This window comes from Bos javanicus, chromosome 8 (genome assembly GCF_032452875.1).
Source record: "Bos javanicus breed banteng chromosome 8, ARS-OSU_banteng_1.0, whole genome shotgun sequence".
Lineage (NCBI taxonomy): Eukaryota > Metazoa > Chordata > Mammalia > Artiodactyla > Bovidae > Bos > Bos javanicus.
In genome coordinates this window covers 81343899-81632256 of record NC_083875.1, presented here as the reverse complement: position 1 = coordinate 81632256, position 288358 = coordinate 81343899, and the positions used below count along the sequence as shown (strand labels likewise).

The 288358-nt window shown below is 43.9% G+C and overlaps 2 protein-coding genes across 6 annotated transcripts; one reads left to right on the top strand and one right to left on the bottom strand.

Annotated features, from left to right (window-relative positions):
- Window positions 1-50604: 50604 nt before the first annotated feature.
- On the bottom strand, window positions 50605-264067 carry DAPK1 (death associated protein kinase 1). 5 transcript variants are annotated; one of them, XM_061426094.1, is made up of 26 exons: window positions 264012-264067; window positions 262725-262894; window positions 150454-150675; window positions 111879-112017; window positions 109550-109679; window positions 109325-109373; window positions 109212-109238; window positions 108580-108732; window positions 108172-108217; window positions 106614-106703; window positions 105190-105282; window positions 102782-102901; window positions 102220-102318; window positions 101287-101385; window positions 99770-99868; window positions 98681-98878; window positions 96896-97093; window positions 92339-92437; window positions 85621-85698; window positions 70943-71165; window positions 64455-64643; window positions 61611-61808; window positions 60387-60525; window positions 59071-59191; window positions 55950-56138; window positions 50605-53118 (listed from the first exon to the last, which is right to left on the bottom strand). In XM_061426094.1, the coding sequence occupies exons 2-26, from the start codon at window positions 262784-262786 to the stop codon at window positions 51886-51888; spliced, it is 4293 nt and encodes a 1430-aa protein (XP_061282078.1). In that variant the 5' UTR covers window positions 262787-262894; window positions 264012-264067; the 3' UTR covers window positions 50605-51885. The 5 variants fall into 5 exon arrangements, with proteins under 5 accessions (XP_061282078.1, XP_061282076.1, XP_061282079.1 ...); XM_061426092.1 differs by lacking the exon at window positions 264012-264067 and adding an exon at window positions 263738-263828; XM_061426095.1 differs by lacking the exon at window positions 264012-264067 and adding an exon at window positions 263359-263446.
- LOC133253350 (heterogeneous nuclear ribonucleoprotein D-like) lies at window positions 156399-157723 on the top strand. Its single transcript, XM_061427012.1, has one exon. The coding sequence runs from the start codon at window positions 156399-156401 to the stop codon at window positions 157446-157448; it is 1050 nt and encodes a 349-aa protein (XP_061282996.1). The 3' UTR covers window positions 157449-157723.
- Window positions 264068-288358: the final 24291 nt, after the last annotated feature.

The following is a 288358-nucleotide window of genomic DNA, read 5'->3' as shown; positions in this document are numbered from 1 at the left end:
TTTATTTAAGTGTACAGTTCTGTGGCATTAAGTACATTCACATTGCTGTGCAACCATAACCATCACCCATCTTTGGAATATTTTCATGTTCTGAAACAGAAACTCTGTACCATGAAACAATAACACTGCATTTCTCCCTGCCCACTGCCCGCCCCCCACCACAGAAGCCTTTGGCAACCACTATGGAATCATGTAATATTTGTCATCTTAGGCTTATTTTACTTAACATAATGTCTTAAAGGTTTATTCATGTTGTTCAGTTCAGTTCAGTCGCTCAGTCGTGTCCGACTCTTTGCAACCCCATGAATCGCAGCATGCCAGGCCTCCCTGACCATCACCAACTCCCGGAACCTACCCAAACTCATGTCCATTGGGTCGGTGATGCCATCCAGCCATCTCATCCTCCGTCGTCCCCTTCTCCTCCTGCCCCCAATCCCTCCCAGTATCAAGGTCTTTCCTAATGAGTCAACTCTTCACATGAGGTGGCCAAAGTACTGGAGTTTCAGCTTCAGCATCAGTCCTTCCAATGAACACCCAGGACTGATCTCCTTTAGGATGGACTGGTTGGAGCTCCTTTCAGTCCAAGGGACTCTCAAGTGTCTTTTCCAATACCACAGTTCAAAAGCATCAATTCTTCGGTGCTCAGCTTTCTTCACAGTCCAACTTTCACATCCATACATGACCACTGGAAAAACCATAGCCTTGACTAGATGGACCTTTGTTGGCAAAGTAATGTCTCTGCTTTTTAATATGCAATCTAGGTTGGTCATAACTTTCCTTCCAAGGAGTAAGCGTCTTTTAATTTCATGGCTGCAGTCACCATCTGCAGTGATTTTGGAACCCGAAAAATAAAGTCTGACACTGTTTCCACTGTTTCCCCATCTATTTCCCATGAAGTGATGGGACCAGATGTCATGATCTTCCTTTTCTGAATGTTGAGCTTTAAGCCAATTTTTTCGCTCTCCTCTTTCACTTTTATCAAGAGGCTTTTGAGTTCCTCTTCATTTTCTGCCATAAGGGTGGTGTCATCTGCTTATCTGAGGTTCTTGATATTTCTCCCCACAATCTTGATTCCAGCTTGTGCTTCCTCCAGCCCAGCATTTCTCATGAGGTACTAAATTCATGTTGCAGGGTGTGTCAGAGTTTATCTTTTTTCTGCAGGTGACTAAAATACCCCTGGACAAATGTTTTGTTTCTCCAGACATCCCCAGATGACTATATGGGTTATTTCCAGATTTGATTATGTTGAATGACACTACTGTCAGTGTTGTTGTACAAATGTTCATGTTTCTGTTTTCAGTTTTTTAGGAGATCTACCCAGAAGTGGACTTGCTGGATATGGTATTCTATGTTCAATTTTTTTCTCTGTTTTCACTGTGTCTGCATCATTTTACCAGCATCGCACAGGTTCTAATCTGATTGTGATTTGCAAATATTTTCTTAAATTCTGTGAGTTGCCTTTTCATAAAATCAGTACTGTCCTTTGGTGCACCAGTTTTAAATTTTGATGAAATACAGTTTACCTATTTTTTCTTTGGTTGCCTATTCTTTTGGTATCATATCAAAAAAATTACTACTAAGCCCAGTATCATGAGGCTCTTTGCTTGTGTTTTCATCTAAAGTTTTGTAGTTTTAGTTCTTATGTTTGGGTCTTTAACCATTTGTGTTAACTTTTGCATATGGTATAGTTAAGTGTCCAATATCATTCTTTTGCATGTGGATATCTGACTTTCTTAGCATTATTTGTTGAAGACTATCCTTTCCCTATTGAATGGTCCTGGCAACCCCATACAATTTAGAAAAATCAATTCTTTTAAAGTTTTAAGATCTTTGAGGAAATAGAAGCTTTCTTCTCTCAGACACAGCTAGAGGCCAAAGGTCTTAGGTGGTTATCAAGTATTGGAAATGACTGGAGGTTAATTTTTTTAAAAAATATACCATGGAGTTCAACAGTCATTCGTTTAAGAAATCTGAATACATCGTCTAATATATGGGTTTTACATTTGCCCTTGGGGCACAGAGTGGAAAAACCCTACCACTGCATAACCGTCTATACCTGGGGCTGCCTTCCAAGGAGTGGCCGCTCCTTTGTTTCTTGGAATGTGATATAAATGCCCTGGAGAAAGCTGGACTTTTTAAAATTCCAAATGTGCCCCAACTCTAAAATTAGGCTAAGAAATATCCAAATGCCAGAGAAATATGGGAGAAGGCCATTTAAGCAAGAAACTGTAACATCTATTTATACAAAATCTGTTAAGTAATGTATTACCAAAAGGCATTAACCATTTTGTTCTTATTCCTACTCTTCTATGCCATTTCTTTGCCAAATAACTTCAGTTCAGTTCAGTCATTCAGTCGTGTCCAATTCTTTGTGACTTCATGAGCTGCAGCACGCCAGGCCTCCCTGTCCATCACCAACTCCTGGAGCCTACCCAAACTCATGTCCATCGAGTCGGTGATGCCATCCAACCATCTCATCCTCTGTCTCCCCTTCTCCCACCTTCAATCTTTCCCAGCATCAGGGTCTTTTCAAATGAGTCAGCTCTTCGCATCAGGTGGCCAAAGTACTGGAGTTTCAGCTCAACATCAGACCTTCCAATGAACACTCAGGACTGATCTCCTTTAGGATGGACTGGTTGGATCTCCTTGCAGTCCAAGGGACTCTCAAGAGTCTTCTCCAACACCACAGTTCAAAAGCACCAATTCTTCTGCACTCAGCCCTCTTTATAGTTCAACTCTCACATCCATACATAACTACATGACGCTTTGACGAGATGGACTTAGATAAGTGCTAATTATTAAAATTGGAGAAGGAACTGGCAGTCCACTCCAGTATTCTTGCCTGGAGAATCCGAAGGACAGAGAAGCCTGGTGGGCCACCATCTATGGGGTAGCACAGAGTCGGACACGACTGAAGTGACTTAGCAGCAATTATTAAAATAGTCATATTTTAGCTAAGTGATCAATCCTTTGCTTTGCCCTTGATAAAATGCAATTGGTAGATTCTTACTTAAAATGCAGTATCTCTGAGAACATATTTTTGAGTGCATCTGTCTAGATTTCTTTTGCTTACTGGGGAAACAGGATATGATTCTTTACCCTATCTCTGAAAGTTTTAAATCCTAGGGGGATGAACAAATCTTGTATGGTAGTATTCAAAACCCTGAGGCCACTTCACAGCTATCCCCAATATAACAACCAACTCCAAGTTGATTAAATTTAATGAGCTGAGAATTACTCTTAAGAAACATTATTTAGGCAACTGTCCATTTGTAAAGTGGTTTATTATCACTTGGGCTTCCCTGGTGGCTCAGTGGTAAAGAATTCACCTGCCGATACAGGAGACGCAGTTTCAGTGCCTGAGCTGGAAAGATCCCCTGGAGAAGGAAATGGCAACCCACTCCAGTATTGTTGTCTGGGAAATCCCATGGACAGAAGAGCCTGGTGAGCTACAGTCCATGGGGTTGCAAAAGAGTCGGACGTGACTTAGCGACTAAACAACAATTATTATCACTTATAATTTTATGGACGAGAACCTGTTTATAATCACAGACTGTAGATATTCATATGAAGCCATTTATGAAACAAGTTACTTTTCTGAGCTACTCTAATATTGCTTTTCCTGTAGGATTAAACAGTGAGCCAATTCATTAAATCAATCAACAAGAATTAGTTAAGCTCTGACCTTGTGCTCACTGTCCTTTGCTTGGTGTAGCTTGAGCATAAAATTATAACAGTTTTCTCAGGTTTAGCCTGTTCAAGGCAAAACACCCTCCTGGAAGCTGATGGGGGTGGGAAGAGATCCAACCCATTTCAGGCAGCATGCCTTCTGTGTGGCTCACCTGTCTTTTCCTCCTTTCACATGACACCGGGTAAATTCCAGAGCCTGGCCCTGGGGAGCTGTGGTTCCTTATCTCACGTTTCCTCAGTGCTCATGCTTCATTTTCCTCATGCCCTCTGGCAACCAGAGTCCAGTTTGCTGAGTGACTGATGGGGGCAAAGTCTCCAAAGCTTAGCTGCCTTTTCTAAGCTCTGCCGTCCTGAAGCACATTTATTTCTTCACTTTAGAGAGGAATCTGGCACCACCCTTGATTTTGTATACCAACTGCGAACTTCCTGATGTTCAAGCTGGTTTTAGAAAAGGCAGAGGAACCAGAGATCAAATTGTCAACATCCACTGGATCATCAAAAAGCAAGAGAGTTCCAGAAAAGCATCTATTTCTGCTTTATTGATTACGCCAAAGCCTTTGACTGTGTGGGTCACAATAAACTGTGGAAAATTCTGAAAGAGATCGGAATACCAGACCACCTGACTGGCCTCTTGAGAAACCTGTATGCAGGTCAGGAAGCAACAGTTAGAACTGGACATGGAACAACAGACTGGTTCCAAATAGGAAAAGGAGTACGTCAAGGCTGTATATTGTCACCCTGCTTGTTTAACTTATATGCAGAGTACATCATGAGAAACGCTGGGCTGGGAGAAGCACAAGCTGGAATCAAGATTGCCAGGAGAAATATCAAGAACCTCAGATATGCAGATGACACCACCCTTATGGCAGAAAGTGAAGAGGAAATCAAAAGCCTCTTGATGAAAGTGAAGGAAGAGAGTGAAAAAGTTGGCTTAAAGCTCAACATTCAGAAAACGAAGATCACAGCATCTGGTCCCATCACTTCATGGGAAATAGATGGGGAAACAGTGGAAACAGTGTCAGACTTTAATTTTTTGGGCTCCAAAATCACTGCAGATGGTGATTGCTGCTGCTGCTGCTGCTGCTAAGTTGCTTCAGTCTTGTCCGACTCTGTGCGACCCCAAGACGGCAGCCCACCAGGCTCCCCCGTCCCTGGGATTCTCCAGGCAAGAACATTAGAGTGAGTTGCCATTTCCTTCTCCAATGCATGAAAATGAAAAGTGAAGTTGCTCAATCGTGACTGACTCTGTGCGACCCCAAGACGGCAGCCCACCAGGCTCCCCTGTCCCTGGGATTCTCCAGGCAAGAATACTGGAGTGGGTTGCCATGCCCTCCTCCAAGGGATCTTCCCAACCCAGGGCTTGAACCTGTGTCTCTTACATCTAACCTGCATTGGCAGGTGGGTTCTTTATCACCAGCACCACCTGGGAAGCGCAGAACATTCATAGTTCTCCATAAAGAAGCCATGTACTTGTTAGTCCCAGTTCAAGTATGGCATGCCTTGGCTTCCCTGTCCATCACCAACTTCTGAAGCTTGCTCAAACTCATGTCCATCTAGTTGGTGATACCAGCCAACCATCTCACCCTCTGTCATCCCCTTCTCCTCCTGCGTTCAATCTTTCCCACCATCAGGGTCTTTTCCAATGAGTCAGTTCTTCACATCAGGTGGCCAAAGTATTGGAGCTTCAGCTTCAGCATCAGTCCTTCTCAGTTAGTTCCAATTCCCTCCAACCCCAGTTCCCATCATCTGCACACGGACTCTATGGATTTTTCTGTTCCAGACACGTCACAGAAATGGAATCATGAAATGTGCGACCTTTTGTACCTGACTTCTTTCATTTAGCATAAGATCTTCAAGGTTTTTTGCATAGTATAGCACATATCAGTATTTCACTCCTCTTTGTGTCTGAGTAATAGTTCAATGTATGAACATACCATATTTTAAAAATTTATTCATCAATTGATGGCATTTGTGTTTTTTTCACTTTTTTAGCTATTATGAGTAACACCGCTAAAAACATTTGTGTACAAGTTTTTGCATGAAGATGTATTTCTATTTCTCTTGGGTGTATACATAGGAATTGGTATGTATTACTTTCTGAGGAAATTCCAGACTATTTTTTAAAGTGTCTACATCATCTTATTTTCGCACCTGCATCATATGGAGGTTCTGATTTCTCCACATTCTAAGACATCTCATTTGTCCATTTTGAGATGATATCCAGGCTGGTAGGTAGACATGCTAGCTTGTGGTTTGATTTGCATTTCCCTAATGAATGATGGTGTTGAATATCTTTTCATGCACTTGTTAGCTGTGTTTATATATTTTTTTTTGAGAAAGGTCTATTCAAATCATTTGCCCATTTTTAATTGGATTATTTATCCTTTTATTATTGAGTTGTAAGAGTTCTTTATATACTTTGGATATTATACATTTATGAGCTATGTGATTTGCAAATATTTTCCCCATTCTGTCATTTGGATTTTCACTCTCTTGATAGTGTCATTTTTAAAAATGGTGGTTAAAATACACATACCATAAAATTTACCACTTTAACCATTTGAAGTATACAGTTCAGTGATAATAAGTACATTCACATTTTGTATACACATGACCACCATCTATCTCTGGAATTCTTTTCCACTTATAAAATTGGATCTTTGTCCCAATAAATAATAACTCCCCATTCCTCCCTTCCCCCAACCACCAGCAGCCATCATTGTACTTTCTGTGAAAATATTAGAAGCTACCGAATTGTCCACTTTCATATCATAAGTTTTCTGATATGTGAATTATATCTCAATTTTTAAAAAAGCAAGAGAGGAATTGATTGAAATCATTGGACATTTTATGGTGTCTCTTAATGTTGCTGTCATCTGCTGGGATTGACTTCAATTGTCTGCCCATCTCCCAATAGGAGACGGTACCGAGGAGAGGGAAACAGTTCATGGAAAAATGGTAAAAATGAGCATGGAGGTAAGACTCATTTTAACCAAATGGCTCGTCTAGTGACTTACAAGTGTACCAGCACAGTAAAATCATCGGGCATTGGCCCTTACTGAGCACTCTGCAGATCTAGGCACTGAATCCCCCAGTCAGTGAAACTTGCTATAAACACAATGGGGAGTTGTCACCTCGGATTGGACAGTTTGATCATTTGCCCAGTAGATGAAAAGGCCGATGATTGGGACTTGCTTGAACTGTTATTTCTGTTCTATTTTTTGGTTTCCCTTTTGGATTGAAGAAGCAGTGAAAATCACTTATACTTTCTCTTCTTGTTGTATCATTTTGATTGAGGTGAAAGAAAGCACTGATAAATTACAGAACATCCCAAGGTTTCTGTTGAAAAACTTTTCATTTCTGCCATGTCTGCATTAAAACAGTCATGGAAAAAAGACAAACCAACAGAAAAGACAATTTTTATATTCCTTGACTTCATGGTTTTACCACCTAATTGCATTGGCTTTGAAACATAGATAATTCCTGTCTCATCTTTGGTAATCATAAACTTTGTACAAATAACTTATCCTCTTCAAGCTTTGGTTTCATCCACCCTAAGATGTGGACAATACTAATGACCTCATAAGACTGTATAAAAAATTAAATGAGATAACATGAATACTGATACAAGCAACCACATTAAAAATTCCTCTCTCTAAAATGGACATATCCTTGGATGACTTCATTCCAAAGGCACACTAACATTGCCGTGACCTCTGTTACTACTGAGATATGATCTGTTGATCATGTTACTGCTTTTACCATTCATCTAGAATCCTACTGTAAGGCAGTAGAGAAGGTTGGAACTTAATTCAGGGAAACAACCCTCAATATCCACAAAACCATGGGAGCTGGCATCCTTCCCATTCAGGATGATCGTCTGCCAAATTTCTTCCCTTTTTTCACATTATTGTCCTAGGAAGGTCTCCCCTCCAGGAACTCACGTGAACCTGTGAGAGAATTTGAAATCCTCTAAGAGGGTGATAGAATTCTAAAATATGGTTCCAATTTCATTTAAGGAATTTGAGTGGTAGGCGTGAGACAAGGGATCTTGAGGCATTTTGGCCTCAGGTGCCAGGCCTGCATCCAGAGTGACATGAATGACTGTCACTGCCTTTACTGCCAGCCCTTTAGGCAGATCTGTAGGCCTGGGTGTTACAGCCATCTCTTCACTCTTTACCTCCTGGGGATACTGTATGAAGAGGTTGGGATGGAAGGGTGGAGCCTTGGGATAAGTGACTATTTACTTATAAGTAAGTGTAAGTCACCATCACCTTCTGCACAGTGAATGGATTCAGGAAGTGATGCTTTGCAATTCATTCTAGTGTTTTGTTTAAAACCTCAAAATTGCACCATCTTGCCACTACCTGTCCTCTCTGATTGGAATATTGGCCCTTAATTCCTCTGTTAACACAGAGGGGCCTGCAGAAGGTAAGTCCCTTGTATGTTAAGCCCTGTGCTGAGGAATCAGTGATGAACAAACACTACTTGCCTGTGCTGGGCTCTTCCCCAAGCCCAGCCCCTGGCAATCACTCATCTGCTTTCTGTCACTGTAACTTTGCCTTTGTGTGCATGCTAAGTCACTTCAGTTGCGTCTGACTCTGCGATGTTATGGACTGTAGCCCACCAGGGTCCTCTGTCCTTAAGATTGCCCAGGCAAGAAGGCTGGAGTGGGTTGCCATTTCCTCCTCCAGGGGATCTTCCCGATGCAGAGCTTGAACCCATGTCTCTTATGTCTCCTGCATTGGCAGGCAGGTTCTTTACCACTAGTGCCACCTGGATGCTTTTATTAGAAGCTTATATAGGGCTTCCCTGGTGGCTCAGTGGAAAAGAATCTACTTGTCAATGCAGGAAACATGGGTTCAACCCCTGGTCTGGAATTGAGCCCCTGTGCCACAACTATTGAGCCTGTGCTCTAGAGCCGGGGAGTTGCACCTACTGAGGCCCTCATGCCCTAGAGTCCCTGCTCTGCAACAAGAGAAGCCACTGCAGTGAGAAGCCCTCGAACTGCAACTAGAAAGTAGGCCCTACTTGCCACAACTAGAGAAAAGTCCAAATAGCAGAAAAGACCCAGCACAGCCATAAATAAATAAAATTGTATTTTTAAAAAGTGCACATAAATGGACTCATACAATATGCTTTCTCTTGTGTCTCTCTTCTTTCACGTAGCACTATGTTTTTGAGATTCATATCTTTGATTATTAGTGCATTTTATTATCATTTCATACTGCTAAGTCGCGTCAGTCGTGTCCGACTCTGTGTCATCCCATAGACGGCAGCCTACCAGGCTCCTCCGTCCCTGGGATTCTCCAGGCAAGAGCACTGGAGTGGGGTGCCATTGCCTTCTCCAATGCAGGAAAGTGAAAGTGAAGTCGCTCAGTCGTGTCCGACTCGTAGCGACCCCATGGACTGCAGCCTACTAGGCTCCTCCGCCCATGGGATTTTCTAGGCAAGAGTACTGCAGTGGGGTGCCATTGCCTTCTCCTCATTTCATACTGGTTCTTTGTATTTGTTCTAAAGTAGACTGTTGACGTAGTTTTCCCATTTTCTATTGTGTTATTGCTCCTTTCATTGTAAATTTATTGAAGCACATTTTTTAAAAGTCAATGAATAACATGGAAGTTGATTTTATTTTTCTAAAGCTTCCTGAGTGCCTTTTTCCACCCAAGGGCCTCCTTGGAGCAGCGATAGCCATAGATGTCACCTTCATTCTCTCTTCTGCCACCTCTGGAGGTGTTTCTTCCCTTCCACTCCCCAGCTCACCGCAGAGGAGCACATGCTGGCCTGCTGCTCACACTGCCCGGGTGGGGCTGAGGGGCCCTGGAAGGGGACAGAAGAGGACAGAGCCCCTGCTTCCACCCCTGCTCCTTGGCGCCCATCTAGGGTGATGTCCCTGCTGCACACTTCTGTCTCCAGACCCAGCTCACTGTTCATGAACCTGTGCACCTGGTCCTGGGACCAGAGATGCTGCTTGGTCAAAGCCTGGATTTGCTCTGACCTGCAGCAAGCCTCCTTTTAGTCCTGTGTGATGGGATGAACCAAGGGGTGGAGGAGGGACTGTCTGCTTCCTCATGTTCTGCCTTGTTTCTCCCCGGAAAGACTCAGAAAACCTCCACAGGGACGGGTAGTCTCTGCAGCGGCCACTTCCAAATCCTTAGCAAAAAGGGAAATCTGGGCAGGTGTATGGGACTGGGGAACAAAGGATGGTGAGAAACCTCCTGGGACAGATAGGGTCCCATCAGCCCCCTACAGCCAAGGCCGCCTGGGTGCCACCCCCATGCCTCCTTTCTCCCAGGCTGCACTGTTGTGTCATGATGCTGGAAGAGCCTGCCATCTCTTGGGCCCTGCAGGCCTGGATCTCCTGTGCTGGGACAGGTGTGTGCCTGGCTTCCCGAGAGAGCTTACTGTCCACAGAGGTGAGAGTCTATTGGGTGCCATCAACAGGGTCCCACCTCTGGTGCACCCCGAGTTAGTGGGCTATCCTGTACCAGCCTCAGTGCCTAACCACCAAGCACTTGGCACTTGCGAGAAAATACATCTTGTTTTCCAATCAGCCCACCAGGCACACATTAAGGGCACACATGCTGCTTATAAACTGGGGTTACCCTGTTTAAAATTCAAAGAAAGCTTAGGAGTGCTTTGAGTCAGGTACAGGTGGACTTTGCTCAGTTTTCCTTTTTATTCTGTCTCTGCCTAGTTCAAGATGGCATTGAAGAGGACACATGGCAGCATGGAGTAATTCAAAATGAGAATGGTGATGATGGTGAAAATATAATCTTTTCAATGCACACGTGAAAGATCTTTTATTAAAAACTATTAACTGGAAAATATGTGCATAACTGTCCTCCTATGATGATTTTTGTTCCAGAATTTCTTTATGTTACTCTCTGAAATTCCCAGCTCTTAACCAACTGAATCTTCCCTAGTATCTTCAAATTCCCCATCTTTAGATTTGAAGGGCCTTGTAAAAGGTTTATGGAGATTTCTTTTTTTTTTTTTTTTAATTTTTCTTTTGGTTTTGGCTGTGAAGCTTGTGGGATCTTAGTTCTCTGACCTGGAGTCCTAACCACTGGACCACCAGGGAATTCCTAGGATTCTGAAGATTTTGACTCAGTAGTCAACAAAGTCTCTCCCAAACATTTTGTCTGACTCTGCAGGCCACAAAGAGACTGGAAGCCCTTCTCAGCATCTTTCTGTGGTAAGACCATCTGCTCCATCCTCTGCTGCAATACAAATTACCACCATGAAGCTCAATGGTTAGCTTCAATAAGTTTATCTTACCGTGTAGGCTTGGACTTCCAGGTACGTTTGTGCTGTATTTCATATTCAAGTGCGCAGTTCCAACAGTTTAGAAGTTGTACTCTTTGTCTACCTTGTATTCTGTCAAGCACCAGGTACAGAGCCATCTCTGTGTGGGTGCTCTGCAAACATTAATTAGTGATGGTCAGGATAATGATATTGACCAATGACTCCATGAAATTGATGAATCATCTGGTGGAAGAAGCCAGGTACAGCAATTATGTAACATTGCTTCACCCAACAAGTGATGTTTCATACCTCAGAGCAACGCAGAGCATTTTGCTGTCAGTGCCTGCTCACTATTTCCAGTCAAAGCCAAAAGAGCTTCTTTGTAGAGTAAAACTTTTCAAACACATTGACTCTGGAGGGAGACTCCTAATATAAGAGCTATAGCTGTTTCCTTTGGTTCAGGCTACTATCAAAACCTGGCTCCCTCATGAGTTGACAATTGAATAAACAAAAACATGAAGCAAGAAGTTTGATTCAACTAATAAAAACAAATAAACTAATTCATGTGAGTATTAACACTTCAGTGGTATTGTTCCTAATCCCCTGTCGAAAGATCTGGACCTTTTAAAACAAATTGGCTGTAGTATAGACCAATATACAGAAAGGCTTTTAATTTATCTATATGAGATTGCTGATGTTTGATGATTTTTGACCTTCAAAATAGCAATTTCAAATGGTTCAACTTAATAAAAGATTTAAGAAGTCTTGATTTAAAACTCTAAGACTTTTAAAATGTTTTTTCATTCTATTTGACGTCCCTCTTTCCCCCTTTTCTCTAGCTAATACACTTGTATTTATTTTTTCATACCCAGTTGATATGTTACCACTCTTAAAGGGCAGTTTATCTTTTTTCTTTCCTATAGGTCATAATACAAGCTTCCACTACAAGCACTTATTACACATATTATTGATATTTTCTTTGTGTCTATTACTTAATTATGTTATGAAGTTATAAAGTGAATGGATTAATTTTTGTAACTGTATGAATAATCTAATATAGGTAAAAACAATTTGCAAAATAATATTCAAATTATATTTTTAAAAAGTGAACTCTTTTACTTAGAATGTATCTATATAAACATCAGTCCAGTTCAGTTGCTCAGTTGTGTTGACTCTTTACGACTCCATGGACTGTAGCACACCAGGCTTCTCTGTCCATCACCAACTCCCGAAGCTTGCTCAAAATGTCCATTGAGTCGGTGATGCCATCCAACCATCTCATCCTCTGTCTTCCCCTTCTCCTCCTGCCTTCAATCTTCCCAGCATCAGCGTCTTTTCCAATGAGTCAGTTCTTTGTTTCACGTGGCCAAAGAACTGAAGCTCCAGCTTCAGCATCAGTTCTTCCAATGAATATTCAGGACTGATTTCCTTTAGGATTGACTGGTTTGATCTCCTTGCTGTCCAAGGGACACTCAAGAGTCTTCTGCAGCACCACAGTTCAAAAGCATCAATTCTCTGGCACTAAGCCTTCTTTATGGTTGAACTCTCACATTAGTACACGACTACTGGAAAAACCATAGCTTTGACTATACGACTTTTATTGGCAAACTGTTGTCTCTGCTTTTTAATATGCTGTCTAGGTTTGTCATGGCTTTTCTTCCAGGGAGCAAGTGTCTTTTAATTCCATAGCTGCACTCACCATCAGCAGCAATTTTGGAACCCAAGAAAATAAGATCTGTCACTGTTTCCATTTTCCCCCATCTATTTGCCATGAAATGATGGGACCAGTTGCCGTGATCTTAGTTTTTTGAATGCTGAATTTTACCTCAGCTTTTTCACTCCCCTCTTTTACCATCATCAAAAGGCTGTTTAGTTCCTCTTCACTTTCTGCCATTAGAGTGTTATCCTCTGTGTATCTGAGGTTGTTTATATTTCTCCCAGCAATTTTGATTCTGGCTTGTGATTCATCCATGAGTGTAATTGTTTGGTAGTTTGAACTTGTTTCACATTGCTCTTCTTTGGGATTGGAATGAAAACTGACATTTTCCAGTCTTGAGACCACTGCTGAGTTTTCCAAATTTGCTGACATATTGACTGAAGCACTTTGACAGCATCATCTTTTAGGATTTTAAATAGCTAAGCTGGAAATCCATCACCTCCACTAGCTTTGTTTATAGTAATGCTTCCTAAGGCTCACTTGACTTCACACTCCAGGATGTCTGGCTCTAGGTGAGTGACCACAGCCTCTTCGTTCTTTCTGGAGCTAATTCTCTGCTCTTTCTCAGTAGCATATTAGACACCTTCCAACCTGAGGGGCTCATTCTCCAGTGCCTTATCTTTTTGCCTTTCCATACTGTTCATGGGGTTCTCAAGGCAAGAATACTGGTGAAAGTGAAAGTCGCTCAGTTGTGTCTGACTCTTTGTGATCCCATGGACTATACAGTCCTTGGAATTTTCCAGGCCAGAATACTGGAGTGGGTAGCCGTTTCCTTCTCCAGGGGATCTTCCCAACCTAGGGATCAAATCCGGGTGTCCTGCATTGCAGGCAGTCTTCACTAGCTGAGCCACAAGGGAAGACACAGAATATTGGAGTGAGTAGTCTATCCCTTCTCCAGCAGATCTTCCCAACCCAGGAATCAAACTAGGGTTTCCTGCATTGCAGGCGGGTTCTTTACCAACTAAGCTATCAGTGGTTTGCCATTTTCTTCTCCAATGGACCATGTTTTGTCAGAACTCTCCATCATGACCCATCTACCTTGGGTGGCCTTACACGTCATGGCTCATAGCTTCATTGCGCCCCTTTGCCACTACAAAGCTGTGATCCATGAAGGGGAAAAGAACTAAACTGTGACTTCCAATTGCCTTAGATTTTAATGTTTTGCTGATTTGAAAAGTACATCCATTCATAAATTGCTGTCATTCTGGTCATTTTAAAAATGAGAAAATGAAGTTGAAATATTCACTTTTTTCTGTTTTTGTTTTTTTCTTTTCCCCTTCAACTAATAATCTGTGATAATTCAACCAGGGCAGGTGAATTTTTTTCTATACTATATATGACAAAAGAACTTCACAAATAAATTAATAGTCAAACAGTTGCAAGAAATATCTTTGAATTCTTGAGAAGAAATAACACTTATGTTAGCATTATTATTATCTGCATTCAAATGACTAGAAAATTACAAGTATATCATCTAGTAATTAATCCCCCTATTTGATTTCTCTTTATCAGCAATGAGAACAGCAAGAACAAGTTACTTAAAACTGTCAATGGAAAAAAATGCAGTGTAAGAGCAGTGAGTTTCAGTTTTATTCAGGGACCTTTCTGAAAATTAGTGGTAAAGAATCCTTTTGCCAATGCAGGAGATGCCAAGATTCCCAATACCTGGGTTGGGAAGATCCCCTGGAGGAGGGCATGGCAACCCGCTCCAGAATCTTGCCTGGAAAATTCCATGGATAGAGGAGCCTGGCAAACTACAGTCCATGGGGTTACAGAGAGTCAGATACGACTGAGCACGCATACACAAATCCACTGAAAACTATAGCCCAGAAGACAGTCTATTAGATAATTTTTTTGGCTGGGAAAGTCAGGCTGACAAGCATCCATCTTGATAAAATGTTACTGTTTTTACCAAAATAGATACCTCAAGTTAATGATTTTCGTGCTTGTTCCGTGTATGGAAAGAATCTGAGATCTATGAAATTCTTCCCTAGATATGCGTCTTAACTATTTAGGGGCCAGATATGCAATACGCAGACTGCTTCATCCTGTCTTTCCATCCTGATTTTCCCTCCGAGTGCACTCTCACTGGATAACTGCAGCGATTTAAGACTTAACCCTTGGGGACTTCTCTTGTGTCTCAGTGATAAAAAGTCCCCCTGCTAATGCAGGAGACACAGGTTTGATCCCTGACCTGGGAAGATCCCACATGCTCTGGAGCAACTAAGCCCATTACAGCCTGGGAGCCGCAACTTCTGAAACCTGCTCACCTTCTGAAACGTGCTCTGTGCAAGAGAAGCCACTGCAATGAGGAGCCCTCGCACCACAACTAGAGTAGCGCTTGCTTGCTGCAACTAGAGAAAAGCCCTCACAGCAGCAAAAACCCAGCACAGCCAAAAACAAATAAATAAATAAACAAAACAAAACAAAAAGCTGCGTATAGCTGAGTGATGAGTAAGAGTCTTTGTTCTTTTTGTTTACAAAACTGTCAGTTCAGATAGTATACAATTCAGAAAACCATCATCACCATCATTACCTTGGTACCAACAACTTATGTACTTGTTAGATATTGGTAATAATTTAAATATACCATTGCATTTACTTTTTTCCTCTCTTAATTTTTTAAAAATAATATAGTTCATTTATAATGTTCTCTTAGTTTCAAGTGTACAGCAAAGTGATTCAGTTATATGTATGTCTGTATACATATTTTTTCTGATTCTTTTCCATTATAGGTTATTACAAGATTCACTACACTTAACTTTTCATAGTAACCACTACTTGAGAGAGTCTCTGAATACTTGCTGCCCTTCCCAATGAGCTAAAATCAGAGTTGAGGAATTCTAATTTAGTCTATATAAAGAATAAGAAACAGACTAGAAACCTGAGTAATGGTAGCTCAGGTGGTTGTAAGATCTGAGTAGCAAATGACGGATTACCCAAATTGTTGCAGTAAAAACAGAAATGAGTGAATGGCCTTTGGCGTAAACCAGCCAAACAGGCCTGCAAGAGTTAAACAATCTTGGTTATTCTTTAGCTGTTATGGCTGACAAACACTTGTAGCTGGACTTGTCCTTCACAAAGCTTCACAAGGCTAATTACTCTTTGATTCCATATAGATTATACTCTGCACCTGGCTTTCTTCTCCCCCGACTCTCTCATGTAGCATTCTACATTTCAGAAAGGTCACAGGCCAGTAACTTCAGGGACACCAGACCTGGTTGCTGAGTTGCCTGTGCCAGCTGTGGTCATTTTGAAACTTTGCACAAGAAAAAAAAGAAAAGCAAGATCATCATGAGGATATAAAAGCTCTCTCTGTTCCCAAGAGAGGGGGACACAGTGCTTGAGGCACTAGCCAGCTGTTTCCCTTTTGCCTGGCAAAATTAATAAAGCTACTCTTTTCTATTTCCTCTAAACTCTGTCTCCATATTTCTATTTGGCATCAGTGGATAGGGAGCCAAGATTTTGGCAACAAAATCTATTGAATTAGCTTTTTAAAAGTGAATTTGGGGCAAGAAATTGGGATGTTCACAGAGTCGATGGCAAGGCTGGAGAAACCAATATCAGGATTGAAACATCCAGAATTCAGGGCAGTTCTGGCATCAAAGTAGCAGGAACTACTCAGCAGTATTTTCAGGGCTCAGCTGCTGGAATGAACAGATTCACATTGTTTCTTGAATCCCTCTGTTGAAGATTCAAAATTCTGGAAGACAGTATCTCATCCCTTGTCTAGAGGAGGACAAGGGACCATGATTATAGCCCCACCATGACTGCACACAGTGGGGAAGGAGAAATCAGATTGCTCCTACCAAGATAAGAAATGGATGCTGGTGGATAAGAAATAAATGACTGTAAACCATGGCAGCTGCTCTTTAGCTTCCCAACACACAGGTGAGCTTTTTTATTTTTTTCAAATTAATTTATTTATTTGGCTGTGCCAAATCTTAGTTGTAGCATGTGGGATCTAGTTCCTTGATCAGGAATCGAACCTGGGCCCCCTGCATTGAGAGCACAGAGTTTTAGCCAGTGAACCACCAGAGAAGTCCTCAGATGAGCTTTTTTCTTAATTGAAAATTTTCATTTTGAGATGATTATAGGTTCACATGAGGTTATAAGAAATAGTACAGAGAAATTCCACATACCATTTACTCAAGTTTCCTTGGTGGTGACATCATGTATAACCATAGTACAATATCACTACCAGGACATTGACAAACCACTGACCTTATTCATATTTGCTACATGAGTTCATTTGTACGTGTGTGTGTATTTAATTCTTCAGTTTTATCACATGGGTATGTTCATCTAATAATGCCCACAGTCAAGATACAGAACAATTTTGTCACCACAAAGAGCCCTCACACTTCCTTTTAGTAACCACACCACGTACCTCCCCTGTCTCTTCCCCTCCCCCATTGCCCCTTTTAGCCTCCAGACACCACTAATTTTGTCCTGCACTTCTATAGCTTTATCTCTTCAAGAATGTTATAGAAATGAAACCATACAGTATGTATCCTTTTGGGATTTGCATTTTTCCCATTCATCAAAATTCTCTTGCATTCTATCCAAATTGATAAGTGTATTAACAGCTTTTATTTATTACCGAGTAGTATTCTTCCGGAGAAGGCGATGGCACCCCACTCCAGTACTCTTGCCTGGAGAATCCCATGGATGGAGGAGCCTGGAAGGCTGCAGTCCATGGGGTCGCTGAGGGTCGGACATGACTGAGTGACTTCACTTTCACTTTTCACTTTCATGCATTGGAGAAGGAAATGGCAACCCACTCCAGTGTTCTTGCCTGGAGAATCCCAGGGACGGCGGAGCCTGGTGGGCTGCCATCTATGGGGTCACACAGAGTCGGACTCGACTGAAGTGACTTAGCCGCAGTAGCAGCAGCAGTATTCATCGGTATGGATATACCATAGTTTGCTTAACCATTCACCTATTAAAAAACAGTTGGATTGCTTTCAGTTTTTGACTGTTTGAATAAAGATGCTATGAACATCTGTGCACATGTGTGAACATAAGTTTTTTTTACTGTACTCTATATTTAAAATTTGCTAAGAGAGTAAACCTTAAGTTCTCATCATAAGGAAAGAAAACTGTATCTGTAAGAGGTGATGGATGTTAACTGAACTTACTGTGGCAATCATTTTGCAATAAACACACATATCAAGTCAATATGTTGTACACCGTAAACAATACAATGTCATATGTCAATTATATCTCAGTAAAACTGGGGAAAAAGAAGCTGCTAAACTATCTTCCAGAACAACTGTACCATTTTACACTCCTGCCAGCAATGGACTAACAATTCGCTTCCTCCATGTTCTTACTGGCGTTTGGCGTTGCCACTACTTTTAATTTTAACCAATCTAATAAGTGTGTACTGGTGTATTATTGTGGCTTTAGTTTGCATGTCCCTAATGGCTAATGGTGTTGAGCATCTTTTCATGTGCTAATTTGCCGTCTGCATATCTTCCTTGGTGAAGATAAGAAGTGCTCCTCCTTCAAACATAGTGCACAGACATCAGGAGCTAACTCAGTGTCAAACAAGATGTCTGCTGTGGTTGCACATGTTCCGTGGAGGGCTTATCCATAGGAACTCATGTGGAAAATGGCTCATCTGTAGTATATGCCAATGGATGCTTGATGTTCAGCAATGCCATCCAACAGAGAAATGTAGCAGAGCATCTTCTTCTTTCTCTCTTAGCATCAAAGTTGTGGCTACTTGGAAGAACTTCTCAGGATATAGCTGTTTCTGCTATATCTGCTATATCTCCTGCTTCTCAGGAAGCTGTCTCTGTCACTCTGCAGTTTTAGGCTCTTCGTGTTTAGTGACAGGGCTAGAGTTGCATGGCAATGCATTAGGAGTTATTTTAAAATGTACAGCCAGCAGCTTTACCACTGTGAATAATAAAAAGCATAAAGAGTGTCACTCATGACTGAAAAAAAGAAGCTGCTAATCTATGTTCCTAGGCAGCTGTACCATTTTCCATTCCCACCAGCAATGGATGGCATGATCCAGTTCCTCCATCTCCCACCCACTGTGCATCCTGAAGGGAATTCAGGAGGAAAAATACAGGATGAGGCATTCTGTGCTTTGGACAGATGGGTCCCTAGATGGTTAAGATGCATATCTCAGAAAAAATTGCAATGACCCCCTATTCTTACTTCTCATACATAGAAAAGCACTAAAATCATTAACTTAAGGTATCTGTTCTTTGTGATTAGTAGTAATCTTCTGCTGAGATGTCCGGTGACTACATGTATTTCTTAGCCAAACAATGTATCACTGGCTTCTCTCTTATCTCATGGAGCTGTCCTTTTAGAGCTACTGTGAGACTATTTCTAGGGCTATAGTCCTCAGTAATGTTTCTTGAATAAAACTTAACTCACAGCTCTTATGTTGTGAGTTTTTCTTTTAGCTGACACTAGCAAGTCACTTTGCTTTATTTGAAGGGCTTTGTACCAACTTTTAACAAAATTTTCTAACGGAAGCGGTGAGGCTATTGGAGCCCGTGGACTACTGTTCCAATAAAGTCCCATTTTCAGGTTTTGTTGTCAAGTGTTTAAATTACACTTTATTAATTTATTTTTGGCTTCTCATACAAAGTCACTAACCTCACAGACTCCCTGGGTTATCTCTGCACATGTAAGTTCACATCCTATAAAAATCCTTGAGCCCTTTTCACTATTTAAATATATGATTATAACTTAATACAGTGAGGTGCTAAGTGAGATCTTTCAGGTTTCTTCCTCAGTTCTAAAGGAAGACCACATTCAGAGTTCAGACAAGTTCTAGCTATGAGACCAGTGCCTTTTTCTTGGGCTTATCATGTCAGCAGGACTAGAACATCTGAAGTCCCCGTTTTTGTTAATTATGATGGTATAATACAAGATACAAAACTCTGCCTCAAAATGACAGTTATTCACTGTTTCTCTCAGGTCTGTGATTCAGCTGAGGTTTTCTGGTCTAGGCTGGTTCAGCAGGCTCAGCTCCATGCGTCTCTCGTCCTCCCCAGGCTAGTCCTATTCCTCATGTGGCAAGACAGAGATAGAAGAGGGTGAGCAAAAACACACACGGCCTCCTAATGCCCAGGCTCAGAACTGACACACTGTCCCTTCCACATGATTCCATTGGTCAAAGCAAGTGACACAGCCAAGCTCAATACCAACTGAGCAGAAAAGAATACACATGCAAGGAAGGTGGAGAGAATGAATGTTTCTGAGTAAAATCCATCTAGCAGCTGGGTTCCAAGAGCACATGTCCCCACACAGCCAGAAGGAAACGTGTGGCATTTTTATGCTCCAGCTTCAGAAGTCACATCTCATGGCATTTCCCATGCCATGTGGGGGAGTCACCAGATTCTACAAGGTTCAAGACAGGGGGACACAGATCTCATAGTTAAATGGAAGGACTGCCAAGATCATCTTGTAAAAAGACCACATAGAGTTGGAGATATTGATATGGATCTCTGGAAAATGCAATCTGCATGGGAGCAATACAATAGTATTTCCAAGGCACAAGCTTCTCAGGAGTCAGGGTGTTGGGAGCTGAAACACACTCTCAGGATCCTGGGTGGTGGATGGGGTACCATTTGGTATCCTGAATAAATTATTTCCTCAAAAAAGAAATGAGCACCAGTCTTCCAGATTGTAGGTTTCCCCCTGGACACTGGGGTCTGTACTGGTTTTAAGTTACTAAATTTCTTTCTGGGAGCTTCTGACTAGCTGACTAACATGTATAACGCAGGGCCTCTCAGAGATCATCACAAGATCAACTTATACCTCTGGGTGTTTTCTCAGATAGGTGGGAGAGGTCAAATGGACATGAGTGTGCAGGTCTAAGGGCACACGCTTCCTTTCCAGTCTATGAACCTTGGGCATGCCACTTAGCCTCTCTGAGCTCCAGTGTTTTTATTCTACAAAATAAAAATGAGAAGAAATTTGTTCTGAGTGGTAAGATATTCTTGTGCATATAAAGTATTAGCACTGGCATTTGGCAAGTTCTCAAAAAATACACATCAGTATAAAGATGGTGGTGACTGATGCTACGTTGGGAAGGAAAAGGAGCAGAACAACACTGGGTGTTTGCTGTAGATTGAATGTGCCTCCACCAAACCAGGTGTTGAAACCTTAACCCCCAGGTGATGGTATTCAGAAGTGGATCTTTGGGAGGCAATTAGGTCATGAGAGTGGGCCCCTAATGAATGGATTAGTGCCCTTATAAAAGAGATCACAAACAGTTCCCTTGCTTCTTCTGCTATTTGAGGACACATCGAAAAGATGGTCATCTGTGAACCAGGAAGTGGGCCCTCATCAGACTCTGAATTGACTGGCACCTTGATCTTGGACTTCCAGCCTCCAGAACTGTGAGAAATAAATTTCTGTCTATCGCAGTCAGAATGGATAGTGTTGACATATGGCTAACAGCTGGGTCCCAATTTCTCCACCTGGCTGTAAATGTCTGTAAGTCTGGGTGGGCAAACAGCACTTCTGTTTTGGATTTTCTTTTTAAAGTAAGACCCCAAAAGAGGGATTATTTTGTTTGAGGAATGAGGATGACTCTTCTCCTCTACCTACCAGGACACAAGTTGAAGTTTAAGTGATTTTGGACACCAGATTTTGGAGTAGCAGAGGACCTGTTGGAAATAAAAAATGAATACTCTATACAGTACTTATCAACCTTCTTTCTCCTTTTTTTATTTTTAAAATTCAGCCACACTGTGTGGCATGTGGAATCTTTTTAATAGTTACTCAACCCGGAACGGAACCTGAACCCCCTGCACTGGAAGCGTGGAGTTTCTCAACTTATTTTCTATGAAATTTAATTGCCTAAGGAAAGGATAAATTAAACTGTGATTTTCTTTTTTAATGCATCTCAAATAAAAACCTATATGCCACTTATTTTCACTCAATAATATTTCATGAAAGAATATTTCATCTTTTAATGTCAAATATATAGATCTATGTCATTCTTTTTAAAGGTAACATAGAATTCTACATATGGACATCTCTCTTGGTGGACATTTGGACTATCTTTTGGCTGTTTCTTTTTCCTGTTGTACATTGCGACAATGTTGTACAAATATTCTTGTACATTTGTGTGGTTATTTCTTGAGATTCTTGGGAAATTTATTACCTCTCTCTATCAGTAGATCATTAAAAATTTTGTGGATATTTACAAATTGCCCTCTGAAAATGGAGCCAGTTGATATTCTCACAGACTGTGTGGGTTCTCCCCTCCTTACCTGTCTTAGCCAACAATGAATCTATTGGTTGAGAATTTATAGATCCAATTGTTATGGGGAGGTCTCTATGGTAGAAGTGAATTTGTAATGAGAGTCATTGCTTTTGTCTTTAATATTAAAAAATAGCTTAGTACCATCTATAATGATCTGTAGTGCGTACTGAATTCATACAGATAGAATGATGTGGCAGTTCTTTTTTCCATGGGTGGTAAAGTACAAGGCAGTTAAGTAAATAGAAAGCAAATTTTCTTTCCCTCTCTTGCTTTATCTTTTTACTATGTATACAGATTCAATGAAGAACAATTCTTTGAAGTCTCAAGAAAATATTAGCAGGCATCATCTTCCTTCACATCCCAATCACATGATGTTTTTAAAGATCCTAGTGTTGCAATCCAGGGATCAGATTATGGGCAGCAAGTAGAGTTATGAGGAAAATGCATTAGAGCCATATGCCTGTTACACAAGACACCATTCCTTCTCCCAGAGGCTGCAGTGAACTGAGGGACCTGGAGGGCACTCAGAAGGTCAACCAGAGGGCTTCAGTGGCAGCAGCACAGGGACTAATAGTCCCTAAGACCAGTCTCTCTTGCAGATTTGCAGATAAGCATCTGAAAAAGCAAGAGAGTTCCAGAAAAACATCTATTTCTGCTTTATTGACTATGCCAAAGCCTTTGACTATGTGGATCACAATAAACTGTGGAAAATTCTGAAAGAGATGGGAATACCAGACCACCTGATCTGCCTCTTGAGAAACCTATATGCAGGTCAGGAAGCAACAGTTAGAACTGGACATGGAACAACAAACTGGTTCCAAATAGGAAAAGGAGATGTCAAGGCTGTATATTGTCACCCTGTTATTTAACTTCTATGCAGAGTACATCATGAGAAACTCTGGGCTGGAAGAAGCACAAGCTGGAATCAAGATTGCTGGGAGAAATATCAATCACCTCAGATATGCAGATGACACCACCCTTATGGCAGAAAGTGAAGAGGAACTCAAAAGCCTCTTGATGAAAGTGAAAGTGGAGAGTGACAAAGTTGGCTTAAAGCTCAACATTCAGAAAACGAAGATCATGGCATCTGGTCCCATCACTTCATGGGAAATAGATGGGGAAACAGTGGAAACAGTGTCAGACTTTATTTTTTTGGGCTCCAAATTCACTGCAGATGGTGACTGCAGCCATGAAATTAAAAGATGCTTACTCCTTGGAAGAAAAGTTATGACCAACCTAGATAGCATATTCAAAAGCAGAGACATTACTTTGCCAACAAAAGTCTGTCTAATCAAGGCTATGGTTTTTTCCAGTGGTCACGTGTGGATGTGAGAGTTGAACTGTGAAGAAAGCTGAGTGCCAAAAAATTGATGCTTTTGAACTGTGGTGTTGGAGAAGACTCTTGAGAGTCCCTTGGACTGCAAGGAGATCCAACCAGTCCATTCTGAAGGAGATCAGTCCTGGGATTTATTTGGAAGGAATGGTGCTAAAGCTGAAACTCCAGTCCTTTGGCCACCACATGCGAAGAGTTGACTCATTGGAAAAGACTCTGATGCTGGGAGGGATTGGGGGCAGAAGAAGAGGACAACATAGGATAAGATGGCTGGATGGCATCACTGAGTCGATGGACGTGAGTCTGAGTGAACTCCGGTAGTTGGTGATGGACAGGGAGGCCTGGCATGCTGCAATTCATCGGGTCGCAAAGAGTCGGACACAACTGAGTGACTGGAATGAACTGAACTGAACTGAACCATAGGTGAACATGAAGAAAATGAGATCATGAATCCTGACCCCAAAAATGTGTACTGGGGCAGGAGTGCTCCTAGAATATGAGGCCAGAGAGAAAAGTTTATTAGTGCTATGTAGTTGAATAAGATGACAGCAAATGGTATTGGGTCCTGACTTATTCTGTGCCTCGTGTGTGGAGCACAAAAACCCCTCTAGGGTAGGGCTTCTATATGTGAATTCCACAGACCTCTTGGGTTCATGGATAAATTTCAGGAAGCCTTTATTAGAGTTTTCCGGAGAAATAGAAGCAACAGGATTTTAATATATAGAAAAAGATTTATAAGGAATTGCCTCATGTGATTATGGAGGCTTAGATGTCCCAAAGGGCTTCCTGGTAGCTCAACTGGTAAAGAATCTGCCTGCAGTGCAGGAGACCCTGGTTTGATTCCTGGATCAGAAAGATCCCCTGGAGAAGGGATAGGCTACCTGCTCCATTATTCTTGGACTTCCCTTGTGGCTCAGATGGCAAAGAATCTGCCCACAATGTGGGAGACCTGGGTTCGATCCCTGGGTTGGGAAGATTCTCTGGAGGAGGGCATGGAAACCCACTCCAGTATTCTTGCCTGGAGAATCCCCATGGACAGAGGAGCCTAGCAGGCTACAGTCCATGGGGTCCTAAAGAGTTGTAATGACTGAGAAATTAAGCAGAGCATAGCACAGAAGTCCCAAGATCTGCAGTCAGTAACCCAGGAAAGTTCAGTCCAACTCAGAAGGCCAGAAAAATAGGACTGGGTGCAAAAGCCTGCAGTTTCCAGGCTCAAGAGGATCCAATGTTTCCGTTGGAAACCAAAGACAGGAAAAGGCCAATGTACCTAATGGAAGGTGTTCAGGCAGGTAAAGTTCCTATTCTTGAGCAGTTAGGTTCGCCTTTTTATTCTCTTCAGGCCTTCAACTGATTGGATACATGCTGCCCATATTAGGGAGGCTAATATACTTTACTCCATGTACCAATTCACATGTTCATTTCATCCCAAAGCACCTTCACCACAGATATACCTGAGTTTGACTAAATGTCTTGGTACTCTGTGGCCTGGTCAAGTTGACACATATAACTAGCCATCACAAGTCCCCCTTTTTAACTTGGGCATCCACATGTATATAGACAATAACAAGATCATAATTCTGTCTAATATGATGCAACTATCCTGATACAACCAAAAATGCACTAAATCCCTTCCCCAAAAGAGGAGATAAGGTTCTTGAATGCTATTCTTCTTGATATCCTGTAACTTAAAAACTAAGATACAAAGTCAATTGTCTTATGTTACACAAGAGAAAAGAGATGGAAAAAACTAAGGATGTTTAAGTACACACATGTATACATAACAGTAGGGACAAAATGTTCACAATATTACAATTTTCATTTCTATAACTGCTCACATGGTCACCCATGGCTGGTATTTGTAACTCCTTTCTTCTATTATCCATTCACATTCCTTTTGTCTTCAGCAAGACATCAGCAGGGTTTTTTTTTTCTTGTGTGGTGACCCAAATCTTCATTCCTGAAAGATCTAGGCTCTTACTAGTCCTGCCTGGATTGGGTTGCTAATTCTCTATTGACCTTAACCACAGGATACCCTAAGATATCATTGGTACTGCAGACATGCTCTTCCTTACCTCCACTGTGGAGTAGCAGTCCAATTTCTCCTTGGAAGTGAGGATCAGTCACCCCAGCCAGCACCGTAATTCCCTTCTTTGTCTGTTAGCTCAGGTGTGAGTAACCCAAAGAGACTGGCAGCATTCTTAACTTCCAGTTCACTGGAATCATGGTATTTCCTGCTGGAAGAATTCCTCCTCTGGAACAAAGACTATTAGGCTGGCAAAACACAGTGTTGTGGTAAAAGGAAGCAAGTTTTACTAGTGGGTCATGAGGGATAATATTGAGTGGTTCTGCTCCCATTTCCATCCCTTGATTCTTGGACCCTTGATTCTTGGCTGTCGGAGAAACAGCATTATATACTGGATGCTGATTCTGACTATATATGGATTGTTACCTAGCTGGTGCTGAAACTGAGTCTTCAAAAGTCCATTCCACTGTTCATGGTAGGGAACATGGTAAGACCAGTGAGTTCTATGAGGATGGGCCCAATGATGCACTTCATTGGCTGATGGTTGAGGTCCTTGAAAAGAGGCAATGTTGTGTGGAATACTACAATGGTGGACAGGAATTCTGTAGCTCCACGGATGGTAGTTTTGGCAGAAACATTGCATGCAGGGAAGGCAAATCTAATCCATAGTAAGTGTCTATTCCAGTGGGAAGAAAATTCTGCCCCTTTGGGATGGAAGCACCATCTGAGTACTACCAGGTAGCTGGCTGATCACCCTGGAGAATGGTGTCATATCAGGGACTTAGTGCTGGTGTCTGCTGCTGGCATATTGGGCATGCAGGCAGGTTGGCCTTGGGCCACAGCTCATGAATCAAACTATAATTACCTGTCTAGCCATTTCTCCTTCCAAGAAAAGTGAACAAACTAGAGACTAAGGTCTGTCCCCCCAGAATTCCCCTTTACCACTCTACTTCAGGCATGTTCCAGAAAGGGGCATTAGTGCTGCAACTGGCCTCTTTCAAACAGTGCTTACATAGTGTACAGAGTCATCAGTAAACCAGGACCAAGTTTTCTCTTTCTCTGTTGATTGGTTGTAGGGAACTCCCCATGAGGCCACAGGCACAGACCAGGGGAGAGAAGGTAGGAGTTTTGGGGCCACTTCCTGATATAACTGACTTGTGCCTTAAGGGCAGATCATGTACATACCACTTACATTTGATGGTGGAGGATTGCTGTGCATTTCCAATTTTATGGTTTAGTGTGTCAGATAACATCTGTACACAATGGGCAGCCCAGGTCTCACTGATGACCCGTGGTTAGACCTTCAGTTTCTACGAAGGCTCAGCAGCAGGCAGGATCTGTTTCTTAAAAGGAGAGTAGGGCTTTACTCCTAAATCCTTAGGGTCTGTGCTGTGATTCACCTCTAGGAGGTGACAAAGCCTTCAAACAGCATCCTGACTTGCTGCTGCCACATCAAGCACCACTAGATATGACCCAGGTGGGAGAGCACTTTCTTCTGAGCTTCACTTAAAATTAGCAGTGTGGACTTGAAAGGTTGTTGCTGGGCTGTGAAAGACACCAGGATTCTTGGCCTCTGGAGGAGAGGAATTCAATCCAGGGCCAGTGACGAGGCTTGATCACTCAGAGCTTTTGTGTGATAAAGTTTTATTAAAGTATAAAAGAGACAGAGAAAGCTTCTGACATAGACATCAGAAGGGGACAGTAAGAGTGCCCTCCTACTAGTCTTTAACAGGAAGTTATATACCTACTAGCAGGCTGCTAATTACAGAAAGGAAATGTCTCAAAACTCCAAGAGTGACATCAGGCCCCTCACCCACAACATGCATTTTGAGATAACATTGGCACAAAGTGAGTCATCCTGGGATATAAAATGAATGACATGAATCTTGAGAAAGGCAGGTTTCCAAGCAAATACATAGTCTCATTAACACAAATTAGGAGAACAATTGTAAGTATGTATGTATGTATGTAAAAATCATACTGGTTTGTTGAGCCATTATCCCTTCTGAGTCTTAGGCGGAAACGACTAGAAGAAAGACAGTGAAAGTGAAGTGAAGTCGCTCAGTCGTGTCTGACTCTTAGCGACCCCATGGATTGCAGCCTAATAGGCTCCTCCGTCCATGGGATTTTCCAAGCAAGAGTATTGGAGTGGGGTGCCATTGCCTTCTCCGACAGAGTCTAAGGTAAATACATACTTTACTAACATAGCTACATCTTTTAGGATTTGAAATACCTCAGCTGGAATTCCATCACCTCCACTAGCTTTGTTTGTAGTGATGCTTCCTAAGACCCACTTGATTTCGCATTCCAGGATATCTGGCTCTAGGTGAGTGACCACACCATCATGATTATCTGGGTCTTGAAGATCTTTTTTGTATAGTTCTTCCTTGTATTCTTGCCACCTCTTTTTAATATCTTTTGCTTCTCTTAGGTCCATACCATTTCTGTTCTTTGTTGTGCCCATCTTTGCACGAAATGTTCCCTTGGTATCTCTAATTTTCTTGAAGAGATCTCTAGTCTCCCATTCTACTGTTTCCCTCTATTTCCTTGCATTGATCACTAAGGAAGGCTTTCTTATCTCTCTGTGCTATTCTTTGGAACTTTGCATTCAAATGGGTATATCTTTCCTTTTCTCTTTTGCCTTTAGCTTCTCTTCTTTCCTCAGCTATATGTAAGGCCTCATCAGAAAACCATTTTGCCTTTTTGCATTTCTTTTCCTTGGGGATGGTCTTAATCACTGCCTCCTGTACAATGTCACGAAACGGTCCCAAGTTCTTGAGGCACTCTGTCTATCAGGTCTAATCCCTTGAATCTATTTGTCACTTGCACTGTAAACTCAAAAGGGATTTGATTTAGGTTATAACTTAATGGTCTAGTGGTTTTCCCTACTTTCTTCAATTTAAGTCTGAATTTTGCAATAAGGAGTTCATGATTTGAGGCATAGTCAGCTCCCAGTCTTGTTTTTGCTGACTGTATAGAGCTTCTCCATCTTTGACTGCAAAGAATATAGTCAATCTGATTTTGGTATTGACCATCTGGTGATGTCCATCTGTAGAGTCTTCTCTTGTGTTGTTGGAAGAGGGTGTTTGCTCTGACCAGTGCATTCTCTTGGCTAAACTCTGTTAGCCTTTGACCTGCTTCATTTTGTACTCCAAGACCAAATTTGCCTGCTACTCCAGGTATCTCTTGCCTTCCTACTACTTCCTACTATTTGAGCTATTTCAAATCCTAAAAGATGATGCTGTGAAAGTGCTGCACTCAACATGCCAACAAATTTGGAAAACTCAGCAGTGGTCATAGGACTGGAAAAGGTCAGTTTTCATTTCAATCCCAAAGAAAGGTAATGCCAAAGAGTGTTCAAGCTACCACAAAATTGCACTCATTTCACACACTAGCAAAGTAATGCTCAAAATTCTTCAAGCAAGGCTTCAACAGTCCTTGAACTGTGAAATTCCAGATGGTCAAGCTGGATTTAGAAAAGGCAGAGGAATTAGAGATCAAATTGCCAACATCCATTGGATTGTCAAAAAAGCAAGAGAGTTTCAGAGAAACATCTACTTCTGCTTTATTGACTATGCCAAAGCCTTTGACTGTGTGGATCACAACAAACTGTGGAAAATTCTTCAAGAGATGGGAATATCAGACCACCTTACCTGCCTCCTGAGAAATCTGTATGCAGGTCAAGAAGCAATAGTTAGAACTGGACATGGAACAACAGACTGGTTCCAAATAGGAAAAGGAGTATGTCAAGGCTGTATATTGTCACCTTGCTTATTTAACTTATATACAGAGTACATCATGAGAAACGCTGGGCTGGAAGAAGCACAAGCTGGAATCAAGATTGCCAGGGGAAATAACCTCAGATATGCAGATGACACCACACTCATGGCAGAAAGCAAAGAAGAACTAAAGAGCCTATTGATGAAAGTGAAAGAGCAGAGTGAAAACGTTGGCTTAAAACTCAACATTCAGAAAACTAAGATCATGGCATCCAGTCCCATCAGTTCAGTTCAGTCACTCAGTCGTGTCCGACTCTTTGCGACCCCATGAATCACAGCATGCCAGGCCTCCCTGTCCATCACCATCTCCTGGAGTTCACTCAAACTCACATCCATCGAGTCGGTGATGCCATCCAGCCATCTCATCCTCTGTCATCCCCTTCTCCTCCTGCCCCCAATCCCTCCCAGCATCAGAGTCTTTTCCAATGAGTCAACTCTTAGCATGAGGTGGCCAAAGTACTGGAGTTTCAGCTTTAGCATCATTCCTTCCAATGAACACCCAGGATTGATCTCCTTTAGGATGGACTGGTTGGATCTCCTTGCAGTCCAAGGGACTCTCAAGAGTCTTCTCCAACACCACAGTTCAAAAGCATCAATTCTTCAGTGCTCAGCTTTCTTCACAGTCCAACTTTCACATCCATACATGACCACTGGAAACACCATAGCCTTGACTAGATGGACCTTTGTTGACAAAGGAATGTCTCTGCTTTTGAATATGCTATCTAGGTTGGTCATAACTTTTCTTCCAAGGAGTAAGCATCTTTTAATTTCATGGCTGCAATCACCATCTGCACTGATTTTGGAGCCCCCAAAAATAAAGTCTGACACTGTTTCCACTGTTTCCCCATCTATTTCCCATGAAGTGACGGGACCAGATGCCATGATCTTCGTTTTCTGAATGTTGAGCTTTGAACCAACTTTTTCACTTTCCCCTTTCACTCTCATCAAGAGGCTTTTTAGTTCCTCTTCATTTTCTGCCATAAGAGTGGTGTCATCTGCATATCTGAGGTTATTTCCCCCGGCAATCTTGATTCCAGCTTGTGCTTCTTCCAGCCCAGCGTTTCTCATGATGGACTCTGCATAGAAGTTAAATAAACAGAGTGACAATATACAGCCTTGATGTACTCCTTTTCCTATTTGGAACCAGTCTGTTTTTCCATGTCCAGTTCTAACTGTTGCTTCCTGACCTGCATATAGGTCTCTCAAGAGGCAGGTCAGGTGGTCTGGTATTCCCACCTCTTTCACAATTTTCCACAGTTTTAGCATATAGCTACTGCTATTCTTCATGATGTTTTGGAATTTAAGAGTGCCCTTATACCATCAAAATGCCCTTGTTGGGGTCATACCTCAAGATATATCACTGAAGATTTTAGAGTTCCCAGATAATACAGAAAAATAATCGGACATGTGACAAGCCCTTGAGGCCCGTCACATACCTAAGGCCTTAGGACAGAGCAGAGATGAGCAGATTAGGGATACACAAACATTCACCTGGAGCCACATATACTCTCCTGGCGCCATCTCCTCATGTTGAATCAGGTGTGCTTGTTTCTCGTGGTTCAATTTAGAACTAAAGAACTACTGTGCCCCTGGAGTTTCTCAATCAAAGCAGCTTCCATCATCACTGCCTTCTCCCCAGCTTTTCTTTGGTTGTTGAGCCCCATATACCCAGGAAGTACTGACAGAGCCTAATTGTGGGCATATCTCTGGCAAAATGCAGTATTGAATCTAGCCCTTGCCTCGGTGAACCTGGCTGACTTGTGCTCCATGGGGGAAGCTGCTATTCTTCCCCCTCTTTTGCACAATCTCAGAAAGATAATAAGTCCAAAATGACTTTTTTGACTTCTAGTGAGCTGATCCAAATTATCCTGGTAAACTGGACCTATGAGGTGACATGAACACATCACTGCATTTAAGTTTTAGCCTCTAGGCCCTGACCTACTCATAATCTAATAAAAAAGCATTGGTTTGTTGTAAAAATATAAAGTATGTGAATGTTTCATTACCAAGTGGATCAATGAACCAAACCAATTATCCGGCTTAGGAGCAGTAATGTCATGATTTCCCTAGAGCATGTCCTGGGGGAGGGACAGTAAGCTTGGCACAGCTTGCTTTCCTCCCAATAGTGTTTTCACTGAGGACCCTGGTAGTGACTATTTACAAGGATTTTTGGAGAGACATTGGCCATTGTCCTCCCAGAAGTTTCTTCCTTTTCTTCTTTTCCTTCTTTTTTTGGGGGTTAAAACACAAGTAATCATTATGAAAAACTTAGAAAATACAGATAAGCAAAGTGGGGAAAAAAAGTACACAAAATCCCACTGACCTCTTGACATCAGTAGACAACTCAGAATGTATAGCTCAGTCATGCACACGCTGCTTTGAGTTATGGCATTTGCTCACCATAATAACTCTTGTCTCCATTTTACAGAAAAATAAACTGAGGCTTAGAGAAGTCTGGGGACTTCCTCAGCTGACAGTCAGTGTAACTCCAGACAAGCCAGCATGCAGCGCCACAGGGCTGTCTCAGCCCTGGATTGAAGGTCGATGGTTGTTAAAAATCATTCAAGACAATTATGCTAATAGGACCTTTCTCACAGTGCAGGGGAACAACAACCAAGAGCCCACACCCTTCCCAGTGCCCTATACAAGGTCATTCTAGGTAACTTAGAGACCCTAACCCTCTGTCACTGCCTCCACTGAAACACTTCCTGAAGGGGCTTCCATACTGTGATTCTCCTCTGACTTAAAGGGAAATCCTACCGAGGCTGATCTTAGAGATGGTGGACTCTAGAAGATTCCCATGCACTGACTTGGCTTGGAGGGGGCAGGTCCTGCATCTTGGGATGACCAAGGGTGGCAAAACAAACTTCCCATGAGACCTCAGGCCCTTTGCACAACCTCAGAGAAGAGTGGTTCCATGAAGAATGAAAGAGGCTAGGTTTTGCATGAGTGGGGGTCCAAATCAGATATATTTTAACAATAAAGGAATATGATAGTTCTCAACAGTGTGGGAGAATAACTACCTCCAATGGCAGGGTTACAGTCATGGATGAATCTGAAAGGGGGTAAGTGGTTCCTAGAAAAAGGAAGGAAGTGCAGAGGGTGCATGAAATTTGGAGAGCTCAAGTTTGCAATTTCTTCTAAAGCTAGTCTTATGATTCCAGCAAATACAAGTTCACTTATAGTCCTACTCAGACACTAACAAGGGTGAAGATTGACAAACATGAAGAAGAGCATGCCAGTCTCTCTAGCGCGTTAGGACACTTGATGTATATCAGGCACATGTGTTCTGCCTGGGGTTCGTGCTTCCTGGCTGGTGAACTCCCTTCCCATGCCCCACTCTCCTCCACCCCGAGTCCTATACATTTCTGTTGCAAAATGGAGCTGTTCTTGGTGGGTGCCCCACAATTTGTATTGTGGAATATTCACTGAACTCAGAGGGATCTAAACAATCTAGGCACAAATCCAGTCCAGGCTGTGCCAAATACTGTCTTTAAAATGGTCAGGGCTTGGTGCCAACGATTACCTATACACATGAGAACCACGGGCTGTGAGCACGTGGCTTGAGTTGAATGTGGTGAAATGTGGCCCCCCACCGCCCCCTCTTACAGGCACCTTTGAGCAGTTCCCAAAGTGCATTACTGTTTGCACAAGTTGGATGGGTAGTAGACTGCTGTGTGTAAAATACACAGAATGCTCCACCCCTGCTTGCTAAGAACTCACAATCGAGGGTAATTTGGGCAGGCAGAAAGTCAAGGCTGGTCTGTCACATTAACTATAGCACCAGAAGATGAGTCTTGTTGCTTCCAACTGTCTCCCAGGGGGTCTCCAATGCCCTCCTAAGAGCACCCACCACCATTGTTTCCAACTTCTTTCTTGTTCTACTGGAGAGATGGAGCAAGAGAGCTTCCTTTACTCACCTGCTCATTGGGAAGCAACCTTCTTCTCTTTTTCACTGTGGTAAAATGTATGTAACAAAATTTACCATTTGAACCAGTTTTGGTTTAGTACCTTCACCTCATTGTGTAACCATCACTAACATTCATTACCGGAACTTTTTCATCATCTTAAACTGAATCTCTGTGCTCATTAAACACTAAGATCTCATTCCTCTTTCTTCTTGGTCCCTTAATTTCAGCTGTGATGAGAACAGTATTTTGAAATGATAAGGCTCATTTCTTACTGACTTTCTTATATGCAACCCTCCCTTGATTCAGCCAGAGGTTGCCATTCATTGGAAAGTGTTAGAATTATTAAAGGAGAAATGAGGAGAGAACAAGATGGCAGAGGAGTAGGTGGACATGGAGTACTTCTCTCTCCATGGACACATCAGGAATACACCTTCAGACACAGAAGTGCATGCAGAACACCAGCTGAGGGCAGACAGGAGTACCTGACCAGAGGAAAAGAATATATAGAACCATGCAAAACTCGGTAGGATGAAGGAACTAAGGGGAAAAACAGGAGTGTTAGTAGGATTGGACCTGCCCTTGGCGGGTGGGGGAACTGAAGCAGGGATTCAATCCCCACGTCAGGGCAATTGTCTGAGTCAGAGGAGAAACATGTAAGGCTGGGAGTGAAACAGCTGATCTGAGGCAGCCTAAATGGAATGAGAATCAGACAGTCCTTGCCGCAGCCATCCATAACCCAGATGGCGCAGCGGCTGGGAGCTGGAGTTAGGGACGGTGGAGCAATCCCAGGGCGAGGGCTGATGTTGGCTGCGAAGAGATGGCTCGAGGGGATGTGAGGGAGGAGATTGTGGTGGGAAATGCCTGTAGGGGAAAACCGGGCAGCCAAGGAAGCAAGGCAATACTGCCGAGTCATGCATAGGGGTGGAGCCACCACTATAGCCTCTCTCCCTTCTCTCTCCAGCCAGCATTGGCAGCTGAACGATAAAGAGGCTGGCCCATCAAATGCCTGATGCGCCAATCTACAGAGTAGGACCTCAGACTGGGGGAGGTGGGGGGCCCTCTATGTGCTTGATGCACTGAACAATGGAAAAGAACCCAAGGTAAGCAAGCCCTCTAAGTGCCTGAACAGGCGGAGCTATGAAGAAAGTCTGGCCAAAGAGGCCTTCTGATTGCTAGCAAAAGAGGCTTGAAAAGACTTTGACAGGGCCACAACTCCTGCTGGGGAGGCTGTCTGTGTTCTTGCACACTTGGCACCACCAGGGTCCCTGCAAGCCAAGCAGTTGCACCACCTTCATGCTCAACTCTCACTGGAGCAGAGCTGCCACAGTCAAAAAAAGTCTTGCACCTATGCATGCAGGGTCGCTTCGGTGGTGTCCAACTGAACCGAACTGAGACTGTGGCCTGCCAGGCTTCTCTGTCAGAGAGAGGGGTTCTCCAGGCAAGAATACTGGAGTGTATTGTCCAATACTGGTTGCTATACCCTTCTAGAGCATTGTATTTTCTGCTGCCCTAGCCGCCAACTCCCCTGAGTACCTGGTGCTGCCAGAATCCCTGTGACCCAAGTAGCTGTGCCACCTCCACACCTGGCCTTCACTGGGGCAAACCCAAGTCCTCCAGGGAAGCCTCAGGAACAAACCCTGGTGAACCACCCACATGCAGAGGTGGCAATAAAACCACAATTGAAACCCAGGGGCAGTGTGGCTAAGAAAGAAGACCCCAAACCTTCTGACCAGCGATACAAGCTGCAGATTAAATCCACACGATCCACTAGGCAGACTCTGTGTCTATGGAATACATAAAAGGACATTGACAGATCCCACAAAAGACAGCACACTAGTCCTGATAGCTGTGGACATTGGAGGCAAGAAAACAGAGGAGTAGGACTAGATTAGAATCTGAGCTGCCCCTGCAGCAGGTCCAGAGATCAGCACAGTATTAGAGGGCATCCTAGGGAGGTGAAGGCTTCCCTGGGGCTCAGAGGGTAAAGCTTCTGCCTGCAGTGTCCAAGACCCGGTTTGATCCCTGGGTCAGGAAGATCCCCTGGAGAAGGAAATGGCAACCCACTTCACTATTCTTGCCTGGAGAATCCCATGGATGGAGGAGCCTGGTAGGCTATAGTCTAAAGTGTTGCAAAGAGTCAGACACGACTGAGGGACTTCACTTTCACTTAGGGAGGTGAGGTGGACTGTGACTCCCAGATAGGGAAAGGACCCTGACAGCAGAGACTCAAGAAAAACATTTATTATTCTTATGTTTTGACTTGTTCTGTAAATTCTTTTGATTTTTTTTTTCTTTTTCCCCCTCTCTGTTGTAGTTGTCAATTTTATTGGCCCTACAAAATCTAATTAAACTTTTTTTTATTTTTATTCTCAGTCACATTTTTTACTATTGTTATAAACCTCTGCCTCTACATTGGGCTTTTGCAGTTCTGGGGAGTTTTACTACTTTATTTTTGTTTTTTTTCTCTTAAAAAATTTTTTTTAAACCTATTATTATTTTTTCTACATTTATTTCTTAGTTTGCTTTTCCTACTGTTCTTTTCCCCTTGCAGTTAATCTTTAATATGTATAAATCTTCTTTAACTATTTATTTATCTCTATTTAACTTTGCATATCTATTCTTTTTTTTTCTTTCTTCTCAACATATTTGTTAGTTTTATTTTCCTTGCTTTATCCCCCAACTGGCACCTTGTTTTAATTTTGTTTTCCAGTTTGTACTTTATTTAGTTTTGTTCTGGTAGACATAATTTTTGGTTACCTTTGCTGGGTCAGTCTATTGTACTTTATTTTTGTTGGACTGTTTTGATTTTGCTTTTGGGTGTATATGTATATATGTATATTCAGTCACACTTTTTATTGTTGTTATAAACCTCTGCCTCTATGTTGGGCTTTTGCAGTTCTGTGGAGTTTTCCTCTTCCCCCTCTTTTTTTTCTTCTTCTTCTGTTTCTTTTTTCTCTTTTATATAATTTTAACTTTTAATTTTTTTCAACCTATTACATTTCCCCACATTTATTCCTTTGTTTGCCTTTCCTACTTCTCTTTTCCCCTTGCAGTTAATCTTTAATGTATATAAATTTTCATCTGCCCCTATTTAAACTTGCATACCTATTCTTTCTTTCTTTTCCTCTCAACATATTTGTTGGTTTTGTTTTCATTGCTTTATTCCCCACTTGGCACCTTGCTTTAGTTTTGTTCTCCAGTTTGTGCTTTAGTTAGTTTTGTTCCTAACTGGTAAATATAATTTTTGATTTCCTTTGTTCATCAGGTCAATCTATTGTACTTTATTTATTTTTTTAACTGTTTTGACTTTGCCCATGGGTGTATATATATGTGTGTATATTCCATCATTTTAATTATTATTTGCCTGATTATATAACTGTCATTTGTCTGGGGTTCATCTTTGGTTTCTTGTTTTTGGATATTTGTTTTAATTTCACTTAATGCCATGACAAACCATTTGTGGAATCTTCCTTCCTGACCAGAGATCAAGCCCTGACCCTTTGGAGTGGGAGCAGTGACTCCAAGACCCTAGACTACCAGAGAAGTAACCCTAGTGGGTATCAAACAGTGAGCACTCACACAAAGGAAGCCACTGGAATACAAGACCTGGCATCACCCAACCACCAGCAGCACCCTGTGCAGGACGCCTCATCTAAATCACAAACAAAACAAAAACACAAACCAAATCATCAGCAGACAGGATTACCACCTCACTCAGCCTTGCCCATCAGAGGAAAAACAAAGAAACAGACAAAAACTCAGCACAAATCTCACCCTATAAGCTTACACAAATCACTGGACCAACATTAGGAGGGCAGAAACCAAAAGGAAAAAAGAATTCAACCTTGAAGGCGGGAAAAGGAGACCTCAAACACAATAAGTTAAAAAAATAATAATGAAAAGGTAGAGAAATACTACACAAATGAAGTGACAAACTAGAAACACAGAAGTCCAAATAAAAGAGGAGGAAATAGGCAAACGACCTGAAAAAGAATTCAGAATAATGATAGTAAAGATGATCAAAAACCTTGAAAGCAAAATGGAGAAAATGCAAGAATCAATTAACAAAGACCTAGAAGAATTAAATAATAAACATGCAGAGACAAACAACACATTTACTGAAATTAAAAATACTCTAGAAGAAATCAACGGCAGAATATCTGAAGCAGAAGAACGAATCAGTGAGCTGGAAGATAAAATAGTGGAAATAACTTCTGAAGAGCAGAATAAAGTAAAAAGAATGAAAAGAACTGAGGATAGTCTCAGAGACCTCTGGGACAATATCAAGTGCACCAACATTAGAATTATAGGGGTCCCAGAAGAAGAAGAGAAACAGAAAGGGTATGAGAAAATTTTTGAAGAGATTATAGTTGAAAATTTCCCCAACATGGAAAAGGAAATAGTCAGTCAAGTTTAAGAGGCACAAAGAGTCCCATACAGGATAAACCCAAGGAGAAACACACCAAGACACATAGTAATCAAACTAAGACTAAACACAAAGAAAGAATATTAAAAGCAGTAAGGGAGAAGCAACAAGTAACATACAAGGGAAATCCCATATGTGTAACAGCTGATCTTTCAGCAGAAACTCTGCGGGCCAGAAGGGAATTGCAGGATATATAAAAATACTGAAAGGGAAAAATCTACAACCAAGATTACTGTACCTGGCAAGGATCTCATTCAAAATTGATGGAGAAATAAAAAGCTTTTCAGATAAGCAAAAGTTAGAGAATTCAGTACCACGAAACCAGCTTTACAACAAATGTTAAAGGGACTTATATACTCAAGAAATACAAGAGAAGAAATAGATCTACAAAATCAAACCCAAACAATTAAGAAAATGGCAATAGGAACAAATACATCATTAATTACTTTAAATGTAAATGAATTAAATGCTCCAGCCAAAAGACATAGACTGGGTGAATGGGTACAAAGACAAGACCTATATGTAGACTGTCTACAAGAAACCCACTTCAGACCTAAAGACACATATAGACTGAAAGTGAAAGTATGGAAAAATATATTCCATGCAAATGGGAAGCAAAAGAAAGCTGGAGTATCAATCCCCATTATCAGACAAAATAGTCCTTAAAATAAAGAGGGTTACGAGAGATAAGGATGGACACTACATAATGATCAAGGGATGAATCTAAGAGGAAGATATAACAACTGTAAATATCTATGCACCCAACATAGAAGCACCTCAATACATAAGACAAACACTAACAGACATAAAAGGAGAAATTGACAGTAACACAATAATAGTAGGAGACTTTAACACCCCACTCACACCAAAGCAAAGATCATCAAAACAGAAAATTAGTAAGGAAACACATCTTAAATGATACATTAGATGAGATAGATCTCATTGATATCTTCAGAGTATTCCATCCAAATGCATAAAAATACACTTTATTCTCAAGTGCACATGGAACATTCTCTAGGATAGACCACATCTTGGGTCACAAATCAAACCTCAGTAAATTTAAGAAAATTGAAATCATGTCAAGCATCTTCTCTGACCACAACACTATGAAACTAGATATCAGTTACAAGAAAAAAATGTAAAAACAACAAACACATGGAGACTAAACAATACTCTTCTAAATAACCAACAGGTTACTGAAGAAATCAAAAGGGAAATAAAAAAACAGACAATGAAAACACAACTCAAAACCTATGGGACGCAGCAAAAGCAGTCTTAAGAGGGAAGCTTGTAGCAATACAATCCTATATCAAGAAACAAGAAAAACATTAAATAGACACCTAAAATAACTGGAAAAAGAAGAACTAAAAAAATCCCAAAATTAGTAGAAGGAAAGAAATCATAAAGATCCAAGCAGAAATAAATGAAAAAGAAATGAAAGAAACAATAGTAAAGATTAATAAAACTAAAAGCTGATTCTTTGAGAAGATAAACAAAATTGACAAGACTTTAGCCAGACTCATCAAGAAAAAAAGAGAGAAGAATCAAATCAACAAAATTAGAAATGAAAAAGGAGAGGTTACAACAGACAATGCAGAAATACAAAGGATCATAAGAGACTATTATGAACAACTATAAGGCAATAAAATGGGTAATCTGGGAGAAATGGACAGATTCTTAGAAAAGTTCAATCTTTCAAGACTAAACCAGGAAGAAATAGAAATTATGAACAACCCAATTACAAGCACTGGAATTGAAGCTATGATCAAAAATCTCTCAAAAAACAAAAGCCCAGGACCTGATGGCTTCACAGGAGAATTCCATCAAACATTTAGAGAAGAGCTAATGCCTGTCCTTCTAAACTCTTTCAAAAAATTGCAGAGGAAGGAACACTTCCAAACTCATTCTACGAGGCCACCATCAGCCTGACACCAAAATCAGACAAAGACAACACAAAAAAGAAACCTATGGGCCAATATCACTGATGAACATAGATGCAAAAATCCTTGACAAAATTTTAGCAAACAGAATTCAGCAACACATAAAAAAGCTCATACACCATGATCAAGTTGGGTTTATTCCAGGAATGCAAGAATTCTTCAATGTATGCAAATCAATGATATACCACATTAACAAATTGAAAGATTAAAAACCATATAATAATCTCAATAGATGCAGAAAAAGCCTTTGATAAACTTCAGCACCCATTTATGATTACAACTCCAAAAAATGGGCATAGAAGGAATCTACCTTAACATAGTAAAGGCCATATATGATAAGCCTACAGCAAACATTATTCTCAATGGTGAAAAACTGAAAGCATTCCCCCTAAGATCAGGAACAAGACAGGGTGTCCACTTTCACCACTATTATTCAACATAGTTCTGGAAGTCCTAGCTACAGCAATCAGAGAAGAAAAAGAAATAAAAGGAATCCAGATTGGAAAATAAGAAGTAAATCTCTCACTGTTTGCAGATGACATGATACTGGACATAGAAAACCCTAAAGATAGTATCAGAAAATGGCTAGAACTAATCAGTGAATTTAGCAAAGTTGCAGGACACAAAATCAATACACAGGAATCACTTGCATTTCTATATACTAACAATAAAAAATTAGAAAGAGAAATTAAGGAATCAATCTTATTCACCATTGGAACAAAAAGAATTAAATATCTAGGAATAACTAGTTCCTTCACCCTACCGAGTTTTGCGTGGGTCTATATATTCTTTTCTGCTGGTCAGGTACTCCTGCCTGCTCTCATCTGGTGTTTTGCATGCACTTCTGTGTCTGAAGGTGTATTCCTGATGTATCTGTGGAGAGAGATGTATTCCATGTCCACCTACTCCTCCGCCGTCCTGTTCCTCCCAAAGCAGTCTTGAGAAAGAAGAAAGGAGCTGGAGGAATCCATCTTCCTGACTTCAGATTATACTACAAAGCTACAGTCATCAAGACACAAAAACAGATATATAGACCAATGGAACAAGATAGAAAGCCCAGAAATAAGCCCATGTGCCTATGGGTACCTTATTTTTAAAAAAGGAGGCAAGAATATACAATGGGGCAAAGACAGCCTCTTCAATAAATGGTGCTGGAAAAACTGGAAAGCTACATTACAGAATGAAATTAGAACACTTCCTAACACCATACACAAAGATAAATTCAAAATGGATTAAAGATCTAAACATAAGACCAGAAACTTTAAAATTCTTAGAGGAAAATAGGCAGAACACTGGATGACATAAATCAAAGCAAGATCCTCTATGACTCACCCCCTAGAATAACAGAAATAAAAACAAAAGTAAACAAGTGGGATCTGATTAAACTTAAAAGCTTTTACACAGCAAAGGAAACTATAAGCAAGGCGAAAAGACAACCCTCAGAATGGGAAAATATAATAGCAAATGAAACAACTGATAAAAGGCTAATTTCCAAAATATACAAGCAGCTCAGTCAACTCAACGCCAGGAAAACAAACAACCCAATCAAAAAGTGGGAAAAAGACCTAAACAGACATTTCTCCAAAGAAGATACACAGATGGCTAACAAATGCATGAAAAGATGCTCAACATTGCTCATTATTAGAGAAATGCAAATCAAAATCACAATGATTTATCACCTCACACCAGTCAGAATGGCCATCATCAAAAATTCCACAAGCAATAAATGCTGGAGAGGGTGTGGAGAAAAGCAAACACTCTTACATTGTTGGTGGGAATGTAAATTGATACAGCCATTATGGAAGATGGTATAGAGATTCCTTAAAAAACTAGGAATAAAACCACCATATGACCCAGAAATCCCACTCCTACGCATATGCCCTGAGGAAACCAAAATTGAAAAAGGCATGTGTATCCAATTGTTCATTGCAGCACTATTTACAATAGCTAGAACATGGAAGCAACCAAATATCCATTGACAGATGAGTGGATAAAGAGCTTGTGATACATATACACAATGGAATATGACTCAGCCATAAAAAGGAACGCATTTGAGTCAGTTCTGATGAGGTGGATGAACCTAGAACCTATTATACAGAGTGAAGTGTGTCAGAAAGAGAAAGATAAATACCGTATTCTAACATACATACACAGAATCTAGAAAAATGGTACTGAATAATTTATTTACAGGGCAGCAATGGAGAAACAGACATCGAGAATAGACTTGTGGACATGGGGAGAGGGGAGGAGAGGGTGAGATGTATGGGAAGACTATCATGGAAACTTACTTTACCATATGTAAAATAGATAGCCAATGGAAATTTGCTGTATGACTCAGGAAACTCAAACAGGGGCTTTGTATCAACCTAGAGGGGTGGGATGGGGAAGGAAATGGGAGGGAGGTTCAAAAGCGAGGGTGTATATGTATACCTATGGCTGAATCATGGTGATGTATCATGTATTATGTTTTGACAGAAAACAACAAAATTCTGTAAAGTAACTATCCTTCAATTAAAAAAAAAAAATATATATATATATGGAGAAATGAAGGGAATTTTAAGGAGAAATGAAAGGGAAGAGTCAAATGTTCAGGCTTTAACTTCCAAAATAGGATTTTAAGCTCATGACGTTCAGTAGAAATTTAGAGGTTTTTATTATAGAGAGAGACAAAATGTCCTTCCAAATCCCAAAGATTTGGAGAAGCGAGGTCGGCACCTACGGTGGCCTGACTCAAGTCCTCTTGTCTCCCGTGATACATAGAAGGTCAGCAAGCAGTGTGATAACTTTAAAAAAATATATGTGTAAGTGGCTACTTTGGTTGATGAATCAAGATTTGTATACATTGGCAAAAGAGAACAAAAATGACAAGCGTTAGCACACTTAGGAATTAACACCCACTTTTGCAGTTCCTCAGCCCGGGGGCTTGTTGGAGCAGAAACCGACTGACCTTTGCCATTCCTGGCGGCCTCATGCCCTAGCCAAACCTCCTGACTTCCAGGTTTCCCCTAATGCTGAGATCCTGTGACCTTCTTTCCAGAGCAGCCAGAATTTCTGTGCTTCCTAAAACCTGGCCTTGCCTAGAGAACAGTAGGTGAGTTTTACAGTTTTCAGGGGATAAAATCAAATGGCTATAAAATACTTCATGGGAAGGAGTCTGTGGGGCTCTGTATGTACTTCTCTATATAGCAAAGAGCAAAGCCTTCTGGGCCAACAAAACAATGAATTTTAAAGCCACACTGCCCATGACCAACTAGTCACTAGTCTCGTGACATGGAGAAAATAAGGACCACAGGGTTTTTTTTTTTTCTCTATGCTTAGATTCAATGGAAATTCAATGGAAAGAAATGTCCCTTATTCTAAGACTCTAACTTACCTAGTTTTTGGAAGGGGGGCATTATAACGTTAATTTTTTTTTTTTTTGTCAAGGACTGGTGACAATATTTGGTAGTCACTGTATCTAAGTGGTCTTACTTTGCAAAACAAAGTGTCAGGCGCCCATGCTCTTTATGACATTTTACTAGTCCATGCATTTCCCAAAGCACGGAACCACTGACACAGTAGTATGTCTCTGAGTTCAAGAGTCAGTAAAACGAAAAGCTACTTATTGGGAAAAAACTTCAGGCTATAGCTTTTGGGACCAGAGAGAAGTAGAATTCACTTTTATTTTTCATTTTCAGGATGCGCAGTCTTGCTAAATGATGGATGAGAGTCAAATCTAAGCTTTAGTCTTCCTTTGTCCAGTTCATGGAGAGATAAGTCAAACATCATGAGGAGGAAGCAGTCAGTTAAATCCACAGATTAGAACCTTCTACAAAATAACCAGCTTCACATTTTTGCACTGGGGTGGAGTGCTCTCTGCGTAAATAAGTCTTTAGTGGGGATCTTCACTACCGACAGCTTGTTTTGACTGAGGTGTTCATCCTGTAGTTTCCCAATATGCTGGATAGGGGCCCAGTGGTACAGCTGGCTCTCAGGGTCAGCAATGTGTGTCTACTGGAGAACTGGGACTCTTGAGCAGGATGGCTGGGGAGCCACATAGATAGAAGAGACCAGAGTACCAGGAAGCCTGCCTTCCCAGTGAGGGAAGTCTGCACAGAAACTCAGCACACTCCATCAGATGGAGAAGGACATCCACTCTGACAACTGGCTAGTGAGCGTGTACAGTTAAATGAACATATAAAATAAGTTACTAAATAAGAAAACTCAGCATGTCAGAAAATCCTACAGCTCATATATATGCTTGATAGAATTTGCTTGGATTTGAAAACAATTCTCAAAATTTATATAGCATTACTAATAATGAATTTTGAAGCTGAAAGTTTTCTAAACAATCAGTAACTGTAATTATTAACTAACCATTTTCATGTCTCATGATGGTGATATTGACTGAAAAAATACACAAAGCCTAAAAGCTGAGAGTTATCTTTTATTTAGAGGGAATTTTTCAGTTGGTAAAGAATCTGCCTGCAATGCAGGAGACCCTGGTTCAAATCCTGTGTTGGGAAGATCCCCTGGAGAAGGGAAAGGCTACCCACTCCAGTATTCTGGCCTGGAGAATTCCATGGACCGTATAATCCATGGGGTTGCAAAGAGTTGGACACAACTGAGTGACTTTCACTTCACTTCACTTCACTTTTAGTGTTTAAGTCTGGAGGTAGCATCTCAAGAACCCTGGGAGAACTGCTCCTAGGAGGTGAGGCGAGGAGTCAGGTTATATAGAAGTTTTGGAACAAAGGGCAGGTAGTCTGAAGGTCAAAAGTACTTTTGTGAATTAAAGAAAACCAAGCAATGGCACCCGACTCCAGTACCCTTGCCTGGAAAATCCCATGGACGGAGGAGCCTGGTGGGCTGCAGTCCATGGGGTCGCTAAGAGTCGGACACGACTGAGCGACTTCACTTTCACTTTTCACTTTCCTGCACTGGAGAAGGAAACGGCAACCCACTCCAGTGTTCTTGCCTGGAGAATCCCAGGGACGGGGGAGCCTGGTGGGCTGCCGTCTATGGGGTCGCACAGAGTCGGACACGACTGAAGCGACTTAGCAGCAGCAGCAGCAGCAAGCATCCCAAGTTCAGGAATTTAACACTTTTCTCTGTATAGAAGTTGCAAGAGTCTGGGCTCATGGAAGTCATTCCTTTCATAAATGCATCTCAGCTATCTGAGGCCATCTCAGCTATCTCAGCTATCCTGTGTTTTCACATCCTGAGCTCCTTTGGGCTCACCGTAGGTAGGGAGTGGCTGTAGTCTGCTGGAGGCTGATGGCAGGTATTCTTCTCCTTCCCCAGTGCCCTTAGGCTCACCAGCTCACTCTGGAGGGCTGTAATCACTGATGACGGTGACAGCCTTGTTTACTGATATGGCAGGAAATATTTCATCTCTCAGTGGAAAGACTGAATTTTCTTTCCATTCTTGCTAAAAGAATAATATTATAAAAGTGGTTATAAGCAGCAAAAAATGTAGTAAGAGACCATCATAAAGTGTGTTAACAGTTAATAGGTAAAACAACACTTTTCTGGAAAAATAGAAGTCCAGACAGAGTTCAACACGAATGCAGTTTTTTTTGCTCAGCAATAAATGTTTCTGATCTTGGATTTTTAATTGTCATATGACAAAGCTCCACCCCTACCCCAAATGTTTCATGTCTAATCCAAAATGCAGGAGGGAAAAATGCATAAAGATGTTTGTCCCAGTTTTACTTATAATGGGGGAAAAAGATCTGAGTATTTCACGGTAAGGAACAGCGAGGCCAAATTGGGATATGACAATGCTATTTCAGTATTATGCAGCCGTTAAAACTAATGTTTTCGAAGAGCTTCTAGTAACATTGAAACAGCTGTCATATTACATCAAAGAAAAAGCAAGCACACCAGAAACTAAATGATAGAATATGTCAACTATACTTCAATTTTTTAAAAGAGCAGCATATAAAACTGTACATCTTAATGTCCATTAAAATATGTCTAGAAAAAGAGTGAAAGGAAAAAACAACTTCCATTGCATGGAATTGCCTCGAAAGCCGAAGGACACAGTTGAGCCCCAGGGAGGGCCGGTATAGCACAGTTTGCTGCCTTCAGCACAGGGGCTTCTCCTTCCTAGGCAAGAACTGGTCACAGATTCCCATGATTTAGAAGAAACAGCCCTGGCCTCCCTCTAGGGTGAGTGCCTCTCCCTTCTGGGAAGACAGGAACTTTGTCATCAACACTAGCTGTGATGTAATGAGGGCTGTGCAGAACCCCAGAGGGTCACACTGGTGCGGGAGGTTGACACAGATGGGGCAAGAAATTTCTCGTGATGTTGTTAGTCACCCCGGCTGTGGGAAATAGGCTGTCAAGGCTGAATTAGCAGGAATAGAGGCTCTTGCCCAGAATAGCTGCTCATGAAACATAAACACACACTTATACACAATACACAACACATACACATTTACACACATATACACACATACATATACTCATACACAAACTTATACATGTATACACATACACTTGGGTTTCCCTGGTAGCTCAGCCGCTGAAGAATCTGCCTGCAATGCAGGAGACTCTGGTTCAATTCCTGGGTCATGAAGATTGGCTGGAGAAGGGATAGGCTACTCACTCCAGTATTCTTGGGCTTCCCTGTTGGCTCAGACAGTAAAGAATTTGCCTGCAATGTGGGAGACCTGGGTTCGGGAAATCTGGGTTCCATCCCTGGGTTGGGAAGATCCCCTGGAGGAGGGCATGCAACCCACTACAGTATTCTTGTCTGGAGAATCCCATGGACAGAGGAGCCTGGTGGGCAATAGTCCATGGGGTCACAAAGAGTCAGATAACTAGCACAGCACAGCACATGTACACTTAGACACATGTACACACAGGTACATGTAGGCATGGACACATGAACATGCTGCACACGTATACACATACTTACACACATACACTTGTGCACACTTATGCATACACACACAACATATACATATACACATGCACTCATGACACACATACTACATTACAACATAAACACTTAGCAGAGGAGTATAAAGGACCCCAGTTGTGGTCAGAGGACCTGATACTTAGTCTAAATTGTGACTAACTGAACCACACTATTTGGTCTAAATCTCTTAAAACACTTTCCCTCCAAAGTGTGGTTAAATCACCATCTGTAGGATCTCTTTTCATCAATAAAATTCTGTGATTTCAGTGGGACAAGACACATTATTCAACAGGAGCTTGTCTCGGTCCCTTCATGGTACTGCTGACAGGATCCCCACAGGCTAGTGTCTGCCTTGGGCACCTGGCCAGGCCACCATCACCAAGCAATAGCCCCTAGAGTGACGGGCATCAGAGTCCGATGCCACGGAAACCTTTGCTGTAGTATCTGTGAAGCTTCTTTCCTGCCTTCTGCTCCAACCTCACACATTTCTTTTCATCAGAGAATTGCCTTGTGAACAATAGACACAAGCACCTGTTTGAGGCGTTTCCACCAGGATTAGCAGCTGTTTCCTTTTTGGGTCATTTCCTGCTCCACCACACGCATTTCCAGAAATGCATATCGAAGTGGCTGACTACTCCCTGAAATCCCTTTTCAGGGGCACCTCCCTGACCAGGTGTTCAGCAGGGGCAGAAGTTGCTGGCCCTGACCTGGCCCCTGCCTGGCAGCTGCTGAGTCCTCCCACCCGTACATGACCTTTGGTTGCAATGATAAAATGGACCTCAACCTCAGGTGGCCTTGCAAACACAGTCACAGTCCCTGAAAATATCCCCCTGAGAGCAAATTTTTGGGCTCCAAAATCATTGCAGATGGTGATTACAGCCATGAAATTAAAAGATGCTTACTCCTTGGAAGGAAAATTATGACCAATATAGACAGCATATTAAAAAGCAGAGACATTAGTTTGTCAACAAAGGTCCATCTAGTCAAGGCTATGGTTTTTCCAGTAGTCACATATGGATGTGAGAGCTGGACTATAAAGAAAGCTGAGCACTGAAGAATTGATATTTTTGAACTGTGGTGCTAGAGAAGACTCTTGAGAGTCCCTTGGACTGCAAGGAGATCCAACCAGTCCATCCTAAAGGAGATCAGTCCTGGGTGTTCATTGGAAGGACTGAAGTTGAAGCTGGAACTCCAATACTTTGGCCACCTGATGCGAAGAGCTAACTCATTTGAAAAGACCTTGATGCTGGGAAAGATTGAGGACAGGGGGAGAAGGGGACGACAGAGGATGAGATGGTTGGATGGCATCACCAACTCAATGGACATGAGTTTGGGTGAACTCTGGGAGTTGGTGATGGACAGGGAGGCCTGGCGTGCTACGATTCATTGGGTTGCAAGGAGTCGGACACGACTGAGCGACTGAACTGAACTGGAAGAGTTTAGTTGAGCCTGAAGGCCAGCCTGGGGATCAAGTGCCAACTCACCAGGCTCTGTGTGCCTGGGGCTGGCACCCCCTCATAGCAATAGGTGCCCAACAGACATCTGGGGAATGACAAATCAGAGCACCTTATCCTCATGAACAGCGTGGCCTGATTAAATCTTCAAGAATCCAAAGTCCTGAAAAGACTATTGTTGCCTTCACAAGTATGAATTCAAACTTTTCAACAACAAAAAGAACTAAAACCTGAACTAGTAAATGAAAAAAGAAAAGAAGTCAAACAAAATTCTCACTTCTTCCTTCCATGATAACCATTTTACAGGTTTTTTTTTTTAATAACAAATATCAAATCCTTCAAAAGGCAATCTTTCATTTTTTTATTTCACCTTCCCCCTAAAGTGGGGGGCACATGCTTTGCTGGGCTGCACTAAACACATGAATAGTCTTGTGTATTACCAAACACATGAGTAGTCATATATATTACTAAACACATGAGTAGTTTTGTATATTACTCAGCAAGCTTTACAGTTACCTGGGTATTTTTAGGTTCCAGCTTTCTTTTTTCTTTGTTCTTAAAAAACTGGGGTAAAATAAATATAACATTTTTTTTTTCATTTTAATAACTTGTAACTGCATGGTGCAGTGGCAGTAAATACACTGATATTATTGTGCCACTGGCACCTCCAGAACTTTTTTCATCTTGCAAAACTGCAGCTCACCTTTTATTCTTAGTGAAGGTCTTCCTCTATTAACTCAGATCTCTTGGCTACCCTTCAGTTTTACAGCCTGGCTAGCATCTAGTGCTGTTGATACAGGAGTAGCCAGGCCCAGCTCTTCACTTTGGTATGGCTTCTCTGCAGTCACACCAGCAGGATTTAGAAAGACTGGTGGAGACTCTGGACACAGAAAGGGCCAGAGAGTGTTTAGTTGCTAAGTCGAGTCTGACTCTTTGCGACCCTTTGGACTTTACCGCCAGGCTCTTCTGTCCATGGGATTTCCCAGGCAAGAAGACTGGAGTGGGTTGCCATTTCCTTCTCCAGCGGATCTTTCCAACTCAGGCACTGAACCTGTATCTCTTGCACTGGCAGGTGGATTCTTTATCCAGTGAGCCATCAGGGAATCCCAGAAAGGGCCAAGGGTAGTTTTATGGTTTTCAGGGAATCCTGTAAGTGTAATGGTAAACCGCTTTCTGCAAAAAAGACCACCCAGAATTCTGATTCCTTTTCAAAGATGTGGGATCCAGATTTTTGAACCAATCAGAATCCCCAGAAGTCCCCTCTAACCCATGCCTTAGAGACTTTGGGTCATTAGGATGCTCCTTTCTATAGGGGAACCCTGGGCACCCCAGAGCAACCATAGGGGATGAGGAACATGTGCCTAAGTGCATTTTACAGCAACTCCAATAAAGGGTCCACAAAAGGCTTTTTCTGGCTCCTAAGAACCTAAACCTTTGATTCTCACTGTGGGGCAGGAGGCTACGAATGGCTTGGTTTCTTCCCTCCTGTAGGAGGCAGAGTCATCTACTAATGTTGGGGTTTTGCAACAGTTCTAACCTAGCTAGAGTTCATGGCACTGAAGACCCCCGAATGTCGCCTGGAATGTCCCCACAGCACTTGCCAGGGAAGGGCAGTGAGCTCAGTGGTCCTTAAACTCTGGGTAGTAATGATTCTGAAGTATGGCTTCAATATTTCAGGAGCTTAGGTGGCCCCATAATCGTATGAACAGGCACCTGCATAAAACAAAAGTCTGAAGACTCGTGCGGGATGTTTGCCGCCTCTGCTTTATTTACCCAGCATCCTCCTTCTGTCCCTTTCTCCTGCTGACAGGACTCCCTTCTTGGGGGAAATGCTCCTTTCCCAAAACTGTCCCAGGGTTCCCGGGGCCAGGCCAATCATTTGAACCACTGGGACAGAGCATGACCCAGGCTGGAGCAGTCAGAATCTTTCTCTGGGATTTTACTTACTGATGCAGCCAGACACAGCCCTCGCCTCCTGGGCCCTATGTCCTGGTGTTAGACCCTGTGATGTGAAGCACTTCTGAAGCAGGAGGAAACAAAGCTGACATTCAGGAGGGAGTTGACACAAGAGAAGGAGGTTCTGGGAGTTCTCTGGTGGCCTAGTAGTTAGGATTTCGAAATTTCATTGCCTGAATTCGATCCCCAGTCAGGAAACTGAATTCCTGTAAGCTGAGTGTGGCCAAAAAAAATAAAAGGAGGTTCTATTCCTCTAAGGCAACTGTGATTTCAATTTCAGTGCCATCCTTTTGACACATTATCTGTATACAGCTTTAAATTTTATTTCATTAAAATTTATTTTCTCCCTATAAAAGTAAACCATGTTTATTAAGGACAATTTAGGCAAAACAGAAATGAATTCTACTTCCACCACCACAGAAAAACATCAACCACACCATTGCAGTATTTTTCCTTACAGTTTTTTTTCTTTGCTAATTTTTTTTTTTTTAAAGAAGTCTTGAGATTTTACTAAAGATGGGTTTTGTCACTTAGAGTTTTTGACACTTACAGCTATCATACAGGACTGAACCTGATGGCCTGGGGCAGTGTGGTCTCTAAGTAAAGGCAGGCAGGTATGTATCTTTTGTAGCAAGTTTTCTCTTGCTCCCATAGGGCACTAGTCTCTCCACCTTTGTACAGAAATAGAAAGCTTCCTGTTTCCCCATAGCAGAGAACTAAATGATACAATTTGGTTTTGGGGCTCACCTAAGGAAATGGAAAGAGCTTCTTTTCTACATCATCCAAGCTCTTTCTGCTTTTCCACACCTTTCCCAACTTCAGTAATAATTAAGCACCTAATAAACTGCTGTTGATTTCCAGCCCTAAGAGTTTAGGTTTAATCACTTTCTAGACTGGCTGGTCCCACGAGGTGGGGTACTGACAAATGAAGACATGACAAAAAGAATCATTTTTGAATTAAAGACCAACAAGCTAATGCAACAAGCAACAGTTTATTTATTAAAAAAAAAAAAAAAAAGGAAAAGAAAAAAAGAACAAAAAAGAAAACTTTTTTTACTACATCTTAAAGATTAAGTAAAAATACCTGTATTAATATATATGTATATACATACTGCATATATATATATACATATGATATAATATTAAAATTACATGCTTCTCAGGACAGAAGAATTAGGACATGTTCCCTTATTTCAATTTAAAACTCCATTACAATTCAAAATCACTGCAAGAAAACTTGCTTCCTTTATTTTCTTTTTGCGACTTCAAGTACAGGAAGTTTTCAAACCAGGATCTAAATGTGGAGAACCATCTGCTATGCACAATGACAACAAACTGCCACAAATCATGAGTTGGGGTCTTCTGAATTCTCACACAGGTCTTGGCTCCCTATGACCGTGTCAACCTTCTACCTGAGACGACAGGGGATGAAGAAGCATGACAGCCTGCAGGTTCCACGTGAACGTTCACACTGACGATGAAACAGAAGCAAACACGAACATGTCTTGCAGTAACAACACTGGCCATGAAATTGCTCTAGAGGAGGTTTCTTTCTCCCCTTTCCTTGCCAAAGGAAACACAAGTTTCCAAAAAAAAAAAAAAAAAACAACCAAAAACCCTCGGGTGAAGCACCTCTGGCGATGATCAGCATACAGCAAGAGACAGAGAGGGAGTGTTTCTTTCTCAACAGCTTCGGGCTGACTTGGATGATTTCAAACACACCCTCTTCTGCAAAAGGCACTCACATATTGTCTGTTTATAAATCATACAGTGGGATTCCTTACATGGGAGTTTTTCCTACAAATATAAAAGAGATAAGCTGAGGACATGATATAACAAAGAAAAGAGTATAAGAAATACACATCTTGGATAAATGTGCGCTTTTTTTTTTTAAAGGACATTTAATATAACAGTTTAAAAAAATTTCATTGAAAAGTTAGGAATTCCAATAAAATTATCATGAAGAAGCAAGGTACTAGAGGATGAGAGGTGGAGGGTGGCTAGCTTTTCAAATGGCCAAAGGTTTAAAGGATAGGGTCTGCTCTTGAACTAGAAAGACCATTCATTCACACATCAGGGAATGTGTGAGAGGAGGGAGGTAGTGGCAGAGAAATAGGTGAGGCGGGGAGGGAGGGGGCGTCCTTCAGGATGTGGGCGTAGGAAGGAACGCGCCAGAATCTCTGGTGGGAAAGATGGGCTGTGTCCCCCTTGCCCCTGCAGTTGGAAGAGACCCTGCCCAAGCCAAAGGCTGCCCTCACCGGGACACGACCGAGCTAATGGAATTGTAAGACGTGCCACTGTTGCAGCTTGAGGCGTAGGCCTCCTGGCCGTTGCCGTCGAGGTTGATTTTGAACACAGAGGACGCCTTCAGCAGGAAGTCCGCTGCGTCCCGACGCCCCAGCTCCCGCAGTTTGGACATGAGAATGCCGACAGTGCTCTCGGGGTAGGAAGTCCATTCCTGGAGCAGGGCGTGGACTGGGCTCGGGAGGAACTCCTTGGGAGACCCGTTATTGGTGTTGTACTTGGCCACAAGGTCGGGGAGGCCCAAGTTCATGGCAAGGAGGCACCAGTCCTTCCCCATGGGGTCGGGCGGGTCCAGCAGGCGACTGAGTTTCCTCCGGGTCAGGAGGTTCAGATCTGACGCGTGGATGTCCATGCCGAGGCTGGCCTGCGAGTAGACGTCGTGACAGCCGAAGCACATGATACTGCTAAAGCTCTCCTTGTACCCGCCCATGGTGTTGGTCAGTGAGGTCTCCTTGAGAGTCTGCGCCCGGAAGAAGTCCCGTGGCTGGTAGATCATGACGGGCTCGTGGTGCTCTCGTAGCTGCTGGGGGCTCAGGTAGTGCTTCACCGTCAGCAGCCCGGGCAGCGTGGTGGCCATGACGTTCTCGATGGTGCTGCACACGGAGTCCAGCAGGAAGCAGCACTTGATCTTCTCCGTCTCCAGTCCACGCACCTGGACCTCAATACCCTGGCCGTGGTTGACAAGGAGCACCAGCAGCTCGGCCCCGCGATTGGCGATCTTGCAGCCGTTCACCCACAGGCGAATGTCCGCGTCCCCCTCGGTGCTCTGCTGGTGGATCCACCGGCACAGGTTCACCTGCACCTTGTGGAAGATGCCACATGGGAAGGGGGTGAGGTGCTCCACCGGGACGACTCGCACGCCGCCGTAGACCCGCGCCTCGTCCTCCTCGTCCGTCCAGGAGCGGTGCAGGCTGTCAGTCTTGATCAGGGCGGGGATGTCCACCATGGTCCCGCTGCTCAGGTCCCGTGCACAGATGTCCATGGCATCCAGGATCTGCAGCAGCTCCTCCACGTCACTGTCGGGTACCAGGCGCTGGACGTCCTCCATGGTGTAGCGGCCGCGGTAATGGTGCAGGGCCCGTGGGGTCTCCACAGAGAGCAGCTTCCCCAGAACGTTGGTGCACAGCCAGCGGGGATCCAGGAGCAGCACGTCCTGGACGGTCTCGCTCTGCATGATGTTGATCTGTCCAAGGGGACAAGGGGAAGTCATGCATTAGGAACATAGAGGGCCAGATAACCCAGCTGCTCAAACCACTAAGGGGCCTGAGCAGGGATGAAATCTGTGCAGATGCTATAAGGAAGGACCCAGGACATTCATATGGAGGGGTCTCAAAATCAATTCTCAGCCAAGAAATACCAGCTTGGCAATGTCATAAGGGAGATTCTGAAAAGACTACCTTTGACTCTTATTATAAAAGGCCAATGCAATAAGAGAGGGAGAGACAGAAGCCAAATGCAATGGGTGATTTTTGGCTGGATTCTGAATCCCAAAATAAATACACAAATGAATAAAATTAGCTGTAAAAGAAAATACTGGGACAAGTGGCAAATACTTGAAAGAGGACTATAAATTCAACCATAGTATTATATCAACGTTGTGCTTCCAGGATATGATAATCAATTATATTATGGTTATGTGGGAGAATGTCCTCCTTAGCAGATGCAAGCTAAATTATTTAGAGGTGAAAGGTCATGATGTTTGCAAAGCAAATAAATAAACAGAAGAGAGACAAAGCAAATTTAGCAAAGCGTAAACAGCTAGTTAAATTAGGTTTGGAGGATATGAGGATACATCCTACTGTTCTTGCAACTTCTCTGAAGGCTTGAAATTTTTCAAAAAAGATAAAGAATGTTATATTAGACTGTTCTGGAAAGATATGCTACCATAGTGGTTGGGCCTGGAGGGGAAAGGGAGGAATGAGACGAGAGGTGATGGCCAAAGGGGACTTCAGCTTTTCCTGTCATACTCATTTCTTTAAAAAGCAGAAGTTAGAAAACAAAATGACACACACACACACAAACAGAAGCAACTTTCTTCTGTCCTTGGTTAGTTCTACAAAGATCAGTGATCTCGCATGGAGGCTGAGACCTGTTTGCACTGGGAATACTTTTCTCCCCATGAAAAGTGAAAGAGAGTGTTAGTTACTCAGTGATGTCCAACTCTTTGCAATGTCATAGACTATATCCTCTGTCCTTGTAATTCTCCAGGCAAAAATACTGGAGTGGGTAGCCATTCCCTTCTCCAGGGGATCTTCCTGACCCAGGGATCAAACCCAGGTCTCCTGGGATGCAGGCAGATTCTTTACCATCTGAGCCACCAGGGAAGCCCCCACTTTTCTCCCTGTAGTCTTAAGTCTTTGAGATGCCCTCTGTTCAAACTTGAGACATTTCTGGAATGCAGAACAGTGTCTTTTAGTTTTTAATAAGGCATTTGGTAGAATGGGCTTCCCTGATTCCTCAGTTGGTAAAGAATCTGCCCGCAATACAGGAGACCCTGGTTCAAGTCCTGGGTTGGGAAGATCCCCTGGAGAAGGGATAGGCTACCCACTTCAGTATTCTGACCTAGAGAATTCTGTGGACTATCCATGGGGTTGCAAAAAGTTGGACACAACTGAGCGACTTTCACTTTCACTTTGGTAGAATACTGTCTGCAGTTTAGTCCTAGACATAACTATCTCCTCAGGGTCACCGAAGACAGACAGATACACTGTGCCTTATTGATAGCGACTAAGGAGACAGATGACTGAGTGCAATGTGCGATCCTGAGCCAGAAAAAGACAGAACAACTGATGAAATCTGAGTAAGAACCTTAGATTATTTTCTAGAGAGCAGCACAGTACTGGAGAGGGGCTGGCAGCCAGAGTAGGGCATCCTGATTCAGATTTCCCTTCTTTTCTTTTTACCTTCATTTACTTATTAAAGTCTCAAGAGCAAGGAGAGAAGAATTGCTGAATTGACCAGCTAGAAAGTTGCTGGTCAAATGCCAGAAGGCAAGAGAATACGTTATTAAAAAGAGTGAGCTTATTATTGTGGTTAAAATACATACGTTTATATCTAGCACTATAAGGTGAGCTTTGGTCCTTCGTTTTTCCCATCCTTGGAGGCAATCATTTAAAGTACTGCTGGAGGGGCTAGTGGATTTAGCCTGTGGTTTCATGGGGATTCAAAGACTGACACAATCATTGCCTGAGGCTCTAGGTTTTTAGGATCACTGGCTTCTTGATTTAATCAGAATTTCAAGCCTATATGATCCATGGCCAAGGGCCCAAAGTGGCCCCTGAGAATGGGGAGGCAAACTTCTTGTTTGTAAGATTCTCTGAACTGCTTCTGGGTTTTCATGTTCAGAACTGTTCTTCTTGTTCCAGACTAGCTTATACTGTTTCCTGATTTCACAAGATGGAAGCATGTGAAGGCTATGCCCCCTTTAGAGGGACAGGCAGCATATGAAGCAATTAGAACAGACTTCCCAAACTACATCCCAGTGCTGAATGTAACACAACCAGAAACAGAGATTTCTATTTCTTGATCATCTCTGGGGACCACCGCTTGGCACATCTTAGTGTCTCCAGATGTCATCTCCCTGAGGATACATCACTGCCATTTCTTGACTGTCTGTGAACCCACTAGGTCTGTGTGTAGCTGACACGCCTCATGGAGAGCAGTCATCCGAGCTGCAGGAATCACAGCTAAGCACCAGGTGCTATGGGGAGAGGGAGGAGAGGCCCAGTCACCCAGGGTAGTGGGAATTCTGCCCTCAAACTTAGAGAAGCCAGAAAATCAACCAACTAAAGCAAAGCGAAAAAAAAAAAAAAAAGACGACAACAAATAAACAGCCCTTTTAAGGTGGACAGGAGAGCAGAGGATCACAGTTCAGGAAATCACTCCAGCCCTCCTGTGAGGCATCAGGGGCAGTGCGCAGTTGCCACTCTGCCCCTCCAGCTCATCCCACCTTCAGATGCTGGAAATGCATCCCGGGGGGCTCCTCCCAGATCCCTGCCAGGCTGGAGCGCTCACCTCGCCAGCACTGTGGAGCTGCTGGGCGATGTGCCGGAGGTCTGCCTCGCTGGCCAGGGGGTTCAACTGGTCCTGTACGTCGTACACGAACTGCTGCAGTGACATCAGCTGGTTGGGGCCATTGAGCTTCCTCCAGGAGGGCAAAGTGGAGATGATCTTTTCACATAGGTGAGTCATTGGAGGGCAGACCTAGAACATGCAGGATGGGCAGGTCAATGTTCTGCTGTGGGGACTCAGGGGGAGCTGGGATTAAAAATGACGCTGTTCACATCTGCACTGCTGCATGGAATTTTTTGGGTGCACTCATGCTTTTTTGGCTAAGTACTGGGGCAGGTCTTTTTTTTTAAATTTGAACAACACTAATAGCTTTATTTAACAAACACTGAATAACTACTATGTGCAAAAAGCACTGTGTTAGGTGCCTGGGGCAGTTCTTTTCTCAGACTGCCTTTAAGCAGAATCTATTTCACAAATCTACAAGTTTACAGAGGCTTTCACTTCTGTTCATGTTAGACAGATGGTGAGGCTTTGCAATAATGGTTCTGGAACTGTGGACTCCGTGACCTAAGGTGCACCAACTTCTGATGTTCCCCCACCCCCTAGTAGTGAGGGTTTCAGCCAGGGGATGACCACTTTATGAACAAAGAGACAGGAAAAGAGAGTTAAGTATCATTATATCAACATTAGATGGGTTTTTACCAGTAAATTAGGTATCGTTGAGGATTACTGTTGAGATGTACATGTGTGCTAAGTCACTTCAGTCGTGTCTGACTCTCTGTGACCCTATGAACTGAAGCCTGTCAGGCTCCTCTGTCCATGGGATTCTCTAGGCAAGAATACTGGAGTGGGTTGTGTGCCCACCTCCAGGGGATCTTCCCAACCCAGGGATCGAACCTGTGTCTGTTATGTCTCCTACATTGGCAGGTGGGTCTTTACCATTAGTGCCAATTTGATTAATTCTTGATAATTGTCTTGTAATAAGCTTTTCATCTCTTAACTTGGTTAAATAAATCAGTCTGTGCTACAGACTCATATAATCAACACATCTTCCTAATTAAACCTCCTATGCTTTTGAACTGTGGTGTTGGAGAAGACTCTTGAGAGTCCCTTGGACTGCAAGGAGATCCAACCAGTCCTTTCTAAAGGAGATCAGTCCTGGGTGTTCTTTGGAAGGACTGATGCTAAAGCTGAAACTCCAGTACTTTGGCCACCTCATGGGAAAAGTTGACTCATTGGAAAAGACTCTAATGCTGGGAGGGACTGGGGGCAGGAGAAGAAGGGGACGACAGAGGATGAGATGGCTGGATGGCATCACTGACTCTATGGACGTGAGTCTGAGTGAACTCCGGGAGTTGGTGATGGACAGGGAGGCCTGGCGTGCTGCGATTCATGGGGTTGCAAAGAGTCGGACACGACTGAGTGACTGAACTGAACTGGCCATACACTGCACTGCATCATTTGTTGGGCAGTCCCTTTTTCAATCACATTTTTATGCCCCCTAAATTCAACAACATTCCCAGGGCTAAAAGCAGTGGGTTTGGTGAGTTCCATCTGCCTGATTTCAGGAGCTATGGGGTACAGGGACGTGGAGCAGATATATGCCACACCTCAGCTCAAAACGCTGCAGGGAACACAGGCCCTTGTCCCACCTGGTGGGCAGGCACTGAGCCCTTCACAGACCACTGTTCCTGATTGCCACCCACGGGGTTCTGTGACCAGGTTCTCTGAGGCCCTCCAGGCTTACTCCCTGCCCACTGAGTGCTGTAGTGCGACCCCTTTCAGAAAGTCGGTGTCAGGCTTCATGAGACAGGAGAGAGTTCCTGAAAATTCCTAAAGCACATCCGGAACTGGAGCCTGGTGTTGTAAACAGGTCACTTCCATCAGGTAAACAGTAAATTATAACTGAAGAGGGCCTCTACCAGGCAGGGGGGTAAGAGCCGTATCCTTGTTACACTGGAGCTTAGACAAAAAAACAGTCCCTGGAGCACTTTTTTTTTTCTTTTTTTAGCGTTTTCCATTAGAACATTTGCTCATTTCAGATAGCTTTTTGAATATTATGGATAGTAATCTTTCATATGCCAGAAGCATTGAGAATATTTCTTTCCCCAATCCATGTCACCTTTTAACTTCATTTATGGAATTTATTTGCCAGAAAAAACTTTTTAAACTTTTATGTTGTCCAATGTATTTGAACAAACTATTGGTGTATTTTCTTTGAAAACTTCTGAGGTTCTCTGTCTTGGTTTAAAAGGTTTCTCGAACACTCTCGAGGTATTTTAAAAATAAATTCTCTTGCATTTCTATTCAAGATACTGCTTTTTACATTTAAACGCTTTAATCTACCTACAGTTTATTTTGGGGCTGCGTAGTGAGTAGGAGTTCAACCTTATTTCCTTCCAGGCAAATAGCCAGTTGTGCCAGGTCACTTATTAAATTTCCCCATTAAAGTTAAATAACATCTCTGTTTTCTATTAAATTTCTGCAGATGTTCTGAACTATTTCTGCCCTCACTAATCTATTCCATTTATTTACTGATTGCAGAGCCTTTGTGTTCACTTATTCTTCTATTGAAATGTTAAGACAAAAACCCCATGTCCTCAATCCCATTCAGATCCTAATGAGAACTGTACAAAGTTTACATAACTTGGGAAAATGAAACACTTCCTAAGATCTTGCCATCTAAGAACACCATCTCATTCCATTTGGTCATCTATTATTTCTTCAGTGAATTTTGTTGGTGACTCTTTTTCCACTTTTCTGCATTTCCCAAATATTTCACAATATGTTTACTCACTTTTGAATTGCTTTTGTAATTTTTAGGAAGCAATTTTACTCTTAAACAAACCACTAAAACTCAGAATTTCATACGCTCTAAGGTAGTCTGTCTTGCCCATAACAACTCTTCATATCGAGGCCATCTCCTCATTTCTCTACTCTTGCTCACCCTAGAACAACAGGATAAAAACGTGGCCATGTAGACACCTTGTACTGGGTTCCCTGAAAACCAGACCAAATACGAGAACCATACAAAGAGGCACAAAGAGGCACAAAGAGGTCCAAATCCCTGGCCACTGGCTGGTCCGGCTGAAGGTTGGGTCCAGCCGTCCCCAGGTATACTCACCGAAACAATCTGGCTCCGTATTTCTTGCAGGTGATTTCGAAGCACCTTCATGTCCTTAGACCCAGAAGCCCCGGCATCCAGAACAAAGAGCTTATTTGAAATATGAAGATCATTCCCAAACCTAAGGGAAGAGCAGTGGCCTCCTGAGAGGGACGCAGTCTCCCCAGCTGTTTCCACAGAAGGCCAGGCTGCTGCTGGTCCAAAGAGCTGGTGGGGGGCAAGGAAGGGCTGGTGGCCTTGCAGAGACACACTCCCACCTGCTGTTGGCTGGCCTCTGTAATGTTGCCCTGGTGTGGAGGCCTGGGGACACCGCCTGCTCCGGGTGCAGACAGGTGCCAGGTTCCACAAAACTGGGGAACACAGCTTCCCCCGACACAGGAAGGGGAGGCCTAATGAACTCACTTGACCAGGCAGGAGAAGAGATGCTGTGGAAGCTGATGGAGTGAGAAAGAGGGATGAGCATGAAACAACACCTTAGACCTAAAGTATTAACTAGTAGGTCACCAGAAACCGTAACAACATTGTTAATCGGCTACACTCCAATACAAAATAAAAGGTTCAAAAAAAAAGTATGAGTAGAAGCCTTATTTTTCATATCAGGAAGATAATAGGTAAGTGTGAGTTGATAAACCAAGAATTCAAATTACTAGCATATTAAGTAGAGCTTGTAGGTTCAAAATTTTGGGGGGGATAGACACTAAGTAAAAATAGATACTTCTACGCTGTGATTCTAAGCACATCCATATTCCTCAGTGAAACAAAAAAGTTTTCCAAGAATACTGGACATAAAATGCACTCTGATATTTTCTATCATGTTCCTCTTACCTACATTCTACTGCAGGCCTCTGAAATGAAGTTTATGATCCACTAGCAGGTTGCAACTTATATTCTAAGAAATAGTGATTGATGTCCTCATACACAAAAAAGAGAAATATGCGAGGTGACTGATATGTTAATTAATGAGATGGAGAGAATCCTTTCACATTGTATATATATATATATTGAATCACCACTTTGTATAATTTAAATAGCTTACAATTTCACTTGTCAATTATATCTCAGTAAAGCTGAAAAAAAAATGCATAAAACAGCTAAAAAGAGTTACCTCTAGGCAGTGGTACTCCAAGGCTGCTGATTTTTATCCTGTGCCTTTTACTTCTGTTTCATTTGTTATTATGTGTACTGGTGGCTTTGGTAACAACGAAACATACAATAAAAATTTCAGCCCAGACAAAGAGACCTTTCAGGGCTTTCATTCCTCCCTCTGGGTCACCTGATTTCGGCTGCATTGCCTGAAGATACAGCAGCCACCTTACCTGTTCCTGATCTCTTTCAGCAACGAGGTGTCTTTGTCATATCCAAACTCGCCTCCAGCTGAACGAGGAAGGTTCACGATGTCGGCATGGGTGGCCACCAGGACAACTCGGAGTGGGTTCTTCAGCTTGCCGCCAAAGGCTGAGAGCAGAAAGTGAGCCATTTCACACCTGCCCAGGTGTGAAGAGCAAACCTCCACCCTGCCGAGGTGAGGTGGGGTGCTCGGCCTCAGGTCTGGGCTGCCTTGCTAGGTGGACGAGACTGGTACATTTTGTCTGCAGACTTGCAAACCTGTGCCTGCTGATCGGAGTGACCTACAAGGTCACTAGAAGGTCTAGGCCTGGCCAAAGATGGAATGAGCCTATTTTCTGGGCCTCAAGGAAGGCTGTTCAGAAGTGGACCAGAAGCGACCACAGAACATGTCGCAGCTTCTCAGATCTTCCAAGTAGGCCTTGTTTGCATGGTGAGGGGAGATCTAACCTCTGGCTGGGGGATGCCTTTTCCAAGACCAGAGCCAGCTGCTGAATGCAGCACAGCACAGAAATGGCTCAGAAGGGAAACTCCTGCAGTTCACATCAGCAGAGAGCCTCTCACTTATGGCAGTGTTTAAAATGAAAACATGAGAAAGGAGGGGACAAAAGTGGAGGTACCCTGAAGGGAATTAGCCCAATTTATTTTGCTGTTATATGCTTTTCAGGAAAAGAATTGACTGCTGAGTTTTACATTTCACCAGGGAAGGCTGCCTCTTTTTTTGTCTGAAAAGAACAAAATAAGTCTGTCCACGCTGTCTTTTCCTCTAGGAGTAAGGCTAAGATACTACATTCAGTTAACATGGTTCCCTTTCTTTCATTTTTGATGGATGAAGGGGAGCTTGTTCTGTTTATTAATTACGTGCCCATTAGGTAAAGGCACAGCAGCTGTCAGATGAGGTGTCCCACTTTGCACCTAACAGAAATGACCACAGCTCAGAAATACAGAAAGAAAGTGAGAAATGACTCTTAAGGAATTGTTCAGAACTGAGTCTTTGTGGCAGAAATATGCAGTCATGAAACAACTCCTTGCAGAACAAAACCAACAGCTGAGCCTTAGGAAGCTTCCCGAGTGGAAATCTCCTGATAGAAAGGAGGAATAAGGGTGGCTTGCTGGCCACAAGCTGTGGGATCTGGGTGTGAGCGGGAAGCAAGGTCAGGAGGAAGGGCCATCCACCCCCCGGTGTAGTGGCTCACCTATCGGTTCTTCCACTGGGACAAGAGACTTCAGGAAACTAAGCCAGAAAATCACTTGATTCAGCTGAATCTCATAGGGTTCTTCTAGACTGAAAACGATGACATGGATGGACGTGGGATCGTTTGCAGCAAAATAGTCATAACAGCAGAAGTAGACAGGATTTCCAGAGAACTCCCACACACTGAAGTCACCAATGCCTACAGAGAAAAAGGAAAAGAAAGATTATGATCGTGAAACGCCACCAAATTTCAATCACAATCTTTCTCAGCACTTTAGGGTTTGTGAAGAGGGACAGTGACATCCACCGCATTCATCTGTTTATTTATGCATCTACTTAAGTACAGATCTACATATGGAATATTTACACATCCCTATATTTTCTGTCTATGTCTGTTTCTATACCCACGCCTTGTATCTATACATCTATAGGTGGCTTAGGCGGTAAAGAATCTGCTTGCCATGCAGAACTTGGTTCAATCCCTGGGTCAGGAAGATCTCCTGGAGAAGGAAATGGCAGCCTACTCTAGTATTCTTGCCTGGAGAATCCCATGGACACAGGAGCCTGGTGGGCTACAGTCCATTGGGTCGCAAAGAAGTGGAGATGCCTGAGTGACTAATGCTATTACTACAATAAACCTGCTTGTACCTGTCATCTGCTTTTCCATTTTCCTTAACACTTCCATTATCATATCTGTATCACTATTATATGTGTATCTCTATCACATCTACTTGTAACACCCCAGAGTGGTACAAACACACACACACACCCCCTACACGTGTGTGTATGTGCATGCCTGTAAGTATACATGGAAAGGTGTATGTGTACAAATACTTTGTTTTCTACCCCCCAACACTGGAATCTTCACTATGAAATGTGACCTTAATTTTGGTTAAATAGTGACTAAATTCGCCTCTACGGCTAAGGGAGCACCCTGTTTTGGATGGCCACTGTACACAGGTATAAGATGCGATAACTGATGAGCGGCTTGGCACATGAAGGATGTAAGAGGAACTGCGAGGAGATTGGGTCTGAGAGGCCAGCCACACTGGGGGAGGCAGTGGAAGGGTCAGGCTAGGGAGGAAGTGTGTGTGTGTGGGGGGGTGGGGGCGGGCGGTGCGGTTGTTTTCCCACACAGGGGCTGTGGTGTAGCTGGTTTTCCTATAAGTATCATGGGTGAGATTCTGACCTGGAGTTTCTAGGGCACCCAGAACCTCCTCATGATCGTCCAGACACTTGGACACCACAAGGTCAGTGACATCCACCAAATGGCCTCTGGGAAGTCAGGCAGGACCACTTAAGTTATAGGATTTCAGGCTCCTTTTCCCTAATTTTTCCCCTTGGTGTTTACTCTGTGCCAGAAAGTCTGCAGTCGAGACATTCTGGAAGATCCTCAGGGTTTTTCTAGAGCCCAGCACTCCTGGGGAGCATGACCCTCTAAGTCTGGCAGCTAAGACCTCAGTGGGAATAGTTTTGGGAACACAGAAATTGGCCCTTTGAGCCTGCAGAGTGCTGGGAGCCAGACACGGGAAGGGGGTGAGACCAGGGGAGGAGGCGGGGTGAGGGTGTGGGTGGTGGGTGCTGAGCACACACTTCTCTCCCTACGCGGCGGGGCCAGCTGTGCTCCCCGGAACTCAGACAACACTCAGCTTTTAAGGGAGCAAAATGCATATGAACTTTATTTCCTTAGGGTCCCTGGCCCAGTAGCAGCATCGCCAGGAAAGGCCCCAGATGGGCTGAATCAGAGGCTTAGGGGCAGGGCCTGGCAGTCTGTTTCCAGTGGCTCCAGGGGATGCGTGTGTATGCTGGAGTTTAGGAACCGCTGCTTTAGGTAAACACCCTGAGTATTCTATTTTTCACTGGGTTTAGTATATAAAAGGGCTTTCATGAAGATGCCCCCAATTTCTTCTGAGTTCCTCTCCCTTGGACCTTTAATAGACACCAGCTCATAAAATCCTCACAGTTAAGGGAACTCAGCCTCAGAGAAACTGCTCTATCCCTGTTCTGAATGGACTGCATCTCAGCAAGGTTTGTGTTCCTGCTGGGGGCCCTGGGAGCTCTGGGGAGAGCACTTGGGTTTCAAATTGGGTATACCAACTGCTAATGGGACTGTATTTTATGAGGTTAAAAAATGCACTAATTTACTCAACAGACTCAAAAGACTGTTGAGTAAAGTCTATTTAAAAAATTTACTCTAAGTCTTTGAATTTGAGTCTTTAAATTTATTCCAAAGAGTAAACATACTCTTTACTCAAAAGACTCTTTATTTTTACCCAAAAGACTCTTTACTTTTACTCAAAAGACTCTTTACTTTTACCCAAAAGACTCTTCACTTTTACCCAAAAGACTCTTGAGAGTCTCTTGGACTGCAAGGAGATCAAACCAGTCAGTCCTAAAGAAAACCAATCCTGAATACTCACTGGATGCTGAGGCTGAAGCTCCAATACTTCGGCCACTTGATACAATAGCCGACTCATTGGAAAAGACCCGCATGCTGGGAAGTACTGAGGGCAGGAGAACGGGGCTCAGAGGATTAGACGGTTGGATGGCATCACAGACTCAATGGACATGAGTTTCAGCCAAGCTCTGGGAGAAGGTGAAGGACAGGGAAGCCTGGCATGCTGCAGTCCATGGGCTGGCAAACAGTCGGACACGACTGAGCGACCGAACAACAACTTAACAGTCATTTGTTAAGCACCTACTGTGTTTAGTTTTACTTTTGGGATATTAACCAGCTGTGCCTCAGCCCTGGGTCACTCCTACGCTGGCCCTTTCTCTACCCTTCATGCTCGCCGGGACAGGTTCCCTGCTGGAAACTCTTTCGTTTGGGGAGGGTGAGCCATACCGTTCAAATAGGCATTCTGGATGTCGATTGCCTTCGTGGACTGGTCATCGGTGGCGCAGTGCGGATGGTGGGACGGGGCCCCGAACACCTCCAGCACCCCCTTGGTGAGGCCCGGCTCGAACATCATGCTGCGGCTCCTGACGCTCACGTTCTCACAGCCCGGGTACAGGTTGCTGATGCTCACGGACACTGCGGGCCAGAGAACAGGCATGTTAGATCTTGCCTGCCCTGTCCCTCCCAGCCTCCGCCCTCTGTCTCCCCCTCCCTTCAGGCCAAGGTGTGTGTGTGTGTCCCTCGCATATGCTGGGCAGCAACATTTCCCAGGGACATTGTGCTGATTCTGTTTGCTCCACCTCTTGTATCCTTTCCTGTGCTGCTCTGTGCACTGAGAGGCCGACCTGATGGACTGCCTCTCCCAGGCTTGCTTGCCATTTGCCTCCAGTTAGGGTCCGCTGATGGGAGACACTGGAGAAGAAGGTTGATGCCCATGTCCCCTTGCACTGCCTGCTGCTTTTCTGATGCCAGTTGTGTCTCTGACTCTAGACTTCCCTGAGCAGCTTCTCCCCTGGAGCTCCAGCTTTCCCAGGATTGTGACTTCTTCCTCTTGCCCTTTCCGCCCCAGGGGTGGTAACTAACCTGGCCTCTGGGTGCTTCACCCTCTCTTTTATGTTCCTGAGAATTGTGTCTGTGACTTGAACCTTTCATTAAACCCTCACCAGGAGCCTGACTGATACAGGTGAGATGAGTATCACTCTGGCACATGAGAAGTTAGATCGAATGAAAAATGATCTTAGATGGTGGCAGGCCAGAGCATTAATTAATGCTGAATCACATAGTGAGAAAGCTATTGCTTTAAAAGATCCCCTTGAAAGTTTTTAAATTGCTTTAGCAGCAAGTCTCAGTTTGTGGTATTAAGTCTTTACATGTCTTCAATCCTTGCTAATCTTCCCTTTTTATAAGGAGGGAGTGGGTAACAGTATATGAGCTTCCCTGGTGGCTCAGATGGTAAAGAAACTGCCTGCAATGCAGGAGACCTGGGTTTGATCTCTGGGTTGGGAAGATCCTCTGGAGAAGGGAATGGCTACCCATTCTGGCCTGGAGAATTCCATGGACAGAGTAGCTTGACAGACTACAGTCCATGGGGTTGCAAAGAGTTGGAGACCACTGGGAGACTTTCACTTTCAACAGTATATAGCTAGGTTTGCCTCACATCACTGTTCACGGTATCTATTTTTATTTACTGGTAGCAGTGGTATTGGTTTTCTATTCATGGAAAGGACATGAAGATTTCATTTTCAAATCTATATATTTTAGTAAATAAAAAGAACCAGTTTTAAAGATGTTATCATGAATAATAATGGTAGAACTTTGTGAGAGATCAGTTGAATAACACAGTTGGGTCCCCTGGGCCACAGGCAGAGCCCTGTGTGTCCTCAGCCTGACTGCTCGCTGGCTTGCTTGTCTCTCCAACAGACCTCCAACAGTATGGTGAAGGCTAGGACTTGGGTGGGCACATGTGGGGGCTCTGAGAGTGCATCTGGGAGGGGCTCAGTGAACTAAATCCTACTACACAGTTAGTGGCTTTGTTTCAGAGTTGATAGCGACAGACTCTGCAAGGTCATCACATCTGGGCCACCTGACTTTTAAAACTGGTGATCTGAACACAAAGATAACCCTTGTTGAAAGAGCAAACATTCTAGACAGAGGACATAGACAATAGGAGTTTTCAAGAGGTTTGACGGGGAGGAGGATAAAATTGGAGCTCAAAGGCTGGGTCAGGTACAAGGGAGGAAGAAGGGGCAATAAGATGAGAAGGGGAAGAATTATTCATATATTTGTTCTCTGCCCTACGATCTTCCCCCAGCCCTGGTATAAAAGGGGGAAACTTGGCAAACAGAAAGGTAAAGACCAATACTCTAGGCCAACAAGATAGGCATTTTAGTGTATTTCTTTAGAGATTGTTAGTCCAAGTCTGAGAAAAGCCACGTGACTTCCATAAGAATGGGCGTGTCCATTTTCCTGTGCTCCAAAACCTGTGTCTGGGACGGCCACTGTCAGGAACAAGTTTTGTCTTAGGAGCACCGTGGAGAAGGCAATGGCACCCCACTCCAGTACTCTTGCCTGGAAAATCCCATGGATGGAGGAGCCTGGTGGGCTACGGTCCCTGGGGTCGCTAAGAGTCGGACACGACTCGGCGACTTTTCACTTTCATGCATTGGAGAAGGAAATGGCAACCCACTCCAGTGTTCTTGCCTGGAGAATCCCAGGGACGGCGGAGCCTGATGGGCTGCCGTCTATGGGGTTGCACAGAGTCGGACACGACTTAGCAGCAGCAGCAGCACCAGCAGCACTGGGGGCTTGCCGAGGAAGAACAGACCAGATTCGGTAAATGACAGGAACTCCTGCATCTCACTGACAGTTTTTGTTGGGAGGATGAAAATCAGGACATTGTTGTACACGGTATTATTAAAGAACTACTTTACAGGGAAACAATAAAACCACGAGGGAAAATCACTTCTCAGCCTTTTGGCTAAGATCAAGTGTAAATCACAAGGAAAGCATTTTTGCTAACCACTGACCTCTAGTGGTAAAAAGTGGAAGGCCCCGATGGAGAAGCCACTTTAGCACCCAGGTCAGAACAGACTTCCTGCAAACACTGCTCTCTGGTAAGCAGGCAACAGCCTTCTGCAGTGCTCTTTCTGGACATTCACTCCTCCGCTGGCACCAGGGGCTTCCTTCCTACCGCAAAATCACTGTTCAACAGCTGTGGCACAAAGGGAGTGTGTGCGGCAGCCATGTGCCGTGAGCGGCTGCACCAGGTCCCCTACGCCATGCTATCCTGTCTCCTGGCTGATGGCTCAGGCTCTAGCTCCAGCACAATGCAAAAGGCAAGTTTCTAAAAGCCCACAATCTTCCTGGCACCTGAGTGACGTAAATGTGCTCATTCAGGCATCTGTCCCAGGGAAAGGAGGAAGGCCTGACCATTCTAGCAGAAATCAGGGGTGTCCAGAGCTGGGGTGCAGCTGAGCCTGGCTGCAACAGACCTCCTTCCCTGAAGACCATGCTCCAGAGCAGCCTTTCCTCATGCCTTACAAAGAAACACTGCCCCGTCCCTTCTCCTACGGTACACAAGGCCCCCAGAGCCTGCCGCCCTCCCCAAGCTGGGTCCCCCCAAGGTGGCCCTCCTGGTGCTTCATATCTGTGCCATGCTGTTTTCCTGAGGACCCCCTTCTGTTTTGTGAGGGTCAGAAAGTGACTGTTAGGCTGCCTGGTCTGGGGCTGCGGGGGTCCAGGCTTCATGTTCTGCTGCCTCCTGCCTGCATTCTGCAGCAGGGGGCCTGCTGGCCCCTCACTGGGCAGGGCAGGAGAAGGGCCTGACACAGAGCCTCCTGCAGAAAACACAGCCTCCCAGCTCTTATCAGCCTCAGCAGGACTAGAATTAGCTGTGAGTGAATCGGCCTCAGTAGGACTAGAGTTAGCTGCAAGTGAATCTTGTCACCTCCAGGAACTGTCCATATGGACACTTCAGCCACCCTCAGAGCAGACCAGCCACCGGGACACGAAGCCGGGTGAGCTTCTTCCGTCCTTGCCCAGGCCCTCTGGGAGGCTGCCTGGCCTTGGTCAGACAGATTTGGGATGAACTAGGAGTGACCTTAGCCCAAGGGTCACACACACCAATGCACTGCTGAAAAGTCATTTCTGTCACAGGGAGAAATTTCAGACACAGATGTGGGGAGTCTACTCCTGAGCTCTCCCTCCTGGAGTTAGGGGGCTGGGTGGGGGCAGGGCAAAATGCAGAGCCTGGGCCCCTCGATATGGTGCTACGCCCCTCATCTCAGCCACTAACTGGTTCCAGGTAGAAATGTGAATCCAGTGTGGCCAGAGCTCCCAAGTTTGTTTTTTAAAAGAAACCAAATAAATATCCAACTTTTTAGGTGAAGTGTCTTGATTTGCAAATGCTGGAAGTTAATTCAACTTTTCTCCTTCCCTTTCCTCATACTACACAAAATGCTGCAGCTTACCCGGCTGCTGACCTCTGACTTCACATCCCTGCACCCCGAGTTACTTTTCTCTGTGCTGATTGCAGTCAGGGACACTCATCTGGTCCAGAGCACCTGTCGTCCTTGAGAGAATCTGTGTAACTCAGCCCCATGACTCACATCTCTCTAAGCTCTGGCTGGAAGATGCAGTGAGATTTGCCGATAATCTAGTCATCCTGAGGGGCGTCCCTGGTGGCTCAGATGGTAAAGAATCTGCCTGCAATGCAGGAGACCTGGTTCGATCCCTGGGTTGGGAAGATTCCCTGGAGAAGGAAATGGCAACCCACTCCAGTATTCTTGCCGGGAGAATCCCATGGGCAGAGGAGCCTGGAAAGCTACAGTCCATGGGGTCACAAAGAGTTGGATATGACTGAGTGATAACTCCTTCTTTCACTTTAGCCATCCTGAGCTGTGTTTTATCAAGAATCTACTTCTGGATTCTTCTGGACATGGGAACTGATCAGAGGAAGAAGAACGGAGATCCGACTTCTGAGAAGTGAGGGTAGAGGGTAGAGCTGTTTTCCCTCCTGGAGAGCCTGTATGTCACCTGAAGTATGCCCATGAGCTCCTGCAGCATAAGTGAAGTGAGAAAGTTGCTCAGTCGTGTCCAACTCTTTTCAACTCCACGGACTGTAAAGTCCATGGAATTCACCAGGCCAGAATACTGGAGTAGGTAGCCGTTCCCTTCTCCAGGGGATCTTCCCAACCCAAGAATCGAACCCAGGTCTTCTCTTGCATTGCAGGTAGATTCTTTACCAGCTGAGCCACAAGGGATGCCCCCTGCAGCATAAATTCATATCTAATATGGCTAATGAAAATTCCAGATCATGGATCTGTAGAGATCCCATCTTTGTCTCTGCTCTTTGTCTGTTTCTCTCTGTCTCCCTCCCGCTGCACCTCCCAGCCTCAAGTCATTGAGACTGGAGTGACCTTACCCACAGCAGGTGAGAATTGGCTCCTTCTAGGGGCAACTCCAGGAACTGCTAGAGAAGCTCACTTTGAACCTTATGCAAACGTTGGCATGTCCACACACACAGGCTGAACTTAATGGTCAAATCTGGAAAACTACTGGCTTCTGAGAAGGTATAAACCTATCTTACATTCTGAAATTGAGCAAAATTACAGTGGAAAATGGAAAATGTGAGCACAAATATGCCCCAAGTCAGATGGAGTTATAAGCGTTATTAACAAGCCCTGGCTCAGGAGCCAGACACTTCATGAACTGCCAGCTGTGTGACTCTAGGCAGTGTATCTGACCCCTCAAGGCTTCAGTAAAAGGGTGGAAAAAATGCCAATAAAGCTGTCACGTGGATTAAATGAGGTGTCAAATGTACCACATTTTGCCCGTTCCTGGCACACGGTTAGTGCTCAGTTTGCACTAGCAGTATGCGTTAGCAATATTATAATCATTCTAATTATATGTCCATTTTGGCCGTACTTCTTCCCCTAGTTCAAATCCTATTGCTGTGCTCAGAGCAAAAAAGTTGAAAGGGCATGAAGATCTCAGTCAATTGTCCCTCACCCTACTAATGCTGCCCAGACCTCCTTCCTCGTGGAGAGAGAAATACATAGAAACAAAACTTTGAAATCCGTTTTCATTCTAGGTAACAGATATGACACCTTTGTATTATGTACAGAAAGTGAATCCGAGGCACAGAGCTTCAAAAATGACATTGTTTAGAAAAGTCTCTGAAGGTCTATATTCCTATCTTTGAAAAACTTAATTACCTTACTCTAAAAGGGGGGCGGGGTCAGGAAAAACAACACCCCAGACTGTTCAGCTTCCTCTTGGTCATCTCCGGTGTTTCTCCCTGGGAGGGACAGGTCACCCTGCAGTTCTGGGTGTGGGCCTGCTGATAATTGTGTCTGTGGGAGGTGGGGGTAGATGGCAACATCTGCTTTCCAACCAGGGTCCAGGTGAGCGGATGGACCAATTGAAAAACCATTAAGGAGACTTTCAAAACCACCACCCCACTTCCAGATACGCGTGGATGGGCCTCCCCATGCACCCAGACTTGTTGCTCTGTGTTCTTGCATTCCTGGATGTGCACACAGCATTCCAAGGAGTGTCAGGGGAGAGGACCCATCCTGGGAGCTGATATTCCATCTGTGCAACCTTGAATCTGTGTCAGTCCCAGTTCTTTGCGTCTTCAAGGGCAGAGTCCCTGAGCAGAATACGACACGGTTGTGCTATTTTGCACGTCTGTGACTGTGGACTGAATTCAGTGAGGCCCTTTCCTTGCTAGCATGGGGGCAGGGTGTACTTGCTGCCCAAGAGTGAGGTGGACACAGGGCCAAGAGCCAGGGGGCCCACACCTTGAAGCCACCAAAGCGGCAGGAGTTGGTCAGCCTCGGGCCAAGTGCTCAAAACAAAGCCACCCTTCCTCCCAGGCTTTGACTTTGGAAGCACCCAGTGGAGAGACAAGGGCTGGTGGGGTGCACGCATACCTGCCGGCTTGGAGGCCAGGGGCGAGGGTGGGAACCGGGTAGAGTTGGTGGAGGAGAGCCGGGGCCGGCGTCTTCGGAAGAAGCTCCTCAGCAGCCCACACTTGAGAGATTCCACCAGAGTGGTCTTCCCAGACCCCGAGTGGCCGAACAGCTTTAGCTTGATTCTTGGCTGCAGGTTCTGTGTGGGTCGCAGTTGCTGGATGAAGAGTCCTCGGTGTGTGTCCTGCATAGAGATGAAATGGGCCCTTAGTCAGGGAGAAGAGCAGGCCCTGAGCAAAACACACATGCTGATTCCCACGGTTCAAGAACCCAGCTGCTTGGGACTTCCCTGGGGGTCCAATGGTTAGGACTCCGTGCCCAGGTTCGATCCCTGGTTGGAGGAACTAAGATCCTGCAAGCTGCGCAGTGAGGGCAGAAGATAAACAAAAACATAAAACAGCCCCCCAAACAAACAAAAGACCCCCAGTGCATCCTTCTGGTCTGTGAGTTTTCTTTGCCTTTAAAAAAAAAAATGGAGGTAAAAGTAACCTTATTATAACATTAGTTTCAAATCAATGTAAATGATTTGATGTTTGTATCTATTGTGAAATGATCATCGTGGTAAGTCTAGTTAACATCCCTCACTACCCACAGTAAAAATATTTTTTTGTGATGAGAATATTAAAGATCTATTTTCATCAACTTTCGAATGTGCTGTAGAGTATTATTAACTCTAGTCAACAGCTGTGCATTATAGCCCCAAGGTTTATTTAATTTCTAACTGGAAGTCTGTACTTCAGGAGGTCTGCAATTTCTACTCATGTGGTAGATACCTCTTGTTCTGTCCCCATGGCATTAAAATTTTTTAAATATAAAACAGACATAACATAGGCTCCCCAGGTGGCCCTAGTGGTAAAGAACCTGCTGCCAATGTGGGAGACATAAGACATGCAGGTCTGAACCCCGGGTGGGGAAGATGCACTGGAGAAGGACATGGCAACTCACTCCAGTACTCTTGCCTGGGGAATCCAGGGGCAGAGAAGCCTGGCGGGCTACAGTCCATCGGGTCACAAAGAGTCGGACACGACTGAAGTGACTTAGCATGCATGCAGACATAACATACAATTCACCATTTTAACCATTTTAAAACAGACCTTTCAGCGGTTTTTACTACATGTACAACTAACTATCACTGCCATTTGGTCCCAAAGCACTTCCACCTGCCCCACAAGGAAACTCTGTACCTATTGGTGGTTACTTCCCAGCCCTCCCTCTGCCCTGCCACTAGCAACCACCGATGTGCTCTGTCTCAGTGGATTTGCCCACTCCCATTGCACTTGGATGCACGATGAACTAGGTAGAACAATTTCTGGGAAGCAGTCTAGACTGGCCTGGGCGCCTGCCCCTTCTGTGTGGAAGAGTCCTGCTCCTTGACGACATTCTGAAGGTACAAGATGATGAGAAGAAGGGTGTCTCAAGGTACAAAGTTAAATGCTGGGGAAGGGCCTGCAGGACATGATAACATTTCTGCTGCCTTCTTTCTCAGCCCTACAGGGAGAAGCAGAAGTCTCCCCAGCCCTGGATGATGCACAGATTCATCAACAAACATTCGTGGAGGACCTCCTGGGTGCCAGCCCCAGATCCGCAGCTTTGAGGAGAGACAGACACAAGAACAATGTGCTATTAAATATAACATGGGTGCTTTTGAAGAGATGGTGCTGGCGAGGAGCTCCGTGCCCCCGGAGAACCCACCTCAAGGGCTACATGGTGGAACGCTGGTCATGTCATGCTAGCTCCATCCTGGCCTCACGCACCCTCTTGGCTCTCAGCTCCCAGCTGTGTAATAACAGCCTCTGGCTTGCAGCCTGAGGACGAGTCCTTCTCCCCTACCCACGATGACTCCCTATGCTTTAGCCTGTTAACTCCTTGCACCCTGGGAGACCTATCTTGCTGTGACCTCTCCCAGAAGTTTCCTCAAGGGCAGGCTCCAGCCCACACGTGGTTCTCCATCGTGACCCCACTGGACTGGAGGGTAATCATGTGATACTTTTCCCCTCTAAAACAGAGGCCAACTTGAGGGCAGGATGGTATCCCCAGCACCTGGCTCACCTAGGATGGCCAGTAAAGGGGTGCTACATAAATGAGGTACTCAGGGTGACCCATGCAGGAGTGCCTCAGAGCTAAGGGTCTGCCTTTTTCTTTCAGTGCGATCTCAGGCCTGGCTGGGCCCCTGCTTCCAGACCTAAATCCTAGGAGGTGCTGATTTAATGCTCATCTCCTCCTCCTGAGCCATTGTTACATTTTCCACCAACAACCCAGGATGGGAGCCCTAGGGCACGCTCATGCCCTAGTAGCAAACTCACAACTCTCCTGCGTTCCTTCCTCCGTTTCCTCCTGGTAAACTCCGACTCATCTTTCTCGACAAGGGGAGCACCACCCAGGAGCTGGCATTTTGAAAATGGAAGGTGGCAGTTTTAGTTCCCAGCACTGGGAACCCAGCTGCTGGCGGGTGGTGGGTAGGTGGGTGCTGGGCTCCTGACAAGTGCACACAGTGTTCTGAATGGGACGAATTCTCCCGAGTCTGCTTGACTTCTGAGTGTCTGCTAAGCATTTATCTAAGAGAAAGACCTTGTTTGTGATCATCTGAACTTAGGACTTCACTGCATTTTAATATGACCCAGAGGGTTTTGAGAGGGTATGGCTTAATACACACTGACTTTCCCAAGAGTGCACCAATTGTATATGTTGGTGGAATTATACACACATCCTTTCCCGCTTAATCTTTCAGAAGCTCTGATCCCCACTTGTAAAATGTCAGCCTGTGGCTGCTGTTTTGAGTTGCTGTCCCTCCAACATCCATGGCATCTGTAGGTGTTACATTCGGGGATTCTGTGGATGGGCCCAAGCATCTGTCAAGTTAACAATGTCTCTTCATCGCCTGTGCTCTGCAATTACATACTGAAACACATTTTATTATATCACATATATATTACTTTGATGTCTTTGTTATATTACAGTTAGGGCATTCTGTTGATCTTTTAAAATTACCTCAGTAGGTACACTGTTACCTTTGAGTTTTATTTCAGGAGAGTGACGGCAGCATCACAAAATGTACATTATAAAGCAGGGGTCCCCAACCCCCCACCAGCCCTTGGTCTGTTAGGACACAGGAAGCACAGCAGGAGGTGAGCAGCAAAGCTCCATCCACTGTTCCCCAGGGTTGGAATTACTGCCCAAACCACTCCCCTATCCAAAAGGTTGGGCACCACTGTTAGAAAGTATTGGTTCTCCTAGGGTTGGAAACCACACTTTGGACAGTGATCTGTAGAACATGGGGTTGTCCTTGTTGGGTTTCTTCTTTTAACCTCAAATCTCAGCAGGTACTGAGACAAAACGCTGCACTGGGTGGAAAGGGCTGGAGTATCTTGCCAGCACTTCCCCTGAATTATGACCCAGGTCAGCACAGGAGTTGAAAAGTTCTATTCTGAGGCAATTACTCATTGGGGTGTTGCTGATCAGGCAAGAAGAAATGGGGCACTGGCTTCTCCCTGGTGCCATTTACTGTGGCAGATGAGCCCATGACCCCTGAAGCCAATCTACCTCCTTTCATCACAATTGAATCTTCAAACTAGCCCTTCTATCTTCAAGTCGTGGGTGCCGCATGCTAAGTTGCTTCAGTTGTGTTGACTCTTTGCAACCCCACAAACTGTAGCCCCCAGGCTCCTCTGTCCATGGGATTCTCCAGGCAAGAATACTGGAGTGGGTTGCCATGCCCTCCTCCAGGGGATCTTCCCAACCCAGGGATCGAACCCACATGTCTTATGTCTCCTGCATTGGCAGGGGGTGCTTTACCACTAGTGCCACCCACTGCACAGTGAGTGTCTGAATTGGGAGCAGCTCCCTCCTTTAGGAGTATCTCATGAATAAATAAAAAAGTTCTCCACCTAGTCCATGACACATGGCTAACTAACACGGACAGATTCTTTGCGTGAAGCCAGGATGTGCTTCTCCTGAGATGCGGCAAAGGCAGAAAACCTGCTTCTGGCTTTAGTTCCATCACTGAACCTGGGGGCATTACCCATAGCATTGCTCTATTCTGTCTATTCCGTGTCCTCTGATCCTGACACTCTGAGGCTGGGCCAACACATCTGTCCCGTGTGAAGAAGGAATGAGGGCACCTCTGTTCCCTCGCATGAGTCCCGCAGGTCTGAACCCAAGTCTGAGCAGACTGCAGTAACCCTCGGACACAGGTGTTACCCCGTTGCTTCCAGCAGCTGCTCTGAACCAACGTGGGCTTGTCCCATGCCACTGAGAGAGGGTGTGTCTTGGCCTTGCTCAGTGCTGCCTGGGCTGAGAGCCCTCTGCTCCTTCTAGTTCCACTCAGGGCAGTGGTGGGCTAGCAGTGGCTGGTGGTCTGTCTGCTTGCTCCCCAAGTCAGCCCCAGAAATGGAGGAAAGCGGGAAGAGGGGCTGGTGATGGTGGGCTGTGTCGGCCTGGTTAGTCCAGGATGAACAAGAATCCTGCAAGGTCAGGTAAGGAAATCCCCCACCCTTGATATCTGAGCAAACTCTTCATGCCCAACCTTGATATCTGAGCACCTGCCCTGCTTTTAGCAATAATCCTGATGAGTATTATAATCTTTAAAACTTCCTATGTTTGCTGCCTCAACGTCCCCACAAACAGGATGTGAGCGCCAGCCCAGGTATACCAGTGTGTAAGTGGGCTCAGCCACAGGTTCCTCTTCCTACCTTCCCACTGTGACCCCTGACACTCAAATGCCCCAGTGACACGCCCTGCACCTTTCCATGTGTACCCACCCTGACCCCAGTAAAGCACTTGCCCCAGGGGCTCTCTGCTTCTCCCTGCTTAACTGAGTCTGAGTTCCATGACCCAACCCTAATCCCTCTCTCTCTGGGACCAATGATATACACACTGCATTTCCCCTGAGCCTTCCTTCCGTCTCCTCTTGTGGCCTCAGCTGGCTGACCATCTCATGAAAGAATCCAAGGCATGGCTTTCTAGCAAGAAACCCCTTAGCCTTTGGGTTTTGTCTTAGTGATTTTCCATCCATGAACCCCACCTAATTCCTTGGTTATAAATCCCCACTTGTCCTTGTTGAAGGTGGGGTTGAGCTGATCTCTTTCCTCTGCTCCACACCCACTGCAGTACCCACAAATCGTCAATCCTACTGTCTTCAAAAAGGGTCCCGGACTATTCTTTCATGAACAAGCCTAGGAGTTGCGACAGATGCATTTCCTGTCTGCAGCAGTAACTTCCAGGTTTGTAACTTTCAGGTTTGTATCTTCCAGCTTACGTTGTGCTTTCACTCACATTCCTCATTAAACCTCAAAGACACCTTTGTGGTTACTGTGGTCTTTCTCCCTTTCAGATGGGGAAACCAAGGCTCAGAGAGGTCAAGGCCCTTTCTTGGCCAAGGCAAAGACAGAACTAGGTTTCCTTTCTACCACTGCTGTCACTGAAAGGGAGGTGATGGGTTTCTAGAAGGGGAGTGGGGAGCAGGGAGGAGTAAACAAGGATTTACAAAGTTGAGAACAGAAACTGAAAGCTGGGTTGTGCTTCAGCTATTAATCCTAGGACTATGAATATCCAACAAGGGCCATTTCCAGTTTGTTTCACTAAGAAAACACTTCCCAGTTAGTGCAGAGTCCTGATTTAAAGTAAGGCTTATAAGTCATTGCTATGAAAAGGCTCAGTAGGATGAGAGTGCACCCCGCCTCCCCACTCTGGATTTGCACAGACAAAGGGTATACTCGGGCACCTCATTTTTCCTAAGCAAATGAGTTGGACTGCTGGCTGTGTTAACAGGCTCCATGTCCTTGGGGAGCTCCAGGGGAGTACCTTTTTTTTTTTAACTTTTTATTATTTTTTACTTTACAATATTGTATTGGTTTTGCCATACAACAACATGCATCCGGCACAGGTGTACAAGTGTTCCCCATCCTGAACCCCGCTCCCATTTCCCTCCCCATACCATCCCTCTAGGTCATCCCAGTGCACCAGCCCCAAGCTTTTTAATCAGAAATACAGATTGAACCTTCTTCTGCAGGGACTGCGTTCATGTCAGAATCCATCACTAGCTCTCATGGTGTTTCCCAAATATAACAATCCTCAAGAAATCTTGTTTTGTCCAAGAAAATACTGCTTCATGGGACTGACAGCTCAGCTTTTACAGTGTCCTCAATTCTGGGACGATCATACAAACACACACACTTTCTCACCTTTCAAGTGGAGATGAATGGCAGGCAGGTGAGAAAAATATTTCAATGGCCAAAGAAAGGGGTGTAGGGGTTGCAAGCCATCCCACATTCCTACTCTCTGCCCAGGGCCTTCACACATCTCCCTGCCCTCCCTTCCCCTGCAGTCAGGACCTGCTGGCCTGGACTGGGAGGGACTCTCACCCTTTACTTTGCCCTGGGGAAGATGGGCTGGGAAACTGCTAAAGGCAAGGACAAGCAGAATATACTCCAGTCTTCAGTCCAAGGAAATCTAACCTTGTCCTCAAGGAGGGCCCCTCCCCACTGGCACTCACTAAGAACCGTGAAGAATCTGAACACAGAATTTGAGACAGCCCTCTGAGACAGAGGTGTGGTACTGGAGAAGATTCTTGAGAGTCCCTTGGACAGCAAGGATATCAAACCAGTCAGCCTTAAAGGAAATCAATCCTGAATATTCACTGGAAGGACCAATACTGAAGCTTCAGTATTTTGGCCACCTGATGTGAACAGCCAACTCATTAGAAAAGACCTTGATATTGGGAAAGATTGAAGGCAGGAGGAGAAGGGGGTGACAGAGGATGAGATGGTTGGATGGCACCATCGACTCAATGGACATGAGTGTGAGGCAACTCCAGGAGACAGTGAAGGATAGGGAAGCCTGGTGTGCTGCAGTCCAAGGGGTCACAAAGAGTCGTGAAGACACTGAGTGACTGAACAACTCTGCAACAAGAAGTTTCTGACATCTCTCTCCTCCTGGTGGGTGGTGCACTTCCACTTTTCACCATTAGATGTCGCAGCAGGGACGAGTGGCATGCTCAGATTAGCGTCTGTCCCCAAGAAGGCAGCTTCCAGCAGCAGCCTTAGTGTGTGTGCCCTCTCTGGTTTTGATGCAGAGAGGGGGAAAAGAGAGGTACAGAGTGTGCTCCTGGTTAGCTCGAGAATGTGGAAGAATGTTGATTTCTTAACAGAAGCTCCAAGATGCCCCAGCGCCCAGTCTGCTCAGACCCTCAATGGCTGTACCAGGATAGTGTGAGCAGGGACACTGCCCAGAGGAGAGGAGGGTCAGGACTTCTGGGTTCCCTAAGTCTTGACTCATGCCTCAAAATATTCTTGTGCATCCCATCCCCCTCGACCCCACAGGCTGGTGGATGTGGCTGGGACACGGCAAGGCCTCGCGTGCAGGCTGGGAAGATGGGAGGGGAAGCAGCAGGGACCCTGAGGAACCAGACCTCTAAACCGGAACTCAGGCTTCCAGGTGGTCACAAAGGTGCATTTGTGTAATGGGAGGCCAGAGTTTCCCTGTTAGCTTTAACCACATACTTCAAATATTTACACAGGAAAGCGAGCTCTCATTTGTATTCCTGCCTCAAGCTCACAAAGTAACTGAGCCTGAACAGCACCAGTCCAAGCAGCCGTCCCATCTCGCCTGGCTGCCAAGACCACCTTCTGTCTGGTTTCTGGGTGTGAGCAGTCAGGGGGAAATCCCAAGGCAGGAGGAGAAGGGGTTGACAGAGGACGAGATGGTTGGATGGCATCACCGACTCAATGGACATGAGTTTGAGCAAACTCTGGGAGATGGTGAAGGACAGGGAAGCCTGGCGTGCTGCAGTCCATGGGCTGGCAAACAGTCGGACACGACTGAGTGACTGAACAACAACTTACTTAACACACTTGGCCCTGTACCCGATCGCCTTTTCAAGCCAGGCCTATCTTTCTGCTCACCGTAGGCACCGTCCTCTGCCCCAACAATCGCACTCAAACTCTGCTGCTACCCCCATAGCTCCCTCCTTTTTGATCTATTTCTAACTCTTTACCTTCTCAGGCCCGTTCCACTCACTGCTCCCTCTGTCTTCTCCCAGCCCTTCTTCTGGCTGGTTCCTGTAAAGAACCTGGTGGTCTCTGTTGTGACTGCCATATATGGATCTAGAAACCAGCCATAGACAGGAGTAAACAGAGGGGTATAGCTGTTCCAATAAAACTTTATTTATAAAAGCAGGTGAGGGGCCGGTTTTGGCTCTATGGTCCTAGTTTGCCACCCTCTGACCTATCTCACATTTTCTTGTTTGTTTATTGACTGGTCTTGCCTCTTTCCTTTACTTGGTCTCTCATAGTTCTTTCCTATGGTAGACCCTTTGATTATCTTTTAAATGAGCATTATTTGGTAACTGCATTGCTTTTTGAAGCCCTGGTGAACTCTGGGGTGAAATGAAAACATCTCCTGCCATATTAATAAACAAGAAATGTCACAGCCATCAGCGATTTCTGGCCTCCAAATGTGAATGAGTGCAGACGCTGCCACCTCCAAGGGTGACTGCTGAGGAGCTGGGAATGCAAGAGGCGATGTGAACTAAGGAACAGGGTTGGCCCCAGAAAGCTGAGATGCATTTGAAAGGAAGGAACTCAGTGAGCCCAGAGGCTTGCATCTCCCCATACATAGAATGCTAAATTCCTTCATTTGATATCCCATCTTTGATGTTCAAAATGCCTGCTCCCTTTGTTACAAAATTGTCTATAGCCTGACTTCCCCTCCTGCCTCTTTGGAGCAGTTTTCTCAGAGCTACTGAGATGCTGTCTCCCTGCCTCAGAGTCCTAAATATTCCCACCAAATAAAATAACTCTACTTTCACATTCTGACTATATTTTTTAGTCGACAGGGGTTTCTAATTTCCTTTCTTCCAGCACCTTCTACCCCCTGGCAATTCAGCTTTCACTTTCTCATCGGCAAAAGTGACTAAACAGCAAGGTTGATGGGAGATCGAGAGCCATCTCCCGCCTGGGAAAGAGAGATAAGAGAATGGAGAGGTGACGTGGCTCTCTGCACGTGGCAGGATGCAATTAGACCCACAGGATGGGAGCAGCAACTCTTAATTATGCAAATGCAGTTTACTTGTGGTGAATTCTAAATTTTGGGCAAGCTCCCAACTTTGTCCTATTTTTTCAAACTATTCCTGGGCATCTTTCTTCACCATCTAGTCTCAGACTTAGGAAAAGCAACTACTTTTAATATCAGTTTACAGAAAAGCTGATTAGAAGGACAATCAAACAAAATAAAAATAAGCTGACTCCTCAACCCCCTTAAAACTAGTGTTTTAAAATCAGGAAAGAATAGACCTTGATATGATAGTAAAAATGGATGCCAGTACAAAATCTAAGCGCTACCCCCTTCCCCGCCTGTTATAACAAGCTCCCCTTTTTCTAGGAGCAGAACTGGTTTGGTTAAGTGAGCAGAGTTCTTGAGCAGGTTTGGAGGGCTGAAGGGGGCTTTGTTTAGCAGTGGGGGTGAACACAGGGGACAGAAGAGGGTGCAGCTCCTTATAAGAAAGTGATACCTACCATGCATGGTGGAGCTAAGGGGGCCCCCAGAGGCCCCTAAAACAATGGTGTGCTGGGAAACCAGCTCACTGCAGGGGATGGCGGGGGGAGCAGGCTGGGGTTTCGGGCAAAAGGTGAAGCCTGACCAGTGTTTGCTGATTCCTGTGGTGTAAATACCACTACCACAGCTGATTTCAGCCCCGAATGTGATGGCACGGAACACGCAGTTGGGGAGAGATGTGTATGGTGGGCTCTCCCAGACATTACCATGGGCTCCCACATGCCACCACCCCATCATCTCCTGTTGAACTGGGTCAGAGAGGAAGATGCGCTGTGTTCTTCCTTCCCTCACAAGCCCCAGCTCGGCTGCCCTCTCCCCTACCTGCCCAGATGCGGATGTGCTGGCTGCAGGTCTCACCTCCCACGGTCAGCCCCCTGCTTTAGGGATGTCATCTCCTCTCACTCTCCTCCAGCCCACCCTCCGCTGCCCTATGCAGCTCAACAAGATGACTTTGGTTCTTTTTTCAGAAGAGAAAGCACCATGGCTTACCCCTAACAGATGTTTAAGAACACGTTCCTAGGCTTGACAACTGATGAGAGGTGAAAACACAGGGAGCATTTCTGTCGCTAATTTGGCCCTGAAAAACCAAACGGCTGAGCAAGGCACCTTATGGCCAACCCCTGCTGCTCCAGACACAGACTCCACCCAGTGACTGCGCTTAGGATGCACGTGGAGTGGGTGAGCAGAGGCTGGCACCACGCCTGGGGGTGTCAGGAAAGGAACAGAGGCAGTTTTTTGGTTTCCACAATGAATGTGGGAGGGGGTGCTTGACATTAGATCCTTGGGGGTCCTTGCATCCTGCAAGGACAGGAAGTTCCACCCACCCCCAAATTCTGACAGCACCCTGGTAAGAAACACTGCAGCCTGGAACAGAAAATGACACTGAAAGGAAAGGTGATAAAATGCCCCTCAGTGTAAATTACCTTCTTCCATTCCCCTCACCCACTGTACAGGGCTGTGGGCAGTCTCTTCCTGCAGATGACCCATTGCAGGTTACCACTGCAAACAAATCACCTTTCTTGGTTTTCTCTGCAGGTAGAGCCTGCTCCTTAAGGCAACCGCCCACGAGTCCTCTGCGATGCATTTTCCAGACACACTGGGACATCATGATCATTTTCAATAACCAGGTTCCAGTACTGGGTGTCCCGAAATCCCAAGCAGTTATTTATTTTGGGATTTACATTTTTTTTTTTTTTAAAGATAGAGAATGGTTAGAAATGTTTGGCAGTCAACTCCTCCCTTTCTGGCTAAGGGGAAAGCTGAGGTCTAGAGTCATTTGAAGGCATGACTAAAGCAAATGATTACGTGGATCTTGTCGAACATGAAGTTGGGGAGACTCCGCTGAAGGGCACAGGGCTCTGCATTATCTCGAGGGAAGTGACCCATGTCTGCCACCAAGCGGGTGACCCCACTGGAGGGAAGGACCATCCTGGGCTGTTGGAGAATTGAGTCTGAAGGAGTCCTGAGCCCCTGATCGAGCCCCGAAAGCAGGCATTTCTGTTTTGGTCTGGGTCTCTGCTCTGTAATTAGCATGTTGCTTAACCTAGTGGAGACCGGGTTTCCTGCGGGAACATCCGCAACTCAGGGATGTAAAATTACAGGGCTGCCACACACACTGAGCGTCAATGGTGGCTGTTACTAAAAACGACTCTCAAACGTACCCTGCCAGAGCTGCCACTGCTGCCACTGCTGCCACCCCAACATCTGCTCCTGCGGGCTGGGTCACAAGAGGTGGCCCCAAGGAAACCTCCATAGTTCCCCCGGACCTGGAGGGTGGTCTGCAGGATGCGAACTAGGATGCCGACTGTGGCAAACTCACGGTGCTCAGGGTGTGCAAGGCACTGCTCTAAGGACATCGTTTACACCACCCGCCTGACCCTTACCACCATCCTGTGAGTAGCACTGTACTCATCCCATTTAACAAACAGGGAAACTAAGGCCCAGCCTTTTAAGCAGATTGGTAGTTCACCCAGCATGAAGGTGTGGCAGAGCGGGGACTCCTGAGTCTGTGCTCTCAGCCTTTACCCTATATTTTGCCTCTCAAAGCAAAGACGAGAGGGGAATCTCCCAGTAGATTCTGGGCTCCAAGAGGGATGATGTACTATATTCACAGGCATCGTAATGACTTTCTTCATCTCCCTACAAAAATCATAGGATAATGGTAAAAGACTAAACGCTGTAATATTCCTTCTCCCACCCCTCTTGAAAAAATCTAGACATCAAAAAGCAAAAGTACGAATTAATGGAAGGAAAGAAAAAAAAAAAGGGAAAGCCCCAAACTGGGACTGTACAAGAACCCACGCCACACCGAGTTCAAAATTCCAGTCTGGGGACAGCCACCCTTCCTTGAGCTGCATGTGGCTTCACTTACTATTTATATTCCTAATTATAAAAGTGGTTGAAGCACAGCAAGAAATACAGGAATCAGATAACGTGAGAAAGTGCTTTGAGCCCCACTCATCCAATCCACCCAACCTTGGCTATCTTGTAGAGTGCTCTCCTTCCTGTCTTTTTTAATGGCATTTGTCTGCTGTTTCTGACGTGCTGGAATGGACATCTGGGCTTGGGCTTGTATCTAGCATAGCAATGTTTTTAAATAAAAGTATCTTCCTAAGGGGTAGATGGGCACTAAAACAGCACAGTCCAAGGAAAAGCCTTGTCCCTTGGCCAGAAGAGGGTGTTTCCTGGGGTGACTATTAGGCCATGGAAGATCATGGCTTGCAGCTGATTGTTGCTTTAAGATGAGCAGGCTGTACCTTTCCCTGGAGCACTGCTGTGGAACAAGCGTTTCTGAGATGATGAACCGCACTTCAAGCCAAGACAGTATGAGGCAACAGTACTGTCCAGAGTGCTACACTTGTGAGAGGGGCTGCCCGTGCACCAACTGAGCCCACAAAATACCGGCAAGGACGACGCTGGGCTCAGAGCAGGACGATGGTGCCAGCGGAGGCAGGCAGGTTAAAATCCCGCTTTGTGGAATTTGGGAAACCTAAGAATACCTGATTCAGCATGTTTATATACCTGCTAAGGTGTTGAGCCTAATAAAATGTTTCTTCCTAATAGTGGACCATACTAGAGGTATTAACTGTAAAAATGTGTACTCACCCAAGCTGTGGAAAGGCCAGATTTGCTTCGGTTTCTTTCCACTATCAATGAATATTATAATGGGGAACTCAGTTTAAAACAGCCCTTATTATGGGACTTCCCTGTGGTCCATTGGCTAAGACTCCGTGCTCCCAGTGCAGGGAGCCCAGGTTTGATACCGGGTCAGGGAACTGGATCCCACATGCTGCAACTAAAACCCGGTGCAGCCAAAGAGAGAAATATTAAAAAACAAGCAAGCAAGCAAAAGATACTGTTTCCATTAAAAAAAAAAAAAAAAAACAGCCCTTAAAGTGTGATAATCTATATAAACATAGAATTCTATACTCAAATGCGGGGCTCCCTACAATAAAATCCAGCAAAAGTCAGAGGTTACAAACTGGTGGCCTCTGAGTCAATCTGGCTTGAAGTTGTGTTTCATTTGGCTGAATATCACTTCAAATAAAGTGAGTTTTAAGATGAGGAGATTTTATGTGAAAGTTCATTGCTGACTGGCTGACAGTCTCATAGGTTCCTGCACAGCCCCCTCTTGTTTTGCCTGTAAACAAAAAGTTTTCCCTTGCTTTGCTAGTCCAGATTCTCCCTCACAGTGAGATAGTCTGTGGGGGCACAGAGTGGGAGAACATGAAGTCCAGAGTTAATGTAAGTTTTTCCTCTAAGAACGTGTGAATAAGCCGGGATCTCTTTCCAGAAATTCTAGATCAAAGGGGAGACTGAATCCCAGCAGTGGCCTGGGGGGATCTCAGTGTTTATCAGTTCACAGACTCCAAAGCACAAAGGTGTGAAAGTCCATTATCTTCCCCGGGCCAACTCCAGGCACTGAAATCATTCCAATCTCTGCATGTGTCCCCTTGCCCTTTCCCTGTAACCAGGACCAGGGGACCACTATCAATTCAAACTTTTAGTAGCTGTGAAAGTTAAAACATTGTTATCCCTCCCCCAGGCACTTTTCAATTTATATAGCAGGGTCTTTGTAGGATACCCTGAGCTTATTTGAAATAATACTTTTTCATGAACACTTAAATTAACTGAGTAATTTTTTAAATTTCTATAACATTTGTCCTTTTTTTAAAAAAATTATTACACGATTATTTTAGGAAGTTTGGAAACAACAGAGTTATGTTTAAAGAAGAGACTGTCAATTAAGAAAGCTAAACCCAAAGACATCACTGTTAACATTTTCTTTATATGTATTTGAAAAAACATAGCTGGAATTATAATGTGCACATAATTCATCTTCTGCTTTGCAGCCTAGGAACATCTGAAACATTAAATTCCTGTTACTAAAACCTCTTTAGGAACATTTTAAAGGCCAAAATCCATTCCATTTTATAGCTGTATGACAGTTTATCAGACATTATTGTTGGTCATCCAACATTTCTGATTTTAATTGCCAGTTTTTATAAATAACACTGCAATGGACATCTTCATGCATACAACTTTTTTTTTTTTTAATGCATTTCTTTGATTTCTTTAGGATAGAGTCACAGAGAATCCCTAACTTAAAGGGTGTGACTGTTTTGAAGTCTCTCTGTACACACTGCTGTGATGTGGGCTGAAACGGCATACCTGCATTTATTTATTTTTGTCATATCTTCTTAAACCTTACAGCCATGATGTTTGATAAGCTAGAGCATATGTGATATTTTGGAGCTCGAAACATTAAGAAAGAAAGAAGCAGGGTCAGCTTTTTCATTTCCCCTCTACTTCACGGGGGCAGGTATTATAGACAGGGTGAGAGGAGGAAAATCAGGCACAGTGACCGCAAAAAGAGGCCAGTGATTTCCAAGTCCTAACACAGAAGAAGAAACCAGAGAGGTGGCCGACACGTTTATGCAAATCGATAAGCAAACCACAGCCCAGGACAGGTGCCTTTTGGTACCATCTGTGTGTCCAACAGATTGTTCATTCTCAGCATTTATAAGGGACAAGACAGAATTTTTCACATAAAAAGCACAGAGCATTTCAGAGCACAAACAATTTCTCACCTTTCGGAGTCTTGTGAGGAGGCCTGCTACGTGTTCATGCTGTTCCGATTTCGCAAGATCTTCTGCTGTCTTTCCATCCTGTTGGAGAGAAATGATTAGTTTTTTCCTTCGCTGCAGAGAACTGTGTGTTCCACACACCAACATCACCTTCTGAGACAGAAACAGTGTAACAGGCATCAGAAGCAAATAAGGTGGACAAAAGACCCTGTCCTGAATTATTCCCTTTTCTGTGGAATCCTGATTTCACTGATGGTCCAGGAAAGGAAGATAAGGAAAGTAGGAAAAAACCATGCATTGGTGCTTTGAGGTCCAAAGGCAAGATGTCTCAGGCCCACAGGCTTTAATCAAACCGGGCACCTCATTAGCAGGCAGATTACTCTGCATCCTGAACCTCCCTCCAATTAGGCCAACGATAAAGACTGTCATTAGCTGCCAAATTCTAGTTAGTGGAAGCTAATGTCTTAGAATGCTTCCAGGGACAAACCTCAGCACTCATATCAAGCTAGTTACTGGTAATTACTGTGCATTTCAAAGAAAAGGCTGAGTTTTACAGACAATTTGGATCTGAAGATCTTCAGTGAAACATAAAAGGTGGAAATAAGGGTCCACGGCACTTCAGTGTTTGCTTTTTAATTAGAGAATTTTCACAGGGCTGCAGTCTCATACTGAACAAATTTGTTTCCAGGCTGTGAACATGCACGATGATGGCTAACGTTTTTCGAGCGCCTCCTCGCAGTCTCAGTGCGTTGAGCGTAGAAACCTCAGAGGTGCTCCCGGGCGGTGGGAACACTAGTTGTTCACCCATCACAGAGGAGGGATCGGAGACTGAGGGACTGCTCTGCTGCAGCTTAGGAATCATTACAAATTTAAAAGTAGAAAAGATGAGAAGCAATTTCCAAAGAAATAAAAGCAATATTTCTTAAATGAGAAGACTAAGCAGCCTTTGGCCCATCTGTCAGTGTTTTCTAGGGACAGTTCAAGTACCATTCCTGAGGAAGCGGGGGGATGCCCGGATCTGACTGACAGCATACCTGCCAATCTCGCAGCCCAGGTCACAATCCCAACCATCACATCACCTCAGTCTCGGCACTGCTGACATTCTGGCCAGGACGATTCCCTGCCATGGGAGGCTGTCCCGTACACTGTGAGATGTCAAGCAGCACCCTGGCCTCTACCACTAGACACCAGCAGATTTCCCTTGCACCAGCTGTGCCAACCCAGTGTCTCTGTGCTGTGCTTAGTCACTCAGTCATGTCTGACTCTTTGCGACCCCGTGGACTGTTGGCCCACCAGGCTCCTCTGTCCACGGAGATTCTCCAGGCAAAAATAATGGAGTGGGTTGCCATGCTCTCCTCCAGTGGATCTTCCCAACCCAGGGATTGAACCCAAGTCTCTCACATTGCAGGTGGATTCTTTACCATCTCAGTTACAAGGAAAGCCCTTTACCATCTGAGCCACAAGGGAAGTCCAGTGTCTCTGGACATTGCCAAATGTTTCCTGAGCAGTGAAACTGCCCAACTTGAGAAGCATGGTCGTAGGCTGTGGTTGGAGCTCGGTGGGTGCTCCTGGGAGGTGTGCTCTACACTCATGTTGCCCACCTCTCTCTGCCCACTCCCCGCTGTCAAGTCCTGCAGTGGCCCCAGTGGGCAGACAAAAGCTTCTAGTTTGCTTTGGGGTGAATGAGGTAAGTTGTCGGACACCGCATCCAAACAAGGGGGTCATACCAGACTGTAGGTCCTTACTGACATGATAAGGACAGGCCTTACTTCTCAAACCTCATGGTGCCCTGGAGTCACTGGGGTCTTTAAGAACTTCTGCTGCCAGGTTCCCACCTGCATACTCACCTTCTACCTTTCTGAGGTGTGACCTGGACATCAGGGTTCTAAGCCCTCCCACGTGATTCTATTGTGCAGCCAATAGAATGGCTTCCAACTAAGGCAATGGTTCCAATAGGTTTTGGAACCATTGCCTTAGTTGGAAGAAATCTGAGCCTCAACTTAAAATCTTCTGTCTTCTGGTGTGACTGACCATAGATTTCTCTCAAAGGCCTTAGACCTGCATAGCACTCAGACACAGGATGTTTGTTCACTGGCAAAGTTATTCTCCACTGTCGAGTCTCTCAAATGACAGGAAAACTGCCACCAATACTTCCTTATGTTTGCATGGTACTCTACAGTTTGCAAAAAGTATTGCTCTAAAGGACACTGTTCAGCTTCCAAAAGAACTCTTTGCCAGAGTTTGGAAAGAGGCTGAACTCTAGAGTGAGAAGGACCCGGGTTTAATTCAGATTCCGTCCCTCCCAGACTGTGTGGTCAGTCACTTGGCCTCCTAGAACCTGGGTTTCTTCACCCATGAGATGAGAAATGACACTCTATTGCATAGGTTCTTGGGCAGATTAGACAAAAACAAATAAATGAAGCACCATGAGCTGAAAAAGCAAGCAGCGGTAATTAATGAAAAAAGAGCTGAGAGTGTCCCCAACATCCCCCTCCCCAGCTTTCCGTCCAAGAAGGAAAGGTGTAGGAGCTAGATCTCCTCATCCCAGTCCCATGCTAAGCAAGGTGCCAGCTCTGAAGCTGGCCCACAAGTGAGCCCAGGCACTCTCTGCCTTCTTTGTCATACACGGTGGTCTAGGAGGCTGGCATCATTGAGAAGGTGACCTTTGAGTCAAAACCTGAAGGAGGTGAGAGAGCAAGCCATTTGGATACCCAAGGAAGTTTTGCAAAAGGAAAAAAACAAATAACAACAACAACAAAACAGCAAGTGCAAAGGCCCTGAGACAGCAGAAATAGCAAGGCTTGGTGCCAGTGCTCAGGAGTCAAACAGGGCTGGAGATTCGGATGCGGGTCTGAGTTCCCAGGTGCAGCTACAGCCATGGGGCTTCTGAGAGGAGCAGAGGGCAGAGAGTGGGAGGGCAGCTTGCCAGGTGGGGTGGAGCAGCAGCAAGAAGACCTAGAGCTGGAGGAGGGCAGCAGAGGTGGGAGGGGAAGAAGGGCAAGTAGGATTTTCTTATCTAAGACAGGGGTGGGTGTCAAGGAAGTACCATGTCCTGAAGAGATAACTAGATGTGACTGCTGGCTCATGGGTGAGAAAGACCTCAAAGAAAGGCAAGGAAGGAAATGCTTAGAGAACTACAAAGTCAGAGTGGGGCTTACACTCGGGGTGGGGGGTTGGGGTGCACTGTGGCTGGGACAGGCCACGGGGAGCTTCTGGGGTGGCCTCTGAAGTTCTATTTTTTGATCTCAATAGGGCTACAAAGGCGTTTGTCAAATTCACCAAGTTCTTTTGTTCCTGTCCTTTCTTAAAAAGAAAATCTGCTTTATTTTACAACAAAGAAGTTTTGAGGGCTTCCCAGGTGGCTCGGTGGTAAAGAATCCGCTCACCAAGCAGGAGACATAGGTTTGATCCCTGTGTCAGGAAGATCTCCCGGAGGAGGAAATGGCAACCCACTCTAGTATTCTTGCCTGGGCAATCCCAAAGACAAAGGGGCCTGGTGGGCTCTGCAGTCCTTGGGGTCACAGAGAGTCAGACATGACTTAGTGACTAAATAACAACAACAAAAAAGCGAGGTGACTCCCTCTGCTGAGTCACAGGGATTCGACGACAGACTGTGGCGGGTAGAGGAGAAGTGGGAAGCAAGGAAAAAGAGAACCAGATAGTCAGAAGATTTCCTGGCCATCCTGGCTGAGGAACAGGTTGGGAGAGGAAAGGGAGCAGCTGGGGGGCGCTGTAGGGTCGAGGGCTGTGGTGCTGACCGGGAAGAGCAGTGCTGTCAGGCAGAGGAGAAAAGCCCGCTGACAAAACGGGCTGGAGGGTGTTGTCCATAATGGCAGCCAAATTCCATGGACAGAGGAGCCTGGTGGGCTACTGTCCATGGGGTCACAAACAGTCAGATACGACTGAGCGACTTACTTTCATTTTCATTTTCCATTCCCCATGCAGCTTCTGGGGCTGGAAATGTGGAGCTAAGACGTGCTGTGGATGAAAACTTAAATCAGAGAACTTAAATCACAGATTTTGAAGACTTAAATCAGAGAACCGGATATATCTCAGTAATTTAAATATAATGATTGCAAGTCAAAATGATAATATTTGGCATATTATGTACAAAATATTTTACTTTATATATTACTTTTAGTATATGACTGATACTGACTTCTTGTCTTTTTCCTCATCAGATGTGGCTATTAGAAAGTTTAGAATGACACAGGCAGCACGCTGTCCTTCTATGGAGCCAGCCTAGGCCTGCATCAGGGCACCTCCATGATAACGCCCTTCCTGCGTGGAGCCAGCGTGGTTTCCACTGCGCCTGCTGGGGAGGCCATGCACATCCAGCCCCGTCATCCCCCTATGCTCCAGCCCACAGTCTTTCTTCTGGGCTCAGACTGTCCTCCTCTTTCTCTGAGGAGTGCTCCTGACCTCTGGAAACCCCTGGGGACCCTGGCTCCCAACTGGCTCAGGTCCCACTCTGTAGCTGCATATTCACTGTGATCCTTGCTGTGACCCTTGGTTCTGACTCTCCCACTAGACTGGACGTTTCTCAAGGTAAGGCCAGCTCGCCTATCGCGGCCCCACTGTGTCCCTCGTGTCTGTCCGGTGTGCAGTGTGTGCTCAGTATCTGCTGAATGAATAAACAATGGAGCCCCCAGGAAGTGGACTCGCAGGACCAAGAAGGAGCATCTGCAGTGAGCTGGCAGGGAGGGCAGGTACACCTGAGAGCCTCCAGAGGGCGAGCCCAAGGCTGGAGGCAGCTGCTGTGGGGAAGGCATGGGGAGACAGCTGTGGCCTCACAGAGGTCAGGGCTTCCCTGGAAGCTCAGCTGGCAAAGAGTCCATCTGCAATGCAGGAGACCTGGGTTTGATTCCTTCCTGGGTCAGGAAGATTCCCTGGGGAAGGGAACAGCAACCCACTCCAGCATTCTTGCCTGGAGAATTCCATGGACAGAGGAGTGTGGCACGCTACAGTCCATGGGGTCGCAAAGAGTCAGACACGTCTGAGAAACTTTCACTTCACTTTCACAGAGGTCATGGGGAAGCCTGAGGACCCAGTAGAGGCCCAAGACCCTGACCCACACTGCCAGGCTGGCAGCAGGAGCAGCTGCTGGCATCTTCACAGCCATTGTCGACAGTTTACTTTTTATGAGGCAATATCTGTAAAAAAAAAATATTTCTTCTTGTAAAAATGTATATAAGTGCTCTACTGTGGAGTAACTGGATTGAGTGCCTACACATGGTTGGGGAAAGTTTGATAATGGCACATCAGGTTCATAGGTGGCTGTGGGTGGGCTTGTGATGGGTGAGCAGGTGCCCTAAGAAGGTCCAGTCCCATGTAGAGCACTGGTCATCACTGGGCCTGCAGAGGAGCCCAGCTCAGGGCTCAACACTGCAGAAAACAGACCCCCTGCTTGTGGACAGGGAATGACATTCTTGTCACATTTGTGCAGCCAGGGAGGCAACACCCTAGGCCAGGAGTTAGCAACCATTTTCTGTAAAGGGCCTGAGAGCAGATATTTGGGGCTCTGAGGGCCTTAGGGTCTCTGCTGCAATTGCTCAAGTCTCCCCTTGAAGAGTGAAAATGGCTGCAGACAATATGTAAACAACAGGCATGGCAGTATCCCAATAAAACTTTATTAACAGAAGTGGGCAGCAGGCTGAATTTGGTCTGTGGTCCACAGTTTGCCATCCCCTGTATGAGTCTCCAGCTTCAGATCCCTGATTTTCCCAAGGTTAGCTGCCATGTTTTAAAACTCCAGTGGGTCTCCTCTAAAGAAACAATTTGTGTTAGTAAAGCTCTTGTGAGTTTTAGGAATCTCCCACATGAGCCAGTGGAGACTCAACCCACTGCCGGGCCAGAAACAGCTCAAAAGATAATGTTTCACTGCAGCTGTAAAACAGCAACCTTATCTCATCCGCAGACACGTTGTTCTTCTCTGGTATCCTCGAAATGAGGATCAAAGGGTTTCTTCTGCAGGGAGGTACCAGGTCTGGAATGGGGAGTGTCAGGAGTGAAGGAAACTAAAGAAACCTCATTTTAAAATATGCTGTGGCTTCCCAGGTGATGCTAGTGGTAAAAAAAAAAACAAAAAACAAAAAACCACCTGCCAATGCAGGAGACATAAGAGATGTGGGTTAGGTCCCTGGGGTTGGGAAGATCCCCTGGAGAAGGGCACAGCAACCCACTGCAGTATTCTGGAGAATCCCATGGACAGAGGAGCCTGGCGGGCTACAGTCCATAGGGTCGCAAAAGAGTCGGACACTACCGCATGCATGCAGGCCTAAGAGCAAAGCCAGACCTTTCAAAGACGAGAGGACAGCTCTTGTCACCTGTTCCCCCCCACACCGAGGGGCCTTCCTCCTCCCTCTCTGAAAGCCCATGGCCCCTCCAGTCCCCCACAGTGGAGGGGGCACACTTAGAAAAGATAAACACAAGCTAATACAAAACATGAAGGCCTGTTGCGTAACACAGGAAACGAAAAGGCCAGTGGGAAACAGCAGGTGTTCCCCGCAGTGCGGGTCTGGGGAAAGGAGAGGATGAGGCATTAACAAGATCTTACCCTGGGTTTGTGTGGGCAGATGTTTACATAACTGCCTGCGGAGGAGCTGGAGCTTAATAGCAGCCTGTCTGCTTCGCAGTGCAGTTGCCAAGCAATACCTTCCCTCTCGTGCCCTCGAGGCCTGAGACATTTGCAGTCATTTTCTTCTGCCAGAGGGCTACTCACCGAGGTCAGCGCCTCCACATTGGCGCCCGTCAAACACAGGTAGCGGACCACGTCCAGAATCCCGTTGTTGGCGGCAAGGTGCAGAGGCGTCCGTCCATACTGCAGGAGACAAAAAGACCCGGGAGAGTCCTCACTCTTGCTGCAAAGGATGACATGTGTGGAGGGAATCTCACGGGGCCAGCACTGTGTAAGGATCTGGGAGCCACAAGGAAGAGATAGGAGGCGAGGTCTCCTTTCTCCAGAAACTTGCCATTTCCTTGGGGAGGCAAGCCAAACAAAATGTTTTCAAGTATTTCTCAGCTAACAGAGTGACTTTAAAATAAAACTTCAAAGGCTGAAAGAGTGGGAGGCTTATCATAAAATAACTAAATTAAGTCTCCTGCTGTGCTGGCAGAAAGGAGGCATGAGTCAGGGCTGAAGGCCCCAAAGTTCCGGAAAGATTTGCACTGTGGCTCAGATTTAGATACAGCAAGGGAAGAAGGCATGGAAGGACAGAAAGTGAAGACGCTCTAATGAGGTGAAACGCCACGGCCATACCCAGCAGTTTTGATTGCCTACGGCTCCCAAAACGTGTGCCAAGGTATCTGGGGGCACTGCAGTGTATTCAAGGGGATGCTGAGGAATATTTTAAATTTTTGATGGAACCAGCAGGTTCAGACATCAGGGAAACTACTAGCTTCAGGCAGTCCAGTGTCTCAAATTAGCTGGGACTGCCTTCCTTTCAGTGACATTGTGTATGCACAGCATGGGGTTGGCAGCGGCTGTGATACAAAGCAGGTATCTTGTGAAGATCCACATAGAACAGGATATAGGGGTGGTGGTGTCCACTCTGAGTCCAAGGTTTAAAGAGTCGTGAGGTGCCCAGCAAGCACACACCTTCCATTAGTACACAACTGTGGTCAATTGAGAATTAAATAAAAATAGCTTTCTTTCAATTTATGTGAATCGTTTGTTCCATCAGCTCCTGAAATATTAGGTTGTTTGGGTGGAATAACTTAATAAACAGAACTTAAGCAGCCTGGAGTGCTGCAGTCTACGGGGTAGCAAACAGTCGGACACAACTGAGCGACTGAACAACAACAAAGGCATTTAAACAATTTTTTTTTTTTCTTTTTTGGCTGCGCGACACAGCTTGTGGCATCTCAGCTCCTGACCAGGACCGAACCTGGGCCATGGCAGTGAAAGCCCAGAATTCTCACCATTAGGTTACTAGGAAACTCCTGGAACTTATTAAGGTTTTTCTTTTGCTCTGGGGAAACCAGAAAAAAATAAATTACTTTACACAATGGAAATTATGAACTGAGCAAGTTTGGCTGTCTCTGTTTTGTGCTGTTTATGTACAAATAAATGTAGGTTTTTGTTAAGAAGGTAACACATGCTCATTTAATATCCAAACGACATAGAAGGATACACAGTAGAAAAATGAAGACTTTTCCTTCCGCTCCCCCAAGTTCCCGCACTCAGAGCTAGCCCCACACAAACCTTCCAGGCTTTTCTCTACGAATTCATAAGTGGAGAGAAATAATTTGAAAAGCGAAGACATAATCATATTCCACCTTCCATTCTGTCAACTTGCTTTATTCATCTGACAACAGATTGAATACTTCTCCATGTCTATAAGAAAACCTATTACATTCTTTCAGATACCTGAATAATATCCAATATTTAGATATAGCATAACTTATTTAGTTAGCCTGCTGAGGATGGACACTTAAGGTGGTTCCATTTTTTGCTACTATAAGTAATGCTGCAGTGTGTGTGCATATTTATGTTTTGTTTACTGTTAACTCCTAGAGTCACTTAGAAAACAGATATGAAGCTCTCAAATACCCCAGAGCTAAAGTGAAAAGTAAGGAGTTGGTTTGGAAGATTTGGAGGAAGTGTTTGGATTTCTGTGTAAGGAAGACAGTCCTGGGTAACAAGATGCATAGTTTTACAGAAGGGGAAAGGGTCAAGGAAGAGACATATGATGAATAAAAGACCAGGAGAGTTTACACTTTGATGGCCTCCAATGTTTGACCGAACAAAACTCAAACTCCTTAACATTATATTCAAGGTCTTTCACCATCTGGACTCAATTCCCCTTCCTGGCTGCCTCCCTCTTCTTGAAATATGCTTTTCCCCTCTTCTCCATCTGTCCAAATCCCAATCATTTAAAATAATCACCTGTGAACAGCTTTTCCCAGTTTCTTTAGTGTCCAGATGCCCATGCTTCTGGAGTGCCAGTGTCTCTATCACAGCAGTGGTTATAACACGAGATGCTCTTATAGTGAAATGTCCCTGTGTCTGTCTGCAAGCAGCCTGAGGACAAGAATCACTCCCTGCTGCCCACCTCCCAGCCCCTTCACATCACACCTTGCACAGTGTTGTCAGAAAAAGGCATTCGTTCATCAATACCTGGCAGGCACGGAATTCTTGGGCAGATCCTGGGTGTGTGTGCACATGTGTGTGTGTGTGTGTGTGTGTATGTGCGTGTACACCTATGCATGTGTCAACATGCTTTTTCTCCCTTTGCTGATCAGAAGAGCCAATCCAGAAGAGAACAAAGGGTTAAGTGTGTACTGTCTGTATCGTCCAGTTCCTCTCTTCTTCCACATTCCCTGATGCAGCCGAGTTAAATAGCCAGTCTCCTGATTTACACATGAGAAGAAGGCAGATAGAGAAATGCCTGTTTCACTGCAATGACTGTCAGAAATCATGACAAGCTCCTGTCACATACTGATGACAGGGGTAGGATCTGAATGGCCGTGTGTATCTCTGGGGGAATGGAATCCAGGTAAGGAAACGGCAGGGCACGGGAAAGGAGTGACAGTCTGCCTGGGCGACGTGGCTGTCACTGTGCCATGGCCATGCAATTGGTTACCAGGGTCAGTCCATGTAAAGTCAGATATGCTTTCTGGGGAAACAAGGCCTTTCTCTGACTTTAAGTTCCTCTATAGACCGCATCATCTTTCTAAAACAAGCAACAAAAAAATGGAAGAGAAAAACAAGCTGACACCAGCTCTTCTGAAGGTGTAAGACTCACAAAGTCACCATGTACAATGGCCAAGTCACAGCCATTCAAATGAGTGCCACGAGGTCCCTAAATCTGCTTTTTATTCATTTAAAGACTCCTGGAAGGAAAGCCAACCTCTTGATGCTGCTTAATATTATATTACATTTAGTTTCTTCCTTAAGCCACTTATATAACTGACTTGGCAAGATTAGAAAAGGATAAACTAAGAAAGCAACCAGCAGCTGATGGCTAGGACTTAGGATATTGCCTTTTCATATTTCCAGAATATGAAGATTACCTATTTCAATTTCTATTAGAATTAATCACATAATATGCAAGAAGGATTTTTTTTTTTGGTAAAAGCATAATTTTCCAGGTATTTCAGTGATTCTTTTACCTTAAACAAACCATATTAAATTCTGCTGGTATCATGTCTGCCACTTATAAACAAATATTTCCTGCAATTACAAAATTAATTCTACTTGGACTTTGTTTTTAACATAATGGTAACAGAATAGTGCTTGCCTTTCATACAGTTACAGAGCTGAAACCACATGACTATCCACCTGTTCTACCATACTTGGTAATGAAAATCTAGATGGCATTCAGGGAAAAGAGAAGGTGTTAGCTAATTTCTAGAATTTCTAGCAGTCAACATATGGGGATTTTTATTTCTTTATCATTCACCAAATGATAGTATCCCCTTAGTCTTACCAAATGTATTTAGCACGAGAAAGATGTTATGAATTTTTGACCATAAACTCTCAAATGAGGGAAACTGGAGAAATCTGGTTCTAGGAATTTCAATCATATAACTCATTAGGTGTTTTCCTGAACACTCAGTGCCCTGATTTGTACCATGTTCTTTGATTCTTCTCCAGGAAGAGAACATACACACACACTCTCTCCCCTGCCCTCCCTCCTTCTCTCTCTTTCTGCTCCTGCTGCTGCTGCTGCTGCTAAGTCGCTTCAGTTGTGTCCGACTCTATGCGACCCCACAGACGGCAGCCCACCAGGCTCCTCTGTCCCTGGGATTCTCCAGGCAAGAACACTGGAGTGGGTTGCCATTTCCTTCTCCAATGCATGAAAGTGAAAAGTGAAAGTGAAGTCGCTCAGTCATGTCTGACTCTTAGCGACCCCATGGACTGCAGCCCACCAGGCTCCTCTGTCCATGGGATTTTCCAGGCAAGAGTACTGGAGTGGGGTGCCATTGCCTTTTCTGCTCTCTTTCTAGATGCTCATAAATGGTAAGCCAGTCTCAGCAGGAAGTATTAATGTAATACTTTTCTGTGACTATTATTAAATTAATAGTCTATAGGAAATTAAATAATTTCCTATATAATATTTAATAGTTAAATAATTATTGAACAATTTATTAAATTAATAAAGTATAGGAAATTATTAAAAAGTCATACGCAAAATACACTTAAAGTGGAGAGCCCTATGAAAAAGAACAGGTCCATAAAAGCAATACTGACTATGAACAGTGAAGAGAGAAACTTGCCCAGACCCAGAAGCAGCTAGACACAGAGACTGTGCAGAGATCTTCCCTCCAGCTTTACCTTGTTGGAGAGATCCAAATTGCAGTTGGCTTCACAGAGGGCCAGCACAATCGGCACGTTGCCATCTTTGCAGGCCACATGGAGGGGGGTGTTGCCATGCCTGTCTTGGAAATCGACGGAACTGCCCTGGCTGATGAGAGTCTGGATGACCTCCATCTGACATCGTCTCACGGCAAGATGTAGAGCAATGTGCCCATCCTGTAACAAACGCCAGGGCCGTGAGCAGTTTTGACCGGGCATGTGGGACTGGCTGGTTGCCTTTCTAGCCTCACTGGGTCAGGTTTAACTGGTAATGGGACCGTTACTGCAAAGCCTGAAAGAGGATTAAAAACCACAAACTTTACTCCTGGCGGGGTTGAGGTGAGGCCCCACATGTCTCACTCTGAATAATCACGGGCTAAGCTGACCATCAGTTTAATTAATCTAGGCTTGGCCAGTACATTCAGGTAGGAAGACACCACACTCCTTCTTGTGTCTGAATTCATAGGACTTACGTCATTGTTGGTTCTCCAGTGGCCTGTTTTATCAAGTATTTGGAAAACATTTGCTCAGTGATCTTTACTAACTTCCTAAGTAGAGAGTTTATTGTTTTATTTTGTACTCTGAGAAACTGAGAAAGCGAGGTGATGTCTATCACACAGATGAGAAGCAAACTGTTGTTGCTTAGTCACTAAGTTGTGTCTGACTCTTTTGTGACCCCATGGACTGTAGCCCACCAGGTTCCTCTGTCCATGGGATTTCCCAGGCAAGAGTACTAGAGTGGGTTGCCATTTCCTTCTCCAGGGGATCTTCCCAACCCAGGGACTGAACCCACATCACCTGCACTGGAAGGAAGGTTCTTTACCACTGAGCCACCAGGGAAGCCCTAAGAAGCAAATATAACATATTTAACCTCTGCACCCACACAGCACCAGCCTGGGAGTTCATTCTCCCTGTAGAGCCCCTGGTGAAGATAAGTGCTGAGTTTTAGGAGCTGGGTAGAGGGAGCTTAGAAGCATTTCTGTAACTCATCTACTCTAGGGTTGTTCAACCTCAGCCCTGTTAACATTTGGGGCCTGTCCTAGGAAATGCAGGCTGTTCAACAGAGCCGCTGGTCTTTATCTTCTAGACACCCTATCCTCGCTGTGACGACCCAAAAATACGTCTCCAGCCACTACCTAATGTCACCTGGGGGCAAGGTCATTGCCCACTTGAGAACAGCTGCTCTGTACCAAGAGAATACTCCACAGAGGGCAGTGACTAAATGAACCACAGTGTTCCAAAACCACCATGGATGTAGCATCAGCTTCACTGCAGTTCACAGTAAGAAAAGACTATGCTGAATTGGCTTAATTAAAGAAGGGAAACCTTGTCTAGAATTGTTAGCAAACAAATAAGAATAGTTTATCGTCTTTCTACAAAATAGCAGGTGATGGAAGTAAATAAACCACCTATTTCTTTGTCTATCTACAAATCAATAGTGCATTGCCAATTTCAGTACTAAATGAGGATTTGTCTTGGGTTCCATGATGATCACTGTACCTACTCCAAAGCTAAAAAAGCTAAAAATAAAATAGAGACTTGAATTATTTGACCATCTCATAAATTTTGCTGCATCCCACAAATGAACATTAATTATGAAACAGAATTAAGAATCCTAGAATGTTTAGATTGGAGAAGAGAAAGGATAATTATAACTTGTGGCATCTAAGTTATTTTAGGTAAACGAATTGAGAAGTCTTGTGGTCCCTGTAGCCCCCACTAGGTGACTTTTCAGCAAGTGGGATACTTTCATCCACAAAGCACCTTGTCGGATGCATTAAGGTCGGCTCCGTGCTCGGCCAGACACTCCACGATGTCTTGGTAGCCCCTGGCGGAGGCCGTCAGGAGGGGGGTCTCGCCTTCTCTGTTCTTAATGTTCACATTGCAGCCGGCTTCACAAAGGGCTTTGGCCACAGAGTAGTAGCCGTGCCAGGCAGCACAGTGCAGGGGGGTTTCTTCTTCCTGGCCAAGGAGAGAAGCACAGAGAAGAGGAGAATGCAATAAGATGAGAGAAAGTACAGGCATGGTGAGAGTCCTAACCAAATTTGGCAGCAAACTCAAGGCAGTGGAGAGAAAGGGCTTGCAGCTATTGGAGCAAAATGTTAACATGAAATAATGGGCTGGGTCTGATGCCTTTCCTTAATTCAAATCCAGCTTTCTCCAGCATTTTACTGACAATTGACTTTGCAGAGCCCACTGGCACCACGGGCTCAGCTCCTCTGAACAATGGAGCCCCTGCGTGAGTGGATGTATAGCATCTTCCCTGTGAAAGTGCAATAGTTTACTTCATTTGTGATTACTAACAGAGGGAGAGCATTTCTTTGAGCAAGAACTCCTCTAACAAACCTGTCTCAAGATTCCTGTCACGAACATAGCACAAAGATGAGTCACATAAATGGATTATTGCTCTGGCAGAGAAAGGGCCAAGATAACCATGCTTCAACAAAAAGGACTGGTCATCAGGTCTACATATTCATGACCAACACCATCAGACACATAGATATTTGTCTACAAGAGGCTGTTACACTGTAGCGGTTATGAACACAGACTCTGGAACCAGTCTGTGTGGGTTTGAGCACCAGCTCCACCACTACCAAGCTGTGCTATCTTAGGCAAGTTCCCGAACCTCTCTCTGCCTCAGTTTCCTCATCTGTAAAATGAGAATTGAAGGGTTGTTCAGAGGATTCATGAATGAATGAATGGCAGTGCTTTTGTTTGAGTCCCTGCCCTCTGTAATTTAAGCAGAAAACCTAACTTGGATGCACCTCCAAAATACTCAAGCCTATCATTTGGCTGTGTGCGCATCCATGCAAAGAGTAGGAAGAAGTGAGGACATCAGCTACCGTGACCCACCTTGTCCTGGAAGTTAGGATTCGAGCCGAAGCTGCACAGTAACTGAACCACATCAGCGTGGCCGTAGCGAGCTGCCACATGAAGGGCTGTCTCTCCAGACTGCAAAAGACACAGCCAAAGATTCAGAGCCCCCTGAAAACGTCTCCAGGGACTAGAACACACAGGACTGGAGGCCCACTCCCACACAGGCCTGGCTCCATGTCCCCCCTGAGGCGGTGCCTGTCCCTCTCAGGCCAGATGCCCCTTTGGTGACTGGGCCAGGGACCCCGTGGTGGGGTGTCCACCATGTCGCTAGTGTTAAACTCACACACCTGGCCTCTCTTGTGTGTAATGCCACCCACCCTACCCACCCCACCAGGTGAGAGTCCATTTCCTTTTCTGTGATGGATGTTCCTAATCTTCATAAACTGATGCTTCCAGCTATGTGACTTTTTTTCAAAACACAAAATTCCTTGTTTAATATTAAGTTACTTGAACACAAGGTTTTATTTACTAGCAAGTTTCTGATTTCACTACGTTTAGAATATAATTTCTTACATCCTCAGAGATTTTTATAAGTATTACCACTAGCCCCTACAATAACATATTCTGTGAATTTGTAATAGATGCAACTTCTTAAGATATTTTACTTATATCTGCCATAAAACTGTCAGAATAAACTTATCTAAAACAATGAGATATTTGTTGCCACCTGACATAAAACTGCTATAATAAAAGTATATCTTTAAATGACAACCCATTCCAGTATACTTGCCTGGAAAATTCCATGGACAGAGGAGCCTAATGGGCTACAATCAATGGGGTTGCAAAGAATTGAACATGACTAAGCAACTGAACATGGAATGTGAATGTCATCCCTTCTCCCTTAGGTATGGTACAGTGCACAATCCATACAACTGTATGTGACAGCCCTGACTGAACATAACAAATCAGTCTACTAGTATTAGAAGCAGAGAAGGGTTACATACATAGTGGAATACATACAGATGAGAAAGTAGGAACCCTAGGTGCAAGCCCCAGCCCTGCAATTAACTCACAGGAGTATTGTGTGGAGTGGATGAAACATGGTGTGTGAAAGCAGGGTATCTTCCCAAATTAATAATATTTATAACATTTTAATCCCCAAAGCCTTAACTTTACTTGCACTGTCTCATTACCCCTTCTAGTACCAGTGGTCAAGGTCAGCAGAGTCAGTCATGTCAAAGAGGAAGAGGAGGTGAGAGGAGGACCAGGACTCGGGTCACTTTCTGGTTATCCTTCTAGCAGAACTTTTGAGTTTTCATGTTACAGGGAAGATAGTTCACGGCTCACATAATATGAAGACCACTTGGCATATTTCAGCTAAAATCAGGTTTTAATGTTAGACCAAGTCACCAGCAAAAAGAAACTTCTAAATTAAATTTTCTGTAGGAAGATTTTGGTCCCAAATCCTTATTTTTGGGGTCATGATGCAGATGGCATGCCGACACTCAAATGCAGTCTTTTATCACTTTCCATAAGAAAAGAAGTGGCCTTACCTTGTCTTTAACGTCCAGAGGGCATTTGTTCTCATTGAGAAATTTCAAGGTATCTACGTGGCCATGCCGAGAGGCCCAGTAGATGGCATTGGATCCACCCTGTACAAAAACCAAGGCAGAGTCATGCTCCCAGATGGATCTGAACACACACATCACTCAGTTGCTATATTTCTTTTCCTGTGTGATGGCAAACACCAAAGGAGCAACTCCCAAGAGGAATAAAACCCCACTTCAGTTTCTGGTTTGACAAAGGGACCAAGGTTATGTAAGACATGAACATTCCAGAAAGCTGGGTGAAAGGGATAAGTGAGCTTTCTATATTATCTCTCTAGATTTTTTTTTAATCTAGAATTATCTTAAAATAAAAAGGTTTTTTTTTCCCCCTAAAACCTTCATTTCAACTTCCAGTTAGAATTCCCTATATTGTCAAGGGCCAGTTCTAGGCTATTAACAGTGCTGCTGAAAGTCTATGGAAGCTGATGACAGATCCATTGTAATGACAATTAGCTGGTCATCACTTGTGTCTACACTCACAGCAAGGTATACACCTCAAAGCATATCTGCCTTATTCTGTTACCCTAATAAACATGTGGGAAAATACATTTCTGATGAGATTAATTGGATAATGAAAACTTCTCCAAATATAACATCAATTAACACCGCTGAGTCAATGTGATCAGTAAGGAGTCAGTCTGGGCAGGGCACAAAGAAAGGCAGACGCTGAGTAACAGAGCCATGAGGAAGATCAATGTTTGCCTTTTCCCTTATAACCTGTTAGACAGGACCAGACTACTTAATCAGTTCATCTCCGTTTACAGGAAACTGAGAAATGAAGTAGGGCATATGTGGTATTTTTCTCTGTTACCTCTATGATTAGAGACATTTGGAAATACTTAAAAAATAATTCCTTTTGCAATAAAAAAGAATTATGACCTTATCCTGGATGTCAATTCTTGAGCCTCTCTTAATGAGCAACTGTAGTATTTGAATATTCCCACAGCCAGCAGCAATAAGTAATGGAGGAGTCCCATGCTGGAAAAGGCAAGAAAAAAAAAATACAATTTTTCAGGTTTGATAGGAAAGGAAAAGCCTAAACTACCACCGCTGCCCCAGACGCCTTCCTGTGTCTCCACAGACACAGACCTGCCCTGCCTGACAAGAGTAGACACAGGAGGAAATGGTAGCCTGCCCTCTTTTGCATTCACAACCAAAAGTGACATTTTCATTTGCAAGATGAGTACATATAAAATTTCATGGTTAGAGGGGCATGCTAGCTGCATATAGAAAGGCTTTGTGTGAAGAAAGGCCCTCAATGCACAACGACCTTATCTCTAATTCAATTCACTTTCTAAGCAGAAGTGATTTTCCCCACAGTATGGAGTTTACAAAGGAAAGACGAATGGAGAAGCAGATGGGTTCTCTCCACCTTGGACTTGGAGGAGCACAGTCACTATGACCCCTGACCCCTACTCCCCCTGGCAGGACAGCATCAGACCTTGTTGGGCTGGTTAACATCGTAGTTGGACAAGGAGCCCAGGAGGTGCTGCAGGCCTGGGACATTGTCATCGTTGATGGCATGGATGATAGCTTTCATCACAAAGGAGTCTTCCTCATCCTTGAGAGAGACACGGAAGAGGGAAAAAGGTTTACACAGCTGGCTGTGCTGCTGCTTTTACCAACATCAGAGAGACTAAGGCTCATTTGTTAAAAGGAGCCTTCAGGGGGCAAGTAAGCCATTTAATCCCCAAATCTACCTGGTCATGAAGGGAAGCAGGAAGTCACCTTTTGCCCCTCCCACGTTGGGAACTAATACCACCTACTATTTACCTGTGACTTTATGTCACCTGCATTATAACCCAGACAGCAAACAGCTCTGAAGATTCAGATTTAGGACAATGATTGACGACGAAGTACTCTTTGTGTTTATCTTAGGAATCTTTCAAAACATATAGTTCCAGAAACCACTGTAGAAAATTTCAGGTGTAACTCAGACTCTAAAACTATTGAACCAAGGAAATGACGTCTTTGAATAAGAAAGACTTACTTTGCGATTTTTGCAATTACAGATTGTCATTTTTTGATTACTAGAAATTCCTGTATTCTATAACATAATAAAATTCTCTGAAAGTTGGTCACACTTTTTTTTTTTAAAAGGTCCTAAAAGGGGAGAAATGTAAAAATAAAGGCCAGATAAAACAAAGTAAAATGGATGCATTTCTATTTATAAAGAGAAAATAACTAGATACTATAGAACAATAAATTTACTAAATTTTTGCTACTTGGTCAAAATACTTTCTTAAATATATATAATAAGATATTTGTAAAATATGGTAAATTAAAACCAAAAACATAAGCTAGAAAAATTCCACACAAAAGTTTTGGACTTACAGAGATACAGCTACTACAATTTCAGATCTGGAAAAACATAGCAACAGAGGCTGAACCTCTGCCTGTGGGGGTGGGATGGAGAAAGCATTTCTCTGAACTCTGCTTTCTCTTTATAAATCTGAATTCAAACAAGCTTCACAAGGGCTGTAATACTATTTGTAGAGAATACATGTTGAAGATTACCATTGGTTTTCCTTTTCAAGTTGAAGACTAAGAGACATTTGCCTGAAAGCGAGAGTGACGAGAAAGGGGAGAATGGAGGAGCAGGCAGGTTGCTGTAACACGGATGGTCAACAGGACACTGAGATGACATGAGAGAGAACCTGAGGGCTGTGGGGGCGGTGGGGGGGCAGGGGTGGGTCTTCCCACCTGGAGCTCCTTCACAAGCCCAGGCCCTCTCCTCCCCTGAACTTTTCATTGCAATGTATTTTCCCCCAACTGACTGTTCTGTGATTTTAATTTATAAGATTTAATCATTCTCATCACCTGACTTAGATTAATAGTTTATATCTTGTCTTGGTTCCATTGTCACCCTCAGACAATTTCCCAATCCAGACTTCTTCCTCTTCTTCCCTTCTCTTGCATCTCTCCAACTTCTTTTTTTTTTTTTCTTTTTAGTATTTCCTAACTCTTTTCATTCTATAAGGCTAGACCTGGAACTTGAGTAAAACTGTTAGCTTCAGGGGATTAAAACAAAGAGCTGCTGCCTGCTGATACGTGACCTTGCCCTTGGGGTCCCAGACCCCACTCAGGAAGCCCTGACTACTCAGTTACATGAGCCCGCAGGTTCCCACAGAACCACCCTTCCTGCCTTTTCTGGAGTCTCCTTTTCCTCCGGGGTTCACAAAGTCCCGTTGTCTGACTGTCAGGTAAAGTCTTGTTGAATTTTGATGTGTCCACTATATCTCAACAGTTAATCTATGATTAGGTTTCAGTTTGGATTAGGGAAAAAAATTGTGCAGTTGTTCTCAAGGACCTTTGGAAGTCGATACAATGTCAACAAAGAGAGTGGGTTTAGCCTTCTGATCTACCATGAACTATATCATCAAGCCCCACTGCACTTGCCCTGATTTTCTGCTGTGTGTGTGTGTGTGTGTGTGTGTGTGTGTGTATGTTCGGAAGCAGGGCTGTCTGTCCCTTTTGTACTATTACAGTTCAAGATTCTCCAAGGTCAGTGGAAACAGAGGGCTCTCGTTTTAGTTCATGAAAATTAGATGCTCTCTCCCCTTTACTGGCCAGCCTCTCTTTTATCAAACTGTGTTGGAGGGGCAGAGGAGGGTGGGAAGGTGGGAGGTTGGAGGTAGTGAGTATAGCCAATCAAAACAAAGAGGAAAAAGGACCAAAAAGTTAGAGTACATCAAATCAGCCATCCCAACTCCCTCTTCGAGAGGAGGAAGAACAGGCCTGACATTTCCAAGATTTCAGGTTTTCTGGGTCCTGAACAAGTCAAATAACTTAAACATTGTAAATACACAGCACTAAGAATGAATCTATCCAGGGAAAAGGATTGCTTACCAGAGTATCATCGCTTCTGGCAACACTCATGTTACTTCTGGACAAGAATGACCTGGATAATCTTTGGCACAGTGATATCAAGCGAACAGATTGCTTTATTAAAAAAAAGAGAGAGAGAGTGAATAAAAGGCAGGGAGAAAGGAGGAGAGAGAGCTTATGTAACAATACTCAAATTAGTGCAGATGACAAAGTCTTTTGAGATAGCATTCACTGCTGACTGCACATACTCTTTAGGGGTGGGCAATCCCAGAAGCAGGTTAAATTATATTTGCTTAAAGAAACTTCTAAAGGTCTTATAAATCAAGACAACAAAAGAGAGATTCTCCTTCTACATTTCATTATCAAACCATAGAAGTGGACATGTCTGTTCTCTCTCCATATTTCACTCTCTACTCTTTGAGGAATGTGATTTTACCTTAACAAAGCCTATGGACGTCCCCCCTTGGAGAAGCATGGTAGGCAAGGGCCCTGTGCCTGTGGTGCCCAGGCAAGCTGGTAATGGCAGGCAGTGTGACACTCAAAACTCTTACAGATGTTGGAAATGAGCAGATGGGGTACTTTTTTGCCAATGGGACAAACACCTCTGCATTTACTCTCAAAGGCAGAAGCAACATGTAAAGACTGTATGTGTGTATATGTGAGAAAGAGAATGAGAGAAAGAAAGTTATGGTGGTTCACACTACATTTTAAGCCATATTTTCAGGGGTTCTTTGAGAACTAAGAGTCAGGTCTTGAGTAATCTATTGCTGTGGTCCTCATCTCTATCAAGGCATCCCAACCTGATGGGCATGACAATGAGGTATACCTCTGGGCCAGTGATGAGGAGACATGGCAAGTACCTGCTTCCTCTGGGCTTGACATGACCCTGTGCACAAGAAGCCATCCTGTCCCCCTCTGAACCCTGAATTTGTATTTGTTCAAGTTGGATGGAATGTTCTTTAGAGCCACATCTTTCTCAGCCCCTGAAGAAACCATTAACACTGAGAAGAGATTGTAGCAAATGCTCCTGGCCCACCCTACCCTCATCTCAACCACTCACAGACCAAAGCTGGATTTAGAGAACCATTTACACAAACTCTGGGATAATCATAATGCCATGCTGCTTACCACAAGGAACAAATCTATTTAAAATGTGGTTTGTTGCATTTAGAAAAAACTGCACTATAATTTTATTGTACTGATTTAAAAACGTGCCTTGGGAATGGCTTTGATTTAAAAAATAAATGTAAGATTACATGTAAAAAGAAGAGTTAAATAGGACTGAAATAATATTTTTGCTTGTGTTTGAAAATAGAGTAATGGTACAGATGTGAACTTGAAAAAAGGATGCACTTTTGCATTGCTGATATCAGACATGTACCCTCAGCAGAGAGAACCATATAGGAAATTGAATTAGTTAATTCCTTCAAATCAAACTATCTTACTTTCCATTTTTTCCGGGCTGCGAACTTCTTGAATTTCTCCATGTTTACTGCCGATGCTTTTCTACTAAGTGCTTGTTGGGTATCTTTAGGCTAAAATGAAAATTCAAGACAATTTAGAGCTCTCAAATTGACAGAAATGTGTTACATGACAACTTCTGGATACCTCTTACTATTTGGGATGCTTACTTATTCACCTTGCTAAAGTAACAAAACCATTGGGATAATACAGCAGATCTAGGAACCTAGTCTCTGAAGGCTAACTTTTGTGCCTAAAGATTTGAGAAAAATCCATAAAGACTGGGTCTTGGGGGAAAGTTGAAAAGTTAGCTTGGACCAAGCTGAATAAATAAGTCTCCATAAAAGAGTCTGGGAATGGGATGATTCATGGTGAGGCCATGTTATGAGACGCTGTTGTGTTATAAACTTAACATCGTCAAGTAATTTAGAGCTGTTTGAGACCTCAGAGGTTAGCAAACTCACTCTATCCCACAGCATTAAAATCCCTCCTCCACTGCATCTTTTTCAGAAGGCCGTGAAGCTCTACCTCCAAGAGAAGCAGATATCATTGCCTTCCAGGGAAGCCAAGGTAACTGCTGGGAGCTGGCACAGGTGGAGTTTGCCAGCTGCCCCAAACCTGCTTCTGCATTGCAATCCATTTACTGGTTCCATGATTTTAGTCTGCAACTGCCATGCTCCCCCACCCTTAGTCCTTTCTGCTCTATCTGAAGCAGCTTTGATTCTTTAACCCAAATGCCAGCAGGCGCCAGGCAGGTAGGTATATGTATGGTGGGGGTGACCCTGGCCTGGCACAAAAGCAGCAGGGTAAGAGTTTCTGGCAGACTTGTGGAATGAGGTCTCAGTGTTGGCAGAATTTCAGATTTTTCAAGAGAAGCTGGGAATCTAGATTTGATATCATATTTAAATGCTTAATTTAATTCAAAAACTTAACAAAAATAGTGTTTGGGCTAATATCCCATAATCAAATGCAAAGTGGTTGAGTGGCTCTGCCCTTCAGCTTCTCATCACCATCCTGCCCTGTGGTAGTTCACTCCTGTCTACCTCTGTTATCATGAGTATTCTCTCAGCTGCCTTAAAATATGGCACCAACAGCAAACACAATACTCCAGACGTGGCCGTGGTTAGAACCCACAGTGCCACGTGATATCCTGTGTTGTGCTTAGTCACTCAGTTGTGTCCGACCCCATGGACTCTTTGTGACCCCACGGACTGTGGTCTACCAGGCTCCTCTGTCCACGGGGATTCTCCAGGTAAGAATACTGTAGTGGGGTGCCATGCCCTCCTCCAGGAGATCTTCCTAACCTAGGGATTGAACCCAGGTCTCCCACATCACTCTTTATCATTTGAGCCACCAGGGAAACCCAAGAATACTGGAGTGGGTAGCTTATCCCTTCTCCAGGGGAAACTTTCCAACCCAGGAATCAAACCAGGGTCTCCTGCATTGCAGGTGGATTCTTTACCAGTTGAGCTACCCAGAAAGCCCAGGGCAAATGAATTCCAGGACACCCTATCCCCAGACCAATTGCAATATGCAACTCACCTTGATCCAGGGATGCTGCAAACTATCTTGAATTGTCATTCTCTTCCTTTGTGGGGGGGAGGGGAAAGAAAAAAAATGCAGTGACTATAGAAGCAAACATTAAGGTTGGTTCCATGCCGGCTGGACCTACCAAGCAGATGCTCTGGAAAACGCAGTTCGGGGCCTGCTTCACGGAAGCAAGCCGAAAACGAGGTCAGTCTTTGTGTGATTATTTCACTGTGCCCACCGGGACTGAAAGGTACAAGGGGCCCTGCCTGCATTTGCTGAAGCGTTTCACGTGGCATGCTTCTCTTTGCCAGGTGGAAACAACCAGCGAGGAATAAACACAGCTATGTGCACAGGACAGATGCTAACCCTCGTCTAGCTGAGGCCACGGCTAGGGAACTTTCAGGAGTAAGGGACACTCACTTTGGATCCTTGACGAGGAGTCTTCTTATGAAATCTTTGGCTAGGGCGCTCGTATTACTGAAGTACTCTTCCTCAAATTCATAGTTGACGGCAGATACGTTCGCTAACGTTTCTTGCTTACTGTCTCCGAGAAACGGGGAGGCCCCACTGAGGCTGTTAATAAAGCGGGGCATAGAACATGAGTAAGTCTTCCTACTGTTATCATGCTGCTCCTCTAGTATCTGATTAGGAGAATGAGGAATAACAGTCTAATCTGGTGCTTGAGCAGTCACTTCAAAATTCAATTACATTTTACGGGGCGTTTAATTGTCATGCACAAAAGCTTCAGCTTATGCAAAGGACACATTTAAAAAGTTAATTTAGAATAGCGTTTAGTAGTTTATAAAAGAAAAACCTTTCCTATTTTCTCAGCAGTGATGGGCTGTCAAGCTTTCTTTGGGTGATTATGTTGCAATTTCTGATGACTCATTTCAAATTAAGAGAAAATGTGTAATTAGTATAAACTAAATGTGTTCTGGAGGTGTAAAATGATTACGTGTACATAAAAAGCATGCGTAACCTGAAGTGATCAACACGGCACATAGTTTCAAAGAAAAAGGGGAAGAACACAAATAGTGAATTTGGGTACTTACAGAATATAGGTTATTACCCCAATACTCCTAGACGTGAAACAAGAAGAAAAACAATATTAGACAAATAGTAAAACAAATCAGAAAAATGACAACATTAATGACATGTTCCTTACCACATATCTGCCTCAAGACCAAGAGGTTCATAGTTGACTATCTCAGGAGCTATGGGGAAATGAATGCACATTTAGTTTTGGAAGGAAGTGAACCAACAGAGTCTAATCTTCATGTATAAATCAGAAACATGTACCAGGGAAACGATGCTGCAAGCAGGGGGAATTCTGCCAGCATAATGTTCATGAAAAACAAACAGAATGGCCATAGGAATGAAGAAAACTTACCAACAAATTCTGGTGTCCCAAATATATTTTTGAATTCATTTCCAAAGTCAATTTTATGGGCCAACCCAAAGTCAATGATCTTGATCCGAGGCTTGGGAACATTTCTATCCAAAAGCATTATGTTTTCGGGCTTTAAAAAGAGAAAAATAGTACCGCAATGTTCATAGAAGTGTTATTCACAGTAACCAAAAGGTGGAAATAACATGATGTCCACAAAACAGGGTCTATCCATACAATGGAATACTATTTAGCCTGAGAAAGAAAGTAAACTTCTGACATGTGTGTCAAAATGGATGAACCCTAAAGACATTGAAATGTCAATCACAAAAGGAGAATGTTGTATAATTCTAGATACTTATATGAAGTACCTAGAATAGGCACAATTATAGAGACAGAAAGTAGAATGATGGCTGTCAGCAGCTGGGGGTAGGAGGGCTGAGGACTTAGTGTTTAACGGATACATAGTTTCAGTTTGAAAGAACAGTAAATTCCAGAAATAGATGGTGGTGAAGGCTATGGTTTTTCCTGTGGTCATGTATGGATGTGAGAGTTGGACTGTGAAGAAGGCTAAGCCCGAAGAATTGATACTTTTGAATTGTGGTGTTGGAGAAGACTCTTGAGAGTCCCTTGGACTGCAAGGAGATCCAACCAGTCCATTCTGAAGGAGATCAGCCCTGGGATTTCTTTGGAAGGAATGATGCTAAAGCTGAAACTCCAGTACTTTGGCCACCTCATGCGAAGAGTTGACTCATTGGAAAAGACTCTGATGCTGGGAGGGATTAGGGGCAGGAGGAGAAGGGGACGACAGAGGATGAGATGGCTGGATGGCATCACTGACTCGATGGACGTGAGTCTGAGTGAACTCCGGGAGTTGGTGATGGACAGGGAGGCCTGGCGTGCTGCGATTCATGGGGTCGCAAAGAGTCGGACACCACTGAGCGACTGAACTGAACTGAACTGATGGCTACACAACTATGTGAATAGACTTAATGCCACTTAAGTGCATACTTTAAAGTGGTTAAAATGGCAAATATTATATTGTGTTTATCTTTCCACAATCCAAAAAAAAAAAAATACTATCATATGTTATGCTGAGGACAAGATGGCAGTGTAGTTCTTCCTCTCTCCTGAAAAAACAACAAAAAGTAGGGATAAAAGAGGTTGCAAGAGAACACCTGGAAAAATAAATGCCTTGGTTTAGGTTCTCCCAGAAACAGATCCAGAAAGGGATTTGGCTTAAGTGGGAGGGGACCCCAGGGCAGCGAATGGGAAGACAGAAGGAAGGAAGCTGACATAAAGTGTCTTATCAAGGTGGGGGTGACTGGAGCAGTCTCTTTGGAAGACTCGGGGAGAAATGGTAGCACTCAGAATTTTCCAACTGAAGCACAAGGAAGCTGGGGTATTTATCCACTATCTCCCCAGGTCCACTGCTAAGAGCTGCTTCAGTGGGTATTTATGCTTTGGCATTTCCAGCTCCCAGCAGCAGTCTTTGGGGTGTGTGCCAGTGAGTACTGGGGGATCCAGATGTGGTCTTGACAGCTCTGCTACAGTAAATATGGAGAAAATCTTCCCTTCTCTTACATCTTATCCTAGCTCCAATGACAGGAGTCATTCACTTGGCAATCCACCACACACTGCTTGGTGATAATCTTCTCACTGTTTTGGACTGTACCCTGAATCTTACATTGTCACTTCTGTTGCTCATATGGATGTCTTCCCCTCCCAAAGAGACCATAACCTCTGTGATGGGTGGGAGTATGACCTGCCCCCTCCCCCCTTTTTTTTATTGCTGATAATGCCTTGCCCCTAGTCAACAAAGACCCCAAGTAGACAGTCTCAGAATCTGGCTTAATTGATTGCCAGACAGAATCAGCCCAGAAGCCTTTGCATCAAGAAAGAGAGTAGAGATTAAAATACCTTCCATCTTATATGATAATAACCACAGGTAGAGAGAAATGGAGCAGCCAGTGACTACTCCAGGCTGAAAATATCCCATAACTAACAGCAGCCCCCCTTGCTTAAAGACTTGGCTGGCAAGAGCCCTCAATTCTTCCCTAAGAAAATTCTAGAATGTGATGATTAATCCTAAGCCTCTATTCCACACAATCATTAGGAACTGCGTAGTAAGCATGCATTATACACTTGCTGATTTATCGTAGTAAGCATGCATTATACACTTGCTGATTTATACTGATAACTGTTATGTGTTAAACCCCTCTAGGGAAAAAAAAATACATGTATCTCTTTTGGGTGCCTCCATTTTTCCCAGCAAACAAACAAGTGCTGTGATATGCATATGCTTTCATCTGGTTTACACCACACAACGTACCTTAAGATCAAAGTGGGCAATCTGAAGGGAGTGCAGATAGTAAACACCATTAAGAATTTGTTTGAGAAATTCAGTTGCTTCCTCTTCAGTCAAAGATTCCTTTTCAGCTAAGAAGTCAAACAGCTCACCACCTGCAACGCTGAAAACCAGGAAGCAGAGGTTACTGATGACAGCTTCTGTCTCCTATTGATTTGTTTTCTCAAAGACGATTTGCACACTCAAACTTCTGGCAAGAAAATAGCGTCAAGGACATGCTGAAACTGCTAAGCAAGGAATCAGAATTCTCTGTGCTTCTCATTGTTGGATGACAACTCTGCATTCAGGTATGCTTGTGCTTGAAAGCAGCTGGGTATTGCTCTCCTAATCTGCTAGGTTCACAAATGGGGGAGGAGCAGAAATGTGATGGAAAAAAAAAAATCAATGCGTCTTTCAGACATCTTATTCAACATATTCATATGTGAAGTCTTAACTCACTGATTGGAAAAAAAACCCTACAATCCAACTTCGTGTAGAATTTATAGGATATATCTTCCTAGCCCAGTCAGAGACTACCTGGAAACTTCAAAATCTGTATGTTAGTCAATTAAAAAAAAAAAAAAACAACAAAACACTCACATTACAACCTATGGCCTGACAAGCAGTGTTTGTTTGTATATTCTGTATTTGTATCTATGAAAATACTTTCATATTTATAAAAATCACAAACATACACAGAATTGAAATGCCTGTGGTTGCTGGGGATTTATCGAATCTGTCTCCTTGGCCAGACTGTAAATCCCTGGAGAGCAGTGGTCAGCCTCCAGCTGTGGACCCACTGTATGTGTGCTCCCCACTCCTCCCACAGGGCCAAGCACACAGCAAGAACACAAAACTTTTTAATTAAGTAGATGAATGAAGAAACTCCCCTAAAAAAATCCACAGTAGTGATTAATGGCAAATAACAGAGAACTTGTAATAAGAGTTTTTATAAGTTGATCTTTATAGAGTTTAACCATACATTCACAACACAATAATTAACTGTAATTATGCACATAACTGTGTGTGCATTATCTTTCTTTCAGCAAGACAGCTCCATAAACATACCTACCACATCTACATCCAGAATAAGAAAACTGGTGCTCATGAGATTAAACTATAATGACAAACAAGCTGCTTTCACAAAAGAAGTTTGAGATTTTGCCCCTTCACCCTCCAAGTCCATGTTTTTCGTAGCCTGGCTCAGGAGCCACTGGCAGCAGAATGGCTTGGGGTGTTTTAAATATGCAGATTTGGGGCATCACTTCCAACCTGCTGCATGAGTTTCCAAGAGTGGGGGACCAGGAGTGCAGCATTTTAAACAAGCACCTCAGGTGATTCTTGCACACGTGCTAAGTCGCTTCAGTTGTGTCTGACTGTGCAACCCTAGTGTTCCAGGCTCCTCTGTCCATGGGATTCTCCAGGCAAGAACACTGGAGTATTGCCATGCCCTCTTCCAGGGGATCTTCCGGATCCAGGGGTTGAACCTGTGTCTCTTGCATCTTCTGCATTGGCAGGCAGGTTCTTTACCACTAGCACCACCCGGGAAGGCTCAAGTGTGATTCTTAGCACACTAAAAACAGAGGACTATTTTTCCAAGTGTTAATGACGTCTTCCTGTTTCAAGGCTTATACCTGAGGATGTTTATCTGGAGGGGAGGGCAAAGTGACTCCTCCACCCCTGGGGCCCCAAGCCACAGAGCCTGAGCCCTGCCTGGGGGGCAGGGGCCTGGTGTGGCCCTTGATAACACCACCGTCTGCACCCTCCCAGTCTTGCTCCCCTGGGCCATGGGGCCTCACACTGGCTCCCTGCTCAACTTTATGGAGCCCTTTGCTTCTCACTTTTTTGTTTTATTCCTCTTAAAACCAACAAAACAGAGAGAGGGACTCCTTCAACTATAGGGAACAAAAAGGAGGAAAAAATGGGAAACTGTGAACCACCTAATGCTGAGAAAGTCACTCTATGGTCCTTTTGCTTCTTTGCTCTCCGGCCTGCACGGCTACCCCTTAGGTAGACACTGCAGGTTGCAGGATGGAGAGATGGGCCAGAGTCAGCCTGTCACACTCAAATCTTAATTCTGTGGCCAAAAGATTATTCCTTTGTGCTGAGCCTCATTCTTTTCATCAAATGGGAATAACAGGACTTACTACTTTGAGGGTTTTGAAGGTTTATGATAATAAATATACATAAAGCCCATGGCAGGCAGGTCTGGCATGAGGCTGAGGCGCAGGAAGTAGCCTGGTACTATTATAAAGGAAGGATCCATGCACCTACGCTCCAGCATGAAATCCCCTTCCTGCCTGTTCCCCTCTCCCCCTTCAAATCCACTCCCTACACACTCAGTTGTGTCTGACTCTCTGTGATCCCATGGACTGTAGGCCATCAGGCTCCTCTGTCCATAGGATTTTCCAGTCAAGAATACTGGAATGGGTTGCCCTTTCTCCTGGAAGAGGAAATCTGATGTGCTCAAAGGGAAGGGACGTGTTCAAACAGCTCTGAGAGCTGGTCCAGTGAGGCATTCCAGAGATGGTGTAACAGCATCTCCCACCTCCTTCTCTGAGCTGTGATCTTGCATCTGGTTCCACCCCCTTGAATCTGGGCAGATCCATCACAGCTTTGACCAATTAGACATAGCAGAGTGATGCTGCGTCAGCTCTGGTGTGCTTTATCACAGGCCCAGGGCTTCCATATCCCACCTCTTGAATCCCTCCTATAAGTGTGATGATCCTAAAATCACCCTGTAGCATAGAGAAACCTTGGAAGATGAGATGACTCATAAAGAGGGAAAGAGGCAAAGAAGCATTGAGCAAGGAAGGAATCTTGGAAGTTAGACTGTCCATCTGAGTCCTTCCAGAATTCCTGATCCATTAAATGCAATGGTCATTTTAATCCTCTATGATGGACACCATCATATGAGCTCAGCCCACATTTGCCTTGAGCAAAGACCTACTGTTCCCAATGCTGGGGGTGGAAGCAGCATAGCCCCAAGCCCTCATCCAGCAGGGCTCATCTCTGCTGCAGAACCGCTGTCCAAGGTCTTGTTCTTTCCCTGGAAGCCCACAGCAAATGGCTACTGTGCCAACATAAACCTGAGGTCGACTCACTTCTAGAAATAGTGAGATACTAAATGTTTTAGGCTTTATGGGTAATACAGATTCTGTCACAACTGCTCAACTCTACCCAAGCACCCTGAAAGCAGCCTTAGAGCATATGGAAATGAAAAGTGGAACTGTGTTCCAATAAAATTTTGTTTACATAAACCCTTACTTGTCTCTTGAGAAACCTGTATGCAGGTGAAGAAACAACAGTTAGAACTGAACATGGAACAACAGATTGGTTCAAAATTGGGGAAGGAGTATGTCTAAGTTGTATATTGTCACCCTATTATTTAACTTCTATGCAGAGTTCATAATGTGAAATATTGGGCTGGATGACTCACAAGCTGGAATTAAGATTTCTGGGAGAAATATCAACAACCTCAGATATGCAGATGATACCATTCTAATGGTAGAAAGCCAAGAGGAACTAAAGAGCCTCTTGATGAAGGTGAAAGAGGAGAGTTGAAGAAAAAGAGAAAAAAGCTGGCTTAAAACTCAACATTCAAAAAATTAAGATCATGGCATCCAGTCCCATCACTTCACAGCAAATAGATGGGGATAAAGTGGAAACAGTGGGCTTGTCTTGGGCTCCAAAATCACTGTGGACCATACCTGCAGGCACAAAATCAAAAGGTGCTTGCTCCTTGGATGAAAAGCTATGACAAACCTAGAAAGCATATTAAAAAGCAAAAATATCACTTTTCCAACAAAGGTCCCTATAGTCAAAGCCATGGTTTTTCTAGTAGTCGTGTATGGACTTGAGAGTTGGACTACCAAGAAAGCTGAGCACTGAGGAATTGATGCTTTTGAACTGTAGTGCTGGAGAAGACTCCTGAGAATCCCTTGGACAGCAAGGAGATCAAAAAATTAAAGGAAATTAATCATGAATATTCACTGTAAGGACTGATACTGAAGCTGAAGTTCCAGTACTTTGGCCACCTGATATGAAGAGCAGACTCATTGGAAAAGACCCTGATGCTGGGAAAGATTGAAGGTAGGAGAAGGGGGTGCCAGAGGATGAGATGGTTGGATGGCATCATTGACTCAACGGACATGAGTTTAAGCAAACTCCAGGAGATAGTGAAGGACAGAGGAGCCTGGTGTGCTGCAGTCCATGGGGTCGCAAAGAGTCAAGAAATGACTTAGCGACTGAACAACAACAAAACAGGTGGCCACCTGTATGTGGAAAACATGCTCGTTTGTGCACCCCTGATATAGAAGCCAGGTCGTTCCAGCCCAATTTGGGGCAACTCTCAAGGGTCATTCTGGCTTCAGAACTCCGTTGGGCCAGCCAGGGCTGAGCTGCAAGACAGTTCCTTCCTCTCCCTTGGAAGAATTAATTCTAAGAGCAGTTCTTCAGGAACATCCTGTACATTCTACTCCAGCCCAGAGTCTGCTTCCCAGGGAACACGCCTTGCACCCTGCTAAATGTGGAGGTAGTCTGTTACACAGCAGTAGCTGTCTGGAACACACCCCATCTTGACTGGGTCTGTTTCCTCTGAGCAGCCAATGGACATCAGGTTTACCTCGAAAGGCTGGCCACCTCATGCCCTATTCAGTCGTCATGTCCTAAGTAACTTAACTCTAACAGTGCTTCCTGACCACAGAAGTGAGAACTGGGAACTCCCTCCTGGAGTGAGGGAGCAGACAGCAAAGTGGCAATGCTGTGAGAAAGGAAGCAGGGGTCATCTTTGATTTTCTCCATCTACCCTCAGCCTCTCCATCTACTCTCAGGCCCTTTTCAAATTCTGTGTTGTTCACAACGAGGTCCACACCATCACTTGTGCTGGGAGCCAAATCTTTCGGCTAGACATCAGGAGGGTTAGGACAGTCACCATCTCACTGCACCTGGACCCATCACTGACTTCCTAATGCCCTGAAGGTCTCCCCTATATCCTCATTCTCCTTCATGCCAGTATGGGAAGGCTGATGTTTTAGCCAAGGGCCTCCACTTACAAAATCTTTAATCAATAATCAAAATAATTGAAACTAAGTGATTCCAGCAAAGAGTGGGAAGAATGATAATCATCCCTTGTTAATTTACCCCCTGCTTGTTCCCCTAAACTCAGAAGATAGAAAGTGACCTGATATTTTCACATAAACTTTCACATGCATGCTTTGAGCCAGAACTCAAATGCTTACAATGCCATTGCTGCACAGCAGAATACTGTTAACAAGATCAGTCAAAACCCTAGTATTTTCACTCTTTGTTCCAAATTGTACATTTTGCTTAAGAGGAGGAAGATTGATGGAGAGAGGGGAAGAGCAATCTGTACAGTAAATATAGAAAGTGAGTTTCACCTTCTTTATTAGGGCTTTGAGTCAATGTTTTAAGTTATAGCATCATAATAGAAATTGTGTGGAATGCATGTTAATAAGCATAGGCTGTTTTCATCAAGAGCTCTGGAAAATACGAAGGTTCACTTTCCTCCTCATGACTTTCATCAAACACCAACGCCTTCCCTGAAGCTACTGTATCTGAATGTCATCAGGACATGTTCCAGCTTTAATGATGAGGTGGGCCTTCAGAGTGACCTAAGAGAAATTACTATAGGATTCCAGTTTCTAAAGTAAAACACTCTTCAGGGTCCCTGACTCTTATTAGGAATTGTCCAAGATATAACAAGACTTGATTTTGGACCAGATTTGGTCATAATCTAAACTTTAAGGGACTCTTGACTATAAGTTGATAAGGCTTTTCAAGGCACATGCCGTGATTCTACAGTGTTGGATTGGATTTCTATGCTGGTGGCTTAGAGCAAGTCTGAGTGGTTGTTGAACTGGGGGCCATTCAGGAACTGAGTATGCTCTGCCAGGGCACACCATCGGGGGCCTGGCTGGCTATCACACAGAGCCCTGGGAGGTGGCCTGGCAAGCGGACTGGATGGGCCTCATCACACAGGCCCCCACTCCTGCTCTGGCCTCAGGCTGTGGGTGGACAGAAAGAAAGAATGGAGGTCACGTCACTTCTCTGCACCTCAACTTGGGTGTCTGTACAATGAGAGAGTTGAACTGGTAAGTGACTCTCTAGCCTACTGTACATAACAAGAATTGGGAGGTTTGGAAAAATGCAGTTTCCTAGAACCACTCCCTGATGTTCTGGCTCAGCAGGTGGGGGCCCAGAACCTGCATTTTAACAAGTCCCTTGGGGGTCCTGATGCTGGGGACCACACCTGGAGAAGCCTATCTCCTGTCCCTTGCAGCTCTGATAATATAAGATTCTATGAATCTATGTGTGAATGGAGCCGAGCTTTGCTTCCATCACGCTCACCTTCTCCTCCTGGCTGCACAGCTAATCTGCACTTTCCAGCTCCCTTGAGCTGAAGACTAGCCAGTGCAACATGAACCAGAATGAAGTGCACCACATTCCGGCCTGGCCCCTGAAATATCTCACGCAATCCTCCACTTTCTTTCCCCCTTCTCTTTGGCTACCTGAACACAGACAACCCAGCAGAGGACCCCAAGGAGGACTAGAAACAACAGAGACATTGGTTAGAAAGTATATGGATCCCTGAGTTAATGCTTGTAGGAGAGCCACTCAACCTGTAGCATCCACACTGGACTTTGAGTGAGAAATAAGTACTATTAGGTTAAGTCATTGAAATGCTGTGGTTGTAGTCTGTTTGCTCTAAATACAAATCACTTCAGTCAGGAGTAAAAATGCAATCCATTTTTTAAATTAAACTCGAAAGATGGTACTGATGAACCTATTTGCAGGGCAGCAATGGAGATGCAGACATAGAGACAGACTTGCGGACACAGCGTGGGAAGGAGAGGGTGGGGCGAATTGATACAGTACAGAAACATACACGTTACCACATGTAACGCAGATAGCCAGGGGGACTCTGCTGTGTGACACAGGGAGCTCAACCCAGTGCTCTGTGACAACCTAGAGGAGTAGGATGGGGCAGCAGATGGGAAGGGGGTTCAAGAGGGAAGGGACGTATGTATACCTGTGGCTGGTTCATGTTGATGTATGGCAGAAACCAGGGTAATTATAAAGCAATTATCCTCCAATTAAAAAAAAATTTTTTTTTAATTAAAGGAAAGCAACCAAAGCAAAGCACAGAGTACATTAACTGTTCTGGTCACCTACTGCTGTGTTACAAATCTCCCTGAACTTAGTGGCTTTAAACACAGCTATTATTATCTCTTAAGGTTTCTATGGATCAGAAATCTAGGAAGGGCTGGGCTGGGCAGTAGCTCTGGCTCAGGGTCTGACATGGGGGTGCAATCAGTGGCTGAAACTGAAATTACAGGGGTGCCAGAACATCTGGGATTGTCTGGGCATCTCTCTCCACATAGTCTTGCGTAGTCTTGTGTCTCTGTGTGGTCTCTCCATTTGGGGTAGTTTGGACTTCCTCATGGGATGGCGGACTCAAGACAAGTGAACTATTTGCATGGCAGTTTAGGTCTCCAGGGCAAGTGCTCTAGAAACAGGGTGGAAGCTGCCTCAGAAGTCACAGAGCATCAAAAGGGAGTCACAGCCCGACCAGATTCAAGGGGAGGAGATTTAGGATTCATCTCTTGATGGGGGAATTTCAAGTGTCCAGATGGACATGGAAGACAGGGGAGGAAGTTGCAGCCATCTTTGGAAAATATAATGTCACATTAACTATGAGAGAGATGAATAGAAATCCTCACTCTTACTTATCCTACATGGATATTTGATAAGGGCTAGGTATAGGCAGCTGGATTAGTTTACTAGGGCTGCATAAACAAACTGGATGGCTTCAAACAACAGAAATTTATGGTCTCACAGTTCTGGAAGCTGGAAATCAAGGTGTCAGCAGTGCCTTGCTCCCACTGAAGACTGTAAGGGAATCTTCCTTGCTTCTTCCTAGTTTTCAGAGGTTTGCCTAAAAGGAAACCCTGGGCTTTCCTTGGCTGTGGATACATCACTCAAACCCTATGCTTGCACATGGCCTTCTTTCTCTCTGTGTCTTCACATCATCTTCCCTCTCTGCAAGTCTGTGTTTATGCTTAAAATTTCCCCTTTATATAAGGGCACAGGTCAGATGGATTAGAGCCCACCACAGTAGCCTCATTTTAACCTGGTTACATCTGCTAAGGCCCTATTTTCAAATAACGTCACATTCTGAGGTACTAGGGATTAGAGCTTCACCATATCTTCTTCTTTTTTTTTCTTTGCAGGGGGCATAATTCAAACCATAACAGGTAGTAACTGCTCACAGGGCTGCAACAAAATACTATGGCTAAAGCAACTCGGGGAAAGGAGAGGATGCAACAGAAAGGGAGGATAAATAGAATCCGCTGATATTTTTTGTTAGTCTTGCTTTCAGATTCTCTTATCAAGGAGGGGTTCATTCATGCACTATTATAAAAAACTTTTAAATTCAAGTCAGAAAATATTGGTGAAAAATGCATATCTGATCCCATCCTGAAGTAATTTCCCCAAGACTTTGAGATGCTTTTTTTTTGGAAAACCAGCTCTCCTGGTGGACTCTGTGTGAAGGTGTGAGGGGAAGTACCCAACCGTTTCTCAGCTCTGCCTCGAAATAAACCTCAAATTAAAAAGCAATGCTCCATGGTCATTACCAAGTGTTGAATGCTCTTTCTTGTTAATCTAGGGGAAGTCCTGAAGGGTTTTCACATTCTCACCTCTCACTAATTTAAATTCCCTGGGTAACTGAGGTCTTTGGGGAATGCAAAACTGAAGCTGGAGAACTCAAAGCAAAGATGTGGTACAATATCTTCCTTTTGCATCTGTGAAACAGCTGTGAATTTAAGGTCAAGGGAGATTAGGGGTTTGACAACACCATTCTTTGATTATAGACTGTTGCCTCAAATCACATAAATAATATCAAAGGAGTTCCCAACCTCCACGCCTCCTCTTGAATTAGTCCTGCCTCCTGCATCCAAAAACGCAAGCCGTATCTGCAAATAAGTTCTCTATTTTTACTTTAACTCAAGTAGAACTTAAAAGGAGTTCTGGGGATTCTCATGGAAAAGAATGCCTGGCACTCAAAACTCATGGAGGAAGTGCTCTTTCATTTCACCCAGGGCGGTTGTGCCAAAAACAGGGAGACTTCTGAATGTTTCTAGAATGAAATCCCTGAAAGAAGAAAGAATATGGCTCAAGTTAAAAAAAGCATTGGAGGCAGGGTTTCAGTCTGGACTCTGTGACCTCAGATGGGGCAAGTTACTTTCTGAGGCGCAGTTCATCTGTTTACAGAATAGGAATAACACCTATTATCATCTCTGGGGATGCATGGGGATAAGGATGTAAGGTAAGCATGTTGGCCACGTGGTCAGGGTGTTGGTGTTCCATGCAGCTGTCCTGGGCCTTCGATACTCTAGGCCACAGGCATCTGGGTGAGGAAACCCTCGAAGCTACTCTCTGTGTATCTCTTGTCAAAATGGCATCATAAGGCATGGACTTCTCGTGCAGCTCTCATGCTAACAGTAGAATGACGCCACACACTCGCCTGTGGTTAAACATAAGAGTTTTCCTGAAATGGGGGGACATTCCTAGGGCCCATAATCTGGGGAAGAGGTGGGTTCCCAGACATGAAATAGGTAAGGTGGAAGGGAGCCTTGGCTCACTTTCCTTGGGTCTGGACACAGAGGGATCTAGTCCGGCCTGAGAGCTGCCCGGGGCACTGGGATGAGAGCCTTGAGGGGGAAGGTGGGCAGGGTGGCAGAAGCCAATCCCAGTCCAACACCATCCATCCAGTGTGACTCCAGTTCCCTCGTTCCTGGCCAGTCTCAGTTGAGCAACAGGAAGTTAAGGACAACAGCCTTTTCTTGGTTAGGCAAAAGTGTTAAGGAACACTGAGACCTTGGTGGAGGTAAAAGAGTCCTCAAGGGAAGTTCAGGCTCATGGGCCAAAGTGACCATCATTCTCACATGCCCCTTCCCAAGTATGCCCCTGTTGGCCAACCTGGTAGATGTGGGCTTAGCCAGGTAGATGGCACAGAAACCCTTCCATGCAGGGAGGACTGAACTTTAACTTGGTCTCTTGAAAAGATTATACAAGAAATACATGAATATATTTGCCTTAAGGAAAATTAAAACATCCATGTATAACACTAAAGTTCCTTCTATCTCTCTCCCCTTCTCCTCAGTCCTGGTCTTCTCTGTCCCTCCCCTTCCCCAAAAGTACAGATCACACCGGTTCAATTTATGATTTTCCAGCTTCCTGATGGTGCAAAAGCCATAAGCATTCAATAGAAACTCTACATCGAATTTTGAAATCTAGTCTTTTCCTGGGGCTACTGATAAAAGGTACAATCTTCGCCCATGATGCTGGGCAGGGCAGCTGTGCCCAGCGGAAACAGCCAGTACTCAATAACATAACATGTTACCAGTGTTTATTGCATATTGTGTTTTATGTTCCAAATTCCATCATACCTACAAAATGCTCAGCTGTTTCTCCCGCTTCTGGTGAGAAGAGGAAGGTAAAATAATTAGTTTTAGCTCAAGATAACTGCTCAACTGCAGGCTGATGCAAGTGTTCTGTGCATGTTTAGGGGAGACCAGGCTAAGCTACAGTGCTCCAAATGTTAGGTGTATTAAATGCATTTTCAGCTTATAGTGGGCTTACTGCTAAGTTGCCTCAGTCGTGTACGACCCCGTGCGACCCCATAGACGGCAGCCCAACAGGCTCCCCTGTCCCTGGGATTCTCCAGGCAAGAACACTGGAGTGGGTTGCCATTTCCTTCTCCAATGCATGAAAGTGAAAAGTGAAAGTGAAGTCGCTCAGTTGTGTCTGACTCTTAGCCCCCTGAAACTTTCTATGTATGTCCTATGGGCTACACAGCATTCTCTCATCAACACTCTAAGAACATAAATGGTATCAGACAGCACGAGCTGTTCGACACTGTTAATCTCAGCTCAGCTATGCCCATCGGTTGGCACAGGGCTCCAGGGTCCTCCTTTCCACTGCTGCCTGGCGCTCACTGGAATGTTCACATCAGCATGCACTCAGCCGCTCCCCCAACTGAGGGGCTTTATGCTGTTTCCAATTGTTTACTATCACAAACTACAAGGCAACGATATTTTTGTGTCCCTGGCCTCTTCTGAAAATGTGAGGGCTTTTCTAGGCCATAGGACACATAGCCTGATTTGGAATTTCTGGGTCAGAGGTTATTTTGTAGCCATGATGCGATTTGAAACATAAAACACAATATGCAATAAGAATGTCTGTCGGTTCCCCTCCTGTGGCTGACTGGGAGCTGCCCAGAATCACGGGAGATCGCTAGACCCGGGAAAAGATTAAAATTCAGACTTCAAAGGATGGTTTCTACTGAATGCTTGTTGTTCCTACACCATCATAAAACTGAAAAATCATGAAGTTGAATTGGGACCATCTTTACTTTTGGGGAGGGAGGGAGGGAGGAGGCCAGGCTTCGGGACAAGAGGAAGTAGAAGGAACCTCAGTTTGAACACGGATGTTTTACGTTCTTCCAGCTGCAGTGGATGAATGTGCTATGGATCACAGCCTCACTTGCTGGTGTCATGACTTCGGGCCAGTTTGATGGATGAAATGAAATCCCATTATCATCCCACATCTCCCTGCTTAGTAGTGAGATTAGTACTCTTACGTACTGAAAGATTAGTCATCTTTCATATGCTATCAGCCTTTCATATTTGAGTGGAAATACACTGTCCACACCCTTTGCCCATTTTTCTCTTGGACTGTCTTTGGCTTTAATTTTAAATGATTGATAGGCATTCCTTACATCTTTTCGACACGAGATATGGATCTCTTAAGATTTTCAAATATCTTCTTCCAATCTGTCATCTACCTTCTAACTTTGTTTAAAGTGATGTTTTCTTAAACAGAAGTTCTCAATTTGGATGCAGTCCAACTTTTCACTCTTTGTAGAAATCAAGATTTTCTAAACCCACTGTGAGGCAGTGAAATGGCAAGTGTTTGTAGCAGCTATGTAATTCAGGGCATGGAACTTCATCTTCCTGTGCTTGCAGATACTAACAGCGGCTGCCTGTGAGCCCAGAGAGGCAGAGGGAATGGCAGAAGCTTTTCCTGCACTGCTATTCTTCCTTGCACCCCTGAAGCTCTCTGGGCTGGAAGCTACCGGAGGGCAGCATTACATAGTATCAATTCCCAGTTCCCTGAACTAGAACTCCAAGAGCCAATTATGTGCATCTCTTCCCAACTCCATCCTTAGGGCTATCATGTCAGAACTAGAAATTGACCATAGCGAGATCTGTACCAAAGAAATAGACAAACATTACATGTCAGGGTTTATCTTGCCTGGAGAGCCAGTTTTTATGCATTTACCAGCACACCACTGACAGCAGCATCCTAGGCACACAGCCCTCTGCCTGCACGGCCTTCAGCTGAGGGCTACTGTTCGTGCATACGGACAACTCTAGACAGAAAATTCTCCTTATGCTAGACATGAAATCTAGCTCCGCTCACCCAGTCCTTATTCTGTCTTCTAGAACAGAGGTCAACTATTTCTGTAAGAGGCTTTGTGTGCTACACAGTCTCTGTTGCAACTATTCGACTGTTACATTTTCTTCTTGCTTTTTTCTTCAACCATTTAAAAATGTTGAACCATTTTGTTTTCTTCAAGGGCTACACATAAACAGGTGGCAGGCTTTGGTTCACTGGTTGGAGTCTGACAACTTCTACTCATGAACAACACAAGATGAAGAACACAAGCTACACTATGACAGACACAACCATCGTTCCCATATCCAAAGATGCTTCTTACATAGCTCTGGGTCTTTTCTTCTCAAGCCTAGGATTCTTTCAGGGATGTTTTTGAAGTCAACCCCAAATACCGGAGCAGTGATTCAGGAATGTTTCTAGAATCTGCTTCACTGGGCATCAATACTATAGGCTGGGTTAATGGTAGGAAAAGGAACAGAATTCTGGACTGAGGTTAGTCAGGTGCTCTGGCCAACTTGGGAGTGTCACAGGATCTAGAAGAAGCAGAGCACAGGGGAGCCGTCTACATGTTGGCTGTGTGGTCCAGGGCAAAGCACCTAACCTTTCTGGGCTCCTGGTAGGATAAAGACGACTGCCAATGCTTTGGTACTACCCACTGAGAGCTATGACCTTGGTCTCCTCGCCTTGAACCTGAACAGGCTCTGTGTCTGCTTGACCAACAGAAGACAAAAGAAGTGATGCTGTGTCCATCTTAAGACACTGGCAGCTTCTCCATCCTGCTTGGAATTCTTGCTCTGGGAACCCAGTTCCATGTTGTGGGGGAGCCTGGGTGGCTTTGTGGAGAGGCAGGCACACATGGAGTGAAGCCAACACCCCCGCTGAACTCGTGGCTGACAGCTGCCCATCATGTGAGGAAGCTGTCTAGAAGGGGGTCCTCCAGCCCCAAGCAGTCGCCACAAGGAATAGAGAAAGCACGCATGGCTGATTCCTGCTCACGTCATAGATATGTGATCAAAACAAATGGCTGTTTCCATTTTAGATCATTAAGCTTTGGGGTTGTTTGTTATGCAGCAAAAGATACCCAGAGTGGGGTCCAGAACACTACCTCCTTGGGCTTTTGTGAGGATTAAATGACATGATGTATATAATGTGCTTAGCTCAATGCCTGTCACATAAAAAATCCTCAGTAATCTGCAATTACTTTTTAGAAAAAAATATAGCTACTTGAGTTCCCTTCCAGGAATAGGGGAAATGTTTCACTTCCTTATCTTAGGAGGTCTGCTCCTAACACTCAGCTTTCTATAGAGGCTGATGTTTCTTGTGACTTCCTCATTAAATAAGATTAAACAAAAAGCATTTGGCAGAGTATGGCATAAAGTAGTTGCTCAGAAAATACCAAAAAATCCTGCTTGGATGCTCAGAAACGTTCACACAAGCTCTAGCTCATCTCACATCTCCAGTCTACCATGTAACCACTCCATCTGAGTAGCTCTACCTGATCTTCAAACTCCTCAAGAATTAATAATTTCATTTCAGTTTCTCTGCCTCCTGGTGGACATGGCACCTCCAGTGATTTGAGAATGACTGACTGATGTAACTGGCAAGAAAACCTGAAATGGTACTGAATAAATGGTGAGCTGGTCTATTGCTTTTAGGGACCTACGCTTTGTGCAAGAGGTACCACACTTGTTAGCTCTGCCAGCTATGGCAAGAAGAGGAAGATTGCAGTCTTGTACAAAAGACACATTTGGAAATAAGCTGGGGGTCCCACAAAGGTCCCCTGTTCAAAAATCTAGCCTTCTATTGTTGCTGCTGCTAAGTTGCTTCAGTCGTGTCCGACTCTGTGCGATCCCGTAGACGGCAGCCCACCAGGCTGCCCCATCCCTGGGATTCTCCAGGCAAGAACACTGGAGTGGGTTGCCATTTCCTTCTCCAATGCATGAAAGTCAAAAGTGAAAGTGAAGTCGCTCAGTCGTGTCTGACTCTTAGCGACCCCATGGACTGCAGCCTACCAGGCTCCTCCGTCCATGGGATTTTCCAGGCAAGTGTACTGGAGTGGGGTGCCATTGCCTTCTCTGAGCCTTCTATTGTTAGGAAGGACTAATTTGTGATGCTGGATTAAAGTATGGCTTCTGTGAAAAAAAAAAAAAAATGATTTTAAAGCAATCACTTTCCTTCATGAATGAAAAAGCAGAATCATGACTTCTCTTTCAGTATCCAAGATGGAAACAGGATGCTGGATTCGTAAACAGAAAATGTGTCATGATTTATCAATACAGCAGGCACGACGCACGGGAGCAGGCTGCATCACTCAGCTGATAAGGTAGCAGTAGCTGCGGACAATACATAATGCGTGATTGTGCTGAAGTCTGAGTGGTCCCAGATGCGATTATCCAACCCCTCACTTACATGACTACATGTTCAAGGTCAAAGCAGAGAGCCACAGTTTGCTGAGGCAGGCTTTCAAACAGGAGGCTGCAGTTTTCAGCTAGATATGGTACTAAAAAAAAAAAATCCCTAATTTTCTTAATTGAAGAAGCTCTATGTGGAATATAATGAGGCATTTATAAAACAAGCCAACAAACCAAAACCAATTTTGTTTCTTCCTCTCTCAGGAATCAAAATCTACTTGTTCTCTGTCATTGACCAGATCAAAATCATTAACAACTCTTGAAAATATGCTATTGGCTCAGAGATGCGGTTTGTTAAACCAGGTCTCTGGAGAAGAAAACCTTGATGGCTGTTTTTTGGGGTGTCAAGGCCTGCTGCTCAGGCAGTGGGTGACATGACACACTGCAGGATGTCTCACGTAGGTGGTCATCACAGCTACAGTAGATTAATGTAAGCCAATTCTGAGCACTTGCTCATTTTCTGATCCCCCACTTGCATTCCCCACCCCCTATACTGGATAGAGAGCAAGGGGACATGGGAAAGAGAAATGGATGGAGGAGGGAACATAAAAATATGCCCCCCCCCCAAAAAAAAAAATCAGTTTAAACCTGAAACCCACCAGAAACGAAAAATGAGGGAGTATATCAGTTTAGGGAAGAAAATAGGAAAAAGGCATATAATACAGAACAAAAACCTCTGTAGAACAAAGACTCAATGGGCTTTCCAAAGAATTCCACTAGACCGAAGAATGCCCTTGGTCAGAAGGAATAGTGTGCAAGAAAGGGCTGTGTTGGGAGCCCAGCATGACTTTGGGAGAACCTTGGGTTTCTGAGTTAGAGTGATGAGGAGCCCCAGATCTGGAGGCGCCCAGGCCTCTGTTCTAACAGGGGTGGAGGGGAAGAAGAAAGGGAGGGTAGAGAGGGAGTGTCAAAAGTGCCCACTCCAGGTGAGATTATAAACAAACTCAAATGAGAAAAAGCAGACGCTCACATGCAAGGAAGGGAACCAGGGTCAGAAGAGACCCTCAGCCGCTTGTGTTGGGAATGCAGGTGGATTCAGAGCCTGAGCACAGGGGACTTCCCTGGAGGTCCAGTTTAAGGCTCCATGCTGCCAATGCAGAGGGCAAAGGTTCGGGGCCTGGTCAGGGAACTAAAGTCCCACATACCATGCGGCACAGCCTAAAGATTAAAAAAATTTTTTAAATTAATAAATTGGTTAATTCTTTTCATCCCTTCATCAGTCAACAATCCGAGGACAGCACACTGTCCCGGTCCTACATTTCAAGCAAGAGGCGGAGTCTGGAGGATACTCAGGAAATGCCAGGCCAACAATGGGGGTGATGCATGTAAGGCTATAAGATACACATAAAGACTGCGCATGCCTGAGGAGCTTAGGGAGGCCAGGAGCTGGGGGAAGACAAGACACAGGAATGCAAGAATCCTGGCTGAGGTGGTTCAGGCAAGAAACTCACTAGAAAGGCCACATGTGGCCTCCTGGGCATAGTGTTCAGGGCTCAGTGGCAGAGCCTGCCAACTGGGTTACCACAGGTAAGAGATGGGTGTGCAGAGGTGCCCGGGCCCCAGACTTCAGGTGTCTGTGGATGGGGCCCAGAGGTGCCTGCCTGGACATAATGGGTGGTCACTTCCAGCAACGAACAGCCTCATCTGTTTACACGAGGGCTGCCCACACCAGTGTAAGGTGGCAAGGAAGAGTGGCACTGCTGGGGGCTGGGGGCTGGTAGACAAAGTGCTGAAGGACAGACTGGTCCCTCTTTCCAGTATGTCCATGCAGATTTCTTCAACTAAAAAATGTATTCATGTAAAGGGACAGGAGAAACTCTTCAGCAAGACTAAGCACAGCGTCCGACAAGCCTCTTTCTATTTTAATGGATCCAGCCTAAGCTTTGGAGACGCACAGAAATAATCAGGTCAATCAAAAGTGGGGCAAATGGAGAAGCCGGGCAGCTGGATACCTCCCCAGCCTGGGCCATTGTAACTGGTGTGAGAACAAAAGGCCAGCGGGAAGAAAACCACGCTGGGACAGCCAGAGATGGAGGCTCATTCCAAAACCATTCTGTCTCGTCTAGGTGCAAACAAGGCAGGGCTATCATCTGGGGAAGCCCAGGGATCCACCCCTCCCACCCCTTGACCAGGTTTATCGTCTCTGACAATCTAGCCCAAAGGGCTCAGATGAAAGCTGCTTGTAGTTGTTAATGCCCTGGAAATCCCAGGATGGAAAGCCACTGGCCTGTCACACAGGGGGCACAGGCCAATCTGAAGCACAGAGTGGGCCAGGCTGCCCCCAGTGTGGAAAGCTGTGATTTTAAATGGGCGCAGAGTAGAGTGGTCCTTCCCTTGAATGTGAGCATGGATTTCAGGAAGAGGAAGAAGAGCTGGAAGAGGAAGAGGTGGAAAAGGTAAGGGAGTTGATAGTCACTCAGCAAGCTGGAGGCTCTCAGGTCACATTCTACCTTGGCTTCCCTGCTTAGAGCTCCAAAGAACCTGGCCACCACTGGCAGAAGACCAGGAGTCACAGGCAGAGGAGGGGTGGGAAGCTGAGCGCCTCCTACTGGCCACCTCGGTCAGTACAAGGAGAGAAGGCAGGAGAAGGGAAGCCTGAAACCGGCTCTCCCCGGAAGAGGGGGCCGAGAGTGGACAGTCACCCTCACTGGAGGCATCAAAGAAAGATGGAGAAGGGATGTAGACCTCCTTTCTAACAGTATGGTCAGCCTGGGGCAGGCTCTATGAAGAATGCTATAATGGGCAAAGGTGACTTGACTGTCTGAAAAGCTTTCTTTTTTCATTTGCATAAATATTTATTGAGAACCTGCCTTGTGAAGGGCATTATTATACCAGATGCCAATGACAATCAGCAGCTTTAATTTTAGCCAACTAACTCTGATTGTCATTGGCATCGAGCCTCACAATGTCAGGCACATCAGAGGTTCTCAGTTCTGTCCCTCAGAATCCCACCAACCATCCCTCTTTACCTACTCTTTCCTTATCCCTCAACTTAAACACACGGTCCTATTCAGGCCCAGGATAGAAACTAGCTAAGGTGAGAGATTGCTCTGTTCTCAGGAGAGGGGGCAGCCTTCACAGGTCACAAATGATGCAGAGCTTTCGGTTTTGTTAATTCTTCTCATTCCCACTGTCCTAACTAGAAAAGCCCCTCGTTGCTGTTCATGAGGATTTCCCCACTAGTCTCCTTGACTGAATTCAACTTCAGCAACTTTTACTAGGCATTGACTGTGCGCTAGTTTTCATATCCTCTTCTAGGGGCTTGGGATGAAAAAAATAAGTAAGTAATACACTGGCACAGCTCCTAGAAAGCTCACAATCCATTACAGGGAGACCATACAAACATTGAAGATATAGTACTACATGTGCTATAATCAACACACTTCTCAAAGGTGATAAAGACACACAACAGAAAGCAATTAAATCTAGCCAGGCCAAGTAGGAAAGTCAAACAGAGAGAGTGATGTGTGAGGCAGCTTTGAGAGATGGGTTGGAATTCTCCAGGTGGACAAGGTACGGTGTGTCAGATAGAGGGTAACGGCATAAACTCAGGTGAGGGGTGCCAGGCAAGAGGAGCAGAGGCAAAGGGGTGCAGAGGAAGTGGCTGGCTATAAGGAGGGGGCTGGACATGGGTTCAAAATCCTACACCATTCTATAGATCATGGGCTTTATTCTGTGGCCAGGAGGCAGCCATCAGAGATATCTTCTAAAGCTTTCTTGAGATATGACTCATATACCACACAATTGACTCTTTCAAAGTCTACAATCCAGTGGTTTTTAGTATATTCACAGAGTGTGAAACTACTACCATAATCTAATTTCAGAACATTCTCATGGTTCCAAAAGGCACCTTGTGCCCACTGGAAGCCACGCCTCGTTCTCTGACACTGGGAGGCAACTGCTAATCTGCTTTCTGTCTCTACAGATTTGCCTCTTCTGGACATTTCATATTCATCAGATCATATGATATGTGGTCTTTTGAGACTGGCTGCTGTCACTTAGTATAATGTTTCAAAGGTTCATTCACAGTAGCAAGTATTAGTGCCTCTGTATTTTTCTAATTGCCAAATATCAGTTCATTGTAATAGATATACCATATTTCTTGTTTGTTCATTCATCAGATGATGGATATTTGGGTTGTTTCAATCTTTTTGGCTACTGTGAATAATGCTGCTATATATTTCATGAGTAAGTTACGTGGACATATATTTCCATTTTTCTTGGATATAATCTGAGGAGTGGCAATGGTAACTCTGTGTCGAACATTTTGAGGAATGAAAGAAAGAGAAAGAAAAAAAGTGAAGTGGTTCAGTCGTGTCCGACTTTTTGCTACCCTATGGATTGTAGCCTGCCAGGCTCCTCCATCCATGGGATTTTCCAGGCAAGAATACTGGAGTGGATTGCCATTTGCTTCTCCATTTGAGGAATGGCTGAACTGTTTTCCAAAGTAGTGGAACCATTTATAGTCTTACTGGCAATGTAACTATGCTACATAACACTATGTTTACAATGTAAGGTTTTGGAAAATGTTTCAATTTCTCCAAAACCTCAACCAACATTTGATATTGTCTTTGTTTTATTATGGTCATCCTGTGTATGTGTGTTAGTCACTCAGTCCTGTCTGATTCTTTGCAACCCCATGGACTATAGCCCTCCAGGCTCCTCTGTCTGTAGGATTCTCCCAGCAAGAATACTGAAGTGAGTTGCCAGTTCCTTCTCCAGGGGATCTTTCTGATCTAGAGATCGAAGCCAGGTCTTCCACACTGCAGGCAGATTCTTTACTGTCTGAGCCACCAGGGAAGCTCCACAGTTATCCTACTGGATATGAAATGGTCTCACTGTGGTTTTGATTTGTAGAGATACCTAATGATGCATGATGTTGAGCATCTTTTCATATGCTTATTAATCAAAGATTTTTAAGTAAGAAATGTAGATGTTTTACAATAAATTTGGGGGTGAGTTGGATGGGAGGGAAACTAGAGGCTGTTCTAACAACTCAGGGGAGAGTTAATGAGGCCCTGGGTCAGGGGAAAGTATGAGCATGGTATAAAGAGAGGGACTCAGAGCTCTTTCAAAACTAGAATCCAAAAAAAAAAAAAAAAAAACAACCAGAATCCACAGGACTTAATGAAAGATTGACTGAGTAGCACAGTGGGGAGTGAGGGGAGAAGGAAGTAGCAAGGGTGGTGCTAAGGTCTCCAGGCTGGGCAACCAGGAAGATAGTGATACCATGAACTGAGCTAGGGAAGGAGAGGGCAGAAGTAGATTGCGGAAGGCGAGATTATGAGTTCAGAGAGGACATGTTAGGTTTGAGGTACCTGGAAAGATCCATGTGGACAGAGATGCTGGATAGGTAACTGGAGAAGCAATCATGGAGCTGCAGAGAGACTGAGAGATAAATCTGTAGGGACATCAATATATTGGTAGCTGATGGCTGAGTAGCATGCGTTGTTTACATATTAAGGAATTTTGTGAATTAGGAAGCTTCTGCAGGAGTCCTTTCAGTGGCAAGTAGAGAAATGGAAAGTAGACTAAAGAGATTTGAAAAGGGAATGCAAGTCATGAAAAAAGAAGGGGACAGATAAAAAGTGCTTCCCATCTCCATGGAAATCCTTCCCAGTGCATCTGTTAGATACCTGTGTGTCGAGGCGCATCAAGACAACTCCTGTCCCTTCACAGAAAGATGCGGCACTCAAGGGGTAAAAGAGGTAAGGTGAACACCGCTCTCCTGCTGGGCAGGTTGCCCTGGCAACAGAGAACTACTGCCTGTCAAAGAGCCAGGACTTTGAGCCTTGCCTTCCATGTCTCCACCTCCTCACTCCAATAGAGTTTTCAACAAAGTAAAAAACAGGGGAAACAAAAGGGAGTTATGCTTCAAAAAAAGCACTTCCTTTTTAAGAATCTGTGATGGGCACACAGCCTTTGAGAAAGAAGGGCATGAGATCAAGTGGATCCCAACCATCCACGGACAAATTGGTATATTTTTCAGGCCTGAACAAGTTTCATGGAGGGGTGGTGGTGCCAGGAAGTTTGAACTGTAACTATTTAGTGTCAAAAGATTAGAGAACCAAGAAAAAAAATCCTTCTAAACCCAGACCAAGATTACCTCTCCAGACCTGTGTTATATTCTTGTCCGTCCACATTTGGGTACAAGGAGGCTGCTCACTGAGACAGAATGAAAAGGTTCCCTTGTCAATTGGCTTCTAGTTTGGTTTGGCAACAAGCAGCACCAGGAGAGAGGGAGAGTGAGGCAACTCCGCTTCCCCTGCCAGAGTGCCAAGGGAGGGCTGAGTCCCTCTGCTGAGTGCTCAGCTCAGGTCAGGTGGGCTTTCTCTCCAGGAAGTTATCCTTTCCAGTTTCCCCAAATCACTCCCTCTCCTAACCCCTCCTCACTCCCCGACCTAAGGGTGGCGAGAGCGCCATGCTATCACTAGTCCTAGGGTGCTTCCTTATCACTTATTTTCTTTAACCCTTGGACACACTTTTACTAACAGTCGCTATCAAATGCTCTTCAAATTTCCCTGTTTGTGTGTGCCATCTGCTTTCTGGTAGGATCCAGACTGACACAGATCCCAGTGTTAAAGGTGTTATTCCTTACCCTCTAAGAGCCTTAGTCAAGAGTACATTTCCAAGCAAGCCGATCAGCATCTCACAAAGAAAAATACGGTCAGCTGGCTCTTGAGCCACACGTGACTCTTCCATCACACAGCATTCTTCTGGCCCTGTCTGCACACATTTATCAGGTCAAGAATAGTCTTAGGGGCTGTGGAAGCCAAAGCAGGACATGGTCCTGTGCTCAAAGAAACATTGAGGGGGGCAAATGTGCACATGAGAGCCCTCACAGCGTCCTGAACTCCATCATTCCCATGGGAACACGAGAGCGTTTTCTGCTCTCTCCCAGCACCATGGAAATGCTAAGAGACGAGGGGCAGGAATAACATGACTGCTGGAGAAACAGCACCAAAGAGAGAAACCGAAAGGTCTTCAAAGTCCAGATTGGCTTTCAAAAGCTGCTACGTCACTGCTTTGAAATTGAAAGCAGCAAAGTACAGCTCAGGAGCCACTAGCATGTGAGCAATGCTGCTCTCAGGGTCACGTCCAAGTTGACTGCAGCCCTGGAAAGAAGAGGGTGGAGGGCAGGCCTGGAATGTCCTCCCCGCTCCATAGTGGTCTTTCATTTCAGTCATCCTCCCCCAACCCCCATAGACGACTGCTTAGAAAAGATGGGTGATAGGCCTGTTGGCTAAGTCCTACAGGGGCTCAGCAGAACCTCAGGACTCAAATGAAACACTTCTCTCCCCAAGAAGCTATCTGAGAATTAGAATTCCCAACCGCTCAATGTGGACTGACGTGCATAGCTTTCCAGATCTGGAGGCTGGTGACAACACCACCCTGCTGGGCTTGTGTCCAAGGACTGAATGAGAAAACATAAAGCAGGGTCCCCGCCGTGGCTAATTGACCCAGTGAAGACTCCAATGAAGTGCGTGTCCCTTTCTTCTCCAAGGAAGCCTCTCTCGTCCTCTCTCCTGTCTCTCATGGAAGTCTGTCAAGATCCACGTCTATTGGATGTGCCTCAAAACAAGTGAACAGGGCTTCCCTGCTGGCTCAGTGGTAAAGAATCCACCTGCCGATGCAGGTGACGGGGGTTCAATCCTGTCCCCAAAGCAGACCCCCAACCATTGCCTCAGAATTCTGGGCTCAGCGTGCCTGGACATGGAGGGCTGTATGACTGGCGTGGAGGAAAGCAGGCTGAAGGTTTGGGTGGAGCTTGGACCACAAACTGGCAGCCCTCAACCTGGGAGGGACCTGGATTCTAGGGGCAGGCACGCAGCTGAACATTGCAGGGAGGCTGTGATTATGTCCGGGATGGCCCCACCATGGACAGAAGAAACCAGAGCAGCAAGGGGAGGGAACACAGCAAGGGGAAACGAGAATGCCTGGGTGGATGGGGGTCAGTTAAAGCCACAGTTCCACAGAGTACCTTTCTATTACATCCTCTTCAGGTTGATGGTTAGAAAAGGGGTTAACCAACACAGGAAGAATAATAAGATCTGTGACATAAATTACCTTTGTGAGCTTCCAAGAGGAAGTGTGAATGATTCCCAGGGATTTGCAGTACCCTAGAAGGCAATGGCACCCCACTCTAGTACACTTGCCTGGAAAATCCCATGGATGGAGGAGCCTGGTAGGCTCCAGTCCATGGGGTCGCTAGGAGTCAGACACGACTGAGCGACTTCACTTTCACTTTTCACTTTCATGCATTGGAGAAGGAAATGGCAACCCACTCCAGTGTTCTTGCCTGGAGAATCCCAGGGACAGGGGATCCTGGTGGGCTGCCGTCTATGGGGTCGCATAGAGTCGGACACGACTGAAGTGACTTAGCAGCAGCAGCAGCAGATCATCATAAAGTAGAATCTGTGGTCCATTAGGAGGGATTAAGAATAGCCCATCCCTGGAGCTCTGGAAGCTCTGAGGCTGGCAGGCAGCAGTGTTATCCCAGTTTACTTTAACTAAAAGTATACACCTTTCTTGGAGACAAGCAAAGACTTCAAATACTCACTACCTATAATTTAGGTATACAGCACAGAGTATATTGAACCAGATACTAAAATTATGAATATATGATAAAAACGACACATCTCTGAGTTCACAGATACTATATGTGGTCTGCTTTTATGACTTTCATTGTCCGACTTCTTTTAAGGCCATCTGGAAATCAATTAATCCATTTAAGTGAGTAAAAATGCCCATTTAATAAACACTAAGGAAACACTTTCAACTGAACTGGTAAGAAGAAAGAGCATAGCGGAAATCATACATAGGGGGTTTTATTTCTCAAGAGACTGCCTGAGTGGAAAATAACCTATTCTACACCATTTAATTCTGTTGTGAAAGGTTGCGACTGTTGCCAAATGCATTTCAGTTCTCTGTTCTTGCCTAATAGTAGATATCCAGGTGCCAGATGCCAAAAGTGTAACCCAGAACAGTTCTTGAAATTACCTTTGTGAATAAAAACAAGAGTTCAAAAAGTCAAAAGAGCTGGCTGGAGCTCAGAGAAGAGAGAACAAATGTAGCTGCAGGAAAAAAAAAAAAAAAGAAAGAAAGAAAGGAAAGCATTTAAGAAATTTGAGTGTGCTTTTAAGTCTTGGGAGAACCAGGAGAGCAGCAGAGAGTAGGGATGGGGGGCTGGAAGGCCCCTGGCATCAGACACGCCCCGTTTACCAGCATCACTTATGTCCCTACAAATGTTTTCAACTTAGTACAACTTTGCCACTTAGGCAGCAGCTTGAAAGCATCACTTAAATCACTGCATTTGCTTCCTGAAAGGCTCCTGCAATTCTGGATTTGCTGACAGGGCAGCATGAACCCAATCCACATGCATTCACTGTGCTGACACACATGGAAAAACCATATTTATATTCTTATTGATGTGTATCTCAGTCTGGCTACAAGAGACTGAGCCAGCTTAACAGTGATCCCGCATAAAGTGATCTAATATTGCACAAACGTTTGAATACAACTCAGCAGTTGTTTGCAATGAACAAACTGAATTCCAGAAATTATTAACTTATACAAAGCGGAAAAAAAAAAGAGCTAAGAAAAGAGGGTTGTTGTTTCATAGGTTTAGAGTTTCTATTTTGCGAGATGAAAAAGTTCTGCAGATTTGTTGCACAGGTGAATACATAACACTAGTGAAGTGTATACTTAAAAGTGGTTAAGATGGTCAATTTTACGTTATGTGTTTTCTACCAGATTGAAAAACTAATAAAATTTACTTTATTAAATGCAAAAAAAGAGTGCATTAATTTCATGTCCCATACTTGGCTAAAACCACTGCATACTGCACTAATTAAATGGAGTTTCCTGTGAAAAAGAGAAAATCAGAGAGAAAGAGAGAGAAAAAGGTTACTCGGATATAAAGTGAAGTGAAAGTTGCTCAGTCGTGTCCAACTCTTTGTGACCCCATGGATTATACAGTCCATGGAATTCTCCACACCAGAATACTGGCGTGGGTAGCCTTTCCGTTCTCCAGGAGATCTTCCCAACCCAGGGATAGAATCCAGGTCTCTGGCATTGCAGATGGATTTTTTACCAGCTGAGCCACAAGGGAAGCCCAAGAATGCTGGAGGAGTAGCCTATCCCTTCTCCAGCGGATCTTCCTGACCCAGGATTTGAACTGGGGTCTCCTGCATTGCAGGCAGATTCTTTACCAACTGAGATATCAGGGAAGCCCCCCTCCAATATAAAGACCAGCTTTGAATTCCAATCAGAACAAAAAGGAGAAAATTTAAGGTTGGAGAGCCCAAATCGGCTTGATTTCTTTGGAATAGTCCACCGTGACAATATGACACGGCAATTCCAAGATTTTTACTTTAAAAAACCTTAACGGGGTGACCTCAGATAGGTCACGCAAAGTTCAGGTGTCCCTCCTGAAGCAGGCTGTGATGGATGAGGTCCACTCCTGCTGAAGGTAGACCTAGAACCACCTACCCCACTCCAGTCCTCCTCGGCTCAGGCCTCCGGTTCGGAGGAAGATTCATACATCCCATTGTTTTTCGGTTGCCCAATGGAACTACCACAATTAGGTATTTAATTTTGTTATGAACTGGCTTACAGAGTTTTAGATTAACATGTGAGCGGGCTCCGAGTCCAAATAGGAGCCTAGTAGTTTTCTGTTCAACTAGTGCTTCTGTTGGAGAAGGCAATGGCACCCCACTCCAGTATTCTTGCCTGGAAAATCCCATGGATGGAGGAGCCTGGTAGGCTCCAGTCCATGGGGTCACTGAGGGTCAGACACGACTGAGCGACTTCACTTTGACTTTTCACTTTCATGCATTGGAGAAGGAGATGGCAACCCACTCCAGTGTTCTTGCCTGGAGAATCCCAGGGATGGGGGAGCCTGGTGGGCTACAGTCTATGGGGTCGCTCAGAGTTGGACACGACTAAAGTGACTTAGCAGCAGCAGCAGCAGCAAAGCGCCATACAGTGGGTGGCTTAAAAAACAGAGACTGATTGTCTCAAAATTCTGGAGGCCAGATGTCGGAAAGCAAGGTGTGGCTGGTGGTCTTGTTTCCTTCTGAGGATTTTCGAGGGGAATCTGTTCCAGGCCTCTCCCCTAGCAGTGTGTGGATGCTACTGCTCCATCACTCCAACCCTCCATCCCCACATGGTCTTCCTCTTATAAGGATGCCAGTCACATGGGATAAGGAGCCTGCTCTACTCTAGGATGACCTCATCCTAACTAATGACACCTACAAGGACCCTAGTCCTAAATAAGGGGACATTTTGTGGTAAAAGGGATTAGGACTTCAACATATCATCTGGGGGCAAGGGACACAATTCAACCTACAACAGCTTCTCCAAAGATGAACCCTAGGGATTCCCAAGGAGCACAGTGGTGAAGAAACCACCTGCCAATGCAGGAGATGCAAGAGAGGTGGGTTCAATCCCTGGGTTGGGAGGAAATGGCACCCTGCTCCTTGCCTGGGAAATTCCATGGACAGAGAAGTCTGGTGCGAAAAGGTCAGACATGACTGACTGACCAAGCATACACACAATAATATATAAAAATACGAGTTTTTCAAAAGATGAACTCTAAGAACAGCAGCATCAGCATCACCTGGGAATTTGTTTGCAACGTAAATTCCTGGACATTACCGTAGACATACTGACTCAAATCTTGGAAATGCAGCCAGATGGTATATTTTACAATAATGTATATTTTAACAATAACGTATATTTTACAATAATGTATATTTTAACAAGGCTTCAGGAAATTCTGAGGCATGCTAGAGTTTGAGACCCACTAATAAACCATCAGATCAGATCAGTCGCTCAGCTGTGTCCAACTCTTTGCGACCTCATGAATCGCAGCACGCCAGGCCTCCCTGTCCATCACCATCTCACGGAGTTCACTGAAACTCACGTCCATCGAGTCAGTGATGCCATCCAGCCATCTCATCCTCTGTCGTCCCCTTCTCCTCCTGCCCCCAATCCCTCCCAGCATCAGAGTCTTTTCCAATGAGCAGCTCTTCATATGAGGTGGCCAAAGTACTGGAGTTTCAGCTTTAGCATCATTCCTTCCAAAGAAATCCCAGGGCTGATCTCCTTCAGAATGGACTGGTTGGATCTCCTTGCAGTCCAAGGGACTCTCAAGAGTCTTCTCCAACACCACAGTTCAAAAGCATCAATTCTTCGGCGCTCAGCCTTCTTCACAATCCAACTCTCACATCCATACATGACCACTGGAAAAACCATAGCCTTAACTAGATGAACCTTTGTTGGCAAAGTAATGTCTCTGCTTTTGAATATGCTATCTAGGTTGGTCATAACTTTCCTTCCAAGGAGGAAGCGTCTTTTAGTTTCATGGCTGCAGTCACCATCTGCAGTGATTTTGGAGCCCAGAAAAATAAAGTCTGACACTGTTTCCACTGTTTCCCCATCTATTTCCCATGAAGTGATGGGACCAGATGCCATGATCTTCATTTTCTAAATGTTGAGCTTTAAGCCAACTTTTTCACTCTCCTCTTTCACTTTCATCAAGAGGCTTTTGAGTTCCTCTTCACTTTCTGCGATAAAGGTGGTGTCATCTGCATATCTGAGGTTATTGATATTTCTCCCAGCAATCTTGATTCCAGCTTGTGTTTCTTCCAGTCCAGTGTTTCTCATGATGTACTCTGCATATAAGTTAAATAAACAGGGTGACAATATACAGCCTTGACGAACTCCTTTTCCTATTTGGAACCAGTCTGTTGTTCCATGTCCAGTTCTAACTGCTGCTTCCTGATCTGCATACACATTTCTCAAGAGGCAGATCAGGTGGTCTGGTATTCCCATCTCTTTCAGAATTTTCCACAGTTTATTGTGATCCATACAGTCAAAGGCTTTGGCATAGTCAATAAAGAAGAAATAGATGTTTTTCTCGAACTCTCTTGCTTTTTCTATGATCCAGCGGATGTTGGCAATTTGATCTCTGGTTCCTCTGCCTTTTCTAAAACCAGCTTGAACATCAGGAAGTTCACAGTTCACATATTGCTGAAGCCTGGCTTGGAGAATTTTGAGCATTACTTTACTAGCGTGTGAGATGAGTGCAATTGTGCAGTAGTTTGAGCATTCTTTGGCATTGCCTTTCTTTGGGATTGGAATGAAAACTGACCTTTTCCAGTCCTGTGGCCTCTGCTGAGTTTTCCAAATTTGCTGGCATATTGAGTGCAGCATTTTCACAGCATCATCTTTCAGGATTTGGAATAGCTCAACTGGAATTCTATCACCTCCACTAGCTTTGTTCGTAGTGATGCTTTCTAAGGCCCACTTGACTTCACATTCTAGGATGTCTGGCTCTAGGTGAGTGATCACACCATCGTGATTATCTGGGTAGTGAAGATCTTTTTTTACAGTTCTTCTGTGTATTCTTGCCACCTCTTCTTAATATCTTCTGCTTCTGTTAGGTCCATACCATTTCTGTCGTTTATCGAGCTCATCTTTGCATGAAATGTTCCTTTGGTATCTCTGATTTTCTTGAAGAGATCCCTCGTCTTTCCTACAAGACCTTTTAGAACTAACACCCCAAAAAGATGTCCTTTTCATTATAGGGGACTGGAACGCAAAAGTAGGAAGTCAAGAAACACCTGGAGTAACAGGCAAATTTGGCCTCAGAATACGGAATGAAGCAGGGCAAAGACTAATAGAGTTTTGCCAAGAAAATGCACTGGTCATAACAAACACCCTCTTCCAACAACACAAGAGAAGACTCTATACATGGACATCACCAGATGGTCAACACCAAAATCAGACTGATTATATTCTTTGCAGCCAAAGATGGAGACGCTCTATACAGTCAGCAAAAACAAGACCAGGAGCTGACTGTGGCTCAGACCATGAACTCCTTATTGCCAAATTCAGACTTAAATTGAAAAAAGTAGGGAAAATCACTAGACCATTCAGGTATGATCTAAATCAAATCCCTTATGATTATACAGTGGAAGTGAGAAATAGATTTAACGGCCTAGATCTGATAGATAGAGTGCCTGATGAACTATGGAATGAGGTTCGTGACATTGTACAGGAGACAGGGATCAAGACCATTCCTATGGAAAAGAAATGCAAAAAAGCAAAATGGCTGCCTGGGGAGGCCTTACAAATAGCTGATAAACCATAGTGTACATTAAAAAAAAATCATTTTGTAATGCTAAGTGTGTAACTTGCCCTTCCAACAGAGTTGCTAGCCTTCTGGGGCTATCTCTGACTGTATTCATCACCTATTGCTAATACTTATTCCTTACACAAAAGAGGTAAGAATCTGAAGTTCTATGAAGGCCACATGTGACCTTCCAGGAAAGTTTTATTTCATCTGCTTATAAGTATTATGAATTAACTGCCAAAATTAAAAGCCTAGATACCAGACTTTCCTTGGAAAAAACCGCAGGATCTGGCAACACTGGATCCAATAACCCACATGGCAACAATCCGCTATTGAGTGGCTGAGAGTTTCAACCAGCCACAGTCCTTACCATTCCCTCATACATCCCCAACACTGAGACTCCGAGCAGAACAATCCCACTCATTTACGTCACCTGTCCAGCCCCCTAAGGGCATTTGGATTTGATTAATGTCTGGGCAGGGGCTTCCCAGGTGGCTCTAGTGGTAAAGAACCCGCCGGCCAATGCAGGCGACATAGACATGCCAGTTCAGTCCCTGGGTTGGAAAGATCCCCTGGAGGAGGGCATGGCAATCCACTCCAGTATTCCTGTCTGGAGAATCTCATGGACAGAGGAGCCTGGTGGGCTACAGGGTCACAAGGAATGGGACACAACTGAAGCAACTTAGCACGCGTGCACACACGTCTGGGCAGAGGGAAACTAAATTATCCGCTGCCTGAAATACTTAGCTGTTTCTGAGCAGCAAGTGTAGAGCAGAATTCTAGAAGCCAGTGTCTCTGATTAGCACTGACTTTGTTTGGCTTCACTTTCCACCAGGTAATGGAGCAAGTTATAAAATGACACAAACACCGAAGGTCAAAGTCTTGTAGTGACTTGCCCACATGACGATGCATGAATGAGCTATAATACGGCAACACGAGATTTTCATTAAGGAACAAAGTGATGTGGAGGACATGAAGTTGCGATTTTTGAGACATCAGATTTGCCTCATTCAAGTATGTGCTCTGCTGAGTTGCAACAGCATATCAGCCTTGTTTCCAGAGAAGCATGTGGAGAAAAAGTCACTCTTCAAAAATACTTACAGAAATTTTAAGCCAAATCCTGGAGTGGAATTTGAACAAATTTGCCTTTAACACCAAGTAGTTTCTGTACAAAGGACACAGAAAGTACCATTTTTGCATTTTGCCCAGATCCCTGGGAGCAGCTCATGAAATACTGAGGGGAGTGGGGGTTTGGGGTCTCTGTCTCAGTGGTAAGGACAAGTCCAGAGAGTGGTGGTGGGAACTCACACATCCACGTGGAGGTAGGCTTCAATAACAGAAGTTTCAACAACGGAACACACTTCATTGGGAAGCCTGAAGGAAGCTCTACTTGCCATGGAGTTCATCCCAAATATATATTTTAAAAATATATATTTAATATATATAATATATTTCTTAAAATTTTAATATATTATTTTATATATTTATAAATATTTAAAATATATTTAAAATATATATTTAAATATATATATTAAAATAATAATTATACACTTAAAGATAACTGAACCAGAGGATACAGACAAGACAACACTATGAGTTGCAGGGCTACTTTCTGACAAATTCTTACATTTTATTCTCTCCTTAACTACCACTACATCCCAACACCCTCAAGAAAGGAAAGAGAAGATGGAATATGTCACTGATGACTAAATGTTCTTTAAAACTGTTAGAATTTACAACAAGCATGATTTTCTCAAAGGCAAAGATGACTCTCTCAGAAAGACCTAATATTTTGAATAGTGTATTAAAAGTTACAACATTTCTTTATGGCAAAATAAATCCTATATTTAGGTATTTATTTTGGGACAAAATGGGACAGACTTGTAGTGTGAATACAAGAGTGCACTTTCTCTCCTTAGTCCTTGGTATCACTGTATTAGTCAGGGTTCTCCAGAAACACAGAACCAATAGGATGTACATATGTAAAGGGAGGAAGAGATGTATTGTAAGGAACTGGCTCATGCCATCACGAGCTGACAAGTCCCGAGACCTGCAAGGTGAGTTGGCTGGACGTAGCTGGTGACCCAGGAGAGTCAATGTGTTAGTTTCAGTGTAACGGCAGGAAAAAGCAATGCACCTGCTAAAGGGCTGTAAGGTAAGAGGAACTCCCTATTATTCAGAGTAAAGTCAGCGTTTCTGCTCCATGCAAATCCTCAACTGATTAGATGAGGCCCACCCTCAATGGGGAGGGCAATCCACTTTACTCAGTCTACAATTCAAATGTTAACCTCATCCAGAAACACCCTCAAGACACAATCCAGAATAATGTTTAACCAAATCCTGGGATACCCTGTGGCCCAGTCAGTTGACACATACATGTAATCATCATGGCTCCCCACATGCCCAATGGGTGCAAAAGCAAAGACAATCACCTCACAGGGATTTTCAAATCTGTGAGGAGCAAATACCCAGGGAAGACAAACATTTGTCTGACACTGTGGTGAAGAGGCCATCTCCTGAGGCCCCTCCTGCCTCTTCCACCTAATAGCAGCTCTTTGTAAGCTCACTCAACTTTTATTCAAGATCAGTTCAATTCAGTTCAGTCGCTCAGTCGTGTTCAATTCTTTGCAACCCCATGGACTGCAGCACGCCAGGCTTCCCTGTACATCACCAACTCCTGGAGTTTTTTCAAACTCATGTCATTGAGTTGGTGATGCCATTCAATCATCTCATCCTCTGTTGTCCCCTTTTCCTCCTGCCATCAATCTTTCCCAGCATCAGGGTCTTTTCAAAGGATTCAGGTCTTTGCATCAAGTGGCCAAAGAATTGGAGTTTCAGTTTTAGCATCAGTCCTTCCAATGAATATTCAGGACTGATTTCCTTTAGGATGGACAGGTTGGATCTCCTTGCTGTTCAAGCGACTCTCAAGAGTCTTCTCCAACACCACAGTTCAAAAGCATCAATTCTTCGGTGCTCAGCTTTCTTTACCGTCCAACTCTCACATCCATACATAACTACTGGAAAAACTATAGCTTTGACTAGACGGACCTTTGTTGGCAAAGTAATGTCTTCGGTTTTTAATATGCTATCTAGGTTAGTCACAACTTTTCTTCCAAGGAGCAAGTGTCTTTTAATTTCACGGCTGCAATCACTGTCTGCAGTGATTTTGGAGCCCCCACAAAATGAAGTCTGCCACTGTTTCCACTGTTTCCCCATCTATTTCCCATGAAGTGATGGGACCAGATGCCATGATCTTAGTTTTCTGAATGTTGAATTTAAGCCAACTTTTTCACTCTCCTCTTTCACTTTCATCAAGAGGCTCTTTAGTTCTTCTTCCGATTTCTGCCATAAGTGTGGTGTCATCGGCACATCTGAGGTTATTGATATTTCTCCCAGAAATCTTGATCCCAGCTTGTGTTTCATCCAGCCCAGCATTTCTCATGATGTACTCTGCACATAAGTTAAACAAGCAGGGTGACAATATACAGCCTTGACATATTCTTTTTCCTATTTGGAACCAGTCTGTTGTTTCATGTCCAGTTCTAACTGTTACTTCCTGACCTGAATACAGATTTCTCAGGAGGCAGGTCCGATGGTCTGGTATTCCCATCTCTTGAAGAATTTTCCACAGTTTGTTGTGATCCATACAGTCAAAGGATTTGGCATAGTCAATAAAGCAGAAATAGATGTTTTTCTAGAACTCCCTTGCTTTTTCCATGATCCAGCAGATGTTGGCAATTCGATCTCTGATTCCTCTGCCTTTTCTAAAACCAGCTTGAATATCTGGAAGTTCATGGTTCACGTATTGTTGAAGCCGGGCTTGGAGAATTTTGAGCATTACTTTACTAGTGTGTGAGATGAGTGCAATTGTGCAGTAGTTTGAGCATTCTTTGGCATTGCCTTTCTTTGGGATTGGAATGAAAACTGACCTTTTCCAGACCTGTGGCCACTGCTGCTTTTTTCAAATTTGCTGGCATATTGAGTGCAGCATTTTCACAGCATCATCTTTTAGGATTTGAAATAGCTCAACTAGAATTCCATCACCTCCACTAGCTTTGTTCATAGTGATGCTTTCTATAGGTCCACTTGACTTCACATTCCAAGATGTCTGGCTCTAGGTGAGTGATCATACCATCATGATTATCTGGGTGGTGAAGATCTCTTCTGTATAGTTCTTCTGAGTATTCTTGACACCTCTTCTTAATCTCTTCTGCTTCGGTTAGGTCCATACCACTTCTGTCCTTTATTATGCCCATCATTGCATGAAATGTTCCCTTGGTATCTCTAATTTTCCTGAAGAGATATCTTAGTCTTTCCCATTCTACTGTTTTCCTCTGTTTCTTTGATAGATTTCTTCCTCTGATCACTGAGGAAGGCTTTCTTATCTTTCCTTGCTATTCTTTGGAACTCTGCATTCAAATGGGTATATCTTTCCTTATCTCCTTTGCTTTTTGCTTCTCTTCTTTTTACAGCTATTTATAAGCCCTCCTCAGACAGCCATTTTGCTTTTTTGTATTTCTATTTCTTGGGAATGGTCTTGATCCCTGTCCATAGTCCATCAGGTAATCTGTCTATCAGATCTAGTCCCTTAAATCTATTTCTCACTTTCATTGTATAATCGTAAGGGATTTGATTTAGGTCATACCTGAATGGTCTAGTGGTTTTCCCTACTTTCTTCAATTTAAGTCTGAATTTGGCAATAAGGAGTTCGTGATCTGAGCCACAGTCAGGTCCCGGTCTTGTTTTTCCTGACTGTATAGAGTTTCTCAACCTTTGGCTGCAAAGAATATATCAATCTGATTTCAGTGTTTACCATCTGGTGATGTCCATGTGTAGAGTCTTCTCTTGTGTTGTTGGAAAAGTGCTTGCTCTGACCAGTGTGTTCTCTTGGCAAAACTCTACTAGCCTTTGCCCTGCTTCATTCTGTACTCCAAGGCCAAACTTGCCTGTTACTCCAGGTGTTTGTTGACTTTCTACTTTTGCATTCCAGTCCCCTATAATGAAAAGGACATCTTTTTTGGGTGTTAATTCTAGAAAGCCTTGTAGGTCTTCATCAGATCAGATCAGATCAGATCAGTCACTCAGTCGTGTCTGACTCTTTGCGACCCCATGAATCGCAGCAATCCAGGCCTCCCTATCCATCACCAACTCCCAGAGTTCACTCAGACTCACGTCCATCGAGTCAGTGATGCCATCCAGCAATCTCATCCTCTGTCATCCCCTTCTCCTCCTGCCCCCAATCCCTCCCAGCATCAGAGTCTTTTCCAATGAGTCAACTCTTCGCATGAGGCGGCCAAAGTACTGGAGTTTCAGCTTTAGCATCATTCCTTCCAAAGAAATCCCAGGGCTGATCTTCAGAATGGACTGGCTGGATCTCCTTGCAGTCCAAGGGACTCTCAAGAGTCTTCTCGAACACCACAGTTCAAAAGCGTCAATTCTTCGGTGCTTAGCCTTCTTCACAGTCCAGCTCTCACATCCATACATGACCACAGGAAAAACCATAGCCTTAACTAGCCAGACCTTTGTTGGCAAAGTAACCCTTCAACTTCAGCTTCTTCAGAATTACTGGCTGGGGTATAGACTTTTATTACCTTGATATTGAATGATTTGCTTTGGAAACAAACAGAGATCATTCTGTCATTTTTGAGATTGCATCCAAGTACTGCATTTCTTACTCTTTTGTTGACTATGATGGCTACTTCATTTCTTCTAGGGATTCTTGCCCACAGTTGTAGTTATAATGGTAATCTGAGTTATATTCACCCATTCCAGTCTATTTTAGTTTGCTGATTCCTAAAATGTTGACGTTCACTCTTGCCATCTCCTGTTTGACCACTTCCAATTTGCCTTGATTCATGGACATAACATTCCAGGCTTCTATGCAATATTCAAGATCGCTGCACAATGAACTATGTAGAGCTGTGTGGCACTATGCACCTGACTGAATGGCTACAATTAGAAACAGATATTGACAATAAAAAGGGCTGATGGAACTAGAACTCCAACCCATTTCTGGAAAGGCTGTAAACTGGTGCAGCCACATTAGAAAAAAGTTTGGCAATTTCTTATAGAGTTAAATGTACTCATTAAGTGACCCAGAAATCCCACTCCATTGTATTTACCCCAAATATGTGAAAACTTACATCCACACACATATCTGTATGTGAATATTTACAGTAGCTTTATTCATGATCACCACATACTAGAAACAACCTAAATGTCCTTTAATGGGTGAACAAATTAAAAAACAGCATACAATGGAATACCATTCAGGATTAAAAATGAGAAACTGACTCATACTTGAATCTCAAAAGCATTATGTTGAGTGAAAGAAACTGGTCTCAAAAGATTGAATATAGGTCTACTTAAATAATTTTTAAAAACACAAAACTATAGTGATAGAGAATGGCTCAGCGACCACCAGAGGATATGGAGTGGAAGGTGGGTATGACTCTAAGGGGTGAGTACAAGGGCATTTTGGCGGCAAATGGACTATTCTGAATCCTGGTTTGGGAGGTGGTTATACAAATCTACACACATGTTACCTTTCATAGAATTATACAACTCTCCTCCAACATCAAATTTATTGTATAATAATTTTAAAACAAGTGGCTAAAGAAATTGCATGTCATTCACTTTATGCAGAGGATAAATGCATCTAATGGAAAATTTCTATGAACTGGGAGTCAGTCAACAGAAGTTGAACTCAGAATATACACACACAGGTAACAGTAACACCTCACCATCATTTGTACATTCTGATATACAAAGGGAGCAAATGACATTTTTGAGTTACTAGGCATGCAGGCATGCCCAGTTGCTCAGTCATGTCTGACTCTTTTGCCACCCCATGGACTATAGCCTGCTAGGCTCCTCTGTCCATGGGATCTCCCAGGCAAGAATATTGGAGTGGGTTGCCATTTCCTTCTCCAAGGGATCTTCTTGACCCAAGGATTAAACCCACGTCTTCTGTGGCTCCTGCATTGGCAAGCAGAGTCTTTACCACTGAGCCACCTGGGCAGGCTGAGTTACCAGGCATTACCTAGTAATTCTCTGAAATGGCAAAACAGTTGTGATCTATATAATTTCTTTCCCAGGAACTTTGCATTTATGGTCTCTGACAACAGCCTTAAGGGAGAAAATTTAGGTTTAGAGATATATGGTAAGGGCTTCCTGGGTTGCTCAGCTGGTAAAGTATCTCCATACAATGCAGGAGAACTTGGTTCAATTCCTGGGTTGGGAAGTTCTCCTGAAGAAGGGATAGGCTACCCACTCCAGTTTTCTTGAGCTTACCTGGTGGCTCAGATGGTAAAGAATCTGTCTGCAACACAGGAAACCTGAGTTCAATCCCTGGGTTGGGAAGATTCCCTGGAGGAGGGCATGGCAACCCACTCCAGTATTCTAGCCTGGAGAATCCCTATAGAAGGAGGAGCTACAGTCCATGGGGTTGCAAAGAGTTGGACACAACTGAGTGACTAAGCACAATATAGCACATAGATGGGAAAGGATTTGCTCTGGATTTTGATCTCGGGTCTGTCTAGTTTTCACATCACCATATAAAGTCACAGCAAAGATTACACTCTGATTCCTCTCTTTTTTCTGCTGAACCCTGAGCAGCCCTCTAATCCTCTGTGTTCTTAGAGTCCTGCTCTTCCTTTAATGCTGTAGTTCTCAATGGGGGAGAGGGAAAGAGTCTGTACCCAGGGGACATGTGGTAACATCTGGAGGCATTTTTTAATTGTGACAGCTAGAGGAGAGGATACTGTCTGGTGGGTAAAACCCAGAGATGTTGATAAACATCCCACAATGCACAGGACAGTCCCCTGAATGATTATGCAGCCCAATATGTCACTAGTGCAGAGGCTGAGAACTTCCCAGAAACACATCCATGGAGAAGACTTTTGAGACAGCAAGGAGATCAAACCAGTCAGTCCTAAAGGAAATCAACCCTGAATATCCATTGGAAGGACTGATACTGAAGCTGATACCAAAGCTGATATCCTTTGGCCACCTGATGCTAAGAGCTGACTCACTGGAAAAACCCTGATCTGGGCAAGATTGAGGGCTGGAGAAGGGTGCGATACAGGACGAAATGGTTGGATGGCATCAACGACTCAATGGACATGAGTTTGAGCAAACTCCGAGAAGTGGTGAAAGATGGGGAGGCCTGGCGTGCTGCAGTCCATGGGGTTGCAAAGAGTCGGACATGACTGAGCAACTGAACGACAACAAATGAGCCACACACTTTGCTAGCTATGTTTATATTCTCATCTCACATATCTCCTCAAAACCCTTCTGAGGTATTAATTGATCCCAATTTATAGTTAAGAAGGTTCCTGTTCAGATGCATAAAAGAACGTGCTCAGAGCCCAGTGTGGAGACAATAAGCAGTGGGCATCCCAGGCCCTTCTGACTGCAAAGCACAGGTCCCCACAGTGAGGTGCCAAGCCCTCTGTATACCTCCCCTCACTTCCACCTTCTCTGGTCTCAAAAAATCACCTCTTAGCCCTGAGAGATCTGCAAATAAGGGGGAGCTGCTGGGCTGGCAAAAGGGTACATCTGAATTTCAGAGGCTCCAGGAAATGGGTGGGGCCTGTCATCACTAAGAACCACCCAGGATTGCGCCATCCCTCCCTCCCTCAGCCCCCAGGGTGATGATGTGTGTCCTCCACCCAAACTGTCCAGAGACACTCCCAGCTGCATGTTCTTGGATGACTTCCTCTCCTCTCCCACCAGCCTATGTTGGTTGCTGAATTCATCACAGGGAGCGGGGCCCTCAGGCAGGGGGCCAGGGACCGGACACATCATAGAACAACGCACTATAGTCAGTTTCCCACAGTAACATCGGACAGACAGGGTGTGCCTGAGAGAATCAGCAGAATGCTTTAACAACAAGTCCTGCAGTCACCGCTGAGTGATTCTGCTTCAATCTCACCCTTTCATATAATGAGTGTCGACAGTTTCAACAGTTAAAAATGAGGTGTGTATAAGACAGAGGGAAAGAGAAGAGAGAAAGAAAGAGAAGAGACAGATTTCCCTGGCTGTCCAGTAGTGAAGACTCCATGCTTCCACTGCAGGAGGGCATGGGTTCCTGGTCGGGGAACTAAGATCCTGCATGCTGTGTGGCACAGCCAAAAAAATAAATTAAAAATAATTTTAAAAAAAAGAGAGAGAAGAGAAAAACAGAAGTAGGAAAACAGAGGGAAGGCAGAGGAACAGTGTGAGAGGAGAAGAGCATATGCTCTTAAGCCTAAAGCTTAGCATGAAACTTAAAACACAGACGATCTCATGACAAGGAAGAACTCAAGACCTGGGACCCACTGGCAAACCAAGTGCGACCACATGGGTGGAAGCTTCTGCAGACCTACTCCAGACAACTGCAGCTGGGCCTCAGGGCAGGCCGCACACCCCAGTTCTCCAACTCAGCAAGGCCGAGTGGTCCCCGAGGAGGGTCCAGGCTGGTGGCTGTGCTGTCCGGCCGTTGGGAGCCGGCAGTGCCCCTCCCCCGCCCCAGCACAGCACTCACAGTTCCAGGATCAGGATGACGTCCGTCTTGTTCTCGTAAACCTCGTGCAGGGTGATGACGTTGGGGTGCTGGATCTCCTTCAGGATGCTGACCTCCCGCTCGATGTCCTCGCGGCTCACACCCCGCCGGCTGGATTTGGTCCTCCTTTTCTTGATGAATTTGGCGGCATACTGTAGACCGGTGCTTTTCTCACGGCATTTCTTCACGACGGCAAACTGCCCACTGCAGAGAGAAGGAAGAGGTCCCGGGTCATTCACATGTTCTTTGTGTGCTGCGCTTAGGCCCTCAGTCGTGTCCCACTGTCTGCAACCCCACGGACTGTAGCCCGCCAGTCTCCTCTGTCAATGGGATTCTACAGGCAAGAATACTGGAGTGGGTCGCCATGCCCTCCTCCAGGGGATATATGTTCTTTATTGTTCACTAAAACCCAGGTTTGGGCAAGAATGTAGTCCCACGGCGGGCGGAGGGGGGGAGGGGGGAACAGTAGGATTGTAAATAAGGAGTCCAAATTGTGGGAAATTAATAAATTCAATAGAGAAATTTCTTCTTATAATTTGGCTCCATTAATTTAAGCCTCTTTCTTTATGAACAATGCTGCAAAGAATATAATTTCCTTTCTTGAATCACATTTTATTAAATGGGTAATAACACCTCCATTTCTCTGTTCTCCTCCTTCTCCCCCATTTCAGATTCAGGGGCCACAGGAAGGAGCCCCCTCCCATTGGGCCTCACTTCCTTGTTCTTGTCCTGTATTCTAGGAAAGCAAGGGGTCAGGATCAAGGAAATGGCAGAAATATACAGGGTCCTGCCTTCAGTGATGTATTTCTAGCAGGTACTAAGTCACTTCAGTCACGTCCAACTCTGTGCGACCCTATGGACTGTAGCCCGCCAGGCTCCTCTGTCCGTGGGATCCTCCAGGCAAGAATACTGGAGTGGGTTGCCATTTCCTTCTCCAGGGGATCTTCCCGACCCAGGGATTGACCCAGCCTGCATTGCAGGCTGATGCTTTACCGTCTGAGCCGCTAGGGAAGCACAAATACTTATTAATTGAAACACATCAACAACAACAAAAACACAAGTAATACCTCATTTTGTTGGGCTTCACTTTATGTGCTTCACAGAGAGTTCTTACAGTTTGAAGGTCTGTAGCAATCTAGAGAATCCCAGGGACGGGGAGCCTGGTGGGCTGCTGTCTATGGGGTCGCACAGAGTCGGACACGACTGAACCGACTTAGCAGCAGCAGCAGCAATCTAGTATTGAGCAAACCTATTTCCTCCATTTTTCCAATAGCATTTGCTCACAAACTTTTTCATAATTATTATATTTGTTACAGTAGTTTGAGATCAGTGATCTTTGATGTTACCCCTGAGAACAGATTACAACTTGCTGAAGGCTCAGATGATGGTGAGCAATTTTTTGCAATAAAATATTTTCTAATTAAGGTATCTATATTGTTTTCTTTTTTTTTTAAGGTTTAACACTATTGCACACCTAAGAGACTACAGTACTGTGTGCGACTTTTTTATGTAGTTATTTTGACTCACTTTATTGCAATCTTTGCTTTATTGACGTGGTCTGGAACTGAACCTGCAATGTCCTGCCTCTATAGATTTTGTTCACACTTCAGGGACTGATAAGTCATATGCACTTAGACGTTTGTTGGATGCTTCTTCAGTATCATCTCTCTCCTCTTCTTTTCCCAAAATACCTACATCCGGGGTTTTTGGTTCTGGGAAGCCAAGGTCCACCCCCAACCATAGATATGGTTCATGTGACCTGCTGCTAAGTCACTTCAGTCGTGTCTGACTCTGTGCAACCCCATAGACAGCAGCCCACCAGGCTTCGCCGTCCCTGGGATTCTCCAGGCAAGAACACTGGAGTGGGTTGCCATTTCCTTCTCCAATGCATGAAAGTGAAAAGTGAAAGTGAAGTCGCTCAGTCGTGTCCAACTCTTAGCGATCCCATGGACTGGAGCCTACCAGGCTCCTCCGTCCATGGGATTTTCCAGGCAAGAGTACTGGAGTGGGGTGCCATCCAATTTGTGCACTATATTCTTTTTTTGGAGAATGTGAAGACAAAGATTTTTGTTAAGACTCTTTGACCCTCCTCCCTCCCAAAGCTGCTGCCAATCATCTTGGGACCACTCCTGATCTAAAGCAGAGGCACAACCGGTCAAAGGAAAGAAAACAGGTCTGTGGTAACCCTGTGGAGTGGCTGGATCAACCCTAGCCTGAAGTCGTCTGCCTTAGACTTTTCCACAACACAAGCCAATAAAATTCCCTTTACTGCTAAAGCCAGTTTGGGTTTTTTATTTCTTGCAGAGAAAGCATCCTAAATTCAACAGCAGAGCCTCCTACCCATAAGCTGTTGCTAAGTCGTGTCCTACGCTTTGCAATAAAAGAATACAATAACAGAACTTGACACAAAATAGTAAAGTGACCATGTAAGCAGGAGAGAAGCAAGTAGTATACCCTTAAAGTAAGTGAAACACAATGGAAAGGTGCTTCCTATGTCACTGCTGGGACCCTCACTTCCTCCCTAGCACCCGAGTGCCAAGGGCCAATCCAGCCATCACAGGATGGGCACATTTCTGGGCACCTGCTGGGGAACTGCTATGTGAAGAATTATCACTGTTATTTTTTGCTAGATTTATTCTCCTCACATGAAGACAAAAGGAAGACAGAAAAATCAAGTTAAGGCTAATATTTTGATGTTAAAGAATGGATACATTAAAATGTTACTCATTTACTTTGGCAGTGGGAGGCCCATGAAGATAAAAACACATAGTGAAGAAGTATTTTTATAGCAGTGCCGATTTTTTTGCATGACAGGTTATTAATACTTTCTTTCCCCGGTCAGCAGGATCGCAGAGACGCTGAAGAATAAATCACATCAGAACACTAGCGCCTACTGCCTGTAAGCTCACAACCTTAAAGAGTCACGGGAAATGTTATGACTGTATTACAATCCCTTTCTGATTTCCTTGGGGAGTGGAACACTGGGCTTTCCCTCTGGTAGGGGGTGGGGATGGGCTGCAGAGATGGGGCTTATGGAGAAAAGAGGAAAAACAGCCTGAATACAAAACAATGTTAGCTTTCCAGAAGCCAGTGAAGTGGTGCTTGTAACCCCTCTCCTCAAAAATACAGTACCACTTCCCCACTAAGCATTCTCCAGGGGCCCCAGGACTCAGCCCAGCCAAGGACCTCTGACCCACAGCAACACATGCTTGTAGGAGCTGGGCCCATGCATGCGTCTGGCAGTCACAGCCACTCGTCAGGCAGGCTTAAGGCAAACTTGGTGACTTGAATCACATTGCTTTAAAAAACAAAAGCAAAGAAAAAAAAAAATCATCAGGAGAGCCACAAAGTATTTTAAATGCAAGCCTAAAATCAAAGATTTTCACAGCCAAATGTTCCATGTGGGCATTCGATGCTTTCAGTTATGGGAAGTGAGAGCATCAGGTTCCCAACCCTAAAGCTGAATTCAAGTGTGGTTCTGAACACCCTGTGTTTCAAGGCCAAGAGTGTGTGCACACATCTAAGACAACCGTGTCGTCCAGGTTTGCAGCCTAATATCTAGAACCCATTCCTTCACCAAACCATTGACCCCTCGCTCACACTTCAGGGTCCCCTCATGAGCAGTCTGAAGGTGGGAGAGGCCCCCGCACAGGAGAAGATGTGATTCTAGTGCCTCCCATGGCAGCATGCTAGCATCTGAGCTAACTTTGGCTGCAGGATGTCAGAGGAGAGTGTAGAACAATTTGGGGAAACACTTTCTAGATCTATCTCAATGCTGCCTCTTTAAAGACACTTTTCCTTATTTATCACCAGTTCTTCAACAATCTGCCTCCCCATCCCTTTGCTCCAGTGAATGCTGCATCCCCGAGTCCACAGGGCACCTCATACCCCTCTGTGGCACCTTAGCAGGCTGAGGACAGACTCCTCAGAGAAGAAACTTGTCTCAAACACAGTGATTTGCTTTGTGAGACCTAATTCCCGTTGGACTATTGGTTAACTGCTGCTCCCCTTTCCCTTCCTGATCCAGCTTCCGGGGTAGGAGGAGAGCAAATGCACAGAGAAGCCAGGCCACCTGCCACCTAGGGGACTGGCTGTAGCTCCAGCCCACCCCTGTCCTGTGACAAACACACGAGACACCTCAGTGACTGAAACCCACACAGGCAGTGGATGGGGAACATAGCTTCCTTACTAGAAAACAGAAACATTTAAACTTGACAAGACAGAGTACAGGCAATCCTTATTTTCTCCAGGATCTTTATTTGCAAATTCACTTACTCCTTACAACTTTGTTTGTAATCTAAAAACTCAATACTCATAGTACTTTCATGGTCATTTGTGGATCTGACCACAAATGACCAGACATGGTCAGACATGCATGTTCCCAGCTGAGCTCAGTTAAGGGCACGCTCTGCTTCCTTGTTTCAGCTCTCACACTGAAAACAGTGTCCTTTTCATAGTCTGTTCAGTGCCGTGTTTTCGGTTTCATTTTGCATTTTGTGCTTTTTGTTCATGATTTCACTATTTAAAATGGCCCCCAAACATGGTATTGAAGAGCTGTCCAGTGTTCATTAAGCATGGAGGCTATGGTGTGCCTTACAGAGAAAACACGTGTTAGACAAGCCACGCTTGGCATGAGATTTAGTGCTGTTGGCCATGAGATCAACATTAGTGCATCAACTATATACATATAATAAGGTGCCTTTAAACAGAAACACAACAGACAAGGTTATGTGTTGACCTATTGGTAAAAATGTGACCCGCTCACAGGACCCTAACTCTGTATTTCCTCCAGGACAACTGGTCCAGTATCCACTGAGTCAGTGTTTGTGATGAATTTATAGAACATTAATTACCATGACAAGCACTGACCGTGTGTCATTTTTTGTTTTTTGTTTTTTTTTTTCATAACATTCTCTGTCATCTAATAACTGACAGTTTATTACATTAGGTACAGCCAGCCACATTCATTTTCAAATGAAAACTTTCCATTTAAGGTAATGTTTATTAACCACCAGTGGTCAGATGCATATAAAGACAAGAGCCATCCCAGCTTTAAAAGAGTTATCTACTAAAAACAAAACAAAACAAAAAAAAGTGTTTCAAACATAATCACAAATTTCATTAAAAAGAAAAAACTTTGGCTAAAAGGACCAAAACTTCAATAAAATAACCTAATCTAATTTTGGAGGCTTTCTTGTTGGCTCAGTGGTAAGGAATTCACCTGCCAATGTAGTTCAATCCTTGGGTCAGGAAGATTCCCTGGAGAAGGGAATGGCAACCCACTCCAGTAGTTTTGCCTAGGAAATCGCATGGACAGAGGAGCCTGGCGGGCTACAAGTCCATGGGGGGGTCAAAAGACTTGGACATGACTGACTAAACAACAACAATCTAATTTATAAGCTGATTTCCTTGTCTTATTTATTAATATATCTAATTCACACAGTACCCTGGCAGTCATTCAATGAGCTTTATCCAGGATGCTATGCAAGGCATTTTACATGAAATTCACATTATCACCACCTCATCTATCAATGAGAAAACCAAGTCTCAGAGAGATTTTTAAAATCGCGCCAAATCACTCAGCAAGTAAGTTGCATAATTGAGAACTGGAGCCAAACCCAAGTGCATTTGCCTCCAGAGCTCTATTCAATGAGCACAGTTGCTATACTGGGCTTGTGTCCATCCTGACTGAGATACAGCCACCTCCTGTGAAGTCACAGACAGGACTGGAACATCATTCACAAAAGAGTTTTCTAAGGGGAAGACAAAGAGAGGGGCCTTGTGGTTAAGTAAGTTGGGGCAATGGAGCTTCCTCTTCACTGAAAATTCAAACAGTGTTTAATTAACTAAAACCATGGCTTTTACACGCTCAGGGGGGCTCTGTGACCAAAGGAAAACCCTGTTTATGTGTAAGCTAAGGAAGCAAGATGCTAACACTGAGAAAGAACCACAGAAAGTTCATTCCCCTCTTCCGCCGCCATTTTAAATCCAGCTCCATACAACGCTCCGCCGCCGCTGCTGCCGCGACTCGGTCTGCGCGCCAGCACCTTCCGGCCGACCACTCCGCCGCTATGGAAGACATGAACGAGTACAGCAACATAGAGGAGTTCGCCGAGGGATCCAAGATCAACGCGAGCAAGAACCAGCAGGATGACGGTAAAATGTTTATTGGAGGCTTGAGCTGGGATACAAGCAAGAAAGATCTGACTGAATATTTGTCTCGATTTGGGGAAGTTGTGGACTGCACGATTAAAACAGATCCTGTTACTGGAAGATCACGAGGATTTGGATTTGTGCTTTTCAAGGATGCTGCTAGTGTTGATAAGGTTTTGGAACTGAAAGAACACAAACTGGATGGCAAATTGATAGACCCTAAAAGGGCCAAAGCTTTAAAGGGGAAGGAACCCCCAAAAAAGGTTTTCGTGGGTGGATTGAGCCCAGATACTTCGGAGGAACAAATTAAAGAATATTTTGGAGCCTTTGGAGAGATTGAAAATATTGAACTTCCTATGGATACAAAAACAAATGAAAGAAGAGGATTTTGCTTTATTACATATACAGATGAGGAGCCAGTAAAGAAATTGTTAGAAAGCAGATACCATCAAATTGGTTCTGGAAAGTGTGAAATCAAAGTTGCACAACCCAAAGAGGTATATAGACAGCAACAGCAGCAACAAAAGGGAGGAAGAGGTGCAGCAGCTGGTGGGCGAGGTGGTACTAGGGGTCGAGGCCGAGGTCAGGGCCAAAACTGGAACCAAGGATTTAATAACTATTATGATCAAGGATATGGAAATTACAATAGTGCCTATGGTGGTGATCAAAACTATAGTGGCTATGGCGGCTATGATTATACTGGGTATAACTATGGGAACTATGGATATGGACAGGGATATGCAGACTACAGTGGCCAACAGAGCACTTACGGCAAGGCATCCCGAGGGGGTGGCAATCACCAAAACAATTACCAGCCGTATTAAAGGGGACACTGCAGAAAACAGGAAGAGATTGCTAAAGTAACCATCTTGCAGGAGGACATTGAAGATTGGTCTTCTGTTGATCTAAGATGATTATTTTGTAAAAGACTTTCTAGTGTACAAGACACAATTTGTGTCCAACTGTATATAGCCGCCAATTAGTTTTCTTTGTTTTTACTTTGTCTTTTGCTATCTGTGTTATGACTCTGTGGATTTGTGTTTATACAGACTTTATTTGTATGATTACATGTTAAACCTCAAATAAATGCTTCCTTATGTGATTGTTAAAAAAAAAAAAAAAAAAGAAAGTTCATTCCCAAGGTCAGCATACAAGGATTGCATGCAACTGATGAAGCATTTGTGCCTATAATTAGTTCCATCTCTCCCCTCCTTCCAAGATTTGCAATACGGTTTTTAATTAACACAAAATAATTTTTACTTTTGAATTCATATATCAAGCTTCTGGCAAAATTTTAGTGCTGGTGAGGAGCCTGGCAGGCTACAGTCCATGGGGTCGCAAAGAGTCAGACATGACTGAGCGATTAAGCACATTTTTCTTGAAGAGTTGCATTCTGAGAGTGGCATAGACACAGATCCTGCTAGAATACAGGAATTACAGGTCTTAAATAAGAGGTGAGGTGACAGAAAAGATTGTTCAAGGATGAGTTCACATTTGATAATAATTCACATTTATGGCAGGCGATAAAAACCCCAAAGAGCTTATAGAGTAATGGAGAGAGAAGCTTGTTAACACTGTAAGGTGGGAAGGGCCACAGAAAGGACACGGCCCCTTGGGACCACTTCAGGGGAGAGGATGGGGTTGGAAGACCCAAGCAGTGTCCTGAAGTCTGGGCTCCAGCCAAAAGAGGAAGAAACTGTGTGTTGGAGGGATGGCTTCCAAGAGGAAGAAGAGCATGACCCAGGGCAGGGAGGCATGAAAGAGCCTGCCTGGTATTCTTGAGAGAAGAGGAAGTGGTGGGGGGGAAATGAGGGATCCTCACAGCCAGGGTCCTGCCCAGAATGGAGCAATGCCAGCCCCAACCCTGCTAACAACGTGGGAAAGCAGAGAGCTGGCTGAGCCTTGGTTTCCTCCTCTGTATAAGAGCAATGGCAACATGAAATGAGGTCATGCACGTGAGTACAGCATTTAAGCACATGAAAAGGATGAAAGTTAGCACGTTGGCTCAGTTTCATACTTCTTAAAGAAGCCAAGAGGCTTCCCTGATAGCTCAGTTGGTAAAGAATCTGCCTGCAATGCAGGAGACCCTGGTTTGATTCCTGGGTTGAGAAGATCCCCTGGTGAAGGGATAGGCTACCCACTCCAGTATTCTTGGGCTTTCCTGGTGGCTCAGCTGGTAAAGAATCTGCCTGCAACACAGGAGATCTGGGTTCAATCCCTGGGTTGGGAAGATCGCCTGGAGAAGGGAAAGGCTGCCCACTCCAGTATTCTGGCCTGGAGAATTCCATGAACTTCATAGTCCCTGGGGTTGCAAAGGGTCGGACACGACTGGGTGACTTTCACTCACTCACTCAAAGCAGCCAAGAGGGTGGTATTTCAGAGGCTGAAAAGCAGCACCTAATTTCTTCTTGGCAGTTTTCTTTACAACATCTTTGAAATCTAAGTGTTAAATCTCTACATTTTCCCCCTCATCAGGACTCAACAAAGCTATTTTCATTTTGGATGGGACCTATGTGATTTTCCACAGTTGGTCCATAAAAGACCGTGTGGCTTTGTATGCTGAATTTTTAGGTAGGTGATGAGAGGGCTTCCCCGGTAGATCAGCGGTAAAAAATCCGCCTGCCAATGCAGGAGAGGTAAGAGAAATGAGTTCGACTGCTGGGTCGGGAAAAATCCCCTGAAAGAACACATGGCAATCCACTCCAGTATTCTTGCCTGGAGAATCCCATGGACAGAAGAGCCTGGCAGGCTCCAGTCCGTAGGGTCGCAGAGAATCAAACACAACTGAAGCGACTGAGCACCAATGCATGCAGGTGATGGGAAGCAGACTGCATTTTGCAAAGATGACCTCAGCTGTATCTCCCATCGCTCATGCTCTTGCTTGGTGTGGTCCTGCCTTTCCCACCATCCCTGTCCCCTGGAATCTGAGCTTTGTCTGACCATTAGAACATGGCAGCGTGACTCTGGGGCTTCTGCCTGGGTTGTCAGCATGCATACTCTTGAGAGCTAGCTCCCTCTGGGAACCCAGCCACCATGCTGGGAGAAGCCATGTGGACATGTTCCCATCAATAGCTCCCGCGGAGTGGAGAGCAGCTCTAAAAAGTCAGCCAGGTGAGTCTTCAGGTGGCTCCAGCCCCAGCCAACATCTCAGTGCCACCACATGAGAGAGACCCCCAAGCAAGAACACTCACAGAAGCATATGTTCATTAAAAAAATGTTGTTTCAGGCTACCAAGTTTTGGGGCGTTTGTTTCACAACAATGGATAGGTGGAACAGCTACTAAAAAAAATTTTTTTTTTTAAAACAGATGATCCCAGAAGCTATGTGAAGAAAAGATTCAATGCACAGGGTGAGGGGACAGAAGGTGACCGGAGTCTCTGACAAGCCTAAAGGAGAGCCGGGAACAGGAGCGAGAGTGTCCAGACCATTTTGCATGCAGTTGGCCCCCCAGGGTGGGGGTGGGGCCCCACACAAACAGCCCCCTTGTTACATCAGCAGGTGCGGGCTCACTTTTCAGGTTCTCCGCTTCTCATCTTGGCAGCAAGTCGCCCTCTTTCAAGGGAAGTGTTACATCATTTACGAGGGACCTCTGTGCCAAAACCCCAAACTGATGACAACAAAACCCAAAGATCACACTAAAATGCCTCTGCAGATTTCTGGCTGAGCTGTACTCATCCCCAACGTACCTTTCCCAGTCTCTCTGGGGAAGCAGGACCTCCCCTCTGGGAAATGCACAAGACCCAAAGTCTCCAGCCACTCAGTCGTGTCCAACTATTTGCGATCCCATGGACTTGTCTGTCACCAGGCTCCTCTGTCCATGGGATTCTCCAGGCAAGAATATTAAAGTGGGTAGCCATTCCCTTCTCCACAGGATCTTCCTGACCCAGGCATCAAAACTGGGTTTCCCACATTGCAGGCAGATTCTTTACCAGCTGAGCCACCAGGGAATTGCCAAGCTCTCCAGCAAGACCCAGTAAACATATGGCTATGAATCTCCATCCTGAGTGGTGCAGACGCCCAGGGCCTACCCCTAGGGACATCACCTGTAGCGGTCTCTGGTGATGAGGAAGCACTTGGTCCTCATTCAGTGGAAACTTCCCCTTCCATCACAACCCACTTGGCTGTGCAGACTTCAGCAGATGATGACCCAGTATGGGAACCTGGTACTTCAGCACCAAGTCTGAGTTCCTGGAACGCTTCCGTGCTGCAGCCCACACTTGGAACTGCTCTCTTTCTGCCTTTTGAGAAGCTATTTGTGACAGGAAGAGAAACCACTTTTTTTTTTTTTTACAAAGAAACAAAGTTGGTTATTTATTACTATTATTAAAAACAAACAACCCTCCAAAAATTATTTTGAACTGCTGCCATGGGTCAGTTAAAAAGTCACATGATCTAGAGAACAAGACTTCCCCCAGCAGTGAGCAAACAGAGCAGGTTGCCAGGACACGGAGGGGGAGAAGCAGTTTGCCAAGAGGATAAACAGCAGCATGTCACCCCGGGAACCAGGACAACACGTGAGTCAGGAGTGAGCTGCAAAACGTAAGTGCTGCCTAAGGGTACGCTGGGAGCTACACGCTGGGCGAGGGAGCTCAGACCAGGGACGGACCCCTTGGGGGGAGCATCCTCCCAGAAGATAGGACACAGAGAAGTCACCCGTGAGAACGGGGCAAGACCCAGGACCTAAGGCAGGGCAGATAAGGGTCTGGCTTCCCACACAAGTGTGGGGCTGCCAGTGGGTCAAAGAAACCAAATACACAGAGTATCAGGTGGCTGGAGCAGCCTCCTTATAATTAAGGAACTAGCAAACCAGAGCTGGTGAGGACCCAGAAATAAGGAAGATGAGAAAGAGAACAGCAGGTATCTCTGTTAACCTGATGTGTCCCCGGGATACCTCTTTGGAGGGGGAAGGTCTCAGCTCCACCTAGAAGATCATTTCCCAAAGTGGGCTCTCTGAAGCTCATGTTTGGGATTAGCAGATGCAAACTAGGATACAAAGGAAGGATAAATAACAAGGTCCTACATCTAGCATGGGGAGCTATATTCAATATCCCGTGATAAATCATAATGGAAAATAATTATGAAAGAGAATGTATACATATATGTATAATTGAGTCATTCTGCTATACAACAGAAGTTAACACAATATTGTAAATCAATTATTAAAAAAATTTTTTTTTAAAAGAGGGTACTCTTTTAAAATTTTTTTCATGGAGAAAGTTTCATGGCAAAGCACATTTAGGGAAAATCGGGTAAACAGAGACAAAACAAGCCTCTATACGGAGAACTCACCAGACCCCGCCCTCTGTCTCCAAGGGGGCATGGAATTCAGCGTTTTAGCAGGTTGGAGGGTGTTATTAACCATAATTATTTTTTTTTCTTGGTTGTGAAATCCAGTTTTCTTGGGAGAGTTTGCTTTGGTCTTCTCTTCCAGTTAATAGTTATATTCTTAAGAGCTGGGACTGAGTCTGCAGACAGCAGTTCCCTTTCCTTTGAACCCAGAGCTGCATTTAGAGGTGTTTCCTAAGGCATGATGCTGCTCACGGGCCTGGGGGAGCTGAGTGCAGAGCTTGATGGAGGTGTTCAGAGATTCAGATCCTTTCGGGGCTCTGGCCTATTAGAAGGGTGGGGGATCCACTTTGTCAGGCCTAGAAGAGGAGGCCACCCGCCACCCTGGGCCTGGGGCTCCCCGCCTCCTCCTGGCTGCTGGTCTGGGCTGTTCCCAGGGGGCAGGCAGATGCACAGTGGTCTTCATCCTGACAGACGTCCGGCACCACCAGAGACTAGCAGGGAATCTGGTGTTTCCCTTTTCTTTCGGATGGTCAGTTGGGTTGGATATTTTCCGTGGCAACTGAGAACAGGCTGAGGAGGTGTGGAGAGTGGGAGCCGAGGCAGAACACAGGGATATCTGCTTTATGATGACTCCAGGTGAGCTCTGGGGTCCTTGCTGCCACCCTGGACCATGAGCACCACCCCTGAGAAGAGTGTGGTGGTGGGAAGGAGGCCTCAAAGTGAGTCCTGAATGGCCTCCCCCAGCACTTGATTTGCAGGAGCCTAGAGAAAACCATAGGAGAAGGCAATGGCACCCCACTCCAGTACTCTTGCCTGAAAAATCCCATGGACAGAGGAGCCTGGTGGGCTGCAGTCCATGGGGTCGCTAAGAGTCAGACACGACTGAGCGATTTCACTTTCACTTTTCATTTTCATGCGTTGGAGAAGGAAATGGCAACCCACTCCAGTGTTCTTGCTTGGAGAATCTCAGGGACGGGGGAGCCTGGCGGCCTGCTGTCTATGGGGTCGCACAGAGTCAGACACGACTGAAGCGACTTAGCAGCAGCAGCAGCAACAGCAGAGAAAACCATCTTGTTCTGGGAGCCGCCCTTCGGTTTGCATTACTCATTGCCATACCTAATCATCCGGCCTGATTCAGATCCAGTCTGTGACTTAAGGAACCTACAACCCACCGGGATTTACAAGACTTTATAAGTTAATATTTCTATATGACAGAGCTGTGAGTACTGCGTGATGACGTATGCCAAGCAGGTGACGTCCTGCTGGAGCTGAGGGCTGGGGAAGACTTCATCCACTCTGCTCAGCATCACCCCTGGTACCGAACTCAGGGCTGGGCAGAGAGCAAACTTGGAGCCTGATGACTGTTTGCTTGTTTCTTTTAACTTTTTATTTTATATTGGAGTATAGCAGGGCCTCCAATTAACAGGGTTTCCCAGGTGGCTCAGTGGTAAAGAATCCACCTGCCAATGCAGAAGCTCTAAGAGACGTGGGTTTGATCCCTGGGTCAGGAAGGTCCCCTGGAGGAGGAAATGGCAACCCACTCCATTCTTCTTGCCTGGATAATCCCATGGACAGAGGAGCCTGGCAGGGTACAGTCCATGGGGTCACAAAGAGCTGGACATGACTGAAGTGACTGAGCATGCACGCACACAGGCACAGACAATTAACAATGTTATGACAGTCTCAGGTGGGCAGCAAAAGGACTCAGTCATACATATACATGCAACCATTCTCCCCTAAACTCCCGTCCCATCCAAGCTGCCACATAACATTGAGTAGAGTAGGTCCTTGTTAGTTATCTGTTTTAAATATAGCAGTGTGAACATGTCAATCCCAAACTCCCTAACCATCCCTTCCCCCATCCTCCCTACATGGCAACCATAAATTTATTCTCTAAGTCTGTGAGTCTGTATCTGTTTTGTAAATAAGTTCATTTGTATCATTTCATTTAAAGTGAAAAGGAAAAAGGAAAGAAGAAAATGAGTATTGGAAAAGTGTCATTTAATTACAATCTAAATGATGCTCCAATGGACCAGACAAAACAAACAACACTCCAAATGTTCTTCCCAAATAGTAAGTTCCATGAGGATTGCCCTGTCAGTCCAGTTTTATGGAGAATCAAATGCCTTTACAAAGAGAGGGTGTCATGTCAGGAGCAACTCACACATTTTATGAACGGTGACCTTGTCAGGGGACTGGAGATTGGGGCCTCCTGCCCCAGACAGCCACAGTTGCAGGAGACCCTCAGGATATCCCATGGAGGCTCAGAGGGGTTTGTCCCTTGTTTGGTCGCTCCAACCTCAGCAAGCTACTCCCCAGGCCAATCCTACTATTTGATCCTCCAGACCGTGTCATACAAAACCCTCCAGCTACTACTGGGCTCAAGGTAACTGGGCCATAAGGTACGATCTATTCTCAACTCAGCAAGCAGCTCTCGGGGAAAAGGCTGAAAAAGGGAGCAGAAGGTTCATATATCTTCACAGGGAGACAGAAGTCAAGGAGCTGAGTTGAAGTTCCTCATGCCTCAGCCAAAGAGAAAGGCAGATTCCTTCCAAATGCTGAGCTTCTAGATGAGGAACGAGCTCAAGGTAACGAGAAAGGACCAGTTTGGCCATCTGATGGGTACAGGTTGTAACTGTGCAAACACTACATTGAATTGCGTAGATTAAATGTAATTTATAGAAAGTGTGGGATGACCCCCACCACCCTCCACCATGCAGTCTGCTCAGTTCTGGAGTATTCCAGGTGCTGAACAAATATGTCTGACTAGCTTCATGTCTTCCCTCTCAGTTTAGCTAGAAATACTATTTGCCTATGTGTTTTCATGAGCAGGTTTGGGACCCTCTGTCCTGCTTTGAGAATCAGCTCTGTCTTATCCCAGGAAGTCAGGTCTGTGCTGGTGAAGAGTTTGGACTTGAGTGACCTGCAAGAAATTCAAATACACTGTCGTGATGTGGCTCTTAGTGCAGCCATAGATGGATGTGCTGTAGAGACACTGCTCACGGGCCTGTCCGGCTCTGGAGACTGAGTACAAACTGGGGCACCCCCTTCTTGAGGGTTTGCCTCCTCTGGGGCAGCCAGTGGTTATCTGGCCGTCGGCCTAGCCAGGAGGAGTCCTTTCGCAGTGCTCTTGGCCACACCCTCTCCCACGGGGTCTACAGATCTGTCACCTTGGCTCTGAGTCAGGAGGGGACTCACCTCCCAGAGGAAGTCTGGGGAGAGGAGAAAACAAGTAGAGGACCGAGGGGGTCACTTCAGGCCAGGCAAGGAGAGGCTGGCAGGGAAATTCACTGCTGGAGTTACCCAGAAAGAGAGCCACACAGATAAAACTGAAAGATGATAAGTTAGAGAGAAACCAGAGCTGCCGGGAAGGCTAAGTATTCCCTCGGTGGAAGCAGAACTCTCTGGAAGCCTGCCATGTGGGCCGACCTCACCCCGGAGCCCTGAACCAGAGCAAACACAAAGCTTATCGCTGGAGGCTGGGAGGGCTGTAAACACCCAGCAGGGAGCCTGGACACACGGATGACGTTACCTCGCCTAGGAAGGGAGACTTCTGAGGAGCAGGTGTCACTTATCAGGTCTTAGGTCAAACATTAAAGAAAATGAAAACTAATTTACACTTCACATTCACGAACATGATGCTTCCTGAAGCAGGGGCTTCAAACCCCACAGCCGTTTTGTGACGTCTCTTCCCAAGAAAACTTGGAACCTGCATTCAGAGGGATCTTGCCTGGAAAATCCCATGGACAGAGGAGCCTGGTGGGCTGCAGTCCATGGGGTCGCTAAGAGTCGGACACGACTGAGCAACTTCTCTTTCACTTTTCATTTTCGTGCATTGGAGGAGGAAATGGCAACCCACTCCAGTGTTCTTGCCTGGAGAATCCCAGGGACGGCGGAGCCTTGTGGGCTGCTATCTATAGGGTTGCACAGAGTCGGACACGACTGAAGCGACTTAGCAGCAGCAGCAGTAGCAGAGTGAGCATGCACAGGGGGCTTCAGAAGCTTTGTCTGCTGGAAACCTAACTTTCTAGCAGGCAAGGGGGTGGGGAGGGGGCATTGTGGGCTGACCCCTGGAACAGCCCCTGTAAGAGGAGCAGGTGAGAAAACCTCCCCCCACTTCCTCATCTGCAGTAGGGGGCACTGAGGGTCTGTGTAACCCCCACCCTGCCCCACTGATCGCCTTGGACTCTGCAGAGCTGAGTGAGGCTGTCAGAACTCCTCCCCTGAGGGTCTTCACTGTTTTGCCACTTGGATCAAAAGCCAGTACTTACTTGCAGTAACAAGGAGACACCTGGGCCAGGCTACTTGGTTGAAAGATACACAACTTGCAGGCAGGTAATGAGGCACAGAGGAAACATGACTACAGGCTTGGAGCAGGGAGCAATCCAACAGGAGTAAACACACCCATGACCCCTAGGCAGGTGCACCAGAGGTCACATGCGACACACCGGGCCACCTGCTTAGGCCACTTCCAGTTGAGGGACTGACTTCTGGGGGTTCGAGAGCAGCTCAAGAAGAGAGGGTAGCTGGATTCAGGTGTGGCTGGGTGGCCTCGTGGTGACAGTGAACTCTAAAAAGCTGTAGCTGTGTACTCTGAAGCCCAGTACACAGTTTGGAATGGACTTTCCATTTAACAGGCAAGTGAATGGCACAGAAGTAGAATCTGTTTTTCCAGCTACTCTGATCTGTTAGGCGTCTATGAAAGATACACCACTAGCTATGTTTAGAACCACAAAGAATTAAAACTAGAAGAATCAGCTTATAGAGTTTGAATTTTAATCCTCTTCATAGTGATCTACCAATATATTAGCTTGTAAAATGTTGTTTATATCACACATGTATACAGGGTTCTTCCTAAAAATTAACACTATTGAGTGCCAAGAGCACAACATGGTACATTCAGTAAAATTCTGGAATTAATAATATGTTGATCCAATCACCTGAAGGGTCACCCTAAATTTATGTGCTGACCATTTAAGTGTTTAGATTGCTTCCACTGACCTTTTGGACATGGGAAAACTGTTGGTGCGGTACTTAAAAATATCACACACTATGTTTCATCATTTGCTTTAAGTATTTCGTGGCCCTGGGAAGTCCATGTGCATTTACTTTCCTCCACTGTTTACTAGGCTTCAGCCTTGTGCTAGGTCCTAACTGGCCCACCTGCTTTAGAAACTGTCAAAGGGATAATCAGTGTATTTGATCATGTACATTCATTCGAAAAGCAGAGGTATATTATAGTTCTCATAGGGCTATCGACACTCCTTGGAATTCACCCAGTCTCCTTGAGGCCAAGTGCTTTTCCCAAGCAGTTGCTTTTAGGCTATAACTTTAGGTGACTGGGAAAATTCCCTAATCAAAGCACAACCTAAAGATTTTTAAAACATGAATTGTTCATAGTCATTAATCAACTTGTAATTGGCCTGTGAAAGGTCAATGCAATTTGCAAACTCCAGGAAGTGGGATTTCTAAAAAAGGGAAAATGAGAAGGCAAGGCTTATAAGTTCATTTGTATACAACAGGAACCCTAAAAGAACTTAAGATTTGGAAAAAAACCCTTCAACACCTAACAGAAGATGGATAGAAAGGGGCTAAAGATGGCTGATTAGAATTGATGGTATAACAGACATGTAGGAAGCAAAATTAATTCTCTTGTGCTTTTATTTTTTTCATATGAGGCCAGTTGTCTTCCCTTAGAGAAGACTGGGGAAATGCTACTAAAGTGTAACCAAAGCTTGAGTTTAGAAAAGACACGATAAAAGACTGCCTAGCTAGACAATAAAAAAAAAAAAAAGAAAAGAAAGAAAGAAAAATTCAAATCTACAGGAAAGTTAAACCTCAGTGTGGCAGAAGCAATCTCAAATCACTGCTGGTAACCTTGGACAAATTATAAGGAGTGATACTGGATTGATATTCAAAAGATGACCAAATTGGATCCCTCTCTAAGATCAATTACCTTGTTATTAGTACAGAGCAAACATTGAAAATCAACTATTGATCTCAGGAATTAAAAATAGCAAATAAAAAACAGCATAATCAGCTACAACTTTCCCACTGTCCCAACTGCATTATAAAATCAGCAAAAATGGGAAATGATATAGACAAAAAAATGTTTTGATTTTAGCAGGGCCTCTGACATAATTTTTCATGATATTTTTGTAGATGAAATGGTGAATCACCATGTGGTGGATTTTGGCAGGCCATAAGACTCTCGAGTTTAGCACTGTCCTAGACAAGATATTTTTCAGTGTATCAGATGAAGGCATATTTACCACATTTTAAAATAACACGGAAAGTAATGGCAGTATTTACTGACAGAATCTAGAATCTACATTATCCCAACCGGCTTAATAATAAAATTCATAAGAGAAATAAATAGAAATCCCCATAGTTAGGTTCAAGGAAATCAAGCTTACAGGATAGCAGTTCATATAGAAAACAGATGATGGTTGTATCTGACCACACATGGCACAAGCAGAGTGTAACCTCACTGCCCACACCATGCACGTGGTCCCCATGTGCCAAAGGGGTGCAGTGCTCCTGCTCTCAGCATGAATCTGTGCCCCATGTTGGGCACTTGCCCTTGGTAGGAAAGATGCTGGCAGAGTAGGTGGCAGTCAGGGGAAGATCATGACAATAGGGAGGTTTTGCTTCTGGGCATGAGAACTGTCAGTGTTTGAAAGCTTGTCAAAAGGAATCAGGCCATCTGCCAGGAATGAGTGGGAGGCTTGACCATGGTCTCTTAAATTCCTTCCAACCTTAAGAGGCTCTGTTTCTAGAGTTGCAGAGATCAGGGCACTGCACTCCTCACTTAACTGAAAGAAAACATATTACTGAGTACAGTTGAAATGCTATGACGCTATTTTTTCTTCATGAATTTTCTGAATCTCTGTTATACTAATGATCTTCCCAGACTGAAACTCAAAATAAATTCCATATTGCCATCAACTTCTCTCAACTCTATCTGGAAACTTATGCATCTGTACCTTAAGATTAATTCTCCAAAATTACAGAGTATTAATAATCTGAGTGGAAATGCATTGTGGGAAGGAAAGAGAGCTCAGCCAAGAGGCAGCTGACCCAACTCTCCCATCCAGCAACAGTGGGAATGCTGATTCTTTAGTACCTTTCCTGAGCCTTAGCATGGTCGTTTTGGAAGTTAAACACACACACACACACACACACACATATACATACACAACTGAGATTAACAATGCATAGCTTATAGGGCTGCTGTAAGACTCAAAAGAAGTAAAAAGATGTGACTGTGTTTTACAGAGTCCATACTATCACACAAATATAATGCTACTAATTGGAAATATTTAAGTGATATCACAGCTGGGAACAAAATCCCTGTGTCTATGTCCAAAGATCCCTAATAAGTTCAAGTCAGTCTCTAAGAGGGAATGACAAAAAAAGGGAAAGAATTCTTTTAAGCAGGATTTAGAAACAGCGCATTCAAGTCTTCCAAAATGAAAACTTAAATATCTAGACAGATAAATCTGCATGACATCATGTATCTGGAACTTTGGGAAGAGAGGGCCTAGTTTTGAATCCTGGCTTTGCCACTTCCTAACTGTGTGAAAAGAGCATAAAGGCCAACAGAGGATTTATACTTTTATGAAAACAAAAATTTATGTTACCCTTCACATTTCTTGCAGTTAGCAAAAACATGTACTAATGTAGGTCTTTCATAAAAGCTAAGTGGCATAAAGTGAACTTTTGGAAAGCAGGGGATGTGCTTCACTTCATGTTATTTCAGCTCAGGAGGTTTCATAGGAATGCTGTACTTCCATACAGATGAAAAACCTGTGCTATTATAGTATATGGTTGCTTAAAACCATCACATCTCTTAGACCAGTATCAAGGCTCATATATCACCTCATTAGAGAAATAACAGAAGGAATTATTTATGCAAGTTTTTTTCCCACCCTATTCTGGAAAAGCCATCTTGAACATGGGCTGCTGAGTGAATCCCCCATGAAGACGGCTGACTTCAGAACACTTTGGGACATGAGGATGGTACTAACCAATTGGACTCAGGAAATACTAAAATATTCAGGGTGAAGAGAAGGAAAGCATAACCCTAACTAATATCATTCTGATGTCTTTCTGGTCTCATGGCTGCAGGAATGACTAGATGGTCAAATTCTGTGAAACAACCTCATCCTGGAACAATTATAGGTCCATCTCTTGGACAGCCATGGAGGAAAGACTCTCAGGCTGTTTGAGGCTGTTTCTAACTCAAGTTTACCTGAGTTCAAAGAAGCCTCAAATGTCTCAAGCTAACATTGTGACTTTGATCATTTAAGACCATTATTTATCATGCACAAGAAAAATAACATTTTCTAAAGCACAGACAAAGCATTAAAGCAAAATTAAGTATAGGAAGGGAGTAGAGAAAGATTTGGTCTTGTTTTTGCTTCCATTATTAATAACATAAATGTGAAATATAATCATCTACCTGCCATGAAGACAGGGAACACAGGAAAACTTCAGGCCTGAGATCTAGCTATAACATTATCCCTGTCAATCTGACAGCGATGAACTCAGCAACCGGTAGCTACTAGAATAGTGGCCCCAACCTATTTGGCTGGGGAGTTCTAAAGAACAGCAAGGAGAGATAAGAAAGCCTTCATCTGTGATCAATGCAAAGAAATTGAGGAAAACAACAGAATGGGAAAGACTAGAAATCTCTTCAAGAAAATTAGAGCTACCATCTTTACCACGTAAAGATGGGCACAGTAAAAGACAGAAATGGTATGGACATAACAGAAGCAAAAGATATTAAGAAGAGGTGGCAAGAATATACAGAAGAACTATATAAAAAAGATCCTCATAACCAAGATAACCACGATGGTGTGAACACCCACTTGGAGCCAGACATCCTGGAATGCGAAGTCAAGTGGGCCTTAGAAAGCATCCCTACGAACAAAGCTAGCGGAAGTGATGGAATTCCAGTTGAGCTATTTCAAATCCCGAAAGATAATGCTGTGAAAGTGCCACACTTAATATGCCAGCAAATTTGGAAAACTCAGCAGTGGCCATAGGACTGGAAAAGGTCAGTTTCATTCCAATCCCAAAGAAAGGCAATGCCAAAGAATGCTCAAACTACTGCACAATTGCACTCATCTCACATGCTAGCAAAGTAATGCTGAAAATTCTCCAAGCCAGGCTTCAACAGTACGTGAACCATAAATTTCCAGATATTCAAGCTGGATTTAGAAAGGGCAAAGGAACCAGAGATCAAATTGCCAACATCCACTGGATCATTGAAAAAGCAAGAGAGTTCCAGAAAAACATCTGCTGCTGCTGCTGCTGCTAAGTCGCTTCAGTCATGTCCGACTCTGTGTGACCCCATAGACGGCACCCCACGCAGCTCCCCCGTCCACGGGATTTTCCAGGCAAGAGTATTGGAGTGGGTTGCCATTGCTTTCTCCAAGAAAAACATCTACTTCTGCTTTTTAAATATGCCAACCTTTGACTATGTCGATCACAACAAACTGTGGAAAATTCTTCAAGAGATGGGAATACCAGACCACCTGACCTGCCTCCTGAGAAATCTGTATGCAAGTCAAGAAGCAACAGTTAGAACTGGACATGGAACAACAGACTGGTTCCATATCGGGAAAGGAGTATGTCAAGGCTATATATTGTCGCCCTGCTTATTTAACTTATATGCAGAGTACATCATGAGAAATGCCGGGCTGGATGAAGCACAGGCTGGAATCAAGATTGCCGGGAGAAATAGCAATAACCTCAGATATGCAGATGACACCACCCTTATGGCAGAAAGCGAAGAACTACTAAAGAGCCTCTTGATGAAAGTGAAAGAGGAGAGTGAAAAAGTTGGCTTAAAACTCAACATTCAGAAAACTAAGATCATGGCATCTGGTCCCATCACTTCATGGCAAATAGATGGGGAAACAATGGAAACAGTGAGAGACTTTATTTTTGTGGGCTCCAAAATCACTGCAGATGGAGACTGCAGCTTGCTCCTTGGAAGAAAAGGTATGACCAATCTAGACAGCATATTAAAAAGCAGAGACATTACTTTTCCAACAAAGGTCCGTCTAGTCAAGGCTATGGTTTTTCTAGTAGTTGTGTGTGAATGTGAGAGTTGGACTATAAAGAAAGTTGAGCGCCGAAGAATTGATGTTTTTGACCTGTGGTGTTGGAGAAGACTCTTGAGAGTCCCTTGGACTGCAAGGAGATACAACCAGTTCATCCTAAAGGAAATCAGTCCTGAATATTCATTGGAAGGACTGATGCTGAAGCTGAAACTCTAATACTTTGGCCACCTGATGTGAAGAACTGACTCACTGGAAAAGACCCTGATGCTGGGAAGGATTGAAGGCAGGAGGAGAAGGGGACGACAGAGGATGAGATGGTTGGATGGCATCACCAACACAATGGACATGTGTTTGAGTAGGCTCTGGGAGTTGGTGATGGACAGAGAAGCCTGGCGTGCTGCAGTCCATGGGGTCGCAGAGTCAGACAGGACTGAGTGACTGAACTGAACCTTTTTGGCACCAAGGACTGGTTTCATGGAAGGCAATTTTTCCACGGGCTAGGGGGAAAAGAGGGATGGTTTTGGGGTGGTTTTCATAAGGAGCGTGCACCATAGATCTCTCACATGCACAGTTCATGGTAGGGTTTGCACTCCTACGAGAATCTAATGCAGCCACGGATCTGACACAAGGTAGGACTCTGGTGGTAACGTGAGTTATGGAGCAGCTGTAAATACAGATGAAACTTTGTTTGCTCACCTCCTGCTGTGCAGCCTGATTCCTAACAGGCCACAGACCAGTACCAGTTTGTGGCCTGGTGGTTGGGGACCTCTGTACTAGAACATATCATGTGCTTTTGAATCTATGTTTTTGGGTCTGTCTACAAGTCCATGAACCTTACACGGTGAGGGAGAAGAGAGAGTTCCAACCCTGTTAGGACACCTCATTTTCCTCCTCTCAGCAAATGTTTGTTGAATGGGTGGATGTATTAATTTGTTTAGCCTTGGGTCCTTGGAATTCCAAGCTTCTCTTGTTAGTTTTTGATTCACTGACCAAATTAACAGAAATGTTAGTTAGATGAATTTCATTGCTAGACCCATGGAATATGATAAAGACATGTGTAAACAAACTAAAGATGACTTTTAGCATGCTGAATTAACTTTAAAAATGCTGGGTGTCATGTCACTGTATAACCCACTGGGTAACTGGGTGTCAGGTCACTGGAAGAGTTAATATTAGTGGTTCAGGGCAAAGCAAACAGAACTGAACTTTGCACTAATTCCAGAATTCTAACCTCTCACAGAGGTTAACCTGTGTTAAACAAACATACTTAGAATACAATTTCACATAAGAAAAGCTTTAAAAACTTACAACCTAACTATATTAAGTTTGATTCAATTTACATTTATCTATTTAACTACTCTCTATTAAGTACTATCTATTTAAGTGTCAATTAATTTGTTTAGAGATGTATCCAATAGTTTTTTCTTACAGTAAGTGAATTACAAATATGTAATCTGGTATATTTATGGGTATAAATAAATATGTGATCTTCCTAGTTAGGACATAAAATAAAATTAAGTTTTAGGCAATTAAATTAAAATATGATTTATTTAAGACAGAACTATAATACAATATAAAATACAATAACTTCCAACAGAAATATAACACAAGTCGCAAATGCAAACCCCATGTGCAATTTTGTGAGTAGCTACAAAAAGAAACAGGTAAAAGTAACTTTAATAATATATTTTATTTATCCCAACATATATCCCAAATATTAGTTTCAACATGTGATCAAGAATTAAAAACTATTATGATTTATTTTACCCTTTTTTGGGTTCTCGAGCCCCAGTGCGTGTTTGATACCCACAGCACACCTCCACTGGGACTGCCACGGTCTGAGTACTCTATGGGCACAAGTGGCTCATGGCTGTTGTGTCATACAGCACAGCTTCAGGCTAATTTCATAGCCATATCATAAAATAGGGCTATAGCGTGATTATTTTATTTATAGAAGGAAGGTGGAAAGGATACTTGTGAAGTCCCTGGGAGGTGAATCACTGCTAATTTAGTACATTAATCATTAGAAGATAAAAGATACTACCACTGACAATACGAACATTGTTAGTATATAGTTAGTAATACTAACAATACTATCACTGTTCTATTATTAGAACAATAATAGAGATGAAAATTCTCCTGGAAATCCAGACTATGTATTCTCGATATTCTTCTTAAAATTATATGAATACATTTTAATTCTTCATTTATGTGCCCTAAAATAGTCTTCTTTGTAAGTATACTCTGCTGTTTGGAGTATGGGAGTCAACTGGACAATCTATATGCTTTAACCAACTTTTTTGCATTTAAAGGCATTTCCTAAGTCTCTGTATAGCTTTCTCTAGCAAATTCCTGCTACCACAAACCACTGGTTGGTATAGACCATCTTATGGTTCAAAAACGACAAACATCAAGATGTCTATGTAGCATACTACATGAGGCTACAAAAACACATCCAGCCCCAGTGAGAAACACAAAGATTATGACTCAGCTAACTTCAAAAGTTTGACCCTATTTCGTAAATTGATTTTGCATACGATCTTGTTTATTTCAGTCATCCCCTCCTTCTACCCAAAGACTAAAGTGGAGAAAGAAGAGCAGTGATGGACACAGAAAAGTGGTAGATGAACCACAAGTTTCCAAGGAGGCCAAAGCATGTCTATGGTGGAAGGGGTGGGCAGGCCAGTGGGGGAGGTGCTGTGAGAAGTGTGTGTGCTCAGTCACTCAGGTGTACAACTCTGTGACCCCATGGACTATAGCCTGCCAGGCTCCTCTGTCATGGGATTATCCAGGCAAGAATACTAAGGTTGGTTGCATTGTACTACTCCAGGGGATCTTCTCAACCCAGGGATCAAACCCGCATCTCTTGTATCTCTCCCATTGGCAGGAGAATTCTCTAATACTGTGACACCTGGGAAGCTGCCTGGAAATGGATATACTGGTAGAATCTCTGGTGATACTGTGGAGCCGAGAAAAGGATACCAGAAACAAGAAGGTCAAGGAAGTAGGAAGCAGGTAAGGTTTCTGTCATCCACAGGGAGGTTAAAGCTGCTGACAGGATGGTGGGGAAGGGTGGAAGGGATGTCTGCAAGCCCAGATTCTCACTGCTCACTGACATCTGCCCTCTTCATGCACATTTCTTAAACACAGGGCTGATTTATTTCTTCTCTTGTGAGAGATCATGGTACTGATATCCATTATTTCCCTTGCTTAGGAAACTCACAAGAATTAACATGCCTATCATGTGGAGGCACTAAATACTTAGTGCTCCCATCAGATGGTAAGTTTATGTTGAGAAAAACTGGGGTCTCTGCCTGAATTCCAGGTAATTGTTACTTTCATTCATTCATTCATTCATTCACTCATCAAACAATTCTTGAGCACTGTGTCGGGCACAGTATGGTGGGGTTTTTTCCTCCCTCAGTTCAGTTCAGTCACTTAGTCATGTCCGACTCTGTGACCCCATGAACTGCAGCATGCCAGGCCTCCCTGTCCATCACCAACTCCCAGAGTTCACTCAAACCCATGTCCATCAAGTCGGTGATGCCATCCAGCCATCTCATCCTCTGTCGTCCCCTTCTCCTCCTGCCCCCAATCCCTCCCAGCATCAGAGTCTTTTCCAATGAGTCAACTCTTCACATGAAGCGGCCTAAGTACTGGAGTTTCAGCTTCAGCGTCATTCCTTCCAAAGAACACCCAGGACTGATCTCTAAAATATCACAAAAAGGGGGAGTCTGTAACAATTAAATGTTAATTTTTCCTTGCCTGACTGAGAATTACGATCTCTAGGGATCTTGCCTCTGTTTACCATTCCTTTGCTTCCTCCCTTCTCCCTATTAAATAATAGGAAGATAAATGTCATGCCATTTTAAAAGTGGCCAACTCCACTAATGACCTAAAGACAGGTCCCAAGACCCAGGGAGGAGCTACTTCTTGGCAGATGTGAACACACTACATTGCTCCTGTGGTTCTGATCACCAATATTCAGGGTGCTTTACAGCACAGGGACCCCACCAGAAATAGGGATGGCTGACAAAGTGTGATCATGGTACAAAGAGAAGCTTCATGATTATGGACACACATGGCAGAAGCAACTGGAGTAGAGCATCAAGTCTCAACAAACTTGCTGGCCACTCCTGACCACATTTTTAAGGACTTATGCGTCCAGTCCATTATACTGAAGAGCAGTGAAGATGGTCACTGACTGTCAACCGCTACTGGGCCCCAAAAGGCTACAGTCCCAGAGACTCTAGAGATTACTGTTTTTCTACTATTGTTTTCACAACACACCTACTCTTTTAACTCATTTTACCCTTTGTGTGTGTGTGATTGAAAAGTTTTCTTTTCTTTTTTTTTTTTTTACTTTGTATTGGAGTATAGTTAATTTATAAATATCATGTTTCAGGTATACAGCAAAGTGAATCAGTTATACATATACACATGCATATACGTATATGTATAACTTTTTTAGGTTCTTTTCCTGTATAGGCCATTACAGAGTACACAGTAGAAGTCCCTGTGCTACACAGCCCTTTTTAAGGGCTGAATGTTCGTATTCCCCATAATTTGTATGTTGAAGCCCTAATTTTTAGCATGATGATACTGGAGGTGATATTTGAGACCTCTGGGGGAGAATTAGGTTTAGATAAGGTCATGAGGGTGGGGCCCTCATGATAGGACTTCAGTTCAGTTCAGTCGCTCAGTCATGTCCGACTCTGCGACCCCATGAGTCGCAGCACGCCAGGCCTCCCTGTCCATCACCATCTCACGGAGTTCACTCAAACTCAAGTCCATCGAGTTGGTGATGCCATCCAGCCATCTCATCCTCTGTCATCCCCTTCTCCTCCTGCCCCCAACCCCTCCCAACATCAGAGTCTTTTCCAATGAGTCAACTCTTCACATGAGGTGGTCAAAGTACTGGAGTTTCAGCTTTAGCATCATTCCTTCCAAAGAAATCCCAGGGCTGATCTTCTTCAGAATGGACTGGCTGGATCTCCTTGCAGTCCAAAGGACTCTCAAGAGTCTTCTCCAACACCACAGTTCAAAAGCTAGTGCCCTTATAAGAAAAGACACAGTGACAAGGCAGCCATCTGCAAGCCATGATGAAAATTCTCACCAGAATCCAACCATGTTGTACCTTAACCTGGGACTTTCAGCCTTCAGAACTGTGAGAAAATGCATTTCTGCTGTTTAAGCCACCCAGTCAATGGAATTCTGTTTTGGCTTCCTGGGTTGATGTGTATACACCTCCAACTTTGCTTTAAATTATTTGGTACAATCAGAAAAGCTGACAAGATTGTAGCAATTCTTCCAGTGTTACTTTATGTGCACTTCATTCAGATCTCACTGGATACTCCAGCTCATCAAGGAAGGGACTGGAGGAGAAGAACACACTGGTATGGGGCCACATTCCAGCAGAACACAAAATTCATTTTCTTTTAAAACATAAAGTTGATTGTTTTAAGTAGTATAGCTGTGAATTCTTTCTAAATCTGCTTTCTTCTGGAAATTGAGTTATTTTTTTGTAGAGTACTGACCTCTGTATGTGAGGCTCTGTTCAAAATTTCAGTTAAACTTTCTTATTACATTAAGCTGAAGAATTTCAAATTAAAGAAAATGAGATGGAATAAATGTTTAAAAATATGCATGACCTCCAGGCACATCATCTACTCCAAGTGAAGGGCACAGATGATTGCTGGTTTGTTCCCTCACCATGACCCTCTACAGTTTCTCCAAGTTTCCAAACTGGTTTTAGTCAGGCATGTTTTAAGGCTTCCCCTGTTTGTCAGCTGGTCATGTGAGCACAATGTTCTCAACACACAACAGTTTACCTTCCACATGGCCAAGAGGGAATTGGGGTAGTTAGGGAAAAGAATCAAATTCTAATTTACATCCCAACCTAGCCACAAATACAGAACATGTGGATCTCAAAATTGAAATGGTCTTAAACACCTTTGAAAACACAGGCCCTAGAGTCAGCTTTATTACTGATAATGATAACTATACAATTTTAAATCCATTTTGATTACAGAATATTATTATAAGTAAAATTAACTACATTTTAAAAAGAGTCACAGCTTGGTTCCATCATCACCATTTGTGCTTAGGCAAAGCTGAGTCTATCTGCCTACAGACAGAAAAGCTTTCATGACAGATTAAGGTAACTCCCACCAGCCACTGCTATTCTCTGCTCCTCCTCATGGAAGGAAAAATGAAAACAAAGGCACAGAAACTATGCAATTTAAAGATTATAGTTGGTGTCGAGGAAGCTTTGCTTCTGGAGGCTGGTCTGAATTGCTGAGAGAAACAGCCTGCATCATAGTTTTAGACAATGAGTTTGAAACTGGTTGAGGAGGCTGAGCGAATGGTGAGAACCCCTCAGGAGTCATCATGTTTTTATCTGATTGGGGCACGCAGCCCCTCTGCACTGACTTTGTCAGTACAGCATTCCATGGAGGTCGGTGTCATCTCCGTTTTACAGCAGAATCAACACCAAGTTGTATAAAGGCCACATACTGAGATTACGATGTTATTTCGTATTGCCCACTCTGATACACTGTCTGAACAGTATTCAGGATTGCTTCTCCATAAAACTTTCAAAATCCTCTTTGTAAGTTGAACCTCACAGTCCTACCTGAGAGAGCCATACCTGTTCTACCCTTATGGGACAATCTGATCACTACTGGTACACCATGGAGGCTAGGGCCACAGGGATCTTAGAACAGGCGGTAAAGTAGTGCAAAGCAAGAGCAGGTATCAACATGCAATAAACCAAACTTAGAGCAAAAATTTCCTCCAAAGATAAAGGGATAGAGGACAGAATTCATTTCTGTGTAATCTGCTATGAGAGTAAACCTTTTAAACCAAAAAATAGCACATGTAGTAGAAAAAGTCAAATTATACTTGTGCACATGCGTGCCAAGTCACTTCAGTTGTGTCCAACTCTTTGCGACCTATGAACTATATAGCCCACCAGGCTCTTCTGTCCACAGGATTCTCCAGGCAAGAATACTGGAGTGGGTTGCCATTTCCTCCTCCAGGGAATCTTCCTGACCCAGGGATTGAACCTGGGTCTTCCACATTACAGGCAGATTCTTTACTGATTGGGTCACCAGGAAAGCCCCTTAGGATAAAATATTTGAGATTTCTTCTGCACTGAACAGCACCTTACCCCTCATGTTAGTTCCTCCTGCCACCTCTACAAAGTCCCTCTACCACATAGTCACAGGTCCAGGGATTAGGAGAAGGACATCATTGGAGGCCATTACCCAAGTCTGCAACACCCACAAAATGAGCTAAACATAACTACAGATCTTTATTTTTTAAATTAAGAACTGAAAGGAATTATATGGAAGAAGAAGCAGACTGACTGGGCAGCTCTGTCTATAGCCTGGAGGTTCTCTCACCAGAATTAAAGCTGTTCTCCAACTGCCCCCTCAATCACTATTTACATGCTATGACTACTGTCTTTGAATAGATTGGACCTTATTATTGGCTAATTTCCTATTTATCTGCTGTAATGTCCAGTTCAAGTGAAAAAAAAAACAAAACTCTGCATATGCAAATGAGTTCATACCTAGGCCTCTGGATACACAGCACATACTCATGTGTTATACAGTATAACAGCGCTTCAGAAAACCAGGGACAAATGTGACTGCTTTCTGCTAGTATATGTTTAACAAATGTGTGTTGGAAAGACAGATTGGTGGATGGATGGATGTGTGTGTCTACGGGTGGATGGATGGATGAGTGGGTGGATGCATGGGTGGATGGATGGATGGATGAGTGGGTGAACAGATAGATATGCGGTGGATGGACAGATGAATGGATAGATGAGTAGGTGGATAGATGGATGAGTGGGTGGATGCATGGGTGAGTGGATGGATGGAGGCATGGGTGAATGGATGGATATGTGGTAGATGGATAGATGAAAGGGTAGATGAGTGGGTGGGTGGATGGATGGATGGATGGATGACTGGCTGGCTAGTTGGGTGGCTGACTGGCTGGCTGAATGGGTAAGTAGGTGAATGGATATGTGAATGGATGGATGGGTGAATGGATAGGACAGAACACATCCAGGAGCCTTTGGAATAAAAGCAAGGCCATCAGTTTCTTTCTGCCCATCAGTTATCTGATTTGCCTTAAAAAAAAAAATCACTCTGCAAACAAATAGAAGACAATGTAATATGGCCCTGACCTTTAAATAGAAGAGTTCAATCCTTTCTGCTCTGGTCCTGCCTAAACTTCCCACCTCTCAAATAATGCCAAATTCTTGAAATTCACCAATAGATGGGCCTCTGTTATTCACCGCAGACCACAGATGCTCTAGGGTGGAATTGAAGCTGGCAGGTAGATGTCTACACTTTCAAAAGTAGAGCACCTAGGATGGGAAGGTATCAGAAGAAGCCTCATGAATTAGGGCAATGATGATTTACAACTTCATCACCACCCTTCCAGCACAGAGACTTTCCTGCATGTATGCTAAGTCGCTTCAGTCATATCTGACTCTTTGCAACCCTATGGACTGTAGCCCACCAGGCTCCTCTGTCCAGGGGATTCTCTAGGCAAGAATCCAGGAATGGGTTGCCATGCCCTCCTCCAGGAGACCTTCCTGACCCAGGGATCAAACCCATGTCTCCTGCATTGCAGGCAGATTCTTTACCCACTGAGCCACCTGGGAAGCCCAGAGATCTTCCTAGGAGATCCCAAACCTAAAGGTAAGCTATTTTGGCTTGACCTGCATGGCCTTAGCCATTGTGACAAGCTGGGAAGGCTGTATGATGTTAAATGGCTAGTGGAAATGTTCTCAACCTCTTCCTCCACGAAAGTAAGGCACATTCAGTTTAAAAGGGAAGTCTACAATTATAATCATTCTGTGCTTCAAGCAAATATCATGTCATGGAAGGCCAAGAAAATGGATTCTCTGATTTTTTCAGTTGAAGGTCCTTAAAAGACTTCCCTGCATGCTGCACTGTAGAAGTGCACTTGAGGGTGTGTGTTGGGGGGTGTGTGTGTGTGTGTGTGCGTGTGTGTGTGTGCGTGTGTGTGTCGTGTGCAGATGCAGTGTCACTTCTGCACTGGATGACTTATACCTTGGTTGATGGCCTACAATAATTTAATTTTGATTGTAATCCTATGTATGCCCTTTGCTACCACATCCCAGAGCATTTATTAAGGGCCTCTTAAGGGAGATGTTAAGGCTGTCTCTGGTAAGCTGGCATGCATGACATGAATGGGTTCAAAGGTTCAATGGCAGTGAAGATGAAGCCCAGATACAGTGAAGAAAGAGTTATAAGAGGGCAGAGCTGGGACTTCCAGATGGCTTCAAATCCCAAGATAAGATGAAAATTCCCAAACTAGTGCTATCAGACAGTAAAAGATAAACATGGCCCAAAAGATGAATGAAAGGAAGATAAGACACATAGATTTAGAAATCTGTGACCATGTCCACAGAGAGCTGCTAGAGAGCAAGAACATGACCACTTGGCTCAGCAAAATGACAAGTTTTGTTTGTTTGTTAAGATAACCACCAATGTTAGCAAAAGTACAAGCAAACAGCACACTTTCAGAGGGTGGGAATGATAATGGCATACACAGCCCTTTGGGAAAATGAATTTAGCAGTAAGTAGCAAGAACCTTTAAACGGTTTAAAAGTTTTGGCTCAGGGATTCTACTTCTAGGAATCTATCTAAGGAAATAATCAGAAAAGCAAGGATTTATTTACAAGGATATTTGAACTTACCCTGGAAAAAACAGAATGGAATTAACCAGAGTGAAATGGCTGAGACAATTACGACAAATCCACACAGTAAAATCTGATGCTGGCTTTGAAACAGAATTCAGAGAATATCATGCAAAATTATCATAATGTCAGATAAAAAAGCAAGATATACAACTGTGTGTGTGTGTGTATACATATACATGATCCTAATTTCATATTGAAAATAACATAGAAGTGCAAGACTGGAGGCTAATACAGCAAAATGTTACATTATTTTTTATAATTACTTTTTACCATACTTTTTTTTATTGTAGTATAATATCTTTACACTGCTGTGTTAGTTTCTGCTGTACAACAACATGAATCAACTATAATACCCCCTCCCTTTTGGGCCTGTCCCCCACCCGCCCCCATCCCACCTCTCCAGGCCATCACAGAGCACCAAGCTGAGCTATACAGCATTTCCCACTAGCTACCTATTTTACACGTGGTAGCGTGTATATGTCAAAGCTACTCTCTCAACTCATAAAATGGTAACATGTAATGAGATCTTTGGAGGAATCAGATTATGATTATGCGGTATTTCTATTTTCTTCTTCAAAGTTTCTCAGTTTTTTCAAACTTTTTGTGCCTGAATGTGTGTGGTACATTTAAAGTCAGACTTGCATCACAGAGCAGAGTGCTGTAGGAATGAAGCAGAAGCAATAGAAGTTTTCTGTGGTCTGTGGGTAGCATCTCCCCTACTCCCTGTGAGGCCTTCTGGATTCATGTTACAAGTGGATTCTTTCCCTAATTCCAACATGAAGGAGGAGGAGGGAAGAGGAGGAGGTGGGGAGGGGAAGAGGGAAGGAAAAGAGGATAAGATGGAAACTCTTCAGAGCAAAATTTTTCAACCTTGGCACACAATGGAATTACCTGGGCACTTTTAAAACATCCTCATGTCTGGGTTCTACCCTAGACTCCCAGAAAAATCACAGCCTCTGGGATCAGGGCCCTGGTGCAGGTATTTCAAAACATGCCTCAGAATTCTCAGGTCTAGCAAGGTCTGAGACCCCATATATATAGAGGAGTGTTCTCAAATGTTAGTGTACATTCAAATCACCCAGAAGTCTGGTTAAAATGCAGATTGCTGGGCTTCATCTCCAGAGTTTCTAACTGACAAGTCTGGGGTGGGGGCGCTGAGAATCTTCATTTCTGACAGGTTCCCAGGGGATGATGCTATGAGGTTGAGGACCACACTTCCAGAACCACAGATAATAGAGCAAGAATTTCTTGTATTTGCCCCAGGGACCTTGAGTCCCATCCACAGCAGGTTCTCAAATTTTAATGACAAACCAGATTATTATTTCTTGCCTAAAACACTAACTGGCAGGGTTTCCCTCCCCCCCCACCCCCCGCAAAGAAGGTAAAGTTCTGGAAAATCAAGACAAAGAAAGGAAATGCCCACTGACTAAGCAGCTGCAGGGAACTGGGCATGGACCGGACCCTTCACATCCTCTAGAACTCATTCCATCCTCCTGGAGGGAGGCATGGCCATCTCTAGCAGGAAACTGTGAAACTGTTAGTCACTCAGTCACGTCCAACTCTTTGTGACCCCACGGACTGTAGCCCACCAGGCTCCTCTGTCCATGGGATTCTCCAGGAAAGAATACTGGAGTGGGTAGCCTTTCCCTTCTCCAGGGGATCTTCCCAACCCAGGGATCGAACCCAGGTCTCCAGCATTGCAGGTGGATTCTTTACCAGTTGAGCCACAAGGGAAGCCCAAGAATGCTGGAGTGGGTAGCCTACCCGTTCTGCAGCGCATCTTCCCGACTCAGGAATCAAACTGGGGTCTCCTGTATTGCAGGCAGATTCTTTACCAACTGAGCTATCAGGAAAGCCCAAACCTGGGTCTCCCATACTTTGGGCTGATTCTTTACCATCTGAGCCACTGGGGAAGCTGGTGGAAGTTTCCCTGGTAGCTCAGCCAGTAAAGAATCTTTATCATAGGAAAATGAAAACTGAGATCCCAGGGAACAGGGTCATTTGCCAGGGACAGGCAGCTAGTGAGGGGTGGGGCCGAGAGGCAATCAGGGTTGTTAGATGCCCAAGTCCTGGCTTCTCTCTCCCTGAGAAGAGACACATTTTACTAAGATAAAACCTCTCCTGTAAACAAATATCATGCTGTCTGAAAAGACATGACCTACATAACACGAGGAAAGTGCAGGAGCAAACGTATGAGTTTATCACACTGTTTTTTTTTTTTTTTTTTTTTTTTACAGTTATTAGTACAATGAAGAAGCAAACAGCCTGCCTTTAGCACAAATTCAAACATACTTTCAATGTGTACATCTGTGAAGAATGAGCCCATCAAAATCCACTGAAGTTTGGAGGACGCTGGACACTGATGTTAAAGAGGATTACACTAAAGCAGACATCCTGAGTAGTCAGTAAAAGCAAAGCAGGAAACTACAGAAAGCATTTGTAAAAATGTGAGATTTGTCTACTTTGATTTCAGGACTTAACTGTATTCACAGCCTCCCCCTGCAAGGCATAGCTGGGTTTACCCACATCTTCAGTCCTGCCCTAGATTCCACTTGCCGGGGAGCTCCTTATTTCCTATGAGTGTGAGGACTGCTATGTTCCAATTGTTTGGAATGATTAGACTGAAGAAAACTCTTATTTTCCCACCTCTTTGGGCACTTTCTCTTCTAAAGTGAAAACTTTGTGTTTGCTGTTATGCAAATTAAAAAAAGGTTGGAAGGCAGCCCATTATGGGCTACACAGAAGTTATCTGAGGTATTTTCTAAAAACAAAGCAGAATATTCTAGAAAAAACACAGAATGACCCACTCAGCCCTATACTATCTGAGAAAATATACTTAGCTATCAATGTTCAAATAATATAGATGCCACTCCTCAAACTGCTTCTTTGAAACCCCCATGAAACCTGACATCCCAGGTACCTCCAGATCCAGGCTTTCATTTTACAAAAGAATGATCTCAGGACCCAAATGCTGCTAAGATTCACAGGCTCTATTGTGCTATAGAATGTACCCAATGCTGATTCAAAACAACCATCTCATCTGGTACTAAGACAGTCCATTTTTCTCTTCTTGCTGTGGTTACAGTTAATCTCTTTGCCCGGCTCCAAACACATGTGCAAACATCTCCAGCAAGCTGATGATGGCATCAGAGAAAATGCTATATATCTACCAGTCTTGCCTTCTGCCTTTAAGCTTTGATTACTGCTGGCAGCTTTCTCCTCAAATCTGCATTCCACACCAATCCTAATTAATCATATTACCAAATAATAATTAATTGGATAAAACTATAATGCCAGCTCTGGCTTCTCTTGGAGGAATGCCTAAACAATCCAGCACAACCTCAAACCTCTTGTGGTACATAATGTGGCTCGGAATCATCGATCTGAAACGTTTGGTTCTAATTCAAATACTACCTGGGTCTGAAAATGACCCAGTAAGAGGCAGGGCCAGTTGTCTATCCCAATCTTTGATCTTCCTTTATCTTGAGTCCTGTGCTGTGTGCTGTGCTAAGTCGCTTCAGTCATGTCCAACTCTTTGAGACCCTATGGACCATAGCCCTCCACGCTCCTCCATCCATGGGATTCTCCCGGCAAGAATACTACAATGGGTTGCCAAGTCCTTCTCTAGGGGACCTTCCTGAACCAGGTATCAAACCCAAGTGTCTTACATCTTATGCGTTGGCAGGTGAGTTCTTTATCACCTTGAGTCCTAGAATTATCAACTTTCAGCTGAGAGTCAGGTCACTTGCTATAAAGACTACATTTCCCAGCCTTTCTGTGGCAATATAACTACCTAGCTATAGCCATGTAACTTCATCTTGGTGAAAGTGATTTGAGCAGAAGTACTGGGTGAAACATTCAAGGGATGTCTTTCATGAAAAAGCACATGCCCCCCTTTCTTCTTGCAGATGGAATGAAGATGTGATGGCTGAAGCACGTGCAGCCACATTGGACCATGAGGTGAAAATCACATACTTAGGATGGCAGGGTGACATCACAAAAGATGGCAAAGTCCTTGATACTATAGAGGTGCCACAGCAGCATGGGTGCCTACACAAGGTAGAAATAAATTCCTATTTTCTTTCAGCCATTATTACCTTGGGTTTTCTGTCACAAGTGGCCAAAACTAATCCTAACAAACATGCAGTAATGAAAATATCTTCAAACCTCCATATGATCAAGGGTCAGCTTGGGATAGAGTCATAGAGATCAGGGGCAGGAAGTGAATCCTATAGGACCATTTCATAAGCTTTCTGGATACTTATGGAGACTGGGGCTGAGTATAAGTGACTAGAGAATGTCCTGAGGCCATAGGACATTGACATAATGTGCTGGCTGGAGTTGGGAGCACTTCCAGAGCCTAGGCCTTCCTGGTCAGGGATGGACAGCAACAAGGCACCATGCCAGGGAAGCCCTTGCTGCGCTGCCCACCTCTGCAAATATATGCCAAGCCTCCTCCAGAACCACTTATCTTCACCACCCCAGCCCCAGCCCTCCCCACTTCCTCCTCATATCACCTCCAGATGTTATGTTAATACATGGCTGTGTGCAAGGACACAACTCAAAGGTCACCAGCTCTTTAGGGAGTACTGTTTCCATCCTATAGAGACAGAGCCTTAGCTGTGGTGCCACCTGGGAGAAATGTGTAGCACACAGTGAGACATGCAGGGAGGAAGACCAGCTCAGATCATGTGGAAGGAAGTGAGGCCCATTCCTCCTGGCAGACAGGGTGGTTTGCCAGCTATGCAGATTTGGCAAGAAAGAAAGATATAAACCTGGGTTCACCTTTCAGCATCTGATTCCAGTCAACAGTAAGTCACAGGTAGTGTAAGGAAGGAGGTGTTCTGGGCCCTAGGAGGCTGCATTCCTGTGTGTGATCTGGTATAGATCACAGCTGCTCTCAGAGGGGTCACAGTTGGCTTACTGTATAAAAGCAAGGCTGGGGGCTCCCTTGGTGGTCCAGTGGTTAAGAATCCACCTTGCAATGCAAGCGACATTGGTTTGATCCCTGGTATGGGAAGATCCCACATGTTGCAGAGTGACCAAGCTGGTGCACCACAACTACTGAGCCCACGTGCCCTAGGGCCTGTGCTCCCCAACAAGAGAAGCCACTGCAATGATAGGTCCATGTACTGCAATGAAGAGTGGCCCCTGCTCACCGCAACTAGAGAAAGCCTATTGCAGAAACAGAGACCCAACACAGCCAAATAAATAAATAAGTAAATCTTTTTAAAGAATTAAAAAATAAAAGCAAGTCTGGCGTCTTAAGCAGCAGCATCTCAAAGGTGGAAGTTCGGTTAGTCCAGTTCAGTCGCCCAGTCATGTCCGACTCTTTGCGACCCCATGGACTGCAGCACGCCAGGCTTCTCTGTCCATCACCAACTCCTGGAGTTTACTCAAACTCACGTCCATTGAGTCAGTGAGGCCATCCAGTCATCTCATCCTCTGTCGTCCCCTTCTCCTCCCGCCTTCAATCTTTTCCAGTACCAAGGTCTTTTCAAATGAGTCAGTTCTTCACATCAGGTGGCCAAAGTATTGGAGTTTCAGCTTCAGCATCAGTCCTTCCAATGAATATTCAGGACTGATTTCCTTTAGGATTGACTGGTTTGATCTCCTTGCAGTCCAAGGGACTCTCAAGAGTCTTCTCCAATACCACAGTTCAAAAGCATCAATTCTTCAGCACTCAGCTTTCTTTATAGTCCAACTCTCACATCCATACATGGCTACTGGAAAAACCATAGCTTTGACTAGATGGACCTTTGTTGGCAAAGTAATGTTTCTGCTTCTTAATATGCTGTCTAGGTTGGTCATAACTTCCCTTTCAAGGAGCAAGTGTCTTTTAATTTCATGGCTGCAGTCACCATCTGCAGTGATTTTCTGAATGTTGAGCTTTAAGTTTTCTGAATGTTGAGCTTTAAGCCAACTTTTTCACTCTCCTCTTTCACTTTCATCAAGAGGCTCTTTAGTTCTTCTTTGCTTTCTGCCATAATGGTGGTGTCATCTGCATATATGAGGTTATTGATATTTCTCCCGGCAATCTTGATCCCAGCCTGTGCTTCATCCAGTCCAGCATTTCTCATGATGTACTCTGCATAAAAGTTAAATAAGCAGGGTGACAATATACAGCCTTGATGTACTTCTTTCCCGATTTGGAACCAGTCTGTTGTTCTATGTCCAGTTCTAACTGTTGCTTCTTGACCTGCATACATATTTTTCAGGAAGCAGGTCAGGTGGTCTGGTATTCCCATCTCTTTAAGAATTTTCCACAGTCTGTTGTGATCCACACAGCGGAAGAGAAGCTGTATTTCAGAGTCTCCAGGTAATTCCAACGATCAGCCAGGTTTGGCAATTTCTGACTTAGAAACTCGCCACACAGGGTGTTCTGTGGGCCTGCAGCATCACACTCATTAGAAATGCAGACTCTCAGTCTCCACCCACACCTACTGAACCAGAATCATCATTTTCACAAGATCCCAGGTGATTCATGTACACATTAAAGTTTGGGAAATGCTGGCTTAAGTCCATGATGTCATGACCTCATGGAGAACGTAACATATTTAGCCACTGTCCTGGGAACCAATCTCAATACTTGCTTTTCATTTTGTTTCATTTTTTAAATAAAAACCACTTACTGTGAGATTCTAAGTGATAATGCTTTTAAAGGTTATGATATAGTGTGAAATCCCACAAGGTCTAGTGGTTAGAATTCCTGCTCTTCACCCAGGTGGGCTGGGTTTGGTGTGGGGAGGAAGAACATTTTGGGCTTCCCAGGTGGCACTAGTGGTAAAGAGCCTGTTTGCCAATGCAGGAGACATAAGAGACACTGGTTCAATCCCTGGGTTGGGAAGATCCCCTGAAGGAGGAAATGGCAATTCTCTTGCCTGGAGAATCCCTGGACAGAGGTGCTTGGCAGGCTATGGTCTACAGGGTTGCAGAGTCAGTCACGACTGAAGTGACTTAGCACGCATGTAGTGTGAAAGGTCAAAAAATTCTAGCTTGGTTTTTGCTACCACCATTATTATTAACTGTGCTATTCACTGATCTCAATTTATCACAACTCAATGGGATCACTGAGGGTATAGGAATTTCAAATTCTGAAGTAACTCTTTTGACTTGAGACACTTTATCCCCAACCCCTGGCAAGTCAACACTCTCTCCCAGTGAACCAAAACAGCTTCAAAATCTTAGTCCTAGCTGATACTCCAAAGGCAAAAGAAAATGTCCTGGGACTTGAGGTCCTCAACCAAAGTGATGGCTTCAACCAACAGCAAAGCCAATTCCTCAGCCACTCTCAGAAGAGAAAAGTGGCTTCCGACCCAACATCACCATTCAAGGAGATACAGTTTCTTCACCTTTGTATGATGGGAGAATCAAGGGGCTGCCGTTATCCTCCCGAAAAGCTGCTGCCCCCGAATTCTCACACTGCACACAGCCATTGCCTGCAGATAACTGATCAGTGGGTCAAAGCTTTTTAAGTGGATTTAACCACAGCTGAACTGCTGGCAAGCAGATGGGACCCACATGACTGACGCAGCCATCAATTTGTGTCACTGGGGCTTTTGCAAGGAAGAGGCAGGTTGAGAGGAGGAACCAAACTCTCTCCTTCCCCTTTCAGTCTCCTCCTTCTGCTGGATATCTGGCCTTTGTCAGGGGACTTGGGGCCCAATGCCTGGCCTCTTCCAAATAAGCCAGGTCTGCACTTTGCCACATCCCTCTCATTTGTAAGCACCAGGAGAAACTACTCTGCGGATTACAATTTCAAATGCAAACAGCGGCCACAATGCAAACATTTGCTCTGGGGTTCCTAGCAAGGCTGACTTTATAAAGAGTGAAGTCGGTGAGCAGAAGACTGGGGTCTCCCATCTAGTCCCCAGGTAATAGCTTTTGTTCCCAGGGTACAATTAAGTCACTGTTCACTTTTTTGTGTGTGGACCGAATACACAATGCCTTTCATTCTCAGGGACTAAAGAAAACAGGGGTTGGCATGAGGTGTCCACATTTTCCTTAATGAAATGAACAGCCCAACCCGAAATTCAAGTGCTAAACTTTCAACAGCAAACAAAAGGCTCGTGTTCCAGTCCGGTTCACTGAAACCAAGTGACTTTTATATCAGCCTCGAACCTTGGGAGCATTTACTTACTTATTCTTCTCTTATCAGCACGTTTAGGGGGCAGTTCCACATGTAAGCGAGGAAAACAAATACAGCAAATGACACTTAGGATGAAAAAAAAATTGCTGAGACTCATATCCAACATGCTATGTGTTCCTGAATGCTTTCTCTGCCTCTCCTGTCCCCCAAGTCTGGGGAGTCAGGTATTTCAGACATTTCAACAGAAAATTCAGTCTTTGGAATAAAATCTCTGGTGGCTGCTGTGAACGATGACTCTCTTCCTTTGAGAAAATCCTGAGAAGCGGATGTGCTCAGTGGGCTTTCCACTCCCTGAAAAAAGTTCTCTGCTTGTAGGTGTCCCATGAATTCTAGCTCTGCACATAAAACCTGTATTATTTACGCCATGTGCAATTGACTATTCGTTTGCATAACAAAATAAGAAGAAGAATGGAAAAGAGCACGGCCCAAGTGGAGAGTAGTATCCTTGAAGTTAAAGCAAAGTGTTTGATGATATATAAATAGATTTGATTTCATCAAAGCCATTTTGAGATGTAATAAAATTAGTCCCAAACCTAAGTTTTCTCCCCCTTACTGATCAACTCAGTAGTAGTATCTCTCAGTGTGAATAATTAGACAAGGTTGGGATCAGAAGGGAACTTTCTAGTAGACAGAGAGGCCTGAACAGTCAGAATGAAGGGTGACTCCTGTAGACACTGGAGGGAAGCAAGACCAGGAGTCCATATGGGCCCAGGTGATATCTGATCTGCAGGCTTTGTACCTTCTTTCTCCTGGACTGCAGCTTACTCTTAACACAAAAGAACAACAAAAATAATATTAGCAAGTTATTCAGTTATGCAAAGACCAACACTAAAATGTGCAATGCAAACTTCAAGATAAGGAGTGTTAAGAATCACATGCAGGAAAAACAAACTGCTTTTGTTTCAGAAGCTTTTCCAACACGCTAAGACCCAGAAACACGAATATTATAGTGCCAGAAATAAAATCATGATGTTCAGAGTTCTCAAAGGTGGGTTTTATGGTGATTTCTTGAATCAAAAGAGAATAAGTAAAACTATGTTGACATTATGGGCAGAAGTGTTTTCTGGAATCTGAAAAAGAAGCAAGAGGACAGACAACTCTCAGCCTTGCATTTACAGTGATTTGGCACCATTTCTACAAATAACACAAGATCAGTGGGCTGGAAGACCTCCAGAACAGGGATCCCCAACCTCCATGCATGGACTGGCACCTCCTGCCAGATCAGCGGTGGCATTAGATTAGAAATAAAGGGCACAATATATGCAATGCACTTGAACCATCCCAAAACCTTCCCCCCAGCTCCACTTCTACTCCATGGAAAAACTGTCTTCCACGAAATCAGTCCCTGGTGCCAAAAAGGCTGGGAACCGCTGCTGTAGCAGAGAAAGTCTGAGTTTAACCAGAAGCCTGGCCCAATCCAGTCCTTGCTGCCCCATCCAACATCACCCCCTTCCCCCAGCAGTAAAGAGCTGGGCAGTCACAGCCTTTGTGCCTTAACTGACATGTTTCAGGAAATCTATTTTCACCTCAAGTGCGTGCCAAAGGTGGGACCATAAAGTGTTTCTATTTATTAGAAATACTTGTAAATGGCATGTTTGTGTGTGTACTTGAGTGACCATATGGTAGGGAGTGGTTTACAAAGGGCTGAAAAACTTTATTAAAAATCTAAGCCAAGATCATCTGCGGGTCTTTAAAAATAGAGTCCAATGCCTCCGTGAGGTTCTTAGTCATTGGACAGGGCAAGGCATAACCGCCCATGTTAACAGGCTCCCTGGGTGCTTTGATGCTGTGAAGTCTGAAACTCCCAGACTTGTAATCGTTCTCAACCAGAGTTACAGGGAGCTGTTGAGAATGCAGGTGCCTAGACCACACGTGGACCAACAAAATCCTAATCTCAGAGGCTGGGCCCTGATGGCAGCGGATTCTAAAGTTCCCAGGAAATTCCCTGGAACCACTGAGACTCATGTGGGCTGGTGTTACTTTGCGAAATAAGGATGGCCTAAGGCATTACTGCATCAAGACAGTGCCCCCCACCCAACCACCGTATTTTTAAAATCACTCCTGCTAGGATGACACTTCCTTTCAGGAGCAGACTCTGTTCCTCTAAACTCCTTTCCCAGTATGAAGCCTGCTCATTACCTCAGCCCAGAAGTACACCAAGTCCTCTGCTGTGGCAAGATCCTCCTTCAAACACAGGGGGTAGATGATGAACAACTGCAATTTTAAAATAGATCTGCTTTGCAACCACCCCAAATTATAAACTACAGCTCACATAGTCCTTTTTCCTCCTTTACAAGGATTTTTAGAAAACGGTTTTTTAATAACTTCTGTGCCCTCCCCAGGGTGAGTTTAGAGAGCCTCCTCTTCTGCATCATGGTGCACAGCCACCTTCAGAGTTTAGACCCCCGTGTAGACAGAACGGGGGTGGGGAGGGGAGGGTGGAGGGTATATGGTTATAAACTGCAAGGCAAACGCTATGCATACCGCATCTCATTTTCAAACTCTCTTTAGCCAAGATTTGTTGAAGCTGAGGGATTGAAAGCAGGCTCAGGAAGGTGGTGCCATGGATGAAAAAACATGTCCCCCACTGACTGCATTAATTAGAAACTAAATTGTTTCACCAAATTCTTTTAAAATGCAAGTACCCTCAAAAGCAGCTAAGCATCATTCACTGGGGAATATTACTGTAATCTGATGATCAAACTGGAGGGCTGTGGGATGATTTTTGTTTGAGCCACACAGTGTTTAGAGAAGAAATGAGTCCACTGTCAATATTTTAAACTAACTCTTGGCACTGCCTAGACTTGGAAGGGGTGGCAGTGCTGGCCCACATCCCCACCTACGACCACCACACAGCGAATGACGGCTGGCCACCTGTGAGGACTCCGCGCCCTCTGGCAGGACACAGGCCTCACTGCTCCCCACTGCCTTGTGCCTGGCCAGCCTCACTCACTGCTGCTAGCTGCACAGCCCCTGCCAACACCTGAGTTTGCAAACTCTTCTCCCCTCTAAATCAACAGAACCAGTGATAAGATCTGCATTCACATTTTTCGTCTCCTACTGCTGAGCCATGGGTCTCAGATGGTCACAACTTCCTCGTTGGATGAAGCCAGAGTTTCTTTAATATTACTATTCCGATTAAGTAGTGACAGCTTCTTGGGGAGCCTATATGAGTATGAAAAGGAGCTGAATGTGACTGTGAAAGTATTTGGAAACTAAAGCCATAGACGCCTGTAAATGACAGTTGTCCAATCAGCTCAAGATGGCCACTTGGAACAGTTGCGTTATGCTTGGGTGGGAACACCATGGAGGGCAGTCTGGGGTGGGGGTGGGGAGTAAGGGGGCTGGGCTCATGGGTTAATGACAAGGCAACCTGGGGAATTCAGGCAATAGCCCGCTGAGAGGCACAGAGACCTCAACCCTGCATCTGGAAGAGCACAAATCTGATCAGGCTTCCATGGCAGCAAGGTGATCAGTGCAAACCAAGTCAGGGGCTGAGACTAGTTTAAGAAGTTGCAAGATGCATTCTTAAACGGGAACCTCCTAATTCCCCTATTACTTCGGGTTCTGATCCGGCATTTCCAGTTGAGACCAGGGTCTCGTGGTCCACACCTGGTCTTTCTCTAACAGGAAGAAATACAGGTGGAAGAAAGACAAAGAGAAGCTGAGAAGACAGTCACTTATTTCTACCCCATCCCCCCACAGACCTTATCTTTCCCTTTATTATCAGTTTAGTAGGTTATTTGCATTTTGGCAGGATTTCCTTTTCCCAGGGCCTGTCAACTGAGTCTGGAGGAGACGGCAGATGGCCTGCTGCACAGCTAATTTGAGTACATATTCAAGACAATAAACAGCTACAGATTGACTTGGCACCAGCCACCAGGGAGGGGACGCCAAGTATTTCTCATGTCTGCCATGTCCCCTGGACTTTGCCTTCACTTGCTTTGCCAATAGAAAAAGTATATTTTAATCTTCTAATAATTAGTTTGGGAGGAACTCTATATTTCATAAGTAGTCCAATTATATCTTCAGATGAACTATGAGCACAAATCTTTGCACTGGTAAACATTATCAACCAGAGTTCTTGCTATTTTGCTTTCCAACCAGTCATCAAAATGTACAGATATCTTTCCAAAGGTATACATTGTACATTTCCAAAGTACATCTCTTTCCATATTGACCACAGGATCTGTCCCAGGTAGGAATCAAACAACCTGCAGAAAGCCTCTGTGTGCGGTAACCACACTCTTCTGTTCCAGCAGCACAGTCATCTTTTCAAACAAGGAAATAAGGTCAGCCTGTTAGCACCGGCTCCCCAGTGTTCACTGCTTTCCTTTCATCCTTCTAAGAGGTCGATTAATGCATCTATCCCATCCTCGTTCTTCTTCAGAACATCGGTCTACAAGATTTTTTTTGTTTTGCTTCTGTATTTAGTATCTATCAGAATCTAGGGCTAGTTCTATAGTCAACAGTTCTGATATAATTGATTCTCCTCACCTTATTTTTGGTAGATCCTTTCAAAATCTGAGCTTATTTAAAACACTCCTTTTCTAATCAATATTTATCTCCTTCTACCATTTCCCTTCAACTGGAACACCCTTAAAATGATCACATTCACTTTATTAGTCATATTCTGTACGCTATGGCTATCAGCACTACTAATCAAGACTCCTCCCTATTAAGTGTCCATCAACAGATGAATGAATAAAGATGTGGTGTGTGTACATATATAACGAAATACTACTCAGACATAAAAAAGGAAATTTTGCCATTTGCAACAACATGGATGGACTTGGACGGTATTATGCTAAGTGAAGTAAGTCAGACAGAGAAAAGCAAATATTGTGTGATAGCACTTATATGTGGAATCTAAAAAATAAAACAGACTAGTGAATCTAACCAAAAAAAGAAACAGACTCACAGATACAGAGAACAAACTAGTGGTTGCCAGTGGAGCGAGGGAAGCAGGGAGGGGCAATATAGGGATAGGAGATTAAGACATACAAACTATTATGTAGAAAATAAGCTACAGGATATATTATATAACACAAACAATAGAGCCAACATTCTATAACAACTATAAATGGGGTATAACCTTTAAAAACTGTGAGTCACTATACTGTACACCTGTAACTTATATAATACTGCACATCAACTATACACTTTAATTAAAAAAAAAGACTTTCATAATTTTCTTCTTCATGAACCACTGAGGACTTTTGTTACTAATTGTCATTCTTGGGCATCTGGCTTATCTTATGGCCTTGCTACTCAAAATGTAGATTGTGGGAGCTTGTCAGAAATGCGGACTCTTGGGCCCCTCTTCAGACCCACTGAATCAGAAGCTGCATTTTAACAGGATGGCAGTTGATTCCCGTGCGAGGCACTGCAGTATGGCATGCAGTTATATCCAGGACTCGGCAGCCATGTCTCATGGTCAGTGCGGTGTTCACCCTCACAAAAGAGTTATTCTCCACGCTTGGTCTCCCGGGGGACCGCCACGTCCATTGTGTGCCAGGATCTGAGGAGAGGCCCCAGAGTCAGTGAAGGAGAGGACAGCCTCTTTCCCTAGGAACTCAGCATTTAATAGGAGACGCTAACATGTAAATTGGAGAAGGCAATGGCACCCCACTCTAGTACTCTTGCCTGAAAAATCCCATGGGTGGAGGAGCCTGGTGGGTTGCAGTCCATGGGATCGCTACAAGTTGGACACAACTAAGCGACTTCAATTTCACTTTTCACTTTCATGCATTGGAGAAGGAAATGGCAACCCACTCCAGTGTTCTTGCCTGGAGAATCCCAGGGACGGGGGAGCCTGGTGGGCTGTCGTCTATGGGGTCGCACAGAGTCAGACACGACTGAAGCGACTTAGCAGTAGCAGCTGCAACATGTAAATCCCAGGTAGCTCAAATGGTAAATAATCTGCCTGCAATGCTGGAGACCTGGGTTCCATCCCTGGGTCAGGAAGATCCCCTAGAGAAGGAAATGGCAACCCACTCCAGTATCCTTGCCTGGAGAATTCCATGGACAGAGGAGCCTGGCAGGCTCCAGTCCTCAGGGTCACAAAGAGTCGGACACGACTGAACGACGACTACTTCCACTTTCAATCTGTAAGCAAAGAACCACAGGGCAACAGAGAAAGCACCACTTACAGACATGAGTATCAAGGGCTCCAGGAGAATGCAGAGAGGCACCTGTGTCTTGAAGATAGGACATGAAGTTCTGAGAAGGAAAGGGGCAGACAGCCATTCCAGTCTACGGGGAAAATATACCCAAGAAGAAGCCAAAAATCACATCATGTTGGAGAACAGCAAGAGGGCAGGTCTAGCTGTCACAGAGGGTAAGTGAAGGGAGTGGGCCACGGCCAACCAAGAGGCACAGAAACCACCGCCAACTTCGAAGCTCAAATAACAGTCATTGACTTGCTCACAGTCTGATGTTTGCAATATGGGCAGGCTGTCCGCTCCTCACGGTTTTGTCCTGGCTCAGTCACATGTTTGCGATCCACTGGGGCTGGCTGGCGTTGATGGCCTAACTCACATTATCTGGTGGCACATGCTGACTGTCACCTGGGCGTCTCGCTCCACGTGCCTCTCACCTTCCAGGAGCCTACCCAGAGCATCGTTACATGAGGACAAAGCAGCTGAGAGAGCACGGCCTAGCCTCAGAGGTCACCACATCCCTTCTATAGGACTCTGCTGGGCCAGGTCAAGTCACAAGGCCAGCCCTGATTCAAAGAGAGGGGAAGAACAGAAATGCCAAACTGCTAAGGTGGGCGGCTCCCCTTGCGGAGGTTCCTGAGGGAACATGAATATTACCACCTACCCCAGAGAGGAAAGAGATATCATTAGACCATGCATGTATACCTTCTCTGTGGGCCCCTTAAATTCAAAAGCATTCAAGAAGCTTAAAATCCTGCTTACTTTTGTAACCCCAACTGTAACTCGCATAGTTCTTTCTGGTGAGTACTTAATAAATTCATGTGGATTAATTAAATTGTCACAAATGCACACAATTAGGAATTGGAGTTTATGGGCAGAGAATGCCCAAGGGTCCAGTTAATAAAGAATAAAAAGTCTTTTTTGCTTACAAAACACGTCAAGACAACAGAATAAGAACATGACTGTTACACAAAGAGTATGTGCCCTGGAATTCACCAGTTACAAATCTCCAGACAGATTACTGCTCTCCTTCCATTTTCCAGCCTTCACTCCAAATCCCATCGTTTGTCATGATGGAGGTAAAAAAGTTTGAGAGGTCAGGACCTGCTTTAGGTTCCACAAAAAAGCAGAGCAAGTCATCATGTCTGGGCAGAATGCTCTTTAAATCACTCTTTAAGCTTAATATACAGCAAATTGTCTTTGCTCGGCAGTAGCAGCAGACTGCTGTTTCAATCTGTCTTCCTAATTTGGGCAACTGACAAGCTATCATTTTATGAATTAGACTTGGCAAGATTTATTTCCTTCTAGACATTGTGCCTGAGATTAAGTAAATGGAATGGTAAGGTTATATGGGAGTCTCAAATTCCTTCAGGTATAAATAATGCAGGGACTTGGATTAGCAAATGACCCAGTTCTTGACCCCTTTTCTGTAAAAATATAACTCTATTAAAATAACTACTGTGGCAGTGCTATTCGTCACATATTTCAGCTACCTTTCTGGTCAGCACAAGGTAGGAAGGCACCCCCATACTCTTCAAGTTAGGCTTGGCCATGTGACTTCCTCTGGCTGATGAAACGTGAGCCAAAGTACTTGCCTTGGATGAAAGTTTCAAGAGCCAGTCCTCGATTTGCCACATCCTCTTCCCTCACCCAAAGTGACTGCCATTTTTCAGATGGTAGAGCTTAGTACCAGAAACAGGACATGTGAGACAGAGCCCTCAACTCACTCATACTGGCCGTTGGCATTGTTTGGTACAGTGGCATGCCTTTGCCCATCTTAACATAACTAGATGAACACATGATTACCTTAAATTGCTACACGGAAGAAAGTAAATAGCCCATCTAAGCAAGATGGCTCCCGATTTTAGGGCAGTATAAGTGCACTAATTACTCTGCCCCTCACTTCCCTCTGCCTGAATGTTCCTACTTCTCTCTTCTTGCTTGCCTTGAACTTAGGAAATTCCTTTATATCCTTTGCAGGGAATGCACAGAAGTGACTGGGTTAAGGGAGAGAGATTGGGGCATATCAAGCTCCTCTCTGGCACAGGATCTTGGCCTTGATCCCTTGGATAGCACCCCCAAGTCTGGATCATGGGGTCAGAGGGTCTTTGTGTTGCCTATCAGGGCACTCACAATCCTGACTATCAGGGCATTCACAATCCTGACCCTGAGGGCAAAGAGTGAGTCACTTGTCTAGGGTAAGTAGCAAACTCAGGTCTAAAGCCCAGCTGTTTTCCAAGGCTCATGGCTGGCTTATAGACTATTCCCTGACACTAGTACACACACCACAAGGAAACCAATTTCTTTTTTTTTTTTTTAAGCCAATTTCTGCCTGCCATCTCCTTCCCCTAGAATCTGACTTGACTTTTCTGCCTCTGGTCTAAGGGTTTCCAGGTCTGAGATTCCTCTGCTTCCCCAAGAGGTTTCTTTCCTCTGGTCCGACAGCTACATCTCCTTAAAGGCCACCCCTGGATGCCCAAAGCTGATCACTTCTAGCTGATCACAGCTCCTCAGCAAGGAAAGCCCACCAGGACTTTCCAGCCCAGCACCTAACAGTCCTGCTCCTACCTCAGCACTTTGAGGAGCCAGGACTTAAGACAGTGCCCACACTCTCTGCCCTCTTCCTTCACAGACCCCCGTGAAGCACAGAGGAAGATTAAATTATCTGTCTGCTCAAACCATGAGGGTATCTGGGAAATTGCAGTCTACAAACCAGCCTCAGTAACTCTCCCCCATCCTTTCTAACAAAGACCTAATCACTATGAATGAGTGTCTTTATTAAGCTTCAGTTTGATGAACTATCATCTGAAAAAGACTTCTTTAAGGGGACAATCCTTTTTCCCTTTCACATTTTAAAACCCATTTAAATAGAAGAATTTTAAAAAAGACCCATGCAGAGGAGACCTCACAGGCAGCTGCTTTATCCCACACTTCTCCATGACAAGACACACAAAGAAGAGGACACCAGACAGTGACACAACACACTCTTTTCCTCTATTTTTGGAAGAATTCAGTGCCCTCAACCACAAAGGGAAGCTGGCATGCTTTAGCAGCAAAAAAAAAAAAAAAAAAGCAGTTGAATGCCTCTAGTATGAAGCACAGGCCATTTGAAAGGAGTCTGTGCCCCAGTTCCTGATGCCATATCCCGAACCCCAAGAGGGTAGATGCCAAAGACCCCCAGCTGAGCTGCTGGCTGTCTACCTTATGTCCACCCTCTTCCATCTTCCGACCAGAATCAAATTTTATTCATGGCAGCAAATGTGCCTTGTCTCCCATGCTCTAGGGGAGGGGCCAGGGTGCCTTTTGATACAGTCTAGTTGATAAGTGGACAGTCTCAGGTGGCACTTCCAGGACACCTTATGCTTCCCTTCCTCTTGCCTGAACCACAGGCATGGTGGATGGAGCTTTGGTGGCCAACATGGAGCCTCACAATGACAGTGACCCCTAAGGATGGCAGGGGAGAAACCCATGTGGAGTCTGTGTCTTTGATGGTACTGAGGGGCCACCATGCCACACTCAGCCACTTACCTCCCCACTTTCGTGGGAGAGAAAAATTAACCCTTTAACATGTCAGGATTACTGTGCTCGACGTACACAAACATTACCCCCAAAGCAACGCCTATCCAACCTACCATCTGAACGGGGTCATTCTCTAGGCCTGGAAAATTTCTTTTTCCATGGAAAGTCAACAACCTAGAGGAATTAAAATCACTGGGAGGCTTCATTAGACTAAAATCCACTTTGGGCAGACACATTTGGTACATTTTGGAGTGATGAGAGGAACAGAATAAAGACTTAACATGTGTTGCTCTTAAAATATGAAATAAGCACAAACTACTCCTCATCTGTGACCACTGCCATGAAATTAAAAGACACTTGTTCCTTGGAAGAAAAGCTATGACCAAACTAGCCAGCATATTAAAAAGCAGAGACATTACTTTGCCAACAAAGGTACGTCTAGTCAAAGCTACGGTTTTTCTAGTAGTCACGTATGAGTTGGACTATAAAGAAAGCTGAGTGCCGAAGAATTGATGCTTTTGAACTGTGGTGTTGGAGAAGACTCTTGAGAGTCCCTTGGACTGCAAGGAGATCAAACCAGTCAATCCTAAAGGAAATCAGTCCTGAATATTCATTGGAAGGACTGATGTTGAAGCTGAAACTCCAGTACTTTGGCCACCAGATGTGAAGAACTGACTCATTAGAAAAGACCCTGATGCTGGGAAAGATTGAGGGCAGGAGGAGAAGGGGATGACAGAGGACGAGATGGTTGGATAGCGTCACCAACACGGTGGACATGAATTTGAGCAAGCTCCGGGAGCTGGTGATGGACAGGGAAGCCTGGCGTGCTGTAGCCCATGGGGTTGCAAATAGTCGGACACAACTGAGCAACTGAACTGAACTCCTCATCTAATACAATAACTGTCTGGATATATTAATTATATATTACTGATATACCTGGGGAAAAGGAAGAAAAGATAAGATAGAAGGGCATCCAAACATCCGTCAGTGGATGAATGGATAAAGGCAAACATACCTACAATGGAATACTATTTAACCTTTAAAAACAGAACCTTTAGGCCAGCACAATGGACAGCACAGAACATTTCCACAATCACAGAAAGGCCTATCACACAGCACTGGTATAGATGCTACACTATATACTACATGACACAGCGATGGAAAGAAGGCTTCCTGGGGCACTGGGATCTACATGTGATACATTCAGTTCAGTTCAGTTACTCAGTCATGTCCAACTCTTTGTGACCGTGCAGCACGCCAGGCCTTCCTGTCTATCACCAACTCCCAGAGTTCACCCAAACTCATGTCCATTGAGTCGGTGATGCCATCCAACCATCTCATTCTCTGTTGTCCCCTTCTCCTCCTGCCCTCAATCTTTCCCAGCATCAGGGTCTTTTCTAATGAGTCAGTTCTTCACATCCGGTGGCCAAAGTATTAAGAGTTTCAGCTTCAACATCAGTCCTTCCGATGAACACCCAGGACTGATTTCCTTTAGGATTGACTGGTTTGATCTCCTTGCAGTCCAACGGACTCTCAAGAGTCTTCTCCAACACCACAGTTCAAAAGCATCAATTCTTTGGCACTCAGCTTTCTTTACAGTCCAACTCTCACATCCATACATGACAACTGGAAAAATGTGATACATAAATTTATGTGATACATAAATTATACTATTAGCACATAACTTATAGGGCTGTTCAGTGGGGAAAATGGGATCATACTTGTCAGGCACACAGTAAGGGCTCAGGTAAGACCAGCTATTATTTTGTGGGGAGGGTGCATCTGGAATACGAATGCGCACAAACACATATACGTTGGGGACTCCTTGCAGAGAGGGAGCATGAATCCATCCTCTGTACACCCTTCTTACCCCGAAAGAGTGCATAAGATTCTGATTAAACAACTGAAATGGACAGCCCTTCCCAGATGGCCCACGAGGCACCAGGCATGGGGGCCAGGCTCAAGGAGGTCTGGTCTCCCTTCTCCCACCTACTTATCAGGAGTCCACCCATAAAGACTGTAGGGAGAAGGACCACATGCGGAGCCTACATGGGTGGGTGCAGCCTAGAGCAGGTTGTCAACGAGTCAAGTGAGGGATCCACAGATGAAAACTTGCTGCTTATGTCAATAGGAACCCCTTTGATCACAGCCCTTCTCTTCAATGACTCTGCAGTGATAGATGTCAGACACCCAGGGACCAGCCAGTACTGGGAATTGTTCATGTCCCTCAAGAGGGGCACTGATATTCACTGACTGCTTTGCACCTTGCATATCTAATGTACTGCTACTGTGTATATGTTTACATGTATGGACATATACATATGCTATATTTGTGTATGCTGCTGCTGCTGCTGCTAAGTTGCTTCAGTCATGTCCGACTCTGTGTGACCCCATAGATGGCAGCCCACCAGGCTCCCCCGTCCCTGGGATTCTCCAGGCAAGAACACTGGAGTGGGTTGCCATTTCCTTCTCCAATGCATGAAAGTGAAAAGGGAAAGTGAAGTCGCTTAGTCATGCCTGACTCTTAGCGACCCCATGGACTGCAGCCTACCAGGCTCCTCTATCCATGGGATTTTCCAGGCAACAGTACTGGAGTGGAGTGCCATTGCCGTCTCTGATATTTGTGTATATGGAGCACATAATCAAGGGATTCCAGGATCCTTTATTCATTTAAGATTTTTTTTCATAAATAAAATATATCTCAATTTTAAACTTGCCTTATTTATTTTTTCCCATTTGTCTGTGTGGGTTTATCCTCAGGTTTTGTAATACACACCACTGGGTTGTTATCATGAAAGGCTTCAATCCACTTTGTTTAGCATCCTCCCGGGACGCCTCAAGGAGAGTATGGACAGGCAACACACCTGTGTGTAGATAAGACATCAGCTGGGGAGATTTTGTGACCATGATATGAAACCAGACAGACTGCCTGCCCCTTGCACTTGACTTCCAAGGGGCTGGTCAGACGATTAGACGTGTGACGAACTCACTACCAGCTACCACACTGGGCTCTCACTCAAGATCCTGATCACTGAAGTTAAAATTAAAGACTGATCACAGTTTGGTAAGTGAAAGAAGGAAAGCACTGACTTTTCAAAGAGACACACTTGGCTAAAGGACTAGGTATTTTTAAAAGCCCAATACATTTTTAATAGATAACTTCTCAATGAGTAATGGTTTAAGTAATAAGAGGAGGATCCTGTAGGAGACAGGAAAAAAAATTCTATCAACTAAAACTGTTGGGCAATAAGAGCAATGAACAGGGGAATTCCCTGGTGGTCCAGTGGTTAGGACTCAGTGCTTTCACCACTGAGGGCCTGGGATTGATCCTTGGGTGGGGAACTAACATTCTGAAAGCTGCATAGCATGGCCAAAAAAAAAAAAAAGCAATGAACATTTGATGTTATTTTAACTTTATAATTTCTTAATCTGTATGGCTTTAGAGCTCACAAAGGAGGACTTTTTGAATCAAAGAAAGAAAACTGTAATTTTCTTCTTGAATGCCATGCATTCAGAAGCACGAGGAAGGGGCCCGATGTAGTGAACAGAGGTCAGGACGAAAGCAAAAGTGATTCCCCTGAGGCCTAGCCATGAAGGAAAAGGCAGATTCCAGGCTTCCAGACTCTTCTCAGGAGTCCCACACATTCCTCAAAGGGCTGCTTGGTACATATGGGGCTGCCAGGGAACATGCCCTGAACAAATGACTAGAAACCAAAGAGGATTAGAAAACCACGGCCTCACAAAGCTAAACACCGACCTCGGAGAAGCCACACTGCCGAAGGAGATGTCAGCCCTTCCTTCCTGCAAAGTGGCCTCGGGGAGGACAAGGTAGAGGCCAGGCCTCCACCTTCCTCTTTCCTTGACTCCTTAAAGGATGTGAGCAGCTGTGGACCAGATGGGAAGAGGCCCTCCATCCACCTCCACCACCAGGTCCGAGGCGCTCTGCCCGCCCTGCCTCCACCTCCAGGCTGCCCCCTTGCAAACAGTAGCTGAGAAAGCCCAGCCCCAGCCCCCAGGCCCTACCCTTGTGACCGCACCCCATTTCAGCCTGGCAGGGGCGAGTCATTTCCATTCTTAGGCTTTCCTGAGAGCAAAGAGAGGGAAAAGCAATTTTTCTCCCTCTTCACATAAAAACATGGGGAGGAAGTCCTCCTTCTAAGATGCTGGACACACATAGGTCTGAGCTGGAATCCTCACAGCATGTTTGAAATACATGTGTGTATGTGTGTGTGTGTATGTGTATGAGCTAGTCGCTCAATTTGTGTGAGAGAGAGTCACTCAGTCGTGTCCAACTCTTTGTGACCCCATGGACTGTAGCCCACCCGGCCCCTCTGTCCATGGAATTCTCTACTGGAGTGGGTTGCCATGCCCTTCTCCAGGGGATCTTCTCAACCAAGGGATCGAATCCCGGTCTCCTGCATTGCAGGCAGATTCTTTACCATCTGAGCTACCAGGGAAGCCCTGGTAGGGATTTACCTCAGGGACTATTGTGAGGATTAATTGAGATAATACATGAAGAAGCACTTAGCACAGTGCCTGACCCACACAGCCGTTTAGCCATACAAGTTACTGTTAATGAAAGGTCCACCCCAAATTGCCTTCTCCTGTTTCTGGGTACAGCTTCACCTATGAGTCCCAGTGACCAAAACTAGAACACAAATAGACAGTTTCTCCCCTGCTCCTCAGCAGTAATTATGATGGTTACATTTGCATTTGCTTCTTCATTCATAATACCTAATTTTCTCAATTGTCTTTTAAAGAATAAAACAGTTATACCCCACAATGGCAGCGTGTGACTACTTCACTCCTTTAAAGAATCATTTTCCTGTGCACTATTTAATCATATTGATATGGAACTCACCTGCCTTGTAGTAAGTTGGTAATTTTTTAACAGTGTGCTCTTGTGTGATTGCATATTTGTGCTTAACAGTAAATTTTAAGGTGCTCTCAGTGGTTAGTGTTTAAAATTGGGGATTTAAATTTTTGCTTTTGATTTTGTTGCGTGTTTTCTATTCTGTAAGGATCAGTCCCAGCTTCTCCTTGACCCATCAACAGGAGAGAGAGGCCAAAAGGAAGTGCAGATACACTGCTTTAGAAGGTTGAGACCAGGCTTAGCTCTGACATAAGTGCTTCCTGGTTTAACGCCTGCTGAAGACTGTGCTATATTAGGGAAGTGCTCTAATGGGACAGCCAGTTCAGGAACTGGATCTTCTCAGAGCAATGAGATTCAGAAATAAGGAACTTACTTTGCTGAGAAAAAGGGATATTATGTAAACCCCCATGTCCTTAAAAGTCGTACCAGTGAGGCTTCCCTGATCACACAGCTCTCCCGCGTCTGCTTTGCTACCGGCTCTGAGGCCAGTCCATAGTTCCTCCTCTGTTCCAGCAAGTCACTTGGCTCCCTGAGCACCTAAAGAGCCATCATTACAACCTCGCTCTGGGCTGTGTCAGGGAATTTGTCACCAGCTAGGCTTCTCTGCAGATGATGACTGCAGCCATGAAATTAAAAGACCCTTGCTCCTTGGAAGAAAAGTTATGACCAACCTAGACAGCATGTTAAAAAGCAGAGACATTACTTTGCCAACAAAGGTCCATCTAGTCAAAGCTATGGTTTTTCCAGTAGTCATGTATGGATGTGAGACTTGGACCATAAAGAAGGCTGAGCACCAAAGAATTGATGCTTTTGAACTGTGGTGTTGGAGAAGACTCTTGAGAGTCCAATGGACTGCAAGGCGATCCAACCAGTCCATCCTAAAGGAAATCAATCCTGAATATTCATTGGAAGAACTGATGCTGAAGCTGAAACTCCAATACTTTGGCCACCTGATGTGAAGAACTGACTCATTTGAAAAAATCCTGATGCTGGGAAAGATTGAAGGTGGGAGGAGAAGGGGATGACAGAGGATGAGATGGTTGGATGGCATCACTGACTCAATGGACATGAGTTTGAATAAACTCCGGGAGTTGGTGATAGACAGGGAGGCCTGGTGTGCTGCAGTCCATGGGGTCACAAAGAGTCGGACTTTACTGAGTGACTGAACTGAACTGAACTGAGGCTTCTGTTTAAAGACCACCTGGAGAACCAGCTAAAGCTGAGATCGGAAAACCCCTGCCCCAGGTGTTCATGTCAGGTGGCGCAGGAAGCCAGGGCTGGACCAGCCACCACTGTCCCTCCAAGTAATCAGCGGGCCCTGAATAGTCAATGCGCTTTGCTCCCTTGGTCCAGGTTGCCTTAGAGATTAGCAGTCTCTCTAGACGCCCCCACTACAGGACCAGTGGAGGGAGCTACGTGAGCACCTCTAAGTCAAGGTGGTGAGGAAGGGGGCTTTGTGTACAGAGTAGGTAGGTTGGACCCCCATGGCCCTGCTGGGTCAGAGGGAATGTTCTGGCTTAGTCACTGTTATGTCTGGAAGGAAAGCATTTCTTTTCTTTCAACTGAATTTCCTAGATGAAGTAAAGATGACTTTTTAACATGTTTTTCAGTATTATATTTTACTGCTTTGCTTCCTGTGTTTCACAATTATTTAATCATTAGTTAAATTATTGATGGCTATTGAGCTTAAAAATGCCTTGAGGCATTGCACAAGATGGGAATAATAATAATTTTTAAAGTGGTAGTCAGCAACAAGAACCCTTAACAGCAACAGTATGACTGCATTTGAGAATACCCTCCTTTGACTCCCTTGCATTCATTGAAGAGATTACTGAGGGCAAAACCAACTGTAAAATTTTAATAAATCTGTAGCTCCTTATGAACTTCATTTAGAAGACAATTAAAATTCTATTTTTTAGCCTTGGGACAAGATTTCTGACCTGTAGGTTAATGTGTTTGAGTATTTCAGGGCATTTTTCTGAGAAAGGAGTATATACTCTCAACTATTCCCAAAGATGAAGAAGGCAATGGCACCCTACTCCAGTACTCTTGCCTGGAAAATCCCATGGACAGAGGAGCCTGGTAGGCTGCAGACCATGGGGTCGCGAAGAGTCGGACACGACTGAGCGACTTCACTTTCACTTTTCCCTTTCATGCATTGGAGAAGGAAATGGCAACCCACTCCAGTATTCTTGCCTGGAGAATCCCAGGGACGGGGGAGCCTGGTGGGCCACCGTCTATGGGGTCGCACAGAGTCGGACACGACTGAAGCGACTTAGCAGCAGCAGCAGCAGCAGCAGCATTCCCAAAGAAGATTCCCAAAATATTAAGTTTAGAGTCTACTTAATTTACAGGAAAGTTAACCCATCCAGTTCCTTTTATTCCCTTGAACATGTTAAAACTTGGTGGAAGACACATTGTGGGGAGTTTTCCTATCTCCCTGTTCTGCCCACAAGTTACTCATCTCATCTTCTCTCTTCTTCCTCCTCTCCTTGTCACCCTCATCTGGTGAATATTTAAAACTAAATGAATTAATATTGAGTACAATGTGCCGGACAAGGTGTTCAGAGTTGCAGATACAAGGTCATTCTGACAGGGCCCATGTTCCCAAGGAGCTTGGTGTCAGATGAAAGAAAAGAAGACACAAATAGTCTGATGTGCCTAAGACAGAATGCTGGAACAGCCTCGCAAGTTGCTGTGAGAGATGTCAGTTTCCAATCCCCAATCCTAGCCTACATCAGAGACAAAAATCAAGGGAAAAGATACTCTAAGAACCTGATGACTGGGGTCTCGAGTGGTTTCTAGCTGAGTTGGCTGGCTGGAACTTAAGAATTAATGAAATAATAAGCAAAAACCAAAGAAGAAAAAAAAGATTTAATGAAATAAAATTCATATTTTATGGCAATATGAGAAAAATTTGAACATAAAATTCTTCTCTGCCTGTTTGGGCCTCCTCCCTCCCTGTTAGTGTGTGTTGTGCATGTGTGTTAACCAGCTTTCTCAGGATGGCTTCCTTGGTGGCTCAGCTGGTAAAGAATCCACCTGCAACGAGGGAGACATGGGTTCAATCCCTCGGTTGGGAAGATACTCTGGAGAAGGGAATGGCTACCCACTTCAGTACACTTGCCTGAAAAATCCCATGGACTGTGTAGTCTGTGGGGTCACAAAGAGTCTGGACAGGACCAAGGGACTACCACTTTTCTTCAGTTCAGCTAAGTTCAGGCACTCAGTCGTGTCCGACTCTCTGCAACCCCATGGACTGCAGCACACCAGGCCTCCCTATCTATTGCCAACTCCTGGAGTTTACTCAAACTCATGTTTATTGAGTCGGTGATGCCATCCAACCATCTCATCCTCTGTCGTCCCTTTCACCCCCCACTTCAATCTTTGCCAGCTCAGAGTCTTTTCAAATGAGTCAGTTCTTCACATCAGGTGGCCAAATTATCAGAGTTTCAGCTTTAGCTTCAGTCCTTCCAATGAATATTCAGGATTGATTTCCTTTAGGATGAACTGGTTGGATCTCCTTGCTGTCCAAGGGACTCTCAAGAGTCTTCTACAACACCACAGTTCAAAAGCATCAATTCTTCTGTGCTCAGCTTTCTTCACAGTCCAACTCTCACATCCATACATGACTACTGGAAAAACCATAGCTTTGACTAGATGGACCTTTGTTGGCAAAGTAATGTCTCTGCTTTTTAACATGCTGTCTAGGTTGGTCATAACTTTTCTTCCAAGGAGCAAGTGTCTCTTAATTTCATGACTGCAGTCACCATCTGCAGTGATTTTGGAGCCCACAAAAATAGTCTCTCACTGTTTCCATTTTTTCCCCATCTATTTGCCATGAAGTGTATGCAGGTCAGGAAGCAACAGTTAGAACTGGACATGGAACAACAGACTGGTTCCAAATAGGAAAAGGAGTACGTCAAGGCTGTATATTGTCACCCTGCTTATGTAACTTATATGCAGAGTACATCATGAGAAACGCTGGGCTGGAAGAAGCACAAGCTGAAATCAAGATTGCCGGGAGAAATATCAATAACCTCAGATATGCAGATGACACCACTCTTATGGCAGAAGTGAAGAGGAACTAAAAAACCTCTTGATGGGAAGGTGAAAGAGGAGAGTGAAAATGTTGGCTTAAAACTCAACATTCAGAAAACGAAGATCATGGCATCTGGTCCCATCACTTCATGGGAAATAGATGGGGAAACAGTGTCAGACTTTACTTTTTGGGGCTCCAAAATCACTGCAGAGAATGCAATGGCAACCCACTCCAGTACTCTTGCCTGGAAAATCCCATGGGAGGAGCTTCATAGGCTGCAGTCCATGGGGTCGTTAAGAGTCGGACATGACTGAGTGGCTTCACTTTCACCTTTCACTTTCATGCATTGGAGAAGGAAATGGCAACCCATTCCAGTGTTCCTGCCTGGAGAATCCCAGAGATGGGGGAGCCTGGTGGGCTGCCGTCTGTGGGGTCACATAGAGTCGGACAGGACTGAAGTGACTTAACAGTAGCAGCCAAAATCACTGCAGATGGTGACTGCAGCCATGAAATTAAAAGAGGCTTACTCCTTGGAAGGAAAGTTATGACCAACCTAGATAGCATATTGAAAAGCAGAGACATTACTTTGCCAACAAGGTCCATCTAGTCAAGGCTATGGTTTTTCCAGTGGTCATGTATGGATGTGAGAGTTGGACTGTGAGGAAAGCTGAGCGCTGAAGAATTGATGCTTTTGAACTGTGGTGTTGGAGAAGACTCTTGAGAGTCCTTTGGACTGCAAGGAAATCCAACCAGTCCATCCTAAAGGAGATCAGTCCTGGGTGTTCTTTGTAAGGAGTGATGCTAAAGCTGAAACTGCAGTACTTTGGCCACCTCATGCAAAGAGTTGACTCATTGGAAAAGACTCTGATGCTGGGAGGGATTGGGGGCAGGAGGAGAAGGGGACAATAGAGGATGAGCTGGCTGGATGGCATCACTGACTCGATGGACGTGAGTTTGAGTGAACTCCGGGAGTTGGTGATGGACAGGGAGACCTGGCGTGCTGCTATTCATGGGGTCCCAAAGAGTCGGACACAACTGAGTGACTGAACTGAACTGAACTGATGGGACCAGATGCCATGATCTTAACTTTCTGAACGTTGAGTCTTACGCCAACTTTTTCACTCTCCTCTTTCACTTTCCTCAAGAGGCTCTTTAGTTCTTCGCTTTCTGCCATAAGGGTGGTGTCATCTGCATATCTGAGGTTATTGCTATTTCTCCCGGCAATCTTGTTTCCACCTTGTGCTTCACCCAGCCCAGTGTTTCTCATGATGTACTCTGCATATAAGTTAAATAAGCAGGGTAACAATATACAGCCTTGACATACTCCTTTCCTGATTTGGAACCAGTCTGTTGTTCCATGTTTAGTTCTAACTGATGCTTCCTGACCTGCATACAGATTTCTCAAGAGGCAGGTCAGGAGATCTGGTATTCCCATCTCTTTAAGAATTTTCCAGTTTATTGTGATCCACACAGTCAAAGGCTTTGGCATAGTTAGTAAAGCAGAAGTAGATTTTTTTTTTTGGAACTCTGTTGCTTTTTCGATGATCCAAGAGATGTTGGCAATTTGATCTCAAGCCCAAGAATACTGGAATGGAAGCCCATCCTTTCTCCTGGGGATCTTCCCGAACCAGGAATTGAATACAGGGTCTCCTGTATTTCAGGCGGATTCTTTACCAACTGAGCCATCAGGAAAGCTGCACTTTTCTTAAGAGATAACATTCTTTCTTAATCTCATCAAGAGTTCCAGCTCCTTTGGAAATAACCTTCTTTCTTAATCCTGTAAGGGGCCAAGGTGACCCATGACCCATGACTCGCTTTAGAAGTGTAGATCTGGACTGTGTTAACTGTCAACAGTACATCATTTGATATATAACCCTTTATCTCAAAAATTTATTTATCTGTGCTTTGACCTCTAATGGTCAGGAACAGTTCTCAGAGCTTGTTGAAATATTGTCCTCGGGGTTATCACCTTAGGGTGGCTCAAATAAAATTTTCCATTTCTTAGATCAAAATCTTCCATTTCTTACTACTGACATATATTTTCATTAACAGTATCAATAACAATGTCAAGGATGAGCTGTGTGTCCTCAAGAGCAGTCTTAAATTCAGAGATAAAAAGCAGATGACCAGGAGGAAGGGTGGGAATGGGGAGCTGGTGTTTCACAGGCACAGAGTTTTGGTGGCAAGATGAAAAAGTTCTGATGGCAAATAGCAGGGATGGCTGCCCAACAATGCGAATGCATTGAATGGCAATGGACCAAACACATTAAAATGGTAAATTTTAGGGAATGTATGCTGCTAAGTCACTTCAGTCGTGTCCAACTCTGTGTGACCCCATAAACGGCAGCCCACCAGGCTCCCCCGTCCCTGGGATTCTCCAGGCAAGAACACTGGAGTGGGTTGCCATTTCCTTCTCCAATGCATGAAAGTGAAAAGTGAAAGTGAAGTCTCTCAGTCGTGTCCGACTCTTCTCAATCCCATGGACTGCAGCCCACCAGGCTCCTCCGTCCATGGGATTTTCCAGGCAAGAGGACTGGAGTGGGGTGCCATTGCCTGAGTACATCCTTAATTATTTCACTTTAAAAAAGACATGCAAAGTTTGTAAAGGACTGGCTACTTGCAGGAATCCTTTCATTCTGTCAAAAAATTTCTCCAAACCCCACAAAGCAGAGATGTACCAGTTCTCACTGATTCTCACAGTTAAACACCATGTCTCATCAGGTACTGTCTATAGGGAATGTATATCTTACCACAATTAATAAGAAGCAGTCTTGATTTTCCAGTGTGTGCTGTTTGCTATGCTAAGTCGCTTCAGTTGTGTGCGACTCTTTACAACCCCATGGACTGTATTGTCAGATTCCTCTGTCCATGGGATTCTCCTGGCAAGATTACTGGAGTGGGTTGCCTTTTCCTCCTGCAGAGGATCTTCCTGACCCAAGGACTGAACCCATGTCTCTTATGTCTCTTATGGCAGGTGAGTTCTTTACCACTAGTGCCAGCTGGGAAGCCCTTTCTGTACATAGTTGACAAAAAAGATGTTACTGGCACCCCCTTAAGCTGGGTTGCTAAAGAAAATGAGTTTGCTGGACCCAGAGTTTCACAAACCGTGATGCACACCCGGTTCTTCCCTAAGTGGTGTCCCTGCTCAGGCTGACACTCCCTTCCTTTCTTTCCTCTAGGACATCCTCAGGGTTGAAAGGAGTCCTGAGCATCCCTGAGCGGAACTGTGGTGCCTGGCAACCTCCTCTGACACTTGGAATGGCCACCAGCTACAGCCTCTCCTGCCTGCTCCCTGGGTTCCGGACAGCATCACGTTTCTGTCTCAGGCAGCCTGAAAAATGAGCCGCTTGTGGAGAGAGTTACATGGGCTTCCTGGTCATCTCAGAACTTGATCTTGGTTATCACAAAGCCCCTAGGCTCACTGGCAGCTGAGATTATCTAGAGTTCTATGCTTCTAGATTTGCCACACCACAGAGGGATCTGAAACTCCGCATCAGCTTCCAGCTCCCATGTCTATTACTACTGTACAGAGGTGATGCTTATCTTCATGATCCACCTTCAGGGTTCGTCACCCTCTGGTTTTCTTATGGCTTCTCTGCGCTGATGTATCAGGACCTGCGCTGCCTCAGAAGCATTCAAGGTGCTGATCGCTTCCTTCCCCATGACAGATCCAAGGGCCATCATGCTGGGCTGGCCCTCCAGATGCACAGGGAAGCCTGCCCCCTTTATTCTGCAGCTCTGGAGGATGTCACCTTCTTCCCTGTTCTTCATCGCTGCCAGCACAGGCCTGGGGACTAGGACAATCTTCCCTTTGCTTTGTGGTCTCACTCAACACACTCAGTCACTGGGTCTTTAGGGATTTCATCATTAACCTTAGACAGAGACCAATAGATTTGGCCCAGGGTCTAAATGAAGGGACATGAAGATGTCACCTGCTTTTAAGAAGGAAGGCTGTGGTTTATATTGCTGTCTCCCAACTGGACTCTATCCTAGCAACACTTCCAGGTTGCTGCCCATAAGAGGGGGGGGATCCACCAGCTGGGGTCCTCTGACCTGGAGAGGAATGCCCTTTAACATTCACCCTAAAAGAGGTCAGCCCCTCTGGCTTTCCCATGGGTGGAGGAATTTATCCCAGGCTCTCCTGGGCACCAGGCTGTTCTGCACAACCCTGAAAAGGTTGCTATTTATTTTTATTATATATAAAAATATATAACACATACTTATTTTCTGTCTCTGCCTTCCTAAATATTGCTGCTTCTGGACACTGGGACATCTCATCCCTGCTCCTGGTCCCAAGTCCCTGAGATGACACAGGGGTTAGACTTTCCCCTGCTTGTCCAGACTGCTGGCAGCCCAGCCTCCTCATCTGACCCCTCCTGGCATCCCATATGGTTGCTGGGCGCCCCCTCCCCCCCCCCCAACCCATCACTCTGTTCATCTCCAAGCTCTGCTGACACTTTGTCCCGCTTTTGGCTCCATGCTGACTTTATCCCTGGCCCAAAGGGTTCCTGGCCATCACCGCACAGGGCCCCATTTTGCCTCTCTAGCCTTTCTTTGGCCCCAAGAATGCTTCCCTCCCCTGAATTCCGCTTCAGATGCAGAGAAAGCTTCAGTTCACAGCTCACTGCCTCCCGTTTTTGACACCAGCCCCTCCTTAGGATCTCATCTAACCCATGTGTCATCCCCTCACCCTACATACAACCCCTTGGAAAGTAAGCATTGTGTGTGTGCTAAGTTGCTTCAGTTGTGTCCAATTCTCTTTGACCCTATGGACTGTAGCCTGCCAGGCTCCTCTGTCCATGGGGATTCTCTGAGCAAGAATACTGGAGTGGGTTGCCATGCGTTCCTCTAGGGGATCTTCCTGACACAGGGATCAAACCTGCATCTCCTGTGGCTCCTGCATTGCAGATGGATTCTCTACCACTGAGCCACTCAGAAAGCCCAGAATAAGCAATGCTTCAATCCAAAAGAAACTTGAATGTATTCAAGTCCTTTTATGGAAAGGACAAAGGGAATCACCTTAGCACACTTGCCTGATGATTCCCAGTGCTTGCCCAGAAAATTAACTTTCACTACCACCGATAGAAGCTTCTTGGTGGTGCAGACAGTGAAGAATCTGCTTGCAACGCGAGACACCCCGGTTTGATCCCTGGGTGTCAAAAAATAGAGGAACATAGAAGGAAGCTATTTTCTTTGAGATCATTTAGTCTAATCATCATTCCACAGATATGGAAATAGAGGCCCAGAGATTTGCTTCTGAATCTCAGTAGATTAGAGCTGGAAGAAGATGAGCCAGTCATTCCACACTAGTTCTGTATCCAAGAGAAACAAAAGCACAAGTCCACAGAAAGACTTGCTCAAGAAGGTTCCCAGTGGCTTTATTCACCACAGTCAGAACTAGCACCCACTAACAGGATAGCGACTAAACAAACTATAGTTTACTTACATGATGGGAAACACCTCAAAACAAAGTACTGACACGTGCGACAACCTAGGAGAAACTTTCAGTCATTCGTTGGGGTTCTGGTTTGACTTTTGTCTCCCACACATTGCCTCCCACAGCCTCTAGGGCTGGGAGAAAACACATTTCTGATGCTTAAGCCTCCCAGTCTGGGACACTTTGTTCCACCAGCCCTAGCAAAATGTTGATGGCAACAGAGGTCTTAACAAGAAAGCGTATAAAATGTATGATTTTATCTACCTTGAGTTCTAGAACAGCTTAAACCAAACCATAGTGAAAACAGGGACTGACTAAGAAGGGGGCAGAGGGAACTTTCTGGGGTGATATTAAAGTTCTATATTATCTTGATGGGGGTTTGGGTTACATGGGGGTATGCATTTACCAAAGCTCACTAAAAGGTGCACTTATGATGAGTGTTTCTCTACATGTAAAATTTACTTCACATAAAAAGAACTACAAAAAAATGCTGAATTCTAGGGGGTGATAGGCAGGCTGAAATGTTAAGGACTGGCATGTACTGGTATTCACAATTTACTCTGAAACCCACAAAAAATGAAAATGGTTTGTTAGAGGGCTAGACCCATGAACAGAGATTTGATAAAGCAAATAGAGTAAAATGTTCACTGCTGAATTTAGGGAATGCATCAGGGTACTCAGACTACAAAGTTGCAAATTTTCAAAATAAAATATGGAAAACTGTTACCAGGCCCACCGTCTGATCTCATTCAGGGCACCACTTGCAGGCAGTACAACCACATGACAGTTCTGCTAAGGATCTGAAAACCAGGTTAATGAGAGGGAACGTTACTTTACATTCTTTAAAATGAGGAAGGTTTTCCTACTCCAATCTATTTGTAAAACTAATTTGTCTGAATTCTTACTTTAAAAAAACAGAATAGAGTGTGGATAGTACCAAAAACTTTTTCTTGATTTCAGGGATGTCTATTTTTTTTTAATTTAAGCATCGCTGATACACAATATTATATAAGTTCAGTTCAGTCGCTCAGTTGTGTCCGACTCTTTGCAACTCCATGAATCGCAGCACGCCAGGCCTCCCCGTCCATCACCAACTCCCGGAGTTCACCCAAACTCACGTCTATCAAGTCGGTGATGCCATCCAGCCATCTCATCCTCTGTCATCCCCTTCTCCTCCTGTCCCCAATCCCTCCCAGCATCAGAGTCTTTTCCAATGAGTCAACTCTTCGCATGAGGTGGCCAAAGAACTGGAGTTTCAGCTTTAGCATCATTCCTTCCAAAGAACACCCAGGACTGATCTCCTTTAGAATGGACTGGTTGGATCTCCTTGCAGTCCAAGGGACTCTTACAGGTGTACAATATAGTGATTCACAATTTTTAAAGGTTGTACTCCATTAATAGTTATTATAGAATGTTGACTATGTTCCCCATGTTATATAATATTTCCTTCTAGCTTATTTTATACTTAATAGTTTGCACCTCTTAATCCCCTGCCTCTATATTGCCCCCGCCCTTCTCTCTCCTCATTGGTAATCACTAGTTTGTTCTCTGTGAGTCTGCTTCCTTTCTGTTTTCTTCACTAGTCTGCTGTATTTTTTAGATTCCTTATACAAGTGATATCATACAGTATTTGTGTTTCTCTGTTTGACTTATTTCTCTTGGAATAATACCTTCTGAGTCCATCCTTGTCGCAAACGGCAAAATTTTCCTTTTTTTAATGAGGGAAGTCTATTCTTAATAACCCCCGAGGATAACTCAAACCAACAAACTACATAAAAAATTCACATTCAGTGCTGAGTTCTCAAAAGGTGTGTCCTTGAGAGCCTTGTGTGGAGGTGTGGCATAGACAGAAGTTCCCCAAAGCAGAAGCAGGTATTGAAACCTGATGGGCATACCAGGAGCAAAATCAGCACGGTGCTCCTCAAGACGGCGGTCACATATGAGGAAGTGGCTCAGAGACAGTTACTCAAAAGAAAAGCTTTACACAAATCAGAAAAATGCCACGCTTTCCTCTTTGAGGAAGCAAGGTAATTCGAATATGTAAGTCGTTTCTGTAGAATTAAAGAAGCCATTCCAGCACTCTAGCATTAAAGAAACAATGCAAATCAGTTTAACTCTTCAACAACCAAATGCCTTTTATTGATGACGTTATCCATCTGTTTTGTAGGAGAGACACAGGAATAGGAAAGACGTAGTCCACAAGATGGTGAAAGAGACAAACGCAAGCAAAATGTTAGGACCCTCTCATCCTCTTTCCCCTCATTAAAAAAAAAAGAAATGCAAGTGGAGGGAATAGTCTTTCCTATATTAGAGATTGACGATACTGCTCACATTCAGTGACTTACACGTCATGCAGCTATTTAAGGGGCAGAACGAGGGTTCTAACCTAAGCTTTCTGACTTTAGCCTCCATGAAAAAAAAGACTGGTGTTTACAAAGCAACTCTGCCCCTCACAGCTAAGGGAGGCTCCCAGGCCCTCTGTAGCCAAGCTGCCTAGTGTGAATCCTAATGTCCCGACCTAGTGACCTTGGGCAGATGATTTAACCACTGCTTCCGCAATGTTTTCTACAGAATGTATAACAGCATTTATTTAATGGAGCCCCACATGAAGTGCCTGGCACGCTAACAGGCGGACTGTCCTTACTGTGTGCTGTTCATCCGGGGTGGCTATTTAAATTTAACTCTAGATGAGCTAAAATTAAAAATTCGGTGCCTCAGTCTCATTGGCTACATTTCAAATGCTCAAGAGCCACATGCAGCCAAAAAGACACCTCTTCTTTTATAGTTTTTGGGGATGCAGCAAAATGGTTCTTCCTACAGGACCATGTGGAACTGCTCTCAAACTTAATTATCAGATGCTCATACAAAACCCCTTACTTTACAGCTGAAACATCTCTCCAAAAGCCACCACCATGAGTAAAACTAGGTTTGTGTTTGTCTCTTTCACCATCTTGTTGACTACGTTTTTCCTATTCCTGTGTCTCTCCTGCAAAACAGATGGATAACCTTATTAATAAAAGGCATTTGGTTGTTGAAGAGTTAAACTGATTTAATGTCGATCCTAAACATTCTTACTGATGTCTGTGTCCAGCCTGTTTTTCTCAATCTGGTGCACATTCACCTAAAACTAATAAATGACAAAGACTCTTGCTTGTGGTTGTCTTCTTCTTCTTGTTCAGTCGCTAAGTCGTGTCCAACTCTTTGTGACACCATGGACTGCAGCAAAGCAGGCTTCCCTGTCCTTCACTATCTCCCTGAGTTTGCTCAAACTCATGTCCATTGAGTCACTGATGCCATCCAACCATCTCATCCTCTGTCATCCCCTTCTCCTCCTGCCTTCTATCTTTCCAAGCATCAGGGTCTTTTCCAGAGAGTTGGTTCTTCGCATCAAGTGGCCAAAGTATTGGAGATTCAGCTTCAATAAGCTTGCCCAATCCTCTCTCAATATATGCATTTTTTCATTTAAAAAGCTGTTAAGATCTATTCATCTGAAGTACTGCTGGAATTGAGATGATTAATAACAATTTACCTTTGGTTTTGGTTTTTCTGGTGGCTTAATGGTAAAGAATCCACCTGTCAATACAGGAGACTCAGGAGACACTGGTTCAATCCCTGGGTCAGGAAGATCCCCTGGAGAAGGAAATGGCAACCCATTCTAGTATTCTTGCCTGGGAAATCCTGTGGAGCCTGGCGGGCTACAGTCCATAGGGTCACAGAAGAGGTGGGCATGACTTAGTGACTATACAACAGCAACAAGCTTTGGGTTCAGGAACCATTCTCAAGCTAAGTCCTTCCTAACATCTCACTAGGGAGCCTGCTCCAGGAGAAGCAGGGAGACCAGACTGCTGGGGGGCCCTGAATAATAAAACAGTTGTGGTAAGCACTTCAACAACTGTTCTGACAACCTCTGCTCTTCAGGAATTCTGTCCTTATCTGTGAAGTTACAAGGGTAGCTGACAATATCTTCCAGATGGGAAGCAGATTTGAAAGCAAGCAATGAGATGCTGAAAGCAACCTAGGGGAGTGTGAGAATGCTGCCCACAGTGTGGGGGCCTCAAATGTGCATAAAATCATTTACCTGCCAGAAAGCAGAGCTGTTTTGCAGTTCCACCTTGAGGAATGGGGAGAACCAAATTAAAATCTTCACTTTTTAATTTCTTCCTAGAAAAAAAATGCCTTTCTTTCTGTATTTTGGATACCAGCAGGGAAGTTAACTTTGTGTGGATCTTAAGCTCTCATTTAAAATTTACCATTATTCAGCTGTCCTGCCTCCCCTGTTTGAAGTGGGACATACAGAATTCACCTTGAATAGAAGAGCCCCATCTATAGGGACCACCCAAATCTTGCTATGAAAAATATAGTAAGTCCCTTACACATGAACCTTTCAGTTGCAAACTTTCAAAGATGTGAATGTGTGTTCCATCAGCATCAGGCATGAGTGAAATTGCAGCTTGCCCTCCTGTCTCCTACTGTTGATGATTCTTCAGCTCTTCCATCTCGCACCTCCTCTCCCTTCTTCAGTCAGTAGCTCTTCTTGCCTGTTCACTTGTATGCCAGCTGTTGGACTGTACTACTGTACTTTTCATGTTATTGTACCCTAAGATTTAAAATGTTTTATTTTTTATGTTTGTTTTTATGATTATTTGTCCAAAAAGTATTATAAACTCATTACAGTACAGTACTGTATAGCTATGAAATTAAAAGACACTTACTCCTTGGAAGAAAAGTTATGACCAACCTAGATAGCATATTCAAAAGCAGAGACATTACTTTGCCAACAAAGGTCCATCTAGTCAAGGCTATGGTTTTTCCTGTGGTCATGTATGGATGTGAGAGTTGGACTGTGAAGAAAGCTGAGCGCCAAAGAATTGATGCTTTTGAACTGTGGTGTTGGAGAAGACTCTTGAGAGTCCCTTGGACTGCGAGGAGATCCACCCAGTCCATTCTGAAGGAGATCAGCCTTGGGATTTCTTTGGAAGGAATGACGCTAAAGCTGAAACTCCAGTACTTTGGCCACCTCATGCGAAGAGTTGACTCATTGGAAAAGACTCTGATGCTGGGAGGGATTGGGGACAGGAGGAGAAGGGGACGACAGAGGATGAGATGGCTGGATGGCATCACTGACTCGATAGACGTGAGTCTGAGTGAACGCTGGGAGTTGGTGATGGACAGGGAGGCCTGGCGTGCTGTGATTCATGGGGTTGCAAAGAGTCGGACACCACTGAGCGACTGAACTGAACTGTATAGCTGATTGTGCTAGCTGAGTACCTAGACAAACTCTGTTAGACTAGCTGGGTACCTAAGCTAACTCTGTTAAACAAATTTGACTTACGAACATGCTCTTAGAATAGAACTCATCTGTATGTAGGGGACTTGGTGTAAATGATACAGTCACTAAATACAATGGAAAAATACTTATTTTCATAAAGGTGCAGACTGTGTTTTGGAAGAAATGTTAGACAACTTCCTGAAATGTGTGTACATATATGTATACATGTATACACACATTACCTGACATACTCATAGATTCTCAAGTATCATACATTCTTAAGTATGGTATTTACAAAATTTTTCCCTGCTCATGCATGATGTTTGAAAATGAAAACCTGGTGAACTACTGGTTTATCCTCATTGCCAACAAGTGTTTATTAATTCAAAATCATGACAAAGTTTTAAAGAAATAGTAGAGCTATGGGTGAATTTTCTTCTGTTTTTTTTTCAAAATTTGGTTAATGAATTTTGGTCTATGTATAATTTTCTACAGATAATAGATTTATACATTTAATTATGTATAGTCTCTTCTGAAATATTATCCAAAATAATTTTTGGATACAACCCCTGCCTTCTGAGGCTGTAAACATTAATATTTACAGGTTCTATATTTATTATCTCAACACAAGTTTGTTTAAAATATGACAGATCACTAATTAAGGCCACAGTCTTCTAAATCTTCAGTCTTTAAACCTACAGCCCAATGTTACAATAAACAAAATCCAAACTCACAAGAATATACTGAAATTAACTTGGATATTTAAAAAGTGAGGCTTGTACATTTTCCCCAAGTCTGTACCACTTCATTCAGCTCATACAAACTCAAACAGTTTGCATTATTAAATAATGCAATGCTTAATAAAGCAACTGCAGAAAAAACTCAGATAAGGACAAGTGATAAATGTGCAGAAAGCTCCATGAAATGAAAAGATAATCCTCAGAAGCATTTATCCTGATTGTGCTGCTTTTATTAACCACATCAGAATCCACTTATCTACCTCCAGAAAACATTTATTAACAACAATGTATTTTAAAGAAATTGGGTTCAAAATGATTAATAGATATACTTAACTGGTGAGCCAAGAAAATTTTTTGCATAAAAAGCAATTTTTAAGAGATGAGCACTGAGAAAGATTCATCCATATGCCTGTTAAGAAGGTCACCATAATTTTGTTTTTCTTTATAAAGACTTCCTGCCCCCACCCTGCCCCAACCTTCAGGGTTAAGGGATGTTCAGATCATTTGCTTCAGACAAGCAGAACTCATAGCCAAGAATTATATATAATATATGCCATATCTTTAATACTTACTAAAATGATTCTTACAAAATGTCCACATGTTTTATGGTAGAAGCAATAAAAATTTATTCTGATTTGTCACCTGTACAATCATTTTTGTTGTTGTTCAGTCACTCAGTTGTGTCCGACTCTTTGAGACCCCATGGACTGCACCACGCCAGCCTCCCCTCTCCTTCACTAGCTAGCAAGTTGAGCTTACTTAAACTCATGTCCATTGAGTCAGTGATGCCATCCAACCATCTCGTCCTCTGTCATCCCCTTCTTCTCCTGCCTTCAATCTTTCCCAGCATCAGGATCTTTTCTAATGAGTCGGCGCTTTTCATCAGGTGGCCAAAGTACTGGAGCTTTAGCTTCAGCATCAGTCCTTCCAATGAATATTCAGGATTGATTTACTTTATGATGGACTGGTTGGATCTCTCTGCAGTCCAAGGGACTCTCAAGAGTCTTACCCAATACCACAGTTTAAAAGCATCAATTTCTCAGCGCTCAGCCTTCTTTATGATACAACTCTCACATCCATACATGACTACTGGAAAAACCATGGCTCTGACTATATGGACCTTTGTTGGCAAAGTAATGTCTCTGCTTTTTAATACACTGTCTAGGTTTGTCATAGCTTTTCTTCCAAGGAGCAAGCGTCTTTTAATTCCATGGCTGCAGTCACCATCTGCATTGATTTTGGAGCCCAAGAAAATAAAGTCTGTCACTATTCCCATTGTTTCCCCATCTATGTGCCATGAAAATTGATGGGACTGAATGCCATGATCTTAGTTTTTTGAATGTTGAGCTTTAAGCCAACTTTTTCACTCCCCTCATTGACCTTCATCAGCGTCTCTTTAGTTCCTTTGCTTTCTGCCACAATTGCATTAGGATTTAATTATAAAATGACATGCTAACAATATGCCAGGTTATTTGAACATCTATTTAGGACCATGCTGACATTTCATGTATTTGTCAATGAACTCTTTGGTGATAAAGGGCAAGGAAACTTGTGCAGGGCATCCAATCATTTCAAGGCTGCAATGACTCTGAAGTCAGCCCCAGGCAATGACAAGGGTGTTAGTCTTGGCTTCAGACAGACTTGAGTTTCACTTCTCACTGGCCATCTGCCTTTTGGCAACTTAGCCACAAAGCCAGTTTCTTCATCCTTAAAATGCAAATGATCCTTCTAAGCTCATGGGGTTTGGTGAGGCTTCAAAAAAGTCACTGAATGTAAGTCAGATTTAGCACCGCAGGTACCTCGTAAGTCCTCATTAACATGCACAGGAAAACCTAGCTGAAAGCTCTGCAGCACAGGCTAGGTCTGGTGAGGCAATGGCATGCACACTGCTTACAGATTCATACTGTGCTGCTGACAAAGTTAGCAATGATGGGTGGAGCACAACGTCAGGGACCAGGAGGTCAGACACACCTGGGTGCATTGTGGCTTTATCCCTTACTCTCTGTGTGACATGGACAAATTCCTTCACCTCATCAAGCCTCAGTTTTCTCATCTGCAAAACAGGCATAACAGCAGCAACCTCTTATGATTATAGTGATGATTATGGGGAAATCCATAGAAAGCACTATTATTAGACATTATCACTATATGATTTAAGTTTTTAGGAAATGTTGCCTATTATTATTAATAATTAATTTTTGTACCTTATTAATTTTCATTGCTAATGTGAAACTAAAGTGAGCTAAATTATTATGAAGGGACAGATTAGTATAAAACTTTGCTGACAAACTCTGTACTTCATTTTTTTTTGAAGTCCCCAACTCTTTTTTATTAGAGCAGAGGACTTATAAATACTACTGTAGTCCTTAAGTTCAGGGTCTAAAAGAATCTAAATTCTATTTCTTCAAAAATTCAATTCATTCTGTGTAGCTATCAATACCACTTTAAAGATGAGCAAAGACGTTCTCTGACCTGAGACACAAGGAACTACTGAAAACAACAAAATCTAATTGTAACAAACAAGAAAAGCATAAATATAGATAGACTACGTGGTAGATAAATAACAGAAAAATAAGTCAATAACATTAGTAACTGGAATGGCCCTACAGATAACAATAGTACCCGTGGCAATGTAAGATGTGATTGTAGTTAATGAAAATATATCCTTGAGAGATCCTAACTCTTCTTACTACATCTTCAGCCTGAAAATAAACTTCACATTTCCCCTTTTGCAGTTCTTCATTGGTTAACCACAGTGTTTTGAGAGACTTTTCAGAAAGTCACAAGTTTCCTCTAGTGGGATGCAGTTTGCTCTAGCGCCTTTCACTGTCTCTTATCATCATTCTTTAAGTGCTGGAAGAAGAATCACTTATACTTTAACTGGACAGGAACCACACAGGAATATATAAGCATTTATCAAAAATGGCTGATGGAGGAATAAAAGCAGTAACCAATATTCAATGTTTAGTAAAAGGGTGTTCTAATTGAATGTCTTGACTTTGCTCTTACTTAACTACTTCTGGTAATTTACACGTAATAAATATTACTATGTCTTTTTGAAAATCTGGGGTACTTTAATCAAAATATGGTAAAGTATGAGAATGCTCCTAGAAAGTCAAATTATTTTCATTTCTGTGTGAGGATGAGACTGACATGGAAAACTAAAACAGATTTCTGTGGTATGCACGTCACAGTCCAAATGAACTTAGGTAAAGAGAAACCAGTTCTGTGAGAGGGTATTTCATTAATTCAGCAATTATTTCTATCTCAAGTACATGTCAGTCCCAGGAATTAAAAAATGATTAAGACAAACGCTTCACTAAGAAGCTTACAGTTTAGGACATAGACAGATGAGCGACTACATTGTTGAATAATATGTATAATAACAGAATTAGTTATGGCTGTCACACTGATATTCCTATTATCAACTATAATTACTTGTCCTATTAAACTAACTTAACAGCAGCCAGGAAAAGGTTTTACCTAGCTTTTACCAGCACATATAACCTATACATCTTAAACTATACATCTATTCATCTTAAATCTAAACAAAATCTACAAAACTTAAACCTCAGTAACTGCCTTGATGTAAGTCTCATCAGGACTTCCCTGGTGGCTCAGATGGTAAAGTGTCTGCCTACAATGAGGGAGACCCGGGTTCAATTCCTGGGTTGGGAAGATCTCTGGAGAAGGAAATGGCAACCCACTCCAGTATTCTTGCCTGGAAAATCCCATGGATGGAGGAGCCTGTTAGGCTACAGTCCATGGGATCGCAAAGAATCAGACATGACTGGGTGACTTCACTTTCACTTTCAAGTCTCATCACCTCTAGGAGACTTGTTGTTCAATCATTAAGTCCTGTCGGACACTTTTGTGACCCCGGGGACTGTAGCCCACCAGTCTCCCCTGCTCATGGAATTTTCCAGGCAAGAATACTAGAGTGGGTTGCTATTTCCTTCTCCAAGGGATCTTTCTGACCCAGGGATCAAACCTGCATCCATCTCCTGCATTGGCAGGCAGATTCTTTACCACTTATCCACCTGGGACGTCCCTTTAGGAGACTTAAGCTAACATAAAAAGCCTCTAAGTAATATATATAATCCAGTTAGGGTATTTAGCCCACTTTTTAGAGTCTAAAGGCCTTTACTATCTAGCAACTAAAAAGACATCACAGCTAAAGACCCCAAGCCACCTAATTTTAAAAATTGTTAAAATTAATTTAAAAAACAAAGTCAACAGTTTATAAAGCTATGACAATTCATTGTTGTTTTGAAATTTATTATTTTTAACTTAGGTATACTTAAATATTTTAATTAATCAAATGGACAGTTGGTTTTGTGGTTTTAAAGTATTTTTATCTTTGTTTCATTTTGTTTCTAATCTCTCACAATGTCTTTTTAGTCATATGGGTGATTTCCATAGAACGAGTCAGCAACAGAACATCTGGGCAGAAAGTCAGTCTTGCTTAAATATTGTATCTTGCATATTTCAGGATTTTAAAAGAATTTTGTTCAAATATTTGTTCTAACAAGAGGTCTCCAAGACATGTGAACTGTGACATATTGGGGATTTAAGATAAAGGCATTTGAAAGGGAGACAATAATAGAACCTTAGGTTAAAGAGAAAGATACTAACCTTTATAGACACAACATGAACTGTAGATGTGCAAAATAAATTAACACATACACTTTCACACAGCCTCAGACATCTACATTTATGATTGGGAAATGAAGGGATATTTACAATGATTCTCTTTGAGTGGGGGAATAAGTGATTTTCTTTTTTTTCAGTTTTTTTTTTTTTTAATTGGTACTTTTTTAAATTAGGAAAGAAAAAAAAAAAATCTTTCTTTAAAAAAAAATGTACTCCAAAAAGGCAGATCTCTAAATCATTCTTTAGTGTAATTACTTGGTTCAATTATTAGTATACTACACTTCTGTAGGAAATTAACATCTTCAAATGTCTTTTAAAAGATTCTAGAACTACAGTCTTAGCGAATTCATTTAAACAACAACATTGAGATTGTAGCTTGAACATTCATTAGAATCCTTTGACTTTACAGTAAAAATGGGAAGAAACTGAATTCTTCAAGCCATCTGCTGAATTACAAAATGTTCTGGACCAGTAAAATACTTGTAATTCCCATGGGAGTTGTGGATCAAAGCTGGCAGACCCTGCATTTGTGAATGGGAACACATTTCAGCTCCTCTCAACCCCCTGGGTGGCCTCCGGCTCTGCTATCTGATGTTTATAGTTTTAAGTGGTGGATTTTATTAGGATGCTCCTTGGGCCTGAGAACCAATCTGGTCCTCAACAACATTTTCTTCTGACTTTACAGCAGCACATTTCATTCCATCTGCTGCTTCCAGAAATCCTTTTCCCTCCACTTAGAGCAGAGCGTGAGAATGCATCCTTTATGGCACCCACTATTCCTTCCAAGGACACACAGACACACACCTTATACAATACATACTACACACACACACACAGGCATCCCATATGCCGCACAAACACAGACCCTACTACACCTGGGAACATCTCCCTGGACCCCCAGCCTGTCAGGGGTTGGTGAGGGGACAGCTAAGACAGTCCTTATCACAGTAGATGCTGATGTTCTCAACAGGACTTCCAAAACACATAAAAACCTCATCTCTCTTCAGTATCAATTTTTTCTAAGTACAATTTAATTTAAAACAACTATTATCGCCCAGATGATAAAACCAACACTGCTATTCCATTATAAACAATATAAAATGATCAAGATAATTAAAAATTTTTCCCATTCTTGAATTTTGAATACATTTATTGTTATTGTGCCTATTCAAAACAACACAGAATTTAAATAAGGCTAAAACATTCTCAGAGAGGATATCATCTGACTTAAAACCAAATGACATGGAAAGAGTAGCAATAAAGGCAGTAATTTGTGAAATGAATTAAATATAGCATAATACTAGTTTCATTTAAAGCTGGCATGAATGGGGGGGGTGACTGAAAAGATGAGTGATTGGGAAATCAAGCATTTTTGATTTTTTAAAACTCTCATATGACCTCAAGATTTTTCTTTTAAACAAACTCAGCTGTCAGAGTCTTAGGCAGTTGGTTTTCAAAACCAGGGTAGACAGATAAAGGCTTTAATTGTTGAGCAGTTCCCTGGAGAAAAGAAACCATCATTACTCAGCCTTTGGGTCACATTCTCATTCACATGATGTCTTAAAATCATCTTTGCTTGCAGAAACACACTATGACTTATATCCTTTCCCCTCGCTTGGCCTGACATCATCTTTACCAGGGAAGCCAAAGCCCAAGCTCTCCGCACTATGTGATTCCCCAAAAGAAACCAAACGAGTTTATTGATTTAAAATCCACTGAGACCTGAAGCCTTCTTCACTTCACAGTTAGACACTTCTAACTGTCTCAGCCAGTTAGGCCACTCTGGTGACAGCAAGCTACCCTTACTCCTGACCTCCAAGAGCTCCTGGTGCTGACCTGAGCAGTGATCTCACCTAGAGGGCAATCAAGAAGGCCAGATACAACCCTAAGGTGACTGCCACTGATAACACTGTACTATTGTACTATATACTATGTACTATCAAGAGGAGACGGGGACGACAGAGGATGAGATGGCTGGATGGCATCACTGACTCGATGGACATGAGTCTGAGTGAACTCCGGGAGTTGGTGATGGACAGGGAGGCCTGGCGTGCTGCGATTCATGGGGTCGCAAAGAGTCGGACACGACTGAGCGACTGATCTGATCTGATCTGATATCATGAGAAACGCTGGGCTGGAAGAAGCACAAGCTGGAATCAAGATTCCCGGGAGAAATATCAATAACCTCAGATATGCAGATGACACCGCCCTTATGGCAGAAAGTGAAGAGGAACTAAAAAGCCTCTTGATGAAAGTAAAGAGGAGAGTGAAAACGTTGGCTTCAAGCTTAACATTCAGAAAACTAAGATAATAGCATCTGGTCCCATCACTTCATGGGAAATAGATGTGGAAACAATGGAAACAGTGGCAGACTTTATTTTTGGGGGCTCCAAAATCACTGCAGATGGTGATTGCAGCCATGAAATTAAAAGACACTTACTCCTTGGAAGGAAAGTTATGACCAACCTAGATAGCATATTCAAAAGCAGAGACATTACTTTGCCAACAAAGGTGCGTCTAGTCAAGGCTATGGTTTTTCCAGTAGTCATGTATGGATGTGAGAGTTGGACTGTGAAGAAATCTGAGCACCGAAGAATTGATGCTTTTGAACTGTGGTGTTGGAGAAGAGTCTTGAGAGTCCCTTGGACTGCAAGGAGATCCAACCAGTCCATTCTGAAGGAGATCAGCACTGGGTGTTCTTTGGAAGGAGTGATGCTAAAGCTGAAACTCCAGTATTTTGGCCACCTCATGCGAAGAGTTGACTCACTGGAAAAGGCTCTGATGCTGGGAGGGATTGGGGGCAGGAGGAGAAGGGGACGACAGAGGATGAGATGGCTGGATGGCATCACAAACTCGATGTACGAGAGTTTGAGTGAACTCCGGGAGTTGGTGATGGACAGGGAGGCCTGATGTGCTGCAATCACAGGGTTGGAAAGAGTCGGACATGACTGAGTGACTGAACTGAACTGATTGTACTATATAAGGACCATATGCTATAAGAGTAGCATTTAAAATGTTGTCACTAAGAAAAACAACTTTTCTTGGACCATAGAGAAAGGAAATTCCAGAAAAACATCTACTTTTGCTTCATTGACTGCACTAAAGCCTTTGACTATGTGGATCACAACAAAGTTTGGAAAATTCTTAAAGACATGGAAATACCAGAACACCTTACTTGTCTCCTGAGAAACCCATATTCAGGTCAAGAAGCAACCATTAGAACTGGATATGGAACAAATGACTGGTTCAAAATTGGGAAAGGAGTACAAGACTGTATACTGTCATCCTGCTTATTTAACTTATGTGCAGAGTTGGCACCCCAGTCCAGTACTCTGGCCTGGAAAATCCCATGGATGGAGGAGACTGGTGGGCTGCAGTCCATGGGGTTGCTAGGAGTTGGACACGACTGAGAGACTTCACTTTCACTTTTCACTTTCCACTTTCATGCACTGGAGAAGGAAATGGCAACCCACTCCAGTGTTCTTGCCTGGAGCGTCCCAGGGATGGGGGAGCCTGGTGGGCTGCCGTCTCTGGGGTCGCACAGAGTCAGACACGACTGAAGTGACTTAGCAGCAGAGTACATCATGTGAAATACTGGACTGGATGAATCCCAAGCCAGAATCAAGATTCCCAGGAGAAATATCAGTAACTTCATATTTGCTTACCAGGTGTCAATAGTGGTAAAGAACCCTTCTGCTAGTGTAGTAGATGGAAGAGACATGGGTTCGATCCCTGGGTCGGGAAGATCCCCTGGAGTAGGAAATGGCAACCCACTCCAGTATTCTTGCTTGGGAAACCTCATGGACAGAGGAGCCTGGCAGGCTACAGTCTATGGGGTCGCAGAGAGTTGGACACCTAATACTTCCACTTTTTCAGAGGTGCAGACGACACTACCCTAATGGCAGAAAGCAAAGAGGAACTAAAGAGCCTCTTGATGAAGGTGAAAGAGGAGAATGAAAAAGCTGGCTTAAAACTCAACATTCAAAAAACAAAGATTGTGGCATCTGATCCCATCACTTCATGGCAAATAAAAGAGGAAAAAGTGGAAGCAGTGACAGATTTTCTTTTCTTGGGCTCCAAAATCACAGTGGATGGTGACTGCAGCCATGAAATTAAAAGACACTTGCTCCTTGGAAAAAAAGCTAAGACAAATCTAGACAGCATATTAAAAAGCAGAGACTTGACTTTGCCAACAAAGTTCCATCTAGTCAAAGCTATGGCTTTTCCAGTAGTCATGTATGGATGTGAGAGTTGGACCACAAAGAAGGCTGAGCACCAAAGAATTGATGCTTTTGAATTGTGGTGTTGGAGAAGACACTTGAGAGTCCCTTGGACTGCAAGGATATTAAACCAATCAATCCTAAAGGAAATCAACACTGAATACTCATTGGAAGGACTAATGCTGAAGCTCCAACAATTTGGCCACCGAATGTGAAGAGCTGACTCACTGGAAAAGACACTGATGCTGGGAAAGATTGAAGGCAAAAGAGGTAGGCAGCAGAGGATGAGATGGTTAGAGAGCATCACCGACTTAATGGACATGAATTTGAGCAAACTCCAGGAGAGGGTGAAGGACAAGGGAACCTGACATGCTGCAGTCCATGGGGTCACAGTCAGACACAACTGAGTGACTGAACAACAACAATATTATCTATGTTTGTGTCCTCGGTGGCTCAGCTGGTAAAGAAGCTGCCTGCCAATGCACGAGACACAAGAGACATGGGTTGGATCCCTGGGTAGGGAAGATCTCCTGGAGCAGGAAATGGTAACCCACTCCAGTATTCTTGCCTGGGAAAATTCACGGACAGAGAAGCCTGGCGGGCTACAGTCCATGGAGTAACAAAGAGTTGGACGTGACTGAGTGTATGTGCACACACTGGCACATGTATATACATATATGCACACACACATACACACACACACACTAATGGGAGGAATCTTTTCACAATACTTATCAAATCACCATGATATCCACTTTAAATATTTTAAAATTTTGTCAATTACATCTCAATAAAGCTTTAAAAATCCATTTACATCAGTTCTGCCTCATTTGGGAAGGAAGAAAAGGTGAGAGGTACTGCAACTGATTTTATTAAACAAAATCTATCATTTTAGTTTTTTTATTAGGGTAAAGCATCTACTGTAGAAATTTTAGAAAACTGATGAGCAAAAGGAAAACAAAAATGACTAAGATTCAATTTTTTAGGGAAAGATAACCACCACTGGCTTTTGATTTATATATCTAACCCTTTTCTTCCCTATACATACAAATATATATATTTCTTCCCTATACATACAAATATATATAGCTGTTTTAATAGTATGTCAGACTGGAGAAGGCAATGGCACCCCACTCCAGTACTCTTGTCTGGAAAATCCCATGGACCGAGGAGCCTGGTAGGCTGCAGTCCATGGGGTCACTAAGAGTCGGACACGACTGAGTGACTTCACTTTCACTTTTCACCTTCATGCATTGGAGAAGGAAATGGCAACCCACTCCAGTGTTCTTGCCTGGAGAATCCCAGGGATGGGGGAGCCTGGTGGGCTGCCGTCTATGGGGTCACACAGAGTCAGACATGACCGAAGTGACTTAGCAGCAGCAGCAGCAGGCAAAAGACATTTACTATACCATCATCTATTTCATAAAAAATAATACACACTTTATCTAATAATTTTGTAAGGAATTGGTGAAGCAAATTTATGGCTCTGGAAATACACTAAGATATCCTGAATAATGTCAATTATGTCCCTATCATACAAAGGGAAATAAAACTCTAAAGGACTATGTATTTAAATTAACTAAGGCAAGACTATAACCTTCCTTAGAAAAGAGAATCATATTTATAGATAGTACTACATTAAAAAAGATTATATATTTGACATCAAAGGAGACCTTCACACATAAGAACTTCACATTAGGATCAACTGAACCCTGTAAGTTATTCTGAGTATCTATAATTTACAATATAAAATGCTGATGCCACATAAGAACCAGTTTCAAATTTATAGGACTTTTTTTAACCACACTCAAAAGCTAGGACTTATAATTTTAAGTCAATATAAAAAACAAATTAACTTCATGTCAATACTAGAAGTGAACACCAAGATAAATCTAAGAACACTGGCGATTCAGCATGTTCACAAGCAACTCTCTGCTGCTTTCTGCTTGAAGCTGCTAAGGGAACAATAATCCAGGGTCAGGTAAACCCAGAAAAGGGGGGCTAATGGAAGACTCGTTTGTAAGCCATGGTGACAGCACAACAGGGCCCATTTCAAAGGGATTAGCCTGGGGCCAGAAGCACAGAGGATGCGGAAAAAACAAAATGGCTGTGTCATCTGTTCATTTACATCACATAATTTCTAGAAGCTAAGAGCTGATGAAGTTTTATTTATTCTTGCATATGTGTGTTTGTGTGTGTGTGTGAACTCTCTTAGGAAATTTCAATCACACAAAACAGTGTTATCAGCTATCATCACCATGTTATACCCTAGATCCTCAGACCTCACTCATCTTATAGATGAACATCTGTACCCTTTTAACAACCTTTTCCTGTTTCCTCCAGTGCCTGGCAACCACTTTTCGATCTCTATTTCTATGAGTTTGACTGGGTTTTGAGTTTTTGTCTGTTGTTCAGATCCCACATAAGTGATACCATGCAGTGCTTGTCCTCCTGTGTCTGATTTATCTCATATACCATAATACCCTCAAGGTTCATCCATGTTGTACCAAAAGCAAGATGTTTTTTTTCTCACATTGAATAATATTCTGTACCACTTCTCTATTGATCGAAACATTTGGTTGTTGCCATATCTGGGTTACTGTGAATAATGCTGCAGTGGACATGGGGGTGCATATATCTCTTTGATATCCTGTTTTCCTCTGCTTTGGATATTACCCAGAAGTGGGATTTCTGGATCATATGGTGGTCCTATTTTTAAATTTTTGAGGAACATCCAATACTGTTTTCCATAGTGGCTATACCAATTTAACATTCCTACCAACAGTGTACAAGGGTTCCCTTTTCTCCACATCCTTACCAACATTTATCTTTTTGATGACAGCCATTCCAACAGGTGTGAAGTGATAGCTCACTGTGCTTTTGATTAGTGATGTTGAGTATCTTTTCATGCACCTGTTGGCCATCTGTACGTCTTCTCTGGAAAAATGTCAAGTCAGTTCTTCTGCCCATTTTCTAATCAGATGGTTTGGGGGTTTTGCTATTGAGCTATATGAGTCCTTTATATATTCTGGATATTAATCTTTCATCAGATATGCAAGTATTTTCTTACATTCCATAGGTTGCCTTTTCATTTTGTTGGTGATTTCCTTTGCTATACAGAAGCTTTTTAGTTTGATGCAGTTCCACTTATTTATTTTTGCTTTAGTGCCAAATTCAAAAAATCATTGCCAAGACTGATATCGAGGTGCTTTCTTCTATAAGTTTTTTCTAGAAGTTATATATATGCTTTCTTCTAGAAGTTATATTCAAGTCTTTAATCCATTTTGAGTTATTGATAGGATGTTATTGATAGGATTATTCTGAGTTATTGGTAGGATTGATTCTATGTATGGTATAAGACAGGGGTCTGGTTTCATCCTTGTGCATGTGGATATCCTATTTTCCAAACACTATTTATTAAAGAGATTGTCCTTTCCCCCTTGTAATGTCTTGTCTCCTTTTTTGAAAACTGACTATAAATATGTGGGTTTATTTCTTGTCTCTCTATTCCAATCCATTGATTTATGTATCTGTTTTATGTCGATACCACACTGTTTTGATTACTATAGCTTTACAATATTATTTAAAATCAGGAACTGTTTATCCCTTAATCTTCTGAATAATATGTCTTGTCAAAAAGTGTCCTTCATATTAATAAATACATTTGCATGAATCAAATCAACCATAGAAAACAAATCAAGGATGAATACAACACAAGCAAGAACACAATTTTAAAATAATGGTCTCCAAAAAGAAGGTTATTTCATGTGTTCACGACATATCCACTTACAAGAACACCGAGTATGCCTAAAGTTGTTTTTGCTGTTCCTTGGGTCAGAGATGTATCAAAACTAAGTCATCCTATCAACAATTCAAAGTCTGTTTAAAGTAAGCATTACAGAGTATCTGCAAGAGGATCAACATTATGTTAAGGGGCTTAGAAGCTTTGAGTAAATGTACAACAGAGTACTCCAGCCCTCAGGAACAAAGACTGGGAGTGGCAAAAAACTGTCAATTAAAGAACTTCTAAACCAAACTAATTGGAATAGCATCGCAGGAATAAAACAAAAATCAAAAACAGTTGTCAAAATAAGCCATCTGTATTTTGCCACATGTGTGGTACATAGTTTTGTGTACATTTACTGCTAAATAGGCTATAGTTTTCCCTAAGAACACAGAGCAATTTGAAAAGAAAATTCCTCCTAAGAAATCGGGATAATAACCCCCACCTGATCATAGTGGCGGTCAATACCACCCATGAAAAGTGCTTTAAAAACTGTAAAGCACTATGCAAACATACATTTAAATACGGTTTGGGGACAGGGAGTTGAGAAGGTTGTGAACACAACTGGTTAAAGATTAATTGTTCCTGTCATAAAAGGCTCTCTGATAATCAAAGTTTCCTCTCTAGTCCTTCAGGTAGCAGGTTGCCTGATGCACTTCAGACTTTCCCTCAGGAACCCAACTCTGCTCCCCTGAACCCTGCTCTGCTCTCCCTGCCCACCTGGGCACAGTGCACTCTGGGTTGGCCGGACTTTGTTCCTAAGGGCACCTCTCCACCTGTCTGAAGCCACCTGGAACACACAGCCGCCTCTTTTCCTGACTCCTCCCACTCCTTGAAGGCTCTTCTGGAGCAAAGCCCAACAGGTGCAGGCAAAATTGCAACACAACCGCAGGATCGCTCAGGCTTCTGGGGGATTCGACAAAAATGGGCAGGCAAGTCCTGGCTGCCCTGGTGGTGCCACGCAATCTGGCTAGAAATGGGGCTGCCCAGGTGGCCACATGTTCCCTTCCTTAAAACACATCTGCTCACAGTCTAGACACTCAACCTGGCCTTGTCTCTAGCAGCTTTAACTTCACAACACTATCCTGGTGTCCAGGCCCAGCAATGCATAGTTCTCTCCCAGCAGCTGCCTGTGAACTAGCTTCCCCAAATTCCATTATTTTATGGACAAGTTTCTTACTTTATGTGTAGACATACACACACACAGGTATATGTACACACAATTTTACAATGTGTGTGCATACACACACACACACACGCTTAGTTTTTTAAACCCAGGCTTCAATTAATTATCTCTTCCTGTTTGCTCCTATCTACTTTTAGCACCTCCCTTTTACTCCATTCAGAGAATAAAAATATTCCACACCCTTCTGGCTATGCCTCATCAGTAGTGGAAATAAAAGTAACCCATAGTTGAAATGTAGTAGCATATGCCACTTATTTTAAAATGCATTGAAAATGAGGTAGACTGATGGATAGATATGGGATAGAGGCAATAAAGCAAAATGTTGCTAGCAAATGCAGAATCTCAGTGGTAGGCATATTAGTGTTTACTGCGTAGCAAATTTCTCTGCATATTCCATCAACTGTTTTGCATATTTTAAATTTATCAAAATAACATGTTGGGAAAAAAGGGGCAGATTCATTTTGATATATGGCAAAACCAATACAATATTGTAAAGTTAAATAAAATTAAATTTAAAAAAAAAAGTGGAGGGATGAGATTTCTCTTCTCTTAAAGCATCAGAGCACTTGGTTATGGACACCTGGCTCTGTCTATTCAACAGTTTCAACATTTATTCATTGTCTAGCATTTTCAGATTTTTATAGGGGGCATGAAAAGTGCTGTCAAAACAAAAATTGCTCCACTATAATAATATAAACAGGATAAACTTAATACATTTCAATTCTCAAAGTTTAAACAGCATAGGATAACAGTACAATATGCCAAGCCCAATGATATAAACCAGAGATTAAAGACTTTTTTCTATAACGTGCTGCTGCTGCGACTCTTTGCGACCCCATAGTTGGCCTCTTACCTGGCTCCTCTGTCCCTGGGATTCTCCAGGCAAGAATACTGGAGTGGGTTGCCATTTCCTTCTCCAATGCATGAAAGTGAAAAGGGAAAGTGAAGTCGCTCAGTCGTGTCTGACTCTTAGCGACCCCATGGACTGCAGCCCACAGGGCTCCTCCGTCCAGGGGATTTTCCAGGCAAGAGTACTGGAGTGGGGTGCTAGACAGTAAGTATTCAAGGGTTCCGATCTCTGCCACGACACAACTCTATAGCATAAGAGCAGGTGTAGACCAAATGTAAAACAGTGGGTGAGGATGTGTCCCAATGAAACTTTATGTGTGGATACTGAAATCTGAATCTCAAATAATTCCTACATGTCACAAAGTATTATCGCCTCTTGATTTTTTCCAATAATTTAAAAACATGTAAGCCATTCTTAGCCTGTGAGCTAGACAAAAAGGCATTCGGCCAGACTTGGCTTTAGAGTCATCCTTTGTGATCCGATGTAAACCACAGGACCTTGGTCAAGTCTGGCCCCAGTTATCAATGGCACATAAGGGCTCATAAATAGGAGACGATCAAAGGGTGTCATTAATTCCCACATGGCCAGAAAGAGAGCAGGCTCATCACAGCACAAACACCAGTTTAGTAATATGTTGTTAAGATGATGATGCCTCAAAAAAAAGTAAAATGGAGAGCCAGGAATGCTCTCGCCACTACCTGTAACAGATTATGGAGCAAATGCCCAGGGGACACACAAGGAAAACGGCAGAAAGAAGAGATCCCAGGGATTTCTCTGAACTGATACCATCTCTCAAGCACCCTCCTTGTTCTCTCTTCCATAGTCTCCAATATACTGAGAACTCTCCAGCAAGCCAGAGCAAACAATAATAGCTTAACTTTCAACAACTAGCTTTTTAAACTATATGTAATATCTAATCCCTGAATGAAATCCTTAAGGATCCCATGCCTTCTGCCAGGGAGGGAGTGGCTTTTCCTTAGCATTGAAAGAAAGTGATGGCTTTTTTTCTACCTGTCTACCCGTCCTGGGTCACTAATCTCACAGAGGTTTGCACTGGCCTGAAACACACCAGTCTCTGCTGTCTGGTGACCAGGCTCTCACCCCGGCCTTTCCCTCTCACAGTTCACAAAGCCTTCAGATAATCTCATCTCACGACCCTTCTTTTTGCTATTTATTCTGTTTGCCCCAATTACTGTACAAAGGAAAACATGCTCAGTAAAGAAAATGCAGGAAATTTCAAAGGGAAAAAAAAAATCAGGCTAGTTTTCAAATATTGCTTCTTCTTTGAACAACCAGGCCAGAGGCTGGTGGCCCAGTAATGCAGTTCAGTGGCTGATGGCAATGTGCACAGGGCAGCCCCCCACTCGGAGGGTACAGTGTACAAGAGGGCTTGCGAACAAGCCACCATCCACAATGGGGTGCCCACACAGCAAGGCCACTGTGCCCAACACAGAACATCAGACCATTTTTTTCCCCTAAAAATGTCTGACTCTTCTCTCTTTCCTCCGTGCCCCATCTTTTGCATAAATCCACCTCTTTCTAGCTTTCTTTCTCACTCTTCCACTCTCTTCCCTCCCTCTCCATCTCTTTGAGAGAAAGGGTTAGATAGATAGCTACTTTAAAATATATCCATGTCTCTACTCGACTTTCCAAAGGGTAAGCATTTCTTAAATTCATCAGTCTCTATTTTTAAAAGGCTTGATGCTAATTCTTGGCTCACAGCTGCTCCATCCTCCGGGGAAGGAAATTACTTAAAAACCTCCTTTGAAGGGGAGAACTGCATGAATATGAGGAGGCCAAGGGTCTGGCCCCAATGACTATCTTTGTTCTAGGGAGCCTGACCTTCAAAAGGGCCCCTTAGGGATTGCCTGATGTCCTTTCCCACTGGCCTGAGAAGGCTCCCCACTCTGTGTCCTTTCCATGTAGCAACACCCAACCCCTGAATCCAGGGTGTCCCCAGACGCCAGAATGCCACTGGAAAGTTGTGTCTAGAAATTAAAATTAATAACATGCTTATCTTTTTAAGAGCCGTATTAATATTCCTCAGAGGAAAACTGTTTTGGAGTTTTCTAAGAAATAACAGTGGATGAAAGAACTTTTCATCCATTATTAAAACTAAAAGGGAGAGCACACAGCTGCCTATTAACTGTCTCTGCCAACTTCAAAATGGGTCCAGAAAAGAACTATCATCTGACCCTCAGAAAGACCAAGGTAGTCAATGGATGGTAGTCAATGTGCTGAATATAAACTGTACCTATGAAACAAACTTGAAATCAACCTGCAAACTTAAAATCAAGCTACCTTCCAAAAAACTAAAGGCATGAACTGAAAATATGACCTATGTTGGTAACACAAGGGTCTCTGAGGTTGATGCTAAAGGTCAAAAGAGCTCTCAACTGCTTCTTCCAGACCTCTGACAACTGCACAAAAATGACAGTCTCAATGTTCAGTTATTTCTAACATTCCGGAAAATGCTACTTTTCTATGGCCTAAGTTACGGTGAATGGAAGAATAACAACAAAACACAAGAGAAACCATATAGGTTCTTGCTGGGGAAAACAAGAGAGCAAGGTTTTTCTTAATGCTAAATAGGGATGGTAGCAGGGAGGATGCAGGGAGCTTAAAAATTAATGACAGCACTGTAATAAGAAGTTATGGACATTCTTTCATTTTATGCACACAGATCTCTAAGGCGGTTCTTAGGATTTTATTTTGCAGATGAGGAAGAAGGGGTTCTGAGAAGCAAAGGAGGCATCAGATACTCTACCACCCCAGGTATTCTCATAAAACCTCAAATTTAAAGGGCCAGAGGCAAGAAGGAATAAATTTACAGCAAGAGACCAGATTCCAGTGCAAGGAGGAGATCTGCCCTGTACTAAGTGGGAGATGACCAGGGCTCCTCCTCCTCCTAGGCTCTCTTGGTCCAGCCTGAGCCTCCCAAGGGTCACAGCTTCCTCACTACAGGCAGCTCAAAGCAGTCAGTTATCCCAACAGGAAAAGGGATGTGGACTGCAGCCCACGTAGTGTTAAAGCTTGGTCTCCTTCAGTGCAATCAGGGCCTTCCCACCAGCTTTGCAGGCAAGAATGAAAGCAAACAACTACGCCATTTACGCATATGTTCACGCCACCACTTTTTATTGAGCACCTATTATGTGTCAGGCAGATAATGTTCTAGATACCTAGGATAAAAGAGACAATGATCTCTGCCCGGAAAAAAAGAAAACACATTCTTATCTTTAAAACCCCGACTCAATGGACATGAGTTTGAACAAACTCCAGGAGATAGTGAGGGACAGGGAAGCCTGGCGTGCTGCAGACCATGGGGTCGCAAAGAGTCGGACACAACTGAACGACTGAACAACAACTTTAAAACGCTAAGGTTGTATTAGTAGCATGTTAGAAAGTGCTAAGTGCTGGGGGAGATATAGGGCAGAAAAATGAGGGGCTGTGGGGTAAGAAGTGAATTTAATAGGGTAGTAAAGTTCCACTTCACTGAGACAGTTACACTTGACCAAACACTGAAGAAGGTGAGGATTAACATGTGACTCTTGGGGAGAAGAGCATCCCCGGAAGAGGGAATAGACATCACATCTGTACGATAAGCTTAAATGGACAGTGTCCACGTGTTGCTGAAGTACTCATAAGAATGATGAATGCAGAGGAGCATTCACTCTCAGGATGTTAGCCTTACATGGTGCATTCCTATATGTCACCAGCATTCTCTGTACAAAGGTGGCTTAATATATCTATGTATGGAATTCAAACTACCAATGTATACGGGCATGTGAAATAATGCGGGCTGAGCAGAGCACTGGGAATGCTTCTGAAATTTCACTTTCCACCTCAAAGGCACTAGAACACAGCAGCAAAGGAGGATTCGTGGCTTCTGTATTCCAGTTGGCATATGATCATTTGGAGATAAGACCTCAGCCAAAAGACCTCTACCCGTCCTAGGATTTTCTCCTGGCTTACCATGGCGTGCTATCAAAGGAGAAGTGTTGCTATTTTAAATGTCACTCACAAGAAAAGGAGGATGTGAAATAACCATCTGAGGTAAGTCCCAGTAATTCAGCCACTGACAGCTCAAAAAAAAAAAAAAAAAAAAAAGCTCAGTATTTGGAAATGGTCCAAAAAACCCCACGAGGTTTGTGTTTTGAAAGACAGTATTGCATGCACATCTAAATAGGGGATTTTCAAAGGTTCTGGAGATCTTTGGCCAGACAGCCTTCCTCATAGGCTTGGATTCAGAAAGCATCAGAGAAGTTTCCTGGGAAGTTCCCAAGGGGAGTAAGCTGTACCTGCACTCTGTGAGGCGGGCAGGGCCAGCCCAGGCTTGTCCCACAACAGAGTATGCCCCCTACCCACCACGCCTGGTGAGCAGTGATGGCAGCAGGGACCCCCCCTCCCCCACGGTACCGAGATACTTCTGGACTTGCAGATGTAAAGCCCAAGGATGTGCTTTGCTCTGAGAAGGTGACATCAGTGTCAGAGACCCAGGAGGCCCATCCCCTCCAAGCCCTTCATTCTGGCAAAGAGGAAATAGAGAGTAAGTGATCCACCCAAGGACACACAAGTCAAAGTCAAAAGATGAGTTTCCTCAATTTGTCTCTTGGATTTTTTTTGGTCAACATCTAGAGAGGCACAAGTTCATGCTCAGTCGCTAAGCTGTGTCTGGCTCTTTGCTACCCCATGGACTATAGCCCGTCCGACTCCTCTGTCCATGGGATTTCGCAGGCAAGAACACTGCAGTCGATTGCCATTTCTTCCTCCAGGGAATCTTCCCGACCCAGGGATGCAACCCCCATCTCCTGCATTAGAAGGTGGATTCTTTACCACTGAACCACCTGGAAAGCCCAGAGAGGCAGAGAGTTGCCCCCAAATGAAACACCCCATCCGTGAAGTATGCAGACCCCAGCTCTCCTCACTGGAGTGTGTAGCGCATGTAGCCAGCTACCAGCCTTTGCTTTCATGGAAAGTTTATGGAATTCTATTTCCATCAGCTAAGTAAGTGCAGAGGACTAATGTCAACTTTGACCCTCCACCCTTCAGGCGTCCACTTTCACAGACTGCCTGAGACCAGTGTGTTCTGTTCAGGGGGTTCTTCCCATCTCCTCCTCCTTGGCCCCACTGCCAAGAGTCTTCCCTGTTCTAATGGGAAGAAATCCTGTCGAACTAGCCTCCAACTGTCTTTGAAGCAGAAATCAGCATATGGAGATGGTTTAGTCTGGGTTCTGAGTTTTCAGAGAAATGCTTTTTATAACATTTCAAATTGGCCTCAACATCAAAGAAGGCATGTCACCCACAAGAGCGAGCAGCAGAGAACCATTAAGGATAGCTGAAGGGTGAGAAGTCAACCAGATTTGGGCACGGTGACGAGACCACACCACTATCACCTTAAAGGACCATCCACTGCACAGTTTCACAAGGGTGCCTTGGAGGATGCTGCTCAAAACGCTTTGCCTTTGAAAAAGATACCAAACATACTAGGTTAGTACCATAACAACTCTCTAAAAGCTTCCCACCCACAGCAAATGGAGTCAAAGTGTTAATATTAGAAAAACTCAGGTGTCCCTCAGTTGGTAAATGGATACACTGTGGTGTATTCATATGACAAGACACTGCTCAGCAATAAAAAGGAATGAAGTAAGATATCAACAACGTGAATACACGTCAAATGCATTATGCTAGCCAGACTTAAAAGGTATATATGCTATGATTCTATGTCTATACCATTCTCGAAAAGGAGAGACTAGAGGAACAGAAAACTGATAGTGGTCAGATGCTGGGGACAGGGGAGTGTTAACTATAAGGGCAGCAAGGAAATTTGGGAGGGATTACAAAACTGCTGTATCTCTCAATTGCAGCAGTGGCTACATGACAATATGATTTGTTAAAACTCATAACACTGTACAATATAAAGTACAATATTACTACACACTAACTATATCTGAAAAAAAAAAAAGGCCAACAAAAAAATCTAGTAGTAACCAGGAAAAAGTGCACAACCCAATAAAGAACTTAAATATTTGCTGTTTCTAGGTAAGTTCCATTTTAATATTTAAAAACAAACTTACCTCTCTCTGTACATTGGTGGCTCAATTGACTGGCCGTGCCCTTCAGAACAACTGACTTCTCACCCGTGGTAGGAGCAACAGGGGCAGGTAATTAAGTTCCTCAAACATTCAAGCATTCAGTACATGCCAAGCATAGGGAGAGGAGCTGGGCAAAGGAGAGATGTCCCAGACCAGGCCTTGGGGAGCTCACAGAGGAAGGGATGAAAGGAAAACACATGTTTTCTGGACATGGACCAGAAGCCCCCAGTCTGGATGTGGCTGCTCTGACAGAAGAAATACCACAGGGGTTTTTTCAGAAGTTCGTATTGTGTCACTCATTTATTCAACTCATTTTTGAGCTGCACGCAGTGAAAAACAGAGATGGAGAAAGTCCTAGAACTGAAAAGACATATCCTTCCAGCCCAGTTGCTTCCACTGGGCCACCCACAGACTCCCATGGGATAAGATGGGACCCTGGGGAGACTGCAGGGCATACCATTCAAATGGTCAGATGTGAATGTTCATGGCTGGTGTCCTCTGGAATACTGTGGGGAGGTGGTTCTGGCAGGGAACCCACCCCAGCTCCACCTGCAGGCTTCTGAGAAAGATACAAGTTCAAGAGGCCATGTCTGTGCTTTCCAGCTTTTCTCCCCCACCTCATGGACCATGCAGAAAGGATATATGTGCTGCCTGCCGCCTGAGATAACCAGCCTCGGGACTCCAGTGCCCTCAGGCCATGCCCAGCTACCCTGAGGGTGAGGGTACCAATGACCCATGGCCCAGCCCACCTGGAACATGAAGGGTGCTCCTTGACCCTCCACTCAAGGAGCCTGGGAGGACAGATCCAGAAGGGTACTTGCCCGTGGGTCTGGAGACCTGGAAACTGAGTTCTTCCATTATGGCACCTCTTGCCTACTAGGTGCCCACAGGAGAATTAGAAATAGGTGCCCCCTCTTCCAGGAAGATGCTGCTGAGCATCAGCTGGACTTCAGCCCTGACCTCACTGCTCCCTAGCCTGCTGCAGAGCCTCTGGCAGGACACACACTGCTCACCTTGCAGGACAGCCTTACCTAAGAGGCAGTTCTGTCCTGTGTGTTGTACGTAACCTACCTACCTGTCATCAGGGAGACTCTTTCAGCAAATTCAAAGTACTGACCAGCATGTCTGAGATTTTTTTTGAGGATAGCAAACATAAATACCTAGGAGTTCATATTTCCTAGAATGAGACTTCATCAGTCTAGGTCAGGCTTCATTTCTGAAGCACCCCCTTCCAACCCCAACTCACATGGACTGCTCAAAATGGCTTCTTCTGCTGCTCCCCTATAGCTAGAGGCATCCAACTAGTCCTCAAACCATGTTTGATGACCGAATGGCAATCAAGGAGCTCACTATCAGGAATAGGTACCCTTGGAGCCACAGTTCACACTTTACACCCAAAGGAATTCCAAATGGATCATAGAATTTAAAGAAGTAATAAGACTTCCCTGGTGGCACAGTGGCTAAGAATCCACCTGCCAATGCAGAGGACATGGGTTTGATCCCTGGTCTGAGAAGATCCCACTTGTCACAGCACAACTAACCTTTTGTGCCACACTACTGGGTCCAAGCTCTAGAGCCCAGGAGCTATGACTACTGAGCCCAAGTACTGCACTACTGAAGCCCACACATCCTAGAGCCCAAAGGCCACTACTACTGAGTCCTCGTGCTGCAGATACTAAACCCCATGCGCCTAGAGCCTGTGCTCCACAATGAGAAGACACTGCCATCAGAAGTCCGTGCACTGCAACTAGACAGTATCCCCTGCTCACCACAACTAGAGAAAGCCCATGTAAAGCAGCGAACAGTCAGCGCAGCCAAAAATAAGAAATAAATAAAGTAAGTAATAAACCATACAAAGTACGAGAAGAAATGATAGAAAATATTTTTAATAAACTCAAAGCGAGCAGAGACTTTCTAAAGGTGATATAATATCTAAAACAGATGAAAAATTATTGATAAATTCAACTACTTTAGAAAAATAGAATGATGAAAATGTTCTGGAGCTAGATTGTGGTGTATAACCAGTGTGACTGTACTTAATACCACTAAACTGTACACTTAAAAATGCTATGTTTTATTTTATGTATATTTTACATAATACAGAAAACATACATATATGAGGAAGAGACCAGAAACAAAGTCAAAAGCCAAAGGACAACCTAGAGAAAAGATGTGTAAATCATGCAACAGACATAAAGCAATTTTCAATATATAAAGAGTTCCTACAAATTAATAGAGGTCTACAATGCTATTGAAAAATGAGCAAATAGTATGAACTGAAAGTTGACAACAAAGACAAATAGTTCTTAACCACATGAAGAGATGCTTATACTCATTCATATTCAAAAATTAATGACAGAATCCCCTGGTGGTCCAGTGGTTAGGACTTGGTACTTTCACTGCAGTGGCCCGGGTTCAGTCCCTGGTTGGGGAACTAAGATACTGCAAGCCACGTGGTGGAGCAAAAAAAAGTTAATGAGACCACACCTATCAAAGTAGCAAGTACCCAAAAGTTCCAGAAAAGGGGGAAGAAATTGGCTCTCTAATTGTACTGGGTTGCACTAAGCTGTGCTGAGTCACTCAGTCATGTCCGACTCAGGGACCCCATGGACTGTAGCCCACCAGGCTCCTCTGTCCATGGGATTCTCCAGGGAAGAATATTGGAGTGGGTAGCCCTTCTCTTCTACAGGGGCTCTTCCCAACCCAGGGATCGAACCCAAGTCTCCTGCATTGCAGGCTGATTCTTTACCAGCTGAGTCACAAGGGAAGCCCATGCTATGCTATGCTATGCTAAGTCACTTCAGTCGTGTCCGACTCTGTGTGACCCATAGTGGGTGGTAAACTGGCTTATTTTCTATAAAGAGCAACCTGGAGGATATCTATTAGAATAACAATTGCTCCCCTCTGACCCAGCTATTTCACTTCTGGGAATTTATCCTACAGATAATTTCAACCTTTAATGCAAAAGTTTTCATTACAGAATTATTTGTAATAAAAAAATTGGAAACAAACTCTAAATGTTCACAGATAGGGAGAGAATTAAATAAATTACGGTAAACCCATAGAATAGAGTCATTTCTCCTTGTGCAGTAACGGGCTGATTATCAAAATATGTTGTCAGGTGAAAAAAACCAAGTGTAGAACAATGCATATAACATGATCCCATCTTAGTAAACACATGAAAATATGTAAAAAGTTTTTTGACTGAAATATGCACAGGCTCCACCTGGAAGGATCCACAAGTAGCTGAGGAGCTGGTGGCTGGAAGATGGAAGGAGGGACACGACTTTCCCTGCACGTCCTCTTTGACATCTGTGTCATGTGACAGGTATGACCTGTTCCATTTCAGACCATGTAATCTCTCTCTTGTTCCCATCACTGCTTAACCACATTGAGGACCAAAGACTAAGGCAGCCTCCACATTGATACACAAGAAGGCCACGTCGAAGATGGGGCACAGAATTGTCAGGCCTGATACAGCTGGAAGAAAGGGACACAGAAGGAGATGCTGTCCCCTCTCCTCTTCCTTGTGTTACTGCTCGAGTGCTAACGTCCCACCAGAAGGCGGGGCTCTCTCAGGCAGCTCTGACGGTGGAGACAGTCTCTGCTGTCTCTTCTTTCCGGAGCTTCCTCACTGCCCACCAAGGACCTTGTCCTCATGGAGTCCCACGAACTGGCTCCAGGTCCCAGCTTTGAAATCTCATTCATCCCTGTGAACAACATGTCCTCCAAGCACACATTTGGCACCATCCTTGATTCTGGGCTCAACAATGAGTAAGACAGGCAAGCACTTGTCTTTTCAGACCTTAACAATGGAACTGGGAAGTGCTCTAGCTGACCAGTGCGACTCACAAGCACTGCTCATTTTGTAGGAATTTTGTGAACTGCTGGTTAAACACGGCCACTGTTAAAGAATGCAGAATCCAACAATGTATACCAATCCCAGCAATGACACCAAGAGCTGAAACACAGCACTACCTATGGTACCTATCAGCAGTGCTGAAGGTGAAAGGGGTTCAATTTACTAAATATAATTTGTACAAGAGTAGATCACATGTCAGATTCAGGGGCAATCAATTTATCAGGAAAAGAATTAGCAGATGGACAAGAGCTAGCATTTGTCAAAACATCATCAAACATAGGTTTGTCAAAAATTAACAAATGCATTCTGGCTATATACCGGCTATATGGATTTATAATAATGAATATGGATATTTTGTATTATTTGTCAATTATTACATATCCTTTACATCAGTAAGATTTACAATAAATATTTGTATGGTGTGTATATATATATATATATATCTCCATGTGTATATTTTATATGTATATATACATGTATGTAAGTTATATACACACATACACATATTTCAATTCACTGTGAACTGACCTATGCTACCTTGAACCTAACTTCTCTAAACTCTAATTTCCCAATCTGAAAAAGAAACAAACAAAAAAAACACTTTCCACCTACCTTCAAGGGTCAAGAAAGAAACTCTAAGTTATAAAATTGAACCCTAATTGTTTCCAACATCCTAATTTTTCCATCTCACGGTGGCTGATTTTTAAATATACACTCCCCACAACTGTCCCCTTGTCTTTGGCTTTCGAGCAGCTGTCTTCTTGCCTGTAACCTCTTTTTTATCACAGGAAGAAATGCTACCTGAGAAACAAAAGCTTCTCTGCCCTGGAAACTGCTCTGGTTCCAGGTGTCCTTGTCCTCCAGAGCAGGGGTCCCCCATGCTGGCAGTCCCCTCTCTTGCTCCCTGAGCGAGGAGGCTAATTGACACCTTGTCGTAAGGCTGGCAACATGCCCAAATCCTCCGCAACAGAAACCCATTTTCTCATCAATCCTTTTACACGATTCCACCGGAGCCCTCTGTTTTTCCTCCCTGGGTACAACTCCAAGTGCTTCCTAGAGAACTAATTATAAACCATAATTAAACCCTATCTTTTCAGAACACATGATACACCTTTCTACTTGCACTAGAATCAATTAAAATTTGGTGGGGAAGAAGTCAATTCTATATTCAGACCTCCTTTTTCCTTTGTGAAGTCCCAGTTTTCCAGCATTGTAAAAAAATAGCAAACTTGACGGGAGTGACTGACAGCAGGGAGACCGCCAATTGCAGAGAGGTTTAACATCAAGTCCCATGGGTTTTCACTTTTAAATTGCAAATATTCTAGGGCAAACAGTTGTGCTGTAGAGGCTCCATTCACAGACTCAGCACACACGTGGGCTGCTTTCTCTAAGAGCCACACAAGCTGTGACACAGGCACATCAGTGCCTGGTGCCTATCAGCTCTGATACCTGCTTTCCCTTCAGTAACTGATATGGGGTCAAGCACAGCTTACTCCCACTAGGCTCCACCATGCTTTAAATTAAAAAAAAAAAAAAAGACAATAAAAATAGGTTACATGGTTAAAAAAAAAAAAAGTACCACCAGATTTGGAGGAAATTATCAGGATGCCATCATGGAAAGGACATAGCCATTCTGTCTATACCCTACTCTCCAGCGAGCTACTGACATTGGGACCCACTCTGTACATTTAAGGGGCTGATGCTATTCCAAGGGTTATTCCAAGGGGCTGATGCTATCCTTGGGCAGGGCTATTCCAAGGACGAAAACATATTATGCTTCTTAAGGAAGTTTTTAGTGATGACTTAGCCGCCTTTAAAATTCATAGGAGGTACAGTACATTCGGGCATTTCAGAATTCTGTTGATTATGGCCAGTGAAGGGAACTGATCACCAAACAACAGGTACTTCTGGAGTACTTTCTCTGCACAAGATGCTGGGAACAAAAGAACTATGACAACTTAAGTGGCTTACAATACAGGGAAGATAAACACACAGAAAGCCTCTTGATGAAAGTGAAAGAGGAGAGTGAAAAAGTTGGCTTAAAGCTCAACATTCAGAAAACCAAGATCATGGCATCCAGTCCCATCACTTCATGGCAAATAGATGAGGAAACAGTGGAAACAGTGACAGAAGTTATTTTTTGGGGCTCCAAAATCACTGCAGATGGTGACTGCAGCCATGAAATTAAAAGACGCTTGCTTCTTGGAAGAAAAGTTATGACCAACGTAGACAGCATATTAAAAAAGCAGAGACGTTACTTTGTTAACAAAGGTCTGTCTGGTCAAAGCTATGGTTTTTCCAGTAGTCATGTATGGATGTGAGAGTTGGACTATAAAGAAAGCTGAGCACCGAAGAATTGATGCTTTTAAACTGTGGTGTTGGAGAAGACTCTTGAGAGTCCCTTGGACTGCAAGGAGATCCAACCTGTCCATCCTAAAGGAAATCAGTCCTGAATATTCATTGGGAGGACTGATGTTGAAGCTGAAACTTTAACACCTTGGCCACCTGATGGGAAGAACCGACTCATTTGAAAAGACCCTAATGCTGGGAAAGATTGAAGGCGGGAGGAGAAGGGGACAACAGAGAATGAGATGGTTGGATGGCATCACTGACTCAGTGAACATGAGTTTGAGTAGGCTCCGGGAGTTGGTGATGGACAGGGAGGCCTGGCGTGCTGCAGTCCATGGGGTCACAAAGAGTCGGACATGACTGAGTGACTGAACTGAACTGAACACACACAGAGGGACAGCCAGCGATGCAACATGGAGGGTCTAAGTGCTGGACGACTGTGCCAAAGAGGAAATATCCAAGCGTTTGCAAGAGGAAGGAACACTGCAAGGGCATGGTCAAGAGTGACTTCCTGGGACAAATGGAATGGAGACCCAATATTCAGAGTCAAGAGGCGGGTCCTGCATGCTGACAGTACAGATTCTGAGCACCTGCACCAACAGAGGGGAACAGTTTCCATGACAAACCCAGTGCTATTTCACAGCTGTCATTAGTGGACATCCCTCTCCTCCATCCGTCCACACATCCAACCCCCCGCAAACTCTGTTCTTCACTCTTCTCTGCCCAGCCAGAGGCTGCCCCACATCCTGCGCCACCCTGGCTCCCTGCAGGGGGTTAACAGGAAGAACAGGTGTTCTTTCCCAGCATGGCATGTGCTAAAGGCCCTCTTCGGTGGCTCCAGCTCAGCCCTAGGTGAAGTATCATCTTCCCAGACAGTACATACTTGGCCATTCTTCACTGTGACCATCAAGAGTGGATTCACATCCTGCCTGCCCCTTGACTGATCCATTTCCCTTCCCCACTATGCCCTCCCAATCAGCCCGGGTCCTTTCACACCCTCCACCACTGACAAGCTTCCTCGGGTAAACTCCACATAAGTGCCCTCTCCCCCAGGGAGCTGGGATAGGGCAGAAAACATTCTTCACGCCTTCTGCCACATCCCAAGACCCAACCTTTCACCTTCAAAAGCCCCCTGCCAGAAGGAGGGGATATGGGAGGCAATAACTAAGCTCTGTGGGTTCCCCACAATCCCACAGCATGCTATGCCACCCAGCCTGCTGGAGAGGCTGGAACCGCCCTGCAGGCTTAAGAGAATGTAAAGCAATTAAAAAGCAAGGAGTTGAGAAGATCCCCTAGAGAATACCCAATCCAGTATTCTTGGCTGGAGAATTCCATGGACAGAGGACCATGGCGGGCTACAGTCCATGGGTCACAAAGAGTCGGACATGACTGAGCAACTAACACACTTTTCTCTAGCTCTGACTAAAAATCAGAAATTAGCATTAAAAAGAAAACCACATAGCTATTCAGGTTAAAAACAGTCATGGAAACCACCCTTGGGAGAGAGAAGAGTGGACCAAGAAAGAGCAGGCCATGATGGGGACCCAGCTGAGCCATGACTCAGAGCAGCCTGATCAGCAGGGAAGCGCAAGGCAGAAACTTCCATGTGGGCCATGGGTGGCTGTCACCCTGGGTGAGCAACACCATGGAGTCTCTCCAGGTCTTACTCACTGTCTGTGTGCCACCCCATACTACTGGGACACAACAGATCTGCCCACCGCAGGGGCAACATAAAGACCAGATCACAACAACACCTGCTGCAGAATCCTGGCTCACACCATTGGTAGCCTGCTCTCTTCCTTCCCCAGCTCTGGACACCTAAGGCCAATACCTTCTTTCAGAGGCAGTTTCTTTGCTCACTGGGTGCAGGATCCTCCTCGCCTACCACCTGTTCCAACCCCTAGGTCCATTTGTTAACACTTCCCTGTCTTGATCCTGTAGCCCAGCGGTTCTCAGTGGGCTGGGGTGGGGGTAGGGTGAAATGTTACTAGCATCCAGAGAGCAGAAGCCAGGGATGCTGGCTTCCCACAACCACAAAGAATAATCTCAACCAAAATGTCACTAGTACTGAGGTTGAAAACTTCCAGTTTAAAGGCAGGAAACATGTATTGAACATGTCATACGCCAGGCATCACTCTGAATGTTTTAAAGTTCTTTGAACTTCCCCCTTCCATGACAGTGGCAGAGGAATAGGCCACAAAGTAAGCCCATCACCCAATTTCCAGTCATTGCTTAGCAATCTGGGGTGTCCAATGGTTGCCTCCACTATTTTAAACACATTATCCAAGGCCAATGTCTTTCTGTACTTCAGTTTTCTCATCTGTAAAATGTAGGTTACTAAACTTACCTCCAGTCACTGGTCTAGAATGGGTTCCCAGTAAATCTTAGTCTCCTAGTCTCTTCCCTCATGTCTGAGTTCCAAATTGTTTCAGGGAATAAACAGGTAGACACACACACACATTTCCACTTGGGCACCTACCTGCTTATGTTTTTAGTCCCCAGAAAATCTGAATGAATGAGTGAATAAACAAATGAACCCTCAAAGTCAGAATGGCCTCTCTTTGCTGGAACTCCAGAAACAGTTTTTCATACTTGGTTTCTCTCACTTCTTATTTAGGTTTTCTATTATCATTGGTTATGTAAAGTCTGTCTGCCCCACTTGGAACTCGTTGAGATAAAATGTTCTGCCCACTACCCCAGCCAGTGCCCTACCATTGAGACATCAATCAACCCTGGATGAATGAATACGTGATGGGCAGATATCACAGCTCACGTGACAACTTTTGTTTAACAGGCCATTTATGTTGCCTGTTTATAGTTAACATTGTCACTCCCTGATATTTCACCTGAACTCACCTTATAAGCCCAATTTCCAGGCATTCTTCTTTATAAATTTGTGAGCAACTAATGTTACTGTTACAAACTACAGATAGCTCTACACAAGGGGCCCAAAGAATAAGGAAGCATCCTTTTAGAGTGGCCTCTTGTGAGGCCGCCATATTCCTTGAACAAATGGGCCCCGAGTCCAGGGAACAAGGATGCACTCAAACGCCTAAGTGGGCATTCACTCCCAGCAGCTGGCAGAGCCTCACCATTAAGTAAATCCTAACAATTCAGCCTTTCAGCCACCAATCTAATAGGCTTTTCTTGGCACAGGAAACTCTGGCTTGGCCAAACACTCATTTTCACATCTTAAATCAGTACGTGTCAGAACTGAGCAGAGGCTCAGACCTGCTGTACGTCTTGCCTTCTGCAGCAAGCTCATCTTGGAATGGAACTCACACACTCATTCAGACTCCTTCCCCCATAAAGATCTGTAATAAAAATCAATGATTTGTTCATCGGATCAAATTCCTAGTCTCTTATTCAGCTGCTTAAGACAGTTTTTTTCATTTAAAAAGCAGCTAGAAAAATGAAATTGACTTTTCAGGAAGCTACAGTACACCCCATTAAAACATGAATCTGTGTGCAGGCATACCTCAGGTTCTTAATAATGCCAAGATGACTGTCCCCCTGAGCATTTCTGAGCAGCCCTCCCTCCGTTGTTGTGCAGCTTTTAGCTGTTCTGGCTTCCCCAAAAGCATGTCTTCCCATCTTGATATGAGCTCCTCCCTCCCTCTTCCCAGAGACTCTGGGTGCACTTTGGCAATGGCATCCCATAAGCCCCATCTCTAGCAGCCCACCCTCAAATGCATGGCTAAATTCCTGGATAACTTGTTTCTCAGGAGTTCTGAGAATCACTGACCACACCACAGGGCAGACCAGCGAGGGAGCCCAGCACATAAACTGAGTCCTGGGTCTGAGCCAGCTGAAACAGACAGCCAAGACGGAGCGCACAAACGACATCAAACTTGGTAGAATGAGCCCACCCTGTGGGCTGAGCCAAAGACAGAGGAGCAGAGAAGGCAGGAGGATGGAATTGAGGAGAAGAGGGAAGTAACCCCCACCCCGCCCCAGGTGGCCAGGCCAGAACCTGGGTGATGATGAGGAACTAACAGAAAAAGGCAGGCCCCTGAGACCCAGAAGCCCGTTCAGTCCCTCCTATTCTTAGTAAACAGCCACCCTTTCTTCAGCACTTTCTATGTTCCTGCTACTCGGTCAAGTACCTTACACACATCACATATATCTTCACAACTACCTTCTGAGGCAGATATGATTATTATACCAGTTTCACAGATAAGAAAATGGAGTCTCACAGTAGTCAATTGCCTTCCCCAAAGCTAGTGCTTTGTTGAGTCAGGGATGTGGGTCAAAAGCTCTGATCTATATTATCATTTCCGTATATGCACCTTCATAGCTTCCCTGGTGGCTCAGACAGTAAAGAATCTGCTGCAGTGCGGGAGACCCAGGTTCAATTCCTGGATTGGGAAGATCCCAACTGCAGTATTCTTGCCTGGAGAATTCCACGGACAGAGGAACCCGGTGGGCTACAGTCCATGGGGTCGCAAAGGGTTGGACAGACTGAGAGACTAACACTTTCGAGGCAGATAAACAAGGCCTCCCGTGCAGATAGCTGAATCCCACCCAATGTAAGACACACAAAAAGTCAATTTGTGAAACGCCCAATTCATAGGGAGAGCCAAGAATCACAGGGACAAGCCAAGTACAAAAAAATACCAAGTGCCCAGTTATTTACCACAAATTAAGGATATAGAAGATAAGAAAGAGAACCAGCAGGACAAACCTGGACAGGCTCCACAGAAGGCTGCAGACCACCACCGGCCAGCTCACTTTGCATTTGCTTTTTAGTTCTCCAGGTTAAAACTTCTCTCTGATGCAGGTAATTTTTTTTTTAATTAAAAAAAAACATGTTTTTATTGCCCGCCCAGCATGGGCCAGAGTGGAGGTGGCTCAGGGTCGGCAGGTAAGGGCACTGGCCTTCACGGGCCTGCATCCTCCTCCGGGCAGGCTAGGTGCACTCACCAGCCAGTCGGGACCCAGCCCCCGCAGGGCTGCGGGCAAAAGGCAGGCTGCGCAATGACTGTGAGCCCCTCCCCATGGGCGCCTGGGTTCTAAATGAAATTAAAGGGCACACTGGGCCTTGGGGAAGGAGCACCGGAGACTCAAGAATGTTGGGAGTATGGACCCAGCAGGACTCTGGATCCTGCTCCACTGTTTCTCCATCTGACTTTGTCCAGTGGATACAAAATTTAAAAAAAAAAAAAAAAACTTTTTTTTTTTTTTAAATTATATGCCTCAAAGAATGTTGCTTCTGAAGATAAGGCCTGCAAAGGATGGTCCATCTTAACTGGTACTGTTCATAAAACTGGATATATTCATTCAGTGCCCCAACCATGTTTAGCAAAACCAAGGGATCTCATGTTTCTATTCCACAGATAAGCTTACCTTGCCTGTCCCCAACTGCATTTGCCAAGTTCTCCTATCTCTGTGTCAGGAGAGGGGTGGGGAGGAAAGCAAAATGATAAAGCTTCATCCTGGAAAATATTCCACTTGTTCAAATTCACTTTCTCTGCCAAACAATTGAATCAGCTGCCTGAAGCTGGTGAGGAGGCACATCTGACAGGTGTCCAAACTTCGCAGTACTAAAAGGGTCACTGTGACTATCTCCTCTCTATTCCAAAGGCAGTGTGAATTACATGGCAAAGAAGTGCCTAGAACAGGGTCTCAAGCACTCTTTTTATAGATTTTTCACCAAATGGGATGACACGTGAGGAGTCCACTCTGATTGTACAATGTGGAAAAAGAGACATTAGGAGGAGAACAAGAGCAGAGTTGCCTTAGGTCAGGCAGGCCTTGTCCTGAGCACATGGTGCCACTGCAATTATGGTCTGAAAAGAGGTGTAAGCTGGCCAGGGAAGGGGAAGGAAATAAACCTACTGTTATCCAAAGAAAGGGGAGCTCCTGAGGACATTTTGGTGGAAATTTCTGGCACTACGAACAGCAGTTCACGTGCTGATTCTCAACATCGAGGGGCAAAAACAACACTGAGAAAGACAACTTTCTATATCCACATCTAAGGTATATAGCAGAAACCCTGGCAGGCTCTGGTTTCAGTTAACTGATTTATGTGGCAGTAAAATAGTATTTTTAAGATAACAAATAACCTACTAATGTTTTTTTGACTTAGCAAATTTCTAAGAACAGTTCCTCTGGGTATCAGGTGCAATTCAGCATTTACAACTTCAGCAGTTAGCTGTGAAAAGTCTGTTCTCTACAGTATCCATACACCAGCAGGGCCAATGGCTTTGTTTTTTTAAAGGGAAGCAGTCTATTATATAATATTAGACTCAAAAGGTTGCAGCTTTTCAACACTCTTTCAGAGACACATATTTCTGCTGCTCACCCATAAACCACAGATGGCAAAAAAAAAAGAAAGAAAGAAAGCTTTAAAGGAGGGAAAACAATTTAGAAAAACTTCTCAAAGTGGGGTGGAAACATCAGAGCAGAATCAGCGCAACTACTGATCTCTTCTCCCCTAAGCCACTCCTTCCATGTGCCTACGTATCCTGACACAATTCTGTCCCATCACCTGAGCTGAGTCTTATCTACCCTCCCACACATATAGCCTAGTCTAAGACAGCAGTATGGGTTGCTAGGCGGACACGGAGATAGGCAGTTCCGAGGGAAATCTGACCCTCTTCATGGTGGGGCCAAAAAAGGTACTGATTACCTCTTCTATGGAAAATTCTACACTGGGAGGTAGACAAGAATATGGTGGACTGAAGTAAGGTCTCAAAAATCCTGACAATTTTTACAAGTTAAAAAGGGAAGGGGTGCGTGGTTCTGAAGGCAGAAAACAATGAGTCATGGAAAAATGGAAATTATCTCATTACTTATCAGTGAAAATTTACTATATCAACTGTCCTGAGATATTTAAAAACCAGTCCCACTCATCACATGATATCTGAGTAGGAATAATCAAAATAGTTTTGACTGAAAATGTGCCCTGCAAAAGTTCACACACAGAGCCAAATTTTCCAGCTGAAAACCATCAAGCTTATGAATATCAGCACCATCAACATAAACTTTTCAAACGCCAGTGATCAGCAGTTCACAGCATTCATTTGTTCAAACATTATGTTCTTCGTCCAAAGTTGAAAGTGTTTTTAAAAGGGGGAAAAAACCAACTTTCTCCCCTCCTCCTTCCCCTCTTGATGTCTCTGAACATAACATTATATTACTGAATAAAATTTCTCAAGCTCACAATCGAAATGTCGACAGGTAGGACACAAGGGAAAGACTCAGGGTTATTTCTCAGAGGTAAGCAACATTATACTTAAATGATCACACTGTGGTCTGTAAGCCACACGAGCGCTTAACGTCACCTCCGAAAGACAGGAACGATAAACAAGAGTCACTAAGGGTCACACCTGTCAGCTATCACAAGAGATTAGTTACCAGCACATGACTGGTTTTGTTTTGTTTTGAACTAGGATTGAAAATGAGACCAATGATTTTAGGTTATGGGTTTGGGCAAGCTCCGGGAGTTGGTGATAGACAGGGAAGCCTGGCATGCTGCAGTCCATGGGGTTGCAAAGGGTCAGATAGGACGAGCAACTGAACTGAACTGAACAGAACATTGAACCTGGAACGGGGATATGGCACTTTGTTTTACCTAAGAAAGATGTACTAGTTAGACAGTTATTTTTAAACCTATTTTTGTTAGATGATGTAGAAAAACCAAAGATCAATCACTTTTTCCTCTACTCTCTCCTAACTGGATATTTAAAGGAATTCATTTAAAATATTAACAAAGTAATAATTGCATTTATTATAAAAAATTATACTACCATATAATCTCCTTCAAGGCTGAGAGATGATGCATTCTCTTGTGATAACTTACCACAACAAACCAACGCAAAACAATCAGCTGTCACTTTCCACATAAAGATTTAAACAATCATACCCCAACCTTAAACCAGACAGACTAGTGATGCTTAATGAACTGAGAAGCTGTCACTTACAGGGTGGCCTATTAGGTAGAGCCACAACTCTCACATATTCCAAGACTCAAAGGTTAAATAATAATGAAAGTGTTCTGTGAACTTTCCAAAAAGCTAAATTATTAACTTTGAGACTTGGGTAAAACTACAGCAGGTTCAAGCGCCATTCATAACCATGGGGCACAAGCCCTTTGGAAAAGGCAAGGATGTCACATATGTTGTCAAGTACCCATGAGTGTTCTGAACGCCAAGGGGTTCACACCCTCTGCATGGGGTGAAATGAAAACCCACCATGAAATGGTTACTGGTAACTCCTGACCATCCTGTCCAAGCAGGTATTAAGATAGGTGGGCATTAGATGGCTACCTAAACCACTTCTCTTAAATATCAATGTTTCCTGGCTTCCAAAAAAAAGATAATCGCCAAATCCTAAGTAGTATGAAGAATATAATGAAAACAGTCCTGCTCAGGAATCTAGGTCCATCTCTTGCTACCTACCAACCATCTACCTCAAGAAAGCTACTGGACCTAAGGTCTGACGGGAAGAAACAAGAAGAAAGGACTCACTGACTGCTCAGCTTCTTCTAAGGTCTAATTGTCCAAGGGTCTTGGGCTTCCCTTCACCAACAAAAAGCATCACTACGAACAAAGCTAGTGGAGGTGATGGAATTCCAGTTGAGCTATTTGAAATCCTGGAAGACGATGCTGTGAAAGTGCTGCACTCAAAATGTCAGTAAATTTGGAAAACTCAGCAGTGGCCACAGGACTGGAAAAGGTCAGTTTTCATTCCAATCCCAAAGAAAGGCAATGCCAAAAAATGCTCAAACTACCGCACAATTGCACTCATCTCACACGCTAGCAAAGTAATGCTCAAAATTCTCCAAGCCAGGCTTCAGCAATACGTGAACCATGAACTTCCTGATGTTCAAGCTGGTTTTAGAAAAGGCAGAGGAACCAGAGATCAAATTGCCAACATCCTCTGGATCATGGAAAAAGCAAGAGAGTTCCAGAAAAACATCTATTTCTGCTTTATTGACTATGCCAAAGCCTTTGACTGTGTGGATCACAATAAACTGTGGAAAATTCTGGAAGAGATGGGAATACCAGACCACCTGACCTGCCTCTTGAGAAACCTATATGCAGGTCAGGAAGCAACAGTTAGAACTGGACATGGAACAACAGACTGGTTCCAAATAGGAAAAGGAGTACGTCAAGGCTGTATATTGTCACCCTGCTTATTTAACTTATATGCAGAGTACATCATGAGAAACGCTGGGTTGGAAGAAGCACAAGCTGGAATCAAGATCGCGAGGAGAAATATCAATAACCTCAGATATGCAGATGACACCACCCTTATGGCAGAAAGTGAAGAGGAACTAAAAAACCTCTTGATGAAAGTGAAAGAGGAGAGTGAAAAAGTTGGCTTAAAGCTCAACATTCAGAAAACAAAGATCATGGCATCTGGTCCTATCACTTCATGGGAAATAGATGGGGAAACAGTGGAAACAGTGTCAGACTTTGTTTTTTTGTGGTCCAAAATGACTGCAGATGGTGATTGCACCATGAAATTAAAAGACACTTACTCCTTGGAAGAAAAGTTATGACCAACCTAGATAGCATATTCAAAAGCAGAGACATTACTTTGCCAACAAAGGTGCGTCTAGTCAAGGCTATGGTTTTTCCTGTGGTCATGTATGGATGTGAGAGTTGGACTGTGAAGAAAACTGAGCGCCGAAGAACTGATGCTTTTGAACTGTGGTGTTGGAGAAGACTCTTGAGAGTCCCTTGGACTGCAAGGAGGTCCAACCAGTCCATTCTAAAGGAGATCAGTCCTGGGTGTTCTTTGGAAGGACTGATGCTAAGGCTGAAACTCCAATACTTTGGCTACCTCATGTGAAGAGTTGACTTATTGGAAAAGACTCTGATGCTGGGAGGGATTGGGGGCAGGAGGAGAAGGGGACAACAGAGGATGAGATGGCTAGATGGCATCACTGACTTGATGGACATGAGTTTGGGTGAACTCCGGGAGTTGGTGATGGACAGGGAGGCCACTCCGGGAGTTGGTGATGGACAGGGAGGCCTGGCCTGCTGCGGTTCATGGGGTCGCAGAGTCGGACACGACTGAGCGACTGAACTGAACTGAACTCACCAACAAAAACTCCTCCCCTCCCCTCTACTGGTAGGTAGCTTTCTTTGTCTCCTGATCAGAAAGAAGTTTTTACACTAAAATCATGCTTTATTTCATGCATATGAAATGCGAGATTAGGTTAGGTTAGGTACACAAAGCTACTGACTAGAATTAAAGGTGAAAGTTCATAACACATTCCCTGGCAGGGTGTCCCAGAGATCAGACAACACAATCTTGACCTTGAGGTTCACCTCTCATCCCCCTACCACAGCATCTCTCAAGCCTCCCCCCTCCACCCCTCTCCTCAATGCGCACACACACACTCACACATCAATGCTCACATACACACACACACACACACACACACACACATTCACACACCAATGCCTCACACACACACACACACACACACTCACACACCAGTGCCTCACATACACACACACACAAACACTCACACACCAGTGCCTCAAGGAAATGCACTCTGCACTTCAGAGGTTACAGATTTGCTGGGAGACCAGAGGATATGTCTGACGATGGCACCTCTTCTGACATAACACTGTATTTGCAATTACTGAAATTAATCTGCACATCCATCTCTGTAAGCTTATTGTGTTTTTCACGGCTTTACAGGGGTGAGCCAACGCTATGGGGCTTTTAGGTTCGTAAGCAGCTGGGTGAGACACAAGCCAAGAGTAAAGAGCACAGACAGGCCAAGAAGGCTGCTTCGATGTTCCCTGGCTTCTCCATCAATAAGCGCCTCCATACCCTACATTCCTGGGGTATGCTGGGGTCCAGTGAGCTGAATTTCTGTGTCCCCAGGAGGTCCAGAGGCACATTCTGCATTCCCAGTGCTGGCAAGCAAGCATTCAGCCCAAATGCCACTCAGCACTGTCACCACGCCCTCCCTTCACATTCTAGAAGACTATTATTAGATCTCCCTGAAATGCACAGAATTTTTAAATCCCTGACTGTTATCTCTAATAGGAATATTTGAACTTTATCTCTCTTAAAGCTTGGCTGCCTTTCCCATCAGAGCAAACATCTGAGGGGACAAGAAAGCAGAAATGAATAGAGAACACTCACAATCAGCGAGGTCCTACGGGATGATCTCACTAGTCAACCGCACGAGCCTTGAGCCCCACTTCCAAGGAGAAAACATGCTCGGAGGTCTCTCCTTCCACCCTCACCCCTATCCCCATGAGACTGCCAGTATTCTTAAGACTGATTTCTGCAGTTCACAGTAAATCAACTGAAAGATGTACTCAGACTGTCAGGTTTATTATCAATACAGCTCCTTATGTTGATTAAAATGCTCATGGATTTTATGCCAAAATGAGAATGTTTTAACTTTGAATTATTATCTTCCAGTGACCATCCAAACAAATGTAGAATATGTAAGGCTCCACTGTGTTTTGTTTAAAACTCATCTTGTGCTTAGAAATTTTGGCTGCTGTGAACATTACTGTTCAGCCAGAGAATGCAAAAGCAAAAGCAGCTCTTATTTTGATGAGCTACAGTCTTTAATATCCTAAGTTTATCCCTACCAGTCATCACTTATTGAGGGTCATATACATGTAAATATATATGGGGTGTTCATGATACTTTATGAATATTAATCCATTCATTCATTCAATCAGCAAGCATTTATTGAGCACCTAGTATCACACATCTAATTAGGCAGAAGAGATAAAAAGTGATGAGAAAGTCCAGGGCCACAACCTTGTGACAAGTTGTGGGGAAAGCAGACAATCAAACAAGTAATGAGTATGCACTGTGGTAAATGTTCTAATGAGGAAAAGAGGTTATTAAAAATAATATCTGAGGCAGTGACTACGTATCCGATGTTTACAGCCACTGCCCCCAATTCTCACAACATCCTGCAAAGGTAGGGATCTTCCCACTTTCCGGTGTACCAGGCTGTCCCATGCTACACACTGCCTCTCCATCGGTGTCAGCATCCGCATCATCGTTTGCATCTCAAATCCCCATTCTGGTCTCAATATTGTACCTGCAGGCCTGCATTAACTTATTCAGGCACTGATCAAATTTTTGCCCGGAATTATAAAGCACATTGTACACCCTGGGGAGAAAAGAGACCAGAACACACTCTAAAGGAACTTTCAAGTTGGCTACATGGAGTAATACAAGAACATTAATAACACAAAGCAAAGATGGAGCATGGACCGGGCAGTCTGTGGTCACAATCAATGGAGTGCTTCAGACGAGCCATTTGGCTTCTGAAAGGGAGAGATCATCATGGAGAGATTTATTCAGGAGATAGGACCAAGGTCTTAAGATCACATAAGGTCAGACTGGAAGAGAAACAAGGCCAGTCCTTAGGAAGGCAGTGTTCAGAGAGGTGCTCGGAAGGCTCACGGATTAGGCTGAACCAAAGCCAGGGGTGAAACTGGAGCCTGATGGTGGGACAAGTCAGACTTCAGCTGCCCCATGCGCCCACTGATAAGAGATGCTAAGGCACCTGGGGCATTAAAATGACCCAGTGTAACAGCACATGCAGAAATCCACATTTGTAAGAACTCCTCCCAGAAACCACTACACATGACGGAAGCAGTTCTTCATTCCACCTCCTGGGATAGAGGCTGAGACCCAAAGGACCTCCTGGAGTCAACAGAGGTCACCAAACAATACTGTAATGATGAAGTCTCTTTCACTGCAGGCGCTTGTCTCCACTTGACTTCAAGGCCAGAGCTGCATTATTCAGAATCAGCGTAGAGAGGCTGAGGGCCGTCAGCAGTGGGTCTTCCTCACGGCCCTTTATCCACAGGCCCTTCCCCAAATTGGTAAACAGACACTTAAAAGAATATCGGATTGCAAACCGAGTTATTGGCGTGCCTGGAATACTCACGTCTCAACCAAGTTCTGCCGATGATATCTTTGTTTGTTTAACGCACAACTGCTGATAAAATACTTTTACATGTCTTAGATTACTTGATACTCACAACAGTCATGAAATAAGCACTAGGCCTCTAATTTAATAGATGAAGATCCTGAGGGTCAGGGAGGATAAGTGGCGTATTCAAAGTTATAAAGCTACTGAACTGTAGAGCCAATTTTGGGTCAGACTATCTGTGCAGTGGTCTGTCTGCTCTGTCACTACTGCAAATGATCATAATACTTTATAAAGGTTTTTAGCGCTGACAAAGAGTTTTTATGGTAGTCCTGGCAGTACACACACTAATATACACAGAGACACACACACTCTCGCCCTTGTACATACAAACTCTGTTTTCATAAAAGTAAAGTGACAATAGTAATAATCACAATACTACATTCTACTTGTTAAAAAGTCCGTCTTTCTTCCTCTAGCTATGGACTTTTCTCAGCTCATTTATCAGGTGAAGAAGAAGCAAAGCCACTCAGTCGTGTCCGACTCTTTGCGAACCCATGGACTATAGCCTAGCAGGCTCCTCCGTCCATGGGATTTTCCAGACAAGAGTACTGGAGTGGGTTGCCATTTCCTTCTCCAGGGGATCTTCCCTACCCAGGGATTGAACCTGGGTCTCCGGCATTGTGGGCAGACGCTTTATCCTCTAAGCCACCAGGGAAGCCCTTTACAAGGTGAGTAGCTATTATTTAGATTACTGCTAAAGATACATGGGTGAAGTCTTAATCCTAGATGTTGGCCTATTTGTAACTCACACTTAGAACAACCTTGCTTATGTGTTAAATATCTGCCCATTTCCGTTTTGCAACACTAAGCTCTTGCCTCCACTCCTAATCTCCTCGCAGTGACTCACAGCAGCATCTTTCCCAAATGTCCATCTTATGCCTGCATTTGTTTTCAGGAAGTGGCAATTTCCCAGCAGACATAAAATTCACAGGGCTTGAAAAAAACTTCAAAAAAAAAAAAACCCCAACTATTTACCACATTTTTAGACAAAAACAAAAGACCTATTAGACAGATGGGCACGTATACTTTTTTTTTCAAAATCCCCAACTCCCAGTTTTTCAGAGCACTTCTTTGAAATTCATAGGTCACACAAATTAAAATTTTCAATAAACAATTTGTCAGTTAGTCTTGCACAGTGGGGAGAAAATTATACACAGAAATGTAGAACGAGCCAGAATCAAAGCCAACTGCTAGTGACAAATGAGCAAACCACTTCCCATAGCAGAGGCAGAGGTCCTGTCATCACACCCACGAAATAAAGGATCACAAACTCCTCCATCAGCCACAGGGAGTCCGCATTTTTTGTTTTTCCTTCTCATTACACATAATTCTATCAAAAGATCTTAATGAAAATAAGGTCAGCATATTTAATCTATAAAGCAGTCATCTCACCTACTTTTAATCATCTCTCTTTATGAGAGAATTTATATAATCAGGCCACACTACACAAACAGAATTTAAATATAGTTTTTCGCCTTTCTCTCCTGCTCCCAAAGGAAAACTCCATGTACCACTCATCTTGCTAAAAGCCACAGGAATAAAGTGACTTAATTCTAGTTAAACCAAGTATTTCAACCACATACTCTTAAACCTTAACCTTAAACATATCCACGAAATGTGATTTTTGAGAGGTTTCCTTCTTATTCATTCAGTAAATCTCCAGTATATAATAAGCTTCCCCTAAGCACAAGCTCCCAGTGATGTTCTTAGTTCATACTAAATGTATACAGAAATATTTTATATAATAACTTTAAAAACATTGCTTTTAGCCTGAACTATTACTTGAACTTGAAAAATATTTTAAACTCAATTTCAGTTCTCATAAGGTAATCTAGGGTGTGGGTGTTTTTTAATTTCCTTTTCATGGGGAAAAAGGAAGCACTGAATCAGACAACAGATGTATATGGAAAAATACATATTTTGATACACATATTAAATAAAGACATACTTTTTGTTTGTTTAAAGATTCTTCTACTTGACTCACAATACAAATAAACCACAGTCAAATTCCTTATGCTGAATTTAAATTAAGGCGTGAAACCTGGGTTTTCTGCTGAAGCTAGACCAGAGCACAACCCACCTTGTCAAATCCCCAGTCAAGAGGAGACCCATCCAGGCCTTCCATGTCCCCAAAGAAATGGTTCTTTGTTCACCTGGAACTGAAAAGCTCCACTTTCAGAGTCATAGCTCCTGCAGCAATGGAAGTATGCTTTGAATCCAGATAGCCATATTAGACTCGCCGTCAGGGATTTGTTAAAAATTTAACATCGTGAAAGAAAGCAAAGCAAGCAACCGCTGACACCAACTGGGTAATTAAACTGCTGGTTCAAGGAAGTTTCAAAATCTAAACCCAACATCAACATCTGGCAAGTCTTCATGTGTGACCTACCAATACTTGTTCATGCATGTTACTCCAAAAATTCATAAAGAGGGAAAGTATTATGCTTTTAAAAGCCTATTAATTGGTGTGTCCTCTCTATCTGAATCACACATAAGCAGCTAACTCCAGTTCCAACTACATAAGCTTTTGCCTCATTGTTTCAGAAGGGCAAAAGCTGACAAGAGTTATTGAAGACAATTAAATCTGTTCTTGTCCAGGGGTCTCGATCAATACACTTCATCATAATGTAACACTGAAATTGCCTCTCCACCCCCAACCCCTTGGATGAGGTAGTTTATTTCTGGTCCCTAGTCCTTGCTGGGTTAGTAACTCTTTTCTCTATAATTTGCACATCTCCTAGAAGGGCGAGGGAGACATCTGAATTCAAACTCCATTTGTTTACCGCCCCGCTACCCGCAATATTATGCATTCCCACCACCCGAAAGCTTTGAGCTTTCGGCACCCCACCCCACCTGCCCCGTACCTGCCAAGTTCCTCGCCGGTGTCGTAGTAATCATCCACGTTTTCCTGCCTGAACACGGTCATGATAAACTGTCACGCGTCACCAAAGCCCAGCGCACTTCAGCTCCGCTTCCCAAACCATCACCACCGCTCCTGCGCCTCCGTGGGCCCCTCATGCATCAGTCAGCAGTCCTTAAAACGAAAAAGGCAATATAATAATAAAATGACAACCCCAAAAGGAAGTACCCTTCCCCTGGGCTAAGTCTAGCTCGCTGAAGACCACCTCTCCGGAGCTGCCCCACCCCGCCGGGTGGAGAGGAGCACTCTTTGTTAAACCCCAAAATAGGGATGCCCCCAGCCCAGCATCACTGGCGCACTCGTGTGGCCCGGCACCGCCGCACCCCAAGGTCTGGGTCTCCGAAAGCAAGGCGCGGAGCACCGATCAGCACCCGCTCCGGAAGTCGCTGGCCTCCCGGCCTCCTCTTTCTATGCACACACGCCCACCCAGCTCCCCAGCTCCAGGGGCGCCGCGGAAGAATGAAGCCCTCGCCCGGGCGGAAAGCGCCTGGCTGGAAGCATCCCTCTCCTGCCAGGAGCAGCCGTGCAGCCCCCGCGCCACCTCTCGGTGCCCGCAGTTCCCCGGCCGCCACGGCCACCTTCTCTCCTCCCTCGAGCCAAGCTGTCCCCAGAGGCACATTCCTGGCGACTCCCGCTCCGTTACCCAGCCGACCCGGCGTGCGGCCGCCCGGGGGAGCAAGGGAGGGAAGGGAGCGGCCGAGGGAGGCGCGGCCGCCGGCTCCTTCTTCGCGCCCCGAACACAAAGCGCCCGGCCCGCGCCACCTGTTCCCATCCGGCCCGCGGGGCTGGGGGAACCTCCTGGTGGCGATCCTACTTCTCCCCTCAGTCAAGTTTACCCTGCCTTGGCCTTCCCTGTTGTCTTGGGCGCTGCCCGGGCAAACCTCGTCGTGCCTCGGCCGCGAAAGCCAAAGCAGGCGGCGGGGCTCGGAAGGATCAGAGTCGCGCGCGGCCACTCACCCGGGCGCCCGGGAGCTGCCCGGGTCCTTCCCGGGCGCTGTCGGAGGCCGACGGTAGGCGCCAGCGCCCGAGACGAGCTGGGCGGCGGCGGGAGTGCAAGGAGGCTGAGAGTGGGGGCGCGGATCCCGCGCGTCCGCCCGGCGTCGGCTCGGCCTGCCTCTCCCGCTCCGGCTCCGGAGCAGCCCCGCGGCTCCTAGCCGCCTTCCGGGCTGAGGGCGGCCGACAGGCGGCCAATAGGGACCCCGCGGGCGGGCTGGCGACACGGCCCACCCACCTCCGAGCTGCCCGGCCGGGCCGGCGCTGCAGCTGCTGCGCTGCGCTGGCTGCTCCTCCCCGTTCGGCTCTTGGGGCTCGCTGGCGCGCTCTACCGCGCACACCCCCACACCAACCCACTCACCCTACACCCGCGCAGAGAGCGGTCGCGCGCAACGTGGGTGCCCCACCTGTGACACGCGGCTATATGCCCTCTTCCGCTAGGATCCAGAGGAATGCAATTCCTTCCTCCTGCAAAGGTGTTTTGAGCCCCCAGCGTGGGCCAGGCACGGTGCTTGGCACCTGAAAATCACAACAGACCATAATAAGTTTTTTAAAATCTCTGGTCTTCTGAAACTTACATTTTGGCAGAGAAACTAGACAATAAGTATGTAAACGAATAAATGAGATCATTTTAGAAAGGATGGGTTCTGTGGAGACAATACTGAAGGATAACACGATCAAGAATGGCAAGACAGGAGTAGATCTCATTAGGAGTTTCTCTACGGGACTGGTGTTTTGAGCTGAGATCTGGACTGTGAAAAGATATGAAACCAAAGAATAAAGGTTTGGGGTATCAGAGGCCCAATGTAACAGCAGAAACGAAAGGTTATGTGTGCAGTCCAATACGAATTGGTTATTGATGAGTTGCAATGTGGTTAGTCGAGAATTAGGTGTGCAAGAAGTGTGAAATATACATGGGATTCCAAGACTTGGTATAGAAATAAGGATGAAAAACATTTCTTGAATATTTTTTATGTTAAATGCATGTTCAAATAATTGTATTTTGTACATATTGGGTTAAATAAAATATATTATTAAAATTAATGTTACTTTTTACTTTTCAAAATGCAGATATTATAAAATGAGTACCTATGTGGCTTGCAGATATTTCTATGGACTGTGCTGGTCTTCTTAGAGATCCCATACCTACTGGAGATCCTTATCCATTCTCTCTGCTTCTTACCCCAGGCCCCCACCAAGCCCTGAGGTGTGAGAAACAGGAAGGATGTTTCCCTATAAGGACTGCTGTACCTGCAAGTTCAGTCATGTCTGACTCCGTGTGACCCCAAGGACTGTAGCCCGCCAGGCTCCTCTGTCCATGGGATTTTCCAGGCAAGAATACTGGAGTGGGTTGCAGTTTCCTTCTCCAGGGGATCTTCCAGATGCAGGGATTGAGTCTTCTGAGTTTCCTGCATTGGCAGGTGGATTACTTAACCATTGAGCCACCTGGGAAGTCCATAGAGACTGCTGGGAATCCTTAAACAGAGAAAAGCTCCTATTGGAAAAATCTACTTTACTGCTGAGAGTTACTAAAACTGGTATGTGAACACACTGAGAATTCAGCTCCATGTCATTGTTCAAATTTCCAGATTTTCCAAAATGAGATGGTTTAAACTCTCTTTGTGCTAAGTCTCTTCAGTCGGGTCTGACTCTGTGCGACACTGTGGACTGTGGCCTGCCAGCTGTCCATGGGGATTCTCCAAGCAAAAATACTAGAGTGGGTTGCCATTTCCTTGTCCAAAACTCTCTTTAGTTCAACAGAAATTCTTGGGGTAAAAAAGAATACTCCTCAGATCTTATGTGAGACCCTCCTCTTAAAGAATATTTCATACAGTGACCCACAGAAAGGGCACACATTCATTATGAAAGAATCAAGGGAAGATTCCACATTGGGAGGCATTATCAATCTAAATGATGGGTTTCAGAATTAACATAAAAGGATCTTGAGAGGTGAAAAATACAGACAAAAATAACAAAAAAAAGTGATTCATTTTGGGAAAATGCAATTGAATACATCTGTTGGCGGGAGGGATTAAAAACAGACTTGAGTGCTTGAGGATGACTGCTTTAGGGGTAATATTTTCCCGCAAAATAAATAAATAAGTTTTCCAAAACAGTGAAGAGAACTGGTTCTGTTTGGTGACCAGCATGTCTTCCCTACCCTATTGGACATGATGATCACAGTGGATTTTCTAGAGTATTAAAAAAAAAAGTGCAGACTTGGGAGTCACACAGTTGGATCTAATATTAGTGGAACCATTTAATCCTAGTTGTGAATGACCCTGGCTGTGTCCTTTACCTCTTAGCTTCATGTCTGCACTAATTTAGGCAAGCATTTTAGACAGGGAAATGTGCCCAAAATTCAGTGAAGAAGCTGAGTCCAATTCTCCTCCAAGAATATGAGTTAGCTGTGGTGGCTTGAGTTTAAGAAAATGTAGTAGAAGTTGACAGGGTGTAACATACTTCTAAGGCTGGGTCATAAGGTTTTAGAGCTTCTGTCTAATACTCTCTTATTCTCTCTCTGGCTCTTTGTCTCTCTTACTCTTGTTCTTTCCACACACTCCGGAAGCCTTCAGCTGCCATGGTTACACTGGGGCTGCCATGTGGAGAGACCATGTGGAGAGACCACAGAAAGAGAGAAGCCCAAAGAAGCCAGCTGTTCCAGCCCCACCCCCACTCTCAGCTATTTGTGCCTTCACAGCCCCAATTTTGGGAGCAGAATAAAGGACCATTATCTTTCTAAGCTTCCCTGGTGGCTCAGATGGTAAAGCATCTGTTTGCAATGCGAGAGACCCGGGTTCGATTCCTGAGTCAGGAAGATCCCCTGGAGAAGGAAATGGCAATCCACTCCAGTACTCTTGCCTGGAAAATCCCATGGATGGAGGGACCTGATAGGCTACAGTCCATGGGGTCACAAAGAGTCAGACACGACTGAGCAGCTTCACTTCACTCACCATTCTAAGTCATTATTTTGGGGTGGTTTATTATAAGGCAATAGATAACTTATATAAGAAAACTTAGCTCTTAACTTGTGCCAAATGATAATCAGACTGAATTATTCTCTTGCTTAATCTTCAAACAACTCTAAATTAATTGTTTTTTCCACTTTATATTTAACCTTCTTAGTCTCAGTTTCATCACCTGCAAAATGGGAACAATAAATAGACCCTTGTGTTTTCCTCAGAGTTGCTGGAAGATTCTAAAGAGATGATGCATTAAACAAGGCTTTGTACATTATAAAATACATCAGAATGTTGGTATTATATTTTCTAACATATTCCAAGCAAGAAGAGCTCTTAGGGACATCTCTTTCATGGAAGATGACAATACTACAATCCTGAAATTATGAGATTCAATCTGGAAAGGACTTCCATGAAGAGAACTTGATTGTGATATGGACTGTGACTTATGATAATCATGAGGATAACATTTAAAACAGACTCAAGGATAGAATTTAGGACATTATTTTACATCTGCATTAGGGTAAAATAACCGCTGCTAAAAAGTCCACAGATCTTAGAGGTGTGATGCATTTAAAGGTTTATTTCTTGCACTCAGAACAGATACTTGCAGGAATTAGAGAAAGGGTTCCCCTCCACATGGTCATTCGAGGATCCAGGCTTCTGTCCTCTAATAGATCCACGGTTCCTTGGCACACTGAGTTTCTCAGTTGATCCTTTTCATCTTTTGGCTGATTAGAGAAGAGACAATTCAGAAAGGACTGCACTGAAGTTTTTTTAGGGGGTCAGGTTTGAAGTCTGAGGCTTAACAGTTTCTTGGAAAAGATGTTCTAATATCAAAGAGAGTGGAATACACTAGCTCAGTTCAACTTTGGGTTACTTTTTGTGACGTGCCTTTGGCTTTTATCAAGGGCTAATATTTTTAAATGGCCGCAGGAAGAATGTTTCTGCACCTGTGGTTTCCCTGAAGATATTGCCCATTGTGTAGTTGAGTGCCTCTTATGTAGACAGTCACATGACTGACTCCAATTCTTCTCAGCATTGAGCACTGAGAGAACTCATCACTTCTGACCAAATGATGTTTCTTTTTTTGTGACAATGAAAATTACAGAGCTCACTTTGTTTTCCATTTTCCCCTGGCTTCCAGAAAGCACATAGCAGGATCCAAGTTATGTCCAATTTGCTATATTCTCTGAATCAATCAATACGCATTTATTGTCCAATATATATTAAATACTAAGGATGCAAAGATAAATAAAACATTCTCTGTCCTTAAGTAACTCAATCCAGTGAGGGAGACTAAAGAACAAAGGGACAGTTCTATTAAAGTGTTGTTGTGTTAGATATAATCCATTTATTTCTCTATATGTACTTTCTACGCTTCTCTACCTTTACAGGTCTCCAGGCTGGTTGTAAGATCATTTTAATTCATTACCTTGTCCTCTGGTGGGTTTGGCCAATGAGGTACCAGGCATGGGGTCAAGGAGAAGGGAGGCGAAGGAGGCCAGGGTAATTATTGTCCTGCTTTTCTCACTGCAAGTTTGCCTTGGTCACTATCAAACAAAAGTCACTGCTCCTCACCAGGTAAATTTTCTTTGTGATTGTCTCTATACAGGTGTTGCTGGTAACCACTCTCTCCCCTAGTTTCTTCAGACCTAGAACTGATGGCAGCTCCACATTACAGACCCGGAGTTCCTGCCTCATCCTTCATGGCTCCTCTGCCCCTCTTGCACACCTTGTTGATCATCCTAAATTGAGTGTGCCATCTCTTTCCTTTGCAACCCCTGCAGACTGCTGTGGAGACACAAAGGGAGGTCACTTAATTCAGATATAAAATGGGGATGGAGGGTGACAATGGGCGAAACTGAGGTTTCAGGAAAGTTTCCTGGAGGAGCTGATGATCCTTCTAAAAACCTGTGAAGCAGATTAAGAGCTAGCAGAATAAAGTGGTGGGTGATGAGTGGTGGGTTGTAGGGTGGGATGGCTGGGAGAGAAGGACATCTAGGGAGAGGAGAACAGTGAGGGTGAAATCACGGATGTGAGGAAGATAATGGCTTGTTCAGGAATCTGTAAGTAACCAGAGTTTGGGCAGTGAAATATTCCAATGTAAGAGTAGCATGGGGAAGGGTGTTTTGCACTGTGTCTAGCACTTGGATAAGAGCAGAAAGGTAAACCAAGGGAGAGCTTGGCAGTCTTGTCCGTTGTGCTGAGCACTTGGGTCTTCACTCTGAAGACTCTTTGATACCCGGGGTGATTTGTGCTAACTTGGCACATTCTAGGAGACAGTGGGGAGAGAGAAACAATGAGAAACTTTAAGGAGGTAGAACTCATAGGGCTTGGTACCAGAGGAAAAGGACATAAGTTTAAGGTGCCCATGGGGCATTTAGATAATATCCCTGTGGAGAAGGGTTCCTATGCGAGAACAGAGGTAATTCTTGTGTACGCCATGGGAGGTTTGAGCATGAGTGAGTCAGCTGAGCAGCTATGGGTTTTACTTATATTTCTTGAGGTCAGAAAGGGTTCAGTTCAGTTCAGTTCAGTCGCTCAGTCGTGTCTGACTCTTTGCAACCCCATGAACCACAGCACACCAGGCCTCCCTGTCCATCACCAACTCCCGGAGTTCACCCAAATTCATATCCATTGAGTCGGTGATGCCATCCAACCATCTCATCTTCTGTCGTCCGCTTCACCTCCTGCCCTCAATCTTTCCCAGCATCAGGGTTTTTTCAAATGAGTCAGCTCTTCGCATCAGGTGGCCCAAGTATTGGAGTTTCAGCTTCAACATCAGTCCTTCCAGTGAACACCCAGAACTGATCTTCTTTAGGATGGACTGGTTGGATCTCCTTGCAGTCCAAGGGACTCTCAAGAGTCTTTTCCAACACCACAGTTCAAAAGCATCAATTCTTCAGCGCTCAGCTTTCTTTATAGTCCAACTCTCACATCCATACATGACTACTGGAAAAACCATAACCTTGACTAGACGGACTTTTGTTCACAAAGTAATGTCTCTGCTTTTTAATATGCCGTCTAGCAGAAAGGGTTAGAGTGGTGAATTGAGACCTCATGAATACTGAGTGCCTCAAATGCCTCCTGTATGTACAATGCATTATAAATATTTGCTGTCTTCTTGGTCTAATAGGTTACTAACTTCCTTATCTGTGCTTAACACAACTTGCAAGTTTAATCTATCCCATTTGTTTTCTTGTTTTCTATAACAGAATTGAATATTCACAGCCAAAATGTCGAATGCACATTGCACAACTCCTTCTGAGCTGTGAGATAAATGAAACACTTCTCTGACCCCTTCTCCCACCATTGCTCCTGACTCAGCTTCACATGCTCCTCAAGCTTTATGTATCAAAGAGTGACCTCATCTTCTCATCCCCCAAATAGCTCATCCGTCTGTATTTCAGCTCACATGGCAGCAAAATCTACCTAATCACTTAACCCCAAATTTGGGTATTGCCCCGACTCTGTCCTTTTCCTCTGGTACCAAGCCCTATGAGTTCTATCTCCTTAAAGTTTCTCATTGTTTCTCTCTCCCCACCATCTCCTAGGATGTGCCAACTTAGCATAAATCACCCCAGGTATCAAAGAGTCTTCAGAATGAAGACTCAAGTGCTGAGCACAATGGACAAGACTGTCAAGCTCTCCCTTGGTTTACCTTTCTGCTCTTATCCAAGTGCTGGACACAGTGCAAAAGACCCTTCCCCTCTCTACTTTTTTCTAGTGCATAATTGTAAAGATTAGGACTTGCCATCACCTGCCTGGCCCTCTGCACTGGAGTTTAAGACCCCGAGTTTGAGACCCTATGGCATGCATTCTGCCTACTTGGCTATGCCTACTTTCCTTTGACTCAGTTTCTTTCCAGTTTTCATTTACTTATTTTATGGTATTGAATGCTTTGCTGCTGCTGCTGCTGCTAAGTCATTTCAGCCATGTCCAACTCTGTGTGACCCCACAGACGGCAGCCCACCAGGCTCCCCCATCCCTGGGATTCTCCAGGCAAGAACACTGGAGTGGGTTGCCATTTCCTTCTCCAGTGCATGAAAGTGAAAAGTGAAAGTGAAGTCGCTCAGTCGTGTCCAACTAGCGACCCCATGGACTGCAGCCTACCAGGCTCCTGCCTCCATGGGATTTTCCAAGCAAGAGCACTGGAGCAGGTTGCCATTGCCTTCTCCAGAATGCTTTGCTAACCTTCATTAAATCCTTTGTTAAAAAACAAAAACAAGTGAGATGTAAACAAACTCATACAAATCACTGACCATTGTATGAAAGGCCACAGGAGATTATAAATGTCTCCAGATGCAGGCTTACTTTGGTCCTTAGCCTGATTTCTTTTATGCGTGGCCCGATTTCTTTTAGGTTCAGACACTCGCTGGAGCAAAAGATTGGTAACACTAAATCACTGAACAGCACTCATAAAGCTCATGGCCCAGAATATCAGTCGTGTTCTTAACTAGAGGTGCATAGCACTGTCTCTAAGCCCTGTACATGTCACTCATTTTACTGTTAAATGCAAATATAGCATTCATATAACTCCTTATCTCTCCATGGAGTTCCTGCTGTTGGATTTTTAGTGCAGTTAGGCACCAGATTATACAGCATTTCCTCATTTGGATACAATGGATAAAGTTAGGACCATATCCAGTTGGATATAGAGGGAAGGGGAAGAGTGGAACGTTCAAGAGTTTCTGTTTTGTCAAACAAACTTAAAGCAAGACTGAAAGAAAAGTTACCCCTAAGGAAGCACTTGACATTACTCTTCCATTAGAACTGGATGTACAAATCATAATTACAGGTAAAATCTAAGCTTACAGCCGCACTGATTTAGTGAAGGTAATTCTATTTATTTTCTACTGTTTCTAATCTTTTTTTTCTCTATCAGTAACTAATGAACCTCTTTAAAATCATCAGATTTAATATCATTGTTTTATATTTATTTCCTTTAAGAAAAAATTATGGTAAAAATATTTTACCAAATTCTTTTTTTTTTGGACACAGAGATATTAAATGTTACAGGAGGAGATTCAATATCAATGAAAGCCTCCACATTTCCTGGCATGGTTTCCTGAAATACAGGTCCCATTACTCAAGCCAATGAAGTGATTTACAGCCTTATTCATAGCAGTTTGGTAGGATTTATAGAAACATTGCTTTTTAAAAAGGACAAACGTCATAAATTTTTCAAGAAGGTTTTGTCAGTCTGAAGATTTAAAAATAAAGCAATTATCTTTGGCCCTTTCAATGCTGTATTCTCATAAATCTACACACCTATAAAATTGATAGCTTTTGCTTACATAAACTTAATAAGTCCAAATATATTCTTTTAAAAAAGTTATATTCTTACAATGGGCATAATTTAACTTGTTGCTTAAGTATTTCCTCCATCTTCTCTTAATTTTAAGAAATATTGAGATGATGAAAATTTCTTTGGAAATACTACTTAAGAACACTATACTGGATTTATAACTTCTTAGGAATTGAGAATTACTTCTAATAGTTTCATACTCACTCATTTAATTATTTATTGAGTCATAAGGATAATGGTGAATAAGACAGACCCAGGGAGTAATGACTTAGAAGTAGCTACATTTTATATTTCTGTTTTAATAGAATACTCTTAAAGAAAGGATCTACTTGGTTTTTCTGAAATTTCCTGATTAAGATTCCTAGAAGAAATCTCCCCAATGGAGCTCTCCAAACACAATCGATAAGAGTAGTTCCTAATTAAGTTTATACAATAAAAAAGACATAATAGCTGAAAATGTACCTCCCACCTCTTTTGTAGACTTTCACACCACTGCCATATCTCCAGTTTACTGCACTCTCATAATATTTAAAAAACATAAGATTCCTACTTCCCATCCTATCCTAACTTTTTGCAAAGGTGGTTAAATTTTCAAATATTAACTAAATAGATTCTTTCATATATTAAAAATAATAATTACATCTAGGGAGAATTCCCTGGCAATACAGTTGTTAGGACTCCAAGGGGAATATGGGTTCAATCTCTGACCAGGTAACAAAGATCTGGTTTGCTGCGAGGTGTGACCAAAAAGAAAATTACATTTCGCTTGACTTAAATATGTCTTCAGTGACTAAATATGTCTTTTTAAAATGAGTTTTGCCCAGTTGATTTGCAAAGTCAAATATTTTTCAAATATTTGATTAGATATTTGATTTATTTAAGTTTTACAAATACTTACAGACTCCTTAAGTGTTAAAAGTCCATGTTTTGTATCTCTAAAAAGATCTCAAAAAGTTAGTACTAAAAAAGAGTGGTACTACACACATGATGGGCTTCCCTTGTGGCTCAGCTGGTAAAGAATCTGCCTGAAATATGGGTGACCTGGGTTCAATCCCTAGGTTGGGAAGCTTCCCTGGAGAAGGGAAAGGCTGCCCACTCCAGTACTCTGGCCTGGAAAATTCCATGGACTGTACAGTCCATGGGGTCACAAAGAGTCAGGCATGACTGAACGACTTTCACTTCACGCACATGATGGCAGTGAAACTGTTTCCTGGATTAATTGCCTTTGGGGTAATCAGTTAGCTACAATGATGTTCTGATATACAGACAGTCTTTGCTTTTAACCAAAATGCATTTGAGGAAACTAGAACATCATGCAACCCACGGTGTAAACATATAGTGCTTTTCCACGGGAAGAATGCAATAACTGGAGGTTGTACTACTGCCCAAGGATTTGGCATGATATAAAACATGGCAGTAAACAAAAATAGGTCATAAAAATCGAGGCTCATCAGCAATGACTCTATGAAGATACAAAACAGCAAAATTATGTTCCAAGCCTAATAAAATGGGCATAATTGCACTGCAGACATCACCACAGCACTCCACTGTTACAGATACATGTGTATATACATATGTATGTCGCATAAAATGCATTTCATAGTATCATAAATGCTAGTTAAAATAGTATGCTGAATAAAATATGCATTAATTAAACAGTTCATCAATAATAATCATGCTTATTTTCTAAGTTTGGAAGGACTTTGGGGAGATAATTGGCATGGACCAGGTTTCTAATATCTGTTCAAGAAGGTTTAAGGTGATTCCCCTTTCTCTCTTAGAAAAGTTCCTTAAAGCAGTGAGAAGCTTCGGAATTCATCAGTGCTGCTTCAAAGGATGGTATGAAGTTATCAACATGTGTTACTTGTTGACATCAATGGCTACTACACTGAGAAGTAATTTTTTAAGGATCTCAAGTTTGACCAAACATCTCTTCTTCATTGTTTGCTGCATCATCAATTTATTTACAAATTCTGTTTATCATGAAATAAAAGGAAAGCTCCCAGCAAAGAATACAAAACAACATTTCCAGTTCACTGGAAAACCTTGAACTTATAATAATAGTTTTATGTATTCTAACAGAGTTAATCAAGAAAGGCATATAACACAATCTGAGCAACCTGAGCTCTGTCCTCGTTTTCTAACAGAAGCCATGCAGTGAAAGCAAAAAGACATTTTGAACTTGACTGTATGGCAAATAAGAAACCTTAAAACCCTCTAGCTATGAATTATTAGAAACACTAATAACATACAAAAAAGAATCATTTAAATGTTCATCTGCAGCTGAAAGATAGCGAGGAAGAAAAAAACCAAAAAGATAAAGCTACTAAAATTTTAAAAATAAATGATAAAAATGAATCCTGACAGCACTGGAGATGGGCATCAGCCTCAGGAATATAAAGGGTTAGACTTTTAATACTCAAATGGGACAGTAGTTGAGACTTCGGGCAGTTTTAGATAAAACACTCTTCAAGAGATCAAACCTTCAGTAAGATGAACTAGATAAGAACCTACCCTCTTACATGGGCAGATGACATAAAGCTGATCTGCCACAAGGTATGTGAGAATTTGTAACATTACACCTCCTCCTCACATGAAATTGAGTTTAAAACTGATACTTTGTGTTGGTCCAGAATCACCTATGTCAGGAAAGTGGTCCTGAACTGGTAAAATCCTCTGAAGAGCCGTGGCCTCAACCCCACCCCAGGGAGGATACCCAAGTCTCACTGAAGAGGAGTTCACAATCAAAAGCTATAAAACTCTCCAAGAACCAGTGCAGCAGAATTAAGAATCACTAGGCTTAGTCATGCGGAGAAGGCAATGGCACCCCACTCCAGTACTCTTGCCTGGAAAATCCCAGGGAGGCAGGAGCCTGGAAGGCTGCAGTCCATGGGGTCGCTAAGAGTCAGACGTGACTGAGGGACTTCACTTTCACTTTTCACTTTCATGCATTGGAGAAGGAAATGGCAACCCACTCCAGTGTTCTTGCCTGGAGAATCCCAGGGATGGGGGAGCCTGGTGGGCTGCTGTCTATGGGGTCACACAGAGTCGGACACGACTGAAGCGACTTAGCAGCAGCAGGCTTAGTCATGACTTCTCTGGTGGGTGAGATGGTAAAGAATCTGCCTGCAAAGTGGGAAACCTGGGTTTGGTCCCTGGGTCAGAAAGATCCCCTGGAGAAGGGAATGGCCACCCACTCCAGTATTCTTGCTTGGAGAATTTCATGGACAGAGGAGCCTGGTGAGCTACATATAGTCCACAGGGTCTCAAAGAGTTGGACACCACTGAATGACTAACACTTTCACTACTTTCCAGGCTTAATCAATGAGGGAAACAACCTCTCTCCCAATAAATTTAGCTAATGGGATAATTGGATAGAGATTAGAAAGTAAGAATGCTAAAAATGACTAAAGACATTGAAGAAAGACTCAGACTTAAAAAGTACAGAAGGACACAAATGGAAAAGGGTTGCTAGATGACTGCCAGGCAGTAGGGAATGCACAAACTTCCGTACTAAAAGAGATGAAAAGTGGGAGCTGTGGGTCTTACGCGTTTGATTTAATCAGATCATTCTCTAAACACTGCATTCAGCCGCCATGTTCTTTAAAAATTACATTTGCTTTTTCAAGGTAAGAGTGGGGTGGAAAGATGTCAGTCCTGAAGGAGAAATAATAGATTTATGTGGCTAAAAAGTAGACTAGAGGGAATTCCCTGGCAGTCCAGCAGTTAGAACTCCACATTTTTACCGCCCAGTGCAGAGGTTCAATCCCTGGTTAGGGAACAAAGATCCCTTTGCGCAAACTGCAAAGTGCTACCCAAAAAATATATGTACACCAGAAATCCTTATGGAATTAGTTAGTGATTGCCAACTCTTACTGGGACCACCTTTATGTATTTGAGCAATTTTGACATTTTAAAAATCATAAGGCATTTTTTTCCATCACCTTGAAAATTATTTATGTTTGGCCACATTTCAGCAGGTTACACTTCAGACTCCTATTTTTTTCCTTCTCAATATCAGTTGGAACATTGTTCTAACCTGTTCAGCTGTCTTTCTGAGCTTTTCAGGGTATTGATATGGAAGCCTCGGTAAGGGAGAACTTTGCGGAAGAACCACAAGGACAGAATTGAGGAGACCTGAGTTTTATCATTTACTGTGCCACTAACACTGCCATGGGGCCCTGTGCAAGTTACATAATCGCTCCCAATGTCGGTTTCTCTCTCTCTTTTTTATATATGAAGCTTTCTGCCAGACAGGAAATGTAAGTAGGTAAAGTAGCAAACAAAATACCTGTGTGGACCAGATTCCACTGCGTGTACTGCATGTCTGACTGGGTCAAGTTTTTTTTAAAGACTTTATTTTTTAGAGCAGTTTAATTGGGAAATTTTAGGGGAAGTGTACAAAGATTGCCCATGTAGCTCTTGCCCCATAAATGTACAGCTTCCCCTATTACCAACATCATCAACATCTTGCACCAGAGTGGTGCATTTGTCACACTGACGAACTTATCTTGACACAACATCACTCAAAGCTCATCGCTTACATTAGGCTTCATTCTTGTTGTACATTCTATGAAAGTGAAAGTGTTAGTCCTCAGTTGTGTCTGACTTTTGTGACCCTATGGATTGTAGCCCTCCAGGCTCCTCTGTCTGTGGGGATTCCCCAGGCAAAAATACTGGAGTGGCTAACCATTCCCTTCTCCAGGGGATCTTTCCCACCCAGGGATCAAACCCAGGTCTCCTGTACTGCAGGCAGATTCTTTACCATCTGAGCCACCTGGAACAAATTGATAATGACATGTCTCTACTATTATGGTATCATACAGAGTAGTTCAGTTCAGTTCACTTCAGTTGCTCAGTCGTGTCCGACTCCTTGAGACCCCGTGAACTGCAGTACGCCAGGCCTCCCTGTCCATCACCAACTCCCGGAGTTCACTCAGACTCATGTCCATCGAGTCAGTGAGGCCATCCAGCCATATCACCCTGTGTCGTCCCCTTCTCCTCCTGCCTCCAATCCCTCCCAGCATCAGAGTCTTTTCCAATGAGTCAACTCTTCGCATGAGGTGGCCAAAGTACTGGAGTTTCAGTTTTAGCATCAGTCCTTCCAATGAAAACCCAGGACTGATCTCCTTTAGGATGGAATGGTTGGATCTCCTTGTAGTCAAACGGACTCTCAAAAGTCTTCTCCAACACCACAGTTCAAAAGCATCAATTCTTCAGCACTCAGCTTTCTTCACAGTCCAACTCTCACATCCATACATGACCACTGGCAAAACCATAGCCTTGACTAGACGCACCTTTGTTGGCAAAGTAACGTCTCTGCTTTTGAATATGCTATCTAGGTTGGTCATAACTTTCCTTCCAAGGAGTAAGCATCTTTTAATTTCATGGCTGCAGTCACCATCTGCAGTGATTTTGGACCACAAAAAAATAAAGTCTGACACTGTGTCCACTGTTTCCCCATGAAGTTATGGGACCAGATGCGATGATCTTAGTTTTTTGAATGTTGAGCTTGAAGCCAACTTTTTCACTCTCCTCTTTCACTTTCATCAAGAGGCTTTTGAGTTCCTCTTCACTTTCTGCCATAAGGGTGGTGTCATCTGCATATCTGAGGTTATTGATATTTCTCCCGGCAATCATGATTCCAGCTTGTGCTTCTTCCAGCCCAGCATTTCTCATGATGTACTCTGCATATAAGTTAAATAAGCAGGATGACAATATACAACCTTGATGTACTCCTTTTCCTATTTGGAACCAGTCTATTGTTCCACGTGCAGTTCTAACTGGTGCTTCCTGACCTGCATATAGGTTTCTCAAGAGGCAGGTCAGGTGGTCTGGTATTCCCATCTCTTCCAGAATTTTCCACAGTTTATTGTGATCCACACAGTCAAAGGCTTTGGCATAGTCAATAAAGCAGAAGTAGGTGTTTTTCTGGAACTCTTTTGCTTTTTCGATGATCCAGTGGATATTGGCAATTTGATCTCTGGTTCCTCTGCCTTTTCTAAAACCAGCTTGAACATCAGGAAGTTCACGGTTCACTTATTGCTGAAGCCTGCCTTGGAGAATTTTGAGCATTAGTTTACTAGCGTGTGAGATGAGTGTAATTTTGTGGTAGTTTGAGCATTCTTTGGCATTGCCTTTCTTTGGGATTGGAATGAAAACTGACCTTTTCCAGTCCTGTGGCCACTGCTGAGTTTTCCAAATTTGCTGGCATATTGAGTACAGCACTTTCACAGCATCATCTTTCAGGATTTGAAATAGCTTAACTGGAATTCCATCACCTCCACTAGCTTTGTTCGTAGTGATGCTTTCTAAGGCCACTTGACTTCACATTCCAGGATGTCTGGCTCTAGGTGAGTGATCACACCATTGTGATTGTCTGGGTTGTGAAGATCTTTTTTGTACTGTTCTTCTGTGTATTCTTGCCATCTCTTCTTAATATCTTCTGGTTCTGTTAGGGCCATACATTTCTGTCCTTTATTGAGCCCATCTTTGCATGAAATGTTCCCTTGGTATCTCTAATTTTCTTCAAGAGATCTCTAGTCTTTCCCATTATGTTGTTTTCCTCTATTTCTTTGCATTGATTGCTGAGGAAGGCTTTCTTATCTCTCCTTGCTATTCTTTGGAACTCTGCATTCAGATGCTTATATCTTTCCTTTTTGCTTCTCTTCTTTTCACAGTTATTTGTAAGGCCTCCCCAGACAGCCGTTTTGCTTTTTTTGCATTTCTTTTCCATGGGGATGATCTTGATTCCTGTCTATCAGATCTAGTCCCTTAAATCCATTTCTCACTTCCACTGTATAATCATAAGGGATTTGATTTAGGTCATACCTGAATGGTCTAGTGGTTTTCCCTACTTTCTTCAATTTCAGTCTGAATTTGGCAATAAGGAGTTCATGGTCTGAGCCACAGCCAGCTCCCGGTCTTGTTTTTGCTGACTGTATAGAGCTTCTCCATCTTTGGCTGCAAAGAATATAATCAATCTGATTTCAGTGTTGACCATCTGGTGATGTCCACGTGTAGAGTCTTCTCTTGTGTTGTTGGAAGAGGGTGTTTGCTCTGACCAGTGCATTCTTTTGGCAAAACTCTATTAGTCTTTGCCCTGCTTCATTCCATATTCCAAGGCCAAATTTGCCTGTTACCCCAGGTGTTTCTTGACTTCCTACTTTTGCATTCCAGTCCCCTATAATGAAAAGGACATCTTTTTTGGGTGTTAGTTCTAAAAGGTCTTATAGGTCTTCATAGAACTGTTCAACTTCAGCTTCTTCAGTGTTACTGGTTACAGCTTCTTCAGCGTTACAGAGTAGTTTCACTGCTGTTAAGATCCTTTGTGCTTTGAGTATTCATCCTCCCCATCCCCCCACCCCCAATCCTTGAAACCACCATCATTTTACTGTCTTCATAGTTTTATCTTTTCCAGAGTGTCACTTATGTGGAATCATACAGTAGGCCCCCTTTTCAGATTGACTTCTTTCACTTAAGAATATGTTTTTAACTTTCCTCCACGTCTCGTCATGGCTGGATAACTCACTTCTTTTTAGCACTGAATAACCATCCATGGTCTGCATGTGCCACAGTTTAGTCATCACATCCTGAGGACATCTTTGATTCTTTGAGTTTTGCAGTTATGAATAAGTTGCTATAAACATCCACACGCAGGTGCTTGTGTGGACATGTTTTCAAGTGGATTGGCGGGGGGTGTCTAAAGACTGAGGAACACAGTTACTGGATCCTGTTTAGTTTTGTAAGAAACGGTGAAGCTGTCTTTCAGAGTTGTACCATTTTGCATTTGAAGTAGCAATGAATGAGAGTTCCTGTTGCTTCACATTCTCACCAGCATCTAATGTTGTCAGTGTTTGATTTTTAGTTATTCTGATAGCTGTGTAGTGGTACCTTGTTGCTTTAATTTGCATTCCCTGCTGACAAATGATATGGAGATCTTTTCATATGCTTACTTTCCATCTATGTATATCTTTAAATTGCTTATTTATTTATTTTGACTGAACTGAGTCATTGTTGTTGCACTCAGGCTTTCTCTAGTTACGAGTGAGTAGAGGCTACTCCTCATTGTGGTGGGCGGGCTTCTTCTTGCAGTGGCTTCTCTTGTTGCAAAGTACAGGCTCTAGGGCTCATGGGCTTCAGTAGTTGTGGTGAATACTGGAATACTGGAGTCGATTGCCATGCCCTCCACCAGGGGATCTTCTCAGAACAGGGATCAAACCCATGCTCCCTGCATTGGCAGGCAGATTTGTATCCACTGTACCACTAAGGAAGTCATTCTTTTTTTTATTTTAATTTTTAAATTTTATATTGGAGTATAGTTGATTTACAATGCTGTATTAGTTTCAGATGTGCAGCAAAGTGACTCCATCATACAAATACATACATATCCATATATCTATTATTTTTCATATTCTTTTCCCATATAGGTTATTATAGAATATTGAGTAGCATTCCCTCTATTGATTAGAACTCCCCCTACAATTCCCTCCTACCTATACAGTAGGTTCTTGTTGACTATTTTGTATAGACAGTGTGTATATGTTAATGTATATCTTCTTTGATGAAGTGTCCTAAAGGTCTTAGAGTTTCCCTGGTGACTCAGTGGTAAACAATCTCCCTGCCAATGCAGAAGATGCTGGTTTGATCCCTTGGTTGGGAAGCTTACCTCGTATAGGGCATGGCAACCCACTCCAGTGTTCTTGCCTGGAAAACCTATGGACAGAAAAGCCTGGTGCACTACAGTCCATGGGGTCGCAAAGAGTCAGACATGACTGAGCGCATAAGCACTCTTTAAGGTCTTGGCACATTTTAAAAATCAGATTGCTTGTTTTTCATTGTTATGGATTAATCTTTCCAATCTGTTTGCCATGGAGTTCAGTTCTTTGACATGTATATTCTGTGTAACATGCATTCTGTGAGAAACAGTGTTCCACGGTCAGATAAGTAAGTAAACAATTTCTCTTCAGCTTAACTTCTGAGAACTTTAATACACCAATGTGCAGGGCTCCAAGTCAGGAATTTGGTAAGCCTGGTCACCCTAAACTATTGGATCTCCTCTTTGCCCAGGAACTCTAGATATGCAAACTTACTTTTTGTATTTTCCAGTTCTATTATTCTTTATATAAGGATATGGATACACTTTTACTTATGTGCTATTTCTAAGTCAATTTAGGTGGATATAAAAAGCGGCGGCTACAAGGAGCTGGAACGGCTAGCAGCGGTTGGGCAGCGCAGGAGCCGCGATCGGCAGGCAGGAGATAATCCACGTCCAAGGTCAGGAGCAGCAGCTACGCTTTGCTGGAGCAGCCGTGAAGAGATACCCCACATTCAAGGTAAGAGAAACCCAGATAAGACGGTAGGCACTGCGAGACGGCATCAGAGGGCAGAGAGACTGAAATCACAATCACAGAAAACTAGCCATTCTGATCATATGGACCACTAGGCCATGCCACGTGAGGCCACCCAAGATGGACAGGTCATGGTGGAGAGGTATGATAGAATGTGGTCCACAGGAGAAGGGAATGGCAAACCACTTCAGTATTCTTGCCTTGAGAACCCCATGAACAGTATGAAAAGGCAAAATAATAAGGTACTGAAAGAGGAACTCCCCAGGTCAGTAGATGCCCAATATGCTACTGGAGATCAGTGGAGAAATAACTCCAGAAAGAATGAAGGGATGGAGCCAGAGCAAAAACAATACCCAGTTGTGGATGTGACTGGTGATGGAAGTAAAGTCCAATGCTGTAAAAAGCAATATTGCATAGGAACCTGGAATGTTAGGTCCATGAATCAAGGCAAATTGGAAGTGGTCAAACAGGAGATGGCAAACGTGAACATCGACATTCTAGGAATCAGCTAACTAAAATGAACTGAAATGGGTGAATTTAACTCAGATGACCATTATATCTACTACTGTGGGCAGGAATCACTTAGAAGAAATGGAGTAGCCATCAGAGTCAACAAAAGAGTCCAAAATGTAGTACTTGGATGCAATCTCAAAAATGACAGAATGATCTTTGTTCATTTCCTAGGCAAATCATTCAATATCACAGAAATCCAAGTCTATGCCCAGACCAGTAATGCTGAAGAAGCTGAAGTTGAACAGTTCTATGATGACCTACAAGACCATCTAGAACTAACACCCAAAAAAGATGTCCTTTTCATTATAGGGTGCTGGAATGCAAAAGTAGGAAGTCAAGAAACACCTGGAGTAACAGGCAAATTTGGCCTTCAAGTACAGAATGAAGAAGGGCAAAGGCAAAAGAGTTCTGCCAAGAGAATGCACTGGTCATAGCAAACACCCTCTTGCAACAACACAAGAAAAGACTCTATACATGGACATCACCAGATGGCCAACACCGAAATCAGATTGATTGTATTCTTTGCTACCAAAGATGGAGAAGCTCTATACAGTCAGCAAAAACAAGACCGGGAGCTGACTGTGGCTCAGATCATGAACTCCTTATTGCCAAATTCAGACTGAAATTGAAGAAAGTGGGGAAAACTGCTAAATCATTTAGGTATGACTTAAATCAAATCCCTTATGATTATACAGTGGAAGTGAGAAACATATTTTAGGGACTAGATCTGATGGATAGAGTGCCTGATGAACTATGGACGGAGGTTCATAACATTGTACAGAAGACAGGGATCAAGATCATCCCCAAGAAAAAGAAATGCAAAAAAACAAAATGGCTGTCTGAGGAGGCCTTACAAATAGCTGTGAAAAAAAGAGAAGTGAAAAGGAAAAGAGAAAAGGAAAGATATACTGAATGCAGAGTTTCAAAGACTAGCAAAGAGAGATAAGAAAGGCTTCCTCATAGATCAATGCAAAGAAATAGAGGAAAACAATAGAATGGGAAAGACTAGAGATTTCTTCAAGAAAATTAGAGATACCAAGGGGACATTTCATGCAAAGATGGGCTCGATAAAGGACAGACAATGTATGGACCTAACAGAAGGAGAAGATATTAAGAAGAGGTGTCAAGAATACACAGAAGAACAGTACAAAAAAGATCTTCATGACCCAGACAATCAAAATGGTGTGATCACTCACCTAGAGCCAGACATCCTGGAATGTGAAGTCAAGTGGCCTTAGAAAACATCAGTACGAACAAAGCTAGTGGAGGTGATGGAATTCCAGTTGAGCTATTTCAAATCCTGAAAGATGATGCTGTGAAAGTGCTGTACTCAATATGCCAGCAAATTTGGAAAACTCAGCAGTGGCCACAGAACTGGAAAAGGTCAATTTTCATTCCAATCCCAAAGAAAGGCAATGCCAAAGAATGCTCAAACTACCACAAAATTACACTCCTCTCACACGCTAGTAAAGTAATTCGCAAAATTCTCCAAGCCAGGCTTCAGAAGTACGTGAACTATGAACCTCCAGATGTTCAAGCTGGTTTTAGAAAAGGCAGAGAAACCAGAGATCAAATTGCCAACATCTGCTGGATCATGGACAAAGCAAGAGAGTTCCAGAAAAAAAACATCTAGTTCTGTTTTATTGACTATGCCAAAGCTTTTGACTGTGTGGATCACAATAAACTGTGGAAAATTCTGGAAGAGATGGGAATTCCAGACCACCTGACCTGCCTCTTGAGAAACCTGTATGCAGGTTAGGAAGCAACAGTTAGAACTGGACATGGAACAACAGACTGGTTCCAAGTAGGAAAAGGAGTACGTCAAGACTGTATATTGTCACCCTGCTTATTTAACTTATATGCAGAGTACATCATGAGAAATGCTGGGCTTGAGGAAGCACAAGCTGGAATCATGATTGCCGGGAGAAATATCAATAACCTCAGATATGCAGATGACACTACCCTTATGGCAGAAAGTGAAGAAGAACTAAAGAGCCTCTTGATGAAAGTGAAAGAGGAGAGTGAAAAAGTTGGCTTAAAACTCAACATTCAGAAAACAAAGATCATGGCATCTGGTCCCATCACTTCATGGCAAATAGATGGGCCAACAGTGGAAACAGTGTCAGACTTTTTTTGGGGGGCCCCCAAATCACTGCAGATGGTGACTGCAGCCATGAAATTAAAAGACGCTTACTCCTTGGAAGGAAAGTTATGACCAACCTAGACAGCATATTAAAAAGCAGAGACATTACTTTGCCAACAAAGGTGTGTCTAGTCAAGGCTATGGTTTTTCCTGTGGTCATGTGTGAATGTGAGAGTTGGACTGTGAAGAAAGCTGAGCGCCGAAGAATTGATGCTTTTGAACCGTGGTGTTGGAGAAGACTCTTAAGAGTCCGTTGGACTGCAAGGAGATCCAACCAGTCCATCCTAAAGGAGATCAGTCCTGGGTGTTCATTGGAAGGACTGATGTTGAAGCTGATTTCCAATACTTTGGCCACCTGATGCAAAGATCTGACTCATTGGAAAAGACCCTGATGCTGGGAAAGATTGAGGACAGGAGGAGAAGGGGATGGAAGATGGTTGGATGGCATCAATGCCTCAATGGACATGAGTTTGGGTAGGCTCTGGGAGTTGGTGATGGACTGGGAGGCCTGATGTGGTGTGGTTCATGGGGTTGCAAAGAGTCGGATAGGACTGAGTGACTGAACTGAACTGAAATACAGATTATGCCACTCCATCAGAATCATGACTGTATGTACCAAAGTGTTCCCAAATTTGAAAACTTTCTGTTGAGGATATAATCATCTCTGAGGTCCAGAACAAGTCCTGTTTTCTCCATAAAAAATTCTCTATTGTTTATGGTCTGTGTTGACCTCTCTTCTCGAAGCTGCTTTGACCTTTAGGTCTTTCCATGCGACTCATCCCCAGACGTGTGTGTCCCCTTATGTAGCCTTCATCGTTCTGTGTTTGCTGCTCTCGTCTCTCAGCACAGAGTTTGTTTCTTCAGGAACATGCTTTGTATAACTGCTACGTATCTTACACCTACTATATACATGGATTTCAATTAAAACTGTCAAATAATTGTTTCTTTCCTAATCTTCCTTCATTTACCTTTTGATTAAATATATGCTAATTGAAAGCCTAACAGTTCTATCTATTTTCAAAGTGGATCATTGTCGTGCTAAATTAGATCAGCTGGCTTTTAATATGCACTGCAAGCTGTTTAAGTACACCAAGGCACAGATGTTCATAAGGTTCAAAATTCACAGCACCTTTATATGCTGTATTGGGGCAATCTCTGTCAATGATGGATAGGTTGTACACCTTCCAAAAAACAAAGAAAAATTTATTGAATGATGATGAAATACGTTGTATTTTGACAGTGGAATAAACCATTTTAAAATATAATTGCAAAAGACAGACTTACATGCAAACTGTAAATGTTTAACATATCATGGCCTGCCCTTGGTGTCTTTTTTGATGTTAAATAGGATTAGCCAGGCAGATTTCTTGGTATTCTGATTATAATGCAGAGGCAACCAAGTATTTGTTAAAAGCTGTTATCAGGGAATCCCAGTGCTTTCAGTCTTCTAGTTTGCAAGAATTTGGAGTTTTCTACAAAAGAGTAACCCAGGTACAGGAGCAACCAAAACACCCGAATTGGAAATGATTCATGTGATTAGGAAAATTCAGTGTATAGTTTTACCAAGGATAATGATCACTTTGAAAATAAATAACAAAATTTACTAAACATCATTGAATACTTAAATGAATTTCAAAAAAGCTGTTTTTTAAAAAAAAGAATTGCAGAATTTTATCCAAAGTGACATTGAGAAAACTCTTGAAATTCTTGAAGTAGAGTTGTTGCTGTTGTTCACTCCGTCATGTCTGACTCTTTGTGACCCCATTGACTACAGCACACCAGGCTTCCCTGTCCTTCACTATCTCCCAGAGTTTGCTCAAATTCATGTCTATTGAGTAGATCACTCCATCCAATCAACTCATCTTCTGTTGCCCCCCTTCTCCTCCTGCCCTCAATCTTTCCCAGCATCAGAGTCTTTTCCAGTGAAAAGGTGGCCAAAATATTGGAGCTTCAGCCTCAGCATCAGTCCTTCCAATGAAGTGTTGATTTCCTTTAGGATTGACTTGTTTGACCTCCTTGCTGTCCAAGGGAGTCTCAAGAGTCTTCTCCAACACCACAGTTCAAAAGCATCAATTCTTTGGTGCTCAGCCTTCTTTATGGTCCAACTCTCACATCCATACATAACTACTGGAAAAACCATAGCTCTGACTATATGGACCTTTGTTGGCAAAGTAATGTTTCTGCTTTTTAATACACTAAGTTTGTTGTAGCTTTTCTTCCAAGGAGCAAGCATCTTTTAATTTCATGGCTGCAGTCACCATCTGCAGTGATTTTGGAGCCCAAGAAAATAAAGTCTGTCACTGTTTCCATTTTTTCCCCATCTATTTGACATGAAGTGATGGGACCGGATGCCTTGATCTTCATTTTTTGAATGATGAGTTTTAAACCAGCTTTTTCACTCTCTTCTTTCACCTTCATCAAGAGGCTCTTTAGTTCCTCTTTGCTTTCTGCCCTTAGGGTGGTGTCATCTGCACATCTGAGGTTATTGATATTTCTCCTGGCAGTCTGACATAATAAAACATAACCTTTTGCATGTAATATACAATATAAATATATTCTTAAAGTCTCTGGATGAATTAGTTGTCAGACAACCTCCAGAGCTGAATCCTCTCTAATTGTTATTACAGTGCATGCATGCTTGCTCAGTCAGTCATGTCCGACTCTTTGTGACCCCATGGATTGTAGTCTGCCAGTCTCCTCTGTCTATGGAGTTTTCCAAGCAAGAATACTGAAGTGGGTTGCCATTTCCTCCTCCAGGGGATCTTCTTAACCCAAGGATCAAACTCCCACGTCTCCTGTGTCTCCTGCATTGGATACAGAAGACAAATTCTTTACCACTGAGGCACGTGAGACTACAATAGATCTCTAGTCCTGTTACTACAATAGATTTGTTTACAATAGTTTTTCACCATTTTGTGTTGAAGGACAATTTCAAGTGTAGTGACATGCAAGATACTTTTATAACAAAAGCTTTTAATCATTTTATTGAAAACACAATGTGTTTTATCGTGGAGCAAGGCCATTAATTATATATTTGAGAACAGACAGGAAGATGTGGCTGTGCAAGGATACTCCTCAATAGTTCTAAGCACGCAAATCTCTGAATAAAGCATTTGTTAATTGGCCCTGAAGGGTTAGATTTTACCCATTATGATAATAAGATTGTGTCCTCAAAGAATCACTTGTGAGCAGCTAGCAATGGAAGTTTAAAATCAGTGCCTCAGTTGTGTGTACATGATTTTCCATTCTCCTGCCTTCTCTGTAGAACATTCAAAGCAGCTCATGGAGATGAAGATGTGGTCCACCACACTGAAGTTAATAGGCACTCCTGAGACTTATCTTCAACTTTTTACAAGAGAATGTGATCACCTCAGGAGACATCCCATTTCTTTTCTAACGTTACCTCTTGCAGAGCCATGTTTGATTAACACTTAAGATGATTGGGATCCTCTCTTTCTCTGTTTTATATTTTCTCACACAAAACACTTCCATCCCCAGTCTGAACATCACCTGGGGAAGATACTCAACAGTTGTCCTGAGTCATTGACAGCACTATGGTGGGTCTGGATAAACATTAAAGTGATCTCATTGTCATAGTGGTGATATGACCTCACCATCTTCACAGTTTAGGTGAATCTCCAAAAAATGATGATGTCATTTAGCATTGTGAATGAAGAAAGTGAAGGGTGAAGAGAAGAAAGGGCCATTAGAGGCATCTTTCTGGACAAGAATGGTCATGTGGCCAAGGAAACCTGCAATGGCTCAACTCCCACAAAACCACACACTCCAGACACTCACTCTCCTGCTGGGTATTGCTCACAATTCCAGAGTCCTGAGAGAGACAGAGATGGAGAAACAGAGAAAGACCCAGAGGCACAGAGAGACACACAGAGAGAGAAGACAGAGACACACACAGAGAGAGTGATTAGCTATATTACAAGGATTTGTCACATTCACTCACAGATGATATTTTTTTAATATAAACATAAAAGGAGCAGAATTAGCAAAATGGGATCACACACACACACACACACACGTACACACACACATACACACACACACAGAATTTTGAAAAATGTGAAACATCCTGTATATGTAAGGTATTTTCAGTTGTATATTTTTCTACCCCCACTGTATTTCTCCTGCCTTCCCCATCTCCTTCAAGTTGGTGAGGCTGAGAAGTTCCCCATCACGTCCCCATCCATACGCCCACCCCTAGCACCAGGCTGGCCCTACCCCTCACCCAGTACATCAGTAATCTCCTTTCACTTCTCCATTTAGCCACACACTCCAAACTGGGTGTGTGTG

Excerpts from the sequence above, each read along its gene's own strand:
- LOC133253350 (XM_061427012.1), top strand. The coding sequence starts at position 156,399 with ATGCTAACACTGAGAAAGAACCACAGAAAGTTCATTCCCCTCTTCCGC.
- DAPK1 (XM_061426094.1), bottom strand. The coding sequence starts at position 262,786 with ATGACCGTGTTCAGGCAGGAAAACGTGGATGATTACTACGACACCGGC. Across the intron at positions 150,676-262,724 it reads ACCGGCGAGGAACTTGGCAG|TGGGCAGTTTGCCGTCGTGA; the intron begins GTACGGGGCAGG and ends TTCTCTCTGCAG. Across the intron at positions 102,902-105,189 it reads CCAGAAGCGATGATACTCTG|GATGAGGAAGACTCCTTTGT; the intron begins GTAAGCAATCCT and ends GTCTCTCTCAAG.